We start from the raw sequence: 288358 nt of genomic DNA, 5'->3' as shown, positions 1-288358 counted from the left end.
AAAATCAAGGAATGACATACTGATTTATTACACTAGAGTATATACTAGACTACTAAAAATAGATTATGTAGAAATAAATTAAATAATATCTTACACTAATTTACATCAGTGTTTTTCTTTACCTATGATTTATCAAATTATGTATTTCAACTACAGTTTATCAACATTAATTTAAGCATTCTTTTTAATTTTCTGCTTAGAAATATTATATAGAAAAATCACATGAGAATAATTACTTCAGGCTTCGACAATTTTTCTTTAAATTACTCAAATCACCTCTGTATAACACAATTCAGTTTGGTGTCCCCTTTTTCCCTTTTTTGAAGCTTTTAAAACACACAGACACACTCCACCACATTCAACTCCTGTATAAAGCTAAATTTCTACCTGAATTTGGTGGATTTATAGTAATATCCAATGTTACTTTTTCTTTTTTCTTTTTTTTTTTTTTTTTTTTTTTTTTGCGTTCAAGCAGAGAACAGATTCAAGACTACTGCAAAGCACAATGAAGTTTTTTATGTCATTGATATTACATCTTTGGACTTTACTGTGAGATCACTCTGCATTTTACAGCAGAACAGTAGATAATTCTGTTGATTTTTTTTCCCCCCGTTCAGTGTGAAAGATTTTTTTGTATAACCAGTAATTTCCCAAATTAATTTTCTGAGGTTTGAGCAATACTCACTGAACTTGTTCAGGATTTGATTGTATCATCCTTTCATCACCCCATAGAAATTATCTGCCTGGTAGATAGTTCCTTCACTTCTGAATTATTAGAGTTTTATCTTTAGATCTGACCCTAACATATAAACATATAATTATCAAAATATTTACTCTTAAGCCTTGTAAATTAAATGCATACAGTTCCTATATGGATGACAACAGCAGTTTGCATTTTCTCCCTGAACACATTTTAACATGCACAGACAGGAGTAGGGACATACTAGTTCAAAGTGAACTTTTGGCCTCTTGGGGGCACAGGAAAGTTTGTTTCCTGCAGCAACTGCAATTCCTTTACAGGAGCCCTCCAATTCGGCTTTCAGCTAGAGTAGTACAAATCAAAAACAACCTCCTGGTGCTAGAATGGATATTGAGCAAAAGTTAACACTTTATAAATATAACAAAAAAAAAAAAAAAAATTCAACCTGTGTGTGCTGGAGGTGTGTCCTGGTTGCTATGGAAGTGGTAATCATCAATTTCCTGGCTAGTAGATCCAAGTACCCTTCAACATAGCTTTAATGTTGTTTTTCACACTTGCAAAAGATACAGATTTTGGCTGTAGTTCAGGCTTTCCCAAGTGAAATGAACTCTTTTCTCTGACATTATGCTAGGACGTTTAACTTAACAACACAGAACAAAACAAAACAGAAAATCAAACCAACCCCAAACAATCAAAAAAAAAAAAAAAAAAAAAAAGTTTAAAAAGTAATAGTTGTGCTGAAACACTTACAGTATTACCTTCAACATTTCCATCAACCCCCTGCCAGTATTCATTCAAACTGGTGGCTCAGTGTACCTGAGACAGCTAATTAAAAAAGGAAGTGGTCAAAGTCATGCTTTTGTTTTTTTTGGTAAACTTCAAAGGTGATCCCTCTCCTTCCTCCTCTTTACATTTTACTGTCTGGCTTTCTGCCCATCCTGCAGCTGTTGGCTGAGCCTGTCTTTCATGGCGTCAAACCTGCCTCCTCACGGTCCATAAAGTTACAGCAGAGATCGTGATACGCAGGTGTGGAAAAGCCAGAAGTGCAAGATGGGCCCGTTAATGATTTTTCTGGCACCCCATGCTGAGCTGCTGAAAAAAAAAAAAAGAGCAGCTCGCAGAAAGCAAGGGACTCTTTGTTTGCAGAGGTATTCGAGATTGTATTACTTCTCCCACAGCAAAGGTGTTGGGTTTTCACTTTAAGGGCTGTTTACAGAAATGATTCACCTTTTATACAGCTTTTAAAAAATGCTTTGAGGCTTTAATTGGACACAGGATTTACATCACACCAGTATGAAAACTCTTACTTTTCATTTAAGCCCCCATTAAATCATTCAATGATCGTACTCAGTGATAAGCAGCCACCTCCCATTGTGTGGACTTCACAGAGGAAAACAAAAATCAATCACTAGGGATGTATTTATGTCATAAACTTTCATCTGGAAGTTTCTGCACGCATTTACATTTGGGCAATGAAGGCAGAGGGGACCAACTGCTGAGGGAGAAAAAGAACAAAACAGGGAAAAACACAACATTTTACTGTTGTTCTTGAAATAATTAAACAATTTAATGAACTATGTCTAAAACTCTTATCTTATAAAAGTTACTTAAAAGTCTGCTTTATTTTAAATGCTCCTCAAGCTGTGAACTGGGCCTAAAGAATAAATTTTAGCAACTCCAGCTCAAGATTTTTAGAAATGGGTGCCTGAAATTAATAGCCTACAGGAACCATTTTCCATAACACACAAGTGACACATGATATTCTCCACCACTCAGAATCAATGGGACTTGAATTTTTGGATCATCCAAACACCAAGGCATGGCCTGGATTTCACCAAATATTTAGTGCCCAACTTCAACTAGTGTCCTTATCTCCCTCTAGGAGAGAGAGCCTGAACAGCTGCTTGTGGGCTTTAAATCTGTCCCTGCGCCCCTAATTAGGTGTGGGATGCCAGCACTTCTGCAACCACTAGGTCCTAGCTTCCCTACCACCCCGAACTTTAGGCATTTGTATTTTAACCTTGGGCCTTTACACCAAAGTTTTAAAGCTGGGCAGCATTTTGGTGCTAAAAAAGAGTAAGCAAATAAGGACTGAGAGAAGCAGCAAATAAGGAACATATTGCAAAGGAATGGGAGGTTTAAAAGGAGTTAGTGAGTCAGAAAAGTGTCAGCTGCACTGTCATCTCTGCTGTTTGCTCATACTGCAAAAGTTTAGAGAGGGAGGGATTTGTCTACACAGAGCTACTGGGCATTGCCCAAATCTCAAAGGTGCAAGTTCTAGATTATCTAGATTATCTACATTATCCATCTAGACCTATGCCATAATTTAACCCCAGCCAGCCAGCAGCCAAACCCCACACAGCCACTCACTCACTCTTCCACCAGCAGGATCAGGGAGAGAATCAGAAGGGTAAAAGATAGAAAACTTGTGGGTTGAGACAAAGGCAGTTTAACAGGGAAGGGACAAGCCACACAAGCGAAGCAAAACAAGAAATTAATTCACTTCCCAGAGGAAGACAGGTGTTCAGCCATCTCCAAGACAGCAGGGCCCATCACATGCAATGGCTACTTGGGAAGACAAAGGCCATCACTCCAAACATCCCCCCATGTCCTTCTTCCCCTACTTTTTACACTGAGCACAGTGTCACATGGTCTGGAATGTCCCCTTGCTCAGTTTGGGTCACCTGTCCTGGCTGTGTCTCCTTCCAGCCTCCCATTCACCCCCAACTTCCTCATCAGTGTGGCAGTACAAAGAGTAGAAAAGCTTTTGGCTCTGTGCAAGCCCTACTCAGCAATAAAAGAAGTATCTCGATATTATCAACTCTGTGTTCAGCACAAATCCAAAACACAGCCCCATACCAGCCACTGTGAAGAAAATTAACTCTACCCCAGCCAAAACCAGCACAACCTATATGGTGGATGTGCCCCCTCTGACAAGCAGCTGTAGATGACTTTCAAGCTCCTGACCTGCTCACATATTTTTTTTCCCACTACTTTTATTTTCACAAACAGCTATTTCTGATGCAGCAATTCTTAGGAACTCAGAGCAGGACTGGGAGCAGTCACAAACCTGAAGTCAAGCACTGCCAACCATAAATGAGATGAATCCTGGTGCATGATTCTTCTGAGACTGCTTCAGCAGTTGGTTGTGCCACTCAATGGCTTATGAAGTTCTGAGGTAGCTGGACATCTCTTCAAGAGAGACCAGTGGGAACCAGAATGGACTTCATTGTCTGCAACAGTGAAAAATGCAGTGTGGTCTTCTCCAGCCTGAAGTCAGAGCTGGCATGGCATGGCTTTGCTGACAAACAAATGAATTGAGCACCCTTTCTAAAGCCATCAGGGAATGATACGCAAGGATTTAATGCTGCTCCTAAATTCAGTTCTGTTAACAGAATTCTAAGGGAGCTCGGTACACATAAGATGCTGTCTCTCCTATTTTCCAGTAACTGCTGTGGAAACAGTGCCAGGAACCTTCAGTATGGAAATATAACACAAACTGCCCAACCCAGGACTTGACAAAGATGGTCTATAACCTAAAACAACAACAAAGGCTCAAAAACCTAACTCAGAAACAGAACTGTCAGAGTATTCACATGGAGCAAGGATATAGGGAAAGAGATATAGAGGAGATAACCACCCTCCATATTTTTACTAGAAACTTATTTCCCAGCTGTCAGAAGGAAGAGTAAGGTGAGCTCATGAATAATTGCTTTTGCAGCTTCCCTTGACCGCCAGACTAATCTTTAGCTATCCATCCTGCAGCAGTCTAATAACCTCCCCACTGTGTCAGCAGATAGATTTTTACAGCAAAGCACAGGAAACAAAATAGTTTTTAAAACCAAACCATCTCAATAGCCTTCGTGCTGCACTCACAAGTCAACTCATAACATGAACTGGCCTTTGTCCTTATGTTTATGATGCCACAAAATGTCTTCCCAACTGCATTATCATAGTTCATGACAACTGCTCTCCCATCAGCTTTTCAAGAAGGAAGCTCTAACCTTGCAGCTCTGGAGGGTCATGAGCTAGTGCTCCCACAAGAAAATAAAATTTTTTAAAAGGATATTAGAAACTGAAAAGCTGAGTAGGACTGGATGTGGGGGGAGTGGGGGGAGATGTTGCAGAGTACTGTACTGGTAAATTATCTGCTGTGCCACAGGACTCCTCTTTAGCCATGTGCATGCTATAGAGTCTTTTTGCACCACAACTCTTTTCTCTGGTGATGATGGCAGTAAAATAATAATGACTCTGTAGAAATGGCTACCAAATGCAGTTCTGGTAAGGCCAATGGAAAAAGCTGCTGAAAAACCACAGCTTTAATTTCATACACTCAGCTTAGTAATTATAGAGCAGCATTCAGCTAAAAGGAGCCAGCAAGGGCTGGGGTTTTCACACTTACCATAGGAAATATTTGCTCTGTTTCTTTTTGGGGCTTTGTGTGTTTATGAGAGTGAGGTGGCCGTTGGCAGCATGCAGATCCCACTAGTCTGGCTGGGTGCTGTGGGCAGAAGAAAGAAAACAAAGTCAGAAGGATGCATTTTCTAAATGGAATATTCAACTCATGAGAGTTTATTTGCCCCTTGATATGCAATCCTAAATTCATCCTCCCCTGGAAAAAAATAACTAACATAAAATGCAGGAATGTTTTAGAGATCATGTTTTCCTTATTGACACCAATCTCCATTTCTTTGAAAGAAAAAAGGCTTCTGAAGAGGACTGCATTATGTTTTATCCGTACTTCACTCTCTTCACAGCCTACATATTTTCTTTCCATCAGGCCATATTCTTCACTAATCTATCTTCAATGGAAGTAGAGATTAAATTATTTAGTGTCAGCAGAACAAACAGGTATAGTTTTACAAGGGGATATCTGAAGCAGCTCTTCCATGTTATGTCTCAGTCAAAACAAGTGGAAATTACCAGCTAAAGGAGGTCCTGTTCCATCCTCCTAGTATTTGCAAAGCTATGTAATCAACCGTATCAAGAAAGCACCCCTAAACTAACCTGAAGAAGAATTAGAGAGTGGAATGGGGAGATGATTTTCCTCCAGATCAGAACCAAGACCTGCCTCTCAACACAGGGACCATGAGATCCAGCAGGAGCACAAACAGGGATGAGCTGGAGTTGACAACTTCACTTTACACAGCACACTTACATCAATCCAAAATTACTGCAAAACAAAAAAAAAAAAAAAAGAAAAAAAACACAAAAAAAAACAAAACAAAAAAAAAACCAAAAAACCAATCAACCAAAAAAAAAAAACAAAAAAAACAAACAAACAAACCCACACACACACAAAAAACAAAAGAGCACATTTTTTTTTTAATTTTTGTTTGAGCTCTGTGGGCTGGCTCACTCTAGTGTCAGAGAAGCAATAGCTGTTATATCAGCTTAGCTGTAGCACCAACCCATCATTTAGAGCTTCTGTGGAAAGCTGATCATTAGCAAGAGTAAAACTTGAAAACTCTTGAAATTATCTTATCTCTTTTTCTTGCTGGCTAAAAAAATTTCAGTGGTTCTTTCTGAGATCTGTTATAAAAGGCAGTTATACATGATGATACAAAATCTGTCTCAGAGACCAAGGACTGAAACAGAGATTTAAAGCTTTGCTCAGGCCACCTAACCCATCTTTTAACAGAAAAAGAGGGGATGGAGAGGACCCTATTAAGTTTCACACAAAGGCAGTTCTGATGAATTTTCAAACACAGTGATTTTACTTCAAGCTGTTGTTATACTTCCATGAGACCTAGAGAAGTGCAATTACTTTGGGTCACTGTTTGCTCCCGTATCTTCCTCTCTTTGCCTCAAACCACTGGCCATGAAGCAGCTGCTACGTGCCGCTCCCAGGAGCAGCACACAGGCTGCACTGCACTGGTGTTTCAGAAATGCCTGCATCTGGCTCTGCTGGAAGCAGTCTAAGTGTAAGGTATTTACACATTTTCATTTCCAGGCATGAGCCAGAGGTGCAAAGGTTCACAACTGAGGCAGCAAAGGAGACCTCAGCCATGAGGTAGGCTCGACTGGATCCACTGATGGCAAATTTCACACAAAAGTTCACGTCAATGCCTCAGTCAATTTTGAGATTGTTAGATGAAAGAGTTAATGACAATGATTTACTGAACAAAAACAATTAATGCCATCAGCAGATTTTCATTATTTGACAGATTATGTTGGAAATAACAACTGTGTGGATGTGATACGCTTGGAATTTTTAATGGATCCGATTTAAAAATTTCCCATGAGATTTTGTACTTGGCAGCACAGGAGGATTCAGAATGAGTACATTGAGACAGGTCAAGTTCAACTAAAAAAGATCATGAGCAAAGAGCAACATGATCTAGATTTGAAGGCGAGGCAGAAGTTGCATGAGAAACCTCCAGAGATCCCTTGTAACCACTCTTTTCAATGCTTTTAAGTGCTTATAGCAGGAGATTTGATCCAGTCACTTTAACAGAGGCATCTGCTTCATTTGAGTACTTAACCAAGAGCACTTACAAGTAGTGACAGCCATGGTCATTATCAAAGCAAAACACCTCTCTGGACTCTCTGCTTTGGCCAAATATCAGTCACCGCCCTGTGTGACAACTGAGTGAAATATAATGGACTCTTGAACAGGAGACAGGGTCAATAATAAGCTAGGCCCTCCTAGACTTAAAATGTAATAAATACAGGATTATATGAAGAGATGTCAGGGAGAAAACACTCTTTGAAGCTTAGTTAGCATTCTTCAAACTACAAGATGATTAATCTTAGCCTGGAGAGCAGCTTGTGTACTTCAGGGATCGTCTCCTTTTTGCAGCTGGTCTAATTTAAGAAGCCTACAAACAGTCTTGTCTATGTCTTTCTGACCACATAATTCGACACAAACTGCTACTGAGAGGGAAAGTAACTGCAAACATCCCAGTTACAGCAGGAAGATTAGGCAGGAGGCCAGCTGAGCAAAGAGAGAAGGCAGCAGAGCAGCCTCTGGACCTGGTGCCAGAGGTTCACTGTAGGTTGTACTTGGCAAACAAAGTCCTTGTATCTCTTCTCCTGCAGAAACCCTGCAAACAAGTTAAAGCAAGGAAAGGGAGTTATTTCCAGCAACCTCCACAAGTGTGTGTACCCCATAGTTCTTTGTCAGATGCACATTAATTTTGATAAAATAAAATTTAAGGAAGGATAAGTCTCAGAGCAAAGATATTCATCATAACTCCCCTAGTCTTTTTTAATGTGTTAAACATAGGAGCTCTGCTTTAATTTCAGTCCTGGGGAGGAGAAAAAAAAAAAAGAGGGAAAAAAAAAAATAAAACCTTGCCACAATGCTTAACTATTATGGTCTAAAATAAAAGAAAATTCCTAAGTTCTTGTAAGACAAGTAACACTTCCATTTCCCACATGAAGAAAATGGAGGGGGAAGAGATCCAAAGAGGGGAAGGATCAGGCACTCAGCCTAGCCTCCTGACCCAGTGAGAATCAATTCTTTTTGCTGCTTGCTGCATGGTCCTGCAAGTCAATGCAGATCCTGACTTCTTGCCTTAGATGTGTTTCAGGAGAGATTTTGCACCCATCAGGCAAAGTGTGCCAGCACTGGAGTGAGCGGTGTTAGTGGGTGTTAGCTGTAGCACTCTGATACATCCTTGAGAACTAGCAGATCATTAGGGATATTTTCACAATGGGATGTGGGGGTCTTAGCTCCATGTCAGACAAAACTGAGGATGCTTTCAAGGAGGAATTAAAAAGACCGTAACAACTTTTAATAAGTATTCATTTAAATGTCCTTCGTCCATATGGCTTCAGCACTATCTTTGAAATTTTCAAAAAAGTTTTGATAAAACAATTCTGTATGCTCTTCTGTTAAAAAAAAAAAAAAAAAAAAAAAACAACAAAAAAAAAAAAAAAACCCACCACAAAACACCCAAATAGTGAAGCACACACCACCACCCCTTTCCCCCAAATGGAGGTATTTTTTCAAATGTGCTCTGGAAGAGAAATTAACAGGAAATATATTTCACAGTGCAATACCCACTATAACAAAGTCTGAGTCTCTGCACTTTTGGGCAGTTATTGCCACCTCCCTGAATTAGCCACAGTTTACACCTACTTGCACTGATACAAATGACAACACAAGAGCAAAGTGATAGAAAACAGGTTTGCAATGTCTAGCCTCAGCCAAACACACCTGCAACCCTCTCACAGAGCAAACTATACATTGCACTATGTCTGATACACTGTATACTACAATAACACTACATATAACACTGTATACTACAATAATAAGATCTGTGGAATTACATGTAAAAAATTACACATTTTATATACTGGACTTAAGAGAGACCTCATATTGATCGATGTATACATCATTGGAACACCCCTGTTCACATGCTACATTCTGAACACATTTTAAAATAAATTAGGGTTTGTTCTTTGGCACAGCTGACGCAGGACCAGCTTCCCCAGCAGCCACCTTGATGAAAAAAACAGTGAGAGTTCACACTCACCAAGGACTTGTCAGCATACGGCATCACAGTTGCTGGAGAGCTCTTCCAATTCCCACACCAGGTATCTGTCTCAGTGACACAGCTTCAAGGGCACACCACAGACAGCTACAAAATTAAATATTAAATTCCCTGATCACACTGGCACACAACCTCAGCTGTTATTAGCTGTAAATATGGCTGAACAAGCCCAGGTTTTCAAAGAGAGAAGTGATACTGTGGTTCACTGTGAGTTTACTGAAAAGCACGAAGACCTGTGGTGCTTCCAGCTTTCCTTATCTATGCTGCTAAAAATGAGCTGACATAGATCTTTCTACACATCAATCACCCCGCTGGGATGTCAAGAGACCACTAACATCATATCTGAGACTACTCCACTCATGAAAGAATTTGTGCTTAAGAACTCTAGATGTTTTCCTGACTATCAAGTTTCACTCCAGAGATAACTGGAAATGTTTCATTTGAAATAACTTCCTAAGGGACAGTCTTACAGAGCATCTATTCAGATTATCTACCTGTATGCACTCTGTGTAAAGAAGCTTATTCCTTAGCATTGCCAAGTGTGTGAAAGGAAAAGCCCCTGTCAGAAGAGCCATCTATTTACAATAAACCATCAGCTTTACACCAGTTTCTACACAGAATATTTTCCATCCAAAACCCATCTGCATAATAACACCACTACTGTGGGGCCCCCCTCAAGTACTTTTACTAGGAACACATTAAGCTCCTAGTAAAGGATAAAAATTAATTTAAAATCCATGCCTTGTCTCTGATACAGGGAAAAAAAACAAATAACTCTCTGCTGGAATACCATTTTGTTTTAGGATGAACTACCTTAAATGTTCTAAGCAAATGATGACTTTTTTTTCATTCTTAAACTCCAAACTCTGTTTTTAGAGATTTATCTTATACACCTGCTTCTCATTCCTAAAAATTATATATAGTACACAGATTCTCTGGCATCTCCCACTCCATATCCAACTCTATTTGCTGCTAAAGTTAAGAGCAACTTTAGAATGAAATGAATGTTAACACATATAACTTCAGAAAGCAGAATTTCACATTAATTTCAGCTGCTGTGTATAGAGCTAAAACAAGAGCAGCTGGTGCTCAGGAGGTTCTGATGTGGGAGTTGTGGATGCCAGAGGAAGGTGGACTGGAAAGAGGAGGAGGTTTCTTTATATGACTGATGCCAATTTCTTGCCTATCAGGACCTGCTTTTCTGAAATTTCTTTACCAAGAAGCAGAAGAATTTTGGTGTGGATCCTCAGAAAATGCAGTTCCTCAAAATTCCACATCAAGAGGCACAGTCTTTCTTCCTGTCCCTGCATTGGGGGCCAGACCCCACCACCCAAAGCCCTGCTTCTCCTAAGGCTGGTGCATTTCAGCCATGCCTGGGAGGAAGAAAGGCCAGGGTCTCTTTCAGGACATCTCAGGGCACACATAAAGTGTGCTCTGGGAAAGAAAGGCTGCCTGAATCATGAAGTGGACCAGTTTGGGGATTTATTTTGTTGTTACTAGAAACTAATGTGGGAGGGAAGAGAGGGTAGTCACAGTCTTCACTTACCAAGATTCGAGTACCATAGTAGTCACCAGACACACACAAAACTCCAGCTCCCAGGCCCTCCTTGGTATTTAAACTTCATCCCTCTGAAGCCTAATGTTCCTATTCACAATCAGCATCTCTTCCCTGACCCAACCTGGCCCCTTTCTTTTTCCTCTTCCTCTGCTATGCTGAACACTTCGTGCACCTCACTCAGTTTTGTCTCCTTCTCAGCTATGTGACAGTCTGCATTAAATTTCTCCTTCCTAACTTTCAGCCTTCCTTGTCATCCTTTTTCTCCTTTAAAATCTTACCTTGGCTTTGGCCCCTACTTTTGGATTTATGCCTATTCTGAAAGGAAGAGATATCCCATTTATTTTAACATGCAAGCTCAAACAGTTGTAATTTGATTTAGGCTGCAAGGAGCAGAATGTGGGCACTTCTAATGCCTCCCAGTCCTAAAAATGTTCCATTGCAGCCCAGCACATATATGGATTTCCCACCACCCTGGAATGGCTCCTCATTCTCCACTATCTCTTGTCCTGTCTGTGAAAGCTCTTCAAAGCTCTATCCTAGGTGTCATTTTCTGTATCTTATCCTCAGGGAGCCTCTCCTCTTCACACTGATATAACTATTACCTTTAGGTAAATGGCTCACAAATCTGCATCTCAATACCAAAGTGATCTCCCTCAGTTTAGCACTACACATTTAATAACACTTCTGATCTGCTGCCCTGGAAGGATGACTATTTGTTTAAAACTAAACTTTGCAGTTATTACTGAGCAGCTTGTCTTTTTCCTTTGATGTTATTTCCTTTTATGTTATTTCCTCTTCTCCATTGCTTTTAGCAGCAAAATTCTTCCCATTTCTAAGACTTCAATTTTCAATACCTACTTTTAATACCTACTTTTTCTAGCTGTCAGTGCTGGAATATTTCCTGCCTTTCAAATTCTCCTCCTGTGGTGGGTTTAGTTCAATAAAAGAAATAAATCCAGACAATACGCTTGTCCATCTTGATTTACTACAAGTATTTTCTTCCTCAGTTCTTCACTGTTTCTGTCTTTTTGGACCAGTGATGAACAGAATGATACAAATACATTACATACACATTGGACCTGTTGCACTTAGATATAGTAAAGTAATCACTTCACAGAAACTTTAATTACATTAAACAAAAAAAAAAAATGCAGCAGCAGTAACAAAAATTGTTGCTCTGTCTCCTCTGTGACTTCCCTTCCTGTGCTGCTGAATTTTCAATTGCTGCCCTATTATAACAAAGTTCTATGCTAAAGCTGGGTAAATGCTCTCACTTGCTGACTTCTTGCAGTGCCAATGATGAACACATCCTCAAAGTGACACTTTAAAAAGCAATTTTGCCTTGTATTGAAAAATCTCCTCTTCAGATTTGTGCCTGACTCCCACTCCCATTCCTAGAAACCAGTTTTCACAAACCTTTTTGGAACCTTGATACAAATCCATCCAGTGTGCCCAGAAGAAAGGACAGAAAGAGGGATAGACAACAGAACTACAAACATACCTAATTTCCCTAGAATAAGAGTGAAGAAATTATTAATTTACAGATTTACACAATTTACTTACACTTTTAGTTCCTTCAGCTTACATTCAGCTAAAATAATTATAATGGAAAAAGCAACAATCATCGTATTGAAACCATCATCTTTATGTTTCAGATCTATTTTTCGAGAGACTTGAAACAAAGGAAGGAGTGACATGAATGCCACTGATGCAGGATCCTCTGCCATTTCAGAAAGGGAAGACACACCTGTTTCCTCTCAGCATTCTCACTGATTTCCTCACATGCCAGACCCACAAACCATTTCTTAGGGGCTGCTGCTGCTCTGCCAACACCAGTAAATCAGCCGTGCCGAGGGAAGCTTTCTGGCACAGAAGCTCAGCAGCGTGAAGCAGCTGCTGCCCGTGCCAGGAAACTCTCCCACCTCCAGGCCAACACAAGCTGCTGATCTGCAGCCCTTCCCGGGGCACTGCAGCTGCTGTTCTCCACAACAGGACTGTCTGGCACGTTTCAGTCTCCAAGAATGTCGGGTTCTTCACCTAAACCAAGATTACAGACTGCACTTCTATGCCTGAGATGGCTTTTATTAATGCTCTAACATTCAGCAGTTGAATTCATACAATTCTGCTTAGACATAAACAGTGTTCCAAGTATAAGTAACATCTGAAAAAGTAATCTATTTTCTTTCTGTTCAGCCAAATGTCATTCACTTCCAGAGTTTATTAGATTTAGTGGCATCTTCCAAGAAAAAAGAAAATATCTCCTTACCTACCTTGTAATTTTTTAAATAGCAATTTGGGACAAATTCGCAAGAATTACAGCTTTTTTTTTTTTTGTAAAATATTTTGTATATGGATTTTTTTTGTTCATATTGATAGACAGATGTTCACTCTAGATCTTTTCCAGCTGAACTATTCTATTCTGTTTTGTCTTTTATTTTAACACTCAAGAAAAGTATTGAAATGTGAACTCTGGATCTGGTCCTCCTCTAGTCTAGGGTTGCTCCCTGCAGCAATCCCCTAAAAATTCTCTTTTCTCAGAATAACAAGAAGTTGGCCTTTCTGTAAACTAGAGCTGGAGCACAAGAATTGAAGAGAAAAATTGTTTTAAAGAATTATTTTTTAACTTCATGAGGTGGAGGATCCTCATTTAACCAAAGCTGAAGAGTACAGCTGAATCAAATAAAAACTGAAAGAAGACTTGCCTGTCTTTTTATGATGGGAGCATGGAATTAAAGGAAAATGCAATGGGACTAACATTTATGGAAGTTTGCTCTGTGAGCATAAGCACCTAAGAGTGCAAGCAAATATTAATATAGTGGTTGAATATATCTCTGTAACCCTGATGGGCAACAATACAAAACCAGGAAATGCTCTAGGCAATGTCTATGTAAAACCCACATCAATTGCTTGTATCAGTTAAAAAACAGAGATACATTTAAATTAGTGACAGTTTGTGAGCAGGCCTTTGATTGAATTCCATTTGCATTTCATAGAGAAAAACAAAGCTTTCTGGGCCTGATTCTCCATAGACCAGGTGCACCCAGGTGGCTTGCCTATACACTTGCATTGCATAGCTTATCACTATAGAGTGGCTCAGTATCATAAGTATTTGCAGCTCCTTGTGTGACTAGAAATATATTCCTAAAATGCAAAATACTAGGAGGAAGGAAAGCCAGCATCCAGAAGCCAAGCTGCACGTGTGCCATGTTCCCCTCTTGCTTTTCCTTCCCCACTCCTCTCCTGTGACCAGAGCTAAGCTGCTTCAGGCTGGTCATGCCAAAAGAGCAGACCTATTGCAAGCATCCCATCTAAACTCATGGCCTGAATTTTCTGTTTTCCATAGAGTATAACTAAATATACTAAAAATATATATATAAAAATATATATATATATAAATATGCTAAAAATACCTCAACTGCACTTAATTTGCTCATCTTTCATCCTGCCAGTATTATACCCTGAAAGGCTCAGGGGTTTTCAAGTAATTTTCAAGTGGCCTTTTCCCCTTTTCATGCATTAAAGGCTGCCCCTTCATTTCTCCTCTTTACTTTTCTCTCACCTGTTTGTGAACAATCACTTCAGCCTCAGCCAAGCACACAGAAACAAGCACTGAGCCAGGGCATATTTGCCTTGGGTCAGGCAAACAGGGTCTGTGTGGCCACCCTTGGCCTGGGGCAGGATGAAAGGCCATCCAGGCCCCCTCACGGTTTGGTGACACCCCAGCCAACCCTCCCTTCCTTTGGGAACAATTACAGAGAGTCACCCAAAACTGGCTACAAATAAACCTGTTTCCACAAGCTGAGAGAGGCTGCTTTCTCACCGCCAGCACTCGGGACCTGTTTTCTGCTGTCACTTACCCTGGTGGGAGCCCAGGGTGCTGTCACAGAGGGAAGTCACCCAGGACTTTCTCCAGGTGCAAGACTTGGCTTCCTGGCAGCTAATCCAGACTAAGCAGTAGTTAATGTGTGGTTTTTATCTTATATAAAGAATGAGAACAATTATACTTGTGTGTTTTCACTTTCGCTCTGTTAATGAGTAATTTCAACTTTCTTCCATGCTCTCCCTGCCAGCTCTGCACACTGCACAACAGTTAATCTAAATCCTCCTAAAGACATCAGCTGGTGGCTGAACTCTATGGAAAAGTAATTTAAAGAATGGATGAAGTTTATAGAGACAACATCTGCCCAGACAGTAAAGGTAGAAATGAGCATGCTTTTAATGGCAGTGGAAGAAATCTGTTTTAGTAAAACACGGCTGCCAAGCCTTCCTATCAGCCTACACAAAAACATGAAACAGCCCCAAGCTCCCCTCCTCTGTGTAGGATGTCCTCTCATCAGAGAGGTTCATTGCAAGCTACTCCTGGCTCCAGCTTGGAGAATGTAGCTGTCAGGTGCAAAGAGAGAAAGCAAAGTGAAATTTGCTTATCCAAGCCATTTTCCAGCCTACAGCCAAAAGATACCATCTGGTATCATCCAGTATGCTGTGGGGCAAAGGCAAGAGCTCCACATGATGTATTGCAGAGTTCCACAGCACACTTCACTCTAGTCTAACCAGAAGGAGAGGGACTGGGTCTTAAACTGGACAGGAGGCTGAAGCCCTCTTTTGATCAAAAGAAAAGCGTCTATCATATCGAATCAGTCATCTCTTCCTCTCACATTAGAAACCACCTTAAAAGCCTCAGTCTTGTAGCTCAAATCCTTTAAGTCAAATCTAGCTTGTCACCTGCATCCTTGCCATAGGAGGAATGTGCAACCTTGACAACGACATCAGCTGCAAGGGACCCAGCTGAAGCTGTCCAAGGAAGAGCTGGGCATTGGCAAGGAATTGGCAAGCCCATTCTTCACCACTGGAGATGAGGACATCAGACAAGTGTGGGAGCTCTGCCACCTCTGTGGCATGGGGCCAAAACTTGTACCTTCTCTCTTGAGCCAAAAGAGAAAGCAACCCACACACTATGGGTGAGTGATGGGGAGGAGAAAAGTCCTTTACACAAACATTATTAAAATTGCTGATGTTGTTACCTTGTCTGTGAGAAGAATACACTACAAGTCTGGAGATGGGGAAAAAGTGGTTCTGATGATCAGTTACGTGAGTGTTTGGTGTAAGCCCTTGTGAGAAGAGGAAAAAAGCTCTATCATATCACAACATCAAATGGAGTATCACTTCAGAACACCTGCCTCATGTTAAGGAAACCAAAAAAGGTATATTAAAATTAAACTGAAAGATGATTAAAGATTCATCTCAAAACACTCTCTAGCCATTTTCTTTTCTTTTTTTTTCTTTCAAGCCCAATAACCTTCTTCAAAACAAAAATTAACTTCTAATTCCTGTTCCATCACTAGAATCATGGGGAAAAATATGGGAAAATAAAAGGAGATAAATAATTTCAAAATCTCATCTTCTTCATTGACTGTAAAATGGTCTTAGAAACTGGATAGGCCACTCCTCATTTATACAACTATATATTTAATTGGTAGTAATATTGCCAGTATTTACCAATGCTAAGCTTTTCCAAGTTGTTTAAAGGTTAGGGGTCAGCTGATACACTTATTGTATTTACAAATAAAACTTTCAGCCGTATTGTCAAATATACAGGATAAAGTCCTAGTTTCTGTAATCCTCCCCCCCAAAAAAGCACACTTCTCTTTTCTTTCAAACTGCTTCACTGTCCAGGTTATCATTTGGTAAATAGGCCCTAAATTTGTAAAAGACATTAAATAAAAATTTCTAGTATGGAACTGTGTCCTAATTTATATAACAAACATGGCCATTTATACAGCAACTTATATGCCCAGAACAGGTAAATTCAAAGATAAAATTATCACCGATGCACAATAAAAATAATCTGGATTTAAGATTAGAAGAGAGCAAGGGTCACCACATTTTTCATTGCTGTAAAAAAGGGATGTTATTTTTGTCCCTTGCAATATAAATGAGCTTAGTAGGCCCAATATGTGAAATACCTTCTGGACAGAACTGACTTCATGAAAAGATAGATGGATGGAACCTCTGAGTTCATAATCATACACCCGCTTTTGACTTCTCTCCAGAGCATGTTCTACTTAGGAAAAGAATGCAAACTGCAAATTAAACCCTCACTTATCCTCAGCAACCTGACAGCCTGGCCCAAGAAATGCTGCCAAGTCTGGCAGACTGGGGAGCGGTGTGTGCATCGCACGGAGGTGTGAGGAACGCGGCCCACCCCGGCTCATCTCACAGGGCACAGCTGCGAGGGGAACTGTACACAAAGAGGGGAAACAAGGGGCTTTGAGGGGAGGAGGTGAGAAGGGGCCTAAAGCAAAAATTGGAGATACTTTGGTTTCCTTCATGTCCTGCTGCTATTTCAGCCAAGCATTTTTCATCAGCAGCTTATATGAAAAGCGGTTTTTTACCAGAATAGTTTTCAGATGTCAGAATGAATCCCTTTGATTCATGTAATTAAAAACTGGGTGTGCTACTGCATCTTTTCAAGCATTCTTTATCACCATCCTTTAAACCTGCCCATTTTGCATTTTCAGTTTACAGCACTTTTGCCCAGGGACATAATGAGCTGGAAGGGAAGGTGTTCTAGCCAGATCAGGGCAAGCACCGATCAAGTTTCTTCTAAGCACTTTCACCCTTCTTATCTCTGTGTCATTTGTCAACTTACACACTCCCAAACATTCTCACTGCCTTCATGCCACTTAGTTTCTGTGTGGAACATCAAAAACCTGGATACCTTGACCAAAATTCTTTCCTTTAGATCTTTGGCTTCCCCCTTATCAGGACCAGCAGGTCCCTGAACCTGACAGGGAACTTTCCTAGCCTAGAAACACTGTCTGAATAGTTAATATTTCTCTCCTCTTTCTATGGTCCCTTTCTACTCTATGTTATTCCCATGGTATACAGGTGTACATGAGTTCCTTCTCAAATATACAATAAAATTAAAGCATCATCCCAAGCTCTCCTTGTATTTACAAGGGTGTTAAACATCATTCTTCACTACTGAGAAGTAACAAAGAACTGAGACACTGGATGAGCATGTTCCTAAACCTAGGTCTGAATTTAAACCTTGCCAGAAGCCATCTGGCTGAAGAATACTGCAGGGAAGGCAAGGAGCAATTCCACCACCATGGGGCACAACTACTCTAGCAGAACCACAGTGAAGCCACAGCCTGACAGGCAAAAATGCTGTTCTGCTGAAAGAACGTTTCTTTTCAGGAAACACCTATCAGTAAAAGAATTATTTTGCCTTTTTATAAGCATTTCAATCACAAGGAATGAGGCAGCAGGTCTCCTGCCACAGCAGATCATGGCAGCTGCCTCCACTGTTGTCCTGTACAAAGCACAGCTTAGGGAGGAATGACTTTGGATGGAAAAATAACAGTCTGAGCAGCATTGTTTGAAAGCACAAGTGTTTTGTTTAACTATAACATAAGTTGCTTGCCTTTTTCAGCTGCTCACATCCTTTGCTTAGAGAAACCAGGGCCAGCTGCTCTGTAATGGATCTTACAAAAGCACCAGAAGGCACACTTTTGGAGGATACCACTCTAAAGTCAAAGAAAAACCATAATCAGAATTTTAGTGATGACTTGTGAAAGAAATAAAAATGGTTCCATTTCAACAGTTTTCCAACACTTGAGTACTCTGTTTCTAGAGTAGCATTTATCTCTTTCTTTAAAAATCTTATTAGCATCACAGTACCCATATATTTGTGTAAGATATTTTATGCTATAGGCAGAGTAATCTATGCTCCAAATCTACTGAGGGTGATTGAGACATCTCTATAGAAATCATGGGAACAGTTTTAATCAACTAATACTCCTTTACCTTATTTCATATATCTGGTAGCCTTGATTCAACAGACAAATTCAGATTAATGGAAGAGTTGCAGTAAACAAAGTCCATTTTTACAGGATTGTTGTAAAAAAATATGGTGCAAATCAACATACAGTTGTAAAAAAAAAATAGGGGAAGTTTAAAACAGTATCAAGATAGCAAAAGCCAAGAACAAGATCTCCTTATTTTAACGACTTTTAAGAGGATCAGAATGAGCACGTGATGCATAAATTATCAAAACCAAAAGTCCAGGTTAGTCTCATCCTAACCCGAAGAAGAATAATGTCCTTGAATAATCATGCTGTAGTACAATCATTCATGAAAACCACTTGTTCACATGTTGGGAAAATTAATCAGACTCTCTACATATTCTGGAATAGAGGCTTCTTTTAATTGAAAGATTGGATTACTTTGGATTTTAGCATTTCATGTGTCTTTTCAAAATGTAGTTCAGTTTTCCTTTTTCTAGAGACTGGTATGCTTTTGGTTTAATAAGCAGAAAAAAACACTGTGAGAGAAGAATTACACTGAAGGCACAACACCATGTTACTGGGCTTGATTCTCAAGACACAAATGAGCACTGATCCATTGATGCCAATGAGTTACACACTCCTACAACACTTAAAGATCTGGCTTCTTTTCTTGCTGCCTTCTTGCTGTCACTTTTTGCAATCTGTTTTGGTTTGGGGCTTCCTTTTCCTCCTCCCCCCAACTGAACTGCCTAAATATTCAACTATGACCAAGCATGTAAGAAAGTCAACTTTTTTATTTTATATCCTCAGGGTTTCTTTTGAGCTGTTAACTATTACAGCCCAGTGGAAACAGCAGCCAGAAGTCTTCACAGTCCTGTTGGTTCTGTAGTTTAGCCTTTCAGTCTGAGAAAGATGATATGAAAATATTAGATCAAACCCAAGAACAAATCAAAGATAGCAAATACATCACTAAATCTTAGAAGATGTTCTAGACATATAGTTAGGAATGAGAATACCCTAAAATACACTAAGCTTCCCCTTGAAGATGGGATAAATCTGTTTATTCCTCCCTTTGCTGTTTTCTGAGCATCATCTTTCCACTCGGAGGAAAGCAGCCTTTTCTTCTTACTCATCAAGATCCTTCAGGAATTACAGGAAAGGGCTCCCACATTAGTTAGATGTGCTTTTCCTGAGATCAACCTGCAAAGTGGAAAATCTGCCTGGCTGCATGTTAAGGACATTTTGAACCCTGCTTCTTTCCCCCTTGCTCCAGGTACCTAGATTTGAACAGATTAAATGTTTGGAACCCCATACCTAAATCCTCATCTTCTACACTGTGTAAAGTTTCCTTCAAGTCTTAGTAGCTTCCATGCCTGGTAAAGGAGAGCTCCAGAAAGTGTTATCTAGGTTGGTAACCAAAATAGCATGAGATAATACTCTGTGGACAGTGCACCTGCAAGGTGTGTGAGCCAAATGCATATGGGAGAGATATGTAGGTGAAACAGAGCTGAAACCAGAGTCAGTGGAAGGAATAAAATTTATGTACCCAGTAATATGTACCAATGAAAGCTTCTCCCACAGTGTCTGGTCTGCCTCTGAGGGCATCTCAAACACTGTCTGAAACCTGCTAGAGAACTGGCTCTCAAACACAGCCTCATCACAAACTGATTCAGGCCTTTGCAACTATGTTGTGTTCATGTATATCAAACTGTACACCCCTGTGAACAGAGGACAAATGCCTAAACATTCTTATAGTAATAATTAATTGCTAAATTGAGATAGAGGTATTTTTTCTCTGAAGTCTGTATTGCTCTCTAGGATTACTGACGCCAAATTTCCCTTGACACCACTCAGAAGATACCCCAACACCACAACCCTGTGTAGGAGAAGCAGAGGATTTCAGATTATAGGATTAGGATGTTTTTACTGTTCTAATTCCTTCTTCATCAGTAATGTGTATACGTGGAGATTCACCACAAACTATTCGCTGTCCTAGTTAAAAACAGTGGTTTCACTCCTTTTTCACAGCAGGGAGGTGTTCACACTGTAGCTGACACTAACAGGCTCTCTTGTTAGGGAAACCAAGAACAGGATAAGCAAAAGGTCTGAGACACTGACCTGTATAATTTTCTTTTAGTCTCTTTGGATTAGAAGTAAAACAAAGCAAAACAACAACACTAAACCGGACAGCAGCTGTATCACACACAGAAAGGGGACTCTTCTGTATGGAAGTTCTGAGCATGCAAGGTTTCATTCTTCTTCATCTTCAACAGACATCCCACAAAAATATTGAGATTTATAAGAGAAATGGGCATTTTAGGAAAACAGATGCTTATAAATAACCTAGTGTTATCTGTAGTATTTTTAATGTTCAACCATGCAAAGCCTTGTAGTAGGCAGAAGTCCCAGATGTGGTTATTGCATAATTTTCGTAGATAATAAATATATATTGCATATAATATATAATTTATTATATATAAATAATATATAGTGAAAAAAAATTTGCTGACTTTTCAAATTCAGAAACAATAGCAAAGAAAATGTAACTTTAGAAGCCTAAGAGGACTAAGGAATAGTCTGAGGTACAAGACAATTTGCAGTGTGGCAGTTGATGTCCAAGGATGTCCACTTAAAAGCAATATAAAGTTTTGGTCAGTATTTTTTTTTTTTTTTCCTTCCAGTAGCTGGGAAACAAAGCACAAAACAAATGACAAGTAAACATTCAGCCACAGGAAGCCATTAACAACAGTGGGCACCAATTAGGGCTCAGCAGGTATCCTTTACACCGCCTGGTGCTCTAGCTCCTCCTCAAATACTTTGGCATAACACTCACAAACTCAGGCTTAGGAAACAACAGGCTGTTTCATTTACTCTGCAATTTGTAGCCACATATTCCTGCTGATAGGCCCATAAACCTGTTTGTAGTCTTCTTCTGTTTCCCTTCAAGTTTGTGTCATTAGAAACTACAATTACTGTCTGTCCAAAGAGAATACTCTTCAGGAAAGAAAATAAAATTGAGATACTGTGATCCTTTTCCTCTTTGTCTCTCTCTCACTCCTTTTCAACTTCTCTCTTGGAGGGGAATGCATAACACAATGTCTGATGTCAGGCAAATGGGCTCACTGAGAAAAATATGTGCGAATTCTCAGATTTTTTGCAACAAGGACATTATTTTTTTCAAATCACAAATTTTCCAGTTGAATAGAGTGAAAAGCACATTGTTCTCAAAAGTAAGTCAAAGTTTAAAAATTAAAAAAGAGTAAAAATTTATTCTACTTCAGCCAAAACCATTGTACAAAATATACACAGTTTGAGATCCTTATATCAACTGTAAAATATTTTGCATCTCCTGTCAAAAAAAACTCAATAAATTACCCAAGCCTTTTAAAGTCACTCATAGATTGTGCCTTACTTCTTCCCTCAGCAACCACAGAGTCTTGTTGAAATGTGACACAAAATAAGATTCTCACCTTTACATTGAGATTGTAAAATAGAAAAATAACAAAGCAAGTTACAATCTGCCAAACCAAGATTTTACCTGCTTGTCACTGTTTTTCTGAAATGAAGAAGTACTTTCATGGCATTATAGCACTGCAAAAAGCAGAGGAAAGTCAGAGTCCAGCCCAGAGAACAGAGAGATCTTCTTAGTGAGTGTCACGATATAAAACAATATGGGTGAAACAACCCATTCAACTCCACTAGATCAGCCTTTGTCTTAACAACCATCCACAGCCAGGGTGCTCTCCTGTGCCAGTTCTGTTTCTATCATCACTGCCAAATGCAAGTTAACCAAAACATCACCAGTTGAAGTTTGAGAGTTTCTTTATGCTTTTGGCATTACAAGACAATGAGGAAAGCAGATCACAATTGTGCTAATTCCAAGCTCTCCATGTTTCTCTTTGATTTTTCTTCATTTTTAATAATTTTTTCCACTGTTTTTTGTCATTTCAAAAAAAAAAATCAAAGCAAACATCAGCAAATAAATAGTTTACTTTCCACTTGCACTAAATGTTAAATCCCCACTGTCTTCTGGCAAAGGTATGCTCAGTTACCTAGCTCTTTGCTCCCTCCACTGCCTCTGCTGACAGTTCTCACTGAAGCTCCCAACTCCTGCTCCTGCAGCAGCATGACAGAGCTGTGCAGCCTCTGCATGCAACAGCCCCCACAACCAGCACTGAAAATCACCTGTGACAGAGGGGTAAACTCTACAACAGAACGCCCAGAACACCTATCCAATGAGTTTTGAGGAATAACCAGATGTATACCTTGAGCCTTGTGTCCTGTGTCTCGGTACTGCCATACAGGCATGTGTTACAGAAGTGTCCTTATCATGCCCATAGATTGGCAGCACAGAATCCAGAAAGGTCATTGACAAACAACCCACAGTCCTTGTGTGTGCCCAGAGCTCACCTATCTGGTGCCCATGTCATGGGAAGGAACCACTGAGGAGGACTGCAGCAGTCCTGACTCCTCACTGCTGCTGCTCAGCAGCTTGGGCACTTCAAGGAGACCATGTGGCCACCAAGGTAGAGAAATCCAGTACCTGTCTGACTCCTCTTGGCTCAGAAGGGAACCACATGCTGAAGGCTCCATATCACTGTTTCCTGGCATGCTGGGACAGGAGCACTGTGTGACAGAAGTGAATGAAACAACCCAGGCACTGATATTCCTCAGCAATACAGAAAAACAACACGTGAGGAAGCCTGAGTACAGGAAGGCAAACCAGCCTGCCCACTTCCACAGATCTAGACTTATCAAAGACCTGGACTGAGTGGACTCTGCTGATGTGCTGCTCCATGAATACATGTGAACTCTTCCTCCACAGCTAAAAGACTACAACTATTGTGGACATCTACAGAATTTTCAGAATGAGGTTTATTTGTTCCATTTGAGGTTAGTCTAGACTGGCTTTTCCAGGTACCCCACTGACTGGGGAGTTTCACCCATTACAATGAGAGCTTCCCTGTTCCTCTCTGGGAAGGGAGCAGCTGTGCCTCTGTGACTTATCTGCATGCACACATTTCAGTTTTGTCTTGATACTTCTCAGAAAGAAATCTGGGACAGAAAATAACACAACTAAATACTGATCATCTAAGTGCATACAAAATGCCAACTAATAAGACAGGTGTTATTCGCATAACTGAGTGTATATATATTATCAACCCTTTCAGCACTAAGAATATATCTTTGAAAGCTACATCTTATACTCTAAGGCCAAAAGAGGTAGTGCCCTTGCTCTACAGCCACCTAGAAATCAGGTGGCTTGTCCAAGCCAGTCATCTAGGCTCCTTCTGTAGTCAAGCAAGAGAGATAAGTGTCTCCAGATTGCCATTTATCCCATTCTAGGATAGGTGAGTAAAACAGGTGAGATGAATCCCTAGCAGGGTATCTGCTGGGGGAAGGTGAGGAATTACTTCCTAGATTACTCCCTTAGGAGAGATACTTAACTTTTAGCAGTTAATGTTGAGAGGAATCCCATGCTACAAGATTAGGGAGGATTATAAAGATTCACACACTTGTGAAAATTCCCATTATATTGGGCTTACAAAGAAAGTAAAAATTTAAATTTCCCATGCAAACAAAACCATCTTACACTCTCATTCAAACTGTAGATCACTATGTCTGTTATAGTCAGAGATTTGTGGAAGTTTCATGTGTTTTCGTAAAGAAATAATGCTGTTCTATTTTCCCAAGAAAACGAGGTTCACATTTTGAATATTAAGAAATTGTCTGTTGCAAACCTGTTAGCCATTTAAATATGACAGAGATACACAAAAAAACTTGAAACATTTAGTGGGAGCATGTTACTAAGTAAAGGACAGATCTGTCAGTGCTGCCAAAGAGGAAAGGTGGGAACATGTCATTGCTCCTAAGATCAGAAATGAAATTTAACCCAGAGAAGGAACTTGTTTAGCTCACTGCTTCCATTCACCTGACACTGCAGCGTCAGTTAGAGACAATAGTTTTTCCACATCTGCTGTTCTTCAGGAGTTCAAGGTTCTGTTGAGGTTTTGCACAGCATCCATGCAAACAGTAAGAACAGCTCCCATCAGTAGGATCCCTCAGTGGTGCCTCCTGCACTACTGAAACCAGTGGCACAGTTTCTTTTTTTCCATGCCAGCTAAGTGTGTGTTAGCATTTACTGCCTATACATGCAGGTCATTCCACACAGGCAAATATCTCAGAACAAAAACCTGCTCAACACAACTGGGCACAGTTTGCAAGCTCTTTTTAACCACTAATCGTTACATTAAACAGGGGAAAATATTTAATACTTTGATGAGATTCACACCTGGCATTCTTGCAAGGTTAACTCTTAAAGAAATTGAAAAATTCAGGCTCGTACTAGTAACATATATAATCTTCAGTCACAGTTTCTCCCTGCATGGAAAAAACAATGTGCTACTCCACATGCCCTGAATAAACTAATCTCAGAAATAGGTTGAGAAAGGGGCAGACATTGCATTTACTGTTTTTCTCTGTTCATTTTCTACTGTCACCCCCTTTAGAACATTCCCTTCTCATGTCAATTATTTAAAAAATAGGGAGAAAGCATAAAGACATGATTAAATGACATTATGATAAAAAGTGGCTCTAAATTCTAGAAGTCGGAGCCCGATGCCAGAAAGCAAGTTAAAGGTAGACATGAGATCTGCCTTTCTCTGCATTTCTGTGGCCAGCATCTTGAAAATATCTAGATATCTACCAGCACTATATTGATATTCAAGTGTTGAAAAGCAGCTGTCACAGTCACAACTGAAACACCACCCTACACACAGTGATTCACATCTTGTGTTCCTTCAAATATAACTATAACCCTGTCATGCTAAGAATCCCACGGAAATCCAAAATGGGTGAGGAGGGGAGCAAAAGCTTTCATTTCCCAGTTACTTTACAACCATTTCACCTGTCTTATCCCGGGGTCTGGTGCTGCATTCCAGTCACGCAAGCACCGGGAAGGCTGGGGAGGTGTGAAAGGACCGTAAAACAGAAGCACCAGGAGACACCAGGGAGATCATCAGGTCACACACCACAGTTTTACAGCCCCAGTCTGCAGCCACACTAGCTCACAGACAGCCAAAGCCTGGCCTTCTGCAGGCAGGGAGAGGAGCAGAGCAGTGGCTCTGCTGGATACACCCGCCTGCTTCCACTCTCCATAACCCATCCCGTATGTCCGTTCCCACACGGAGCAGCTGTGAGATTTGAGTTCGCAAAGGTGCTGAATTTGAAGCATTAAAACATGTCTTTTAGTGCATTGCTTCACTGCAGATGTACTTTATGGGGGTTTTCTTGTACTACCTGCTACATCCAACAGAGAAACAGATGCAGGTCCTCCATAAGATGAGAATCCAGCTCTCAGTTTCTCCTGCAGTCACTTTTCCCCTCTTCCTCTTCAAAATTCACCAAATTCTTTTCTTCTGAAGAAAGCATCTGAGAAAAATTCCAAAATTACCATCCTTTAGTCCTACACACTTTCATTTTTTAACAGTCTATCATGACCAAGCCTGCAGTCTTTAGGTTTTTTTTTTTTTTCCTCAAAATAGATAGCTGTTGAGATTAAAAATGAGTTATTATCTGCTAATATACCAATGAATTGCATACCCAAGCTAAAGATTTTAAGTTTTACAGACTTCATCAGTACAAATGACTCCAGAGGACTAGGAGTTTCACACCTCATAAGATGCATTATGGACACATTAAGATTAATGAAACGAGCAGAATCTGGGAGCACATCTCTGTCCACATCTGCATTAGCACAGCACAGAACAGAGGAAGCTGAACCTGCAGAATAAAAGTCAGTGCTGAGGACCCAGCACCCACCCAGGGTTTGTTTTTTTTTTAAACTCTACATACTAGAGCTACCTCTAGTATGGAGCTGTGAAGCAAAGCACCCACTGGCAGCTGGCACACACGAGGCACAGCATGTCCATCCCTCCAGCCTCAGCCCCACTTCATGATGGGAGCCTCCAAGTGCCAAAGGGAGCAGCTGGAGGCTCACTTCAAACTAGGTCTGAGGTAATTAGCACTAAAGACTTTTGCTACATAAATATTAATATTTTAATGTATCTCAGGTACTTCCAGTTTAAAATGGTTGCCATAAAGCAAATTTAAAGTTTGTCAACAGCCATGGCCACTTCATTAAATATGCTTACTTTCATCACCACTGCTGTTTTCGTGCTCTATACCCAAACCACTCCAGGGCACACCATAGCCTGCAAATGAACATGAGTGAAATTAGACATCTACAGGCTTTTACAACAGAAAAGCTGAGCTATTCATTTCTGAAAGTGTAGTCTCCCTCACAGGTAGACCTTGGGCAGAAAAGAAATTTTTTGTTTTTATTTTTAAATCTAATTTAATTTCCATACTTATATTAAATCCATGTATATAACTCACTGTGGAAAATATACAATTTAAACAAGCTTTAGATACTAAAAGAGAACTTGATCTGGTTTTTTTTTGGTTTTTTTTTTTTTTTTAGGCTTTGAGGCCCTCATGACACAGTGGAAAGGCTACAAAAGTTCAACCATCTTGTGTGTGCAGGCCCAGGTAGAGGAGGTCTGCATTTTCCAGGTACCAATGTGTTTATTTGACATAATATATAATGGGAAATCATGCTGTGGAAGCCCTGAGCAATAATGTGCAAGGCACTCCTGTAAAAAGAAGCATTAACATACTTTTACAAATTGTTATGACAACTTAGTAATTGGATACAGCAACTTTTCCAGACCTATTGGCACATGAGTGTGGGAAGAGCTTGCCTGGAGGCTGCTGGTTCTGTAGGACAGTAGCTGCAGGCAATTCAGGGAACACTTTCACTGGCAGCTGCAGGTCAGGAGAATAAAGGGAAAAAATACTTTGAAAAAAAAATCTCAAAGAACAAAATATAAAAATAGACTTTTGACTCTTTGAGTAACATAAAGAAAGCTATTTGGAAACGAAACTGTTACATTAGATTTATTTAAACAACGTAAATAGCTGGTTTGATTTTAAAAGCACTTCAGCCTCCATTACCAAATGAAGGTTTTTTTAACCCTCAAGCTTTAACAGAATCACCTAAGTTTTTTTAAAACAATTCCTAACAGTTCATGAGGCACATTTGAGACTAGGCACCAGAAAAAAGGGTGCATGCAAGGATCTATCCTATTCCTTCCCCACCTGCAACTCTCAGCTCTTGCTTAAACTAAACAATGAATTTTAAACTTTTAGAAACCTTTTGTTTCAGTTTAGTGTGACTTATATTAATTCAGTCTAAATCCATTGCTTACTAACATAAGCTAAACAGGCGGATTTCTAAATTACAATGACTGTTAAAGACAAGGTTTTTGCACTGCAATATCTAAGTCAGTATGAAACTGACTCAAGCTTTAGAAGTTTGTAGTATACATAAAGCCCTAAAGTACTCAGAAACAAGTAGGCTACTATTGTTTGTATAAATAAAACAAAACTTTTAACACAGAGCAGCCTTTGTAGATCTTTCTTAATAAGATTTTGATAGAATACAAGAAAAAATACTCTCTGCCCATCATTGCCCTAACCTTTACTTAGAAAAAGCCACAGATGGGTCAATACTTTTCACATTGATTGATACTTTACACAAGACAAAACCAAGATTCATATGTCATGATTAAAGCAATTCTCTCCCAATGGTGACTGTGTCACTCCAAAAATAATTCAATGCAGTATTCCCCTGCTAAGTATGGAGAAAAGTGTTTCCTTTAGAAGAGGAAATTCTTTTAAGGAAGTTGTTTTAAGCTAAATAAAAGTTCAGGATGAAGCCAGCAAAAGGTGTGAAGGATTCCTCTTTGATTTCCCAGCTTGTGTATTTGGGCTCAGACACAGACTACATTTTATGCACATATTAATAGGATGCTAATAAGCCTACAACTCTGCTTTGACAGGGACCTGTAGAGACAACCTGATATGTGGCACCAGATATAATAGCTGGCTTAAGCAGGAGATTTATTTCCCTCTCTCACAGGGGGTCAATCAGACAACATATTTTTTAATTACAAGTTCAGATGAAAATCTCGTGCAAAGTTAGGCTGTTAATTTTGCTGTAATGTTTCTCAGTTAAAGTAAACCCTCGAAATAGAACCCAAGCCTTTGAGACTAACTAGGAGCAGCTTTTGCTCTTCACTGGTAACCTTACAAGCAAAACGAGGCCACTCAGTTGCAAACCCTCATAAATGACTAGGTCACAAAAACAATCCTGGTATCAAAAGCACAGAAATTGGCAGCATTTATTTCAACAGCTTGCTGCATCCCATGGAAAAGCTGGAGGGAGATTCCATCTAGCTGTAAACTGCAGAGATATTTCAAAGTTATATCTTCTTAAAACAACACGGAAAAATTTATAGAAGTAATAAAAACAATAATAAAAAATAGTAGGTAAGACTAATCTCAACCACGTATTTATCCCAATTTCTATTTACTATTTAAAAAATAAGCCAGAAATGACACCTATTATAACTGTTGCCACATATCCTAAAATTTAATTTAACCACAAATTCAAGCAAGGCTTCCATATACTTTTCTCTCTTAAACATTTTGTTTTCACCATTTCAACTTGGGGATTTTTTCCATATTTCTTGAACAACAAAAATAGATTAAGACAAACTTTTTTTCATCATCAGACACTACGAAAAGGTCTTTTGTTTGAACGGCACATGCAAAATGGAATTTAAAAAAAAAATAAAAAACAACTAAAACAAACCACAAACACACATTGCATATATGATTTTCATTTTAATTTGAAATAAAAATTCTGGAAAAGTGTGATTGTTCTTAACCTATCGACACAGAAGCTTCTCCCTTTTATTAACTGCTGCTTTGATGAAACTTAAAAAATTATAACAAGAAGTTTTGTTGTTGTTTAAAAGAATATATATGGCTTAAGGATTTTAAATTAGAAAAATATATAGACAGATATAGATATATATTTTTCAATATATTTATATTTTCAGTCTGGTCAATTGACCAGCATGTATGCATACAGCTACTAGTAAAACTCTATCAAATATCTTCTGCTGTCCTGGGATAATTCTCAGCTTCAAACTTCTTTCTGTCATTTCAAGGCTCTACTGACAATGACTTCAGCCGTCAACAAAAAAAAATGGACAATTGTCACTCATCAGTTGCTCTTATCTGACAGCTCAAAGAAATTAATGCAGCCTTTCTATTTCTTAATGTGAAATAAATGAGTTTCGTTCTGAAATAACAGAGTAGCTTATTAATCTGAAAGCTGACTAAATGGGATTCCCCTCCCCTTTCCTGACATTTCTGCTTAGGGAGTTTCATCTGTTCACTTGACCTTCTCCTCAAGGGAATGAGGAGAGCAGATGCAAAGTGCCACCCAAAGATGTCTCAGGCCTGCAAATGGTTCAAGATGCCCTCGTGTCTGTGAAACTGACTTCAAAGGGCTCTCATAAAAGTCACCCAGGACATTCTGAAATGGGGCACCTGTGCTGCTCCAAGGGGCTGTTCTTCACTCACACAACTGCAGCCACCACAGCTCACATAGAGATGTTCTTCTGTAAATCTCACCTGCCCACGTGATCTCTGTGCTGGACATGAGTCACCCACCCCCCTCACAAAGCTGGAAATTCAGCTTTGAGAAGACAAGTAGGAAGGTCCAGAGCTTCAGGCACCTGCTTCTCTTGCAGAGGGAGGAGGTCTAGGGGACCTCCACAGTGTCCTGAAAGCTGTGCCCTGATATTTGTGTATCTGGTTACAGCGACACGGAAAGAATAGCAGCAAGTCAAGTAAGCACTATTACCTCTTGCAAAATCTACTTTGGTTTCCTAGCTGCAGGACTTAAAAAGTCAGGGTCAAAAGAGGAACATTTAAATCTTCACAAAGCAGACAAACCATAAACCAGAGCTCAATCTACTGTGTTGTTATGCATGCTGCACACAGATATAAATGCACACATACATGCTGGTGTAACATACAAAACACATATAAACATGCTGCTGGTCACATGCTGTGAGATGTGAAGGGCAAGTGTGCCTACAGCCCTTGGGCAGATGTCCTGCAGCCCTTTGGGTGCTGTTCAGACAATGCTCCAAAGCCATTTTTTGTCTTCCTGGTTCAAGCACTATCTTTGAAACCAGTAGAGCATTTATGACCCTCTGCCTAGGAGCTTCCCACACTTGTAAAATCAAGCCAGTTTTCTTCCAATGGCTTACCAAACATTCACGTCAACCTTGACAGGCTCAGTTCAAATTCTGACGTGTGTGGCAGCTGTTAAAGATCACAGGGGAGTAACAGAATCCACTGAATGCCTTTGGGAGGGGTCCAAGATACTTGAACTATCAGGAAATGCACATGATCTGTAGGTGATGGCCAACCCTGCAGTCAAAACTGAAATGATGGCGTTTCTGTGCAAACACAAGTTAATTTTGATCTCTGCTGTCAGGGTCCCAAATATCACAGTGGCTGCAACAGTTCCACCATTGTGGAATTTGTGACAGCTCCTCTGGGACACTGTGTGTATCCTACCATCACTAGCCACTACCTGAGTCCTGCTCTCCTGCCTCTCACCAAGGTATAACAAACCATTACTTTTGGGAAGATGAGACACTCATTTACCCTGAGGTCAACGTGATGAGTCAGCAAGGAAACTAACCCTGGCAAATTCTCTTCACAGCACCTTAAGACAATGCAAGTTTGCTAACTGCTCTGACACAAACCCACACTTTTTTCACCAGTGGAGAAAACGTTTAGTGTCCCAGAAGAAAATCTTAAAGGGTCTAGAAGCAGTACTGGCAACTGTATTTCTCTTTCTAGGATAAAGCTAAAGAAATAAAAAAAGAAGGCAAGAAAAGGCAAGAAAAGAAAAGGCAAGAAAAGAAAAGGCAAGAAAACCCCAAGATACAACAACTTAGCTTATTTGATTTGGGCTATTTAGGTTTACAACAACAATCTTGCTTTCACCTGCATCATGGAAGTATATTTTTGTGGGAATAGTGGATAAGTGAAACCCACAAATGTATTTTTTTTTTTCCTGTGACAGACATCCACATTTCAATCTAACATTCAAACAGAAAACCAAATCCTAAATCTATTTAATTCTTACTACATCCCACAGATGTTAACCATGTTTTACTGACCACTGTAAGGCTGCCAGTAAGAGGTGATAAATTTTGTCTATCTTGCCCTATATTGACCGTCTTTCCTTTGATTTTTCAATTCTTCCACTGTCACAGAAAAACAGGCTTGATTTGGGGAAATTAGTTTACTTTTCTTACCAATCAGATCAGAGTAGGATGATGGCAAATAGATCCAAATCTTAAGAACACCTTTCCACCACCCACCTTTTCTTCCTGGGCTTAACTTTACTCCTGGCTGGGGACTGGGGGCTGTGGTCAGTTCATCACATGTTGCTTCTTCCAATTCTTTCTCCTTAGTGGGAGGGCTCCTCACACTTCCCTGCTCCAGCAGGATCCCCTCCTCAGGAGACAGTCCTCCATGAACTCCTCCAAGGTGAGTCCTTCTCATGGGCTGCAGTTCTTCATGAACTGCTCTAGCATGGGGCCCTGGCACGGTCCTTCAGGAACAGGCTGCTCCAGCTTGGGGTCTCCACTTAATAAAGGTGTGGATTGTGTGGATACAAAGGGGGAACTCAGATTGCTGATGGCCCTGCTGCAGCCTGTCAAAGACCCAACACACAAACAGTGCTGCAGGGTTACAAGCAATAGCAGAGCACCACACTTCCAGCCCAGGAAACGCCCCTCACCTCCTCCCCTAGTGTAGTCCAGCTCTTACCTACTTCTTTGCAGTGCTTGGGCACCTGTGAGCACCCCAAACTCCTGTGCTCCTGCGAGCACACAGATAATAATACAAGATTATTCAGGCAGAATAACCCCCAACACAACACATGAGCACCTGCCCACAATGAGATCACCGTAAAAGTGCTGTCACGGAAGTGTTCCTGTGCCATTAAAACATGAGTCCCATACCACATGGGCTACTCCAACAAGCCAGGCTGCTGAAGGCTGCTGCCAGGATGAGTCAGCCCTCAAAAGTCAGCCAACAGGCTGAAGAGTTTACCCTGAGGTGAAATGTAAACACTTGTGCCAAGACATGATCCATTAATAGATAATAAGCAATACTACTTTCATGTTTGTTCCCCTCCTTTCCTAACCCACTTGCAAGCATTTTTCAGAAATTGGTCTGGTTTTCAATCTATGTTTCAGTATACTGCCTACATTATTTAGGGAAAAATTGTACTTGTACTTTAAAAAACAGTCTCCAATTCAAGTAACAGCACACAGCTTGATTAACTCATTCATCAACAGAGACTATGGAGTTAAATTGAATTTTCAACTAAAGACAGAAATGAGGAAGCAAAATAAGAACATAATAATAATATGTTGCATACATTTAGCTATGTTATACTCTGCAGAGAAACATATATTAGCAGATATTTATAGCAGTTGTTTAGACTATTCTACACCACAGTCAAGTAACAGTAAGTTTTCAAAAGAGAAGATGTAAGATAGGGAATGAAAAGTACTGATAGAATAAACTTAAAGAAACCCAAACAAAAAAAAACAATAACCCAACCAATTTAAAAAATCACAACAAGACTGATATTTGAGTTGGGTTTTCTTGCTTTTATTTTGGGTTTTTTAATAACAACATTGAAAGCAAAAAAAAGAAAAATCCCTTACACCAAACAAAATCTAATAATAAATGTAATGTAATCTTCAAACCAAACTCTTGGCTTGGCACTCAGGAGTGCTGAGTTTGGATGCTACAGTATCACAACAGATTTGTCTGAGGCTGTTCAGGGAAGCACTGCTCACACTGTGCAAACTTTTTGTTGTATATTCCCTCAAATATTGAGACCAAAGTTTTCAGAAAGAAAAAAAGAAGACTGTAATGACTTCGGACACCTAGTTAAGCAGCTTATTTCCGAAAAGTGCTGATGACCCAGGAGCTCCCATTCACTTCAAAGTGTAGGATTTGGGAATGTTTGTTGCTCTAAGATTTATGGTCTCTCTACATCCTAAATGAGAGATTCAAGAAATTACAACAAGCAGCTCATCTCCATTAAAATTAGAAAGAAGTGCTAGACTGATTTGTGGCATCTGTTCCAGAGACCAACACATTCATGTCTTCACTGATCCTGCTGGAGGAATAAATAGTGTAAAAAAGAGAGGATACCCCAGGGAAAGCTTTGCTAACGAGCAACAGGGCACCTCATCACAAACTCCTCGAGCTGGCAGAAGCCAGAGCACACGAGAGAGAGGAGAGCATGAGAACTCTTTCTTCCTGCAGACTAGTTAGCAGTAAAGGAACAGAATTCAGCCCACAGCTCTGACTATATTCCTGTCAGCGAGCCAGCTTAGCAACATTGTGTAAAAACAGAATCGCAAGCTGGGCAGTAACAGACCAAGACAGCATGTGGAAATCCATAGCTAAACAAAATAACACCATCAGGAGCAAAAACTTTGATTCAAACATGGGGGAGAATTCTTACCATGTAGCAAATCTGTTGTACAGCCAAACTGACAGACCAAACCTACAAAACCTCTACAAAATCCCCTAAGATTTAGATATTGATACCCACAGGGATTTTGAGGATTGGCAAGTCACCAAAATAAATGTGTTATTTCACTCCAGGCAGGATTGTTCCCCAGTGCTTCCTGAAAATATGGCATGCTTCACCCGTGAAAGTTTTGGAAGGCTTTCTCCTTTTCTGAGGGGGGAAAAAAAAGAAAAATAAAAGAATAGCAGCTGCAAAGGGTAAGAGTCCATAAAGGGATGTCACTGTTAGCAACCTGAGTGACAGACAGGAAGGAGATTTCCACAACTGGCATTTGGTGAATTGCAAGCTATAAAAACTGTTTGGAGATTGGCTGGGTTGTCTGCAGTTTCTGGGGACAGCAATTTAATTCTGTCTGTTGCTAAGATCTTATTTTGTTTATATTATTTATTTCAGAATTTCTTCCTAAACCAAAGTAAAGCATGAAAACAGAACAAATCACACTTCTTACTAGGTTATTTTTTCAGTGATTGTATAACTAGAAAAGTGGTTTTAATATCTCAAGTTTGTTTGCACCTATCATTGGAAAAAAATAATTACTCTTGTAGTTACATTACAAACAGTCTTCCTTTCACCTGATTTATTTTATTTTTATTGTGCTTTTTGTACAGTTATTATTTTCCTCTTTTAAACCTGTGAGTTACTATTATAATGCATGAATCGTTGAAACAATTAAGGCATTATAATAGTAATAATGCATCTATGCTGAAGTTGCACCTTAATAAAAGCCCACAGTACCAGGTGTTCTATTTTAGCTGAACCGGAGAAAGAAAATCCTTTTCTGCACCAAGAAAGCTCAGAGAAAATACAAATAAAATCTTTCTGAAAAAATTTCTTCTTATAATTCAAAGAATTTCATACATAAATAAATACTGGCAACCCCCTCTTCCCAACATCCTCCTGCTCCTCAACTTCACACCTTTTTCTTCTTTTGCTGTTCAAGATTTTGTTTGGCAATAAAATCAGACATTGAGATCTGATTTATCTGCTTTTGAACTTCCCTATTCAGCAAATCCTGGGAGTATAAATAGCATTTCTGTGCCTGTAGAGATCCTTTTACATTTTAAGCTGGTACTTGAAGGGATGGGAGAAAGAAGAAGTCTCACTAACTAATTTACACTTGGCAGATTTTTTTTGTTGTTTAATAAGTGTATTTTTCATCTTATATACACACAGACACACACACAGACACACAAACATATATATATATGGATATATATGGAGATATATATATATATCCATCCATCCTGGATAGATGGAAAATAAAAGGAAAAGCTAAAGGAACTCAAGCTGTTTAGCAAGTTGAAACTATTAAAATAATAAGTCCTTTGAAATATTGTTTCACCTACTTTTTTTATTGTGTTCATCTTTAAAACAGAAGAGACAGTCTAGTCTTTGATATACACCTAAGAAACTTACCTGCAATATATAGTTAAAGGAAATTAATGCAAGAAAGAAGACGATGCTCAACGTTGCTCAGAGTGCTGTAGACCTCTTAGGAGCACAGGCATACTAACACTTCTATTTGATGCAAGTACAGATTGGCTAAATTGGACATTGAGACATTTCGGGCACAGAGGAATGAATATGAGCAAAACAGAGGAATGAATATGAATTGTTGTGCAGAATACAATTATTGTAAAGTACAGGCCAGCAGTATCTGCTTGAAGCAAATGTCCATAGCACTGGTGGCTTTTTTCCTGGGGAAAGGAGAAGGCAACAGCAGATTTAGCCCAAGAATCCTTTTCATCCCCCAGTTTCTGGAAGCCGCTTTTCTCTAACCTCATCTTAAAACAGCCTTGGCGGGAGGCTTGTGCTGTTCAGCTGCCGGCACGCACCATTGATTATCCGCGCTCTCCGGCCCCAGAGCAGAAGGCAGATTTCCAGCTGCAGGCAGCTGGCAGCTCCGGCAGAGCCCCAGTAGATGGCAACGTTGACCTGAGTGTCTTTGGGCACCGCGGTCCGTGCAGGGCCTTTGGGAGACGCTTGTTTCCATGTGCTACCCGAGCCCCCGGGAGTCGGGATCAGCAGCTGCCTTACGGCGCAGGGAAGCGGTTTCAGCTGCAGAATATGCCAGACGGAGATGTATGGCCAGAGACGCGGTGAAAGGAAGAAAAGAAAAGCCACAGGAGCTGGCTTTCTGGAAGAAAAGCACATTCAAACTAGCAACAGAATTGTAGAATCATAGAACGGTCTGGGTCGGGTGGGACCTTTAAAGGTCACTTCATCCAACCCCACTGCAAGGAGGGACATCTTCAACTAGCCCAGATTGCTCAGAGCCCTGCCCAGCCTGACCTGGAATGTTTCCAGGAATGGGACATCCACCACTTCTCTGGGCAACATGTTCCAGTGTTTCACCACCCTCTTTGTAAAAGATTTCCTTCTATATCTAACCTAAATTGACCCTCCTTCAGTTTGCAGCCATTACCCCTTGTCTATCTCGACAGGCCCTGCTAACAAGCTGGAATACAAGGTGTCTTTTCAGCTGTGTAAAAGTCCTGTCTCTGGCACTACAGAAGTACAGCTGTTACACTGCTGCATGCACTGTCCTGCAAGTGACATGATGGCTCCTGAAGTTTAACAAATCTCTTTCAGTTATCAGCAAGGATGAGCTGAGACCCAGCTGTGTCAAACACTAGAGCTGTAAGAAAATATTGAGAGTATCTCATAACAGTCACTACAAAAGCTTTTTTTAAAAAAGAGTCTTCTGACATGGCATGTGTTTTCATATGCCATTATGCAAATAAACACTGTTGAATACCACCCTTACCATCCCTCTAATGTCTGTGTTAACCAGGGTGGACTCTCAAGCGATGCACAAGGAAATACTCTGTACCAAAAATGACCAAAGAACTCCTTTCCAGCCTTGCTCTGCAGACGCTCCCCTGCTAGCTGATGAAAACAATGGGCACAGTAACAGCAAAACACCACATCTAAAAATCCTGTTTCCTTTAGTACATGGGAAGTTTCTTGAAAACTGCCTTCAGCATTTTAGGCTATATAATCAATTTTTGCTCTTCCCCACACAGATATAAACAAAGAAATTCATTAAAGATGCCGGTAGAGTAACCACAACTGATGTCAGATTCCATTCTCTAACCAGTTAAACCAAGGTGCTCCATCAATATGGAAACTGTCTTGGCATCTGGGTACTAAAAAGGGAGTATCAGCCCTTGGGCAACTGAATGATTCCCTTGGTACTTGATCAGAAGTCCTGAAATTTAGTGCTGTTACCAGGTAGCCTTCCATAATGGCATTACCTGATCCATCATGGTTTGTTTCATCACACTTTCTTCATCTTCCTCACTAAATGCTGATTTGACACTTATCTTCTCTGTTTGCCATCTCTGATAGTCACTTTCTGTGGTTATTCTGTGCTAGGATAAATTGGTGTCAAAGGAGAGGCTGTGCAATTGTGGCAATGGATACCTTCAGGTTGTCTTTGCCAATATATAATTCAAACCACGTATGAAGCTAGACTATAGCTGCCCATAACACACTTATCCACACTACACGTACCTAAATACCAAGAACATGCATCTGGCTCTCAGACATCCCCAGTAAACTGGAGTGGAAGCTGTGCATCCTTACTGACAAGTTAACACGCAGCAGACACAATCTTCTGCTGCACAGAGCAGAATTGGATGGCCAAAATCCTACAGGCTGCACCAGCAAACCACAAAGATGCCATAAACAACCTATAAATCCTGCTGAAATTCAAGATTTCTTGCTCCATGTGTGATGCAATTAGGGTGTCAGGGACATGCATACCAGGTAGGCAGCTGTAACTCGTGACCTGCAGGTCATGGACAACAGCTGGAGGTCTGGAGGGATGGCCTGTGGCAGAACAACAGCTCTGCTGGCTCACAGGTATGCAAGACGTGCTCAAAGTTTTGATACAAACCAGTAAACTGTGTCAATTGGCTGGGTGTCTATCACATGTTTAAAAACACACAGGATTTTATTGGGACTCAAAGAATCAAAGCAATTCTTATGAGTATGGACCAAAAAAACCACAAACAAACAAACAAAAAAGCCACAGAGTTGTTAAAAATGTTTCATTAATGTCTCACTAAAATTAGACTACTCTAGAAGAGCTGTACTACCTGACAGAAGAGGGTGTCTTCTGTCAGGGGTCAGACCCTCTCTAAGCTTTAGGAAAGGGCTAGTATTCCAGGCAAGCAGGAGCATAAAACAGATCAGCTCTTTGTCCAGCACTGATCTGTGACCTGAGATCTGGCTTGAGGAATTAAAATATTCATATACCAGATACAGAACAATCTTATATTATTTAGCATATTTTATCTGTTGGGGTTTTTTTTGTTTATTCTATCAAATGCTCAGCATTCAGCCCTGACTAAGCCTGATACCTTTCTGGGCTCACCAAGTTTCTAAGCGCCATCCCAAGAAATAGACCATACAGAAATTATCCTCTCAATCCAAATCATAGAAGCCATAGCTCTTGTGACAAAGCTTCTGAGGTGGCACAAGCTCCCTCACCAGAGGTCAAGAGGCAGCACAGAACAGTTAACATGCAAACTCACTCACCCCTACCAAGTGCTATTTGAGATGAAGTCTGACCTTATCTTTCTTGTTTGCAGGAGACTGACAACTACAAAGAAAATAGTTGCCATCTCACAGAAATACCTGGCATTACTGACATTATTCCTACACAACATTGCTTCTCTCTCTTTCTCTCTCTGTAGTACAATTTGTTGCTATGAAATCTCAAGAATGCCAGTGATTGATTTTGAAAGTCAGTGAATATCTAATGTGTGTCTAATAAGCAGCAAAATGAGGCAGATGTGACAACAAGCAAAACAACAGTACAATAAAAATGAGTGACATATAAAAGGAAGCTCGGTTTTGTTAAAGGAAAACAACAGAAACAAAACACAAAAATGTAAGCATAAAGTGCCACTAGTTCCTCCTCCAGCTTATTTGCAAAATCCATCCCACTGGTTACACACCAAAGCACTGCTCAGGAGGCACATTGCTCACAGTGGGAAGAATCCCACTTTCATTACAAATAATCCTTTGCTACCAAGGACACGAGCAAGCACGAATAATCCTGGTGGTTCCCACCCTGCAGAAAGGCCTGCAGGCACTCACGGTGTGGAGAAGAGTGGAAGGCAGCCTTGGCACCCACCTCACAGCCCTCACCCTGCAAGTATGAGGCAGCAACACTGCCTGGGGCAAAGAGCCACAGCAATACTACCTATGGCACCGACAGTGTTTCGTAAGTGAGAGGGCTAAAGAGAGAAACTTTAAATCAGCAGAAGTAATTCCACTCATGCCAGTTCTCCTCTCATTTTCAAATCCAACCTTTGAAGGATCCTGGGCAGAGAAGTGAAGCAAACCTTTCCAGTTCTGTCAAAAGCAGCAGGGGAAAAAGGCACTGATTATGCTGTGGTTTCAGATGAATCCGAGGTACCAGCGAACAGCACAGGGATCTCCTGCCTCAGAGAGGACCAGGCTGACAGATGGTGCAGGTGCTCATGCTCTCTAGAGGCAAGATGATGCTACTGAGAATTGTGTCTGCAGTGCAAGATTTATAAGAGAGAAATGGAACCATGCCACAGACTGAGATATTTTGTTGTTTTGCCATGTCCCTAAGCTCCTGTCTACTCCTCTTCACATCAGCCTCATTTTTCTATCTCCCCCTCCCCCACTCCATCTTGCAGCAGCTCCCTGGTGACATCCCATTTGCCTTTTTCCACAGAGAGCAGCACCACTCTGAACAATTCAGTAAGCTCTCTGGAGCTGAGCTCACAGCTCTGTCTACAGCGAATGCACAGAACAGACAGATAGCTAAGCCAAGGTCAAGAGGCATTGTTGTGGGTCAGTGGCTGTTCACCTCTTCCCTGCCAACACAAGTCTGAAGTTTATTTCTGATCCAACTTCAAATGGGCTTGAAGATAGCACAGCATAAGTGCAGGAAGAAACAAAGAAGTAATTAAACTACCATGGGAAAACTTTCTGATAGAAGACAGTCTAAGACTCCTTTTAAGCTCATGAAACTCTCCACTTGCACAGCTTAAGACTTAGTATGCAGTATATCTTGTACCATGAGTTTCCATCCCTCCTGCAGCATCTGTCAAGGGTAATTCAGCCTCGAGAAAGGCAAGGAATAAATCAACAGGTGGTTGTTGAAAGAAGAGGAAATTATATGAGTAATACAAGGCTGGCCTCACGCAAGAGTGAGTTAAAGTGTGCAGCATCCTGGCATGTACACAAGGAAAAGCAGAAAAAGTATTCAGCAGAAGAATAATCAAAGACAAATCACAGAATCACAATATACACTGAGTTGGAAGGGACCCACAAGGATCCATGTCGGCATACCCGTGTTTCCTTTATGTGTGACCCAAATCTTACTCCAAGTGAACACAACTGCTGGGAAGTCACTGTAAATGTACTACTAAATCCAAGTTCAAATCTGCCTGTTTGTCTGCTAATCATCTCAACTAGCCGTTCACTTGTTGGATTAACTGCTGGCTGTACATGAGACACATGTACATGTTGAACCCACAATTCCTTGTGTCAACATTGCTTCATCCTTCTGTTAGAATATGCATTGTCTACTTTATCTAAAGAATTTAAACAAAGACCCACACAGAGCACACACTATAGTCCCAACCTCAGTTCTTTATCTTTTTCCCCCACACAAAAAGGTTTTTGTTGTGCAAAAGCACCTGCATCACAACATATATAAATGAAGACAAGGGCCTGAATCCACAGCAGTCAGAAGAGGGATGTAGTTGCAGTGAGGCAACACTTGGCACTGCCCCATCCTGCTGAGGTATTCAGCTCACAGAACAGCATTCACAAACCCAAGCCAGACACCAACAGAGCCTGGGGCTTAAGGGCTGAAGATCTGCCCTCTCACAGGAGCACTGACTTTTTTCCTACCCTCGCTGCAGAGGTGGGGAGGAAATAAAACCTAAAGGAAAAACCCCTAAAGTAACAGAGAAGTACCCAAGAAAAATGTTTCTCAAATCTGCGCTCAGATGTTGCATTCAACATTTTTGTACTGAATTAGCTGTTAATTTGTTGCAATCTATAAGAGCTGGGTTCTTTTACAAGCAGAAACATTTCACTGTCATCCCTCTGAGGATGAAAACTCTCCTACCAAGTGGCAAACTTTGCGTAGCCTGCTAGCGGTGGTCACTGCATTCACGCCCTCTGCATGAAGGAGTTTACACTCACATCCTCTCCCCTTCCAGGAGAGCAATACAACCAGGCTGTTGATGATACTGAGGGAGAATTTGAACTTCTCTTCTGAGGCTACTAGACAAGGCAAAGAGGATGCCCACGACACAATAATTCTTCCTAAGAAAGGACATGAACCAGGTAGAGAAGAATCCTGCACTTTATGTGTTCCTCAAACTATCAGCTTTTTCTTTTAACTACAGTAGTCTGTCAAGGAACAGTAATCCACAAATTTTCCCTCTTCCAAATCCTTGTTTCCTATCTCCTTCATGAACACACAGTTTCTCACACACACAAAGCTGCCCTTGAAACCCTAAGAACTGTTTTTGAAACTGGAGCTCCACAAGTCAGATAGGACAGAGTTTCACACAAAACAAAAAAGTGTTTACTACCCATGGCCAAGTAATAAAAATACCATTCAGGCAACTGTTCAAACTGTGGAAAGAGACCAAGTTACATGATCTCTATTTGCTCCCTTCCCACACACAGACTCCCTGGCAGATGAAACACAACAAAGACCCCATTAGTATGCTCAGGAGGTGAAAGCTTGGGTTTGCCAGCCTTTTACCAGGCAACACGGTCAACACCAACCAGAACATGTCAATGTGCAGCCCAACAGGCTGCATAATTAGGCAGGTTCTGCCATTTTCCAGTGGCCACTGCAGGGAGCTGTCATAAAACCCATCACAGTACAGCATAACAAACTTCTAGAAATGCAACCAGGCTGCACAAGGAAGAGCAACGCCTGAGCAGTAAGTGATGTTGAAATCACTTTGAAAAAGGCTGAATGAGCATATAAATAAAGGGGGATGTGGATGAACTAGTTCATACCTAATTTCAGTGTGATTGGCCCCACAACCACGGTGTGCAGGTGTGTGTGACATTCTGATGTGCTTTTTGCAAAGAGCAAATAGTGAATGCCAGCCTTCCTCCTGCCAGCACAGAGCTGAGTGTATAAAGTGGCTCTGTCTGTAGAGCCAGTTTGTCACCTGCTACCGAGTCAATCATGGGAAGAGCTGGGATACCCATTTTCTTTGGCATTTCACAGAGAATTTGCCAGCATTCTCAGCTCAGTCTACTCTTCTGCAAGTTCCAACAGTGACAGCCTCCAGCTATTGCTCCTCCTGGCCGTGTCTTTCCATCCTTTCAGCCTGGCTCTGACCTGAATCTGTATCATTTTCCCAGGCATCTGAGCATAGATCACTTTCCCCAGAGCTGTTGCCTCTTGTCCTTGTTGTAACCCTGACCAGAGGCATGAGAGGCTGGCAGGGAACACTGGTGGTGTAGGAAAATCTGTTCCTGCAGCCCCTTCTGACCTCCTGATCCCAAAAAGCAGTCATGGCTGCTAGCAAAGCTCTGCTCCATGCTTCAAGCCCTCATTTTAAACACGCTTCAGCCTGAAAAAGCCTTCAGAAAATAAAACCAGAACCTGCAACTTTCAATTTAATAAGGCCTTTGAGAGTGTGTGCAGAGTAAAGCATCCTGTTAAATCTATCATTTGATCAAATACAGAGGACTTAGACATAAAAGGCTGCTATCAGACACAAAAATGCAACAACTTAAATGTCAAATTCTTGCTGTAAAGCACAGAGAAATTACAACAGTAACAGTAAGTTATGTTTGTATTGTGCACCAAAATCAGTGCACATTTTTATCCTTCCCAGATTTTTCCCAAGAGCAACTGAACTATTCCTCTTTTCACTGGAATTTCAAAAATAGAGATATTTTTGATGCATACACCTGGAACAGAATTTAATTCTCTCTTCAAGTGCCTTAATGGTTAAAAAAATAGCACCAGGAGGTAGGAGACATCATGTAGTTCTAAATGCATAAAATACTTTACCCACTTCTACTTTAATCTGGATTAGAGCATGGCCAGTCAATGCTGCAGTACAAATATTTGGCAATAGCCGCAGCCAACTGCCATGCCAGAAATGTATTAGGCAGAAGAGAAGAGAGAGCTGCTCATTTCATGCACATTTCATGTCAAAATATATCATCTGTGACTGCACATTACACCTCAGCATGGCTTTGTGTGGAAGATAAAACACTCTGATTTACAGCATTATAGGTGTTTGCTAAATGCCTTAATTGCCCTGTCTTCTTTCAAAGTGGCACTTTATTATTAGCTTTCAGAGTGTGCAGATCATTTTTTCCTAATTCTTTACTGACACCTTAAAAATCTGTATTTTACTAATATTCCTTTGAATAAGAAGAGTGTCTGCTTTACCTCAGCATTCAGTGATGAACAGCCACAGTCAGCTCCTCGTTACTATGGCAATATTACATAGGAGGTACAGAAACAGACTGATGCTTTTATCTTCTCCCTTTGTACCTACAGTATGCTCATTTCCCCCCTCCCCTCCTTTATTTTTGAACAAAACAGCCACGAAGAGGGATGGTGAACCATTCGGAGAATCACAACAGAGGTTATTTTGTTAACGTTGTTGTTATATTAACTGAGGATAAATTACAGGTTATGAATGAAATGTAAACACCAAAGACCTTCAGATATGTTAGATATGTTCTTGTAAATGAAGTGTTTTCTTTTTTTTTCTTGAAAAAATTTTAAAAAAAGAAGCCTTAGTGACCCACTCTGGTTGCTTCCCAAGCAAAGCTAAACCCCTTTGCTCTTCAGCTGTACCCAGACAAGAGCAAGGATCACTCACACAACTGGCTGTTATCCCTGCAAACAACAGAACCAGTCAATGCAGACACATTTGTCTGTGTCAGCTGCAATGAAATCCCATTCTTCCTATGACCCCATCAAAGAGGTAACAAAAACAGGCTCCTGCATGACTACTAACCCCACCTCATCTCTATTCATTTGTTTCTGACCAGCAATGCTTTAAGCCCTCTGCTCTAACTCCCCTCAAGGTTTATAGCAAAACATCTCATTTGCATCTCTTGACTCCGCCCCTTGTGGAAGCTCTCCCTGGCTGTTCCAGCCGAAGCAAACCGGATGAGGAAAGGTTTCCAGCTCATGGGCTGTGATGGTTTGGGAGGCAGGCATGTTAAGCAGCTCAGTCAGCAGAGCCAAAGCGGGAGCTTTGCCACAGCTGAGGACCTGCCAGTGGTGGCACAGGGTGGCTACAACCAGTTTAAGGAGCTCCTTTTGTTCTGCTTATGATCTGTATTAATTCACCAGAGGTTAGAGATTCAGCTATTGCCTTCAAATTTCTTTTCAGATCCATCAAAATGGGAAAAAAAAACCAAAAAGGGAACAATTTTCCCCCTAAAATATCAGCTCTTCAAACTCAAGAAATGTATGTTTAGTATTTCTAACATAATACACTCCAGTTGCTCATTCCAGTGAAAGCACCACTTGGCAGATAACTTTTTGTAATCCGTGGTTCTACTGACACTTCAGTACTGCCCTAGACAATCCATTTTTCTTTCTTCTCTGTCCCAGTCTATAGTTTTGACAGCTACACATATTCAATGTATGTTCCTCTGGCTTTCAGCATTTTAAAAATATCTTGCCAGTGGTGGTAGAGATTGCCAATTACCACACTTAAGCCTACAGGCCATTGGTTTAATCTTTCAGAAATTTCATTAAGCCCTAAGACATAACCTGCATATCCCAAATAATCCACAAATTGCACGATTTTTATCTCAGACACCTGAGAGAAACAATATAGCAGCACAAATTCCATAAGAACTCCAGAAAAAGAAAAAAGAAGACACCCCTGCAGTAAACTGTCAGTATGACCCATAACAAGGTTACTGATAGGGATGTGAATAAAGTATCTTGCACAGTAAACTTTCCCAACATGCTAGGAACCAAAAACCAGTCCGAAAGGCATTGTAAGCATCAATGCAAATTCAGTATTTGCTGTTTCACAGTAATTGTACCCTGCAATATTGCCAGTTTAAATTAAGATATCATGGTGATCGTTAAGAGTATGTGGGTCTGACTACCTTCCATTTTGACAGAATCTTTTTGTAGCCTCACTGGGAGAAAAATAGAAAGCCATGAGATTTAAAAACAATAGATTAATGTTTTCCATGTACTTGTAATTTAAAGCAATTGCCTGCTAATGACATCTTGTGCATTATCCTTCAGATACGATTGCCAAGCCAAATTACTTCTACCCTAAAATGACCTGAGTGAAGTCTACACACATTTTCCTCAAAGCTAAAGAAGCTCAGTGACCACCGTGAATCGAAAAATATCCATTTTCCATAGACCACATGTTGAATAGAGTGAGCAATACAAAATATCCTCATAACAAGTACTTCACGCCAGGGCATCAGCGTTCCTGTTTAATGGTGGTTGTGCAGAGTGTTTGTGCCCATCCCAAGAAGAGATTTCAGGCATTGCAAACTGATATAGGGAAGGCACATGGACGTGTAAGACAGACCACTTGGTCAGAGGCTTTAAATTCACTCTCAAGATCTGTTCAGCACTTCACATGGTGGTAAAAGAATAAATCCCAGTGACACATGGCCCCACACAACAGCCTCACCAGAACATTTATTTAATTGCTGGCTCTTTTTCTGTTTGCTTTGAAACTTTGCACTTCAGGGGTGAGGGTGAGAAGGGGAGAGATGTTTAGCTCACTCTCAGGAACTATATAAGAAGTTATAATAGGGGTTGCTTCAGGAGAAAAACACAGGGAGGACTGTATTATTTGAGCATCTATTAAAATGGCTGGATCTCTGCTAAGATCTTCACATACTAGGCACTAAGCAAATAAAATGCTTTCAGAGAACAGAGCTGTAATTACTACACGGATTGTGTTCAAACAAACAAAAACTACTCACGAAACAAAGAAACGAGCGAGACAATTAAAGCCACGGGATCTTAATGAGACCGTTCCCTGTTTGCCGGGCCGGGCGGCCGCAGGGGCAGCGGGCGAGGTGGCCCCAGGGCGGAGCAGCCACCGCTCGGACCCGGGACAGCCCCGGGAGGGTCTCGGGGTTCTCCGTGCCAGGGCAGCGGCACAGCCCCAACCCGGGACACCCAAACCCGGGACACCCCCGCCCACCAGCTTTTCCCTTGACAATTGCTCTCAGGTGCTTCACGCACCGAGAAATTTTTCTGCAGAATTTTGCTTTTTTTTTGCACTTATGTCTGTCCTAACTGCTAAACAGCCTCTGTTAGTTTTAATTTAAAGCTGTTCCCACTCGGGTTTTGCTATTCTGAAAACTCCCTGGCAAGGCAAGTGCTGTGATTCATTTCCACACCTGCCCGGCTGTTGGGATCATGCTGGCGGGTGAAGCTCTGGCAGCCAAGAGAATGTTAAAAAAACATAAATTTGGAATACCAGAGTTTACCATAATTTGTTCTGTCCTGTGCTAATTGATAAGAAGGTAACAGCTTCAGTGCTAATTTATTTTTATGTTTAATTAGGAACCTTTTTTTCCTTTTCATTCAAAACTCAGCTTTTACCAGCACTCAGAACTGTGATGGCGACAGGAAAAATAATGGAAGCATTACATTCCTGTTAGAGTGCTGAGAGCTGAACATCAGTTGACCATCACTGAAGAGTTCATTTATCCAAAAAAGCAAAACTAATTTGAGGTGTAGAAGTAATTTTTAGAGTTTTTATCACACCTAGCACTTCCACCCAAAATGTGAGCCCTCACAATAAGAACAGCCTATTGTCACTGTTGTGCAGCTGGCAATTAAGCACCACAGCAGCAACTCACTCACCACCCTCCCTGCCCCCACCAGTGCAATGGGAAGGACAATCACCAGTAGAACTTGCAGGTTGATATAGGAAGAGTTAAATAACTTTAAAAAAAAAAAATATATATATAGTAATAATACCAAACCAAAACAAACAAGTGATGCACAATGCGATTGCTCTCACCCACTGACCGATGCCAGACTCCATCCCCAAACCCAGATCAACTCTCCTTCTGGGTAACTCCCCCAGTTTATATACTAGGCATGATGTTTTAGGGTATGAAAGCATCCCTTTGGCCAGTTCGGGTCACCGGTCCCAGCAATGTCCCTTCCCAGTTTTCCTTTTGTGTGTCCCCTCACTGGCAGAGCATGAGACACAAAAAAAAAGTTCTTGACTTAGGATGAATACAACTTAGCAAAAAACAAAAGCTTTCAGCTTTCAGTACGTGATCAACATTATTCTCATGCTGAATCAAAACACAGTGCTGTACTGAGAATAAAATAACTCTATCTCAACTGAAACCAGGACAGTCATTAACTCAAGACAGCTGACTGCAAAACACAGCCTACATGTTTTTTTTTTTTATATTTCCAATTTTATAAAAAATAAAAACAAACCAAGAAATCTTTAAGCCATTCTAGAACTCTCAATCCCTCATTTTATGTTGTAAGGAAGAGGAAAAAAACATAGCTCTAAAATAATGTCCTTCAAACATTAGCTGTAACAGCTTCTTAAACAAAATAAAAAGGACTAAAAGACCTCATTGCATCATCTTTATCCTCAACTTACTGTTATCACTGGGTGCCAGCTTCTTTCTCTGGAAGTGGCTCCTAACTCATAGCACATCCATTTGCTGGCTTAGTCCTGCAGCTGGGTGAGATTCCAGGCTAGGGCCCATCAGATGCAGGCATTCATCCAGTGAGGCTCACAGCATTTTCCCCATGCTCTCAGAAGAAGCAAGAGCACCTGTGAATGAATTACCAGCACTGAACAAATTACCAGTACTATTTCCAGAGACTGTTGCTGGAGGTTTTCCTCCCTGCTTTCTTGAAGGCTAGAAGTGAACTGCAGCAACTTTTGTTCCGGTAGTGACTTGGCACTGCTTTGGGCTCCCGTCCTTGCAGCTGTGTCAGCCAGGAGCGCACACACTGCCACACCTGGTCATTGCAAAACGGTGACTACTCTTCCACGAAGTGCCAAAGCCAAACCTTCTCAAAAATCTCTTCCTCTCTTCACAAAACCACCAATGGGAAGAGGCTTTTCTTAATAAAGAAAACAGAATGTGCCTTTACCTCACAAAAAACACCCACAAAACTAAAGAAAGAGCCCCCTCCCCAACCAAAAGGACAGTTGTGATCAAGACAGACACTATCCACTGGTCCTCTCAGGACAGCAGCTCCCAAACTGATGCCCTCACCCAGCTGTGTGTCAGATCCCTTAGGCACACCTGGAAAGGCTGTGAGATAGTGGAGGTGTTTGACAACAGCTCAGGGAATACTGCTTGTCAGGGCTTTACAAGCGTGCTGGTGAGGAAGCTCACAAAAAAAAGATAAAAGCTGGGCAATAACATGCTCCCCCCTCAGCTCTGGAATAAAAAATATTGGGACTAACTGTATCAGTGGAGTGAGGAAGCTGAGAGTTTGGCTAGAACCCAAGAGCAAGCTCAGCAATTCACAGAGCTGAGGTTGTAGAGTTAGAAAAACACGGGCTTCACCTGTGTCTGGCCTCTCAGCCTTGCTCAGGAGCAGCAGGAAGGCAATACTGTTTATTAGCTACCTTAAAAAAAAATACCAGAATATGTGTTGCTTTGGGGTGTTTTTCCACTGTAAATCATGCTGATATGTTTGGAAGAAGAGGCTATCTACCCCAAAGGAATTATTGATTATTTTAAGCATTCACAGCACCAGCTGCTCCTAACTCTCAACAGCCTAAAAGGGTTATGAGTGGGAGGCTTAGGCAATTTGAAGATGGCTAATATACAAATGGTAAAAAGCAAATGTAGTGACTTCCACGCTGCTTCTTAGTTCTTATGGCAAAATCAGATCCATGCCACCTGAAAAGTGTTCCTAAAGACACCTGATCTGTTCAGCAGTACAGAACCAGAAGGGTTCTTACAGCAATACTTACACTGAGGTGCAGCTCCACAGGCTGAGAACTGGGGGAGCTGGCAGTGTCCTTATCTGTCCAGGGAAAGCTCTCTCACCTTGACTGAGCACAGTGCAGCAGAGGGACAGAAAAGATGCTGTTTCACAGCATCCCACTTGAATTTTCCAACCACAACTTGTCCTGAACTCATGTGTATGAGAGATGGAGGAAGGCTGAGGCTGACTGGGGATCAGTGGAATAGGGAGTTTTGGTTCTCAACACTTCATAAGGTTTCTGCCCTCTCATCAAGGAAAGGAAGAGTGACTAGTTCATTATATGATGCCTAGTGACATACAGTTAAATAATGGACCTTAGACAGCAGTAGCTATTCTGCACTAAGACAATGCAATTACTTATTTAAGGGTTTCCACCACTTTCTGAATTTCCACAGGCATTTTTTTCTTGTGGAACCTGCTACTGGGCTCAATTGTCTATTATAACACATATTAATGAATTAAATAAGTGATTTTATTATGTTTAGCTACAATTTTTAGATACTGGAATCCAAGAGTTTTCTTTCAAACTGAAAAAATACCAAGAGGTAAGCAACATGCAAAAGGAACAGAAGTCACTGCTGGTTTGTAGGAATTAACTTCCTCTGTCTATTCTAGTACCACTTGTAACATTTCTGGGCATTTCAGCTGAAAGTATTTAGAACACTAAGGGCATAATTTCTCATTTGAAGAGAGCAGAAAGGTGGCAATACTGAAAACAATGAATTTTGATGTTACAATTTAGTGAGGGAGATACTATTCCAAGCAGACATTAGTTATATGACTTCAGAGAGTCCAATGGCTCCTAGCATCCAGCTAGGATGTATAACCTCATTTTGGGATGAGCTCATCTCGGGCCTGCTTCCAGTTACCATGCACAATGACTTACCTAACATAAAAGATCTTAGCTGTATGATCAGCTTTGTTCAAATAAATTCTTTAGGGGAAATAAATAAAAAAATAAAATCTATCCAGGCAATTCCCAAATTCTCAAATTCTTCATTCTAAGAGCAGGTTCTTTCTTTTTCAGAGCTGGCAGCCCTTCAATTCCAGCCCCTCTTACCCCCAGTTCACACTGTATTTGCTTCAGCTGTGCATTCAAATTTATTGAATTTTTTGCCACTCTTCAGACTCTGAACAAAGCAGTTTTCAGCCTCACAAGTAAGCTTTACCATACTTCAGCCCTTAATGAGTGAATCACATCTCATTGCAACTGGAGATACTGATTGTAGTTAATATGAAACCATGGAGCAGTTTAAGGAACAACATTAAGAGTCCAGGATGCTCATTTATACACTCACATTCCCAAAAGTGAAACAAAAGGAAAACTCAGCTAACAGCTCAACTACTATCATATCCATCTTTGTTAGAAGAGGAAAACCAACAACAAAAAGTAGTTGTGACATCAATCCATCATATATTAAATTCGGCAGGAAATTTGTAATTGTTGAGGCAGATTTACTTGAAGATCTTAATGAAAACTGGTAATATGACAGAACTACATGCAAACTCAGCTAAAATTATATGAAAATGCATGTGTTTTATAGATATCACTACAAATGCTTCTACATTTGCTTAAATGATATAGAATTAGTCTCCATAAATTTTCATGCCCCATGATTTTGTCTCTGGCCTTTGAGCATAGCTATTTCACAATTGCCTTATATTGGTTTATTATTTTTTTTCGGTGGCAGTACCAATGCATTTAATAAATATTTATTTTCTCAAACCATCTCCCCAGTCATTCCTTAAGTTTCAGGTGGAAAAAAAAGAAAAAGGTACTTGAACAAACATGGAGCAAAACAAAATGCAGCACATGGCTACATCGTGTAACTAATGTACAGAAAGGTTTATCTCACATGATTTAATGGAAGTCAGTACAGACATCATTTGGTGTAAACAACCGATGTCTTAGTGAAATTTGTAATACACAATTTGTGGCACTAAACTTTGTTTTACTCCGCTAAGTAAATTCAGCTGAATGTTCAAACATTCATTTGCAAAATACTTCTAGAATCACAGTAAACGCTCAGGTCTGACTGTTGTTCTGGGAAGCTGGATAACAACAATATAAAAGCAACAGTAGGTGGCCGAGACACGGTAAGCCTGGTAAAGAATTACCCTTCCCTTTCCGCCCGTAATTTCTGTACACTTGGCCTCCCAGCCCTCTCCTCGCCTCTCCCAACACACAGAGCTCGGAAGAGCATCAGGAATGGCCATAGCCCGGAGAGGGGAAGCTGCAGCGGGCCCCGGGGACGGGAGGCCAGGGGACGCTGACAAAGGATGCTGCCTCTGTGCTCCCTCCCTCTATCCTTCCCTCCCTCCCTCCTTCCTTCCTATTCCACCTCGTACATTGGCAGTGGCTCGAAAGGTCGGATGTATCTGAATTACTGACTGGGAGGGGATGAAGTCGCCAAGTCCATGCACAAACACAGCCGCTCCTCTCCGGTTCGCCGGCGCAGGGACCTCTGCCCACGCTGCGGCCGCCCCCACCGCCCCATCCTCCTCCGGCTGTGCCTGCCTCTCCCCGGGAGGGCTGCTCCCCGCCGGCTCTGCGGCCATCTGCCCCCAGCAGCGACGGGCTCGGCCCCGCCTGCTCGGTCCCCTGCCTCCGCCGCCTCGCCCATCCCGCGGCTCTGCGCTTTCCCTGGAGCCGAGTTGTCGGTGACTGTTCCGAGGAGCAAACGTGTGAACGGCACAGGCTCTCCGCACGGTGACAAGCCCGCCATCCTTACCTTATGGACACCGAGACAGCGGACACCGCCGGGATGGGACAGCCCAACGCGAAGCTACCAAGGCGCGAAGGCTACCGCAACACAAGAGTCCTTTATTCAAATAAATAAAAATGAACTTTTATGTACAAATATACAAAACCATGACGCACATTTTATAAAGTAGTCAGAAATCTTTAAAAAAACCGCGAGGGTGGAGGCAGGACGCCCACAGCCGGTGCCCTCCCTCCCAGCACCCGGGCACCGGCGGGCGGAGGCCGGCGCCGCTCCTTTGTCCCTCGCCCCGGCGGCGGCGGCGCCCCGAGGATCGGCTCTGGGCCAGGGGCTCCGCTGCCCGGCCCCTGCCGCCACCCGCCCGGGCTGCCAGGGCGCCGACACCACCACACGGAACACGACATCGCGGATGGAGGCCCCACTTCCCCCCGGTCCGACCGCTCCGGCAGCCCCCGCCGTGCCGCTCCCCAGTCCCGGCGGGGCTCAGAGGGTGCCCAAGTGCGGCAGCGTCTCCAGCCGCTCGGGGTGGTCGCGGCCGGCCGCGCTCTCCACGCCGCGCAGCCACTCGGTGCATTTCCGCACCAGCCCCTCGTCCGCCGCGGCCCCCGCCTCCTCCTCCTCGTACTCCTCGTCGTCGTAGCGGTGCCGGTCGTTGAGCAGCGAAACCTTCAGCAGGGCGCGCAGGTCGCCGCGCCGGGCCGGGGCGGCTCTGCCGGCGGGAGAGGGTGCGGGCTGCCCCCGCTGCCGCTCCAGGCTGCGGCGCTGCAGCACCCGGATGGCCTCCGGAGGCAGGCTCAGCGAGAAGCGCCCCGCCGCCTCCCCCGGCGCCCCGCCGAGGCTCTCGCAGGAGCGGCTGCTCGCCCCCGGCGCCCCCGGGCGGCCCCGCGGCTGCGGCGGGGTGGGCTGGGGCTGGGGCCGCGCCGCCCGCTCGGCCGGCGGTCTCCGCGGCGGCGGCCGCTGCAGGGACGAGCAAGGCCAGGAGCTGGAGAGGGGGCCCGGCCGCTCCGGGGGCGCCCCCCGCGCCTTCCTCGCCACCTTCTCCTCTGCGGGCCGAGGCGCTGCCTTCTTGGGGGCCGAGGCGGCCGCCGGCGGCTTCTTGGGCTGCGCCCGGGCGGCAGCGGGGGAAGCGGAGGGGGTCGGCAGGATGGCCGGCAGGAGGGGCGGCAGCGTGGCCGGGCGCCCGGGAGTTCCCTCCGGCTCGTCGCTGCGGGCCCAGGGAGGAGCGGAACGCGCTCCGGGCAGGGCGGCGCTTCTTCCCGCGGGCGGGCAGGGCCCCGCGGCGCGCCGGGGCTGCAGCCCCATGGCCAGAGGCGGACGAGGAGCCCGAGCCGCCGGCGCGGAATGCGAGCTCGCTCTGCGCCGACAGCCGCCGATTCTTCCTCTCGATAACCCGGCCCCCTTCCCGCCCTTCGCCCGCCCCGGGAACACCCTTCCCCAGCGCGGGGTGGGCGTGCGGGCGGGGACGGGGGTCGTGCCGGCACCGGCCGCGCTCCCGAACGAGCCGCACTGGTCGGGCTGACTGCGGCGCTACTCCGGTGCCTTTTCCCGGTCCTCTCCCGCCCGCCCTGAAGCAGAGCCAAAGTGAAGAAGGAGATGGCGGGGCTCACGCTCCGAGGGCAAAAAGGCTCTAAATTCCTCCCGAAGTCCTCAAGCGTACAAGCGTGAAAAGGCAGTATTTTAAAATCATGTTAGTTCTCTTGCCATCTTAAAAACAGGAATGATACTTTGAGCTCTTTGATTACTTGGAAGTACTGTGAATAAGGGCAGGCAGCCAGGAGAAGACACAGACACACTCAGACCTAGGGTCTGGCTCACTCAGACTTAGTGGACAAGTGCTGCCTGGTTTGGTAATGAAGAGTACAGTCCAGAGATCCTTCTTCTAGCATCGAGGCTTTCTGTGACAGAGCAAATGCTCATCCCCTCGTTGGAGGTTTGTTTATTTCGGGTTTGGTTTGGGTTTTTGTGATATCCAAGACAGCAATTTCCTATCTTTTCAAGTACCCTAGCCAACAACAGAGGTTTGGAGAAGTTTCATGGTGCAGTAATAAGTAAACATGTATTTCCTATGGATCCAAGATGATTACCACCACTCCAAAAGTTAGCCTTAGAAGTCATGGCATATAATTTCTACAGCATTTACTTCAAAGTACTGTTTAAATTAGGGTACCAAAACTTTATCAAAAAATGGGTAGCATGTATGCAATCCACAGAGACTGATCTTTACACCTATGGTTCCACACTATCATAATGCGTTTTACTATACTGTGAAGATTCCCCAACTGTGAGCTCTTGGCATACTCAGACACAGTAAATAAAGACAGGATGAGAAGGAGCAAAAGACACAGGCAAAACAACACAGACTGTGTGCCCTGTATGCAGATGGAAGAAGTAAACCCTTAAATGTTCAGGAGAGAAAAAAAACAAGGAAGGCACATGATGTAACTAACAGACCAAAGTTCATATGGAAGAATACCAGTACATGGAACTTTTGGTTCTTGAACCCATTCTCTCACAGTGATCTAAGTGTTAACAGACGAATGGTAACTTCACAAATTACCATAGTGGGTAAATAAATAATTAAATTTTTAATAACCAATGTAATTCTACTTAAAGACTACAGTGAAAGTGATTGTGTACCACCAGAACTGGTGGGTGATGGGCAAAAGCAGCTCCGGAGCAAATGAAAGCCCGGCCCTGATGCACTAGGAATGGGATGGGATGGGATGGGATGGGATGGGATGGGATCTTTCCAGTCAGCAGCAGCGACTGGGGAAGGGGCAGTCACTTCCAGGACAATGCCCATCACTGCCTACACACATCCTACTTCCTCTTCAATGCAAGATGAAAACTAAAAGGAACCAAAGATTCACTCAAGGGTGCCTCAGCACCCAAGGGCTGTGGGCAGAGTTGGAATAGCTGTCCCCACATCACACAGCACGACCAAGCCTAAGAGCCTGCTGTGAAGCCAGGACTACCTGTCCCCCTCTATCACCAGCAGGAAGGCTTTCTCCCTGGCAATTTATTGTTACTAATCAGTTAAAAGGCGTGGCTTAGTTGGAAGTCCAGCTGCAAAATAATGCAATCACCCTGTACACAGCTTCCCCAAAAGTTGTTGCTATGTTTTGCAACATACACTGAGATTTAACAGGAACATACTGTATCTCAATTTGTCTCTTTAGCCTGGACTCTGAATACTAAAAACACTGAAGTTTACCCCTTCCTGACACTGCAGATCACATCTTTTCAAAGCCATTCCTTCTTCTAGATTTGTGCATCAACAGGAAAAAAAAATCCAAACCAACTCAGTTTTGAACACACATACATAAGCACATCCATTCTGAATGAAAAAGAACCTCCTGCAATATATTATCAACCATCAAACATTAAAGATTTAACTTTGCTCCAGAATAACTGGATAGTTCTTAGCTGAAAAAATTAGAACATCTTACTGGAGCCAGGCAAAGTGTTAGAGTACTTCAATCTATTACCAGATTAAGTCAGAATGAACAGTTTGTCTAAATACTAAAAGAACCTTTAAGGTCACTTCTGCAAATCTATTAAACAAATTTGGATACAGTCATATACACACATTTATGATTTCATTTTTATTCAAGTGTAATGATGAAATTTCCAGTCCTCTATAGCTGATTCCTAAGTAAAAATGTATTAGGCACTTTTAAAATGAATTTATTTCACAAATCCCATTTATACATTAGCCATAAGTTCTTTTAGTAAAAAAGTATTTAAGTATGAAAGTTTTATTAAAAAAAAATTTAAAATACAACTTTTTTTAATAAAATCCAACAAGTTTTAAACATACTTTTCACATTCTCATTGAGTTTTTTTCCATAAGGCACATGTGTAGACATTTCAAAGGAGCGGTTAATTACAACCTTCCAAATCTTTACAATGTTTATAAAACTCTGTCTTTGGAAAAGCATACAATGGATAATATACAAACATAAATGGCACATTGCAAGTTTTAGACAGAACTGTAAATGAAATCTTCATGCATACTACCCAGACCTTAGTGACTTGCCTCCACTGGGGAATAAACTGTTACTGGATACAAAGTAGTGTTAAGACTACTCTGAATGAAGTATTTAAATGTACTTTCTTGTTAAAAAAAGCCTGGAAGTTCCAGGGTAAACACAAATCACTCTCCAAATTTATTTTAAAAACTGTTTCTAGTAAAAATTATTTACTCTCCCAAGTGCAAAAGGCAAGGAAAATATAAACTGCTACTGGGTATTTCAGAAGTGGAAAAGTAGAGGTTTTTAAGGAAAATTTTCAGAGGAAAGAAGTTGCCTTTTAAAGTGGACAGTGGTTCCTGAATTTAATTTACCCTAGACAGGATGAGAAGCATTTAATCACAGCATCCCTTTAAAAAAGAAAAAAAAAAAGTCAGTTAAGATTTGTTATATTGTTTATAAACATCTAAACCATTACCTATTTACAATTACAAACATGGCAGAAACTAAAGACGTATCAATAGCTGATCAAATGCAGGATCTGTGTGTGAGTGCCTCCACCAACCCAGCTAAAGCCCAGGCTGAGGCTAGGTCGGTGCCAGGGTTTCTATGCTGTTTGCTCTGCAGGCCATGCTGAAAGGCAGACACAGCGCTGGGAAGTGCTCTGCAGCACACTGGGAGGCTGAGCAAAGTGCAGAGCCCGATTTCACAAAGGCTGCCCAGCAAGGGCTCCGCTGAGGAGCGCCCAGTCCCCAGCAGGGCACAGCTGCCAGGGCTCCGAGCCACATCGGAGCTGGACCATCACAGTGCAGGAAACACAGCACAGGCTGAAGAGCTCAAAGTGTGCACTGAGAGGACAGGATGGAGAGCTGGTTCAGCCTTAAGGTTTGGAAGTTCTAGAGGGTTCCATTTTTTCAATCAACAATAAACTGTTTTCTGACTGTTACACTCAGATCATTTGTTTTAGTCTCCATTATTTTTCCTTATCCCAGAAAAGGAAGAACTTACTAAGGAGTGGAATTTGTATTCTGTTGCTAGTCAGTTCCAAAAATTAAGAAACATACTATCATCACTCCTTAAAGTCACTTGGCCTGTATGGGTTTTGGTTTTGTTGCATTTGTTGTTGTTTTCATTTGGGTCTGGTTTGGTGGGGCTTTTTGTTGCCATGCCAACAGGAGAGCTACCATTAATTTAGGAAAAAACAAACAGAAATCAACAACCCCCACCCCAACAAACCCTTGAACAAGTAAAATGTTCTGAAGAGTAAACCATGAATAGAGTTAAACCAAGAAATGATAATTTCATGAGATCAAGAGAAATGCATACTTTAAACAAATGACATAATACTGGCACTTAGCATGGTTTAGATCATTGTTCCCATAAGAAAGACAGTCTATACAACAAATTTATGATACCACTCCACAAAAGCAAATAACTCAGTAATCCCTAAAGAAATCACAGTATTACTAAAAGCAGTCTGTATAAAATTCAGTTCTTTAGCTCATAAAATCGAATAGATAAATAAACCCATAGAAGTTAACTGATGCACATAACCTAATATTTTTCTGCCCAGAACATAGAAGTACTGTTGATAGGGAAGAAAATGTCAGAAAGACCAGAAAGAAGCTCAACACACTTTCTCTACAGAGAAAGCAACTAAAAAAAAAAAAAAAAAAAAAAAAGCAATGAACCTACTGAGATTGTCTCACAGCCACTGGACCTATAAGAATTCAGAACACTACTTCTGTCTGGGTTAGTATGAGTTGTCAGAAATAGTAAAATGACAGTTTGAAGCCTGAGCTCAGTTATTTTATTCACTGTAATTATCAACAACTATCTTAAAAAAAATCCTTCCTAGATTAAATCTGAAGCTATAAAAAAAAACAGGGTTTTTTTGGCACTGCTACAGGAAAATATCAGATTAAAGGGATAGACAATACTTTGTATTCTTTTTCCCCACACCTCTACTACAGCAAGCCTCATTAAATGATATGGAAGTGCTTAATTCTTTTAAAAAAAACCACTGTCAGGAAGACCAAACTGCATTTTAAATGAATCACAGAAATAACAGATTCTTACATTTGATTACACACATGTGTTTTCACTAAGTGTTTGGTCTGCTTTCATTCCCTTTTTGTACACACAAGAATGAAAGAAAAGAGAAGAGCTTGCCAAAATGAAAGTAAAGACAAAGCATTGCCTTTTCCCCTCCTAAAAACCATGGAGGAATTCAGAAATAGAAACAGAAGCTGCAACTATGTTGCTCGTTTGCTTTTAACTAGGACCTCAGACCCATAAGTTACCTTTAATTTTAGTACCAGAAAAGTCACTATTGCATCACTGTAGTATTAAACCATTGGAAACACTATTTAAACAAAACCTTGATTAATTTTCAGTGGTGGAAACTAGAGAGAAAGTTATTAAAGAGAATTACTATGTACTGTACTCCTATTTAAAGCTTATATTAAGCATGACTTTTAAGTTCAGCTATGCCATTTTCTAAAAATTAGAAGAAAAAGGAGGATATTTTTCCACACAGTACTTTATGCCTTTCCTCAGCATAAAAGTAACTTACTTTTGTTAAGATGGAAATTATTATGCAGACTCACCTTGCAAAAGGAATATAAGACAGACTATACCTGAAAAAAAGAGGAAAAAAGTATATTTGCAGAGTGTTCGTGTCTCTCCTAGAACCAAATTACTTCACTTTAGGCCAGCATTAATAAAACCAACCTGTTGTAACAAAATTTTAAACAAGACTACCTATTCAATTTAATGCTTACCTGAGAAAAGAGGACATGTTTGGACAACAACTAAACAGTGACATGGATTTGGTGGTTTACTTTTTCTTTGTTTGGTTGAGGTTTTTTCTTTTTTTTTTTGATGTAGTTCATAACTTTTATTGTGCATGAACTTAAAAAATAGATTTACTATTCCCAAATCCAAAAGGAATAGAGATTTGTGGGGAAATGGTACTCAAGATGATAGAGACAACTTTTTCCAGTTCAAAAGACAATCTAAATTACTATGCAAATATACATCTAATCATATTATTTATGTAACTAAATACAGATACATACTGTAGGATGAATAACATTCCACAACTGTGACACTCAAACAGCTGACAAATCTATTATTCTCTGAAACTTGCTTCTCACAAGCCTCCAGGCAGTGTTCTGTTCTCAAGCCCAGCCTGATCAAACCCCAGGACACTTAACAAATGTGAGCTGTCTGCTGCAAACACACGGAGCACAGTCTGAGCTAGCAGTCCTCCCTCTGTCTAGCACCATGCCAAACAGTCCCTGTCCTGGACAAATGGTTCCTTGTCCTCAGACCCATGTTCAGTACAGACTCTGTGTACTCAGGGCAAGTTCAAGCAAGAACTGTGGTCACCTTGGGTTGCCTGAGAGTGAGCACCAAGTAATTCACCTGGGACAAGGACACCAAGCATGTATCTCTGTGGAAAAGGCAGTAACTTCCAGAACTTCTCTCAGGCTTGCAAGCATTCACCTGACTGCACTCACACACTGCCAAACCCAGCCCTGAGCCCCTGGTCATCACAGCACCTGCTGCACTAAATTCACCCTTTCACATCCACCCACTCCTTACCTAGTATATTCCTGGGGCAGGACATAACCTATGAAAATGTTTTTTAGTTTCTTTCACTTCAAAAATCAAAAACTAGTTAGAATTTAAAAAAGAGGAGAGTATACTTTTACAACACAGAAAAAGCATGACATTTTTTTTTTGCATATGTATTCCTTTCATAAGGCTTCAGATATGTTCACACATTGCAGAATATACTTCAAATTACCATTTTTGCAAGACGATTGAATATAGATTTTGCTGGAGTTACACAACCTAGCTGAGAAAAAACAGATTGAGGCTAGCATTTGGGCACACTTATATATGAATCATATCTATATAGGTTTATAATCATGCGGGTGTAGGGGCAGGGAGAAGAAATTAAAAGGAATTTTAAGAATCTTACCAGGTCATTGCCAAGAACTGCAATATGCAGAATAACATTGCCAAACCTTTTTTGTTCCACTAAACAAAAATAAAGCAAATACTGTAAATTAGTACATTTTGCACCACACCGGTCTATATACTGCAAACAACTGGCACAGACTGACCAATCAAGAATTGAGTTAACTGACAATGCCTAAATTTCCTTGTCTTAGTTTGCTGTTTCTTTCCCAACAACTCTCCATTCATTTTATCCATCACTCCATTAGCATCATGCTATGTAAACATTTTCTAGCTTTGGAAACACCTAACAACATCAGTGTTAAGACACACTCACTTCACTGTACTTCTGCAAATATGGAAGTTCATTCCAGTGACATATTTACTTCTATGGAATGCAACTACAGTTAGTTTTCAACCAAGATGCCTGAAGATACTTCTGGTTTTTTCCTGTTGTCTTAAGCAGCTTAATATTCTTAATAGCTTAATAGTATCCATGGCTTCTGAAGATGGCTATACACGCTGTGGTATTTTCTGACATAAGTACGCATCACTGAAACAAAACAATATTTGATCTTGGTTTTCTTAGTTTTTATTCTAGAGGTCTGCAGACTGAACCCAATGCTCTAGATTTTGCTTTCTCATCTACATCACATGCAGGTGGAAGGATGCATTTGCTTTTACAGCCAGCAGGCTCATCACTCCACCTGAGCTCAACTGCAGCCAACAACAAAAACACCACACACGAGTTCACCTTTCCTTCACCACTGAACTGTATCTTAAAGCTACAATACAATTAATAAACTAACCAACTGAGATTGCTTTTTAGAAAATAAAGTATTCTCACTTACCCAGAATACAGCACACAAAGTCAATATTAGGCAAAGCTGGGGTGAGAAGGAGGGACAAAGAAAAAAGAAGAATGAATACTCAAATACACAACAAAGCCAAGTACAGTAACCATTTCCATGTTTTCAATGGGCAATCAGCACTTGAAAATTGATTTATGGAACAAGCAGAGCCAAAGGCTGTCTCACAGTGACTATATGATGAACTCCATGCTGTTTTTCAAAGCACAGTATGAGGTATGCATGGCCAGAAGGGCTAGGACAAGTCTTGAAAGGAAGACAAGGCAGGAGTTGACCTGAGGAACCAGCAGGAGTATAAACTGGTGTGTATACCCTTATTTGTTTGTTCTATTAAGAGGTGGGCTTAGATGATAAAGCTTTATTGAAAAGGATCAAGAAGTCTGGTAACTGCTACTCTCTTATTCCAGCACAGACTATAATTTTGAACCTGGTATTCATGACACCTGTCTCTGACAAGAAGGATGCTTGTATCACTGCAAACAACCCTTTATTAAAAACATCCATTCTCAATTACAAGATCTGGTAAATACAGGCTATGCCTTCTCTGCCAGTGCTTTTTCATCTTCTGACACTAATGAAGAGTCCACTAGGGAGCAGCTGCCTCAGGTACAGCAAAAAAGCTCAATGAAGCTTTGTTTGATGTACTTAAACACTTTGGATGGAATGTTACAATATATGGTTTACTATGCCAAATAATCACACCATTTGTGCTAGATTAACCATCACTTAGAACTTCTCCACTAGATCTTACCTGGCTTCCTCCATTTTTCATTACACATAGTACAAAACCACAAATCAATTTTCATTTTTTCATTTGAAAAAAAAATCTGTTGGCATTTTATTGAAAAGGAGAAAAGTAACACACGCTTGAAATTTTCCAAACATGTTTGTGACTCCTGAACTGCCTACAATTCTAGCTTTGAGGATTAAAATAGTCAAATTCATCCAAAGTTTTCAAAGCTTTAAATTTACCAGTTCTTCTGTGTTTTACTGAAATTTCCATACTAAAAGTCTTGGCTCTCATCCAATGTTCATGTTCACTATTAGATGAAACCTTTCATTCTCATTTTCCCAACTTTGCTGGTAGCCTCTCTGCACAGGTAGGTCTCTGATGTGTGCTTTGCTCTCTGTTCTCCTTCCATTTCCCTGATGTGTTTTGTTTGTACAGCCTTCAAAGTAAGTTATTTTCTTTGTCACCATGACTGAGCATAGTGGATGACAGGATCATCAGAGCAAAATGATTTTTGTGCCTGCTGTTTTAAGTGTCTGGCTTAGGCTCTCAGTTTCATTGGAAAAAGCCCACAGCTGTAAAGTGTTGGAGAATTTATGCTCAGCAAACACAGCTAGGAGAACTGGAGATATTCTTGGACATTTTTAATTCACGCCTACAAAACGTAACCCTCCTAGGACTTGTAACTTGGTATGAGTTGAAAATAGTGACAGAACAAAAACAAGAACACTCAAACAAAACAAAACAAACCTCTGTTGAACAAAGTTTGGAGTCCAAGCAATGATCAAGTGACTTCCCCAAAAGACAGGAGCAAATGTAAGCTTCTCAAATGAGATTATAGCTATTTTTTTATGTAGGTGTATGAGAGGAAGAACATGCAACTTCCATATGACAGCTATCCAGAAAGACTTTATGAAGATTTTCTTACTCACTAAACTAGAAAAACAAGTTACATGATAGAGAGAATAGGAAAGCCAACTACATTTCAAAAATCAAAGTTGAAACACATCAGTAGGAGCAAAAGAGAAAAGTATTAAACAGAGAAGCAACAAGGGGATAAAGTTGTTTTAACTACCTAATATAGAGTTTTGGGATAGGAATTCTGATATTGGGGAGATTTTTTTCCATCCTTCTGGAAGAAGAAATGATGGTTGTGGAAGTAAAGGAGCCAGGGATGCCACAAAGGAGAATCTCAAAGCTGAACATGTGGCCTCCCAGACTTTGGGGAAATAAATTTTCTCCATTGCTTTGAAAGTGCTGAACCTCTGACCTTTACAGACCAAGCTGCAGGAAAAAAAAACCTGTCAAGCTACACTTGGTGGCCACTGACTTTCCACAGTAGGTAAAAAAGTCTCTCCCCTTGTTCTTGAAGAAAATATTTTAGAAAATAAATTAAAAATAATTAACCTGTCATTAGCATTTACTAAGAAATATTTTGTAAGGAACATTTTACTCCAAATGATTAATTAAAAAATCATAAACAACAAAACCACACATGTTCATAGAAAGGAGCTAGATGATCTTTGTGACCTAAAGAGCTTAACAGCTTAACTGTCATTTCTCTGCAGAAGGAAGAGGCAGACTGAGAAATAACCTCCCTTTAGAAAAGTATCAAATTTAGCTTTGAGGCTAAAGGAAAACTTTTCAATAAAAGGAAAGAAAGACAGTATATTTACCAACATCACAATCGTAGCTATTAATCGTTTTGGATCAAACATTGCTTTCAGTTGCTTCACTGGCCCCATCAGGAAACACGTACTAATAGGAGATAAAAAACCAAAACAAATTGTAAATCACTTTCAAATAACTCTTTCTAAGAGACAGTAGGTAATTAACCAGTTTTCCAACAGAGAGAAGACTACAAAGGCTTTAAAAAAAGATATTTCAGTGCTTAGCAACAGAGACTAACTAGAACAGAAGGTGAAATACTCCATGAATTTAGCCCTGGAAACAGTTTATGAGTCACCCTTGGTCACGAAATTCTTTCCAAAATATTACCACAGTGAAAAAAAAGTAACAGGCAAATACAAGAACACTTAAATTGGTTGAGATAAGAGAGGACAGAGTGTGACAAGGATATACTTAAGGAATAACAGAAGAGCATGGAAGCAATTAGTTTTCATGAACTCTTTCATCAAATAAGAAAAAACACATTTCCACTAATAATCTGTTTAATGGCACTGAATGCCATTTATAAATAAAGATGATTAAGAAAGCAGTGCAGTTACAGTTAAATTTAAATCATCTTAAGAGATACTAAATGGGGAGAGATTGAACAATGACTATAAGTAGCTCTACATGAATTTAGAGATGGGTGGGTGGTCAAAGATGTTTTGATTGTTATTTTAAGATGGCAAACACCATAATAGACAGAAAAAAAAAAATGAGAAAACTCAACTGCAGAAGTAAATGAGATCATATCCAAGATTTCAGGAAAGATAATGGGAACAAATATAGTGGTTAGAGCTTTTTACATTACCAAAACAAAACATTCTAAGTGTAGCAGAATTATCAAGTTGAAGTCTAGTGAATTTTGTGTTGAAGCTGTTATAACAACTGATTTGCCAAAATAATGTCAAGATTACAAAGACCAACCTGCTGCAGAAAATTTTTGTTTAACAATATATTTTTTTTTTTTTACCCAGGCAGGATGCAAGTAGCTACAATCAAGATTACAGGGAAACTCTACCTCTTTTAGTCAAACTCAGCAAGCAAAAAGGCAGGAAAAAGTTCAGCAGTTTGTATTAATCCTCCTGCTTTTTTCTACTCTGTAGTTAACTTGAAGGGAGAATGAAAACTATCAGCAACACCACATGCTGTACCTTTTTATGCAAAGAAATGCCATCTGAACTAAGAGTTCACAACCTCAGGAGTATTTCTCTGGCTTCAAATATTTGAGATGAATCTCTTTCTTCCTTGTCCTTCTGCTTTGTAGAAAACACAACAATTTAATGAGAGAGTTCAAATGCCTGTAGTCTTGTGGTGGTCTGAATGCTTTACTACAGAGCAGAAAACCTAGTCTAACTTCTCTTCTAGTAATTCATTTTTATATGAAATGAAGCAGGGAAGAGTTTGACAGAGCTTCCTCCTGAAACCAATCATAAGCCTTCTATGACAGAAGAAATATGGGAATCCACATTCCAGTCAGTCAATAGAACTCAATCTTCCACATGCAAATGTTCTCCTACCAGCAACTTTGCACATCTATCTCCTTCACTTTTTTTATCTTATGCAGACAGACTTCAAATGTCCATATTAAATGAAAAAAAGTTTTCACAATTCAATAGAAAAAGAAAAGTTTTATATTCACTGCAATCCAAACAAATTTATTCTCAGTATTTTTTCATCTTGTCTGCTGAGCCATAAAATTAAATTAAGACAAAAGAAAAGGGGACATGGAGAACTAGAAGAAAATACTAGTTAGCTAGTGGAAGGATAGGGATGAGGAAAATATAGCAGTAAACAGGAATTAAGTTTTGGCCACATAAAATATGCAGAAAAAAATATAGAAAGTAAAATGCATTGTTTGTAATCTGATTCATATTAAGAAGACCGACATCACAAGAGCTGCTCCAGAGATGAGAAGAGATTCCATATGGAGCAGAAAGAAAGGCTGGAAAAAAATTCTCGACATCCTCCAGTTAAACAGAATAATTATTTTAGATACACCATTCTGTGGACACACACTAATCATCCCTGAGAACAATCAAGTAAGTATCATTGTGTTCATGGTTAGAAAACAACAGTAAAAACAAGCTAGAGGGGACTAAACAGGCTAGTAAGAGTGGCAACTGCGTTTTGGTTTAAATACAGACGTGCAAACAAGACTGGAAAAGTTTAAATCTGCTTGTCAGTTTGGGACTTCATTGCCATCTCCTACTGTTCTTAGAACACAGTTGCCTGTTTTTTATATCCAAAATAAGTATTGAAGGAAAAATGGGCCTCTTTTTTCTTCTAATTTTAGCTGGAGTGCAGACTAAAGTTTTTCAGCATTCTCCCAAAAGAAATACTGGTCTGCAAAAACTTTCCTCTTAAATCAATTAGGCTTGATTAGTACTAAGTTTCTAAAATGCTCATTTAATTTGAAGAAGTGAAAACACACTCAAAGTACCAGGTAAAAATAACACAACCAAAAAGCCTCACCCAAACCAACAACAAAGAAAAAAGAGTAAAATAAGGGAGAGAAAGGCAAACACTTAGCTTTGCCTATCTCCAGTATTAACTTTTTGTCTTGTTTTAGTATGAGATGGAATAGTTCCACAACTGAGACTCAATGTCAGTATAGACATTATTGTCTCCTAACAAATTTGTTGAGGAAAAGCAGTACCTTTATGATTCTCAAATGTTAATGCCACATTACATGAGTTCTAACGAATTAACAAAGCTTTAACTCAAAAGTTAAGCTACTTGACTAAAGTCAGAGTCCAGGAAAGTCAAGACCAGACTTCATGGGGTTTGAGTCCCATGACCATGCCTCAACTACACTAAGACAATAGGAGAACGAGGAAAAACAGAAATTGAAAATACCTTAGGGACATTAGGTTGTTTCTTATGTGTCTTTCAAACTGTGAAAGCAAAGTTTTCAATCTTAAGAGGGCCCCTTTTAGAGGTAAATCTTTTAGGACTGTTATGTGGAACATTTCAAAGAATCAGAGAGTTTAAAAAAACACTATGAGCAAATTTTAGATTCTGCCTTCAGCCTTATAGTCAAAACAAGGATTTCCTGAATGTTTCCTTTTTGAAAGTTTTCTTGGAAACAGGATGATCTGTTAAAAACAAAAAGCTCCTTCCACTAACAAAGTATCCACACAGAGGGCAGACTACCAGTTTGGTCCTGAAGCTGAGGTGCTTCTGTACCTGGCAGAAGGACTTAAATGTAAAAAGTACAAAACATTCAGCAAGCAATTTGTTATTCATACTTCAGATATTAATTGTGATGTGCCCACAAACAGGCATGTAAGGTAACTGATAAACAATAAAACTGTAAAATAAACAAGTTTTTGTTATTAGCATTCAATATAAAACAATGTTGTTTACACACAACATAGACAGCACTCTAGAGTAAAAGCAAATGGAAATGTAGCTGAAAAGGAGGGTACACTTCTAAAACCAATAACTAAGAAACCATACCTGGCGAGAGCAGCAATATTTCCCAGGGTGTAGAACACTGCAAAAAGTTTGATCCCCTTTGGGAGCCATAGCAATGCTGTTCCCTATAAAAGACAGGTTATTGGCATGTTTGCAATTAGTCAATTCAATTTATTTAGATTTTATAGTCTATACATGCAACTTCATACTATGAAGAAAATAATTCTGACATACACTAGGAGAGCACACAGCTCTCCGAGTTGCAGCAGTCACCACCCAGCACACTTCTGTTGCCACCTGCTGGCAAACAATGTGTTGGTTCACTGGATTTCTGGATATTTTTACAACTAGGCAGTTTATTTATATTACTGAACACATTTGTTTGTACTGTTCACATCCTATTTCACAACACTTCCACTTTTGTTACAATGCCCCACTGTACATCCTACATCTCTGCACACAAGATAAAATGTCATAAAGCTGCACTAATATTCACCATCTCCTTTCTCCTCCAATCAACCATTGAGACTTGCAGCCTAAATACACACTGAGGCTGAATAGAAACATTTTAGAACTCTTACTTCCAGATATCTCTTCTTTCCACTGAACTTTAAAAAATCCAAAGCCTTTTGCTGATCACAGTTCCCTATGATGATCAGGGAGAAAAGGAATCATAGGAAAGGGACCTTAAAGATCACCCAGATACAACTGCCACTGCCATGGGCTGGGGGCACCTCCCACTAGACCAGGCTGCTCAAAGCCCCATTCAGCCTGGCTTTGAACAGTGCCAGGGATGGGGCATCCACAGCTTCTCTGGACAACCTGTTCTAGTGCCTCACAATAAAGAATTTCTTCCTTACACGCTAAATATCCCTGTTTTTCAATTTGCATCCATTACTCCTTGTCCTATCACTCCTAATGAAGAGCCCCTTCCTGGCTTCCCTGTAAGCCTCCTTCAGATACTGGAAGGCTTCTCTCCTCCAGGCTGTACATAGTACTCCAACTTTAGGCTTGCCAGAGCCTAAAGAAAGCCTCCACCAGAAGCAAAACAAACAGTGATTTGCACACTGTGTCCTGAGAAAACCCAACCAAACAAAACAGCAACTGCATTCTATTCAATTTCTGTGGAAATCTGCGGTGAAAAGAAAGGAAAAGAGGGAGGGAGGAAAAGGGGTGGGGGAAGGAAAAGCGAGAAGGAGGAAAAGGAGAAGACTTCCCCAATATTTTTTCAGCTATTTCTGGGAGTTTCCAGCTGAAAAAACTGCCTTCTTGTGCAAGTTACCTGTGTCAGATTTTGACAGAGCCAGGCAATTAATAGATCTCAACTCTTAACTGCAGGCTGCAGACTCCTGCCAGCCCCTCAAGTCCAGGAATGAACACATGATTTGCTGACTGCAAAGCAGTGCAGCAGGTTTTTCAAGTGTCAACACACAACCACACCTATTGATTTGCCGAGTGTGACATGTTATACTTGTGGTTTCTTCAGCCTTCAAAAACATTTCAAGCTTCCTCCCTTTTTTTTTCCTTTTATTGGAGGGAAAAAATAAGATGGGTACATGCCTCTTTCCTAATACACTAGTTACAAAAATAGACCATATTTTGTCAGTGTTCAAACCTTTTCGTAAGAAAATGTATTATGCTACAGTAAAAATGCTCCCTTCTGTAATTGGAAGAAAAATGGCCAAAATCATAATTTAGACATCAACAGCCAATTACACATTTAATGTCCAGTTAAATAAATGCACACAAAATTTAGAATGCAGGACAAAGCAAACACGGAATCACACATAAAATAGAAATATGAATGAGGTTCAACTGTAGAACAATAATAAAGGGCAAGGAAAAAAATAACTTTACTTACAAGAAAAGAACACAAAATGCCAGTAACAAAGCATATGGCAAACCATCTGACTCGAGTACCAAAGCTGAGTGTTGAGGCATCAAGGACCTTAATAAGAAGCAAGGAAAAAGAAGAAATTACAAACCAAGTTTAGAACAACCTAAAGGACATTTTTTTATTTACCACTGAAGTCATTAATTTCAAACAACATCATTTTTTAGCTGGAAATTGTGTATGAATTCTTTCATATTACAAAATCATATTATCCATCTGGAACACACGGAAACATATTTACAAACAAACAAGACAAAACCCATAAAGGTATATCCTGGCATACAAGCTGCTTCACTTTCAAACAGATTTTTTAATCACCCCACAATTGAAAATAGCCACAACTGTACTAAATCAAAAGAATTAATGGACCTTCCAGCAATTTGCAGAGGAATTTATGCATTTGTGCGACACTGTAGGTTCCTATAGACATTATCATCTTCTCCTATTACTAGAGAGGATCCCTTGTACATATTAATGCCAGTATCCACTGCAAGCATTACAACTCCAATTTCTCTTCCAATTACCTTCCTGAAGGTGTAGGCAAATTAACACAATTTGTCTCATCGGACTAAGCTAACTTGCTGAAAGGGAATATTTCACTTCCTGTTTCTCCAGAGTGACTCCAGAACCTAATGAGCTGAGCTACCTGCCATAACTCCTGCCATGAGAACAGAATTAGGGTTCCTTCTATTCTGATGACTTGGCTAATGAGTCAAGCCAGCTCTGCAATCTATCAGAAAAGCAGCAGGGATGATGTAAGGAAAGAGGCAGGGCCATATATCTGGCAGAAAGGCCCCTTTCAGCAGAAATGATTTGTTAGATATGCTCAGCTCAACCCCACCCTTGCTGTAAGAACAATGCATTTCATCTTACTCCAGGTCACTACAATTAAATGTACTTTCTGTTCTAAACTGGCCTATTAACTGAAGTGTTGCTTCAGCTTATACAAAATTACTTTAAAAAACCAACTTTCCTATTTGTTCAGATGTCACAGGCAAACTTGCTCTCTTGTTATCTAGTCAACAGGTATTTTAGTCAAGACTTATTAACCAAATATACATGATAGACCTTCCCCAGCCAATGTGTATGACATTTCTCCTTATCTCTTGATATATTTCTATTTCAGGCAGTGGTAAGCTAACCAAGGAAATTTGGTTACTGCTTAGAACAGTACAAATGTGGAATCTGTACAAATGAGGAATCTGTATCTAGTTTAATTAAAAACTGCCATATGCACACATAAAGGTGCTGTGAGGTCAGAAGATGCAGCTTACCTTGCTAGGTCCAACACTTTATCCTTATGTATGCATTAAAGAAACAGACAAAAACAGTAACTGAAACATGGTTTTGTATTTAAAATCATATTTGGTAGTCAAGAGTCCTGAATGCCTGCATTTTTAAGAAGAGTAGGAATAGCTGGTAGCACATATCTGAAGATACCCATTTCAATCATACCTTTAGTTACACCTAGACATGCAACTAATCACAAACACACATACACACAAAGAGTAAAAATCCTGTCCATCTGTGTTCAGAAATGAAGTGTAGATAGGCCAGTAACATCAGTAAACACAACACACACATCGCAGATTGTCTAGAAAACAGGGAAAGGATGAAGATAAATCATTTATTCACGTGCATCAGGCTCCTTGCTCCCACTTACTGCTCTTCTACTTCTAATCTTATTATCTGACAGTGCTCCTGAAGTGACTACCAGGAGATTTCATTCATCAAATAATTTTGGAAACAGCTTTATCTTCAGTAAAATCCCTAACAGTTAAGAGGTGAAAAAAAAAACCAAAAAAAAACCAGCACAAGAAATAAGAGAACCACATAAAGGCTTGGAGCAAAAAGTACCACAAACCCAGAAAGTTTGATACATTTTATGAATTTAACTCTTAAAAACTGATTGACAATATATGCACATGAACTACAGGAAGATAAGCTGTGGCATGAGGGCTGCCAGAGCATTATGTGCAATAATAAGACTAAATACATTAAATGGTATTAAAATGAAGGATCATCCTTCCAACCATTCCCAATGATGTCACCATTTATGTTGTCAAGCTGAACCTATTTAATACAGTTTGAAATCCTGCAACTGGGGATCTGGTAATGCATTTTCTTAGTCCCTAATACCTCAGGGGACTGAGAGGAGACCTCATTGCAGTCTACAGCTTCCTCATGAGAGAAGCAGAGGGGCAGACACTGATCACTTCTCTGTGGGACCAGTGACATGACATGAAGGAACAGTTCAAACTGTGAAAGGAGGTTTAGGCTGGATATTAGAAAAAGGTTCAGGAACGGGCTCTCAAGGAAGTGGTCACAGCACAAACCTGAGAGAGCTCAAGAAGCATTTGGACAATGCTCTCAGGCACGTGGTGTCATTCTTGGGAGTGGTGCTGTGCAGAGCCAGGAGCTGGACTCGATGGTCCTTGTGGGGCCCTTCCACGTCAGGGTATTTTACAATTTATATTTTTTGGGTTTCGTGGAAGCAATGGAACTCATTGTCTTTCCAAGACGCCTGTTTCAACACTGCAGAGAAAAAACACTTGCTGCAAAAGTTGAGGCACAGATACACAGTTCAGCTGTGTAAACCACAGACACCAGCTTGTGCTCAAACGCCAGGCTCACTCTAGAAGCTGAGGACCTGACACTGCAGGAACCCTGCCACACATGCTGCAGGCAGTAATTTCTATACTAGGGACCATGGGACACCCTAAGGTAACAGCTTAGGTTCTCAGAGATTATGAACCCTAAGAAAAAGGAAGTCTAAGCTGCCCTAAACTGCTGCAACAAAAGCAGGAAACAACGCGAAGGTGCTAAGGATTCTTTTTGTGTGTCTAATGTAAATTATACAGCTAATCCCAGATTTCAGATAAAAAGAGTTGTCATTGCAGTCTACGGTACTTGCATTAGCAAAAGCTTTTATTTAGGAGACTGAAAAAATTTCCAGGCATGTTCCACATCTGTATTTCATGTGGAGAACAGTAGTGGTGGCAAGGGAGTTCCTGTAAAACATACCCTTCTTGCTATACTGCTTATCAGCTTATTTCTAGCAAAAAAAAAAGAAAAATTAAACTGAAACCAACAAAAGGAAATCCTTAGTTTTCGATTGCTAAATTTTAATGCCAAACTCCTGGGCAAGAAATAAAGCATTTTATTCATAGGCTATTCAAGCTAATAGTATATGAAAGAAATGACCAAGACATCCAAAAATCAAGAGGAAGTGGAATCTGGAATGGAGACTTTCTGAAACATAAGGAACAGGCTTGCAATAACAGCATCACTGCTGAGGAGTTTGTACTGGACACACAATAAACAATATGAATGATAATCCACAAGACTGCTTTTGATCAAAATAGTTCTTGTGGCTCTGAACATCCACCTAGGTTCCTCCCACATATTAATGATCTTGTAACAATTTTCCATGTGAGCACACAGAAAAACAGAACCACTTTATTTTACTAATCTAGAAGTTAACAATTACATCTTTTCTCTATGGTAAATATGCAAGTAATAGAGAAAATTCAAAGAAATGCTGAGTAAATTTGCAGAATTGAGTTTCTAAACCATAATGAAAAAATATTTATATTCTCATCTTTCCCTAACAGGTCTCTGTATATGTATTTCTATCACCAGTTAAGATTAAAATACAAGAAGTGTAACATAAGAAATTAAATATAAGAAACACAATTAAGATATGTAATATAAAATTTCTTATAAAAATATAAGAAATACCATCTATACTTCTTTAGTGAAATCTTACTGAGTGCTTTAAGTAGCTGTCATGCAACATCCATTGTGTCACACAGACTGATTTACATTAGTTTTGGTGTTGATAAAAATAACAGCATAATGCTGCTCTGAAAACATCATAGCACTGCTACATTTATTATTTATTATTGATCTTTTTGGTAATTAATTCCTTTTTAAAAAAAATATATTTAGAATAATGGATCTAACTGCAGCAAGAAACAACAGCTAGTCATCTGAAGAGTTTAGAAAGTACAGAAAGACTTCACTGAATCATCACACAGTTCTTTCATTACAGACTTGCCTTCTACTTAGCAGGCATGACTTGTGACTTCATGATAACGGTTCTGCAAAAAACCAAGGGAAAGAATCCAGAGATATCTATGGACATGAACCATATGATGGCTATTACACAACTATCAGATATTCCAAAGAGAGGGCCTTTGTTTTCAGCCAAACACATGACTCGTCTCCAGAAAGATCATGGAAACAGCTGAAGATTTTACACACACAATGCATAACCTCACACTCTCTTTCACAGCCGCACCTCTTACCAAGTGTTCCTCTCTGCATGGGTGCACATACTTTTTTTGCTCTAATACACACACTTTAAAAATAGTCACCACCACTCAGCTCTAGCTTTAGTGAATGTCACATATGAATTTCCTCTCTAAAAAGAGGCTTGATTTTCACTGTTCTACAAACACATTGCTACTTTGAGAGAAAATTACAGCTACGGAACTCCCTGACCTAAACACTTGACTTTCTTTTTTAAGTCAAGGGGTATTTATTTGTTTTAAAGATCTTTCTGGTTCATCTTAGCATGAAGGTCCAAAGACACATATATAAGTTTTATTCTATCATGTACCAGACAGGCTTTAAGTATAGGCAGATTTTTCTTATTTAAAGCCTTTTCTGGCTATAACAGTATCATTAAATGCAATAGTGAAATCCTATATAGTTTAATTACTGACATTTAACAAATTAAACACATTCTTAGCTCAGTTCTCTCCTCAGGATATAAAACTCAAATATAAGAGCATTAAATATGTAGGCATTTATCTACTGATTGGCACCTTAAAACAACTATCACAGAACCAAGTAAAGGAAGACTCTATGTCACTATCATGTGCCTTGTGTGAAATGTGCCTGGTGATGGCAGGATAATCAAATCTCTTGGAACTGAACTGAGATTAACAGAAATGTAAGTATTTCTTTGATAACCCTGAAAAGAGCAGAAGGGGAAGCATCCCTCCCAAATGCTGGCAGCCAGTTGTGGTGTGAAAGGGCACAGATTCTACACTGCTTCCAGGATCAGTGGACACAATTTAGGTGCTTTGCTGTGGAAGAGAGGCCAAATTCATGAACCTTGAAGACCAAAGGCAACTCAGTGTAAAACTAAGTGAAGCATGCCAGCAGCAAGCTGCTAGAACTAATATTATGCCAGCTATGCTCAGCTTGTGCTGGTTCCCCAAGGTTTGTTAGCCACAGCTCAGATCCCAGCTACATTCCAGCCTCCTCCTCCACCATGCTCCAGCACCCTGGAAGTAGCAAGATACTCCTTGATGTGGGGCACTTTGACCTGCAGTCACATGAGTTAAGAGGGAACTAAAGGAATAAATGGTTCTTTGTAAGCATGCTCAGCTTTGCTTCAACCTAGAGATTAGTTCTCAGGAATGTATGGTCTTCAAACACAGTAAAAACGAAACAAAAAAAAAACCTGCTGACGATGAGGAAGATAGTGGGAAGGAAATAGAAAAGTTAAACCATACTTAAGGAGTAAGGAGCAAAAAGTAACTTCAGCAGAACGTACACAAAACGGTGTTTGTCTAAACAAAACCTTTTTTCTGCAGATTTAAGGGCCTAAAGGAATGGAGAAGCAATTTACACTGAATCGCAGACTCAGTCGGGTTGGAAAGGAGCACAGTATGTTATCTGCTCCCTGCTTAAGCACAAGAAAAACTTGTAGAAACCGAAGGACCCCAAGCCACCAACACAGCTAAAAGCTTCACACAAGAGTAATTCGCCAAAATTTATCCTCCGGGCAGAGCTGCTGCCCACAAACCCTCGTCCCTCCGCGCACGCAGCAAACTTTGGTCTCTGCTTTGCCTGCGGATCTCTGCCCGCTCTGACACGGTCGGGCAGGCACCGGGAAGCGGCGTGTGCGTGTGCGCAGGCCGGGGACGGGGGAAGGCGGCGCGGAGAACACGGCAGCGCCCGAGCCACCGACCCCGGGCCGGGCCCGGAGCGGGGAGGCTCCAGCGCCGCTCGACCCCCGCGCCGAGGAGGGGAGGGAGAGCGGGCTCCCGCAGGGCCGTACCTGCGCCGTCAGCCCCTGCTCCTCATCGTCCTGCCCGGAGAGCACCCGCCGCAGCTTCTCCATGCCGGCCCTCCCTGGGCACGGCCGCGCCGGGGGTCGGGATGGTCAGGTCGGGACAGGACGGCGCTCCGCCGCGGCCCGCCGGCCCAGCCGGGAAGTGACGCGCGCCCCGAGGCGGTGGCGAGGCCGCGCCTGCGCAGTCCCGGCCGCTGCCGCGGCTCCCCGCGGGACTGCGGGTGCGGCCGGGAGCCCCGGTGCAGCCCTCGCTGCACGCACCGGGGAGGAAGAAGGGCTTCTTCAGCCTGAGCCCGCCTTCGTCGCCGCCCGCGGAATCGGCCTTCGCACGGCAGCGTGATTTGCATGAGCGAGATGAGCACAGGAGATAAAACACAGGACACAGCACCGCGGCTTCGCAGGGCCCCGGTAGAGCCGCGTTGGAACACGCTGGTGCTGGGGTACCGCGTACAGGTGGAACTTCCTCAGCATCAGTTTCTGCCCGTTGCCTGTGGTCCTGCATGGCACCACCGAGCCAGAGCCTGGCGCTTCAAATTATGCACAGGAAGTTCCAGTTGAATACGGGGCAGTTGTTTTCACTGTGCGGGCGTCCTAGCACTGGAACAGATTGTCCCGACAGGCTGTGTAGTCTCCCTCAGTGGATGTGTCCAAGAACCATGTGGACGCGATCCTGTGCGTGTGCTCTAGGATGACCCTGGGGCAGTGTGGTTCCGAGCAGCCGGCGGGGTGTGCCCTAGCCCGGCTGTTCACGGGCACGCTGCCGACCGCAGCGCCAGCGCCTCCGGCCCTCCTTGGAGTGGGGGTGCCTGAGGCGTCCAGCGCCCACTTGTGAGCAAGCCAGGTGTTTTTCCAGCTAGAATGGGTGGGGTAGGGAGAAATGGGATTACAGAGAAGGTGTTCACACCTTCCTCCAGAGATTCCCAGTGTGGCCCCGTTAAACTCTGCCCCTGTAGGAAGGGGTGGGGCAGGTGCCATCACGCTGCCCGGTGTCTTAGCTTTGCCTGCGCGATCCCAGCAACACTCCATCCTCCAGCTGCCCTGTTCAAGCCTGGTCATTCCCTGTAAATCTTTGTCCTCTGGGGCTGTGTCTGCATGTGTGTGTCTGCCCTTGAACCAACGCGTCACCACCAGCCTGAGTCGTTTGCAGGGGGAATGAGGCTGGTGACTGGAGAAAAGGATCGAGGTGTCACATGCAAAGTGACAGCAGGCAGCAGTGTTGGGCAGGGACAGGAGTGGGAGATGGGTGATAAGGGCTGTGTAACATGCTGCTGTGTGAATCAAACCTGATAAAAGCCAGGGCAGCAGAGCCCCCAGTGAGGCCCTTAGGACAGAAACCTTCCCTTCCCACCCTCCTCCCCTTCCCACACACACTTAGGAAGTTTCCCATGTGCCTTCTACCTTGGCTTTTAGGTGAAACACTTGGAACAAACTGTACTTTTCCAGCCTGGTGACAGGCCATTAGCATCATAGGAAACTTTATATCAAGGCTGAAATTAATAATGGAAGAAAAACTTGTAGACATGGCTGCATGAAAGTAACCAAAGAACTGCAGAATGTCACCTGAGCCAGGCAGCATTGTTCATATCTTGTGAGGGACCTGTGCAGGGTGGACTGTGTGTAAGGAACAACATAACCATGACACTGCAAGAAGGGGAGGAGAAATTGGAGAAAGAATGGAGAGGGTATATGAGGGTGTGTCTGAATGTGCACAAATCATCTTTCTTAGTAGCCCCCAAAATTGTACAATATTATTTGTTACAGAAGTGTTTTAATTCCAAAGCATATGTGAGAGCAAAATACAAAACCAAGAAAGTTCTCTTTGTTTTTTTCCTCCCCTCCCAATTTATAGATAGATATGGACAGATGCAGAAAATTTCAATCTGAGTCTAGCCTTCTGTCTGCATGTCTTTAAGCAGGAGTGGTTGGCTGTGCCTTGGATTACTGGTGACTTTCTGGTAGTACAGGGAGTACAGGCAGGTAAGCACCAGGCAGAGAGCAAGTTGAACCTGTTCTTTTCTTCTGTGTGACCAAGTGCACAGAGAAGGCAGAGAAGAGCAGTGCACACCCGGGCAGTGTGGGGCATCCAGCTTGAATCCTACTGCTGTCCCCTCTTCCCACCTGCAGCTGCCTGGGCTGTGCAGCCTGCCTGCAACCCACAGCTGTTTCACTTCTGAATGGGGCAAAGGGTGTTTTTTGTTTCCTTGCTATTTTCTTGAGCAGAAGGTTGTCATACTCACCCCAAATGTATTTTTACCTAGTTTCTCTGCTCAACAGAAATTCTTAATTCTCTGTACTGTCATGGAATACCATGAGACAGTCATTACCTTGCCATGAAAAAGAGGCAGTTTGGAAGGCCTATGTTCAGTGTTTCTGTGCTGATGAACTTTGGCTGATAAGGCAGAAGGATGAAAAAATTACTTTGCTTTTCTAAAAAGATAAAATTCTTTTGCTAACGCAAGTCAAAATAGCTGCTACAAAGTATCATTATGGCTTTAGATCACAAACCTACCAGATCTGAAGATTTTTTCTGGTTTTATGATGACAGTGCTATGGATTTGCAATTCTCAGTTTCTCTATTCATAAGGGATGGGGTGGTTTGCTTACAAGTTTCATTGATTCTTGACCTGACTTGTTTGCATGTATCTGCATCTAAATTTGAAGCTAACTAGAAAATCTGCTAGGTAATGTCTTCCTGAAAAATGTGTGAATTCAGCCAACATACCAATTGATGTAGTTGGTGGCATACTTTTAATGTACATAGAGCAGTGTCTGTATGCTTCAGTCTTGTAGTTCTAACAGCTGTAAACCCTTATTCCACAAAAATAACAATTCTGTGATTGTTCTGGTCATAATGTAGGGCTCTAATGTCCTGTATCTCTCCCCACCCTTGCATTCTTTACCTTTGGAAATGGGATGTTTGAATGAATACTGCTGAAAGGTTAAGATCAGGGGTTATAAGAAATCTTAAACAAGTGGTCCTACAGAAACCTACTGGGAGCATGGTAGAAAACAAAATGTAGAGCTGCTTTGGGGATTTGCCTATTCCACTTGATGAGACCCCACCTCAATTCTGCTATGTGGTGCAAACAGCTCACATCACAGAAAGCAGCAGCTTCTGAAGGCCTCTGAAGAGAAAGGAGATTAACAGTGGGGAATGAATGCCCTTTGTATATTTTGAAAAGATCCCGTACTTCTGAATATTCAACTATGAACATTTTCCAACAAGCCTGCATTGCTGACAGTGACAGGTAGTGGTGATCTAAAAACAAGGAACAAGGAAGCAAAAGCTGAAAAAGTGATCTCCTTTCTTACACCTCAGTTTAGGAAACCCATCTCTTCTAATTTGTCAGCCGATCAGCCTAAGTCACAGGCCACATGCTGGCGTCATCCAGCTTCGTGGTAATTGTTTCTGCTGTTACTCAAACCTTTCCAGAGTCATCACTTCTCTAGGGACACAAAATAACCTCTCATAGGTCTCTGATGAAGAAAACTGAGGCATACAAAAACCAGCTACAGATGAGCTATTTCCCAGTGTGCTTGGCAGGCACATGGTAGTAGCCAGGTGTGTGTGTGATTCACAGGAACACTGTGAGCTATTGCAATGCTTTGGAGGGAAAAGTAAAAGCCTTTATTAGCTCACTGTGGCCAAAACAACACCTATGCAAGGAAGTACCAGACAGCCTTGTGAGCTCTTCTCTGTGTGGCATCATACACTCAGATCAGGTAGTGCAGATGCTTGGTCAGATGATACGCTACTGGATACCCTGCCAAATGTTTGAACCTTTCCTGTTATTAACAATAATCTGGCTGAGAGGTGATGCTGATGTTTACCAAGTCACAGTATAAGACACACAAAGTAATAGATAGGTTACTGATCACAATGCTGGCTTTCTGCTTTGCTTGCAGGTGACCCATAGAATCAGGTGTGTACAAAAATACCTTGTAATCGTTGCTTTGTATGGCTTCCCCATGAACAAACACAGCAATTGTTTTAGGATTTTAAGTCATCCTAGGTGTAAGGAGATGTAGTATGTCTGAATCTGCAAGATAGGAACATTTGGATAATCTTGTTACTCCCTTGGCACTGAAACAAGTTAAAATCTGGAGATCTTTCTGTCCTGAAACTGTGATCTCAGATCCAATCAGACTGCAGTGACAGAGTAGAGGGGATTAATATCTTGTCCTGTCAGGAGACACATTTAAGGTTTCACACTACCACATTTCCTCCTGAAAGAGGCTACTGGTGTGATTTACATCACTTGATACCATTCTGAGAAGGCACCCCTTTAGTTAACACATACCTTAGGACTAGAAACACAATATGAAATTATTCCCATCAGGCTATAAATCAATATCAATTAGAGCAAGTTACAGCAATGGTTCTACCCTGAGTAAGTTAGGTACTAAATGCTTTCGAAATTTTTAAATACTTTCCAAATTTTAAGTGGCTTACTTTGTGCCTTTACATTTTTCTAACACAATGGACCAAATACCGCCACCATGTAAGTGCTGCCATAACTGACATTGCTTTATCTTGCACCAAAGGCTGGGTTTGGACCAGTTATCTCCATACAAGTTTCACTTAATGAGAAATACATGACCCAGATTTCAGACGAAACGAATTAGCAGAAAATTCCTAGCCTTGTTGCCATAGTTACTTGAAACCTGCTGTTAAAGAAGGTAGGAAGAAAGGGAAAAGGATGAAAAGTAGGAAAAGAAGAGAGCAATACCATGGTCAGGCTTAGGGCGTGTGATAAAGAGAGGCAATGATCTGGAAGGAGCAGAACCCCAGTGATGACACTCAGAGCAGGTTATCCAGAAAACCAATATTTCTGCCTTCTGGCCACCATTGATTTGATTCCATGGACATTGGTTAGTTTTAAGTGGTTACCACAGTGACTAAATGCAATGCACTGGTAGGTATTAGATCTGCAGAGGCAAAAAGGGATTGGGTAGGCAGAGACAGACTTCTCCACAATTAATTTAATAAAGAAATTGCCTAATTTTAAACATCAGACTGATTGCTTTTCTACTTGCAACAATGTCTTGCTCAATCAGAACAAACCTTTTAGCCTCTGTGTAAGTTGGCAGTAGAAATACTGCAGCTCTACAGAAGCAGAACTGCAGTTGTATTGCATCAGGCAGTGAGCACTGTTCTTCCCCAAATGCAGATAGGACCAATGCACCCTGTGAGACACAGGCTGAGAGAGCCTAAGAGAGCTGCTAACTGTGCTTGTGAATATTTCCTGTATTACTGTTTTATATTCTACTATATTCTAACTTTGAAGTCTGTCACAGGAGCATGAAGAAACAGATTGTATGCATTAAAGGCTTTGGACTAAATAATACGAACATATTACTCTAATAGGATATTTTAGTATTTGTCTTTATCTCATCTTTTTATTCCTGCTCTTTTTGAGTGCCTTCACATTCTCAGAACTGGCAGGTAAAGAAATAACTTGTGTCTGCACCGCTACCTGTGTAATACAGATTCATGTGCACTGGAAACACACATAGCTGAAGTAAATGCATTTGGTAGTTTGATGCTCTACATATTAGTTTGACCATAATAGAGTTTGTATGAACATTCATGCAAGAACTCAGAGAAAACACTGGAGTAGTTATAAGACTGGTCTGTCCTAGTCTGGGACTGTATTTTCTAAGCACTTTATTTCCATGTCAAAGCCTGTCTTGGTCCCAAGGAGAAAGCTCTCCTTTTTTTTTACTGCCTCCTCAGTCTCTAAACTTACTGAGATTTTCCCCACCCAATTCTCTGCTGTGCTGTCCTTGCTCTGATGACACCATTGTGGCTTTGTATGGAGAACAAAAGGTAACCCTCAATGCTAAGGAGAACTACATTTTACTATGGATGTGTTTTCTCTGAGAGCTGGCAGGCTGTATTGGTAGCACTGGGGCCAAGAGATTTTTCTCCTGGTTTTAGAGTAGGGAACATTCACTTTATATAGAAGTCTTAGAAGTAAAAATCCTCCAAAGCAAAAGCAAAAAAATTACAAAAAAAAAACAAAACAAAAAAACAAAACAAAACAAAACAAAACAAAACAAACAAAAAAAAAACAAAACCAAAAAAACCCCAAAAAACCAAAAACAAACAAACAAACAAACAAAAAAAAAAAAAAAAAAAAAAAAAACCCAGAAAAAACCCACCCAATCCAAAACAAATCCAAAACCCCCCAAAAGAACTCCACCACCCATATAGAGCAGCATTGGCTAAAATTATTATAAAGCATGAGACAGTTGTATGAGGTTGAACAAAATTCACTATCAGTAGGTGTTATTACACTCATTAAAGAACCCTTGCAAAGTAATTCCTTCTCTTCTGACCACATAGTTATGGTTATTGCTTTCTGTCATGTAATTACCATGCTACCAAATTACTCCGTTTGAATCATAAATCATCAAGCTTCCAGATCAAGGACACTCAATCTTGCAATAGCAGAAGAGAGCTAATTTTATGCCATGGTCAGTTATGGAAAGTCTTCTCTTTCCAAAGTGACTCAAGACATCTCCAGCTCAAACTGGGGAGAAAGGGGGAAGAGACAGACCGACTGAGAGCTTAGCTGGTACACTTGAATTCCTAAGGGTGTTGTATTCCTTACCAGAAGTGTAGCAAGACTTGCTCAGAAAGGTGAGAAATTCTGTTCTGTCTGAAGACATGAAAGAAGATAGCAGCTGTTGCTATAGCAGTAACCACTGCAGCAAGAGAGGAAAGGCCATGCAGTTCCCTGTCTTACTGTGGTGGAACAGAAGCAGAACACACAGGGCAGTGCCTGGGAGCAGAGCAGCACAGGTTTCTAGTGACAGGACATGTCCTACAGATGAACATTGTTATTAAAGCAAGCTGTGAAATGAAAACCAAGTAGGTGTTTCAGGACAATAGCAAGTACAGACAAGCCCTATAATATAAATCAAAAGCAAATACTGAGCTCTAACTTATAATTAATCAGTGAAACTCACATAGCCCCATTCTTTCATCCAGTACTACCTAAGGGGAATAAGAAAAGAACAAAAAGAAGCCATTAGCACCATTAAGGTATTCAAACTCCAGAATACACCATCTCCAGTCCTCTCTCAGCTATTGTTCCCCTCTTTGGATTATCCCAAGCAGCCCCATCCTAAAACAGCCAAATGCCAGTGTGTTTCAGTGTTCTGTGCTAGAGGAGTAGGGTGCAGACCAATAATACAGTTATTTATTGCAAGAATTCCTTTTAATAATATTCCAATGATCCCCTTACACCCAACACCTTTAAACCAAGAAATGCTATGTAAACAGCTTGATAATTAATGGTTTGACTGACGCAGGCCACAAGCCACTTGGTGGCACTCTGCCCATATAAAGTATTTTTGTCACTAGGCAGACTAACAGGCAGTGGAAATCCAGCCCACACTGGATTTCCCTTCCCAAACAGGGCCAGGTCCCTTCAAGTCCCATGAAAAATGGGACTTTGTTGCTATCCCTTCCCCCTTTTTAAGTCTGTATGGGCTGCAGGAAGCATCCCTGGTTTAACATCGAATCAAAACAATGTAAAGCCCACTTTCCACCTGTAATTCACTCTTGCTCTAGTCCAAGAATGAAAGAATGTGAGCCTTAGCACAGTGAATGGATAAGGGGAAGAAAGAAGGAGAAAGGTAAAAGGAAATAAAGTATGGTGCAACTAGCAGGAAAATGAGAGAAGGAACTCTTGCAAATGGCATTCTCTGGGTAAAGGAGCAAAGACAATCAGGAGCTAATGAACAGTGATCAAAGCAGGTGAGGGCACAGTAGAGCCTGTACTGCAAGCTTCATGCAAGAGCAGCATAACACATTTCCCCTATAAAGTTCAAATTCAGTTGTAGCTTATTTTTCTCTCCAGAAGTAATATAACAAACTATAAGGTGACAAGATAATCAGCTGTCCTTACCTGCTTGTGTCTCACTACTCATTTGTACAGAACTCTAACAGTGTTTCTATTCCAGAAGATAGGGAGAAAGGGGGGGGGGGTGACTACTTTTGTGACAAGACAGCAGTGCTGAAGGGGCAGCTTTATGCAGTTACTTTTCTAAGAAGCAGCAGTCAGTACCAGCTTTAGCCATCCAGCAGACATGCCCTATTTGCCTCTTTCATATATGTCCATCAAAAAAATGTTACCATCACAATAGAAATAGAAGATGGTCAATTAAGACTTGCTCTAATTGCTAGAAGACAATATGTAATACTGACTTAGTTACATAATGAAAGCTCTGAATTCAACCCTGCCTATCACACTACAACTACTCAATCTAAGTACCCACACACATTTTTTCCTGCTGGGGGAAGAAGTTTTAGGTATTGGGATCCACAGGACACTTAAATTCAGTACATACCATTTACTTTTTGAGCCTGTTTTTGCTTCATGCTATTGCAATAATAAAGCAACACTCCATAATAAAATTACACTTTTGGGTCTGTTATCACAGTATGAAAAACAAAACTTTCCCAAGTGTTCAAGAGTTTTATTGCCATTTGGAATATGTTTATTGTTCAAAAACACTGCACTGAAAAAAACTCTGTAACACGTGTTCTCACATTCTTTGTCAATTTTACCTTTACAGCAATGTAACTTTCAGGCAGATCATGCAGGAAAACCACTCTCACAATGAAGTCAAAAACTACTGAAAGGCACTTTACGTCTTTCAGATCTTAAGACTCCAAACAAGTTTAGTTTTTGCCTGTGTAAGAATTACTTACATCTAGAATAACTCAAACAGTAGGAAAAAATAAAATTCACTTAGAACTCCTTAAAGAACAGAATCAGGCTTTGTTGCCTTCCTTCATTCAGTGCTATGCTTTTGTTTTTCCAAGCCTTCTTTAAATAGTGTGCGACATAAAAATGGATGTTAATGAAGTCTCTTTACTGAGAAAAGGCATGCAGCGAGGGAAGAGGGATGGCTGCTCACTTCCAGGCTGCCTATCTACACATTTGTTCTTGTAGATCAGCAAGCCACTGCTTAAGTTAAAAAAAAAAATAGAATAGGAATGAATGCACTCAAGTTAAATGGCTTTTAAGATTATGTTAATACATAAACAATGATACCACCTACAGTTCTGTTTACTGACCTCTGTTCATGTTGATTTTAAAATGAGTTTTGTCAAACTATCATGGGCTACTTTGTAGACTGTTAGATAAAGTTGGTTTTCAAATATTGCTTGTTATTTGGGTGGCTAATGTATTTTTAGAAGGGTAGTTATTAAATATCAGTAAGGCAGCAAGACTTTAAATATAATGGTTTACATTGCTGAATAGTACTTTTAAAAAGGCAAGATAAAAAAAAAATTAGAAGAATTCTTGGTAGGGTCATATTCATAATGGGTGTTTCTGTTTCATCCCCACTGTAATTGTCACAGCAACTGTAGATGACATGTCTTCCTTGGTTGTCATTCACAATCAATACATTCCCTGGCTTATTTCAAGTAATATATTTAGTTCTTTTTCTCCAGCCTGCCAAAAGAAAAACAGCTTTTGTAAGAGTGAATAATGAAATACAATTGCTATTAAAAAAACTTTAAGAATGAAGGACATCGGTCAGTAACTTACGCAGAGACAAGCCCACTTGCAGTTTTGCCGTCTCATTTTTAAATTTATATTTCAGGAGGTTTCATCCTGTATTGCTCCACAGTAATTTCTTGGGGCAGAAGAGAAAAAACCCATAATCCTGATCACCAGGATTGCTTGGGGCAGTGTCTGCACTGCTTGCTACACAACAAGGGTGTGAGACTGATCACAGTTTGTTCCCCAGGCACACTCAATTGGCTCCGCCTCATGTATGGAACAGTCAGCTCTGATAGGTTTTGTGTGATTTCTCTTTCAGATATACAACTCCTTCACAGTTTTATGGATGTTTCCATCTCAGGAATTAGTTACCAAGATGGACACATGCAGATGAACCAACAGACTGCACAAAACATCCCCAAAATAGCCAGCAGCTGCTGAAGGCCCTGTCTACACTTCCTCATGACTATAAGGGCTTCCTGCCTTTTCTATGCGCAGACCTCAGAAGGTTCAAAGGAGGTGCAAAGTAGAAAGTTCTGCCTACTGACAATAAGCTTGTTAACAGGTTTGCAAAAGGTAGTGAAGTTAAACAAGTTCAGAAACCATGAAGAGCTTTGCACCACAGTTAAAAATCACTAACACAGTATTCCAGGAGCCATCAGTTTATGACTTCCCCGTTTAAAAATGTGACTTGCCTGTATTTGATCAGTCGTCCTCCTTGAATAAGTTGTGCAACTTCATTAGTGAAGTGGCATGCAAAAAGAAGCCAGTTTCTTGGCTGCACTTTGTAGGCAAATCTCATGAAAGTCAAGGAGTAACAACACAGTGCTGCAAAAGATGATAGATCTTGTTAAGAGACTGCAAATATCTGCATTTTGTCGAGTCACAATTTTCCTACTAGTAAAATGTAATGACAGGCAGAAGATTTGTTGCTGCTTATGAGTTTTCCAACAGCCCTACAAACATGTCCACTTTGAGGATCCAATGAAAGAAAACACAAAATAGTGCTCATTTCTACTACACAATAAAATCTACATAGCTGCAGCTTTCCATAAAAATTGATTTTACTCATACACTATCCTGTGACGCAACTGAAGTCTTTAGTTTGTTATCTAAATTATCTCAGCCAGAAAATAAGAGTTTATCTCAATGAGACATAGTCTGTCCTACGCTATTATTCTGACAATTTCTAAGACAAATTATTTTTAAAGACACTAATCACTTAAATACAGTTCTTTCTGGGAACATTTTAAGATTAGGAGCTTTCAATGTCCAGTGAATCATGAACATTCAGAAACAGGAAGCTTTGTTATCTGCTTTCCAGAAAGATGAGAAACTATTTTGATCTACTCTCCTATCATAATTAAATACAGGAAATTACAACCCAAGAATTCTCTAGTTTTGTAAAGTTCTGACAGGCTTAAAGATAAAATTGGTAAACTAATTGTTCAAGAAAAACAGCCTTTTTAAAAGTACAATATACTTTTTTCATCCCCCAGGTTCCATACACGCACCAAACTATATATACCTGCAAAAATTTTAAAAGGTGTCTCAACATTGCTGAGCTGGGTAGCTGCCACCAAAACACTATTTGCCAAACAGTTTTGCTGTACTGGAGACTACTTAAACTAGTCTTTTGTCTCAAGGAAGCTGATTAAGGGACTGAATTACTCTAAGCAGAGCCTAATGATAATGGGACTATAAAATTTCATAAGCCAAAAGTATTTTGCTTGTGGGAAGAAGAATTACTCAGAATTAAGTTATTTAGTGAATTTAGGAAGAGATATAATGCCAAAGTTAAGCTAATAAAGTAAAACTGCAAGATTTCTAATCCTAGAAAAGAATTTAAACATAGAGACAGACATCTAGGCAAAAACTGTACATGTTCCAAAGAGAGGTGGAAAAATACTGCTTATGCATTTAAATAAAATTTCTCATTAAGAGTCACAATAGTCTCTCATAGACAACTGCTTTGCAAGGAGTTAAAGCCTTCTTTGCTGCTTCTTGCACCCTGCTGACCAATCATTACCATTTCTTCACTTTGTCAGTGCTGATAAATATTTAAATCTCACACTAACCACAAAGGATCATTGTTCTTTATACAAATAATAAAACTGAATAAAGAGATACATTTTGAACAAGTGTGTGCAATAACTTAAGATAATAGGAGTTATACTTCAGGAGACAGTCTGGTCTTGAAAACTGCTAAGGGTCAAGAGCTGCCTGACTCTCCCCTCCCAGATTAGTAGAAAGCTTTCCAAAAAAGAGCCCTGCAGTTTTTCAGTACCTCAATTTAAATGACCTCTAAAGTTATGTAATAAGATATTTGATATCTACATCTGCTTTGATCACAAGTTTGCAGACAACTAATAACATAGCACTGCTTAAATGACAGAACCTGTGTTCTAGAGTCAGTTTCCTAACAAGAAGTTTGTCTCAGGTCTTACCAAATGTCATTCTGCCACTAATAATTTCTGGTGATTTCTTCATGTCATTAAAAGCAGCAACAGGAAGACCCCAGTTAGCAACTGGCCCCCAAAAGTGCTGTGAAGAGGGAAAACAAAAATAAAGTTAAACAGAAACAAAAATCTCCTGCAGTATTCTTACAGTTTTTTCTTAGCCACAGAAAATTAGAAGACAGGGTTATTGGTAAAATTCCAAGAAAAGACAGAGACTATTTTAATTTATGTTTTAATGTAAGAGAGAAATGAAGCCTTTCTTTTAGTGGGATCTACTCTTCAGAAGGAAAGGTAAAGGAACGTACTCTGGATCTTATTCCTGATCAGAGAGGAAATATCTAGAGCCATTGAAATAGAATTTAGTGTAATTATAGCTCAACAGTCATCAACCACTTGACTGGCATTGTCAGATACTTCAGATTTATAGCTCACTTCTGCACAGAGAATTAGCATTTCCCTCTTTCAATTAAGACTCCTCAAAACTATAATGAAAACATAAGGACTTGATGAAGTGAGGAACAGAAGGGGTTTTCATTTTATGCTGAGGATGAAGAAAAGCTCAGCAAGCATCTTCTTGGGAGTGCTTACACCCTCTCTTTGAAAGAACAGGGGCCAGCAAGCAAAGCAAACTGTTACCTTGAGCTTCACCTGCAATTGCTGAAACCATTTGGTGATAACTTAAACTCAGTGATTCAACAAATATCAGAGGAGAGCAGATAGCAACAGATGTGTACACAGATAGAATAGAGACAAGTGTAAAGGATCAAATCAGAAAAAAAATGACAAGTTTATTTTGATGAGTATTATCTAAAAGACTCTAAACTGAGAAAAATTGTGTCTTAAGTTCAATTTCTGCTACTGTTATGAGCAACAAGGCCCCACCAGAATTCTTTCCACAGAAGATGCCCACAGTATTTGCCTCATCTTCTTCTAAGTAGAAACTCATTCTCAGAAGTAACTTGGCCAGATACAACAAAAGAGATGCACCTCCCAAGAAAAAGCTTTGCAGATACCAGCTATATCTATTCTTTTAACACTTTCTGTAAATGGAATGTTTAATGATTTGGAATTCTCAGGGGGTATTTAAATTTCTTGCAATTTTAATTCTAAGATACTCTTGCCAGTCTTGCTTGTGACAGTACAGTCAGACTAAAAGTGAACTTGCTTCCTGCGGTTGCAATAGAAGAAACTTAAATAGAAAAAAAGTGAGTTTAAGTTACACACAGTTTTGATAGCTCAACTTCAGTGCAATATGCAAAACATAGTATTTCTGCAAATTCAGATTTATAACAGTATTCTTAATAACAGAATAAAAGCATTTGTTTGCTATATTCCTAGTGGTAGGAAAATTGACATCTGTAGTGGTTAAAGCACCTCAAGCGCATCAGAGCTAACATGGCATAACTGCGGAGAGTTGCATGAGTACATGGTATTTACTCTGTACCACCACACCAAAGCAAATTCAAGTGGAGAGACGCTACTTGTACTTGGTGATGGTTTTATAGCCATTTCAGGGGTCTCATTTGAACAACTGTAGTCGATGAAAAATAAGCTTTTTTCTTTTTTTCTTGAATCTCTGAAATATTTACGGCTTTTAAGAATCTGAGTGACAACTTCTGTTGTGAAAAGTAAATGAAATCAACTTGGTATTTTTACTTAACTAATTGCCATTAGTACTTAACCAAATAAAACACCACAGATTATGGACCACTCTAATCCAGGCTGTGCAAACTGAAGAATCATCAGTAAACAAAAGTACTGCAACAGTAGCTTTTCTCTGCTGACAAGGAGTTTTATTTGGAACCTTGAGATGGCTATCAGGCTTTAAGTGCCTCCAGGCAGGCAGCCCTTTGAAGTCTCACAAAAATTAAAATAAACCTATAAAGTTTGTCTTTTGTCTAGGTAGAAGAGCAAATCTTCCATAACAGGCATAAAATTCGCACTTCCAGTTTCAGGGGCAAACTGAAAGGGTCCAGGACAGAAGAAGAGTGTAAGGTGAGTTATTTTGTACATTTATTGTCTGGCATGAAGGCCATTAGAGATAAGCCAGGTAGTTTGGTTATGTAACATTATTGCTGTTGCATAGAAGGGTTTCACACCGCTCTGATCTCCTTAGCAAAAGAGCATAGAAAAATAAAAGCCCCTTTAAGACACTCTGAAAGAGCTAACACTTGGTCATCTTAACCTCAGACTTGCAATTAAATATTCCTTGTGCATTTCTTCTGGGGGTTTGTAGTATGCCTTTCAGGTGCAGACAAAGTCAAAGCAATACTAAGGGAAAAAGACAGCAAGTTAGTGAAGTTAGGAAGAATGTGAAACCAGAAATCCCCTCCCTTTTCTTACCGTACTGTTAAGTGCACCATCATTGTTTTCCGTTCAAAAAGCACATGAAAGAAAGAAGAAAAAAAAACACGTTAGTTTCTTTCATAATCTACCTCAACAAAAGCATTCCACAAATAGAAAATAAGTAGAAGTCAGAAAGCTGTCACGGCATTAACTTTGAATAATGTATTTGTGTTAAAAAAAATCCCATTTCCCACAAGAGCTATCACTGTGACAAGTGTTTGCTGCTCATCTTCCCAGCTACGTAAAATCCCATATGGTCAGTAGGAGACATTCAACCCTTCAGAGCACCCAAGATCCCACCCCAACTACTTTAAAGGATGCCAGAAGACATCAAGTTTTGTCATAACAAAGCTAAACAGCTAGAATTCTTCAGTGAAAGCTTTGAAGTCACTTGGAATTCTCTGTATACCTCAGTAAATAGGTCAAACCAAAGATTGCCAGATATCTTCCTGTCACTGCATTTCTTCCTTCTTGTGGCTGTACCAAACATGAGCTATAACACATTCTCAGTGATATAAGCAATCACACTTTAGTCATGTATTGCCTTCGTTTCGGTGTTAACCTAGGTACCAGTTTGTGTAATAACTTAATGATCTATGCACAAAAGATAGACTACATCATACATTTAAGATTGTTTGTTATGAAGCTTTTGTAACAAAAGCTTGCTAACTTTTAAGCACCTCTTTATAAAGATACTGATAAGACTTAGTTCTGAATTATGACTTACAAGAAGGCATTTCTTATGAGAAATAGGTAGGCTAATAGAAAGCCTGAGTTGGAGAACACTTTGTAACTATCACTTCCCTCACACTGATTTCCATGTTTTTAGATCACCATTTTATAAATAGCTATGGTAAGGGAACAGTCAGGTGTACTTAGGAAATCAGATAGGATGTGTGTTTCAGTGAGTCTTCACTACAAGTTAGCTCAAGTTAGCTTCATTTGGATGCCCTTGACTAGTCTTAACCACTTGTTTTCTCTTTAACTGAGCTGCAGCAACAGTTGACTAAGTTCACAAGACAAATGTAAACTTAAATTTCTTCATAAAACCCAAACTAAACAAGTTCAGATGTGTCTTCTGGCACCACATTCTTGTGCCAACAGAAGTCAGCCTTAATTTTTAAAGTGTAAGTTGCTTCCAGAGAAGTGAAAGCTAAAAATAGAACCAAACTGATACAACTTTAACAGAGTAGGCAGCTCTGGCTAAGGTCTTACAAGGTTGTCCTAACAATCACATGGGAGTGGAACACTTATAGAAGAGGGCAAACCAAGGGCACATACACTGTCCCAGGAAACAGGCATCCAGCCCCAAAGCTCTGCAGCCAAGAGAGTTGCAATGCATGCACCACATCCAATAGTGAGGATACTGCACTGTGTGCACGCATCTATTTCTGAAGTGACTCCATTCCAAATTATTAGTTTCCAAGAACCTCAAGAACTAAATTCAGTCCCTTGACAAAGAAAACATCGTACTAATGTTTTCAGATCTGTGAACAACAGTTGGATTTACTCAGTTTCCAAGTGTCAGTTTTCTGTATTAATGTCTAGACAAGACAAGAGGAACCCACGGGTGACAAGACTTTGTATCAGTACCAGGTTCATTCCAAAAAGACCACAGTGGGAAACACTTAGTTTTCTAGAATTTCTGCATCTATTTCCCTCATTCTGGGAATATAGTAATAAAAGTATTAGTAGGCCAGAGACCATTCTGCAAATATAGGTGAACTGACACTATGTGTTTTCCCCATACTGCCATCCCCTAAGTGGAAAGGGCACTACCGTTCTGCAAAAGGGCCGATTGTTCAGTTCTCAAGATTGTTCAGTTCAGTTCTGCAAGACAAGCAGGTGCTGTGTCCCTCAGTTTCTAGCCCACATCACAGAACTTTAAAATAAAAAGTTCTTACGTCCTCATGTTTAAAGATTTAGTGAGGAGAACTGAAGATGAGCTAATTTTAGTCCTATGACCAATGCTAACGCCTCTGAAGTTTACTTAAATTAAAAGAAAGTTCCTAGACTGCTCACATCAGTCTAAGTGCTCAGGCTTTCCAGGGAATGAACTATCTCTATTTTAAAGCCCCCTATATTAACAGAGTCCCTACATTTGCATTAGTGCTGAGTCATCAGGAAGAGATATTTCAGAAGTGCCCCAGCACACTGCAATGTCCGTGCTTATTTTGCTGTTATCAGGAGATTTTTGTGTTCCTTGCAATTCATTATGTGATGAAAGCAATTTAGGCTTCTACCACAAGAAAATGACAGCTTGTCTAGAATGATGTCTTCACTCTTAGAAGAGGAGGGAAACTGTTTTATTAGATGTTTTTCAGAAGATGTTTTAAATCAATAGGCTAGGAAATAAGAGGATGCAGTTGCCTACTATTGGTGGTTTAGATAATATGACTATAGTGACAGCTGTCATTTTTATAATCTGGAGAAAAAAAAATGCAACTTCAGGTTCACAATACATAGAGATACCAGTCTTTAATATGATAATCAGCTAGTTTTAAATTACATTACTGCTGCATTTTACAGGAAGCAGGAAAAGTCTGTCAACAGCTTTTGTTCTTTCTATGCTCATTTTGAAGCATTAGGACACAGGGTAAATTTGTATTCATATGATTTACAGCTATTCAGATCCCTATTAATCACCACTTGAGAAAAGCCAGATGTGAAACTGGCAGAACAATTAATTTTAATGACAGTTTTAAAAGCAATTTCTCCTGTTTCTTTGTGCAAGATCCAAATGCTAACCCATGACATAATGCAATTCTAATGCCAGATATATCCACCTGAGCAAAGAAGCTGAAACCAAAGCTACTTATTCCAATAGATGTCTTCAAGTTTTTGATTGCCCCAAGCCATAATAAGTCATTAATTCTGACAAACAACTTTCATGTTTATAAAGCCTTGATTTTCTGCAGTGATTAGATGCTGATTTTTAGAACAGACACCACAGTCTCAGAGCTTTAAGGACACTTTTACTCCATGAGCAAAGAAAGGACTTTTCTTTAGGGTAGAGTCCTGTAGTCTGGAGAAAAAAAATCACCTTCAGGAAGACATGCAAAGAGATAGCTCTCCATTTCTTCTTATGCAGAAGACAGACAAGTCTTTTACTGACAGCTATTTAAATATTAACCTTAATTTTAAAAATTAAGCAGGTATCTTGGTATATAGCAATGCAAAACACATTCCATCCACAATGGTAGAAACCTGTGGAATGCTCTTTTTACTGAAATACAGTCACATATGCAGCTTGTTTGAAAACTACATTAAATACAGCTGAATTTTTTTTTTAGAAAAACCCTCTCAGTCTAGGGTGAGGATAGAGATATTTCCAGTAACTGTGATGACATTATGAAGCAGCTGTTATCTCATCTGGATGTTTGTTTTTCTAATTATGAAGCAGATTAATGGTTTAATGGCTATTTACCTGCTTCACATGAATGCTGTTACAATTAACTAAATGTTAACACTCATATGCATATATGACACTTACATGGCATCCTCAAGACCTTAAAAAGGAACCACAGAAGCCTGCTCTGGACTTCTGTTTTGCTTCAAGGTTGTTCTCTTCCTTCTCATATTTTTGCCTCACAATTTTTGTGGATTTTGATTTTGTGAATATCAAACAAATTGAGCAAAGTTTCCAGTGCCTCACCATCCCCACGGTAAAACACATCCTCCTAATATCTAATCTAAGTCTAGCCTCCTGAAGTTTAAGGCTTTACATTATAATCCCTTGTCCACGCAGCCTTACACCATGTCCTGCTACTCTAACCAAGATGACGTTTCTCAGCTAACAGATGTCCTCCTACATGCTTGCTCAACATCAAACACCAGTTGCAATAGATGTAGGTAAAACAGCAAGCAATAGCTATAGTGAAAGGTTGCTCAACCACCTTTATTAGAAGAGATATTTTTTATTTGTTTAGTTTGTCAAACAGCCTGTCAGCTAGAGAAACTTCAGCCTGCCTACCCGAGACTGTTCCTGCACAGTGGTTCAGCAAGATTTAAGTCAGCCAAAACTGTTCTTTAATGCAGTCGTATAGTTTCAGTCCAGAGTACCATATCCCTTACCACAGTACGCAAGACAAAGCTTGACACAAGCACTGAGCTGTCTGGGAGGTGACTTAAGCCACGTTCCCAGGACAGCGGGGCTCTAACAAGCCCCTGGAAAGAGACACCTACTTACGGGTACTCAGATATCCAAACAACCGATCATCAGACTACAGCCATGATCAAGCTCGCTTCTGCCCAAGGCAGAGCGAAGCTCTTTCTGCCCCTGTGGCAGGCAGCAGTCAGGCTGTCCCGGTCCCGGGCTCCCGAGCCCGCTGCCACGCCGTGCCTCAGCCAGCCCTGCCCGCGGCGGGGCGGCACTGGCGGCTGTCACAGCCGGGACGGGAAGGTCACGGAGGGGCGCAGCTACAGCTTCAAAGCGCGCCGCGTCACTTCAAGGTCAAGGCCGGTTTGCTCGGGCCGGGGCGGGACAGTGACAGTCCCGACCGCCCCCGGGGGCCGAGGTGACGACGGGCGAGACAAGGGGAACGACGGGACCACGACACCTCCGGGCCGGCTCCTCGCTGCCTTCTCCAGCCGGCAAGCCGCCGGTGAGGGCGACCTCGCCAGGGGTCAATCGCTGCCAACCGTCCGACCCCGTCCCGGGCGCCCCGAGGTTGCGGGGAGCTGACGGGTCCGGGGACCGAACGCTGCTCCCTGCCACCCCAGGCAGGGCGGTAGGCTCGGCGATGACACCGCCCACGCCGCGCTCACCTCATCAGGTAGTCCCTGAATTCCTTGCTGCGCACATAGTCCGCGGCCTTGCGGCCCAGCGCCGCCGCCATGGCGTCTCGGCGGCAGTGGGGTGAGGGATCGCCCGCCTGGCCCGGCCGCCTCGCGCCGCGCCGCCGCCGCTGACAACTGCCCCACGCGCCGCCCGCCGCCCGCTTTACGGCAGCGCGAGCCCCCTCCCCGCCCCGCCCCGCCCCGTCGCCGCGGCGCTCTCGCCGCCCATTGGCCGCGGCGGCCCCGCCCCCCGCGCGCGCCCGGCTTGGGGAGACGGTCACGGGCAGGGGGAAAGGCAGGGGCCGTAAAGCAACGCGGCGGGAGGAGTGGGGGGAGAGCGTCGCAAAGCGCGGCGAGGAGCGGTCGCCGTGGGCCGAGCCGCCGGCATTCCTCCGCAGCACGCGGGCTTGCGTCGCGCGGCGGCTCCGCGGGCCGCGATTGGCTGCGGGGCCGCGGCAGGTGGCTCCTCATTGGCGCGCGCCGCCCCTCGCGGGGCGTGTGGCCCCGCCCCCGGTGGCGCGAGTGCGGCGTGAGGGGGGAATGGGGACGGGCGGGGCCGGGTGACACAGCGACGGTGACAGAGCTCCGGGAGGGACTGAGCTGGGACCGCGTGGGGTTGTCCTGTGTGGAAACATTCCAAACCCACCTGGACGTGTCCCTGTGTCACCTGCTCCGGGTGACACTGCTTTGGCAGGGGGGCTGGACTAAATGATCTCCAGAGGTCCCTTCCAACCCCAGCTATCCTGTGGTTCTGTGACAAGTACTTCAGTAATTTTAGTTGGAATGGTCTAAGATCTCATCTCTCACCAGCACTTTCTATTTCATACCTGAGCAGAGGTTACTTACGTAGAGGGGAAGATAAACTCTAACCTTGCTAATACTATCTCTAGAAAATTTGGGCCATGCAAACAAATTCTTATATCTTTGCTCAGTGCACTAGAGATAGTGAAAATGGATGTTTATCTCCCGTGCTTTCCAAAGACTTGCAGCCTCAGTTTTTAAGTTCCAGAGCTGGGCTGAGAGTGCAGCCTGGGGCACAGCTACACTGCAAGAAGCCCTGGATGCCGTGGCTGCATTGCTTCCTTCTGTTTCCCTCTTCCCTGCAGGATCACAAGTTAAAACAAAACAAACACAAAAACCCAACAACAACAGCAAAAAAAAAACCCAAACAAAAAAAAAACAAACAAAAAAACCCACCACAAAAGACACACAACAAACCCAAAGTGCTCAAAAACTGTACCAAAATGTCCCAATAAAAAGCTTCTTTTCACATTTCCTCCCTCATTGTTTGCTTAGAGAGGAGCAGGTTTGAGGAAAAGCATTGGGTAACCTCTCCTTCTATAAATATTCAGCATATGATGTGACACCCCACAACAACGCCTCCCTTTGCTATGTGACTGGAAGAATTTTAATCTCCTTGGCATATTGCATTATGAAAAGCCAAAATGTAGCCTAGCATACTTCTGTAGACTACTTAGATTCCTATTTAAAAGCAGCAGTGTGAATCTGAACGAGATATCAAGGAATCATTTATTCCAGTTGATGCATGCACTGACACAAGGAAGCTCTATGGAAATCAGTATGTTCAAACAAAATCCTCATGTGGTAGAATTCCACATATCCTAGATGGCCAGTCATTAATAATGCAGGTACAGTTACAGAACTAATTTTTAACCTTACATAATAAGGCTTAAAGTGTAGTCTTATTCTCCTTTACTGAAAATTTGTAATTTTTTTTTTCTTAGCTCCATGTAGGGAGCAAAACAATAATCTGTCTGCATTGGGAGGCATTGTTTTTTCTTTCTGGAGTAAACAAGTTCTTTTAGCCTTTTCCCACAGGCTGTACCCATTACATTTTTTAACCTTTTGCCTACTCCATTTGTGTTTAGCTTTCTTAAGGCATAGCCAAGGGTCACCATGTCTCAGTCAAAGCCTTACCAGCAATTCAGTACTCTTTTCCAATTTTGAGAGTATCTCACTTTTTTGTTTGTTTGTTTTCAAAGCAGTTAATGGAAAAATCATTAACCTGAAACGTGTCCAGAAGAAAGCAGTCCCACATGACAGGTTCTACCAGTTACACAACAAAACCAGCTAGCAAGGGTTTGAAGTTTGCTTTTGTTCTGTATATATTTATAGAGCTTTTATTTGCATACTTTTTTTAGCTTTTTTAAAGGATATCAAAAACTGTACAAAAGATCACCTTAATGTATCCATAGCTTTTCTTTTACCCCTTTTAGCCTGTTCAATAGAGAAGTTAGATTGGATTTGACATGAGTTGCTCTTGAGAAGTCCATGTTAAGTGTACTTTTGAGCATGTTGTTCCCTGAGTGAACATTAACTGGTAATTTAATAAAGTATTGAAGCAGTTTTTTCTTTGTGATGTGTTTTGTTTTGTTTTGCTTTGTTTTAATGTCAGAATTAGGTCATTTGACTTATAATTTGCTGAGTTCTTGTGAACCTCTTCTTTTCAGACACGTGCTCTTCTCCAGTGCGGGACTTCCCTGTCCTTCCATGACCTGGAGGAGAATCACTGATCATCTCAAACTGATCATTTCAAATTGCTTTTGTGAGGGCCTGGTGGATTTCAGAGCAAGTTTCATTAGGTTTTTTCCTAAAATACATTTTTTTTCCTAAAATGCCACACATTTTTTTCCTAAAATATATTCCACCTATTTTTTTCCTAGTCTGAACTATGCTTCTTCCTATTTTTTTCATGCTAAATTCATATGTATTTTGGGTTATTATTACCACACTTCTGCTTTTATCTCTTATGGTCTGTTTCTGCATTATTTAATGAGTGCAACTTCCTTTGTCTTATTTTCTAATGCTTTTATCTAACTCCTTTAATTGTCTTTTATGTCCCATGGTAGTTGAAACTGATTTCATAGCTCAACCTTTCTGATTCTGTTATCTGCAAGCTGACCCCATTTCTTTATTTTCATCTCCTCATATGTCCTTTTGGCTGTTTACTTGTTCCCTTTTAATTTTTAGGCCATTATGTTCTTTTGAATAAGACAAGCCATGTATGGTGAAGGATGGTTCCTGTCTTTCTTCTGACCAGAACAAGTAATTGTAGCTGGTTTGGTTTTCAAACAGACAGGTCCTCTGCAATCTTTTATCCCTTAGATTATCTTCACAAATACCCTGCCTGCCATTTCCTGGAATTTCTTCCTGACATTCTCACTGCTTTCGTTTCATGTTAGCCTTGTACTTCTGACCTTTGCAAAGAGAGATTTCTGAAGATTATTTGGCTGTCCTGTTATTCTCCTTATTTTCCCTCAACCTTTGGCCAGGTCACCACATTTTTAACTCACTTACTGACTTTTGCTACCGTCAGTCATTAAACTACAACTTTCCTTGCTGAATTTGAAAGCTGGTGTGCCTGAGTTCCCTTTGGGTTTTTAGCTGATAGACTCTAAGCTGTGCAGCAGTTACTCTGCATGGGATACTCTAGCAACAGAGGCTTTCTGTAGATAGCAGTTCTGCAGCCCCTCATCCCTTGCTGCCAGCACACATCTGCACTCTCCTGAACTGCTGTCTGCAGCTAGGGGGATGGAGGAGAGCATTCCTGCCTCCTCCATTCCTGGCTCCACAAATCTTCAGTGCTAGTGCTCCCAGGGCTGGTGGTTTTGCCCACAAGGACACATAGATAAGGTAGCCAGAGCTGTATGAGCTTTAATAATATTTAATGGTATCTAAATTTTACCCTCTGAGGAGGTGAGCTGTTGGATGATCGGTCTGTTCAGCAAATGAATGCTGCTTCTCCCTCAGAAAGGGAGTCTCCATATCCCATACCTCATTTCTGGGTGTGCAGGTAGCAGGGGCAATCCTCCTAGCTGCAAGGGACATATGGCAATGTGTCCTCCTGTTGTCATCCCAGAAATGCACCTCAGGAATTAGTATTTCTTGACCTCAGTGGATTCAGATCCAGTTGCTAAGTAAAACAGCCTGCAATATTTCTCATTTTCAGTCACCTCCTGTCTTCCTCTTGACATGCCTTTTCAGGCACGTGCACGATGGTGTTCCACCTACCTGGCAATAACAGACATTGCAGAGCAATCTACTAATGCTACTAATGCAATAGTTAAGCTTGACAATAAAGTCAGTGCTAAAGGATGTATCTAATACAATTCTTAACAAATCTTTTTAGGGGGTAAGAGTGGTGCCTTTTCCCATCTGTGAAAAGAACTGCAATAAAACATTATTTGGAATGTTGCTTGACAGACAGGGGAGCAAAAGGTAAATGAGTTGTTAAAGAAAATGTGACTTCAGGACTGAAGGAGTTAATATTTCCCTGCTGAGGTAGCTCCAAAGTTGCAGAAAAATATGAAGAAAAGATACACTGCTTAGACAGTCTTCCTAGACCTAGTAATGAAATACCTGTTCATTAGAGTGGGCAGAAATCCCATGGTAGGTAGACAAGATTGACTAGAGCCACTATGACATTTAATCAGCTGCAATCTCAAACTGAGCCAAGTGAGAGCACAGCTTGATGTGACACATGCATTTCTCTTTGCATCTTTGATTACCAATACATTATCCCTACAGGCTGGCATGATACTTGAGTAGTTTTATTCCATGTGGAGCACACAGCAGTAACTAAGTAGATTGAACACCTGAGAATACTAAGAAGGGAGTCTGTGTTATAGAAATAATGAATAACATCTGTAAAATGCATGCTCAGTGCTGACATGTTTGTGAAGGCATCCTAGTAGAAATATGACTTTAGTATTAGTCTAAAAAAAAACTGAAATAAATGCCTAAAACCTAAGTAACCCAAGAAGAATCTATACCTCTTTTTAAAAAACACTTTCTGAAATTCAGAACTACTTAGTGATGAAAAATATAGCTGCAGCTTTTAGAGGTAACAGTTCTCACTGTGACTGACCGTGGAGCACAGTATTGCACAAAACCAGCATATATCATTTGAGAGATCCACAGTTTATGGGTAAAATCTGATAAATTAGGATAAATTAGCACATTATGGAGCTAGAGGCATTTCATCAGCTGCAGTATGGTAGGATCTGGAGTAGGATCAAATAGCAAAATAAAACATATATTTCCAGCTGAGGCCCAGCAAATAAGACAATGGTCTTACAAAACCATTAGAAAAAGACCCTGCTCTATGAATGGCCAAAAGAACGCTATGATGTGGGCATTGCAATGGACAGAATCAAGAGTTAAAAAAAAAGTAAAAAGATGCAGAATGGATCTGGAAAAAAATTTTGATTGCCAAGACATAAATATTGGCAAATTCGCAGCTATTGTGATTAACAATGATTGTAGGCAAGCCAAGCAACAGCTGGGCAGCAGGAACTAAAGCAAGGGTGCTACCTATAACAACGAAAAATGAAAGTATTTTGTCAGCATAGAAGACCAGCATTTCAGGCAGTTGTTGCAATTATCACTGCTGTCCCTTGCATTATGTGCAAAAAGACCTGTCATGACTAGATTACAGGTGGGTGGGGCTGAATACGTGAAACTTTTATTAGCATTGTTATTCCTGTTATTATAAACTCTGTAGGTAGAAACCACGCCAGCTCCAGGCTCTGGTCTATATCACACGTGCATAGGAAACAGCAAGTTTTGTGCTGTGAAAAGCTCTTATGTCCAAAATCATAGACAAGGGGAAGCAGAGTACAGCAGTGTGGCAGAGAAGTAGCTGGCTTTGTAGTGAGGCTGTTCTTTTGCCTGAGAAGCAGCCGGGAGGGCTGGAGGCCACTGCTCAAGGGTGGGACAGCTCCCCACTGCTGGGCTCACTGCCAGCACCAAACCTTGTGTGAAGGGTGGGAAAACCCCAAACCAACCCGAAAGAAACAAACAAAAAAACCCCCAAACAGTATCTTCCCCTGCTTAAACTTACAGTACAGCTATTCTCAAGGTCAAGTTTTCTCCTGGGATTTTTTTTTTCCTAGAAGTCAACCAGATATAGATGAAGGAGGCCCCCTGCATGAGTAGCACTGCATATATGCAGTGCAGCAGAACCTTCAGGCAGCTGGAGGATGGGGCCTTTATATGATGAGACTGCTTTCAGTCCTCAATTAGTCAGCATGGTAAAGAGAGAGACAAAATTGAAACTGAAATTGTATATGCCAACTTCCTGCTGAAATAAGTGTAGCGATGATGGCTATACTGATGCGTGTTTTACTGTCATGAAGACTGATACTAAGTGTTTTAAAGGCATTTTCTGGGCTGAAGTTCATCTTGCAGTTTACTTATATATAATATTGCTTCAAATTAGATAATTTCAGATTCTAATTTTAAACATAAAGCTATATTGCTAGGGCTGTTTAGAAGAAATCAGGTTTTAAACACAGGGAAAAGTCTGATTAATGGGTTTATTCACAAGCTGTTTATACTTGCGGTTGGTAATGTGGATACAGGTACTGGGCTACATGGATATATTGATTACTATGCAATAAATGGACCTTTAAAAGTGTCTTTGTTTTTTAACTTACAAAATCCTCTGAAATAAACAAGTTGTTACAATAAATGGTCATTTTTAATAGTCATGTGCCCACTTCCCTGTGAGAAGAAGCACCAAACCGTTGTTTCTAGTACCACACCACTGCATTACTGGTATCCCTGGAGCAATTGTGGAGGATTATCTTGTGTTTGGGAAGGAAGGGATGAGGGCTGCTTGTTCAGTCAGGTGCACTCTGTACTTTATACTCCTAAATCAGGTCAGCTGGGGTAAGAGAGCCTTTTCTTATAAAATTGTTTGAAAATTCACCTCCTTCACTGAGCTGAGGAAACTTCTGTTAGAGTTAAATGACATATAATCACTTCATTGCTGCAGTTATCATGTCCAGAGGAGCAGAACGGGAGGGCTGGTGATGCTCTCTCAGCAGGCTGTACCTCCTAACAGGTGTCAAACTGGGCTGCAAAGCAGAGTTTCCTCATCCTGGAAAACCTGCCTTGGTGATGAATCCCACAGGAGTAAAAAAAACAAGGAAAAAATACTTTTGTATTTTGTTTTAAAAAACTATTTTCAGTTTCTGAGGAAGGACTATCAGTGATGCGACGTGGACTTCTCAAGTAAGGTTGGGAGGAGATTTGCTTTCTCCATTGCTGCCTAGCAAAGTGTGTGCTGAAACACTTGTGCTTTATGAAGAAATTTCATCACTGATTTTCTCCCAAGATTTGTATGTCCTTCTTAAAGTGCTTTGGCCAATACAAACATCCACTGATTATAAGGAAAAGGATAGAGTCAGGGTTCTGACTGATGGCAGAAAGGGAGCTGTCAAAGCTGAGAGACAGTGGTAAATAATGACAATTATTTTAGTTATGTAATCTTTTTTTTCAGGACTCATGGGTCTTTATTGAGCTGCATATGGTATAAATTGAGTAGAAAGTGACAAAAAATACAGGTTTCTGGCATGGTTTGCTACTAATAAATTAACTTACTGTATGCTCTTTCCTGGAACCTTTGCTCTCCTCAGTCTAAACAACCTAAGAGAGGCTGGAGCATGGCCAGGAGCAGGGGATCATACCTGATAGAAAAGTACAGTTCTGTGCTTTTCTCCTCTTTCAGTCCTTCCCCAGTTAAAGAACAACCACCTAAACTACTGCCACTGGAAAACTGAACATAAATATTGGTAGGCTTATTCTAGGGGAAAAACAAAAAGTTGATTATCATGATTGAGACAGAAATGCATGATTACACCAGGGCTCACTTCAGTCTAATTACAGTATCCTCAGTTGTTTTAAACTTCAGGTCAGTTTTTCTCTCAATGGACTGGCATTTCTCTTGCTCACTGGAAAAATGGGAGAGCAAGATTGTTTCTAAGATACAATGTCCCTGACTTACTAGAGGAAGCCAAAGGTCTCTGAATTGGTGATGCATATCCAATCAGGGTCCCTGAAATCAACTTTGGCCTATTTCCTTGGGTAAAAAAAAAGGGGGAAATTTCAGTAGGCAATGTATAAACAAACCATGGGCATACATGATGAGTAACTTGAAGGTAAACATGCCAAAGTCCTTTCCAAAGCTACTGGGATCAAAGTGAAATAAGCAATAGGTCATAGTGGAGTTCTAAAAAGTCATTCAGGACTCAGCAGAGAGTCATATAGGTTTGAACAAGGGCTAACAGGAAAAAAAAAAAAAAAAAGTAAATATTCAAGTGTGTATACTTATAGAAGAATGGATGCATTTTACTCATGTACCCAAATGTGCATGTACCAAACTGAATTGAGTTGTTATAGACAACCTCCAAACTATTTAGAGAGGATTTTTTCATATTATAAACATTTGAAATGTTGTGTCCCACAGATGTCCAAATTCACCCTTATATGGGTATTGATCTTTCCAATGAACATTAATGTTAGCTGGTGATTCTACAGCTTCAGTTCACAAAAGCGATCTTGTTTTTTACAAGAGATATCTTGTTTTTCACACCAAGTGCCGTATAAATTAAATACTCTATCCAAAAGCTACTGCTCCTTGGTACCTGGGCTGGACTGTAGTGTCTGCCCTGCACACAGAGGGAGTGTTAGCCCTTGCAGAGTGGAAGCCAAACTTTTCACACATAGCAGGAAGTTCAATAAAACCAAACCAAGAAGATATGTGGAATAGATCAATGCCCTTACTGTGACCCCCCTCTGTGACTTTGGTGCTGCTTTCTTTCTCAGGTTGTCCCCCTTGAAGGCTGTGCAGAAGTACATTTTTATAACCTGCTGAAAGCAGTTCCTTCTTTTCTCTGAAAGCTCAGGAGGAGGCCGTGGGAGCATCATCTCTGCATCACATGGAAACTTTGTGATCCCAGCATTTGCTAAGATCAGGGCAGGGAACCCCATCAGCTCCTTCCTTAGGCTGGGTTGGTCAGACCGACACAACAACCTCCTGGGAGAATGATGCAAGCTTCCAGCAGTGTAGGCTTATTTAATGCTCTTTGGACTAAAAGAGGGACTGTCACTTTGCAGGAGGGTGCCCTGATGGGTGTTGCTATGCAGCACTTCCATACTCAGTGGCTGCTCTGCACAAATTTCTGCCACATCATTCCTCGAGGAGGCTGCTACAGCAGTGGTTGTCACAGAGCTGGAAAAAGTCTCACTAGATGTAATCCTCAGTGTTTAGGTTAGCAAAAATATTTCTTCTGGGAATTGCTAATATTGACCATCTTGAAGCTGAGGAGAGGAGTGGGGTAGTGTTTTCCCTGGAGAAGCACCTTCTTTAACAGTCACTATGCATTATTAGGAACGGCTTTTATACTTGTTATTTGATAATCCCTTCCCTTCCCTTCCCTTCCCTTCCCTTCCCTTCCCTTCCCTTCCCTTCCCTTCCCTTCCCTTCCCTTCCCTTCCCTTCCCTTCCCTTCCCTTCCCTTCCCTTCCCTTCCCTTCCCTTCCCTTTTAGTACCAACAGGTGAAATAAATAAATGGATGAGTAAATAACTGATTATAACAGAATTTACGACAGAGACAAGAGCCCAGACAACAATGTGACATTAGAAAGTCTGGCTAAATGCCCTGGAAATCACTAGTCTTCCTTTGCATGCCCTAGCAAGGAGACTATCATTAAAATTGAAGCTGCAAAATTCTAGTAGGGAAAGAGTAAGGCTTTACAGCTGCAGTTGTTTTTACGAGTGACCACAGACCCTGAAGGACAGGAAGACTCAATTAGGCAGGAGTGTGCCAAGCCAAAACAATGCACAGGCTTACCACAGATGGTGAGTCACCAGCCTCTTAATAAACTAATTTCCTCAACAAAAAATGGAATTGATCTCAGGCCAGCATTGGTTGTTTTGGAAAAAAAACAAATAGGTCCTGTCCATCTAGATGAATGGACAGATAATTTTTTTTTTTCTATCTTGTCTCCAGACAGCTGGAGTATGGCACCTTTAACAGACAATGTACTGAAGTTATCTATGAGTAACGTGAAAAGTTGGACATAGACTAAAATCCTTGTCTTCCGCTCTTTGTCACAACTTTTAATGCAAAATCTTTGTGATCTTCAGACATTAGTTGTTATTGTTACTGCCTCTTGTTTGCTCTGCTGTATTGCCTGAGGTGTTCAGCCAGCAGCTGTGCTGCCCTTGAAGATGATGCTAATCAGGCATTCAACAGGATTTTCTGAGCCTCGGGACAATTCCCATGGTACATTGTTGTGGGACATAAAAAGGGGGTGAAGTGGGATGGAATAAAGGAGGGGAAAGATGTAAGAAAGAAATGAATGTTGACTAAAGAGCAAAATTACAAGTGGGAGGGGAGTTGTTGGCTACTGTTTTGATTTTTTTTTTTTTTAATTTTAAGTGTGTACCTCAGGGGAAAAAAAGCATGGTTACTTTCTCATTATGTGCAGAGGTTTAAGATGGCTGCCAATACAAGTTTCCTAAAATGGCTGTGTCTTGATTAGGCACTTGAGTATATTCTGGAAAGCCTTCCTCTCAGATATCTCATTTATTAATTTTCTAGCATCGGAGGGAAAGACTATCATCTGCCTGCCGAGGGTCTGGCATGACCCATGGCTTCCTAACCAGGTCCTCTGAAAAGTTAATGTGTGTCCAACAATGGATGAACTTGGCTCATTCTTGGTCATGGTCATATTAGAAGAGGAATTAGAAGTGGGAATGAAAGAGAAAGCCTAGATTTGGGATTTTTTTTTTTTTTTTTTTTTGTTTTTTTTTTTTTTTTTTTTTTTTTTTTTTTTTCTTTTTTTTCCTCTTCAGTTTTCCTATTTGGATGTTCTTGTATATGATTGTGATTCTCCAGAGAAGCCTCAACTGCTGGGCCTATAAAGATGGGTGTACCAGATTTATTTGCCTTCCTAACAGAAGAGGCTATAAACCCACAAGATGGGCTTGTGGGGCAGAAACATGGTAAGAGAGAGGTGGAACAGCTCATGGTAGATGCCAAGATGCAGAGTAAGGGGATGGGGAGGGACATGCATGGCCCAGTGATGAAGGACCATGAGGACTAAAGGAACAGGAACTTTCATGAACAGAGAAAATAAAGGAAGGACAGAAGTGGGAGTAGGACAGGAGCAGCTGGCAGGAGAAAAGAGGCATGAGACTGCCTATGGTCAGAGCAGAAATTCTATGAACAACATTCTTGAAATCCAAGTTTGCTCAGTTATGCTTGCTTGGACCTAAATCATATGCTGTTTGTCCATCTCTGGTACCACATGCTGTTCCTGCAAGGACCCTGAGCCAGACTCACCACCTTTGTGATGCTGCCAGGTCTGATGGCAATCCAGATGTGAACGCCAGTGTAACTGTGTGCAGGCTCAGATGTAATGTCAGGGAAGCAGAACCAACCCCTCAGAGTAGGAGGGGTTGATTTTGCTTTTGTGGTCACTAGTAAGTCCAGCAAACAGAAAAGGCTATGCCGGCTGCTTGCCAGAGACCAGCAGCTTCCAGAGGAATGGTACCTTGGAAGATCTCAAGGGGGGCAAGGGAAATTCATGCTGAGGCAGCTTGTGTGAAAGCACTCATTTGTCTGGCTCTGAAATCCTAAATTTGTCTAGTGGATGAACTGTGTGAATGATGGGCTTTAAAGGCTTACTTGTTGCTTCCCAAAACAGAGGTTTGAGTATTCAGGCTGCACAGAGATAACAGTTCCAGGTATAATTTGAACAGGTAGCTGTGGGCTTTTACTGTGACCAACACATGGCATTCAAATATGGCCAGTGCTCGGGGACTGGAAAGGAATGATGTAAAAACAAGCAGGATCCTTTTATGTTTTTCTTTTTATTTCTTTATAAAGAAAGGAAAGGATGGGCATGCCAAACCAAAATGGCAGAATACAGACAAAGGTGAGCACTGAGGCTTCTCCTTGGGGGCCATCCACAGTAAACTCTTGCCTTGGTAGGGTGCAGCTCCCCATCCCTCCTGCCAGGAGGAACCCAGCATGCAGCCAGCCCTTCAGCACAATCACAGCTCTTTGAAGTTAGTTTGCACAGTTTCACAATACCATCGGCCCACGTCATGGTGGGGCAGCAGCAGCTGAGGCCAGCAACATTAGCAGCAGCAACATGGGATACAGTGCACAGAAAATAAGGAGCAAAGAGCTTGTTTGCAAACAATTGTAGGTAACAATATAGAAAGTCCAAAGATCATCATTCTGCTATAAAAATATTACACTTCATAAAACCATGTACTATAAAAAAATCTATTCAAAAACGCTGGTAAACATAACAAATATCTGTACACTGGCTGCCCTTTTAATACAAGAAACATAAAAAGCATGAGTCTCAGAAATCATAATTTTGTAAACATGAATATGGAGCCTGTAAACAAAGTGCTAGATCATGGTTCATATTTTGTCAATTTAGTACTACCGAAGTAAATTCCTTACACACATCATCACCTAATGGCCAGACTCCACTACTGCAACAGGAAAGAGAACTTCGAGCTCTCCCACCAGGGTCACTGAAGGTGCATATGGATTAAGGAATTAACACAGAAATGAAGGCAGCAAGATCTGGCTCTGAGTATCAAATCAGAAACAATCTTTTTGCAACTGTTTTTCATTTTCTGCACTTCAAATGTGTATTTTCTAGCCTCTCCTTTCAAAATTTGCCTTCATCAAAGAGGTCATGCATTTTCATTTTCCTTTCAGGCTAAAGCATCTCTGAAAAATATGTCCATAACATCCATTTAGGAGGCATAATGGAGCACAAGTTGACTCTGCAATTATGTATACCAAAGCAAGAAGTAGTGGTTGAATAGTTCAATGCTGAACATCATGGTTTACACAATACAGGATGACAAAAAGGGCAAAACCCTTAATTTTAGACTTTAAACTTCAGGCTGCAAAATATTTTCATGTGCTAGCCTTGTGATGATGTGCATAATCAGATGCTGGCTGACATACATGTGTTGTCACCTAGTTGCACTTGGAAATGCAAGGTCTAGGTTCACAAAAATGTATGAAGAGAGTTTAGATAAAATTTGGCTCTAAGAATTACTGTAACCTTATTTACTCTGTAACATTTTTGTTCTGCATAGGCTTCAATCCATCCTTCATCTGAATACTATGAGTTTTAGTTCTGTACACACTGAGAACTTCACTTTTAACTTCATTTTATCTTCTGAGTTTAAATTCTCATGTTTTTGCTAACTTTCAGAATAGGAGAGGGTGTACAATTTTGTGTGTCTCCTGTGGACATGGAGAGAGGAGTGTGGGACTGTGTTCACACAGGACTTGAGGTACCAGAAGAAGCTTAGCTGCAGTGTTTTCAGGCAACACAAGATTTCAGTATCAGGGTCAGCTAGGAGATAAGAATATACACTTCTAAAGGACAATGACGTATACTTCAAAAGAGAAGAAGAAAAACGGGCTTGCACATTTTTTTTTTTTTCTTTTTTAATGTATTATACTAAAGCATCTTACTAACATTATTTTAGGCCTTTTTATTTTAATATAAGGAATGTCGGAAGGGCTGTGCTGCTTGCCTGTCTTTTAGGATTCAGATACATGAGTGTGGAGCTCACATGGCTCTTGCTTAAAGGTGTCATTTCTGGATGTTCAACAAGGGAATTTTGCTTCTAAATATGTGCTTTGGCATTTCTGATACACGCATCCTAAGAGAGGGCTTCAAAACACCTGCCTAAAAATAATTTTCCAGTGAAAGCTACAATATATGTTTTGCTATAGTAATCTGCTGTATCTTCTGTGTTTGACTGCCTTACTCCTTCTAGGGATAGAGAAGGCTGTAGCATGCCCCAAAATCAAGAATTTCCTCTGCAAAAATGGATGATTTAAAAACAAACCCTGGGGTTTTTCTATCACTTTTATTAAGGTAGTGGCAAAAATACATACAATCAACATTATTTCCCCATGACATGCCATCTGTGGCCCTACACCTTCTGGTTACAGGGAGTTTGTATGAACTTGTGGGCAATTTTCAGAAGCCTGGACTTGTCCTCCCTCTCTGTGCACAGGGCTTGGCACTGGGAACCTGCTGCTGTACAAAAATCACATAATTTATAGCCCTGACTCTGAGCCATACCTGGTCTCTGCTCAGCATAATACAGCAACAAAGGGACAGAGGTGACACTGAACTTGTAGCCATTCCAATGTGTTGACAGCACTGTTGGCTTAACTGGTTCTGTTGCCTTCCTGCTGTCCCCAGCCATTTGTTCTGACACACAAACATTTGCTTTGCCCCGTGGTGACCTGGCTAAGGGAGGTGTGAAATGACAGATGAGCAGCTGAAGTAAGAGAAAGTGACTGCCTGCCATTTTTAGTGTCAGCACTTGCATATGCTGGTGTAAGATCAGTAGAGCAGCAGCATATTACCTTTGTGCCATCCATGGCTTAGGGAATGAGCCAAGCCCTGTCATAATTCATATCACAGACACACAGCAATTGCATACTTGACTGAGGTTTGGATATATTCAGAGGTACCAGAGCTGGGTACAGGTTGCTGGAGAGAGCTGAAAGAGTCTGGCTGAAAAGAGTGCCCAGTATTACATCCAGGGTTAGATGAAGTACAGGAACACACAATCTGTACCTTGTATGAGTGTGACATGTGATGTCATGATGTTCTGTCACGCAAGACATGCTTCACTCAGCTCTCTCTGCTTGGGCCACCCCCAGCACCCTAGGCTCTCAGGGAGCTGAAGAAAATTATTTTTCTGAAAAACAAAACCTATTCTCAGGTAGACTTATTTTTCAAATGTAGAGATTTATAACAACGTGTCTGTGAGGATCACTTGTCATTTGCTGAAATAGGCTTTATAAATGCTATCTTGCTTGCTTAGAAAAAGTTAAACAGCTTTTAAATAAGTGAAAATTCATGAGGGGCTGGGGCAGAGGTCAGCTCTCCCTTTGAGCAGCATCTCCCACACCTCTGCCATATAGACAAGCAGTGTGCTGTGTAGGAACTGGGTAACGCTTCCCATGATATTCTTCATCAGGGCCATTTGGCTTCTTCAGAATCCTGGAGTTGCAGAGGTGGGGTCCAGTTCTGCAAAATGTGGGGATCTGCCTCCTCCTTGCTGGGCAGACACTTCTCTCCTGGGCTGAACAACAAAACCTGCATGGATATGGTCCTGGGCAACCTGCTTTAAGTGAACCTTCTTTAGCAGGGTTAGACTAGATGGGCTCCAGAGGTCCCTTCCAATCCTAACTATTCTGTGACGGATTTTGAAGTGGGCCGCCAGATGAGCTGAATATGTCTGTGACAGGTACACTGGGTCACTCATTGCATTGTGCAGCTTGATGGTTAAAAATGTAACTACAATATTTGTGATAGCCTAAGGCACTAGGTCACTTTATGGATTAAAAACTTGCAAGATGGTATGTTCTAATTAAAAGAGACTTTTAGACTTTCAGGAGTTAAACATAACATTTAGCAGAAGTCTCTTAAGGTTATATAAAGAGAGAGAAAGAGAGAGGCTTTTTCTGTTTTCTCCCTGAAAAAAAAGGGGAAAAAAAGTGCTTATTACTGAGCTATATCATGGCCAGGAGTCTAGAAAGGAGATGCTGGTGTAAAAGCAGCCATTGCAGTAATTAGGCCACAGCCACAGCCTAGCATCCCCTCCAGGATCCAGCTGAGCCAGGGGAACCAGTGGGTGCTATCAATCTGAAATAATGACTGCCAGTGGCATATTCCTCCTTTTCTGCCTCCCTTGGATTTGCTGATAGTGGCTCTTGTATTTCAGTCCAAGTGAGCTGGATCCACAAGACTGACAGTGAAAAAGGTTTTATTAGGTTCACTTGACTGAAACAGGTCAGAAAACCCTCAGAAAAGCACCTCCCATGGCAGGACTGCAGAGGGGAGACTGATCTGCTCTTGGAAGTGCATAGGGATGCACATCTGGGGCAGAGGGGAGACTGGATGGGGAAGTTTCTTCCATGGATGGGCACAGCCTTTTTTTCTATACCCAGAGTAATCATTACCATTATCAATGACAGATTTCAAAGAACACTGCAGACAAAACTCTCTGAGTATCACCTCCACCTCTGACTACACTTCTACCTTTATTTGGACAATGCTTTTTGTGCATGTGTTTACATACAGACACATATGTGCACACATCTGGATGCAGTGGCAACAAAATCTTAATAAACAAAGCCCATTATATGTATGGGCTGATAATTATTTCTAGGCTTATAAAGTAATTAATAAGCATTAAGATGTATGAGTCCCTATGTGTCTCTATGTTAATATTTGGTGGGTTAGAAAGAGGAAAGTCAGGAATAGATTAAAACCCTTAAACTTTGGGAAGAACAACATCCTGTAAGCTTGGCCTACAGTAATATTCAGTTGAAAAAAAAATGCTTAAAGAATTAAGACTGGGTATATCTAGAAGGAATGCGACTTTTTCCGGTGGTTGTGAGAGAAAGCAAACTGAAGCAATGCAAGATGACCAGGAAATCTCAGAGGGAGACAAAAACTGTACATAACATTTTCATCAGTCTTTCTGCCCATATACAATACAATACAATTACTCCGACCATTAAAAATACATTTTGTTCCAATAGCACATATCAGCTGGGACCCCAGAAAATCCAGCCCTCCCTCCAGGCTGCCCTTTGCATCCTTGTGCCCACCTTGCCTTCTTCCAGGACAGAAGTCATTTCAAGGGAAACAAGGCCGGGCCAGAGCTGTTCTGCACCAGCCAGGATATCCCTGCCAGTGGATATCCTTGCGGTGTGCTCTTAGCAGAAATGTGTGAGACTCGACTTCTAACAAGCAGAAAATTCTAGAGGCAACAAAAAGCTGACACTGAGCACAGCTTAGCCAGAGGAGAGAATGTGGGCTGCTGTGTACACAAGCATAGACACCCACCTGTGCGTTTGCACTCATCAGTCCCAGCCAACTCAGCTTCTGTGCGAAGTTTCACAGCATAGTTTATTTTAGAAAAGAGAAGGGCTTTACGGAGAGCTGCTTTGCAGTGATCCTCTGTGCACAGCACATGAACTTGAACATTAAATATCAGTTTAAATTATTAGAGAATAAATTTAAATTTAAAAATAGACTAATGCAAACAAACAAACTTCAGTCAACACTGAAGCAGAGATAGTTTTAGGAAGAATATTACTATAGCAAATGAAACCCCTTGGACAATCTGAGGCAGTGATCTGGTAATTCCAGTTCAGCACCGAGATGCACAAACTACCCAGCAAGCAAAAATTACCATGTCTAGCGTATGAAGCTCCATGTTCACATTTTTCTTTTTTTTTTTCTCCCCTGTCACAACAGAAAAAAGCCAACACAGTACAGTAGCTTTTCCCACGAAGCATCTGAGGTGACGAAATTCACTCAGAAAATAAAAATTAACAAAAGCCGTACAAAGAAGAATCTTGGTCAGCTTGTGACCACCAATAAGCCAAGATGGGTAAGAAAAGGAATAAAAAAATAGTTCACATCTGGCACCACAAACCTTGCTTGCTTTCTTTGAAACCAGGGAATGAGAAAAAAGTCCGTTTTGCAGAGACCATTTCAACAAAAGTTTTCTTTCCCTGGACCTGGAAAATCCAGGTATTAGGGCACAGAATTTTTGTTTTATATGTATATAAATACACATGTACATATTCATATAAATATAAAAGCAGAGCATCCTCCCATTTCTCCTCATAATTTATTATTATTAAAGCTTGTAACAGAGTTGGCTGAACTCTTCAGAAGTGGCTACTCTCTGCACACATGTGGCATGGGGAGTTTAGCTCTGCTAGAGCAGAACACCCAGGCAGGGACATGACATGTTGGGTGATGGAGGCAGATTTGGCTGATCAGCCAGGGCAGGGCAGGGAGCAGTGACTGGAAACGGCCTCTCCTGCTCCAGTGTGGCACTCTGTCCTGCCAGAACGGCTCTCGGTGAGCAGACCGGGTGATGGTGTGGGAGGATGGCTGCATCGACCCACTTGGCCCCTGGCAGCCCGGCCACCCACTGTCTTCTGCACCAGTCACTGAAGGGGGACTGCCCCCTGCTTTGAGAGGGAGCCACAGTCTGCCCCCAGCCACTTGTACACTAGTTGCCTTTGGATTGTTTTGCCTTACTATCCTCAACACCTTTCCCTGCCTTTGTTCAGCTCCCCAGCCCCCTCCCCTAATCCTCCAGACCTGCTTGCTGGCCAAGACCAGGCACCTTTCTCTTGCCTGATCCACAGGCTCCTACTCACACTGCTTTACATGAATGCTTTCCCACAGTCTCATAAGACCCATTTTTTCCCTCTGAAGACTGAGCTTCTCGGAGGTTTTTTGCTTTCTGAGACTTCTGAGCAAGTCAGAGCTGGTGGCACACTCTCCTTGAGAGGTGCTAGCTTCATTCCAGAGAAGGCAGGGGCAAAGTGCAAAGATTCCTCAAGAACAGAAGGTATTTCCACCACCACCAGCTCTCTCTACCTCATGCTGTATAGCACTTGTTTCAAATAAGGTATTTGTCATGTATCTCTGCAGCCTTCACTCTTCCTGGGGTGAGTGGAGATCAGTAGATGTCACTGGTGACCAGCCAAGTCACTTCATCACGACGCGTGCTGGAACAGCATTCTAACCCGACTGCTCTTGTCGTAGCAAAAAGTGCTTTTCTTGAGAAACAAAATGAAAACTGTTCCCATGGAACATCTTACAGACTCAAAAATAGTTTTCCTAGGGTGGAAAGGATGGAGCTTGCCTATTTTATTTGGCTTTATCTCAGTAAAGAAACAGAGCTACTGGCAAAACTGGCACATCTTTGTGAAGTTGTTAAACTCAGGACCCTGGGTGGAATGTAAAAGAAAAGATGTAGCAAATGAGAACTTTGCCTTACGTGGGCTTCTGCTAGTTCTGGCAATTTCATCTGCAGGGTGTCCGAAAAGGTTCTGCTAGCCAAGTAAAGATGAATTTGTCAAATAATAAACTGTGGGTTTTCAAGGAGGCCTTTTGGGGGTGGTGCTACAATCTGGTAGAGGTAAGTCTTTTCATGCCTCGCCGCTGAGCCAGATTGGAGGACAATACAGGCTCCAGCCTCGGTGCCTGAGGTGCACGGTTTAAAGCAAAGTAAGTGGCTGCCATTGCACCCTGTAAAACAGAGAAAGAGAAAACTTTGAGCAGAAATTAATTTCTTTGATGCTTTTCCCTTCCTCTGTTCAGTATCCTAAAAAACTGTCACACATGCACAATTTCCATGAAATGATACCATTTAGGCTGGCAGACAGCTAGAGTTGTCTCAGATTCAAAATGGTGAAGAGCTGTATGTGCCACCAGGTTATTACAATGCAGCCTAAAGTTAAAAATCCTGAGCAGGTGACAGTCAAAAATACAGTCAATACAGTGCCATATTAAATTTAGCCTCTGTGGCAAGTAATTTTCCCAACTCCTTTATCACTTTTCAGACTATTTACACAAATGACAGCTCATTCTGCAAGCAAGGATGAGGGAAGGGTGTAGGAGGTACCTTAACTAGGTGAACATCCTGTCTGCTGAGTTGGTTTTGAGACAGGTACTCCCTGTTCACTATCCATGGGTGTCTCAGGACTTGGACTGCTGTGAGGCGCTGATGAGGGTCTACATGAAGCATCTTGGACACAATGTCCTGGGTTGAAAAGGAAGAAAGCAGTACAAGGGAGAAAGTAATTAACAGCTGTGCAGGTTTTTCTAAGATCTTCCTGTTGGCGGTGTCATCATTAGCATGTCCAATAGAGAGTGATGCACTTCAGACAGGCTTTATGGTCTTTAAGTGTCAGGTCTTATCTTCAAAAGTTTCAAGTGTAATGTTCAACTCTCAGCTAATAATCCAGTCAAAACATAATGTGGAGGGCATTCATCTCATTGAGTAACTGTTAATTACTGGTGACCTTGTAGGAGTGATGAGCACCTAGGGAGAGGATGCCATCTGCAGGCATCTCCTCACTGACCTCAAAGCATGCTTACAAGAGAAACTTAGAAGAGAAACTCAACACTCAGGTAACTAAAGTTCAGTTAGGTTAGTTCTACAACATCTAAACATTTTAATTTCAAAACTGGACAGCTGATAAAAAGATCCACTGTGAGGCTCATAGGTGCTGGTAGCAAGATTAATGTGCTATTAGGATTGCTTGCAGTTTTGTGGTAGAAAGCATCAATGTTCTTCCATTGGATACTAACAGTTGCTAAAAATGAAATCTCTTGCAAGAATCTTTAAAGCCTGTCAAAGCTTCTGATTAATGCTGGGCAAGTGGAAGCTTGCAGCTTTCCTGCCCATTTACCTGTCTCACAGACCAGTGCACAGCTTCATGCACTAAAGATCTCAGAATGAGATGATTTTTTTTCTCACAGGGTTTTCCTTGCTTTGTGATAGATGGGCAGCCTAAACTGTGAAATGTAAGGAATCAAAACTGCCTGCTCCTGGTTAACTGAGAAGCAAAAAGGTGATTCTTGCATAGACTATACAAGTGTGGCTTTGACAAACCTACACGTCTTTTAGAAGTGCAGTTGCACCAAAAAAAAAGAGTTCTGTGGTGTTTAAATCTTGAGAGAAAATCTGAGAAAGGGTTCACTGACCTTTGCAGTATCAGATACTGAATCCCAGTTTCCTCCTGTAAGAGCATATTTGCCACTGCCAATCCTGGCCAGAATCTCCTCCGGGGTGTCATCTGGACCATTTGCAAAAGGAGTGAATCTATATTATAAAAAAAAAAAAAAAAAAAAAAAAAAAAAAAAAGCGAGAGAAAACTATGTAATTTGCAAGTACATGATTTCTAGGTTCTAGTATTAATTGCCAATGATTACAATGGGAATTTAGTTCCAGAATGTACCACTGATACTGCTGCTTCATTGTCACTCAAACTACACAGACTGGTGGTTCCTTATATTGATCTGTAGAGGAAAAGACAAATTCTTTAATTGTTTTTTAAATTTTTGTTCTGTTACAATTTTTTAGAAATGGAATATTCTTCATTAAAATAGTCAGGTTTTTACCTCTTGTTTTAACTCTGCTTTATTGCCAACAGCTTTATTGCCAGTTACCGGTACCTTGGTAACAGCAAGAAAGGAAAAAAATTATAAAGCATAAAAAATACGGTCTGAAACAGAAAAAAAGAAAAAGAAAAAAGAACCCTTTCTAATCTATTTTGCAATGCTTTGTTAACTCTAATGTGCAAGTCAATTGGGCAAAATAAATTACCTGCAACAGGTTATTTCCTTGTCCACCCAGTCAGAAATGACTTGTAACATGCACCCAGCTTGTGACAAAATCAGTGTCATATGCAGACAGACTTTCTGTCTTCAGAAAGTGACAACAGAGAAAGTTTTTGCAGCTGACTAATATCTACCAGGCCAAATTTCATTCTGCAATCTTGAACAGCTGTGTAGGTTTAGAAGAAGTAGGTATTTTGGATTTTTATATTTTTCCTTCAATCTGTCTTTTTTTCAAATTTGCTAGAGAAGTTTTTAGATTGTTTAACAGTTGGTTTAGCCACAGCTTCCTATCCCATTTGGTTTCTGATAGCAAATTCAATTCCTCATGCTGTATTTTCTCATTTTCAAAAACATTTCAGTCTTCATAGCAGTTCAGCCCAAAGAGATACACAATATTATTACAATCTATAGCTATCAGGAGGGATGCAGTAAGAGTTAAGGACTGCCAAAACTCTGAGGTCTATCATTAGCTCCATTAATATGATCCCTGGCTTGTGCTCTAGTCCTGGCTATCTGCTCACAGAGCCCTCTCTGCTCACAGTGATTATATGAGGAGAAAAAAGTCCTGGATGTAAGTACTTATCAGTTCCTACTAATCTCCTCTGGTGAGGAAGAACATTCATAAATGCATAAATTCATAAATGCAGTGGTGGCACCTAAAAAAAGCATTTCTCAATTGATTGTGTTACTATTATTTCCTCTGGTGTGCAGAAAAAGAAAGATACAAGTTACTGGCACCTGTCAGTAAACTGAATATCCACTAAGTTGTGCTATTTGTATTTCTGATTCAAATATATTTGGATTTTTTTTCTTCATACTCAATAAAGAAGCATTTTGAATATAATCATCCAAACAAATGTAACTGTGGGTAATATGTTAATTTTATTTTACTGATTCCAGCTGTGTAGCAGCCATGGGCATCAGCCAAATAGAAGCAAGTTCTTGGAGATCCAGCAGATTAGGAGACTTCCCCATAAAGTCTTGATATATTTCAGCTGACCTTGAACACATGTGTAGTCAAGAATAAAATAGATGAGATAGAGATTGCTGGCACCTTTTCTACAATCCACAAATAGCAGAATAACAGAAAGTCAGAGTCCAAATCTTTGTTTTCTGTAGAAAACCTAAGAATTAATCCAATCTTCTTGTCACAGCTGAATGATCATGAAATAGATTAAACAGTTTAGAGAGGTCACTGAAAAGTTGCAAGCTGTGCTTAGGTGTGATAAATGTGCACATACCATAGTCTGAGAAATGAAATTCAGAGCCTGGTAACTCAAGATTGGGTTTGCACACTGTTTCCCAATCATCCCAGAACATCTTATTCCTATCCTTCACTGCTTATTTCAATCTATGTCTTTCCCTGGATCTTCTTGTGTTAATATTTCATTTTAGCCAACACATTGGTAGGGGTATTTTTGCCAAGTACCTCTCACTCTTCAGCTATTCTTGTTGATCTCTTAGTTTACTTTCTGAATCCCATTTTGAAAACAGTATCTGAAAATTATGTTTGAGTGGTTTTTTTTTTTAGCTTTTAAAGGTGCTCAGACACTTCAATAAAAATAACAATAACAAATGAAGCATAATGAAGCTGAAAAGAATACATGTATCAATAGAATGAATTAACATTCTTCCAAGGATAAGATGAACATGATGAGGCTCTTCAAACTCCTATGCATCTCTCCTAATGGAAGACTTTCCCACTGCTTAAGTCATGAGTGAACCCTTTGGGAGTCTAGGTGTCAGTGCATATAGGCACTTTCTGTTAAAAACCTCAACAATTTGTCAAGCATCAAAGACATTTATGCATCCTAAAATAAACTTATTCTAATTTTAAGTTTTGACATCTATTTTCTGGCTTTATATAACTGAACACACCTCTCAAGGAGGCCAGAATCCCTATCTGTGACTCCTTTCAGGTTTAATCAGTACTGAGCCCACTGGAGACTGTTGCTCTAGGAGAACCTCATCACTCACCCTGCCAACATGGTGTACAGCAGGATCCCCAAGCTCCAAATGTCACAGGCTGCATCATAACCTTGGCGTTTAAGGACCTGTGGGGAAAAAAAGAGAGAGATGAAAATAGGTTAATCTGCATTCCCGAATTTTTAGCTTCTGATCTACAAAAAGCACTGATCTGCCTTGAACAGGTGGCTGCCTTGGGATCAAAATGTCCAGTAGTGCTATGGAGCAAGGCAAAGCCTAGGCTGAAATGAACTGGTTAAACTCAGCACATCTTTCCCCTTCACAGTGTGAGGGATGAGTGCAGTTTGTTGGAGCCTGGGAGTCTGGAGCTCCTCTGACCATCCAACCCGCAGCAAAGCAGAACAATATTTCACTGTTTTAAAATGTTTCATAAAAAAAAAAAAAAGCTCATTAATAATTTGAAACATATCCTCTTAACATAAAAGTTACCAACAACACTGTGGATGCATCATAGGGTTACATGACAGTGATAAGTATTCCAACTGAGCTCAGTTTGGATTTGAAACAGCAAATGGATGCACACTGAAGCATATCTAATGTCAGACTAATGAAGATGCATGCTAAAAGGCCTCTCTTACTTCTGTATAAAGAAAAGTGGGCACATTTAGACTGGAGTTAACAGCAGGCTAAAACTTGACCCCCTTTTCCCATGGGGCAAACAAGACCCATGGTAGTCAGCAAAGATCTGACCAGTAGGTTCAATACTGAAACAGGATGGCAAGGTGTAGCACTCAGGGTACAGTCCAGATTTCATTTGTGCTAGTACACACTAGAAGAAATGCCTATTGAGTCAGTGCAGGTCCAAGTGAAAGGGAAGTCACCAACTAAGCTCAAGGACCACCTCCATATCTTCCCATAAAAGCAAACTACACTCTGTTTATTCATTTATGACACACAAGGAGTTTTGTCCTCTTTAGATGGACCAATGGATACATCTTTTTGCAAAGCACATGAAAAAGGAATGTACAAATTCAGCAAGTCTTTCTCTGACCCTTATTACCCAGGGGTAATCTCAGCCTTATTACCCAGGAGTGATTTAAGTATCTGATGTCTACCACAGAAAAGACCAAATTCTGCTTAGGAAAAACAGTTTGAGAAAATGTTGCCTTGACAGATTTTATAGATGATGAGTGGCAAAGCAACCATCTGCCAGGTATGCTGCTGAGCGAACATTTGCTACCTGGAAAAAAACCCAACAAGCCAAAAAAAAACTCCCACAACTACAAAAACAGAGAAAAAGCTGCAGTTCCTCCTGTTGACAAAGCTGGTAAAATCGTGCTTCTGCCTCTCTCTTCTGCACATAAGATGTAGGCTTTCTGGCTGATTTATTTATTTCTATTTCTTTAGTTCCTGCATTCATTCTCCCTCTATTAATGTTAATTTTCATGGGAAAAACTTCTTTGCTATTTGAAAAACTCAATTTCTTCTTGCTTCACCCACGAGACTGAACACTCAACATTTATCTTTTGCTGTGGTCATTCTTTTATTGCGTTTTGAGCAGTTACAATTTCACTTCTTCTCTGTTGTCCTCCAATAAGCAAGGACAATCAAGCCCAAGGTAAGCGACAGAAAAATGGAGCAATGATGATAGTTAGTGGAGAGTGTTAATAAGCAAGTGGTTACACAACCCCAAAATGATTAGGTCACTTCCAGAATTTAGTGGGATCTGAAATAGAGGCAGAAACTGGTTCTTAGTGCCACACCATAGCAGGACATCGTAGGGATAATGGGTATCTTGGAGATAATGATACCCTGGATTCATCCAATTCTGAGAATGGCTCAGATGTTTGTCCAACTCCTTTTATTTCTGTAGGCTTTGACTTACTGAGTTAACAGTGTTTCAAATAGAGGTTTTTCTCAGTTGTAACAAGCAAGGAAGCAAATGGATTCAAAAGCAAATAAAAAACCTCATAATTTCAAATCACAAAGCAGTACTTCACAAATACTATAGGAAACCTGCAGAATAAAATATTTTTACTTTATCCAGAAGCACCCTACTGCACCAGTAGTACAACAGCCTGGCTCTTTCCTCCTCGCATGCAGCATGACTTGCGCTAGGTGGCAGCGTGCCTCTTTCACATAGCCTTCATCTTTGCTCTTGCTATCACCTAAACCCCAAATTAATTGTTTCCAAAATAAAGGAGATCCAAGTGGGCAAACATGTCCTCCTTCTTCGGTCACTGCCCTCTTTGTCACCAGCTCAGCTGACCTTCTGCCTCTTTAATTAGTTTCCTGAGCATGTGGCAGACATTGCAGTTGGACTCAGGGAACGTGAAAGTCACATCTAGGTTGGAGGGCAGCATTATATCACAGGTAACACGTAAAAGCACTTAAGGCTTTATGTAAGCTCTCTGCCAGTTCTGGTAATGTTTCAATTAATCTCCAATGTCTCCTGCATTAGCAGGACCTGTCTTACTCATCACGAATGTCTGGGAGTGTGATTTCTGCTTTCAGTTCAAAGCAGAAGAGTCTGATAATGAAAAGAGAAGAGCCCATCATGAAAAATAGCTATACCTATTTTAAGCATCTTGTACCTTGGAGGAAATCTGAGTGCTTCAAATCTTGCAAACATGATTTTTTTTTTTTTATGGTTTAGAAATTGAATGGCTGTGGTGCCACACAACTTTTTCAATCTACTTTGATAATTTTAAACAGCTCATTCCCATTTCTAAAATGGAAGCCTAACCAAACCTCACTAAAAACCCCAAACCAATCTATCTTGGCAATGGAAGAGTTTTTTTTTATTTTTTGCTGAAGAAAATCTGTTTTGAGTTTACACTGCTCTGGCAGTGGTCTCTGTATAACAAATTCTCCTTCTGATGCTGGAAGGTGGTGATTCCTGTAACTTTTGGTATCATGAAAGGATCCTGTACAGAAAGATCATCCTATGTTTTTCTTCCCAGTCACAGATGAACAGTGCAAGGAAGAAAGAGAAAACTTAGGGAGAAAAAAAGGATGATACCAACTGAGAGACACTGGTATTTGATAGCAGAGAACAGATGAAGTATTGAAAGGCAGTAGTTTTTTGTTTTTCTTAGAAGGACCAAAACAAACAAAGGAAGAGACACTTTTGAAGCAGTGTATTGCAAGTACTAAAATTTTTCATTTTCATCCCTCCAAGAAATGGGTAATTACCCAAGAAATTAACTTCTTGCTCCTTCGTTGTGAGGAAGCAGATATAAACATCTCGTGGATCAAGTACAGCAAAGAGTCTTGCTGTGTCTTGCCACGAAACAGCCATCTGACCCAAGCCCACTCCTGCAGGACTGCATGAAAGGAGCACCACTTGCCAGTGATGCAGAGCCACCTCTCCCTGTGCTTGGCACAAGCTGTTTGGTCTTCCTCCACTTTCCTGTGGAAATGTAAAAATGAGAAAGCATTTCCTACCTCCCCCAGAACAGGGGTGAATTGGTACTAGGAAAGCTCAAGAGGAGAGATGTTTCTTTAGCTCAGTGACGTCAACAATAAAGCTCTCACTGATTTCAGCATAGTAAGGATTTTGTGCAAGGATTTTTCTTTTCAGTTTTATCACAGAAGCAGTTAAGGTTGGAAGGGTTATATAGTGCAACCTCCCTGCTCAAGCAGGGTCCCCTAGAACACTCAGGATTGTGTCCAGATGGCTTTTGGATATCTCCAGAGGACACTCCACAACGTCTCTGGGCAACCTGACATCAAGATTTACCTCTTAAACCTTAATCCTGTTCTGATGCAGTGCACTAGAGGGAAAGCAGTCTGATTGGAAGCAGCTAGAGAAAAAAAGATATTTATCCCAGTAATGAGCCAAAGCATTGTGTGCACCAGTCCAACACAGACACCAGCTTCTGTAAGGAGAAAAACAACTGCTGTGACAGGACCAGGAATAGGAAAGTTATGGTAATAGAGGCTGGGCAAGTGTTTCCTGCCTTGCTCCTCTTGTAAAGCCAGCAAGGGAGGAAGGACTGCTTCCTGGGACATGCTTACTACTGCAGGCTTTGAAATGTGATCCTACCTCAGGAGCGACAAAGTTGGCTGTGTAGCAGGGAGTCATGAGCAGCCCGTTCTCCGCTCTGAGTTGCTTGGCAAACCCAAAGTCACAGATCCTGATAGAGTCTGGGTTTCCTGACTCATCCATGTAGAGGATATTACTTGGCTTGAGATCTCGGTGCACGACCTTAAGAAAGAACAGTGAGAAACAAGTGAGAAGGGGAGGTCAGGGAGCACTGGGGCTTGGCTGCCATTTCTGGTCTGCTGGTTGAGGTAGGTCAAGAGCTCATGCTGAAAATATTTAAGTTTTGGAAAAAAAGTTACTTAAAAGCCTTGGAAAAATGAAGGGGAAAAAATTAAAGTCTGTTACAATGGGAGACAAAATGTTTAACAGCCTCTACTGGTGTATTAAGATGGAGCTGCTGCTCTAAGAGGAGACAGCTTCTGAGGGTGGTCAAAGTGGGCTGTTGTACAAACATCTTGGTGGTAGAATCTCCTGGAGCTTGATGGCCCTGAATACTCAGCTGAAAGGTGAAGAATAAATCACATCATGGGAGAAAAGTGTATCAGGGTCTTCTTGTGGTTGTCCATGTGAGTGGCTCACATCTGAAAGGAAGGATTAATTTCTTTCTTAATTTCAAAATGTATTCACACAATTTCATGTGACTGTGTGTTTTACCAGACATGCTGAATTTCAGTAGAAGGAAAACAGCCTTTGTAGCAAGACTGAAAAATTACCATGAAAACATAGAAGCCAAAGCATAAAATGCACTTTGTTTTAACCATGAAGCAGGAAAAGCAGTAAATATTTGACTAGTTATCCAAACTGCTTGTCCCTGAAATGCAGAAAAGGAGAGACTTTCAAACTGTTGTATATAAAGAACTTAGACTTTAAAAGTCAGATTTTAACAGCATGTCAGAAGTCTTTCCCATCAGCTGCTCAAACTGTCACTTCATTTGGAGAGCTGAGCATTGGATTTTCTACCTATCTGCTGATTCAGCTACCCTATTTGAAGTGTTGCTAAAAGTTCAGGTCCTGCAATAATGATTGTGTAAGAAGTGAACGACTAATACCTCAAGAAAGTACATGAACTTGAAAATCACTGTAGTGTGGGAAAGAAAATACTACTTTGACATGCTTCAATTCAGTGGAAAGTGGATAAAAAGCCAATGACCCTATTTCACAAACCAAATGTAACTATAAATATGGAGATACTTTTTTTTTAGGGGGTGGGAAACATATTTACATTTCAGAGAAGCAAAATCACAACTATTTTGCTATTTCAAGAAGTTGAATTTTAAGAAGGTTGATGCAGCTAAGCCAAAAAAGCAAGGCTTACGCCCTGAGAGTGTAGGTAGTCCACAGTCCTGGTGATGGTGCACAGCACAGCGCTGGCCTCCCGCTCTGAGAAACACTTCTGCCGAAGGATGCGGTCCAGCAGCTCGCCTCCCCGCATCAGCTCCATCACCAGGTACACGAACTTCCCATCATCATAGACCTGGAACAGTAACACAATAAATACATGTCTTGGACACATCAACTTGGTAAAGGTTGGTCCTTTAACCACAGTGTTGACTTGCTTGTGTGTGAAGTTGCAAGAAGAAAATATCAGCAAATGTGTGGGAAATGGGCTCCTTACGCTCAACAACTAAAAAGAAAACTATAAAATGACTTAAATCATTACTTTTTTCTGGTGTCTTAGCAGCTTGCTGATTTGTCCACACAGAAATGTAGCTTTCCTGGTTTTCTATCATGTCAACAAAGCAGGCTCAGCTGTTAAAAACAGCACCACTCCACACAGCTTCAAATGTCTGCTGGCTCTCACCCAAGCATTCCTCTCAGTAGTGTTCTCTCTTTCCACTTCCACAGGGTAACATTTGCCATTTCAAATATCAATATTTCCCTTTGACTCATGATCAGATAAAGAGCTGTATTATACTGTTGGCCAACACTTGCATCTAATGATATTATTTAGTTTATATTTGCAATTCTGGTGAATATATTGTTGATACCAGCTTGCAAGACATATTTACATTCAATGTCAATGGCAATTGGTAAAAGACATTTTATCATTTAAATTGGAGGACAACCATTTTCATGCCATCGTCCTTTATCTAGACTGCAACAATAGGTGGTGTTATAGTCATCAATGCTAAATGTTTTTGGAAAGGAATATAAAAATCTTATTTTGCACAGATTTTGAGATACTCTTTAATACTTTGGAATTAGGTGAGAATTTTCTGAGGGCATGTGATTAGGAGATTCTTATATACTTCCCAAAGGTCTAAACCATAATGTACTGGCTACTGATACAAGCAGGGTTTTGTTCTGTAAACTCTGAATTTGACATGGTGTGGACAAGCTTAGGTGAGACTTCAGGCAGCTAAAGTAAAACACCTCTGACTAAAGGCCATTACTTCATTTAAGCATAGTGAAGGATTATTTTTTTCATGTGAAATGCTGACGAAAAATATCTTAATGACTTCTCAGGCTGCTGGAGTAGAAGGCAAATAGTCCCTGGCATTAAAACACTTTGGGGAAAGTCCTAGTGACTGTGTGAGCTGTCCTCTTCCCAGCAAAGCAGATAGCACCGGCTACACAGGAATGGCTGCTGCTTGGGAAAGATCATCCCCCTGCCCAGCAGCACAGCTGTGTGTATTCAGCAGTGCCCCAAAACACCCAGCTAGGGAGATCTCATTTTAAATAGTGCTGCAAACCCAACCAATTTTTTCATTCTCCAGCACTGTGCCCCCTTGGTTTTATTTACAGTTTGTTAGACAGTAACTGGCAAATTCATAACCTGACCAGTCTTTCCAAACGCTATCCAGTAATTGGTTAAGTCATGTTATTCTCCTTGATTTCCATGGGTCTGGTTTTAGCTTGAACCTTCAACTGAAGAATTTTCCAGACATGGACTAATAAGTGAGCCTGACTAGAAGGTGAAAATCATTTAATGCTGAAGTGTTCAAAGATTACTCACATCTTTAAGAGTAATGATGTTTGGATGCTGTCCATATCGCAAGAGTATCTCAATTTCTTCAGAGGGGTCTCTCTTGCTCTTATCAATTATCTGGAATAAATGAAGGACAGTGTAGTCAAATACCAGTTAGCAGCATGAATCACAAAACAACCAACTCCTACAGTTTAAACAAATTACTATTCAAAATTCTTCTATTAATCATTATTCTATGAGAGGACAGCTCAAACCATGTGCAACTGCAGTCATGCTGACTGCCTGCCAAAGCCAGATGGAGCAATAATTGGTTTAGATTCTGGAGGCGTAGGTCCTCTTTTTGATGCCTACAGTTCTGTTTACCCATAAATAATGGCAGTTACAAGAAGTGTCATTTAGACATCAAACAACATTGAGAGTTTTAAAATATTCATAGTTTTAAAATTACCTCTTTGACATAAGAAAATAATAGAATCGTAATATTGGCATATGCTTGTATATATGCTGATAAATTAATAGAAATTAATTGTCATATGTATTTGTCAGAAATGAAAATGAATGGACATTTACTGTCAGGGGAGATTTGAATTGAAACTATTGGTAATCATTTGGCTCTTTGGGCCAAGCTGTTGTAGTGAACAACAGAGTGACCAGACATTGTATTTGGCCATGTAACCAAACTCTCTACACATTCCTAAACTGGAAAGAAATCTGCTTAATAGATCACTTCTATGTAGTCAGTGTCTTTTGCCTTATTAGAAAATATAGTAAGACATGCACAATTTTTAGTTTTGTAGCAAAATGTCTTAGAAAAACATGACATCTGCTGCTTAGAGAGCATCACTGCATGGAAAGCCAGCTGACTTCTCCTCAGTGATTCTGGTACCTATATTTGCCATGTCAGGCAAAGAGCTTTAAGTAATTTGTCCAGTTGAGAGCACTGATTAATGTTTCTCACTTTGCAGATTTAAATGATAAATATGGAACAAAAAATAATCTCAAGGGAAATCTCTACATTTTGGAATCTCAAAAGTAACTGCACAGGAGATGGTGAAAGACTAATTCTACTAGAAAAAGGAGTACACTAGAAATAGGAGTACACTATTTTGGCTCTATTTCTTATTGCTACAAAACAACAGCAGTACTTTTGAATAACAAGTTTACCAAAGTGGAATGGGTGGCATTTTCAGAAAATAATTTCCACTATTGCCTTCAATTTCAAGGCTTCCAAGCTTAAATGTGGTAAGTTCTCTACAAGAGCTAGGCACAGAGCACAAATTTTAAGTCATGATGTTAGCAAGGAAAAACCAGCTTTTTGAAAACCTCTTTTGCTAATGAGGATAAATGCCTGCCTGCTTTTTTATAAAATACATGCATTTTTCATGGTTTATTTATGGTGATACAAATTCAAGTACATGAGTAGAATCTTACGCATTAGCCATAATAATGCAGAACTGAATATAAATCAGAGGTTTCATAGTCATTATGACTGGCATGTATGAGTAGTGATAATGATGGTCAGTAATTGTCCATGGCTCAGGTATGCCTCTGAAGCCATATCAGTGATTTGATTCTGAATTAATAGAAGTGTGACAAATGAAAGTGCAACAGGGAGCTGATGCAGGTAAATGGTTGTTGTCTACATTTGAATAAATAAAGGAAAACCTCAAGAATTGGTGAATGAAATAAAAAATTCTGCTGTTGTTCTCCCAGTTTAGTTGAGACATTATCAAGAAGGCAACGAAGCCCCGAATGACTGACTCCATGTGAGTACAACCACAGTGATTGAATGTGTCCCAATCAACCAGTAAGCCTAACATACAAAAAGATCCTCAGGGTCACTTCCTTGGCTACACTGATAAACCTCTTGTCAAGTTACTGGAGTAATTCACATGTGCCCCCGTTAGCATCTGCCTGCCTTGTACAAACCAGCAGAACCTACTGTGCAAATATTACCACCAGTGTGAAGTACCACTATCACTGTGCTGCTGTACTAAGCTATATATTCCAGATTCCTTTTCTGTTGCAGTTCCCTGTGAAAGCAAATATCCAGAGCTGTGGAAAATTTTAAGTGACTATTAATAATGCAGGACTATAAATGCATATATATGGCCTAAAAAAAATCCAAACCAAAAATAGTCTCAGTGATTGACAAAACTAAAACCAACATAACCCGAAGCACTCTGCTACTGATGTAGTAGCGACAGCAGCAGATGACATTTAATGCTTCTAATTCAAAATATGCAATATAAATACAAATTGCAAGACAGTCCCACTAAATATGAATGCTTTTTGTTTTAATGTGTGTGCAACCTGTGATACACTGATTACATGGACAAACTGCCTCAAACTGCACTACAAATCACTGTCAGAGCTGTGAAGGGACCTGCAAAATTCCTCTCAGTCCCTGGGCAGTCTAATTGGACAGACCAGAACCATTTTTCTCCTCCACAGCAAGAGACTGTCACCCTGTCAGTGCCTCTCTTCAGTGTGCCTGGGACTTACACTTGGCCCATGACTGCTAAAGAGGCAGAGGAGGTGTCTGCTGCAACTTCACCAGAAATCCCTCTGCAGCTCAGACTGGCTGCAGTATGTACTGTTTCTTTATTTGTATGTTGCAATGGCCACAGAAGTCCATCAGATATGCCCCACAGCTCCACTGCTATACTCAGTTCTCCTGATCTTTCTTTTCACAAAGTCATAGGTTGGAAAAGATCTCTTGAGATCAGCAAGTCCAACAATTAAGCCAGCATTGCCAAGTCCATCACAAAACCAAAGTGCCTTATCTACGTGTCTCTTAAATGCCTCCAGGGATGGTGACTTCACCATTTCCTTGGGCAGTCTGTGCAGTGATTTATAACACTTCCAGAGAGTTTTTTTGGTGTGCTGTTAAATCCACCCAGAATTTCCTGTGGTAAAAAAGAGCAATGGCCACCCCGGTCCCTGTTTCCACTGAGACACTGTATTTTGCATGAATACAGACTCTTCTCTGTTCCTATTTGGGAGAGCCCATGAACCTCCTGCAGCTCTTCCTGTGCAAGCAAAGATGTCTTTTCTTTAGGAAACTCATTTTGATTTGAATGCAACTAAAATGTACATATAAACACTCTCTATTACAGAATTAAGGGAAGATCTCAGCTACTAGTCCTGACAATTTGAGTAATATGTTATGGTGCTACTTTTCTATTTCTCTCTTTATATATGTGGTGAAGAAGACCAACTCAAAAAAGCCACCATAATGTATAAGTAACTTAACTGAAAATGTAACATGAGCTCTACTGTACCTTGGCCCAGAAGAGCTGTGATGCACAAGGGTCGTCCATTGCCCTTCAGAAGAGAAAGAAACTGAGCCATAAAGCAAATAGGCTTTTTTCTGTGCATTGGACACCCAGGGATTGTTCAGAAACTTGTCTGTGCAAACAGTGTATGAAAGAATTTCAGAGTAAAATGGGCTCAGCACAATCAATAGTGTCATTTGTTCTGAGAGGGGATTTGTTTGTTCTTTAACTATCACATCCTTTGTGTGACTAACTGAAAGGAAAAGGTGCGTTTTCTTTCCTCTGTGGGATTTAGGGCAATAACCTCATGATATTTTAAAATGAGTCAAGCTCCTTTGAAGAACAATATTGAACACTTTCTCTATTAAGGAAGAAAGGAGCAGGACAAAATACTTTCAAAATCCCAATTAACACATCTGTCCAGTTTTTACAAGTCCTTCTACAAGTCTTCTGCATGGAAAAAATAATCTAAATCTCCTTTACTAATGGGTTTTCAATGGATTTAGGCTTGCCAGAGCAGACTAATGAGTATATAAGAGAGTATCAATAAAATTCTGTGTGGGTAAAGCTTTGCTGAAATTGGCACAGCAACTAAATAGACAGTATATGTATTTGCTTGCTGCCTTTCTGTGAAGGTATTTGCATGCTTCCAATTGTGTAGATAAATCTCTTCCAGTTATGCCATTAGCAGATGTTGGAGCCTTCAGCTGTTTGATACCACCCACCAGCTGGGACTTACAGCCCTGCCAAAGAAACAGTACATGTGAGCACTCCCTAATCCACTTTCAGTGAACCAGCCCTGCTAATACAAATTGCCTTTTCCAATGCTGAAATTAACCTGAATGGCTGTGCATGAGAAGAATGGAGAATGGCTGTGTTTCTCACATGGAGTTCTCCATCACTACAGCTGTGAGATTGGAAAGAGGCAAGAGGTGGGAGGAGACAGTGTAACTGCCTTTCTGTCTGGAAAATGAACAGCCTAAAAGAAAAGGTGAAAGAGAAGCAAGAGAGTGAGAAAAAGGACAGAAAAGAAGCATGAGATACCCTGATGGGAAGAGCAGTGATATGAGCCTGAGGAGAAAGGATGGGGCTCTGGCCAGGCTATGCTTGAGCTAGCAGCAAGGAAACTGCTCTGTTGGGTCTTTCTGTGCTGGGGATAAAGGACCTTGTGCCTCTTTAATGACCAGACAATCAAATGATCTTTTAATCTGCCTTGTCTTCAACTGCCCCAAGTGACCTTTCCTGGCAGCTGAAACTGAGACACCAGAATGTGAACTGGGGCAGCTGAGGTGCTGGTACAATCCCAATCTGCTGCTCCAGCTGCAGCAACACAGAGTCTAGCAGACAGCAGGGAAGACACCTGGGCATTATCATACCTTGTACAGCCACACCTGAGGCTGCCAGTGCATTTAGGCAGTGGGATGATGTAAAGCTCCTTTTGACCAGCACTAGGGAACTTTGAATGTCTTTGTGAAAAAAGCATGGAGGAGGAAGAGAGTTTTATATGCTTTTTAAAGCTGCTTTTTTTTTTTTTTTTTTCTGTTATATGCAGTTTCTTCTATAGTCTGGAGAATAAGCATGGGTTAATCTCCTTTAAGAAGAGATTCATTACATAGTGTGATGTGATAGTCTCTGTAAAAATCCTTTCCTTTTCTGGGAAGGGAGGGATGAGCAAAAGGAGAATTAATTTTGTGTCTGTCCCTTTGCACATTATATCTACATTGTGATGTATTTTAAAATTCAGGGCACCACTAATGGAACTGACTATAGGTGGGATTTGCTTCTCTTCTGAAAAAAGGAGGTGTGACAGCACACAGATTTTAACCTGACAGTTTCATCTACAATACTAATTCCAATGAAAGTGTCACAGAGAGAGAGTTCTTCAGTTCTGTGCTACTGGAAAATGTACAGGTTTCCATTTCAGTAATATTTCCTCCTAAAAATAAGGTCTATTCATGCCAAGCATCTGTTTTAATTTGGTTCCTTTTTTGATGTCAAATAACTCAAGCTAGATGAAAATCACTGCAGAAAGGCTAATATTATTTAAAAGAACATGGTATAATTTTAAATTTAAGAGGTCTTCAAGGAGAGCTTTTCCAAGCCTAATAGTTTCTGAGGGACTATTTGCTGTGCTATTAGTTTTGATTAGCTTCAGAAATTCATTCCCTCTATCCATGCTTAAATCTTTCAAGAAAATAGTGAAAAATTACTATTAAGAAGAAACATGCCTAATTAGCAACACTTTTCTGAAATAAGGACTGCCCATCTGATCAAGCTGTGCAGGTGAGACATTAAACATTTCTGCACACAGAGCACGCCCACTTGCTGACACCGTTTGCTGACTTAGCACTCCTAAGCTGTCAGCTGGAACTGTTAATTAACTGCTCTTGTTAATTGGCACTTATATGGTAGCACATTTTCTAAGCAGAGCAGAAACATTAAGAAATTTATTTCAATAGCACCCATGAAACAGAAAAGCTCATTTTAGGGAGAAGTCTTCAGTTCTGGAAGCAGAATAGTTTGGTGGGAAAGGCTCTGCACTCAGTCTGCTCTGCTCAGCAGACAACCTTGGATCAGACTGATGAGTTTTCAGTCCATAAAATAACTGCAATGCTGCTCTCACCTTCTACAGAAAGCTTCAGAGATGGAAACCAGTGAATCATATTCAGAACTTATAAAGGGGAAAAAATATTACATCAGTGTGGAAGACAAATGCAAGAAACATAGTTTGAATGGCCCCAAAAGAGAAACGGAGGCACAAAGGACCAAATTCTGTCCAAAATACTTTAGGTATTTGGCAAGCAAATCAGCAAAGAGAAACATGATATTATTAAGCTGTAGAAAAACTGCTGCCTGATTCTAGGTCTCAGAAAAGATCTAGTTAGCAGAGAGAAATAATATATTCTCACATTCTTCAGAGGTTCAGCCATGCCAAGGAAAGAGACACTGAGAGCTTTGTGATGAAATGGGAAGGAGGCTGCAGGAATCCTTACACCAGAGATTTACAACCACTACACATTTAAGATTTGCTTAGAAACTGAGATTAAAAGGTGGCCTGCACACATTTTGTATTTCTACCTGCCCTCTCTGATTATTTAGTTAAGAATTTAAGCAGAACTTCGACCCCATTTACCCCAAAAGTCAGCAATGGCTCTTGCTGCTAGAAACAAGCTGGCTACTTGTAGAAATGCTCAAGCCACTCCTGCCTCTCTGCCCTGCCTTCTCCCACGTCCTTCCAGCAGAGCCCAGCACTCTGTACTGGCCTAGCCTTTCTGAAGCTGTAGCTGCAGCTATTCAAGCAGTGTCTCCTTGGAGAACTGACTTATTTCTTTGGGGAAACTATCTGGCAGAAAGCATTGAGTCAGAGAATATGCTGTGTTGAAAGGGACCCATCAGGATCATTGAGTCCAACTCATATCTGAACACACTCAAAACAACAGAGAAGTGAGACCCAATGAAGCTTTGCAGGTATTCTGGATAACCCAAATTTTAAAAAATGAGGACACCATTATGTTGCCTCCTGTTATGGTGAGTGTACATAACAGCCCTGGTCCAGGGTGGAAGTCAGGCCCTTTGATTAAGTTTTTGGAAAGGGAAAACCAGGAAAGCCTTCAAGAATACTCTCACAGATCAGATGTAAGATCCTCATACACAACAATAATCTATCACCATTTGCTGCTTCATCCATTTTACTGTAAATCATTTTCCATCACATCTAGAGGACACCCTCCATGCTGTTGGCACTCTTAGTATGGCAACTAGCCCTTATTATGGCTGTTAATGCTGGTTTCTTTGCAGAGCACTCTAGAAAACAGCCCTTCCTATGCCAATTCAGAGAAGGACAAAGATTTGTGCTTAAATCTGCTCTAAAGCCTGTATCTCCTAAATGGCACCCTATAGGCTCCCAAATTTTGTGCCCCACTGCCAAAAAGCTTGAGTATGCTTCAGACACTGTGAATGTCTGGGCCACGTTATTTCCTGATGCCCAGCTTTATAAAACAAATTTTATGGGAAAACTTGTAAGTGTTTTCTGTAATTTATCAAGGTAAGAAGGGGTCTTGTACCTCTGACCCTGCATTTTGTAATGCTACATTTCTACTACTATGACAAATCCAACTGCTTGGCATGTGAAGGGAAAGACATCTCAGTCATTTCCTTGAAGAGTTTGCTTTACCAACTGCTTTCACAATCAGACTTTTTTTCCCTGAAGCTCCCTTTTTTAGCTCCAAGACATTCTGTCTTCCCTTGCTGTCTTTAGCAGCCAAATGGTTGTCATCCATCATTTATATCATCTTAGAGATATTTATAGATTTTGATCACATCCCACCGAGCTCTTGTCTTACATCACACATACTTGTAGCTCTCTTGATAGAGCTTGCCTTGTAATTCTTGCATATTTTCTGCTACAGATTTTCTCTAATTTACTTATATTCTATTTTAAACCATAGATATCAAAAGAGCACATGATCTCACAGGATTTAATATTCCTACTCAGGTGCTACAAGAAAAACTCATTTATATGCAAGCATGTTAATAAGATAGAAATCTATAGGTCTGCATATGAACTGTATTAACAAAACTGTAACTACACTAGCAACATATTTATGAAATACTTGTCTGGTGCGGGTATTCAAATATTTGTATTTCTGTTCTGTGTATTATTTGAGAACACTGAATAGCTGCATTACATATTCAGGGAAGGAAAGCAAATAGTAATGAAAAATTTTGGCCAGACTGCAGTCAGAAACACTTTCTCAATAAAATATTGGAAAGTATCTATAAGTATTGTTAGTATGATCTTGCAGAGGCAAAAATACATGTTTTTCATAGATAATTTGATAAGCCATCTTGAGGAAGAGCAAGGACAGTTAGAGACTTCTGGAAGCCCTAAGCTGGCACTCTCATTTCCTGTCACTTGACTAGCAGACTTTATAATGAGGTCATTGTACATGACATTATATTCTTCCTGGTGCCATTTTTTCCCCAAGTGTGAGATGTGACAGAGGCCTGCTCTTACCTGCACAAAGCTGACTGTGACAGCCACCCAGCAAAGTCAAGGGGGGTTTGCATTGCTAGGGACTGAACAAGAACTGAGACAGGACCTCAGCATCTGGTCCATGCCCATGCAGCCCATCCTCTCTCTGGCAGAGTCCTGGTAGTGCTCTGCTCCAGCAGCAGGTACCTTCTGCTAAATTTAAAAGGGATGCATTACCAGTGGCTCTGGCCTGGAGATTGATGCACATACCCTGGGGCCTGACCTCTGTACCATGTTTTGGGGGGGCAATTTTGGACAAGCAGTGGTTGAGTACCTGCTGGTTTGACAAGCTGGCAGACCCAGGGCCAAGAAATCTGAGGTCATCTAGCAAACTTTCCATTGACCTTCCTATTTAAATCCTGATATATATATCCATTTTCCACCAGACACTAAGTACCTCCCAAACAGACAAAAATAGATACAAAGCCTTCCCTGAAATTTCCACTGTCTGTTTAACTTTAGATACTTTTTATGGTTAAGGAGAGACAATTTTAAGCAAATCTCTCTAGATCTACAGACACCTTAACTTTCAAGGAGATTTAATGATGTTTGGACTGATTTTTTTTTTTAACTCTTATTTCACTAAGTAAGATTCCTATTTTCTTTACTGCATTCAGCACTAAACTCCTGACCTAACCATAGTACAGGCTAAGGAGAAAATATAGAGACACTAAATACTACTGTGTAACCTTGTGCCTTCAGATCAGTGTGCAATTTTATCTACTTACACCAACCACCTAGAAACAAACTAAGATCATAAACATCAATAGAAGAGGAAAAAGAAGTTTAAGGAAATTGTGAAAAAACTCTGGAATTTAAATGGGTTTTGGTGACTATGTCACTCACTATTATTAGCAAATAGATATATATAACCAGTTTGATTACACAGGCCTGCTAACACTAGCTGTCCTGAGTTACTGATTTCTATTTATTGATAGCATGCTGACATCATTTCTCTGCTGGTATCAAATTTTTGTAGCTAATTAAAATGCACCTTCTCTCCAGTCTGCACACACCAAAACATGATAGATAGATGTGCTTTCAGTGCTTTGCAGCTACCAGAATTATACATGAGCTGTAGCATTCACTCAGACTCTAGCAGAACTTGTATCCCAGGGCAGACACAGACTTCAAACTTTGGCTTTGCTCACAACTGTGGAACATCTGGAGCCAAACAGTTGGTTAGTACATTACAGAGATAGGGAAAAGTCATGAGATTCACATGTGTTTCAAGATCCAAATTCCACTGTAATATTGGCATCTGCAAAGTTGGACTTGTCAATTGGGAATATCTCTACTGTATTTTTCTTCTTCAAAGGAGGGAAAAATGTATATCCTGTTTTTAGGATATACAACCTAGTTTTTTGCCATGCCTCTAACAGCATGGAGGGACTGAAGACCCACAAGACTTAACCAGCTGGATATTCTGAAGAAAAAGCCAGTTGATATCAAGGGGTTGAATCTGGCATCTAAACCACCTACCTCTGCAATATTGGGGGCAGTATTGGGGGTAGAATTGGCTCAGCAGATGAAATTTCTACTTGGCTATTATCCACCAGTAATCTCTGCTGGGGGTCAGGAGTCAGTCTGAATAGACAAACCTTTAGAAACAGGGAGATGAAATGAAGTCCTTTTCTAACTTAATCTGGCATCAGTAAGGAGCACATCCAAAAATCCAGCTTGAAAGCTTCACTAGTGCTCCAAGCTTGAAAGCTGTGCAGTAGTTTTAAGAAAAGAAAAACATTTGGAATATGCTAATTGTATCACATCTCTGGAAGGTTTTGAAAAATCTGATTCACCAAGTATTCTGAACTCCAAACAAGAGCTCTTGATCTGTTTAGGCTTCACTTTAAACTTTCTGCCACCCACAGAAATCCTACCATCTCTTCTAGCCTAATTCTTTTACTTAATTAATTTATTCTCTAGAGATACTGATGTGACTTAATACTTTGATCTTATTTTCCTTTGCTTCTGACCTCATCATTACATTTATACCCATGTGAAGTTTGTAACTATGACTGACAATGCCAGTTCTCTTTGTTATTAAAAATCATTAGGCCTGCTGTAGTCAAGATGGTCAATATTATAGCAGAAGAATCTTAAACAGAGTAGAAGTCCATCAAAGGAGAAACACTCTTTTTTTCACATCTCTCTTCTTTCTACCAGAGTATTACGAAGCATCCACCTCAGAATATTCTGTGATTCAGAAGAATGAACAAATCCTTACTTGTATTTCAGAGCTTTTTACTTTTTTTTTCACTTGGGAATGAGATGGAAAGAAAGTTAAGAGTAAAATTTTAAAAGCTTCTCAGAGTATGTACGTGCAAGTAGAATATGACACATGGACTTGCTAAACCAACATCTACCTGCACTGACCTAGATAGGTGGTTACTAGTTTCAGGGTAGACTCAATTTGCAGGAAATTTGACTGTCTACAGGGTTTTCTCTTGCAGGGTACTGAAATGCTCTCAGAAGTGGAGATATGTCTGAATTCTGAAATATTGCACTTAGGAGCCGGAGGGCATGTCTAAAATAGCTTTAGAGTTTATTATTAGCATTTCATTTTTACAGATGACATGGAAGAAGAGGGAATAGGTTGCAAGAAAACTCTTTCTTCAGCAGGCTCCATGATTGGATTTACAGAGGCAGTACAGCTGCCTACAGATGCAGAGAGGTGTCTGGGGGAAATTCCAAAAGCTCCTCAGTGAGCAATGTGCCTAATCTCAATCAGCTCTGAAAAGAGTGAAATTCCAGACCTGTTCAAATGCTTTTATAACACCAGCAAAGAAATTCTTTGCACTGCTAGACATCTAATTGCCTCTACAAGATGCCCTCCAATTAGTAGCAGATGGCCAGCAAAAGGAAAAGGGATGAAGTGTTTTGCATTTTATTAAATATGTTCTGCTTCTGGGCTAGGAAAGGTTTTGCTTTTCTGGCTGTGGCTCTGACTCAAGTTACTCTGGCCAGGTAATCTCCTGTCTCAGTAAGACACCACAGAACAATATAAAAAAGGTGAGTGGCAGGCTCCATGGAAGGATTATTTATTTACACAGTGACATGGTGTGTGTGTTCCCACAGTGGTGCCACCACGTAATGTCCTTAACTCCTTCCCTATCACCAGCCTCCCCTGAGGGAGAAGGATGATGTTCTCTGAGGTGTTGGCAGTTCCTCTGAAAGAGGGAGCTTTTAATGAGGTGTGCAAGGCAAATGGTGCTGCTGCCTATCACACAAACTGTCACTGCAGACACTTTTTCCTGTGAATGTTACATTCTAGAGAACACTGAGAAAATTATACTTACTAACAGAAATGAAAAGGGCCTAATTACAATGATTTTTAAAGAGAGAGTTAAAGGATGCATGTCAAGAGGGACTGATATATAATTATGATAATATCAGTTGCAACTCCTGTGCTATTTAATTACTTGAAATGGGTGGCATTGTGCAATTTTTTTGAAAGCGAGCTACTCTGACAACAAAATTATATAATCATATTATGAAATTATAATAAAATTGAAAGAAAAGTAAAATTAATATATTGGTAGAAGTAATAACCAAAGAGGCAGCACTAAATGTGCTGGAAAGACAGAACAAACAGAAACCCACCAACTGTCTCCAACCCCAAATCTGTGCTACAAATTTGACTCACACTGTGTCAGAAATTGAGATGCTGCACATGTTGCCTACACTGGCAGTCAAAATCAAGACATATTTACATGACAAGAAAAGAATTGTAAGAAGTGGAAGAAGAAAGGAGTAAAAAGAGGAAATATTAAAAAAAAATGGGAAAGAGCATAAACCTAGCAATCACAGTGCTGAACTGTCCTGGAGCTTTGAGTGTCTCCATGCCTTGGCTTTGTTCTGGATCCTTTGAGGTACTCCAAACACCCAGCCTGCTGAGCATGCTGGACCCTGTCCGATTTGGGCACTCAGACATCTTCAAGGGATGAGGTTTTTCTATTTTGGTTTCACACTGGCTGTATGACACTAATAAATCTGTCCACAATACTTGATATAAATGGAATATTAAAGTTATTACTTAGATTTAGTATACATTTTGTTCATCATGGATGTATTGAAACTATACAGAACCCACACCTACTGTAACATAATGCCATCTGTTGACAAATGACCTAGGCACTGAAAAGCTCTGATTTTTTTCATTCATTACAAATGAAAAGAGTAGCAAATTCATATGCAAGCCCACAGATCTGCTGGTAAGTTCATGCTCTTAATTATGGTGTAGCCTAGAAAAATCAACCATTGTTTGAACAGTGACATCAACAGATTGTAGGTTAATAGTGGTTTCCAGATTTTTGTGGCCACCACGAGGAGACATGGAAAGTTTCATGGATTTTCAAGGATTCTGCATTGCCATCAGTCTAGTAGTGGAAAATAAGATGGAATAAAATGTTTCATATTATTCTATTGACTATATGGAGGTCGTTTATCTCATGAGCTGCAGTTTGGATCACTTCCTGAAGCTCTTATCATCTCATTTAATAGCAAAGACACAATCTCATTTATTAGCAAAATTTACATCTCTTTTCTAAAATTTTAAAACAGCAAAAGTAGACTGGTAGTTGGCTAGATGTCCTCATTTGCTGCAAGTTTGGTAAATACTCTTCTCTATGTACTGCAATCTGTTCCCATGAGATGCTACAGAGTGAAGGGATCTGACCTAACTTCCCCTGTCCTTTCAAATTCTGTGTTATAATCTAATCTTGTCTGTCACTATAGGACATGAGAAAACATGACACGAGAAAACACGATGCGTGCCGCTGGTATTGTGAAGGTAAAAAAGGCAAGTTTATTTTTCTGACTCCAGCATTTATAGTTTTCCAAAGGTGCCAGTGGATTGGAGGGTGAAAGTGCCACCTCTCCAATGACACTGGGCAAACTACCAGTACATCAAATTTCTCCGCCTCCATGAAGGAATGCAGAAACAATAAGTTATTTACAGAAAGTTGTGTGAGAAAGCTTGCTACAAGAATTAAACTCAGAAGGCTTTAGAAAATTTTTAAAAATCAGGGCAACACTTGTCCCTTTCTGGTACAAGAACAAAACCATGAAGTATTTTTCTAACATATGAGTGTTTTCATTGCTAAACTTTTCCTTAAAGAAAAGTGCACATTTGAAACTCTTCCTCTGAGCTGTTATCTCACAACCACTTGCCACTGGTCTGTTCTGCCCCCTGCAAAGGCTGCATGCTGTTTATTCAACAGCACTGAATAAACATGATGACAGTTCTCTGAGCAGGGCCTTCCAAAGTAGTTCTACTGAAGTTTTTCCCTCATCCTAGCAGCTCCCTGGCCTCTGGGGCTGAGGTGACTCTGTTTTATACACCGTTGCTTGACCAAGTCTGAAGTTCATTGACTCGTCCTCAATGCCCAACTAAATCAATATTTAAAATCTCTGCTGAAGATTGACTTTTACTCATTTTAATAGCATTCATTTTGAATGTGAAGAAGACCAAGGGAAATCTGAGTTTTTCTAGGTGATCATGGTTTTCACTGAAAAACCTCCCTAATTACAAGAAACTCAGATCTGAACAACTTGAGAATGAAGAATAAATCATGCTTCAACTTTGCAATAATTTTATATGTCATTTTAAAAAATTATGATGATTCAGTGTAGGCTATGTTAAAAATCTTATTCTGTTTGGAAGGAGCATGGCTGAAGTTATTAACAGGATTTCCAGGCAAGACAGCAAAGGTCTTTTGGAATTCTGCGTGGTGGGACTGAAGTGTGAAAGATATGGAAGACTTACCATGAAACCTGCCGTCCTACAAAACAGAAAAAAATCCCAAGCAACACCCAGCAAAAAGAAATAAGCCAACAAAAAATCCAGAAGCAGAGCAGCCTCAGCTGCATTTCTGGCATTTACCAGAGGCTTTCTTACCTTCACTGCAAACTCTGTTTCTGTAGCTTTATGAACGCATCTCTTGCACACTGAATAGGAGCCAATTCCTATGTCCTCCTTGATCTCGTATCCATCCGTAAAGTGAATGTTGTTCCCATGTAACTGCTACAGGGAAAGACAAAAGAAACAAGGAAATCAGGACATGGGTATGTAAAAGCAAGGACTAGCCTCTTCTTGAAGGAGGTCCTTGATCTCCTCTCCCTCACAGAGCTCTCTTGTCCTTAGCAGCTTTTCCAAATCCAGTTAAAAAATTCTGAAGCTCTTTATGTAAACAAGTAAATTTGTCTTTTCCCTTTCTACCTTTTTCCAGTCTGTAAGATGGAATTGTCTATGTAGAAGTAGTGGCAAAACTGCTGTGATTTTCTAAACTATTTTTGGAACGCAGAAAATCACCATATATTAGAAATTCATAGGAAACTGTGGGTCCAAATCTCCTGACAAACCAAGGTATCTTGATAATATAAACTGATTTCTAATTACTGAGGGGCAGATAACATAAAATACTAATAGTTTCACTGTGTTCAAGAGAGATACCCCATGGATGGAGAGTGCCTCCAAATCATTGGAGGTCTTGTCTAGAATATGTTTACCTGCAGTTTCTTTGTGAGAGAGAAGTTAATATTTTAAGCCATTAATTCATATGCTCTTTGGAAAATGTCTGGGCACATAGACTGGTTCAGTGGGGAACCCCAAATCTGAGGCTTTGCTGCAAATTCTATCCGAAGACTCAAGAAATGACCAGCGCCTCTAAAAATCCTCCAGAATCCTCTGTCTGAAAATGCAGCCATGCCAGCAAAGTCCACACAGAACCTGCTAAATTCTAAGTCGTGCATATGTCGATATTCAATGCATTTTTACAAAGCAAATCACAGGAATATATATAACATTTCTGAGATCTAATGGCTTGGGTAACATTCCACTTACTGTGCCATAAGAGCATCTTTAAGAGTATGACACATTCCACCATAAATAATTAAAACAGAGATGAAAACCTTCAAAATCCACAGGCAGGGTCTCCCTGCCTTGAGGCATGTATACCTGTGGCTGTGGGTAGGAGAGGGATCTTTTTCCTAGTGAGAAAATTGGCTGCATCCTTAAGCAGCCCAGTTCATTCTCCCTGTTCCCTTCTCCTCTAATGTATTGAACCTCTTGTAGCAATTTATTTCTGGTTTAAAGTACAACTGGATAGATTTTTTTAGGAGAATGGCAGCAAAGAACCAAGGGTCTGGTATGCTCCCCCATCAAGCACCCTGGTTTAGGTGAGCTCATCCAGCCTTTTGTGCAACAGGAGTACAGTGGCCTCTTACAGCCAGGAGCTTGGGCTCTGTGTCTCTGGAAGAATATAGCAGTAGTTCATCAAACCCCTTTGCCAGCACAGACTGGATCATATAACCCAAGACAAAACTGTTGGGAATGAAATGCATTCAGTGAAAAAACAGCATTTCATTACTTGTCCTGCATGCACAACTGGAATCCTGTTTCAGGTATTGAGAAGTACTTTTCATTTTAGTTGTGACAAAGTGCAGCTCCTATTTCCTTTGCAAAGGTGGTGAGGAACGTTTTATACATAAAAGCATTTGCAAAAAAAAATCTCATTTTCCAACACCTACATGCTGCATTTAAAACACCTCCTTCCTACACTAGATAGCTGTGAAATACCAGTGAGAACATTAGGCAGTTTAAATACACACATACGTATGTGCACATCAGATGTGAAACGTAACCAGCATCAGTACCTGCACAATTGGATGAACAGTGATTTTGTGCACATCTTGCTGTGCAGGCTCCTGCACCAAGTTAGAGGCAACAAAGCTGAACCCTCTGAAAAGATGATGAGCATTGGCACTTGGAGGAACACCTGGGGAATCTGCAGGAGAAGGAAGAAAATGGCCTCATGAGCTGCACAAAAGAGTAGAAAGGAATAGCACAGCACTAAAACAAAGTCATTCCTGCCAGTCAATAGAGATCTGATAAACTGGCAGACACAGGGGAATATAATTCATCTCCCTATCGAGGCTTTGGTGTGCCTTCTCCATTCCTTTCCTCTATTTTGAACAATGCAGGGGTATTGTTTGCAAGGATATCTCTGTTGGATACAGGTTTTTTCACAGGGCATTCTTAGGCAAAGTACTGCCTGTGCCAAGAGTGCACAGAGAGAGAGAAGGCACAGGGCAGAGAGGCTCAGTGAGAGACAGGAGACTCAGGGCAGGGCACCTTGCAGGGCCTATCAGAAGTTCTCCAGGGAGAAGATACAGGCTTCTATAAAGCTGGAAAAAAGCTGGAAAAAAGCTACAGGCTGCTATATCTGTCCTTTGCAGCACAACTTAACTACAGAAATTACAAAGACTGAAGTGGCACAGTGTGTGGGTCAGGAGAATATAGAGAATGCATGAAACCAATGTAAAAGCACAGTACTCCAGTAGTGGCCTTATAGGAATCTTCTGGAGCAGCTTTAGGAGCTGGGACTTACTCCAGGGAAGACAGTGGTTGGCTTGTCCTCAGGTGGAAAAAACAACAAGGATTGTTTTAACTAACCTTCATGGAGGTTTTCTCCCCATTCCTTCCCCTGACATGGCAAAAGGAGGGAAGGAATAGCTAAAGTTCAAAAAATCCTGAATTATTCTGTCTTTGGAATGCAATAAGCTGAGAGCAGTACTTTGTACCTGCAGCACTGCTCAGTGAGAGAAGCAGCATGATGAAGCAAGCAGAGCCGTGCTTCACTTAAAATTCTCAAAAGCTTTGAAGAGATCTTTCTCCCCAGTGTGTGTTTTATCCGGGGTATTTTCCTCAGCAAGAAGAATCACTTTGTAAATTATTCCTTGGCAACAGGCTGGGTATTATAGAACCTATATTACTAAAATTTGCTAACCTTTTATTTGTTTTTTGGGGGGCTTGTGGTTTTTCTTTTTTTCTCTTTTTCCTTTCACATTTCTGCCCATGCACCATGTGATTTACTGACAAAGTTACAGAGTTAAACTTTCTTTAGAAAGCTATTTCCTTGTAGTAAAGTGTGTAAATACCCAGTTATCTAAAGAAAATACATCCCCAGTGAGCTTTATATCTGACTCACCTACTTGAGGCCCTGAAAATATGTAAGAATGTGTACTTCTTAGCATGCACATACCCTGTATAAATCTACTGGTCAAAAGAAGAGAGGAACTGAAGTCAGAATTTGATAAAACCAATATGTATCTGCTTGGGAATAAACAAAACTGAGACTTCAGCTAATTCCATTTCTCATCACAAAGCTGCCTCAGCTTTGACAGGAGTCAGCACAGCAAGCAGAGTTCAGATGGAGAAGATTGTCTTTTGGTAAAATGACATGGGATTTTTGTTTATCTCATTGTTTGTGATGGGCACTCTCATTGCAAATACATGGATGAATCACACCAGACCTCTTGCATCACTGGATACTTCCTACCATGGCATATCTATAACAGTGATTTTTACACAAGGGATTAATTAAGAGGAAAGAATGTTTGTTTAAAAAAAAGGAATGACAATAATTTACATCTGAACACTTTTGAACCTCAGAAAAGCTGTGATGCAGCTCTAAAACTAAAGTGGTAGGTCAGCTCTGTTTAAAAAAACTGTTCCTTCATAATTCACTGCCAATCGCTTCAGCAAATACTGCAGAACTATTGATGATTTGGTGTTCACTATTAAATATTCATCACCAACAACTGATTTGCCCATTAAAACATTTCTGCTAAGTGCAAATGTATGCATAAATCATGTTAATTAACTAGCTCAGAAACCAAAATAATTTTTCTAGGCCTTATAAATCAGAATAATTTCATGTATCTGAATTAGATCCATTTACAAGCACCAATCTTGTTTAATGGTTATCTTTCTTCCTCTGAAAAGTAATAATGCTTTGTTCCACTAGAGTATCTAAGTTTAAGGGTTTTCAAAGGCTTCATAACTCTTAAGTTATTTCCTTCATCATGTTTCACTGGGGCTAGCAAACATCTTATCTGCAAAGGAGGATATTTAGACATTTCAGGTGAAACTTCACATACTTTTTTTTCAGCGGTAAAGCCAGTCTAAAACATTCCTGCTGGTTACAGCCTGCTATCCCATCAATTACAGCAGCACAAACATTTGTGGACTGAAGTCTAAATTGGGTCACAAGAATGATCTTGGTTTGATCCTTGTTCAAATCACCATTTCAAACCTAGACTGCTTCAGCCTCCAGCTCCCTGTAAGGAGCTGAGTCACCACAAATGAGATGTGGGGCCACAATGGTGAATTTAGGAAGCAGATGGCCAAAAAAAGCAACTCCAGCTTGGACTAATCTCTGAGAAAAAGTGATGTGAAACTATACCCACATAAATGATCTGCCAGTGTCAGAAACCACATCTTTGGCACACTCAGATCAGAAGTTAAGAACCCACAGAATGTGGTTTCAACCTCCAGGGTAAAGGAAGTTTCTGAGGTACAGCAAATCACTGGACTGACAAGATTTACTGGATGCAAAACTTTGACACAAACCTGCTTTCAGACAGGAGAACTCATTCATAAAGACAGTGTAAAATAGTGATTGACAGCTTCATTAAAACACAACTGCATGATCATGAAGCAGGAATTATTACAGTGCTTTCTAGCTGAGGATGTTCTCAGTAACAGGGTTAGCTTGTTTGGGGTCTGTGTACTGAGAGACAAAATAAAAAAGGTTATTGCTCTATTCCATTGGCAATGTGAGCCAGTATTAAACACATTTGTGATGCTCTCCCCAATTTATTTGACCCAACTAAGTCAACAGTCAGGGGCTGCAAAATATTCTGCCAGTCTGCCAGGGCTTTTCCATCATTCTGAAAGTGTAAATGGAGTCACACTTCCAATTACACCTATTTTGAAATGTTTGATTCTCAGGCCACTATCCATGGTAGCCCAAAGCAGAATTGAAGCAGGCCATCTCCCCACCCCTGCCATCAGCCCAAAACAAACCTTCCAAATCAGTGTCTTGTAGGAAATAACAAATTTAATTAGGCAACAGCAGCAACACGTAGAGTGCAATTTATAGCCCCAGGCGTCAGTAAAAGCAATGAAGTGTTCTTTTGGAAGAACTTCCAAAGCAATCCAAACTTTTAATGCTTCTTTGCATTTCAATGAAACTTCCCATGGCAGCACCAGAGCACACATCCTTGAAGACCAGACTAACTTGCAGTCTCCAATATTTCAGAGAAATTAGTGTTTCTGAAATCTAAATTAAAGCTAAAATCAGATGTGTGAAATGTCTGGAAACCAAAGATCATATTTCTGTGCAGTGGAATAGGAATATCAGGACATGACCAACATATAACTGGAGACAGGTGGATGTTCCCATTGAAAAAAACAAGAATGTAATATATTTATAGTTCATAAAAGTCAGAACATCCTTGGAAAAAAAAAATAGGAACTGACTGAGAAAAGATTTGAAGTAGATACCCTTATTTCAAACCCCACGAAAGGAAATTTGAGCCAGGCTTTGAATAGAAGTTTGGGCTAGTTTTAAGTAAAAATGGTGTAGGTCATGATAAGCCTGAACAAAAACTGCAGGAAATCTCATCTCTAATTCACATGTTATAATATAGGTGTTTTCATAATGAAAGTTCAGATCTTTCCCTCTCACTGCAACTGTTCTGGGGCAATTTGAGGATTGAAGCTTGAGACCTTATACGTGATTATTACCACGACATTATGTGACATTTACAGCGCTTACCACCTTCAAAGTGTTTTACAACAACAACTAATTCAATGTTTACACTTTAGAAAGCATAAAAAGGTACTTATTTACACAGGTACATCACAAGCAGAAATGTAATGTAATTTACCCATGTCTAGCAGGAGGCAACATTATAAGTGGAATTACCACTCTGACATTATTGATATTCTTGCTTTCCACTTAAAAGAGTGGAAAGATTGAATTTTATGCAGCAGTCACCTTCATATAGATAGTATACAAAGCTTGGTATTTCTGTTAGGAAAGAGAAGTTACAGGAACAACATTCTATCTACAAGCATTTTCTAAATATTCTGGGCCAAATTTCCTGTTGGCATAACTCTGCTGACCTGAGAACTTGATGATTCTTCATTGCTTTTAACCACACATTAACTTCCAATAGTCCACAGTCCCTGGGATGTTGTAATTAAATAAAACATCCATGCAATATATAATTACATACTAACTTGCAGAGATACAAAGTTCTTTGAAGCCAAGGTAATTTAAAATAGTTAAATTCAGCTAGTGTAAGCAAAGATGAGTAACAAAATAGCAAAACAATAGTTATTTTTCCTTTAAAAAATGTGAAATCTGTTTTTCCTGAAGACAAGTTAATATGAAGCTGTTGAAATACTTAGGAGCTTCTTTGCTAGAAAAGCAAAACCAGTCATTGCTTCCTGCTGGATATGGCAAAACCCTGTAATGCCACAGGTGATCAGACTTTTAGACTGCGTTGGAATAGGGAGGGGAAAGGAAGAATGAATTTACTAACTGAAAAGGTGTATTACCCATGTGCCACCTTACTAACCTGTAGGGGTCCGAGATGTGAACTCTGGATCAAAATGAAAGGTGTCTTCCGGCCGCCCCACTGCGGGCTTGAAAGGCGGCTTGATTTCTTTTCTGTACAGTTTCTACAAGGAGAAAACCAGACCACAATCAGCATCAATGTGTACACTCTCAGCATCTGGAGATAGACTCCCTGCTTTCTACGGGGTGTCCTCTCTCAGCTCCATGCTATCCTGGCTGGACTGACAGACAAGGATGATGTAGCCGTGGTTCTGGCTCTTGCTTTACCGCTCGGCTTAAAATCTGTGCCCTGGCTGGTCCCCGCACATTTTAGCTACTGGAATCATGAATATAAACACAAATGTTCCTGGCAAAAAATTTAGCCCATAGGCTGGAACAGTATTCCAAGCTGGGGCATCTGGAAATTCACTGGTCTAAGGGCAGGACTGGAATGTGCAATGGTAAGACCAGGAAACAGGGTAACTTCAGCAGTACAGCAATGGCAATCAGCACAAAGAATTGCTGGGAAGCCATGACTGCTTTAGCATTTATTATTTGCCAAGAACCAGCAATGTGTTTGACATACTGCCAGACTGAGCTGAGCAACAGGCTTGGCTGCCTGGTCCTTACAACCTAAACAAGAGACTTGTTCTTTTAGCATATCTGGTAAAAGGGAAGGGGATTTACAGCTGATGATTAAAAATTCCCACCAAAAATGCTAGGGAGAAAGCACTGTGGATGGGTGGGCAATCACACTGAAGCTCTACATGTGGCTTGAACTGAGGAACAAAACAAAGAAAAAACATAAGGAAGACAGGAAGGTATATAACAGGTAAGTACTTCTAGGTGTGCGAGTTTCTGCTGGTGACTGAGGAGTCATGTAGGGGATCACCTAGGTAACAGGCACCCTGAGTTCATCCAAATATATCCTGCCTTTGTTATGAGGGACTTCGTGGCCTTTTTACTCATTCTCAGAGATCTTTAAGAAACTGTTACCCCACGCTCCATTGCAAGCACTCCCACAAACACAGACAAGCACACTGAGGTGAGGATGTCTGGATCTGATCCAAAGCTTGTAGAGGTTAATGGAAAGAGCCCCATTGATTTCAGCCATCTTTGCATCATCTCTGCCTGAAATGGCCAAAATTGAACATCATGCTGATGGCAGCACGGGGAACAGAGCTCCAGTTTGACTCCCTGCCCTGTGTTGCAGCCCCTTTCTAGCAATGCTTTTGTTCTCAGGTTTCAAAGGGCTGAATTAGTTGCCACAGACAGTTCCCCATAATTAACATATCTGAGCATAAATATAGCATTTAATGCAAACTTTCAAGTCATGATAAGAACTGGAGAGTTCAACTTTATGACTGTTTGCAATATATATTTTTAGGTTACCTCTTAAAACAACTTCCTAATAAACTGATTTTTCAAAACATTTAATGGACATTACTAAATGCTTCTCCAGTTCCCTGCGTGCAAGAAGATTCTTTTTAACTGTGTTTTCTTGGGAATTAACTTCTGTAATACAAAGCATGTGGTCAAATCTAAGATATACACATCACCATAGTTTGAATTTGATTTTGCATAAAGGTTCATGATTTTGCATAAATAAAGGTTCTTGAAGGAGAACATTCTGTAGTATAGTATTAGCCTTAACATAAAGGATATATTTGTGGTTGAGTTATGATTCCTTGGGAAAATGGAACAGTGAGGCTGGAAATGACTCTGCAATAATTAATTGCCATTTCACTAAAAAGTTCCTGCTTACGTAAAACTGCTCCATATCTTCGGAGAGGAAAGGAGATGAATAACTGCTGTGAGCCACAATGGAAAGCCAGTCTTCCAAATAATTAAAAGCCAATTGCAATCTTACACAGTAAGTGTCACTCATCAGCTGAACAGTATCAACCTAGTAATTAACACACATCTTTTTCTGTCTGCACAGAACTTTGCAAGAGAACTCAGCACCTACTGAAGGTTTTTCTGTTGCTAGGATTTTCACCTTGAGAAAGCGATTTGCTTCCCAGCTTCCCTTTATTTGTCTTAATTCACAACTGCAGTGCTTCTACTGCAGAAAGCAATATGGTCACATGCACGTGCTTCCTCACAGAATTAACTGCACAGCTCATCCTGTGAGGTCCAAAAATTGGAAAATGTTTCAGAGCTGTACATCATTCAGGAATTGCACTCTCTTTTCATTATCGTAACCATATTCTCTCTGGCCTCTTAATTCCTTCCCCCATCTGTAGTTTCTTAAGTGCTGCTGGAGCTACATTTGTATTTTGAATCCCTAACCCACATCCTCCACTGCTAGGCAGGGATTTAAGATTCATCGTGAGTCACATGCCACCAAAAGATTTATAATCACAAATTTGCTTTCTGGATGGGGATGGAAACAAAGAAGTTGCCTGAGTGAGTGAAAGGTACTCCCTTTGAGCACAACCCTGATGACTCCCTTTTCCTTACCTCTTGTGACAAAAAATTAGACAACAGAACAGCAAAAGGTAAACTGCCTAAAACATTTTTTTTCTTCAAGCTCTAGAATAGGGCAACTAAATGAAATCATTGAGGACCAAGAAAAGCAGAGTAGCAATATCTATGGACTTCTCTATCCAACACTGGCTCCAGTTCTCTGAGTTCTCTGAGCCACTACCACCCAAGCCAAATCACTAAACCACAGGGCAGCCCAACACAATTAAACACGAAGGCCTGCTGCAGGCAGATCACCTCTTCCTTTAAAAACCTGCATCCTCCTGTAGACTGCAAAACTCAATGTGGCACAAGCTGATCTAAAAAATAGTAAGAATCACAGCCATTGCTTCATATACACATAGAGAGAGAATCTCCTGGAGGATTTGAGATCCTTCTGGATTTTTCAAGAATATTTCTAATTTTAGGAAATGTATGCTCTTACCATGGTCCCCAAATTATTCAGAGATGATGTATCTCGACCATGACCTCTTCTGGCAGAAACCAACCAGAGTAGGAAATGACAGCAAGTTAAATTTCAAATCTTGCATTTGACCATTTCTATAAGACTGTCCATAACTTCAGGTGATGTTTAAGCAGTTATGTACTTTCTAAGTCATGGTAATCTTAGTACTGTATGCAAAAGTTACAGTGAGTTCCATTATCTGCTTAAATGGGAACAGGGTCCCAGTTTTCTTGGTTTAAATTCCAGTTTTGATATCCAAATTTTTCTTTTGGGGCATTTTATTAGGCATTTAAAATGGACTTTTGATATCAAAGTGATAACTGCAGCATTTAAATTTCAGGCTGGGTACTTAGAATCATTATATTTTTGTTATCTTGCACAGGTATAAGAAGCTGAGGATTTTTTTTTTCTTCCACATTGTTCCCACATCCATAAAGGAGAATTGTACTCCTTAGCCCTTAATGTTTTAATGAAAATACTATTTATTTCTCTTTTTCAGTAAAGAATAAGCTCCCACATTCCATCACCAATTTTTTTAAACTGGCCATAGCATTGACTCAGCATAGAAAAATGTGACTGACAGGTGTGAAGAATCGCTGCATAACACACAGTGTTGTGGGATCCAGAGGCTGAGCTGAGGACGTGCATAATCCACAGACAAAGCAGATGGTCTCCACGAGAACACTGATTTAGATACTCACACCTGGATACATATCCATGCTTCTGACCACTTATCAACCCCTCATGTCCTCCTGAGACTTTCATAATAAGTACCTATGAATTAACTAGAAACCATTTCTATAGCAGTTTAAGAAACTACAAGCTTCTACAGACTTTCCTTCTGATTTCAAACAAAAACATTTTTATTTGAAATAACTAATTTTCATCCAAGTGGCACTGACCTTTTCTAAAAATATGTTGCCACATCCCTAGTATGATCTTCATCTGAACACCTCCTCAGCTGGAACTTAAGTAATACACAAGAGAGACTAGTAATAAAATGCTGCAACACTGTTTCCTTCTCTTCTTATTTATAAGTAGTTAATTTTTCATCATCTTTAAAAAAAACACACTGCTAAAAACCCCAGAGATGTAAGAGCTCTGTATATATGCCTGACAAATATCAAGAAAAAGAAAATGGTTTAATTTCATTAAAAACTATTTAGTAATTTCCTGAACTGAGTTTCTTGGATGAAGAATTTAATTATTCCTTAGACACCTTCTAGAAATAGAAAGATGCTACCCTCCACAGTGGTGCACTTGTAGTGTGTGAATAAAGTCCCTTGATACATACACCTGTCATGGCAAATGCAATAAGCAGACAAAAGGATGAACTACATTCTGAAATGTTTGTCTTCTCCTGGATTAATGACTCAGTGTTATTGCTTGCAAATGACAGAAAAGCTAGCACAATTCAGACCCTAGGATTAATTTTTTGCTGTTGGTAAAATCAGCAATTACATAATTTACAGTTTCAGTTCAGTTTGATCTCTGATTAATATTAAAGGAAAAAGAACTGGAATCCACTTTCTTCCCATTCCTTTCCTCAGCTGTATTTGGCAGTTCATTTTCAAGCATGTCATTTGCTCTAGTTCCAATGTAGCCTGTCATCCAAACAAAAACTACTGTTTATAGCCCACTCCTCTGACAGCAGTCTGCAAAAAGGGATTGCATTTTTCATTTTCAATGAAAAGACAGAAATTCATTATGCATGACCTGGAAAGAAGAATCAGTAGTAAAAAAATCAGGAACCAGACTGTACTTTCTCAGAGCCAATGACTTAAATTATTTGAGGTCAACTTGTTTTGGGTCTGCTTGTCTTAAGAAGAAAAGGAGGTGCAAGGTTAATAAGCAGGTAAAACTGTCAAGGAGCTGGACATCTAATCTCTCTCCTGAGCATCCCAGCCTTGATCATGAAAGACAGTCCATTCATTTAACAACAGATCTATTGAATTTACGTCATGGTGCCTGCTAAATGGCTCAGAGCAGCCAGACTGATATTTGCAGAAACCTCCAGCTATTTTTCACTCTGGAATGTGGGAACTTAGGGCTTTGTTACAGAGTAACAGCTGTAAAAATGTGAGTCTTAGAAAGTCTCATGCCACCATTTAAGTCTGCGCAAAAAACTCTTGTGTCAAGATTGTCTACAGCTCATTTAGTGCAGAAGTTAGCCAGAAGTTAAACCTAAGGTGGCTGGCAATTTTGCTGAAGGATGGCATCCTGGAACATAGGAATGGCTTCTGGGGGGAGGAGGGTTCCCTGGCCACACTGAAGTTTTCCAGGATTGCCCTTGTGCCTCTGCATGCAGTGGTCACATGGCACCAGCACGCTGTGCTCGGCGGCAGCAGCATCTGCAGCATCATGACAGGGGCTGTTCCTGCACTGTGTGTGCTGTTTCCACTGGGTGTTCATCCAAACCAGACATTATATCTGGTTATGTCTGCTTGAAGACAGTAAAATATGGGAAATGATTGCCCCAAAAGGTAAATGCTTCAGGAACAGAGCAAATAACCAGCTCCAATCCAAACCCCAAGGGAACAGCTCTGAAAATACTGTGAAAGGAAAGCCCGAGTCACAGGGTTCCATTTGCAGTTCTAGTATGACTGCAACACCAAGACTTCACACATGACTTAGAAGGGAAAAGCTAACTCATTTCTGTTTTGAATCTGTCTTTAAAATTAGATAATGCAACTTGGTGCTTTGTTCCTGGTTATCATGTCGGTCTTGTAGGAAAAATCATGCTTAAAAGCAAACCTGTTTCACACTGCATTTCTAGGAGACACTAACCCATTCTTACCCTTCATGATAAGGGGGCTTTTGATGGAGGATTGTTTTACTACAGTTGCTGAAGTTTTCTGTGCTGTCAGTCACAGCAGTCCTGTCTATCATAGCTGCTAAGGTAGCACAGATGCTCTCCAAAAGAGCTTGCCTCTTGCTCTCTGAGGTCTTTATATCACCAAGGCAATCATCATATTGCCAAAGTAAATCATCATTTCTGTTCCATCTCAACAGTGCTGTTTGCTGACTGTCTGCAAACTGATGTGGGAGATTCTGTATAGATTATGGGAGAACAAAATGAGGGCACCGGGGACTCTTTTCCTCCAACTGTACAGAGATCAGTGCTATAGATGGAAACATCCATGTATGATCCATTTCTGTTCTCTGACCCTGGCCTGTTTCTGCACATGGAGAACATGTTAACAGCTGGTTGGATGATTACTGAGAGTCAAAGTTCTGGCTTCAGCTCAGGGCCAGGCTCACACTGCTCTGAAATACATACAGTACTGTAGCTGCTGGAACAAGATAAGCCTTCCAAGATCTCCTTGAGTGATTTAAAATTAGGATAAAATGAGGAAATATATTACAAAGATGATAGCTGATCGGTGTAATAGTGATCTGTCTCTGAGAGAGTGCAATAAGCACTAATTATGTTGGATTAAAATGGATTTTAACAGCTATATTTCACAGCAGAGTTAGAGGGCTCGATAACACATCAAAAGGCAATTAAATCTACCTTCCTCTCTAGCCCCAAGGCATGTTCAAGCATACCTATCTTCTTTGTGGTAGATATTTCCCTGTCCATAAGAGCTTTTTCAAATGATGGAGGACAGTAGAGTTTCCTTAGGACAGGCATGAAATTGTTCCCTAAAGAACAGAGTTTGAAACAATCACCAATTATCATGACAGAAGGTGCTCTTGAGTATTCTCATGGGACAGAGCTGACTTTGCTGAAAACCTTTCCAAGATGCAGAGCCTCAATTATTTATGATGAGTTAGTGAGCTGCTCCCCTAACAAACACAGAAGAAAAACCCTCTCACTGTTACAGTGCTTCTTATTACATCAAGATGTAGTTATTTGACCTATATTTTGATTGCAAAGCTGAGGACTGTGGAGATATTGGGGGAAATATAGAAAATAGTATTATTGTTATTGATATTAATATTAGCATTTAATAATTATCATAATCATCAACAACCTAAGTCTTTGGATTCTCTATTTTTTAAATTATCCCTTACTGTTTTCATAAATGTAAAGTCTTCACACAGAATCTCATGATTAGTAAGAAGCAGAAAAGGAAAGACACTGTGGACTCTACAACATATTTAATGGCTCTAAAAGTCAGCTGGACTATAAAGGAAAGTCTCAAAACCCACCTTCATTAATTATGTTTTAATATGTTTATGAGTCATGACAACTCTTCAACATGCAACCCAAATTAGATTTTTCTAATGAGTTTTCCCAAAATAAATGGCTTTGTGGGCCTTTCAAAGGCTACCTGGGCACCACGAAATGTTCTCTCACGGAGGAATTAGTTTTATTGCAAAGTCCTGGGCAGCAGTTTGAGAATGGCTCTGTCACATAGATTCACACAGTTTATCAGAATTTCTGGTAAGAACTGCATCAATGTTACCTGTTGTACTAGCACTCATGAGTGAATGCATTAAATACTGAAGAGATACAACAATACCAGATAAAGTCAGATAAAATTAAACTAGAAAATGCTAGGGGATGTGGCAAACAGCAGCTCTGATGCACTGGCAGATGTCCAGATCAGGAATGAAAAATGTTTGCCTTCAGGTTTGTCTAAGAATAAGTTAATTTGAACAATTACGATGCTGAAAATGTGAGATTTAACCTCTTACGAGTCTAAATCAAATACTCAGGTAATCTGCACCACCACCTTTATGACCTGTACCTGATAGCAATAAAATAAATCCTTGTTTACCATTCTGTTCATCACATCTGACATGCCTTACTTGAATAATGTTTAATTTGATCAATTGTTCCAATTTTGAGTACTGAAGCAAACACACATGCAAGAGAGACAGAGGCACCCACTGAAAAGGCTCTAACTCCTCTGTGTTAGACAAGGTAGGCTCTCTATGTTAAGAGAAAGTAATCCTTTTCCTAAGCATGGCAAGTTTGTCTTCAAAAAATGTAGTTAAAAATAAAATAATGCTGCTCCACTTACATTCCAGTCTATAGTAACAAAGAAAGGGTGACGCTTAATTTCTTCCACACCATCAAATCCAGCACCTGAGAAGAGAATGAAAGAATCAAAATGAAGTCATGCTTATAAGAGAGCTGCATGATGTCTCTTCTCCACTCTCCCTCCTCATCCCCACTTTTCTTCTGACAAAGTGAGAGTCCTCATCTGAACGGTTCTAGTCAAGAAATTCTGAATGGTGCAAGTGCCATCACAGTATAAACTGACAAAGATACTGACAAGAGCACTTCATTAAGGAGATTCTGATTCCAAGGGTCTTCTACTTTTCTCTAATTGAGGCCGCTGCCAAGGCTTTGGATGAGGCTGGGGATTTCAGCCACAGCAGAGGGCATGCATCAGCAAGGTCAGGAAAGGCCCCAGGAAATCCCGATACTCTGGCAAGGCTCCACCAGTGGCGGCTTTTCTATCCACACTGACTTTCAAATCTTGACTAGCTACTGTTCTCCACTGGCACAGAAAGCTGCAGTACAGGCAAGTATAGACTCAAAATGCCAAAAAGCTCCAAAATGTTTTGAGGTAAGCCAGGGTTTTAGCTCCCCCTCTTCACATACTGTCTTCAGATTCCTGCGAGCACCAAAATCATCACTCAGTGTTATGTTTCCTTCACTATTAAATTTCTGTTACATTACTGTAGGAGATTGTGGCAAAGTCTTCTGAGATCTGGTAATGAATCTAATTCCTTCATCACTTTTGCCTTATGTTTTCACTGAATATTGACTTTTTTATTCCTTCAGCTCAATTTATTTGCTTCAGTGCTATCACAGAACCAAACCGGTACTCAGTAATAATTAAAAGAACTGTCAGAGAGGATTTAGAATGTCATTTTGGGGATTGATTTGACCTTATTATTAGCAATTTCATTTTCATTTCAAGGAGAATTAAACTCTGGAAGCAAAGGCTTTGCACTGCAATTCTGGAATCAGTTCCTGAAGGGTACCCAGCCTACTTCTTCTCAAGCATTCTGAGCAACCTTGATTCTTAAAAGGATTTGGGATTCCTAAGCATCTTGCAAGGGGCACTCAGCAGCTCAGAGGACTCAGCTTTTTATACATGCAATATTTGCACTTTGGGAAGATTAGCATTACAAGCAACTTTACAAAGGCCTTGACAATTGAAGCTTTGGTAAAATGTGATGTCTGCTCTCCTTGTGTACAAGACCGTTATGGATGTTTGTCAAAATGCAATGATCAGGAACTGCTTCCTACAACCTGCTTAACACTCACTGATGAATGGATATGGGAAGCAAACATTCTGTAACCATAATATGCAGGACTGTCTGTCAGGCCTGCTGGAAAACAGCGAAGAGGGATGATCTCCTGCTTAATTCCCCATCCCAGTAATCTTTCAGTATAGGCAAGTGATGCCCATGAGAGTGAACAATCCTAGCTTGCAATACAAAATTTTGTGCTCAGAGGTGCCCAGTCCTGCTGAGGAGTCTGTGAGTTATGACAGACAGACATTTCTAGGCAAACACAACATGAAATCAAACCTTAGAAAAAGAGGACAAAAGGGACAACATCATTGCACTGCCACTGTGTAAGTATGGATTGTAGCTGACACACTCCCCTGTAAAATGGTATACTGATTAAAGTTAGGAAGAATCAAAGAAGGCCAACAAGTAATATTATGGAATGACTGAGTAAGTCAGGACTTTTCAGCCTGGAAACAGATGACCAAGGAAGTATAAAATAGATCACTAAATGATGCCAACAGGAATGAGGTTCAGAGAACCTGGAGATGTTTCCTCAGAAAACAGACAGTTGTGTGATGTGGAATTACTTGGAAAAGACGATGTGGCACAAAATACTTGTATGGGTTCATGGGGAGGCCAGGAAAGTCTGTTGAAAAGAATCTGTTGAAGATTACTTCATCGACAAACCACAAGAGGCTTGGGAAACCCTTTGCTTGACCTTAAAGCAGGAATAGGGTAGGTGAAAATTTGGGTGAAGCAACACATATGCTTATCCTGTTCTTACATATCCCTAGGCAGTTGTTTGTGGTCCATGGGTATTGAACAAGAAAATAACAAGTATTTGAATCGGACTTATTCTATTATTTCCCTAGCATATTTTTGTTCAATGCACAGTCTGAAGTCTGCAAGATTCCCTTGGCAGATTCATTCTGATTTTAGCAATGCCAACAGAAACACAAAACCAACAGAGTTACTCTGAAGAGAATTACATTAAGCAAATCTCCAGAAAAGAAGTATCTGTGAAAAATGCTTTGAGTTGAGTGGTGGTGATGGAAACTGCAACATGCAGTAAATGTCCCTTACCACATCAGGATGAGACCCAAGTGCCAGACTGATTTTGCAGGACTTGGATAAATGCTCAGACACTGTAAGACACTAGTAACATATTCTAGACTGAGGATAATTGCTAATGCATTCCATTTTCTCTGCTCTGCCGTTTCCCTACCACTTCTGTTTTCCTCTTGCTTAGCCTAATGGATATGTCATTGTGTGTTGAGAATGACATGCTTTTTTTCAGATAATCTCTTTGAAAGCCACAATTTTTGCTACTGTTGTTCTTCCTTTTCCCACAAACCTAAAGATATAAGGACCAAGAAAAAAAAGTCCACCCCCAGCTACTTCTTTTAGTGGGGGCTGCCGTGTTTAGTAATAAATGCAAGCATGCAGTTGAGGCAGGCATTTGTTTGAAAAAGTTTCATTTCTCAGCTGGGGCCACCTCAGCTCTGGCACAGAAGGAATATGTAGTAAAGTGCAAGGGCTTAATAAAGAGATTTAGGATGGTAATAGCCTCATTTTGCAGGGAGTGGCTCACTTCCAATTCTTAGCAACTGATTTTATGCTATGGAGAAGGTTCAGCACTTCCTGCAGTTTTTATTCCCTGACCCTCCCTGCCATAAGAATTACTGGTGTAGCCCACAACCCCTTCCTGGACTGTGTGCTGTGGCTGCAGGCAGCAAGCAGCATGTGGCCTGGTCCTCTCCTCAGCTGGAGGAGGGGAGCACCCCAAGGGTGCATTCGGAACCAGCTCTGGGAACCAGGAGGACAGCCCCAACCTCACTGCAAAAGTCCTCAGGAGACATTAGGCATCAGTGCTTATGGTGGAGTCTCTCTGGGTTTGCTCAGCATGTTTCAGCCACTTATCTACCACCTGCAAATCTAAAGGGTACTGAGAAGAGATGTGCTTTCGTGGAGAAAAGAAAAGCACTGCAGAGGTCGTGACTGGAAAGGCCTGCTGCATGGGGATGGACATTTCTTGGCATAGAGATGGGTATTCAGCAAACATCTGAAGCACAGCACACAGCAGCGCACTGCACCACCACAAACCTTTCACCTTCCTCAAAGTTTCTAGTGAGTTTGGGTTTTTTAACTTCACTTCAATTTGGCAATAAGACCTATCAGTCAAGAATAATCAGCACAATCAAACCTATTGCCTGCAAATATTTTTATGTGCCATCCAGTCCCCTGAGGGTCCGAGAAGATAAATAATTCTTTCAGATCAAATTGCCAGTTTAAACACATTATAGAATGCATTTATATAAAAGCAACCTCACATTACTGAGAACTTAATTATTTAAGTTTTATGCCTGCAATAAAAATGCCTGCAAACAGTAAGAGTAGAATGTTTTATTTTTAATTGTTTTTGATTATTGAATCATTATGGCCAACAGGAGCCTTGAAATATTAAGGGGGGGAAAAGAAGACCTAAGAAACCTGAAAATTGATTACTTGGATATTCAAATTCATCAGAAGGAGTTTCTAACTTCTTAGTTGCAAATAATAAAATTTTAGTGTCTTGACAGCTTCAGAATCTTTTCAGTGAGCTAGAATTTTTGAGGTATTTTTCTAAGGTTTACAAGAAAGCTTTACTGTCACTCTGACAAAGGTGAAAGCTGTATTCTGTTTAAACTTATAATTTTAAAAAGTTAAAGCCTGAAGTTTTCTATGTGCCAAAGCAGAATGTATCTTACCTGAGAACATGTGATTAAGAAAACGGTAATGATTTCCTTGGCTTTTACTCTGAGCCTATGGGTATATGCTTTTATTTTAAACTTTCTTGGTTGAGTGTCTCAATTATAAGGACCCTGGACACTTTCATACTGCTCAGTAGCATAGGGAGTTTGTTAGATAATTTGTTTTTTATATAAAATATATTTTTAATATGTATTTGTTAAATAATCATGTTAAATAATAAATAATTTTTTTACCTACCTGAGAGATCCAGGCCTTAGAGCAAGTGCCTTACCTAGTTCCTGGAAATGTAACAAACTAACACTTTCATCCTAAAGTTTTACTTCTGAGTGCTTACTCCTTATTTGTCTGGGTATTCAGTTAGTTTAAGAGTTTAAAATTATGCTTATCCATAATCTGAAATTGTTGTCCTTAGAGCAATACTACCAAAGCAGTGCTAGGCAGACTATTTGTACAGCAAATAGGCTCAGAAAGGAACAGATAGTGCCCAAAACCAGGGATACCAAAGGAAGACTTTCCATTACTTAAAAATTTGTCACAAATATTAATATGGGCATCAGACTTAAAAATAGAAGCAGGTAAATCAGATTACTAAGTTTCCTTTCAGTCTTGTCTAACTCACTTCAACCCAAATATTTCTTCCATTAATAATTCAAAGCTTCAAAACACAATTTCAAAGCAAAATTTCAGAATACATCATCAATCTTTACTTCTGTTTGTTAAGATACCAAAATCAAATGGCAAAAAGCATCTTTTGTCTTGCAAATGTTTAAAATTGGATTTTGGAACTAAATGCACTTTCCATATTAGCAAATTTATGAAACAATGGCTGAAATCAACTGTTTGATCCATAATGTGGTTCATTTATTCTAGCATGCTTCATTAATTTTCCAATGAATTTTCAAATCAGGATTTCTAAGTCTACTTTTCTTTAAATGTTATTATTTCTTTCCCAGAAAAAGCGAAAATCCACAAGGCTGAAGCAGTCCTTTTATCTACTGACTTCTGTTCAGTATTTAGGCCAACTATTCAAGCTTTTCTTCTTTTGTTATCAACAGGTTCCTTTCCATCTTCCTTTGCGCTGATTCTCAATCAGTTAAAACAGAGAATGCCTTCGGGAGCTTTCTACCATTATCCCTGAAATATTAAGATCTATTTTTTCTGATGCCCTTTTAGATTTTATTTCCTTGGACATTTGTATTATAAATAATGTCCTTCTTTCTTTCTTTTTTTTTTTTTCCCTCCAAGCCTTCCCAGTATTTCAATACACCTCAGGTTTTAAGAAGCTGACCCCTAGCAATTCCTCATTATTAACATATGAGGGCTAGAATTGGTTTAGCATGAGCAGCTTTTTAAGGACCGGTATATCCAGAAACTCCCACTGACTTCACTGGAGCTCCATTTTGGATGGATAGCAATTTGTGAGAAGCCACAAAACAAGCAGAGCAGAATAAAACCAAGAGATGGAGACAGGGAGGAAACAGCAGAAAGAAATAGAGATAGGGAGTGGGAAAAAGTTCATATTTGGTGCAGCATCCAATTTTTCTGAAGAGAGATTAAACCTAGAAATCCCAATACTCTATTTTTCCCCTGTGTAAAACAAATTTCTTGAGAGCAATTGAAACCTGCTGAGAAAATGTGTTTTTCTACTCTCGTGTTTGCAGTATATCAGAATACAAGGCTACCATTTAGATCAAGAGGTAAAACAAATGGGAAGGCATTCCCTCTGTGGGCCATATGGGATCCCCCTGGCAGGACAGGGGCCAGTGACATGCTGCAGGATGGCTCCCCACTGCCACCCAGCACTGGGCTTGATTGGGTTGTCCCCACATGCCTGTGGGGAACAACAACAAAATCTGCAGTGGCAGTCATGCCATAGGCATTATCCATGACCTCATCAAATGCAATTAATTTCTTCATAAAACCCGTAATCAAAGCTACAGATGACGTAAGATACATTATCCAGTATATATGTTTAGTTTATCACAATCTAAACAGGATTATTAACAAAGGGTGAAGACATATTGATGCCTTACGATTTTAGCTTTTATATCTTTCAAGTCCTATACTGCATTAGTGCAAAGGTCTAAACTCCATATAAAGTGTCTTCATGTTTTGGTCAAACAATCCCTTTAGGCCTGAGATCCAAGGACACAGCACAGCCTCAGGCCCCGAAAAGTATAAACAAAAGTGAATTGTGGGGAGTGAGCTGGGGGAAAATGGCTTCATTACCTGAACCTGTAACTGGAGGATTAACCCCTGATATGCAAATAGACCAAACTTACACTGTCTGAAAAACTTGTGACCATTGTCCATCTTGTAGCACCGCCCAAGATGTATCTATTGAAGGCCTTTTATAAATACCTACTTTATTCTATTAACTCTGTCTAGCCTCAGTTCTAGGTAGCCACTCCAAGGCATCAACATCACTAAAAAGGACATGATGTATTTGGCTAATAAAGAATAAAGTCTACTGCAAGACTGCCCCTAGCTAACAGAATGAGACAGGATTGAAATGCATTTGAGAATGGGAGAGATGAAACCTGAGATTTGTAGCTAAATTATACAGATTTTAAACCACATTTGTTTCTCATTTCCTTATATTATCATACACAGCAGGTATCTTAAATCATTCATAAAAGCTGGCAGTTCACTCACCCTCTTTACCAAAAAAATGAAACACAAGTTGATATCATGTTTTAGATTTCAATGCTTTGCCTGTACTCCTTACAAATTCCTCTAGTGATGCTGAAGTTTCACTGTGCTCTGGGAAGGAATGCCAAATGCCATCTAATGAAGAGGATAATCACTGGAAAAGATGAGCTGAGAGGTGCAACTCACCCCCCAAAAGGCAGGGAGCACATAACAAATGTGCTGATCAAACACACACGTACCTAATCTGTTGGAGGGGTTCCTTTTGAAGAGGGCTCGCAGCAGGCTCTGGGCTTCTATGCTCAAAAACTGTGGCATTCCCAGCTTGGCTCTGAAAGAACACAACGCTTGAAAAGAAAATAGATTTTCCAGGCTTTTTTTCCATCCCACTGTGGCAGAAACAGCGGAACTGTAGTGGTCATGATGGGCAGACACATGAAATCTGTGACCAAAGGCTACCTAAGCATAGTGCAATACAGAGTGAGAAGCTGATCTTAAGGAAGGTTTTACCACTAACTTCACTAGAGGTAGAACAGATCTAATCTCACAAGATTTTTGCAACCTAAATAGGCAATTTTCCTACAAAATTTTTTCACTTTTTTAGTTTGCTGGAATAAATTTGGCAATCAAGAGGAATTTAAACAATCAAACTTAATGAAAAAAATGTATACTAAACTGCATACTGTTTAAAGAGAATAAAGCTTTTCTCTTGGCCATTCACTACTACACAAAAAATGCACTAGAAAGCAAAGCTAAGCTTCAAATACTTTTGTCTGCATTTAACATTAAATGAATGGGACATCGCAAAGGAGAAGATTTGAAACTTGGCAACAACAAAATATAAGATGTCCTACAGAAATCTGACTCTCCCACATTTTGTGAATACTGACATTATCACAAAAAATAAGATAAATTTCTTTTGTAAGTCCCTCTCAGAAATGCACTTCCTACTCCAGCATGTGTTTAATCTGAAGGCAGCTTCAGAGTTAAACACAGGCATCAGCTTTGTCTGTCTTACTAAATTCACGCTTTGAAAAGTTCATTATGTACATCATTATTCTCTACTCATCAAATACTTGGGCCCTATGGAGTCTCCAGAGGGTAGAGTTAACTCACAGTTAGAAGAATGAAAGCAGTTTTGATACTCACTTGAGAATGAGTGCCATTGTCTCCTTTCTGTCTTTTCCCTGGAAGGGTAATGATCCCGTCAGCATCTCAAACTGTGGAGTAGCAACAAAATGGTAAATCAAACGTGCATTGGGATGGTCTGCGTAACTGACACATCCACCTTCTATTTCCAACACAACTGAAAACTAGAGGAAAAGAAATAATCCAACAAGCTGTGCTTCAATTAAAAATGGCCCAGCATGTCTGGATGACTGTTCCATTCTAGAGATGTGTTACAAACTGTTTACACTGATATTTGTTGTCAAGTTTTGGTATGTTTGAGAAGAAGTGTCACACATGGTGCTTCCTCCAGCACCTGTTGTTTTATGACCAATGCTGGCAATGAGGTATTTGGCTAGAGGGATCTTTATCCTGCATGGATATGGCTCTTCTTAGGTGTTTGGCATGCTCTACCATGCAAGGAAAACGGATTTGATATGCCACTCCCCACCTTTTTAAGTTGAGTCAAACCACCTCTTTCATTGTGTATTTGCAACACTTAGAGATGCCTCTCTGATATTTTGCAGGAGAAACAAGACTAAACCCCACATTCTCAAGGCTTTCGAGTGTGCCTTTTCCCTTCTGCTTTGGTTCCTCAGTCTGTAATCAGTGATGAATCTCATGTCACATTTAACCGAACCCAAATCTCAAAGCAAAACTCAACAGTCATCATCAATTATTTGCCTAAGTCAAGTGTTGAAACATCAATCAGTTATGGTTCCTTGGAGACAAATTAGTGCTTTCAGTAAATTTGACAGGAATTTCACATCTGTAAGAAGTGAAAAAAAAAAAAAAAAAGACAGAACCCCAGCTGAAGAAGCTTGCCTAACTTGGATTCAACACCAGGTCTTTCACACAGCTCTCACCATGGTGTTTTATGGAGTGGCAGCTGCTTGCTCTGACTAAGGGAGGCTGAAGGCTGTGCATAACCAAATATAAACACATCAATAATTCAGCTTGGACACAAAGGAAAACTGTGTCCATTGAGGGTAGGGTGAACTGTTACTTGTTTGTGTCTGTCACTCAGGCTTTGGATCTCTTCTACTATAGTGAAATAATTAATTAGTGTAATTAATTATCTAATAATTAATACTCATTGCTATAACCTGCTAAGGCAGGAAGGATTCTTCAAGTCCTATATAGTTTTTGTACCTTATCCCACAAGAAACCACAGTGCTCCCACAAAGCACATTTTGTGCTAAGAAGGATTCTTTCATTACCAAAATTTGTGTCAGACTGCCCCACAGCTTCACCCATCCTCATGCCCAGATTAAATACAGCTATACCAGAAGAAAAATATAGAAAACAGAAGAAATCTAATGGTGAACCTGCAATGCTAATTCTGGGAGAAGGGCAGAGGAGATGTTTAGAAGTCAGATAACTAATTGAATATAGTTAATTTAAGGATTAATCTTCATTAGTAACAAATTACCTCAAGGCACTAAAACACATAGTAGAAACAGAAATAAACCCACTTAAAAAATTTATATGGCTGCCAAATATAAACAAGATTTGGAAAAAAACAAATGTATTAACTTCTGCTTGGGTTAGGAGAGGCAAGAAAAGAGCTGCCTGGTAGACCTGGAGGAAAGCAGCTCGTTTTCTACAAAGAAACATAATGGGGGAGAATTTTTAAACCTGCCTAGATGACACTGGAGCTTAAATATCATTTTCAAAGTCATTCTGAAGTCATTATTAAAGCCTTAGTTCTCATAGAAGTGCTCAGATATACTGGGAATGAAGGGTAGAGAACAGTGCTTCCCAGGGCAGCAGCAGCAATGGTACAGATTGTACCAAACCCTCCTGGTGATTTCTAGAGCATTTATGCTTATGGTAAATACCTAATGTTCACTTACTCTTGCTCACATTACTTTGTTATTATAATAAATTTAATTTAGTGGCACCAACAATGGCTGCTATGTCTCATTTATACTAGCATAAATGGGCTTGACACTGCTGATGCAGATGATACAGAAACAAGCAACAACTTGGTCAGTGACTATGTGGGAAAGGACTGTAGTTCCCACCCAACCCAATATCCCAGGAATACCTGCAAATGCACCATGACTGCAAGGGACAGAGACAAGAAGGAAGGAATTTGGAAGAAACTTAAGTTGCAGGAGGGAGCAGGGGGAATGACTGCTCTGGAGGCTGCAGGAAACATTTACTGTGCTGCTGTAGAGGCCAGCACTTTGTTACCACATCTCCAGTTGTGCAGGCCTAATGTTGAGATTAATTCAAGTTCAGAAGAAAGGCAGTTAACATCAATATTTAAAGTGAAAGGCAGCCATGTAAGTTAAGAGTACCACAGCTTTTTACTTTAATGAATTTAGCTAAGCAGCATCTGGAAGAAAGCATTAGTTTCTCAACTGAAGTCCTGACTAAATCTGTTGAAGGTTCAAAATGAAAGAACAAGACTGAAAAAAATTTGAAATTGTTAAAGCTATCATTCCACTGCACAGTGACCTGTCTTCCTGCTTATTTTTTCAAAAAGTCAAAAATCTTGCTAAATCTGAAAATGAAAACAGAAGTGAGAACATGCTGCTCACACTCTTGCACATAAATACAGAGCTGTATGGGTCACAGCAGGTTGACAAGAAACTGAGACTAGGGGTGAATGAACTCTGCAGTATTTTTGTCTATTGAAGCAGTCCCTATAGTTTTTCTGGGGAGCTCAATTTTCATTTTCTCTACTTCTCCATCTGTAGAAACCACCTGTTTGCTCCTTCCTTCCCACCAATTCACTTCCCAGGTGTTTTGGAGGGCCATCTTCTGTTAGACTTCTGAAGGCTGCACCTCCCTCCAACCTTGACTTCCTTTCTGTACCATAGAAAGTGCAAGAAAGGCAAATATTCTTTGTTCCAGTTCAGCTGCCTATTTAGAGAACCACAGAATTAGGCTTAATGGGCCTCTGGAGTCACATAATCCGTGCTGAGGTCTCAATACACTATGCAGTGCTCCCTTTCTCTAGTTTTCAGGGCAGTCTCCAATTTCAGTAGGCAAAGCATGAGCACCTCCCAGAAGATATAGGTGTGGGAAAACCTTGGAGAAGCGTGCCACATTTCCTGAGGAAATTCAGGATTCAAGAAGTGACCCAGGAAGGTTATTGGAGAAGATAATGAGTGAGAAAAAATCCTCAGCCTGGGTAACTGCCATATGAATCTTCCTAATGAATGGAAGAAGAGCATTTTGTGCAAACTACTTCAGCCCAAGTCTGCTGAAGTATCCTGAGCACAGGATAAAACTCAGAGTTACAAAGAAACTTGAAACCATTCAGTTTTGGAAAACAGAGAGAGACACTCTCATCAGAATGGCCAGGTTGTCCTCTCAACACTTCCAGTCATTTTCCAGGTATCTGAGAACTGCTCAAGCACTCAGTTTAATACTTGCAAAATGCATTAAATATTTTTCATTATCTGTGTGAAACACAATGAATTAGTGTTCACAAAGGGTTGAACCCCTTAACGCAGCAACAAGCATAAACATTCAAAATAATGTTCATGAAGACCATCTCTTGCACTGGGAATAAAAAAAGTGTAATAATGGGATTTTGTAAAAGAAGATTGATACTTTGATGTTTTGCATTGATTTTTCCAATGTCACAAAATTAGTACAGAGCTGAATACTTTGGATACCAAAGGGACATTTTCTTTTCTTGTGAAGACTTAATTACTTGCTGACACATATAAACACATTTTTTTCTTGTTTGGGACTGCTACCAAGTCATCACAGCCATTTCTGTAATTATATTTCCCTCTCTGCTCACATGTCTCTCAAAGGTGTACAGTGGTTTTTTTCCTGAACTGAAAGAGATACAACTTTCCTAAGGTCTGTGACCTTGTAAATCAGCTGGTAGGATGAACTACAAAAACACTGCTTTGTGAGGCCTTCCAAGAGGTTTGACATGTTAGATCAGGCAGAACAGTTTATCTGGGCTTCAGAAATGGCAGTGTGGGCATCAAAAACTCTTGCAGTGGAGCTGAAAAGGTATTTCATACCCAACTTTTTAACAATGTAGGCCAAACACTTGTACATGAAGATCTCTTGATACAAAGCTTTTCCAGAGTATATCCTATCCAAAACCTCCAATGCAGTGAGCAAGATACAGAAAGGCAGAAAAGGAAAACTGTCTGGTCATGATAAACCACATAAATTCACCAGCAGAAATTATAGAAGTGTTTCAGCAGTCATCACCACATACTTAATGAGAAGCAGGGACTGTCTTCTGGAATGCTGGAAGGGGTAAATTTTAAGATTTGTGTAACTGTACCTGCTGACACACAGTAAGCTACCATAAAACAATTCAAATAAACTCAGCAGCAAACAAACAGAGCAGGTAACAGTTTCAGTTGTGTGGCCTGTGTCAAAGACCTGGCAGTAAATGAAGTTCTGTTGTTGACAACTGTTGAAGTTTTACTGTTGTTGACAGTTAGTGTTGTTGTTGGCAGGTCAATAATAATTCATGAAATAATTAATAACACAATTAATAAATAAGACCAGAACTTGGTCATTTTCAGACAAGTTTGTTTTGCTATTAATAATCACAACATGCCACATTTAAGGAGTGTGCAAGGATCATTCAGTTTGATTCTAGTCTGTGCCCTGGTCAGTGTGGGTTGGCAAGAAGCTGCCAGCACAAGCTGACTCCTCATGCTGAAGCAGCAATCCCTCTTCACAGAACAGAACAGACAAGTGAGTGTTTGGTTGCTCTGATAATGAGGAAAATACAGGCCATGCTATAACTATCAGACTAATATGTTCCCATTTTTGATAGGAATTTTAGATAGGAAAATTACACTGTCACATACACTTCTTTTGAATCTATGCGTATTTCATCAACTGGCGTATTTTCTTCATCTATTTTACATCATACTGCAAAGTGCTTAGGAAGAAATGCTAATAAATCATTTGAATAGCATTTAATTATCTTAAGTTTTTCAGACTGATAAAAACAGCTTCCTTAGTAGAACATATATATGACAGAACAAGGAAAACAAGGAGAAAAGAGCAAAGTGAAAGACAGCATCACAAAATCTTGCCAGACATTTCGTGTGTGAAAATATATGTTTTTTTGGTCCCAATCAGCTAAATGTTGAAAAGGAAAAAAGTTTGAACTGATTGACATATTTTTCTCTAAAATAATCTGGTAACACTTAAAGGCTTAAAACATTAGCTTGGAGTTAAAAGGGTTTTACTTTCTTTAATTCATCTCCTTTTATAGGGATTCTTATCTTTTCTAATTCTAATATGCTGAATCCTTAGGGGAGAGTTGGAAAGAGCAATAGAAAGGAAAAAAAAAAAAAAAAAAGAAGAAAGCCTAGCAAAACCCAGGGAGGAAGTAGTCCAGTTTATTAGGAGTTTATTAGCTGGTGAAAGAACAATCTATACACCATATGCACCATCTTTTAATGGGAGACAAAGAGTGAGAAGACTGAGCTATTCACCAAATTAAATATACAATAAAAAAGTTAAAGGGTAGGGATAGATTTATTGCATGAGACATACCCTATTGATTTTTGTGAATAAATCTACATGGTTCAGAAGTGCTGAGCATCCCCAAATGGATTTGTGGCCACAGGAGATAAGGATATTCCATTCCTTTACAATTCGGGCAATAAATTACAATATTTATGTAGATTAACTGATGCCAAACTGCTAGATCAGTGATGTAGGTCCTCCCCAACCCAAATTCTCACTGTTTTTCACATTGCTTCCTATGCTTCCTCTGGTGGCATCAGTTGTCCACTTCAGGTGAATAAAATGTAAACATATTCTATGGATTTTGTAATGTTGTGTAATATATAGCTACCAAAAATAGCCTCCATACCACAGGAAATGGTGCAGTATTGGAAGAGCACATTGCTATGCTAATATCTGATTCTGCTGTGAGCCACAGCTGCCTGGGGATGGCCATGCCCTGAGCACAGGGTAGATCTGCAGCCTGCACCCCTCAGGAGAGAGCAGCACCAGCTCCGTTATCCAAACATAGCCCTGTGAGAGCAGCAAGTGCCTGGTGTCTGGGCTCGAGGGACAGCACTATGCTTGATCAAACAATACTTCCAAAAACTTACAGTGTTCATGCAGCTTTGAAAAAAATCCGTGCCACAAACCAACTTCTTGATCTTTTCTTCATCTACCTCAGCAACAACAGCACACAGGATGAAGAGGCTGGAGGGGTGCAGCGGGGGTGGGGGGCAGGTTAGCATCTGAACACGTAATTTTAAATGGCTGGCTTGAGGAGAGTGCAGTACCTCTCTGAAAAACTTCACTGATACTGCAATTTTTATCTGTGGGATCTGATCCCTCCCACAGCCACCCCTCGAGGACAATTTCTGCATTACCATGAGCACGCCAAAGGACCACCAGTCGGCACTCTGCGTGTGCCCTCGCCGGTTGACCACCTCTGGGGCCATGTACTCTATTGTCCCGCAGAACGAGTACGCTCTCTTGTCATGGTCGATGGCTTCTTTACTCAGACCAAAATCTACATAAATTGAAGCAGAACAGGACTTGTCAGGTCTCTAAAAATTATTATTTATGCTTTTGCTCGCTTAAATTGTTTGAACAAAACACGCCAACCAGCTGGTGAAGCGCCCTCCTGTCCCTGTGCGGAAAGAGGCCACAGACCCGTGTGTGCTGGAGCCCTGCCTGTGTGGAGCGCCTGGCACTTCTTAATACACCCTGAAAACAGGCATATCATTCTGCCTGCTCAGAATGAGGTTCTGGCCCAAGGCAGAAGGGAGTTTAAATAAGCAGATATATATACAGTTCAGGTTTGGTAAAGGCAACGTTAGCAAGGATTCTTGTGCAGCTATATTCCAAAGTATTAGGAATAATAATCTCAGATTACACCAGTGAAAAGGTTGGCTAAACAGTGCCTCTAGAATGGGAAAGGGATGTCTTTCCAGCCATCCTCTGCCTGGATTAAACAGTCATACCGGAAGCATCCTTCCATCCACAATGGCAAGCAGCCAAACCTGCCTGCTTCACATCAGTCAAGAGCACAATTTTACCAGGAAAATGCTATATGTTCTCCATGTGCTGTGCAGCATGGGGGTTGACAAATCGACAGAGAAGCTCAATACTGAAACTCATCTGGCTTCAAGTTTTTGTAAGCAAACTCCTTCCAACCAAAGACCAGGATGCATGCAACATACTGCAGAAAAACAAATCAGCTTATAGGCAGGAAGTTTTCTGTTTCTCACATACCTGTTATCTTAATGTGACCCTCTTCATCAAGAAGAATGCTATAAAGCAAAAAAATAAACATTCATTCATTAGCCAGGCATAAAGTGCAGTTAAAAAACATGAATAAAAGATGTTTAAGTCAGGTAAGGAGATATTGCAAGATTCAAATACTCATGTACACAAAACTTTAGTGGATTCTATGGCTCCAGAAAGAAAAATGAACCTCAAAGGTCTTTTTAATCTCATGTCTGAAGCACGCACAGCCTGAGGCAGTTCCATGAGGAGCCTCCTCTGTGCTCCATAGGATGGTCAAGGTGGGCATGCAAACAGAACTCAGAAAGAACAGGGTGTTCAAAGCCAACAGCTGCAGAGTATATGCTTCCAGCAGGAGAAGGAGCTACACATTTCCTGTTCTTGTCACAAGAAAAGGCAATCGCACAAATAATCAAGGCTTGGACTCACTGGACCTAAAATAAGTCCAAAGGTTCATGTTGAAGTAATAAAAGTCATCGCAGAGCACAGTGACTAGTCACAGCCTAACTGCATGGATCTCAGCCTCTGCTTATTTTTTCTGTCCAGAGCACAGATGAAAATTCAGCTTTGAAGCCAAATTCCAAGTTCTCGCATTTGCCACCTGCCAACATATTTTTTCCCTACAAAGGCACTCCAACATTTCTGTAGTTCACAAAAAGCAGTGCTAGTTTTTGTGAAAACAAGAAGGAACAGTAAATTTGAAAAATAATGCTTTTGGTAAATAAAAACTGACATATTAATGAAGGTGGTCTTTCTTCAGTCCTAGTTAGACTCAGTTTATTTCTCTTTTCAAACTGATCTAGCATAGTGCCAGCTATTTTTACATTCCTCTTCTCTTAGAGAATCACTTTAATCTAATTATTCGGGAAGAAAAAAGGATAGAAGTGAACCAAATATAATGGGCTATACTTTTGTGAAAAGTTGTGTCTGAACTGAAACATAATTGAAAAAAGATGTTCTTCTGTCATTCATGTGTTTAGAAAAAGCTGTTGTGCGAGTCATCAAAGGCCAGCAACTAAGTCAGTACCATGAGTCCAATAATTAAAGCCTTCTCTTCTCAACAAAAGCATCTTACCTTTATTCCTTCTTCACAGTTTCCTTGAACACATAATTTTCAAGTACTAGTCTATACCAGGCACGTTTAAATGTATTTTTGTGACTGCAACCCTTAAACTTGTGCTTCAGAAGAGAACAGAATAAAACATCTGCCAGTGAAGAAGTGAGCATGAATGTATGAACTCCCCAGACCTGGATCTGGAAAAATAGCAGGGGGAATAGAGTTCACAAAAACCATCCAAAATTTTGCCTCACACCCAGGAAGCCCCTGTGAATAACTATGCAATTCAAAGGTTGTGGGAATTTCCCCAGAAGCACTGATTTTACATTTAATGGGTTTTAAATTTCATAATTTCCTATTGAAAATCCATGCTGCTTTGGTATGTACACGATATGTGTTTCCCATACTCTGCCCTGATTAAAGGGCTCACACCTCACCCTCATTAAAGGGATAGAGGCAACACCAACAGAGCTCTCAGACTGATAATACTGCCTGAGGTTGAGTCAGAAACACACAGCAACTTTCTCAGACTGTTTGCACGAGCAGCAAAACGAATAGAACCTGGTTTCCAACGGATATGTATCCTACATCCCCTAAAATGGGATCTACAGTTCCTTCCTCCATCTCATGTTCCCTAATCACCCTTCTACCATGCCTCAGCTGCTGGCAGCTTCCTCTGTGGCCCCTGGCAGCACCCTTCGGACATCTGGGTGCCTCCACATTTGCCATCTGGCAGCACAAATAATGCTACAGTTACTAACCAAAGATTGTATTTCATGTAAAAAGAAAACAATATGCTAATAGTGAGGGGGAAAAAAAGGGCAATTGTTGCACTGAATTATCTTGAGAGTGAAATTAAGAAGAAAAGAACAAAGTACCTGCTTCTAAGAATGCAAATTACAACAGACAAATAGTTTTCCTGTGACAGTAGAAGCAAACTTATTATCTGATCATACTCCGTACTCTCTTTTCATCTTCGCCACCTCACAATTCTTTTTTTATCCCACAATATCCATAGCAGGCATTCTATTGTGACAATCACAATTACTTTAGTTATGGTTTGCAGGATAAACTAATCTGAAATAAGATAGTATTATTCTATGGAAGGGGAAAAACAACCAGAAGTTCTTAATATGACTCAGGCTTGAGAATAATCTTTCATCTAAGTTAATGTTTTGAAATTATAAAAACCATGAAAAAGTAGACTACTTTTAAATGCTAAACTAGGTTACAATCATACTGAATGATAAACTTCAGCTAGGAGGCTTTTTTTATTTTATTTGTTCAGTCTAATGCTAGAGTGCTTTTACAGGATACTGTCATTGTAAACCTTCTCTTCAAAGCAGTAGTAACAATTATTAGGTGAAAAATATGCCAACACCATAAATAAATGAACCACACATAGACTTGGAACAAAAAAAATGCCACAAAATAAGGGTGTCTCTTAGAGGAGACTGAGGGGAGATCTTACCACAGTCTACAGTTTCTCAAAATGGGAAGAGGAGGGGCAGGCACTGATCTCTTCTCTGTGGTGACCAGTGACAGGACCTGAAGGAATGGCCTGAAGTTGCATCAGTGGAGGTTTAGGTTGAATATTAGGAAAAATTCCTTCATCCAGAGGATGGTTGGGCACTGGAACAGGCTCCCCAGGGAAGTGATTGCAGCACCAGCCTGACAGCACTCAAGGAGTTTTTGGGTAATGCTCTCAGACACATGGTGTGACTCTTGGGATTGTCTTGGGGATATTCTATTATTCTCTGATTGAACATTTTAGCATCAGGACCATCCCACAAACATTCAAACTGCTTTCACTGACCTCAGTTTAAAAGTATGCCTTGAGAAAATAAAGGCTGGAAATCTCCATGCTAGAGGCTGGGGCAGCTACATTTGTAGTAGAGGAATGACACAGTCTGAGCTACAGGAGAAGTCTCCTAGCAGAGCTAGGACTGCAAACTCCATAGCAACTTTTCTACTGCAGCTTTATCACGGGGAAAAAATGTTTTTGTTATGAGTTGTTGGCATTGTTTTATATCATGTCTTAAATCAAGGCCTGAACAATTCTCTCCTATTTCTCTCTCTCTTTATTTTTGGTTTTGAGTCATGTCTTCTGGACTTCACTTTGAGATCCAACATCCCCAAATCAATGTGATGTTCTGCCAAACCTAATAAAGCTGGAACTCTGGGGTTGGTTTCATTGGTGTTTGTTTTGGTTTGGGTTTTGTTGTTGTTGTTGTTTTTGGTTTTGGGTTTTTTTTTGGATGACATAAGTTCCTTTCTAAGTGAGAGCAGTTTTGCAGAAGATCCAACCCACACTTTATGTTAATCAGAAACTGTAGCCAAATTTTCAGGTGGGAAATAAAATCTGAGACTTTATCAAGAGTGTTTTATTTCATTTTGTTATGAAAGTACCAGATGAAGTAGTCAAATACCTACTAAAGAGATGAAGATTCTCACACATTGTGTTTTGTGACATTTCAGTGTTCATATGACCCCATACTATCTCACATGACCCCATGTTCTCACTCTGCTGAACACAAATTCTTCTCTCCTGTAGCTTTGTTGACATAATGAAGTCAAAAAGGGACTGCTTACATCAATGGAAGCTTGCCACCATAGGCCTTTATCCTTTACTGATTCTCAGATTTCCCCTCTACACAGGGGAGTTACATTCATAAATCAGTAGTCATGGCTGGCAACATGCTGCATTAAAAAGTGGTGTTTGGCTTTTTTAGAGTATAGTGTCTACACTGTCCCTTGTGTAGACAACTAAGAGCCTTAAAATGCACATCACTCCTTGTTAATCTAAGACCCTGTTTCAGAACTCAAAGTGCATCTAGGTTCCTGAAAAGAGAAATGGTAAAGATAAATAATAGTCTGTCCATTTTCAGATGGTAGAGTTATTTCTAAGTCACCCATGCCCTTAAACTACAGCATAAGAAACAAAAATATGCACCATATACTACTTTATAATAAGTTCCAATTTTTCTATTTTGGTATATTTACCATATATCCCAGGGTACATATACCATATTTTATAGCTTGATTGTGCAGTTCTTAAGTAATAATGTGCCTCACCATTTAAGTGGCTTCCAGTGTGATTGAAAATCACACAGTCACAGTATCTTGTCTCACAAGGGATGTCACTGAAATCATCAAGACAACTCAAGGAGAAGAATTTGTCTGCAACAATTCAAGACAAGTATCTGCTTTTCTAAACAAGACTTTAACCAAGCTCTATTACTTGTCTTTTTGAAGTAAGTATACCTGACCTGAGAACAACTCCCAGCTGCACTTGAAATTCATAGCTTTGAATTGTTAACATGGATTTTTGCTCAGGAAATCTTAGAAAAAAAATGCTGAACCTTAAATTTTAATGCACTCAGGGTTCTTCCAAGTGGCTCAAGTGGTTTGAACAGTGCTGTTTTCTTTTTTTTTTTTCTTTTTTTTTTCTTTTAAGATGAACAATTCCAATGAGCTTTTTTAGCATAATTACAGAGCTGATAAGCAAACTCAAACCTATCAGCAGCTACTTTTGGGAGCTTCTGAAGAACAGCAAAAGCATTGAACAATGAAAGGTCCAATGCAGTGCCTATATTTAATAAAGGGGAGAGAGGGAGAACTGGGAAATTATGAATTAATTAATTTATCTCCAGTTCTGCAAATCTGACAGAGCAAACCTTGTGCTGTAATCATGCTGGTAATGCTTCTGCTGAAGATGTGTGTGATTCTGCACGTTGCACTTCAAAGGAGAGAGGAATCAAGGGAAACCAAAGGGGAATAATGAGAATGACTGAAGCCCCATAAAGACTGACTAGTGAAGACGAGTTCAGTACCTGGATTGTTTAGGGTACAGAAGAGGGTCTAAGGAAAAGGTTGATTGCACAATCCCCTGAGGCTGTTGCTGAGAGCAGAACAAGCAGGTTGGGGCTTCTAGGAGGACAGGCCAAGGAGCACTGGCCTGCAGTGGCAGCAAAGAAATTTCAAACTAGGTATTAAGAGCAACATTTTAGATGAGCAACTGCTGGAGCACTGCCAAGAAGCCTCCTGTGTACAGCACAGTCTTCACCAGCTGTTTTAAGCCTAGGTTAGCAACACACCTGTTATAGCCTTGATCCTGCCAGGGGGCAAGGGAAGGATGAGAACATCCTGACATGGTCCTAATTTTCTTTCATCATCTTATTTAGAAAGATATTCTTTCCCAGATGTAACTCAAAAATGGAGCATTTTTTCCCCCTGAGAGTAATTATTTTATTCTGCTGTATCTTTTTCTTTAATGTAAACCTGAAGTTCCAGAGAAATCATAGGCTGTCATGCTCTGCTCTCCAAGGTGTGACTACACACAGGCTTTGCACTTAGAGAGCTATTTTTAGAGGATATAGTTTTCAGTCAGAAGCCTTGCTTTATCTCCAGGTATGAACTTCTACGTCCTTCCTATACAACAGTTATGTTAATGTAAGCTAATTTTACACTGCATCAGTTGCATCCAAATTAAACTGTATTACAGTTAATCCATTTAACTGTGCATCAAAGGCCACAAACCACATATACAAAAGCTAAAAAATGCAAGAGTGAGGGCTGCCACCTTAACTTTACACAGTGATCTCTCTGTGTAGAGGTCTTTAGTTACGTGATGATACTTTTTCTTCCGGAGAAATCTTGTCTCAGTTGGCAGACTGGTAACACTCAGGGAGGGATTTTAGCAGAGCAGTACAGTGAAGGGGATGGCTGGTCTCAGCTCAGACGAAAATATAGAAAAAACTGGATTCCATCATTCCATCTGTACCTTTTCAACATGCTTCTATGTGACAATGACAAATCAGTGACACCTTCCTTCCTTAGATGAGCTCCAATTTCTCGATTCACTGATCCCTGATTGGAAGCACTTCAGCTTGGTCTGCAGTAATATAAAGTGCTGTCACTTGCAACTGGAGTCATTGAGAGATGTTTTTTGAGATGCTAAGTGACACTTCCTCCTAAGAACTCAGAAGAATCCAGGTCTCAGTATCTCAAATACAATGAACAGTTTTGACATACACTAAATTTTTTCCTTGGTTTCTAACTTCTCCTAAAGCAAAAAATTACAGCATATGCCTAAAAATGTAATGGCATTGTGACATATCTGAATACACAAGCTCATGTTTGGATACCTTCTAATAGCAGATTCATATCTCATGTGTTATCTCAAAAATCAGCCTCATTTAATATCAGAGAGAAAAGTTGTGCATGATCCATATGAATGTCACTAGAATTAAGGTTTAAAACAGAAAACCTAGAATTGGAGTTATTCTATTGTGTATGTATTTGTTGATGCTGAATGGATAAAACAGCAATTCAGAATTAAACTGAAACCAAGGAGCTGCTGGCAGATGATGCAAGAGCCTGTGGCTGTGGCAGCTGGAGTGTCACCACTGCCTACCTGCATTTTCTATCAGGAACAAACTGGTACTTTTCTCCCTCTAGTTTTTAATTGTAGGGTGACTTCTCATATTTGACAAAGACTCTGGTTTTCCAGTTTTGGTTGCATAAATGGGCAAGATTGGAAAATTTGGTCAACTACAAAAAGTCTGCTAGCCCAAAAGACTGAGAGCGCTTGCTATGTACATCTGTTGAATTCAAATAGTACTACTACTGCTACTACTATTTTTCTAACCAAAACATAAAACTGAATTTAAAATTTAAATCACATAGAACTGCAATAGAGATAAACAGTCTCCTCTCCTTCAGCTTCTCACCTACAAAGTCCACCTTCCATCACTTTTGGTCTCATATTTTGTCCGTGAGAGTGAAAGCGATAACGCTCCATTTTAAAGAAAGACCTGCATATTTTTCAGTTTGATGCCAGAGAAGGAAAATGCTGCTGTGCTGTTGGGCTTTGAAAGTGTAAGCAATTGCCAAAAAGACTGCCCTCAGTGGTTATCTTTTATAAATGCTGGTGACCATTACATTAAAAAGGAACTTTGGAATGTTGCAGCCTGATTTGAGTCGTCACAGCAGAATCCAGCAAAGCACCAAGCAAAGGGCATAGAATATAAACAGTATCATGTCACTCCCAGTGATAGCACTGAGGGTGTCATTTGCTCTATTGATGTATTGCAAATAAAAATGAGAAAGGAAAATTAGGACTACATTACAAGTGAAAAATAGCTGCAAATACAAGTGAGAACAAATACTTTGGAAAATATTTTGCACAGTTAATACAAGTGTTTTAAAAGTCCTGATTATCATGTCTGTTATGAGTTAACAAGTTCTCAGACATGCTCATTTACTTTAAGCAATGGCTGCAGTAAAACTGAACGGTGCCACGCCACATTCTGTATGACTGGAAGTGGAGCTGCTTTGAGTGGTTTCCACTGCATTGGGGGAAGGCCAGATTAAATGCTGCAGAGAACAGTGCCAGTGAAGTTAAAGGCACAGGGATCTGAATTCTTTACTGAAATCATTCACAAAACTGAAGGCCAGGCACACAGAGGTCCCATCATACTGGAGCACAGTCAAAACACTTGGCCTCATGCTAAGATGACAGGAAAACCCTGATGCTGTTAGTGATGGTCTCATGTAGAGTCTCACAAGAAGGAAGGCAGAGCCCCTGGCACCTTCTCATTTAGTAGCATGACAAGGAGCAGAAGCAACCTAAAAGTTTATGTATTTATGTTTCAGTTCTCTTTTCCTTGTTAACTTACTTTTCTGGTTTTAGATCCCTGTAAATGATTCCAAGACCATGGAGGTGGTCTAATGCCAAGGCCAGCTCAGCTAAGTAGAACTTGACATCCTCTTCTGTAAACATCACCTGGAGAGAAGGAAGACCACATTTATTTATTGGACAGTGGTGGGTTGGCTTGCCTTAAGCAGACACAGGGAAGGAATTGTCTAACTTGGGAATGCTGGAAGGACCATCATATCAGGTTCAATTTTCCATAATTTATGTGAACTGACATTAACAATTCTTACCAGATTCTCCCTATAAAACAAAATTTGATCTATGGAGCACCTCTATTCCTTAAAATATGCTGCTCTCATTCATCTGTTTCATCTGTTTAGATGATATTATGTCACAGTATTAGGAATAAATGATAACTCCTTAGCCTTTGGAAACGATCAGCAAAATTAAACACATTCAGTGCAGCCCATATTGCTTTCATATCCCTTAACTTGCTAAAGTCTTGGCATTTGGTTACCAAATTCCCATGAAATAGCATGGGAAACCTTTTTGGGGAAGTGGAATACTTCCAAGGCTGAGCAGAATACCCAGCATGGAGAGAATCAGAGGTGGATTTAAAACCCCATGCCTTGGAGGTCCAAGGAGTATCAGCGCAGATGCCCTAGGCAGTGATGTGCTGACAAACATCCAAGGCCTGATGAGGTGCTAACTGAAGACAGTGTTTTCTGCAGCTGATATGGACACTGCTAACACTGAAAGCTGTGTTTTAGGTGAGAAGAAACTTCTGTAATCAAAAAACCAATAAGCTCTGAAAAACTCAGATGGCAGGAAACCCCTTTGGTTCAACTTCCATTATATCTGAGATGTTCTCTTTAATTAAATTTCAATATGCACAGAGATAATAATGCAGAAAAAGAAGCTGATATATTGGATACACAAGTGTGATTATGCATGACAGAAGTAAAATGAGTCAGTTGAATACAAATTTACTTGTCATATGTAAATGTAAATTCTACAGTAGAAGTTGTAGAGCTTAATTTTAAAATTAAGTCTCTGCTCTCAAAAATGGGTAGCCAAAATATCTGAGTGCTTTGAGAAGCTCCAGACAGCTGAGAGAAAAAAGAGATGATTCAGAGTACAGATGTCACATAATTTAATTAAGAATTTTACTGCAAAGGCTAGAAACAAAACCACAAGGAAAATAATAAATGAATACACAAGCAAAACCTCTCAAATTTAATTGTATTGAATGTAAAAATGACATTAATTTTAAAAGAAATTTAAATTATTTATAAGATTTAAAATAAACAATGTAGGCAAGAAATTAAATCAATAGAATCCAGGAAAAATCTAATCTATACATATACACCTAGTTAAAGTCAGATGTCTCAAAAAGACAGAGCAAGAAATAGGCAAGCTCTGCATGCATGCACACAATATATGTATATGGGATCTGACTTGAAGTCCACTGAAATCAATACCTTTTGACCTAATCTATAACTACAATTTGCAAACAGTTCAAGCTTTCCCAGAACTTCTTCCCTTGCAATACCTTGCCCCTAAACAGTAGCAAAGTATAGGCAGGCAAGGTGAGCTGCAAGCACTGAAAAAAGAGAAGTATGTTTTTACTGTCAGCTTAATGAGTCATTAATGACAGTATACAGTACAGGAATTGGTGAATTGCCCTGGACAAGCTCTGGGGAAAACATGAAGCTTTAAAGAAGTAAAAAGTCTGAGCTGTTGTCTTCCACTTTTGATTTCCCTGGCTGTGCAGAACATGGACCTGCCCTCTTAGGCAAGAGCCACATTTTCTGTCTTCCATGAAATCAGAGAGACCCTTGCTGAGACAGCAGCACTGCCTCATTAATGAAGCTTGGTCTCATGACAACAGCAGAAGGACATTTTACATTAAATTTTTAAAATATTTTTTCTCATATTAAAAATAACTGCTACCAGGGACTGAATATTTATATAAGGATCATTACTCAGCAGTGTAATTAACTTGTTACCAATGTCTTCTTGCATTAGCAAACAAACCTTAAAAGCAAAAGCTTGGGGTCCCAAGTTGCAGGGCACACAGCATCCTGTAGCATGTCAATGAATCAGGAATTGAACAGGGGTGGGGGAGAGCTGGGGAAATTTTGACTGAAAATACTGTTTTCACAGCTTTTTTAGTCCATCAGTAGCTCCCCAAATCCAAGAAGAGCAACAGAGCTTCCCCTCAAGATGGCATTTGAAAGGTTCCTGCCTTTAAACACTCTTTGATAAGTGGTTGCCTGCATCTCTGTCCCCACACCCTCAGAAGTACCAAGGGCTGGGGACATTGTGTTGGTGACAGAAAACACCAGGGCACAGGCAGGGCAGCCATCCTGCCTCACTGGAGCCTCCTGCACTCCTGCAGAGATCTCTCTGGGACTGCTGGCTCACAGAGGTTTGGAGATACAGGAAAGAGCTAAACTAACCTAGAAAACCTGCTGTGGCTGCTCTGCGTGGGCACCGGCGAGACTCGGGTTTGGGACGTTCCCTGCCTGCAGCAGTCCCTCTCCAGGGGCATGGCATGCAGAGGACAGGGGAGGGATGAGAGCCTGGGGAGGGAATGGAAGCAGCAGCTGCTCCTGGCAGGCAGGAGGGGGACACATGAGGGCTGTGATAGTCAATCCCCCATGTCTGGGCTGGTGCATGGTCCTTAACCTGCTCCCAGCAGCTGCAGAGGCTGGCCCTGACCCATGGCCATCCCTCCCTCCTCCCTGGCAGTATATGTGTGTTTTTCCAGAGGTTCTGTGCTCATCCCTAGGGCAAAATGTATTGGGGATTGATTTCTCAGACTATTTTTCATCACATCAAAGACTTACTCTGAAAGCATCAAGTCTGGGGCTATTTTGCTGCAGGAATGGCATACTAGTGGAGCAGTTTTCTCTGGCAGTGATGCCTACATGGTATCTGCTGCATCACCTCTGGCATAATTCAAATACAATTATTAAGAACCCACTGAACCATGCAAGATGAGATAGCTCTATTACATATATATATGACTATTCCTAAGGCCATTTTTCATTCCCACGAACTCAATTTGAGTTCTGAAAATCCAAGACAGTCTTTCATTTCTGAGTTCAAGATCTATCATCTTACCTCTTTGGAGAGTCTGGTGAAAAGGTCCCCTCCCCGCAGGAAATCTAGTATTAGGTACAGCTTTCCCTCTGTTTGAAATGCTGCATTAGAAAAGGATGAAGATGTTGGAAGTTTGAATCAAGATAAAGTCCCCGAAGAGTAAGTCCTGTTGACTAGCAGTGTATCATCCATGCCATTGCTTCACTGACACTTCAAAACTTTGAGAACCGAAAAAAAACATTTCTGTATAGAACTTAGCAATTGAGCTTTGGCTATGGGAAAAAATAGTGTCAGTTGAGAGACACTGTGCATTACCAATATATTCATTTCCATGTTAAGCACCTATGAATTAACAGTGTTTCCCACTCCACAAGGTATCAGGAGTCACTGAGAGCGAGGCATAGAGAGAGGTTTCCATGTCTGTGTGAGAGAAGAGCCCACATACCCAAACGCCCTCAGAATACCTGTGACAGTAGTGATGGGGCTGGTGTGGCAGGAGACAACTCCAGCAAGACACCACACTCATGTATACACCTATAAAGATTTGGACTGGTACAACCTGCTTTTATTTAAATTCTCTGTCTTTCTAAATGATACCTGACAGCAGGTGAGAGTTTGGCAGATGTAAACTCAGCAGTACCCCACCAGCACAAACTATCACGTCAGACTTTATGATAAATTTATTTCAGTGGAGGAATGGCTGAAACTTACAAGTACTTGATGTCTCCTTCAGCATAAATGAAGAATTTCACACAAGTAGCCTCTATGACTTTGTTAGCAACAGAGTCATAAGTAGGCAGGGGGCATCTGCACCAAAGTGTAACACACCTAGTTACAATTCTCCACCCAAATTAAGAACAAACATGAATTATATTTTATTATAGTTACCATAATGAAGCTTGACTATGAAAGGATGGTTCACTTCTGCCAAAATATCTCTCTCCATTTTAGATCGTACCCGATCACGAACTGTAAAGAAAGAACAATAAGAACAGTGACATATCAAGAAGCAGCATGGTCATTGGATACAGTACTGGAATAAGGTTCTGGCAATCTGGATTCTGATCCTCACTCTGCTATTTCTGACTGTCTGGTCTGTGTAGCAAGTTCTCTAGGAAGGCCCTGTGTCTTTCCCTATAGAGAGCTGCCCTAACTAAAATGACTACGGTATTGCAAACAAGAAGAAGGCAATTACACTTCACAGAAGAGAATGTTAATGTGAAAATGAAAACTACACAAAATTAATTACTTTACTTCATTTAAGATGAAACAGAATGTACCAGTCCCAGAGCAAGTCAGTTTAATCTTGTTCAAATTAAGTTATTGTATTTTGCTGATGCTAGCAGCATTTATGACGTATTATTGAATAGCACTTTCTGGAAGAAGTCTGTATATACAATATTCAAAACTTCCAATAAACCACCACCCAAACAATCATAACAAAGAAAAATTCCAAATAAAAATAGTAACTAATTATTTTTATGTGTAGAGATAACTTTATTGTGTGACAGCAGAGAGAAAAATACTTTTTGTGTTTGAGATGACTAGAGAGTAAGGGAAATCATAATTTCCGAGGTGAGCTGAGTTCAAGCTAAACAAAACTAATGCTGAAGATTTCATACCAAAGCCATTTAACAGAATATTCAGACACTGAGGAGGATTCAAGTCCCCATGTTACCAAATCTTGATCCTAAGGATGCATTTACATTTTTCAGTCAATCACTACTTTACTGAAAAATATTGACATTTTCTTTGTTCTCTTCACAATGCCAATATGCTTTTCAGATGAAAGCATCTAGAAGACATATTAAGAAACTATTTTAGGTAGCAAAGCCTGAGATCTGTCAGACTCTGTTATTGCAGGCATGTGTTGTGGAGCTGCTCAGAGTACTGAGCTGAGTACTCTCAGCACCCGAGTAAGGAACATACATAACAAAACCCCCGTCTATTGCTGTACTTCAAAAATTGATGTACTTCAAAAATTGACAGAAATAGGTCCAAACCAGCTGATCTGAAAACCTTAAATAGCACAGGTGACATACTCTGGTTTCTTGCTATTTTGATGCTTAACTTAGGCCAATAGCGATGTAAGCTTTACTAGCTCATTCGAGCTACCTTGTAGATAAATTCAAAACAGAGGGAATCTCATCCCACAAGTAAAAATCACACATCCTACACTCACAAAATTCTTAACCTATGTGAAGACAGACTGTTTCTTGTGCTGTCAATCAAGGATGATCCCAGGTGGGAATTTGTGTTGGATAGATGGGCATTGCTGGACACTATGCGGGACATTTCCATTAAGCTTGCTTAGGTAGCCTAAGAAAGTGCCTCCCTGCATTTGCACTGCAGAGTTTGTGACAACAGGCTGTCAGAGCAGCAGCACATCATTCATATCAATCACCATATCAATCCTCCAGCCATCATTTTAACCTCTCAACAGGCAAAGGCTCAGCTGTGCAGCCCAGTGCTTTGCTGAAGCCCCATGCCCTGCTTGCTGCTGTGGTGGTTACCAGATGTGGACCTGTAATCACACAAGCCACCCTTCTCACCAAAGGCACACAAGAGGCACACCAGACTTAAAGAGAAGGTGATGTCACCACAGAAGACATCTCACTCTCCAGTCATGGCCCCTGAAGCTGTAGCTGCTGCATTAAGGGGCGACATTTCCTTTTGCAAACCTGTCTTTCGGGAGCAGAAGTTGGGCTTGTGAAGCTCAGGAGGCTCAGCAGCCCCACAGACTGTCCCCACCTGGGCACTGCTGTCCTCATAGGGCCTGGGCCAGCCCAGGACCCCTCAGGCAGCATTTGGTGGCAAGAGCACTAATGAGGGTGCGTGGCAGTGGCGTGGGCTCTGCCCTGCTCCATGGGCTGAGACCCCCCTGGTGCCCTGCATGTGCCCCACCATGCTTCCCTCGGGGCCAGCTGGGTCCTGCCAGGGTATGGATGCTCTAAATTAGTGCTCCCATGGCAGATACCATTTTCCACTTAGAACTTTCCTCTTTAAAATCTTATTTAGAGAAAGATCCAGCAAGACAGTGCATATTACAGACATCTTAATGAACTGCCATGGCCAAGGGCACTGGGCTGCAAAGCAAACGTGATAAACAGCAAAGTGCCAGTGTGAATATCTGCTGACTGCACTGAGGTACAGCAACCTGGTCCCTCCCCAGAGTCCTCTGGAGGTGGCTCAGGACAGCACTTGGTGATTTGGTTGCCTCTCTGGGTGGGTCAGTCCCTTTCCAGTGATTTTGGAAACTGTCTTCTTGATGTCACCAGGCTGAAATTGGTGTTTGAAAGTTTAAATTTTTTTTTAACTAAGAATGGGTTGTCAGATGATAGGTTTGCTTTTCATCAATGTTTTGTTTTTTTTGTCCTTTTTGACAATTTTAACTGAAGTGCTGCTGAATCCCCTGACCTGAAACATCAGGGAGAGAAATCCCCCTGCATGTGTGACAAAAGCATCTGCCACTTACAGAAAGCTGTTTCTACAGGAAGATACATGCAGAAAATACACAAATAAGGTTAAAAATTTCACAATCTGCCCAGAGATGTTTGGCAAAAAGCATTATTAATTATAAATTATTTGCTCATCCCTACCTTTCAATAAGAAATGTCACTGCTTAACCAGAAGTGAAGAACTAATTAATTAATTAAGCAAGAATAAGGGGAGCTACAAACTAAGTTAATTAAATCAGCATCAAAAAGTATTGCAACAGGAGAAATAAATCAGTGAACAAAACAATGGCTTCAAATTTCATCCATTACCCTCCTCACTTCTTTAAAACTCAGCACTTTGCCTCAAGTGGAGTAAAACCAAAATAGGACTCAGGCTTACGAACTTGCAACTCAATTTCAAATTCTTCACATAGCAGAGGAACACAAAAAAGATAATGCAAATAGAAAATCTACATAAAACTCTCTGCAACATCCTTTTCAATTCTATTGCTGTTATTTTAATCTGGTTTTAATACTGTTAATGTTTGCCTACTGTTGTAGGCAGAAGTAGAGAGCTAAATTCTCAACTCAAATCCACACTGCCTATGTCCAGAAGACAAAGTACGTGTGTGGTGCCTAGTCACCTGAGATATGGAGAAATACAGGCTTTCTAAAAGTGACCACAGTCTTGCTTCAGTGGTTCTGCTTGGAAATACTATTTGCTTTACTGTGTTCTTGTTCCACACAGTACTAAACTCAAATCCTCTAAAGAGCAGCCTTTCATGCTGCACCTACATTCATCAGCAGAGCATTATTACAAGACAAAGGAAAAACAGAAAAGCGTCCTGTTGACACACTGGATGCAGGAGCGTACCAATAATGTCGCACAGGGACTTCATGTGCTTTTCTTTTGAAATGCATATCATTCTGTGAAGGTGATTTTTCTGGAAGAAAGTTCCTCTGTGGCCCGAAATATGGAACCTTTTTGAGATGGGGAAAGAGCCATTATACCACAGCTTTACCACTCAGCCCTATGCTTCTGCAGCAAAGGTGGAAAAACAGATCTCCAGAGCAGAGACATTCCTTTGTAAAAGGGCACTCTGAAAAATCAGTAAGAATGCAGACTGGGTTTCAGGAGTCCAGAGTCTGGGGGAGGTCATTTTATCTCCCCCTCCTTTTTATTTTTTTTTTTCTCCTTTTACATGAAACAACACATTTGGCTTTAAAGAAATCAAAGAGTTGCCTTTGTTTGTTGTATTTTAAAGTAGCCTTGATGCTCCAATGTTGAGATTTGGAATGATAGATGTCTCTAAATCAATACTACACTTTAGTATTGGACTTCCATTTCTAGTCTTTATCACCTATTCATTATTCTCTCTGTTTGTAAAAGTTAATTAAATCTCGCTATATCCCTCTGAAGTATCTCTGCTCAGTTTTCCAACAAAGAGAATTAAAGAACAGATTGATGAAATCTGATGCTGCAGAAAAAAAAAAAATTAAAGAAAAAAAATCACATGGGACTTGTCAGGTGCAAACATGGCTTCTAGGACATACAAACTCAGCTGAAAATAAATCCTCAGAGCAATAACCTGAGCCCTTGTCATATTTTCCTCATAGCCTGGACCAGCAAGGAGCAGCTTGGTGAGCTGAGGGTGCTGCACAGTCGCCTCCTTCCTATCCCATGGAGCCTCTGGCAGCTGCAACCTCCTGCTGTTTTCTCACTGGGACACCAACTTGGATCTCTCCTCTTGACCAAAAAAATCCACAGACGCTGCAGGAGATTAAGTGTGTTTTAGATTTTTGGCTGAAATTAGCTGTTGGGCTCAACCCCATGATTAGAGAAATATAGACTGACAGACCAGCCAGACGATCACATAAATCTCATGTCCTTATGCAGAGGTGAAATTTCAATTTTTGTGTATTTTTAAGCAGAACTGGACCACTGAATATCCACAGATTTGCTTATGCATAGCTCCCAGGTGAAACTGTTTCTCACCAGAGTCTGGGAGCTGCAGATGTGAAATGGTATCCAATAAGCCAAATCCTATGGTGATGTATGTCAGCAGAAAAGTCAGAATTACACCCCTCACAAATGTGTAAACCAGTTCTAACTAAATTCATTGAAACCAGACTCAATAAACAGCTTGATAAAGAGAAAAGAAAGCTGCCATCTGCTAGAAGGGAATTTCCTCTAAAGATCCAAAACCTACAGCTGGAAATACATCTGTTCACAACTTGTGCAAAACTGAAAATCTTCAACACCTCTGCAGAGTTGCACCTGGAACTCTTTTTCTTTTTATGGAAATCATAGGTTTGATTTAAATTTATTTACCTTAGTGGATGTGATATCCTGTGAAATCATCAATAAAGTATTTGTTTCTTGAATTTGGGTGTAACATGCTCCTATGCTTCATTTGCTTCAGTTGTACCGAAGTGGAACTTGTAACTATTTTTTATTATTATTAATACTATTGCAGGAAATAACAATTTCAGTACTAACTCTTACTGACAGGCAATAATTACCTATGCTCTAGGAACAGGCATAATTTCAAAATGACAAATTAATAAGAAGGCTGGCCTTAGAATTCAGATGCCCCAGTAAACACTTCATCAGCAGCTCTGGAAATTATGATGAACTGAAGGAAGAAACTGGTTTCATATAGTTTTGCAATAAAGAAAATTTGTTTAAAACGTGTATGAGACAGTTGGCCTTTTCTCCCCACACAAAATAGGTATTTCAGATTTAGTTTCAGCATACAAGAAACCAATAACACAAAGATGACCAGGACATATAGTCCTCAGTCCTACTCTTAAATACAATCTAAAGAGGGATGAATTTTTTCCCTTGCAGCTCCTGCCCTGCTGCAGTGCTGGCTAACTTGCATGCAGCTGCAAAGAAGAGGCAGCACTAGGATTCATATTTCCTATCCATGGAGCATTCCAGTATCAAATGAGTGTCTGCCTTGTGTTTTGCTATGGAGAAGTTGCTAAGCCAAGAGAAGCAATGAAGTGTTTTTTTTTTTTTTTTTTTTTTACTTGTCCTGCTTGAGATGCAGATGATCCAGATGTCCAGGAACTGTTGGGTCTCTCAGGGCAGTGAGTTTTGCCACTTGCCTTTTAAGCTTGAAGCCCAGCGTGGTTTAATCAAGCACTGCTGCTCTTTGCTCTGAAAACACACCTGTTTGGTGGGTTTTACAGGGAGAGCTGAGTAAAGTCTGTGCATCACCTTACTCTGGAGGTGTGAAAGATGTCTGTGCTTTGGCATTCACCACAAATACTTTCTGCAGCATATCATCAAAGGCAAAAATACAGCTTTTATGATTGAAAAGTATGAGGAGTGAACACTGGCTCAGGGATGAAAACGCAGAGATATTCCCTCTTATGCCTGCCTTCTACAGGAAAAAAAACTGTCCCCTTTGTTCAGTCTCTCCAGGTCTAAAAAGCCATTTGGATTGAAAGGGACATTTCCTCTCCTTCAGGACCTTTGAGCAACTACTAATTCACTTAGTAAAAGGGTGTGAGTGTGGCATAGGATCTCCCCAAGAACTCTTGGCACACGAACTCAGGGCAAAGTTTCCCTGTGTGAGAGTCATTTAAAGCCCACTCAAGTCCCTTCTCTTTTGTTATATGAGCCCCTACTATTTTGTTTAATGGCACAGTATGAAACCTTCTGCCTGGTCCAGCCCAGATGTTTAAGGATGAGACCAAAAATCTTTTATAAAATATTAAGTGAGAATTCCTGGAAGGAGAGGAAATGTGGTATTTCTTCTCTGTGTAGAACATATGTACTGGGATGCTGTTATTTGCCACCAGGGCAGTTTTAGTCATAGGCTGAAGTAATCCTAGTAAATATTTTCTGTTGGCCTGTTTGAAAGTTGTAATTTTGAATATTTTTTAAGATTTTTTGCTGTGGGTTTTTGTTCTCTAAACTGGAACAGAAATTCTAAATTTGGCACGTTTTGCCAAAATTAAATGGAGAAAAATTGTTTTGGCTGCATCAAAGTACACTTTGTTAAGGGTTTTATTTTATCTCCTCTTTCTTAACTCTAATTATAATGTACAACTATAAAATATTGTTTGAAAAGGTATACAATCAGACCAAAGAATTCTGCTGAAATGCTTAATAATGATATTTTGTCAAGCAGAATTTCCCTCAACTGTCCTTTTTCTATGGATAGACACTCTGTCAGAAACTAATCTTTTCTTTATAAGTTGTAACATAAATTCAGAAGATAGTTAATAAAAAAACCCATCAGGAAGTTTTAAAACAGAATCCCTATGTCTTCCAGGTTTAGGGTAAACATGCAAAGTTTTGAAGTGAAGTTTTTGTGATTGTTTACCAGTTTAGCTCTGACACGGGTAACGTGAGGCAGTGGCTGGACAGTGAGAGGTTCCCTTCTCAGAAGGGAGGGTTTGGAACGATTTGATCAAAAGACAGGAGGCAAATGTTAACATTCTCCCTAAGCTGTCCAGACCACAACTGCACTATGCTGACTTCTCACTCTAAACACTCTTTCCATTAGGCTGCTTGGATGTGGTAAACACAGAGCCAGTCCAATCTGACTTGTTCTAACAAAATCTTTTGGATGAGCATTTCAGTTACTGAATTGCAAAAAATTTTGGTTTCCAAAACAAATAACTACTATATCTAAGGCATCACTGAGGAAGCTGGAATAGTGGCTTATCATCCAACATTGAAGGCACACTTCATTTAGGAGATATGAAGCCCTGAGACAGATTCTATTTGTAAACCACACAGGATGAGGTTTAGCAGGTTACTTGTAACCCAGGCCTCCATGCTACCTGCACACAAAACAGACAGGAATTTAGAATTTAAATAATTCAGTAAAATTGTGCCATTTAATGTTAACATTCAGATAAAACAGACCTCTGCTTCGCCCAGGACCTGATGTGATGCAGACATACTTAATATAGCTCTGCTGATACATTTGCCTCATAAAAATGAAAAAGCATCTGTGAGACGGCTGTCTGTCACTGAAGAAGCCTCCAGTCCCACCAGCAAGCAGGGTGTGAAGTCAAGGCAAGGTCATTTCCTAAATTAGAGCATAAGAAAAAGCCTGCTCTTTTGCTGTTATCAACATGCTCATTAAAGCTTTGCAATCAGCAAGCCTTGGTCACACAGACAACAACAAAAAAAAGGCTGATTTATTGTTTTCTCCTTTGACAAGAGAAACACAGTCCTCAAACCATTGTGAATTGTTTTTCAGCCTGGACTCCACTACCGTATAGGGATTGTTGTGGAAGATATGACTAAGTTGAGGGAGTTTCTGGGTGAAATCATGGCCCTAAAGCAGTCAATAGTAAAACCGCTGTTGACATTAATAGGATCTCACCAGCTACATCTCAGTCCCTATATACAGCTCTAAAAATATGTGTAGCTGCTTGAGCTCTAAAAGAATACCTAACCAAAAAGGAAATCTTGTTTTTTCCCCCTATGTTACTGAGAAACTGCCAAAAGCTAAACATAAACACTACTGAGCAATGACTACAGGGAGACAGTAGGAGAGCAGATAAATATTTAAAGGATATAAACATGGAGGAAAAAGACTTATTTATCAAAATAAAAGGAAAGAAATTAATATAAATAGGAGAAGATAAGTGAAACAGAAAAAGAGGAAATGTAGGCTATGTTGGGCAAACTGTAACTGCATGAACCCCTACAGAGCAGAGCAATGGCTTGGGATTGGAACCTCCTTACTGACATATTTTAAAACAAAACTGAACAGGAAAAGTTAAATAACTATTTAGTAAGAAACCAGCCTGCCCTGACTGCAGGGGAATGAGACTGCACTTTTCACTATGTGCTACTTTACTGCAGTGACTACACCTCAATAAAGGACATCTTAAGGAAAATCTAGATTTCATTATTATGCACAAGTGTTTGGAAGGCTGTCTGAAACACAGCATTTACAGCAGGATTAATGCCCATAGCATTATATCAGAACATTCCACCAAAGTGAAAAAAAAATCAGGAACCAAAAATTCATGTTGGAAGTGAACTTGAAAACCCTGTGAATAACCACAAGCAGTTTCGTTTCCACACAGTGCTTTTAATTTTGTGGTCTCAGATAGCCTTATCAAGAATCTCTGATCTCTATGGCTGTTACCTGTGGGTGAGAGCCGTGGGTAAGGCAGAGGGGTAATGCAGCCCTCTGGGGCCACCCAGTCCTGTGACAGTCCTTCCAGTGACTGGTAGCAAACCAAACTCCACACACAGAGCAAACTTTCAGGCTTCCTCAAAACTCTGCTTTGGAAGTTGTTTGCTTTGTGCTGGGAACACCATGTAAAAACAAAAATACAAAACAGTACTTCTAAATGTACACTTGCAAATTTTTCTTTCTTAGGATAACTTACAAGATAGTACCTAGCTGGATGACATTGACATTTCACATTGCAGAGCTTATTATGTCCATAATGAAACTAAATTTGAACAGATAAGCATTGACAAAACCTATATAGAAGATAAATATTTAAAGGATATCAAAATGTAGGACCAAGACTTATTTATCAAAATAAAAGGAAAGAAAGGAATATAAATAGAAGGAGATATGTGAAACAGAAAAAGAGGAAATGTAGGCTCTCTTTCAGCAGAAAAGTCAATTCTGAGTTTACAGTGTTGATGAAGACAATTCCCATTCAATGGCAACTATGTCACAGCCCATGCAAAGATCTGAAAGATGACCAGGGACACACTACAATTGTCTGAACAACTCAGGCTTTGCCTGGATTTACAAAAGTAATCTACTGCTGCTGAGAAAATGTCAGTTAAATTAATGTGCCATGGAAACCTTTTGAGTGTGCCAGTTACTATCACATGTAGATAGAAAATGCTGTGGAGAAAATAGAAAGGAGAGGCTGTCATTGATGCTGATTGCTGGTCTCTCCTCAACCATCAAAACCTTCATCTTGAAGCAAACACCACAGCCACACAGAATCTGAAACTGACATGTGTGACCTACATGAAGAATGTGAAAACAGAGAATAATTTTGCTTCTGTAGAAACAAATCCCACATGGTAGTCTCCCACACAGTGCTATCTAACTTCTATAGAGAGCCAGCTATGTGCTAGCACACCTCCAGGAGCAGTTGTGAACAGAATGCCTGGCCAGCTGTTTGGTGAAGCTTTACAAGTGATCCAGCTGCAGTGCTGTGAGGAAAACCATCACCAGTGCAACTGACCCCTCCTCTGCTGTCACTCTGACTTAAAATGGCATCAAGTGACAGCACTGACCTCACTGTTAATCTGTCCTCATGCTTGAAAGGAAATAAGGTTTTTCTGCTGTGTTATGGGAACCAATAAAAGCAGTTGGATGCAACTCCCAGATGATGCTGACGAATTTGGTTTCCAACCAACTACAAATGCACTGCAGTTGCAGGCAGCTGAACTTGGTTAAATAGCAATTATCCTGGCTGTTACAAATGGTGCAACTTATTCAATGAACAGAACAAACAAATGCTTGTCATATAGATAATGGATTTGTACCACAGCCAAAGACTTGCAGAGTCCACCAGGGAGGTTAAAAATCCCAGGGATGTTTAGCTATTGTATTTTCAGTTTAGCTTTCCACTACAGCTGGAAATTTATTCAAAAGCTGTTGATTTTGAATATTGATTCAAAATTCAATTTTGAGTTGATTCATAGTACTGATTATTTCAAATAATCAATGCACTATACACAAGACACATTTCCTAAAAATTTCTTTGTTTGGAATCTTTAGCCATCAAATTCCCTAACGCAATAGACTGCACTTCAGTGAGGTGGGGTGTTAATAACATCCCCATTAATATCTGACTATTACTCCTCCAAAGGGCAGTGAGCACTGTGAAGAGCAGGCTGGCATAACTGGGTTAGCATTACAGACATGGAGATTGAGCAGAGGAGCAGCAGTAAGGGTAGCTGAGTCTTGTTCATGAAGCAGGCTAGCAGCAGAACTGTGAGCACAGCCAAAGACTTGTAATTCCTAAACTGAAGTACCAGCTCCCATGCTAGACACAGCCTGCCATGAAAGAACAGACAACATGACATAACTCAAAGGAGATGAAGACTAAGAGCATCCGAGCCTGTATTTGCCAAAAGAGCAATTTTTCTCTTCCTGTAATTCGCAGCTTTGTGGTACCAACAGCAAGCTCTTGGCCATCAGGCAGGATTAAAAGACTTCCAGAGGTTCATTCATGTGCTGAACAGCTGACATGATGGGCTGCCAGCAATAGCTTCCCTCTTTTGGCAGTGATTTGCTTAAAATTAGAAGCATTGCAAGCAAGCACAAAGCTTACAAAGCTCCTTTAAGACAGTGCAAGACAAACAAGACACAAAAAATTTCAACCCTCAAGATTAAAACAAAAGAAAACCAGAAAAGTAGACTATCACATGATTTTCATTTGGCTTATAGGACACCAGCTAGAAATGCAGAAGAAAAAGGGCAGCAGGGAAGGTAAAACAGTGATCAGTGTTTTGTTTGTCACTGGTAAAGCCCAGATGGCCTGGGAACACCCTGTCCACTGAAAATGTGCTTATTTCTTAAACTAAATGGGAGAAGGAGTGTGGAGGTTGACAGCTGCAGGCAACCACCCTCCAGAAATCCTCAGAGCATCATGGACTCATGGATTATGCTGAGTTGGAAGGGACCCATCATGATCATCAAGACCAACTCCTGGCCTTGCACAGGACACCCCAAGAATCACGCCATTTAACAAACCCATCTACCCAAGGGCTTCTTCTAGGAACTTTCTCTGAATGGGACTCTCCAAAGGAACAAACATCTCGAGAATCTGACCACTCTGCTGTCTTTGCAGAAAGACATTTCTACTAGTTTAATTACACCCCCTGAATTTTCAATAATCCTTATGGCAGAGCAGGATTATCTCTGCTCTGGCATAGCAAAGCATTCACAGGGGACCTGAAAGGTAGGACATGCAGCCAGAGCAGATAATGCCTGACTTACCTAGTATATAACTAAATCTTTTAAAATGAGTACCTAGGAAAAATGAACACTGAGGAAGGAAAGGAGCATAAAAGATTCTCAGCCTAGAGAAGATTGAAGCTGAGCATAGCAAACTTCAAGATGCGGAAGAAAACCACAAAGAGGAAAATGTTCTCAAGAGAGAGGAGATGAACTAACAGCTTCAGCTGTGGCAAGGCTGAAGACACTGGACAGATGCTAGGAAGCATTTTGTAACAATATAGTGCTAGAGACAGTCTAAGAATGAGTTGGTCAAACATCTGTGAGGAATGACACAAAAGCATCATTGTAGCACCCTAGGTCAGGGGTGGGCCACGGGACTTCTTCAGGTGCCTTCCAGATGATGCCTCGGTAGCCGTGCGAGGGACAGGGTACCCTCCCAGAGCACCAGTGGGTTCACCTGGCACAGATCCAGGCAAGGACACGAGGCCTGCTTCCAAAGCAGAACCACTGAGCCTCTGTGACTGTCCTGAAGTTCATCTACTCCTCATTCCCAGGTTCTTGGCTCAGGCAGAACACTCTACATGGTCAGCAGTGGCAATCTCATTCTTTTAGCTGAAGCTTCATGTCAGTCTTCATAGATTTGTTCCAATTAAATTAAGCTGTGTGTTTCTCTCCTCTCTCTGCTTTCCAGCTAGTGTTGATGAGGGGTGTGAGGGCTCACAAAGGTCATTGCACTTCCTGGTAAAAGGATTTTTTTCTAGAGATAAAATGGAATTGCATCACATTTTCAAACAGGATAAACATTTCACTTGTGGCTTCAGAGCAACTGCCTGTGTAGTCTCTCCATTCCTGAATCCACAGCAAAAGCAATTAACAGCAATCTGCTACTCAACAATAAAAAATATCAAATGTGATCTTTTCTGTAAAACAATGACCAATTTGGGAGTAACTGCAAATATCTGTCATTAGATACACAATGCAATGAATACAATAAAAAGAATTATCCAGTGGGAGACAAGTCATAATGAAACTCTTGATCAAGTCTGTGATGGAGAGTTTGAAGAATGAGTTTGGGTCTGAAAACCTTTTAACAGTGGTACCTACAGGAGCTGCAGTTTCAATTATCTCCATTGCTGCTTATTTACCATGGCAAGTACACAGATCAATTGAAACTTGAAAGAGGTAGATGGCAAATTGACTGAAAATTATAAGATGATTTGAAAAATTGCTTTCTACCATCAGAAAAGCTGTAAGTATGATGAACTACTTATTCCTGGGAAAAACAAAAAACAAAAAAAACCAAAAACAAACAAAGAAAAACAAACAAACAACAAAAAAAGCAGCTACCATTCCTTTCCTGTCCAGAATAGCCAGGGAGCAAATTCAAATGCAACCTGCATGAGCCACTGAGGGTTCTTATATTTAAAATTTCATTCTTTCTGTATTTCACTGACAGAAGAGTGACTCAACAAACATTTAGAACAAGCTTATATAATTTGATCACAGGTAAAGAGCATATATTTTCTGCTAAAGAAATCAGCAGGTTTTTTCAGTGTTTTCTTCCTCTGACTTCAGATTTGAATCACTTTTGCTCTCTCTACAGAATCTTCACATGAAAACCTGAATAATGCAACCCTCAGATACTGCTAAGGCCCATGGAACTGCTCAAGGATTAGAAGTCAAGGCTGTGGGCACCTTAACCTAACAAAAAGATGAAAAATTTAAGACAACTGTGCTATACCTTGTGAAAAACACAAACATGGGTGCACTCAGTGTCTTCACAGCAAAGCCTGAAACTTTGGCTTAAACCTATGGGTGCACTAAAAAGCAGTGTGGTTCCAACATATGGGAAATAACAGTGTGTGCTGGGACCTGAGGTTGCCCCACCCTTTATGTTGCTCTTTGGGGCCATGACCTGAATGGCCAGGAGAGGCAGGAGGGCACTGGGTGGGCTCCTGAGTGAGTTTCATCAGGAGGGAATTCTGTCTGTGTGCTCCGAAAAGCTGTGCTTGGCAAACCAAGGCACAGCAAAAGGAGATGAGTGGAACAATTCCTTCAAAAGCTCAGTCAGACCCAAGCACCAATGCTGTTGGATGCTAGGACACCCATCAGAGTTTCTGCTGCTGAACTGCTCATGAAGAAAGCTGGAGTTTGCTTCTGAGTCCTGTCCTGCGTGCTCTTTGGGAAGAATAAAACAAAGCTGTTTCAGGCAGCAGCATACCAAGTGGATGAAGCTGCTTTCCAAGTGAACATACAACTGTGCATGGAGCTATAATTTGATATTATTGTAACAGCAGAGTTACACTGGAAGAAAAGTGTGGACAGGAAAGGACTGGCCAATACTGCTGTATTTACCTACAGCAGAAATCACAAGCACAGAAGTGTGTGCTCCTATCTGAATAAGTCCGTCTGATTGACAGGGAGAAAGACAGGGAGTTTGATTTTACTTTTTTACCAATATTTAGGAAAAGACTTAATAATTCTGCCCTGCTTTGAACAACAGGAAGAACCTGCTGTTCAGCTATGTGAGCAGCAGTTTTAACAGAATCACAGAACCAACCAGGTTAGAAAAGACCTCTGGGATCAAAGAGTCCAACCTATGACTGAACACTGCCTTGTCAATTAGACCATGGCATTCAGTGCCACATCCAGCGTTTTCCTGTGAAGAAATTCTTCCTAATGTCCAACCTAAACTTCCCCAAGTGCAGATTAAGACTATGCCCTCTCATCCTATCACTAGCTGCCAGGAAAAAGAGCTCACTACCTTTAAAGTGGTTGTAGAGAGTAGTAAGTTCACCCCTGAACCTCCTTTTCTCCAGGCTAAACATTCCCAGCTCCCTCAGCAGCTTGTCCTAGGACTTGTGCTTCAGACCCTTCACCAGCTCTGTTGCCCCTCTTTGGACCCTATACAGAACTCAAGAGCCAATATTTTCACAAAGAGAAAGTTCAATTTTCTTTGGCAGTTAGGAAAACCCCAAAAGGAACAACAGATTTTTGTGTAAAAACAGACGAGCGAAAATGTCGCCTTGCTACAAAATAGAGAGCATTTTTAACATCCCTTGTTCATTTCTTTAATGTCATAGCAGTGGGAATTTTTTTGCCTCCTAACAGGATCTTCACAATGCACTTGGCATTGTCAAGACACTATAATTTAATCAGGACTTCATACAATGCAAACTCCCACATGGTTTGAATAAAACAGATAATAAAATCTTTAAGTGATGCGTGTTCTGTTTATATTTATAGGCAAAAGTTTTCTCTTCTTGTCCAAATCTGAATCCAAACACTGTACAGATTCACTAAAGAATATTAAGTATCCAACCCAGAAGCTACAAGCTCAATGAAACTTCAGCAAATGCTATGAAAACAAACTTCCAGCGATGCTTTTTGTGGTTTTTGACCTGTCCAGTCTGCTGTATATTCAGGCTAGGACTCGCTATAATATTTACTGATACACAATGAGTTGCCTAAACACAGTTCATTTTCCTTATAATTCACAAATACACATTATTCTCCACAGCCCATTAGAATCAGCCTAAGTGAGCCCTCTCTTTCTTCAGAAAGCAAGCCCTAGCCAAGCTGACCTTTTAGGGGAAGAAGGAAGAGGTGGTCTGCAAGTAAATTTGCAAAAGCACTGTAAAAACACAGCCCAAAAGTGACCCCTAAGCACTGGTTGTTGAAGAACTTGGTTTCATTTTCAAAACTGCCAGAGAGGAAAGAAAGCTCTGCTTCCTCAGATGACAGCTACTAAATCCAATTTACTCCTAAACTGTGAGGAAGGTTGGCATATTCCATAGCACTTTTTGACTCCACAAAACGTGCACGTGAATGGGCCAGGTCCAGATGGTGACCCAAGGGCATTCCTGTCTAGTTCAGCACATACTCACTAGGCTGATCTTTACATTTTAGAGCTACTGGGAAATATACAGAGAAATCAAATATTTTCGTGTTTGTGCACACAGAAGTTGCTATTTCTTTCCAAGCCTGAAAAATCAGTGTATGGTTATTTGTGGAAAGGGGCGAGTCTATGTCTCATCTGGATCTTTTAGGGCACTTCCAGGTCCAGCAATGTTTGTGTTTTTCTGAGCTCAGAGCCCTGACATTTGGAGGGTTACAATTCTCAGACTAAAGAAGCCATGCATAAGCAGCAGTTCCAAGGATGCAGAGCACACAACCTTTCCTCCAAACTTCAGAGCAAGGGTACCTCTGCTGTGGGGTCTGGACTCTCCAGTGGACAGGATTTCCCTGATGAATTTTTCAGAAGCAGGTAATAAGAGGCCCAAGAAGATATAAAAAATATAGCAAAATACTTTAAGAAAAAATAATAAACCTAAGTTTAAATGATGAACCTGGATAAGTACCAGGGCCTCTCATCAAACACAAGGACTGCACAAAATAGAAAAAGACACCTTGAAAACCTCAGCGCAACAGAGCAAGTTTTACCTGAGGTGAAGACTCTGAGTCCTGCTTTATAGGGTAAAATTGTCTACAGTTTCTCATTTTGTTGTGGTTTTATTCCTTTAAAACCAGAGGGAAAACATTAGATTCTGTATCTGATATGTAATCACCACATTTGTTACAGGGAAATTAAGTCACATACAGAGGAAAACAGAAGAAGCCACATCGGTCGGTGTCCAACCAGGGAAGCCACCACTACAATTTTATCAGTGGATTATACAGAAACCCCACTTCACCTGGTAACCTCTAAGTTAGTTGTTCGATTTTGGGTATAAGTGATATTTTCGGTTCTGCATCCCCGAGAACGCCCAAGCTCTCTGCGAGTCTCTAAAGCTGCTCTCACAGCTTACTGCACCTATAACCACCACACACCAGCAAGCCCCTAAGCCTGCTGGCTTAAACTCAGGGGATCATAAGCTGCAAAGCACTTTAGAGGTTTTGACAAAAGAGATTATCATTTCTAAACCCTATAATCGCAAAAAAAAGGTAGATTGCATTCTCAGGGTCAAACAGTTTCCAGTGCCAAGACTTACACACCCCATTGCCAACCAGATGGGAGATGCAAACTGCACCCTCATGATCCATCACATACCCGTCGCTACATCATCGCTGCAATATTTACAAAGTTCATGAGCATTATGTCAGTGAATTATGGCTTCATGCCACTTTCTCTTAGATTGCATGCCTGCTGGAGGAATGGGTCTTTGATTTTCAAGCTCCCTTACATTTCAGCACAGCAACCTGCTGGGGATTTATGGGCATTTCATGGGTGTTTAATGAGGCTTACACCATAACCAATCTAAACTCTTGATCTTGGAATTCTGAAGCACATTCAGTAAAGCTGATGGAGCCTGAGACACCTCGAGAGAAATACTGAATGAATCAGAACAGTCAGTTTGCCCTGTCCCTCTGCTCCAGCTTTGCTGGTGAATACCAGACACACATATACACAGAATAAACACTCCCTGGTTTATTTCTGGTTCCCTCAGATTTACAATGTTTTCAAGATGGGCAGTAGAGACTCACTGATACATCTCTGTAAGTGTTTAAACATATAGATCAACTTTATTACCTGTCAACTTTTTATCTCAAACTCTGATTTTAAAGAAAAAGTAGAGTATAACAAATACTTGAAAGCAACATTTTAATATGTTATTTTAAGAGTACTATTTAATGACATTCTGAAGGGCAAAAGTCTCACTCCTGAAGGTATTTAAATGCCTAAATATCTTTGAACACCTAGATGTCCCCAAAAGGGTTTCTATTTGCAAAGGAAGCTATTAAGGTAATGTAATGTAATACAGAGTATTTGACAGAGAGACAAGTTAGAGTTACACATACGTGCAGCCCTAAATCTGATGTATTCCGTATCTGGCACCTAACACACCTAACATAACATCCTTAAACATTTTGAACAAGGTTTTCCTAAAGATAATAATTAGAATGAAATGCTTATCTAGTTTCTCCAGAAAGCTTTCTGCTTTAAAATCAGATACCCACAAGCTCCTGAAAAAGGAAATGAGGCAGAAGGGAAAGAAACTTATGTGTGATGCTCTCATTTACAACAAAAAGTAACAGCGGCTTTTTCTCTTTCAAGGATTCGTGCTGTTACAGGTGCTTATTCAGATATACCATCTGTTTAAAATAAACCTTCATGAGTTTAAGATTAATTTAATTTTCACAAATATTCGCATGTACAGCATGTGGCTCTGCAAACTTTTACAATCTAAACTGTAATATTCTGGAGCTTAATTTTCCTTTCACAGCAGGAGTGGTCCTGCTGATTAGCAGATCTTTTTCAAGCTCAAATCTACATATGTGATTGATCTACAAAGTCTCTTTTGTATAAAAAAACATTTTTGAACTGTAAACGCTTAAAGAATTCTGTGTCTGCTTGCTGTGCCCTTCTTATTCTAACCTTTGCTGTTGGTGAATTTGGGATCATGCAACAAGGGGCAGCTACCCTGGAAAAGGGCAGGAGCTAACAAGCTCACTGGAGAAAGCACTCTTTTGTACTTCTGCTTCTTCCTAAACATTACCAGCCAGCCATGGCCACAGTCAGGCTCCCAGGGTAGGAAATCCCTCAACAGGACCTACTATGGTTGTTCTTCAGAGCAAGTACCATCACTCCTGAAAGTCTCTTACTTATCCAGGTTTTATTTCTTCAGACTAATCCAGGAAAGAAATCAGCTTTGCTATCCCATCCTCTTTATTTTCTTTCTGACTTCTCCATTTACATGCTTTGCAAATTTGTTTCACTATAGAAAATAACTGCTGTAACATTTAGGCTGTCTGACTATTGTCATTGGAATTGGCATGGAGAGCTCTGAATTTCCTGCTCCATGTGGTACTTGTGCAGACTGCAGGTCAGAAAGCAAAATCATTCAGACATTTGTCTGGTAGCATGCCTTTTGTCAGCAAATGCTGAAAGCAGTGCCAACATACCTGTAGCTTTGCTCCCACTGCTAGACAGGGTAATAAATACTTCAAATTGGAGTGACTTCCAGTCTTTTTGAGTGTAGGTAGTCAGCAATAATACAGCACTCTCATTTAAAAGATGAAATTAAGCTGTCAGAAATATTATGTGTGTGGCAGAAGTTACATGGAAGCTTGCTGACAGCAATCCTCACTGTTGCTCATCTCACTCGCCCTGTTGCCAATGGGGTTCTGTCATTATTTTTGCACTTTGAGTTAAACAGCTGTCAATTTTAACTTACTTGTAGCAACTGGTGCAGACAAATTAGTTCCTAGCCCTGTGCTGATTATCTTGAAATAAATGGGAAATCCAGAGCTAGCAGTCAGAGGGGTAAGTAGTCTGAATGGGACAGAAATGCAATCCACCAAAATCACAAAGTAGCCTCAATTTTTGGATCTTGTGACCCATTCTTGAGAAGACAATAAATAGCCTTTCTGTGCTATAAAGAACCACAGAACTGCAAAGAGGTTCTTGTTCTTGACAGAAAAGAAACTTGCTGGAACACATTGGGTACTTTAAAACTTAGATTTTGACATTTCCTGAAATACCGCCACAATAAAGGTCTATTCTTTTACAGTGGAATCTAATGTTACATATTTCACCATCAAATATTAAGTAACAATAAAGTGTTTGGGGATGCAAAAAAACTCCATCCTCTGTGCCAAAGCCCTTCCTGCTAAACACTCCTTAGAGTTATACAGAAAAAGAGGGAATACACAGTTTTCCCTTTTGGTAAAAAAAACTCTGTATTGTCAAAAGAAACAGGAATAAGTTTCTGGCACATCCTGATGTCTTGCTCAGGCACCATCAGAAGATGACATTCCCCAGGGGGAAGACTGACAGTCGAGTTCAGCTGCGTTTGGGCACTTCACGGTCCTGTTCTTGGTTGAGAAGTCAGAGAATCATTCTGTGATACATGTGATGTACACAGGCCTGACCTATTACTTTGCATGTCTCATGTCCAGTCCTGTTTGTTTATTTACCTTGGGCTGTTCTGCTAGAACAAACATTCTCATCTAGATCCAAACAAAAAGATAAGCACGCCAGCATTGCTTCAAACTCTCATTTCCCTGAAAAGGCTTTCTGAGGGGAAGGGACTGTCTAAATGGCTGGTGTGCCCATTCCCCATTTTAACCAGTTCTCAGAAGAGGTGCTGGCTCTGCCTGACACCACCTGCAGCAGCTCTAGGTTGCAATTACTGGTAGCTTTACTCATATTTTGGTTCTCCAAAATAAGGCATGCTAAACAAATCTGGATTTTTAAGTGATCAGAACTATCTGGTCACTTAATGATTATTCTTTGCATTAAGACAGAAATTTAGACACTACACTGCATTGCACAAACCCACACTGTCCAAGACAAAGCAAAATATCTGCTCCAGACAAAATGAATGCTCTCCTCTTTACTTGCAAGAAGTGTCAGGCTTTTGAGGGAAAGATCAGAACAGTGCTGGGTCAGGGAAACAAAAAGATGACTGCATCCTCCTTACTCTGTGCAGGTACAACCAGCAAGGACTTCACCCGAGACTGAACTTCCTCTCTTTGCTTTTCAGTCCTGGGCTTGAAAACCAATTTCTTTTTTGTCTGTAGCAGGCAGCGGCTCCAGAAGAGAATGACGAGCTTTAAACATCAGTCATTTGGCCCTAGCCTCCCACAGCCCATGAGCTAGGAAACAGCATGATCTAAACAGTCTCAGAATGGCTCTTCACACTTGGAAATATGTTCCCATGGTTTTTCAGGCACACAGAGAAGCACCAGCTGGGAAGGCCATTCTGCCCAGTAGGAGCCAGGTTTTACTTCAGCAATATCCTTATTTACTTCAGCAACAGAAAGATAGTGACACTTCAATACAAATTAGTATTTACCAAACAGAAGTCTTAAAAATAACACCAAGAAAATAAAGAAAGCATACAGCTGGGAAGCTGCAAACCTCTGTTTTCCTCTTCTCACACTGTATAGGTAACATATTTTTGTTTAAGTTCTTTTTAGAACATTCACCTACAGTGAGGCAGAATTTTGGAGGAGGGCAGACATATTTATGCATTCATATACTGCAAGGCAGCAACAATGTAAAAAAGAGCAAGAAAAACAAATTACTATGTAGCACCGAAATAGAGATTGCAGCCACTGTCCCAATCCTTACCTTTTAGAGTTGCCTTCTTAAGTACCTTCATGGCATAAAGCTGGCCTGCATCAGATCCTTTTATCTTTCTGACTAGAAATACCTGTAAAAAGCAAATGTTTTGTATAGATGAGTACTGAATTTCTACTTACAAGACTTACTGCATTCGACAGGAGAATAGATACTATGATTCAGGAAATCTAATGAAAACTACTAACTGAAAGCATTTCATATCTATTTCAGCTGCAATTGGTTGAGCTAGCTTTGGAAATTTCCAGTTTTAAGCCTTTACCACCTCACAAAAAAAAAAAACACAAACATTTTCAATATTATTAACTGACCTCATATATTCAGTTAAAGATGGGTGAAAAGCTAGAATCAGTGTGCACATATCTTTTCATATTCTGACCAGCTTTACACACAAAAAAAAATATGTCTCATTTGTGTCTAGGAATGTGCAGCATCTTAAAATTATTGCCATAAATTAAATTAAAGAAAAAAATCAATTTAGTGCCATTCATGCCATAAGTCATGAATAGCAACTTGCCAAAGATGTAGCTGAAGCAGAAAGTTCATACAGCTGAAAATCTGTTGTTATTATAAGAAAAGACACTTTTTCCTGTTACAGTCTCCTATGCTTCCTTTTCTGACAGTGTGAAATTTTAATTAAAATAAAATAAAATAAAATTTGTAGCTAAACTTGTACTCTTTTTGTTGTACTACATGCAAATATTTCTTATCTGCCCCTCAGTGCATCTGAGCACTGCAGGGGTAGTGAGCAACAGGATCAGTGGTTCAGTTTGGTCTTTATCAGACTTTCAGTGTTTTAATAAATAAACAAGTCTTTTAGCTGGTTCCTAGGACACACTCTGTCTGCTGAGGTCAGAAGTGTGACCTCAGAAATTCTCAGAACTTCAAAAGTCAAGCAACAGTGTCTCTTCTTTTTCTATTTCAGCACTTGTGCTACTGGACAGAAGCTGAAGTAAAAGTAGAAATAAAAATATAGTCCCACATACATACAGTCCCCTATACTCATTAATATATAAATTATCAAAGGCTAGGTGAAATTATCTAACCAATGAATGTCTATTTGGATTAAAAATTCAAATTCTTTTATTAACTGCCTATCCAGGAACCATGAAGCTTTGTTAACTGTCTTCACCTAAAATATAAAAAGCCAAAAAAAAAAAAAGGAAGGAGTATGTTTCTAGCACAAGTTGTGCAAGTTGAAAGACTCTTCCTCCTAAAAAACCTCAACCTGTAAACAGATTAGATTTTCTCAAACCCATTTGAGGAAAGGTTTGTGAGAAGGGAGAACAACTGCTATCAAGCAGGTACAGAAGCTGGGGGAGGGGGGAAAGAAAGAAGGAAATTCTCAATTCTCTCTGAACAATTTCAACAGGACTCTCATATCTGACAGCACCACAGCTGCAACACTTCTGCAACATGATCTGATAGGGGTTTGGTGGGACTCTCCTTGTGAAGGCGTTTCCTGTGCCTAGCAGATACACACAGCTCCTCAGCCCAGCGGCCCTGACCTGCCCAGCTTGGGCACGCGCTGCTCACTCCCTCCCAGCTCCTGCTTCCTACTCTAATGAACATAAAAACACCTCCAGTGCTCACAACTGTAGGAAAAAATGATGAAATCTGGATGCAACAGGTACACGTAAGACTTTCTGAAGTGGTTTTTTTTTGTTGTTGTTATTAATGATAAATTAAGCTCAGCTGCTCCAGCATTAACAGGAAAAGTCAATTCATTTCGAAGTTTACAGAAGAAAGTTGGGATGTTTTTCTGTCCAGGTCAAGTAAAAGATTTAGTTTTTGTATTATGTTGAAAAGGAGGAGACAGTCAAAAGCATGCTTTTCCAGACACTAGATTTTCAGCTGTATTATTATTTTTAAAAATATTTTTGGGCTCTTTACCCGAAAAACAAAACCCTTAGAGATAATGGTTTTCAGCAGCACTGCACATAAAATAGCACAACATACTGAATCTGCAGAAATATTAGGCTGCAGTTCTAGAAATATCTTGTTTGCCCTATAATCTTGCAAAGCTTGTAATACCCACACTGCTGTAACAAGCAAAAGTATCAATTTACATTACCAGTCACTAGTCAGCTGTTCACTGTAGCATGGGATAGGGCACTTGTCTGCATTCCCTCCAAAAGAGATGAGTCAAGAACACTGTGTTCTATTCCAGAGGACATCAAAATAACCACCAAACCAGAAAGGAACAGAACAAATGGAAATGCATTGTATTGCAAAATGATGTCACCTTTGTGATTATTCTTAAATGGAATGCTACACATCGTTCTTGAAACCACCAAGTAACCCTGAAGTGCTAAACTGACAGGTTATATTAGCTGGACTATATTAGTTTGCCAGAATAGCATGTGCATGTGGCTGGTCACGACTTTCAGTTTTCTAGTTTTGATATGTTTGTAAGGTTATTAACACTTGAACTAGCACTCCCTTAGCTGGAGCAACTGGTACATCACCCAAAACCTGATATAAAAAGCTAAGCAAGTGCTCTGCATCTCAAGAGTGTTGGGGGCACTCCCTCTGACACCAAAGACATCTTCTCTATTTATTTAGGCCTTGGGTGAACAACTAGAAAACTTAATGGTTTGCATCCCCAGAGACACCAATTTGAACTATTAGCTCAAATACCAAGGTGATGAAAATGTAGGTGGTTGGGGACTCCGTAAGAAACACAGAGCAGACCTCTCTTCCCCATGTCTTTGCTGCTCCAGGGAGTTTACTGATGTGTCTCACATAAGATATGGAAAGTGATTTGTAATTACATGCTGCTCCAGACAGATACACTGTCCACACTGACACTCTGATGCCCAAGAAATCAGACTTTCTTTTGGGAAGTGGTTGCATAGACCAGGCATTTTGCTTATAAAATGCCTAAGGCTAGAAGGCCAACTCAAACAATACTGAAAATACATCAATACAATCTAAGATAACCAGCAAACCATTTCTAAAATCTTTACTGTCTATATATGAAAACCAACTATTCTGCCTCTGTTACTTTTATCAAAAATGTTTCTTTCTGTTGTTCTTCACCTTCTTACACTGAGTCCCATAGTCAAACTAATTTTGATCTGTTTGCTTTTTCACATTCATTTAATATTTCAAACTTAAATATACTGCGCTCTGAAGAATTTCTTGAGTTTAAGACTTGGTATTGAATGTTAACTTTCTTGATATCTCTCATCTCAGGGAATTTCTAATAGATTTAATCATCAATATAATTCTAGAATAACCAGGAAGCTGATAAACACTCTTAATATACCTTTCTTTAGGGATAAAACTAAAGGTTTTGATTAGAAAATAGGTCTTTAAAACTCCACAGAATAATACAATTATAAGGACTTCGATGCCTAGTTTCAGCTAGGTTTACTGCTCTAAAGGTTTCAATGTCTTATTTAAACCACAGAAAGATTTTAAGGCTGAATTGACTCTTCCTTCTTTCTCTCCGTCTTTCCTTGCTGTTCTCATTTCCAACCAACATGCCCTGCTGAAGAACTGTCTTTGGAATGAAGAACATCCTTTGTCTTAAGATATGTGGCAAATGCTACTGCTCCACAAATTAGCTTGTGGCAGGGTTTTTTCCCCCATGCTCTTGCTATAATGATTATTGTATTCTGCACTGGGGTTTATCTCCAGGACCTCTGTGAACTAAACAGAAGTCTGGAACTCAGAAATGTCCTTGAGGTTACCCTCAGTGGGAACTGTGCAGCTAACTTCTTTAAGTCTTTGAATGTTCCTATTTACACCCTCCAACTAAGCAGCAGGGACACACTCACCTCCCTAGTGGATAAATAATCCATAAATATCACTTACCACTGTTTGTAAACAGTGATGCTTTACTAACAATCACTTGTGCTCATTAGTCCAGGTACAGAGCCATAGCTGCTGTTTCTGAACTGGTTCATATGCAGAAACCCAGCTAAAAGACTGAAGCATTACTAAAATGAAGAAAGGCTTTCCTTATCTGCCTTTACAATATAATTTATATATGGACAGTGTCAGCAGTGTAAATTAACTCAAGAGAAAGGACACAGTATTTTCAGTGTTGCTCTGGCTGATTAGGTGACAATAAAAATTACCTTTCCATATGAACCTTGTCCTAATACTTTCAACAGCTCAAACTGAGAAGGATCTGCTTTTTCAAAACCTTCTTTGACATGATGACTGATGTCTATTTCCTTCACAATACCTTCTTCCTGCAAAGGAAAAAAAAACAAAAAAACAAAACCCGCAAATCAGAGCCATTATCTTAAGGAAACATATTGTTTATTAAGATCTTGTCTTCTGTAATGCTACAATCATGTAGCAAATTTTGAAAATAGAAACAAATGCTTGTCTAAATATTTCACGTGCCTGTTACCAGCTGGGGAGGGTAATTGTCAGGACATCCAGACCTGGTACTTCTGTTTATTAAGCCTCAAGATATGACTAGATAAAGACAGATTATACAAGCTGAAGCCAAAAATACACTGCAGAGCTTGGTGTGCCCATCAGAGACCTTGACAGTAGAGTCGTATGTACTCAAATTTGCACTAGAAAGGCTCCATCACACTTCTCTCCACATACTTTCTCAGCTTCCCTTCAAATCATCATTTAAGTCAATCTTAAAAAACTTCCTTAGTCTTAAGCAGTAATTCTTCTAATGAGTAGGCAACAAGGAAAGACATTGCTAAAAGAGCCTCTTCCTATTTACCTCAAAAATTGGAAAGTTACTACTGGTAACCATTTAAACAGAAAGCAAATTAATGATTAGATATAAAATGAGGTGGTGGTGGGAGAAGACTGACACACACTTTGTTGCTTCCAAGAATTCGTTTTTTATGCTTTGGGTTTGTCCAAGTTCTTTTGTGAAAATCTTTCCTCTGTCAATTGATGCACATTCCTCAAAGACATCAGCAGAACTAGGACCTTCATCTGCAAGCTGTGACATATGGCATTAGTTTCAGTTTTTTGTTCTATGTTATTTTGGCATGTTCCTCTAAAGAGAGAGCAACTGGGTCACTTGAGACCCAGAGGGACTGCACAGAGTTTGCAGCAACCCAGAAAGTCATTGAGCTGAAAAGAAACCTGGAAGAAAGAATGTGCTCCTCAGGACACAAAGATAAGGAAAGATAACACTTACACACCTTTTTATTTCTGTAGTGTTTTGTACACCTACAGTTGAGCTTTTTGGTTTATTTGGTTTGTTTTTGTTGTTTTTCTTTTTTTTTTCCCAAACTACTTGTTCTAACTTCTCAGTAACAAAAATATGGATTTTCAGTACAAACCTTTTTTTAGTCATCTCCCAGTTTGAAGGGACTTACTCATTTAGGAATAAGTTTGAATATTTCTGCATCCAGCAAAAATAATTGCAATCTCACAAACATTTTTATGTGGACATTTCCTGCAATTTTCCTTTCTTCCCCTAAAAAATCCTTATAAGACCTAGAAATATAACATTTATTTCCCACTCTTAAAAATTAATGTTGAGAAAACAGAAATAATATCCTAAAAATAAACATGCATAAAACCCCCAAAACATCTGGCCAAAACACATTCTGTGTTAAATAAAAATAATTTTGATTTTCTTCTCCTCCAGAAAAATTGCTATCACTTTCTACTAGCTGTAATTTGACAGATACATGGTTTGTAATACCCAGATTGCTTTCTAAATTGTAGTTTCAACCATTCTCTTCCCTACCCTGCCTCTTAACACTCACATACTTTGGAACAGTGGACTATATCCTCTTCTTGGTTTGGAAAGCTTCCTGTAGTTCATTCATGCTACCACAATCATGGAAAATAATCATAATTTCAAGGCAACTCCTTTTTCTGATCCTAATTCCTACAGTTTAAGGTTTGCCTGAAAGGAAATGCATGAAACCAATGAACAGTTTTCACAGAGAGATTTAAAGGATTTCTAAATACAGAACTGTCAAGATCTCTCTTTGCATTTTTCTTTCTTTAATTGCTGTGTGAGATAGCATAACTTTCTGATATTAAATATATAATATTTTTCAATTATTTTATACTCCAGCATGAACCATGAAGTCACTTTCAGCTACATTTGCAATTTAAATGATGAGTGAGTTTCAATTCTCCCATTCATACTACTCATCAAAGTCAAAGACCTACAACCCCAAGCATATTTCTCACTGCATTACTGAATTAAATATAACCTCTTTAGGTTCATGAAACACGTTCAGTTACAGGAATATATTGAAAGTATTACAATGATGAAAATTCAGCTTGCTGGAAGAATGCTTAAAAATTTCTTGCACTCTCACAAAATAGCATAAATAATTTATAACATGCAATGATAATAGTACTTAAATTATATGTATCTTTAATTAAAAGCTCAGGGGAAAGAAAGACTATTTACAAAAAAATGGAACCAAATACAAGGCCTAGCAATGTTTATCAGAGAAGCACAGATTTTAAAGACAGAAGAAAAATGCTAGATTTTGTGATTATCAAAATATGAAAACATTGGTTAGAAAAGGCTTCTAGGGGGTCATCCACTTCAGCCGTCCTGCCCAAAATCAATATCACTGACACTTGATCAGACCAACCAGCTGGTTTTTGTCCACTGTGGTTTTCAGTGTCTCAAATGCTGAAGCTTGAGCCACTTCCTACAAAAGATTATTCTCCTTCAATCTGCCCACAGTCCAGTCGAGCTGGCGGTTCCACGCGCCCTTAGGAGGAAGCAGGATATTTTTCTAGGAAGGTAGGATTTCCTGTGGATTTCCTGTGGTCGCCTTGCTAGAAAGGGGCAGCAAGGCAGCACTGAAGAAAAAGCATGCCAGACAGCTGTTTTTTCACCCATCATCACCACAGTGGTGTCACTTGTGAGCTGTCCAAGGGGTAGATAGCATTTTAGCTGGTATGACAAATCCACTTCCCCCTGGAGCAGAAAGCCAAACTGGCAGTGCCGGAGACTGAAGACAGACACAGCTCCTTAAAGGAAATACATGCTGGTGTGTTTGTACACATGCACCCATTTGCCTTGAATGTATTTCTATAATCTTATTACTTATTGGCTGCATAAATTACGGAATAACTTCTATTTATTTGTTTTACCTTTCCAGCAAAAAAACCCAGCACAAACCAGTCTTATAGTCTTTATTTAGATTCTTACTTACATCAGATTTTCTCATTTCTTCCTGTATTATGCTAATATGGAATCTGACTTAATTTTTCTCAGGTACTGATGATCAGAGTGAAGCCCAAACTGTCAAAGCACGAGTATTTTGGGCAGGTCTGCCAACTATTTTGGTCTGGGTTGCAGACTAGAAACTTCTCTAATACAGATTTATTTTTCACCATTCCAGCAAGTGCATCGTATCTGCATCAAGAATTTGCATTCAGCAATAAAACTGAGACATGACAATCACAATACAGACGAAGCCTGCACACTGAAAAAAAAAGATGTTTTGATGGAAAGGATTTCACTCTGGGGAAAAAAAAAAAAAGAAAAAAAAAAAGAAGCCAACTTCAAAACTGGTTTTGATCAGTGAAGTCAGTGGAATCAAAAGGGAATGTTCCACAGTTTGATCTTGCAACAGCTGTGCACACCAGCCCAGGCTCTTGCTCCCGGCTGACTTGTCCCACACTGCATTAGCAGGAATGCTTGACTTGATGAAGCTTAATCTTTCGTAAACTTCTCTAAATATTTATGTCCACATAAAAAACGTCATCCTGTGACAAAAGTGAGACGGGTGTTCTTAGTGGCTTGAAGAATGCACATGGGCAAGCAGGATAGACTAGAGAAGGGAGGGCAATAAATTGGAAGGATAAAAGAGAAATGGAGAGTGCTTCTCTATGTTAATACAAGAAAGATCTACTCTGGGTCTGATTCTATACTTCATTATTCACTGAAAGGCTTCCCCCAAAGCTGGCAGAAGGTTTGGACATAAAATAACTCACTATTAAAATGGAAAGACCATTTTGATTTCTTCTCCTCTGGGACATAGGAGAGAGCCTCTGTTCTCGCCCTGTGACTGTGGATAGCACAGACACAACTGCTTTGGTGCTTCTGGAAGGCAACATGTCCCTCTAGCATTGGTTTTAGCTCACTTCCAAGACTTTTTCATGCCACCTTGGAGAAAGAGAGGCACTAATGCTCAGTGGCTGCTTGAGAGCAACCACAGAAAACTTCTAACTGCAACAATACTTCCCAACTCATTGTCTCATGTCAGAGGAGGATTAAGAAGTTTAGGGGTATGGATTTGGCAGTGGAGTACAAAAATTCATTCAAAAAGGCAGGCCTTCCTGGAGAGCAACTCTTCAATTTACTATCTTGCCTGTTCTACAGCCTCTCAGCAAACATTATGGAAAGAATACTTTGTAGAAAATTGACAGGTTTAACAGCTTTGGGAGTCTTGTCTGGCTACTCCCCAGCTAGTTTCTGAACAAGCAGAGCTAAGGTCACCAAACAAAGAGACCACCTTAACTGCCAGATATATTTCACCCACACACAAAAAACTTTCCTCACCAAAACTTCCCGAAATATCAGGAGGGGGAGGTTATTCAAGAATCAGCTACTTTTACCAATGGAAAAATTTATGCTACCGTATCATATGCAATAAAGCCATGGTGCTAATTTGATATGATTATTGTTTTGAAAAAATCAGCAAGAAAGGATTCCCAGTTTTATTCCTTGCCTGGTCATCTCCTCAGCTGAAGAGAACCAAGACTGGTGTACGGGTATGGCTGTAAAGGGTAAACTTCATTTTCCAACAAAAGTGTGTGCACTTTTGGTGTACAAGTTTTACAGTCTTTAGGCTTGAGTGCTTTAGGATCTGAGGTCAATGAAGAAATTAACAAGAATGTGGCAGGAGAACATAAGAAATAATGATAACTCATAAGACATTTTACTGTTGTTCGAGATAATCATTTGTCTACAGTCTATGCTCAGGATACAGACTGTATTTTGTTACCAATCTTCCAATTTGGCAGGTTACCACCTAACATAAACCCAAATCACAATTATTTAACTACCAAGAATCATGGGCAACACAGCATTTCAAAACAATATGATTCATTAAGAAAGCAGGTTTAAAACTGTGATATGGGAATAGTTAGGACAGGATGTGTCTGATAAAGATGAGGCCAGGTTTCTACCTCTGTTTCACAGCTTCTAATCTGGCTCAGCCCATAGGAAAGTAATTTGTGTCACACTCATAATGGGCTATTCAAATGCTGCCTAGGGCAGGAAATGAATTGCTGGCCTGCATTCAGTTCTTTGAGGACAAGTATCTACATTAAAGAAAAGAGTATAGGAGCATTTTCAATAGCCTCTTCCCAAGCCAGTCTCCAGCAGCTGGAGTAAAAATTTAAAAAGAAATTGTCCATTTAAAATGGGTTATAATCCAAATTCTGGCCTTTACTGTCATCTGGAAAGATGTAAACAGCAATAATGCCATAAATGGGCCTGGTTGCTTTGTTCTCTACTGTTAAATAAATATTTGCTTTAACAACAATGAATTGGACTTACTGAGCCCTTAAAGAAGCATGTGGAACTCACAGTGAATTCGCTGGACATTGTGCCAGGTCTGTAACTGGCTTTCCAGCATAAGCTTACCTATCTTCTCAAAAGATAATATGGAATATATTACAATTTTAAGAGAGACTGGGATTTCTTTCCCAGATCTTTCACAAAGGTGAATAGAATGTGTTATCTTGAATATGGAATTCCAACAAATATGTCATTACTTAGTGGAAAACAAAAACCTTAAGAGCAATTTCTGTGGAAATCAGCTGTTAAATTCAGCAGACCTTTTTCTAGAGAGGGTAACTACTAAGCTCTCTTTAAAATGCTTTAGCACTTCTCTCCAGCTCCGATTTTTTATCCTACATTTTTAGTTTCTTCTCCCTAATACATGACTGTACAGTTGGGGTTCAGCTGCAGTCCAACAAACTAAATGGAAAGAGATGAATCACAGAGAGCAAAGGCAGTCAATACAATCTGCTGGATAGATTGGTGAAGGCCATGAGGTGGAGGCTTGAGTATTTGGGAGATTTGGGTAAAATCTTTTAATCTTTTGTGACACAAGGCATCCTGTATGTCTTTGATGAATCACTGAAGGCTGAATTCAGCTAAATAAATGCAAGCATTTATAGCACAGGAGACAATGTTGTGAACTAGGTTTACTTTGCAGTCAATAGAGAGAAGCAGGGAATTCATGATTTAAAGAGATCAAATCCTTAAAAGAAATCACATCCTAAAAAGTGCACATTTCTGTCCAATGACTATGAAGGAAGCCTCAGATAACTTGCTGAGTTGGGGGCTTCTGCAGTTGCATGAGATGAATTCACATTTATAATTTGGTTTTGAAACGCACTTAAATAGAGAAGTATTGTGGCCAGATTTTTAATACCTTTTCAAGAGAGATGTTTGCTGATAAATGCCATGAAACTTCCATTGAAATGGAAGATTTTTCTAAAGAACTTACAGACTTGAAACATCTAGACAATTAAAAAATACTCTAAGTTGTTGGAAATAGTCCACTAATCAGGATTTTGCAGCTCAGTAAATCAGGCATTTTTTCTACTTCCTCCCTAACCTGAAAAATAGGGATAGTTGCGTTTTGCTATGAGTACCATGAGAATCAACACAGAAAAAATTGGCATTCTCATACTGCAGTAATGGACAGACAAATTATCTGTAGTGTATCCAGTACACGAGATATCAGGCAGCCTACAACTGAATTCTTCTTTAGCTCAAATTGAAGCATTTTGAAGTGCTCTTTATCTGATGACTGTAGTGTCTTCACAGACCCATCCCTGACTAGGACAAATATATGCAACACTATGACTGCAAAATTACATGAGGAGAACAATCTTCCTATTCCAAGTGCAGATATGCATTAAGTACAGGGAGACACCAACTCTTGATCTAACGTTCAACTGTGGACACAAATCACTAGCCAGGGTAACTCTAATTTTTATGTTGTTTCTTATGCAAACTGCAATAGTTTATGAGGAGTGGTGAGAAGAAAGAGTGCCTAACAAAATGTTAAAGCAAGGGGTTAAAAAGAAAAAGACAAAAGCAGAACCATCTGGTCGCAAAAAAAAAAAAATACAAACAGTTGGCCAGCCTTACTCTTACGGCAGCTCTCTACTAATACTCAAATACATTTGTGAACTTTTACCAAAAACAGTCTCAAAATGAGTCACACCATTAAAGGACAAAGAACTCAACAACATTGCTCTTTCTACAATAAATAAGAGCAGGAATGTTTTCACCAACATCCTACTTGGCATGGCTTCCATGTGTGCCATTAGCCTTTACAACTCCAAAGAGATGTAAGGTTCATTGTTGATTGTTTCTGCTGGTGAACAGGCAAAAGAAGAACTGCTGCTCTTTCATCAGAATTGCTGCTCTTTCATCAAGGAACTAACTCCCAGTGTGTCTGGAGCCAATGCATGGCAGAAAATGTGCCTCTTAGAAGTGTTAAGTATTCTTGTTTCCTTATGATGATTCCATGTCACCACTGAACAGGTTATGAACAGGAACCTGAACAGGCTTACCTGCAGTGGTAGGGGCCAATATACACGACTGCATTGAAAAATACTTACATTATAACATAGCTGAGGGCTGGTTCCCACGTCAGCATTGTTCCCTGTGCACTCTGGTCTGAACAACTCTCACAAACTCTTTGTGAGTCGCTTGGGTGACTCCTGCCAGAGACCCTCCCAGGGATGCCCCCACCCACCACCACTACAGCCACTCGCCAGAGCTCCTGGCACCTGCTCCAGTGCATCAGCACTCACAGATGGAACACAGGAAAGCTCTGGTGGGACAGTCCTAATGTGATGGTAACCTCTGCTCCATGCATTTCCAGAATACAGGACTGCAACCTCTTTTACAAATTTCTGGAAATATTCTGGAAATTACACAGAGCAACCTCTGCTCCATGCATTTCCAGAATACAGAATGTGGGATGTAGCCCCCACATTCCCATGTCCCATCTTCCTGCATGTGAAATGCAGGTAAGGCCATCTTCCTCTTTCATGTGGTTAGGCACTGAAAAGATACCAAATGCTCAGATACTATGCTATTAGGCTTGAAAAAGAAGGAAGACAGAAAAGAAGGTCTATATGTTAAGAGTACTATTCAAGAAATATAAATACTTGCTAAATTACTCCAATTCTTTTATTGCTGTATTCAGCTGCTTCACAGACTAGAAAAAAAAAAAAGGTGCCTGATGTTTTACTAGTGCATTTGAGTGTGAAATAAAAACTCCAGCTGGACTAGGAAGATAAACTGCTTAAGCAAAACATATTTTGAACCATTTCCCCACTGTTTCATTATCCAAATAAAACACTGCCCACCACAGCAGTGTAAATGGCACCACAACACAGTAAGTAGAAAATACAAAGCCCTGGGGCACTTGGATGGTGATTTTAAAGAACTGAATCATCTTTAATATGCATACTAAAGGAAAAATACCAGTTTTCATCTTGAAATGTGAGGCAGAGTCAACAAAAGGCTGTAATAAGAGATAATCGCATTACTGAAGTGTTGGATTAGTCAGTTGAGGAAATATACCCGTCTGCTGTTTACAAATCACTTGTAGGCTTTGGTAATTATAATTTTGTCTCCAAGAGGAATATTGACCTGCTTGCACATTTTGCATCCTCCCATTAATTAAATCAAGCATCCACTAAGGGTTCAGCCAGCTTGTACTCCACAAACTGGAGTCCTGCCGGCATCATGTTAGGGAAAAACGTGTTGTAATGACGTTCATTATCTCAGTGGCATTTTGCAGGCAGAGCATTAATAGGGAAATGGACTAATGTGAGGTCATTATGGAATCAAAGCAAATACAAATTAGTTTTAATGCTACTATTCACAACATAGAGCATCAGTGAAGGCACTGAAGGAGAGAGGCTGAAGCAGCTGAATGAGGCAGAGAGAAGATGGCAAAAAGGAAATTTTAAGAGATGATATGACAAATTTAGCAACATGGACAGAGGAATAAGATTTGGAGGGCAGAGAGAAAAGGGGGTATCAAAAAGGACGTAAGACAAGGGCAATTGGCTTGCGCCTATGCCAACAGAGAATTAAATCAAGAGAAGAACTGCAATATTAGATTACTTGAAATGCAAATTTTGCCCCTTTTATGCAGCAGCTTAATCCAATTGAAATACTGAACCATCTTCCTGGGATGAGGAGAAAGTACAGGCATGCATGTATATACTGGAGTGATCTGATGGGAAAGCTGGTAAGCAGTCCTGGCATACTCAAAACAAAGGGTGAGAGCACAATGGGGACGAGAGGTGCTTTGCTGCACAGTTGGTTAATGGCCTTGGGCATCCAGCCTCCTCCAATAACTCAACTGGGCCTCCAAAACACAGTATGAATGCAGTGCATCTAGACTTTGTTTATTTATGTAGACTCCAGCTTCAATTTTTTAAGTTACACAAAAACACACAGATAAAATTAAAAAAAAAGAAGTTACACAAAGTACCTGACAATACCTCATCTCATGCTGGCTCCAGTTTCGTGGACAAATATTTAGCAAGGGATAATAAAACTTGTCTCTTCAGCTGTATACTTTTGTTACAACCACAGCTAAGAGCTGTTAGGTCATTATTTGCAGACATTCATATTTCGGTGTCTAAGGACTGTTACCATGCACAAGTACCTCTTAAACAGAGTTTTAGCAATCTACTGAAAATCTGGCCCAGGAAAAGGCTCATAATATTTTGTGGTTTTTTAACTACTAAGAAACCTCTAGTTTAGGTCATGTCCCTCAAAGATTCACACAGCCGATCTCCAAGGAAGAAGCTGCTAAATAATTATCACACATCCTCTTTTCTGTGAAGGGAATAATTGTTTACAATTACTGTATTAAACAGAAGCATACATTATGTACACACACTGACTGAAAAGATGTGCATTTTGAGGATGAGAATAAACAAAACACAAAAAATCCATCTGGATGCAAAGAACACCTTTGCAACACTGTTTAGAAGACTCTCTTATTTCAAAGAGGTCAAACTGCTGTACCAATCTGTTTTGCAGAGGTTTACAATGGATAATGTGGTTTTGTATAACAAAAGGGGGGTGGTAAGTTAGTTGTTTGTCAGCTGACCGGGATCTTGACAAACTTATCATGACAGCATCACAGCAGCAAAACTTCAGCCAAAGCTGATCCACAGTCTACTGAAGTCTACTGAAAATGATTTCCAGAGTAGGATTCATCCAAACATAGGTCCAAACTCTGTTCAACAACCAAACTTTGCCTGAGTTAGCTGTCTAAACTTCTGTACAGCTGACAAAAAATGGGTGCTTTTAGGCTTTTCTTCCTTTTAGACAACAGTACATCTCCAGTAGTCTAAAGCAGGACTTAGTAAGCTTGCCTCTTTCTGCTAACTGTAAAGGAAGTCTATTAGCTCAGATTTATACTTCCCTCATTCCTCAATGATTCCTTTAGCATTAGATGGACCATATGCACTTTGCAAAAGACATACACTGTATTATACTGGATATTTCTAGGCCAGCTTTTGATCAACCCACCTTTTCCACTATGGATTTTCTACAGTCTCCAGCAGGCAACACATGATACTCTCATAGTTTAATTTTTCTGGCCTGATGTATACTTGTACAAACTATTGAAATATCCTGCAGAGACATTCTTACCCTCTGTGCCTACTGTCATTATCTGCCACCACAAGTCAGGGAAATCAGGGCTCTTGGCCATGAAATTGAAAGCAGACCAACAACCCTGTGTCAGATATCATGCCAAACTTTTACACTGGGAGAAACTTTAACAGGTATGGAAAAAAACAGTGTCCTCAGTCTATTAATTCAAAGTAAGTTTTACTTCTTTGCACAGTCTTTGTAGCATTTGACCCTTTAGATCACCTGGCATCAGTTAGAAAACTGCCAAGCCAACTGAAAGCTGAGCCCAGCTGCAGTGCTCATCACCACGCTCCTGCAGACTGCAAGGCTTGGCTTTCATCTGCCCTGCAGCTCTTTTACTCACTCAACTGTGAAAAGAGACATTTACATCAAGTGGTCCTGCTTCTTACCTTCAGACACCTTATTCACAGAAACCCTACTTAAAACAGGTATATGATGGTGATGAAGGAAGGCAATGGAAAGGAGCTCTTTCTGTTTAATCCATTTCTGTGCAGAAGCTTCTGACGTTTTAAAATATTGAATATACCAGTTTTAGAGCAAATTTACTGCTTTAGCCTCCATTCTACAAGTATTTTTTAAACATATACACAAGCAAGAAAAAGGTCAAATGGAGATTACCAAGTTCCTGCTAGGTAGTTTTCATTGACCTGCAGCTATTTCAATATTTTTCTGTTCTGGCTCAAAACTGTTAAAAACAAATTCACATGGCATCTTAACTGGTAAAGGCTTTGTTGTTTTTTGGTGTTTTTTTTGTTTTTTTTTGTTTTTTTTTTTTTTTTTAATAAAAGAGAATCCAAATGGCTTTACTGAAAATCAGGTTACTGTGCACTGTAAAGTGACAAAGTAGAGAGAGAAGACAAACTTATATCTACTGTCTTATTGAAGTGACAGGTTTGCTCTCAAGTACAGGTACAGAACTGTGCCTACAAAAAGTCCAGAGCACAGATAAAGATCTTTGTAGTGCAACATTGCAACCTCTCTCACAAGTTTATCCCCAATGAGCTGGAGAAGTTAAAAGTTATTATGCAGTAAACTGTGAGATTGTTCCTATGCTCAGAGCAGCCACAGAGCTGTCTGGGACTCCTGGAAGAGGCTAACCTCCCATTCAGAGAAAAGTGAATGGGCAGAGATTAAATGAGCTCTTCCTATTCGACTTTTAACATTCATTTCGGATACAGCTTCCATTAGTAACCTAAACAAAGGAAAATGAACAGTAAAATACAGTGCCACACTTTACACAGGTGCTACTCGTTTTTTGTTGTTTTTTTTTTTTTTTTTAATATCAAGCTAATAAAATAAAAATGCTTTTTGGTGTTCCATATGGTGAATGCTATCCCATTGACACTCAAAATCACCAGCTGGCTCCACTGGGCTGCAATGTCAGTGAAATCCTTAATGAAGCTGGAAGACAGAATTCTGAAGAAGAATCTGATGACACATTATAATCACCAACAATATTTTTTGCTACATAAAAAATTTGAAAATCACTTGAATTCAGTAATTGTGTAGGAAACACAGTGCACCAAGCAACATCTATTCCTGCTCCTTTACAGATAAGGCATTTATTGTGCTTCTCAGGGAGTCCTAGACAATTGTGCCCACAGTATATTATAGCCTTTATAGTGAGACTTATTTTATAACCCTAGCCAGCCAACCCATATCTGTATCACATGTAACTATAGTGATGTTTTATAAACAACAGCAAGAAGACAACTGAGTGGTGAGTGAAGTGATTCAATCAACCAGTAATGACAGGAAGCTGAAATTAATATTATGGACAAAGGAAAATTAGAGAACACAACCAGAAGATGACAAGTGAAAGCCAAAGAGGAAAGCTGAAACCACACAAAAGTGTTACTTTAAAGAAGTGTTTAATCAAACACACAAGTCCAATGCTCATTTGTTTTCCCCATTTTGTCATAAAAGAAGAGCAATTCCAAAGTGTTTCAAAGACATCATGGGAGGTAAAGTTTCTGCAATTTAAGACAATATGGTAAGGGAAAAACTCTTTAATGTAAAACACAGTGAAAAGCTAATTATGAATTTGCCACAAATTTTACTTTGTTTGTATTCTTAAATTTATTTGCATTTAAAAGCATTCCTTTTTTTTTTTTTTTTTTTTTTTTTTTTGCTGACTACACTGCAGGGTCCTGCTATGCCAAAGCAGAATTCCAGCTCGCTTTGTTAAAAGCTCAGCTGTCCAAAAAACATTATTTTTGGACTGTGTTTTTTCTGATTTGTTTTCAATGTTCAGAATGTTTCTTTACCCACAAAGGCTGAGTAAATTGTCATCTGCTGTCTTTGAATTTTATCCAGAACTTACAACTGAAACTTTTTTGTACAGGTCAATACCAAAATATTTTGTCTTCACAGAACTCCTTATGCTTGTGAAGATACACATGGATGTCATCAGTGAGTCTGGATTAAACTATGTTACTGAAACCATCTAAAAAGTCAGGTAACACAGGAATTACAGTTCTGCATAGCTGCAATATCTAAGCTTCCAGTTCTATGAAGTACCAAGTGAAGCTGGGTGACATGTAACACTGCTGTATAAATAGCCTTCATTTGGAGGTTAAAAGTAAAGAGAAACAAAAATTCATATCAGCTTCTCATCTTTGTACCAACTTCTACGCCATCAAGCTGTAACTGTATGTTTTAAGGACACTGAAGGTTGATTAGATGCAACTATAACTAAAATTCCTGGAACTGCAGAGAGCAAAAGAATCTAACAATCTTTAATACACATGCTGCAAGTTGACCCAGGGTGATACATAGCAAATGCAAACAAGTATAGAAAATGCACAACACTATTCCCATTATTAACAAGGAAAAAGTATATGATGTATATCCACATGAATATGCTGGATTTTATCTGGAGCAAAAGCAGAAGAATGTTTTTTCCTTTTTTTACAAAAGTTCATCTGAAGATCTAAGGAGTCCATTCCACACTAAACAGCACCTATCAGCCAAGTTAGCTACTGCATCTCTCTTCCTCAGAAATCACCTATGAAAGGCACCAATGAAAGGATAATCCCTTTCAGTATTTTCTTCACCAACAAAGAAGCAAACAAAGTTACCACGCAGCCTAGCTGAAAACCTCCTGCCTGCCTTCCAGTCACCCTGTCATAAATCTTTGGGTGTTAAGCTAAGTCTGGGAGAGTGCCAAGAGGAATGCAGGGTTGGGCTGGGCAGGAACCAGGGTGGGATGCAGCTGCAGATTCCTGGGATCCACACCAGCATCATGAAGGGCGTGATGGGGACACGAGCAGAGCTGCTGCCTCTCAGCCCGTGCTTGGCTTGGAGAGGTATTGCCTCAGAAAGGTCTCCAGCTGCTCTGCTCTTGGGAAATTATAAAGGAGTCTTTTAAATCCCAACTTGAAAGTGAGCCACAGGTGAGCGAGGTGGCAGCTCACACAAGGTGTAATGGAAGGAGCCAGGTTGTTTTGTACTTGTGGCCAGCTCTGGGAGAGACCTAAGGCAAAACACACAGGGCACATTCCAGCAGCGAGCCCTCAAAGTGAGGACGGAAGGGTTTGGGCTGTGGCAAGTCACACAAAGCAGAGCTGACAATCTCCCAGCCTGTCACAGCCACACAGCTGCTCCACACTGCAGGGTAAAGGCCACAGAAATTCTGAGCAAAGGCAAGAAACAAGTTTGCAACCCATGTGAACACTGCCAACAGGGAGGCTCACAGACTTGGTCTTGCAACTCCCTCCCAGGCCACTCTGGGACTTGGGGATAACACTGCTGGCCTAAACAAAAGCTGCTTCCCACCATCTAACGTGTGCATAGAAACACAAGCCCTAAACCAAGCCTGTTATAATGTCAACCAGCAGTATTTGTCAGTTGTGCAAGACTGGAGACATGAACCAAACCTGAATTATACTATGGACACAGTCAGGGACAATAAACCTAACTACGGCATGAAAAATTCAGGTTAGATGTCTGGAAAATCCTTCCCTGGGAAGGAAAACATCAGAACAGATGCCACTTACATGTTACTAACTTGTATCCTAGCACCCTTCAATTGCCTCTTTTTTGCTTTGTCCTATCTGATATGACACTCTTTTGCTGTGTTTTTTCAAGAACCCACAATGATCTCCACATGGCTGTAAATACAACAAATTCCATTAACAAATTACCATTACAAGATTTATAACAGATATTCAGAATCCACCTCACAAATATAAGCCCTAGCTTTTAAAAACCCCTTTCTTTATAAATAGGCATAATTAATTACCAGCAACATAAGCAGATACTGGAGAACTAACTGTTCTTGTAATAATTTTGCAGGATCAGGCCCTAAAAACAGAGGATACAGATGGTGAACACAAGATGCACACTGAGTGAAAACAATTCTCCTTTTCCCCAGTGGCAGAATGCCAGTTAGTTAAGAGTCTGCTAATGATGGTACAAGAGGAAGAACTGCCATGCATATGTGCCAAACTTACTCATATAAAAAGTGAATTTGGCATCAATATCTGTTGCAGCTAATCAACAACATGAGATAAGTAGGGCAACAAATTATGCCCCTTTTAATCAGCTAGCACTGTCATCTCCTTTATAAACAGGGAGAGTTTCTAAATTTGTTTTTGGTAAGTTTAAAGCACTAAAAGAAGATGGAAACATCCTGTTAACAAAATACTGGCTCGACCATCAAAGGACTTTCTACAAACTTCAGAGCATCATCAAAACACATCTATAGCATCACTCCATGAAGAAAAGTCAGGAACAAAGAGCAGATTCATCACTTGGTATTTAAAAGCTATTTGACAAATAGTAAATTATTAGATCCTAATTGTGGATTTTCAACAGTGTGACTTCACTGTATTGATGAAGAAATAAAAGTTTGAGGAATTAGGCTTTTATTTTATTTTTTGCTTGACTAAACAACCAGATAATGTTGTGTTATTTCACCTCTTGTTGTAAAAAGAAGCAGAATGAAAACCTAGAATTGTACCAGTTTATCTTCCTTCAGAATGCAAATCTTCTCTGAAATAACTAAATGCCAATTCTTTTGGTATTCAAAAGGTGGCACCTTGCTTGAACAATGTATCCCTGACATGAAAATCTGCAAGGGAGAATCCCCACAGCTCCTGATACACCAACCCCCTCAGAAGAGCTCCAGAACCATATCCATTTCTATTTTAGCACTCCTCAGTGTGAAAAAACTCAGTAATAGAATATAATGCTTTGCAAAGAACAACCATTAAAAAAAAACAAAAACAAAACAAAACAAAACAAAAAAAAAAAAAACCAACAAAAAAACTGGATTAAAAAAGGCCTAGGTATCTAAAGAAACTTTTCTTTAAGTGATACAGGTCTAACACATGATTACTTAAACAACAACAAAAACCCTAAGCCTATATATTTATACAGGAAATTAACAAGAAAATCTAGGTTTTCATTCAGATTTGAAAGGTCCTTGCAAAGGATGCCAGTAGACATGGCAATCTATACAAAAATCTTTCAGTAATATAGAGCTCTATAAAATCCAGTAATTCAAAACTAATTCAGCAGAAAGCCAAATGAGAAGCTGCATGGTTCACCTGGTTTGTGAAAGACTCAGAACCTTCAGTTATCCAGTGCAAAACGATTTGCCAAACAGAACCCCTTGCCTATAGAGGGTGAATATAAAACCTTTGTTTATAAATGCATAAGGTAACAGCCTGAGGAACAGCCCAGCAGTGCATTAGTCCTGCAATGTCCCCTCATCTTGCTTTCTCTCTCTGTGAAAGAAAAATTAAATTCCCTTGAGAGTTTCTACTGCCATTGAAAAAACATTTCAACAATGCACATACAGGATTTACTCCACTGACCACTAATGCCAAAGGCCCCAAAACCACTTACACTGAAAGAAGATAAGTTTTGCAATTTGGAGATGCATCTATGAAGCAATGAAAAATTGATGGTTTCCTTTTGACTGCCATAGAAATGGCTGCTTTGTACATTTCTTTCCTCAGGGAATCCATTGCTATAATTTTCCATTGGAAAGTTTCTGTATTACTGCATTGCTAAAGTAACTGCAATGATGACCTAATCTGGGTCATCAAAAACCTAGGATTAACCACATGCTTAAAAACAAACAAACAAAAAATTTGTTATATAAATTTACTTGCTTGACTGTCTGCAATTATTTTTATCAAATCATTGCAGCATTCTTCAAAATGTTAAAACACAGGCCAGGAGTTCTGCATTTTTCATCTCTAACAAATAAAAAAGCAATTTACATTTCATTTTGTTTCATGCTATTATCAACAGCATATGCACTGCAAACACAATCCATTGCAGGATGCCAAAGAAACAACAGAAACATTAATCTGGCCTCAGAAAACCCTACAAGGTGAGTAAGCATTAACCTCAGATGCTGTGAGGTTAAGCTGCTTGCCTATGGTCACGCAGCGAATTTGACAGGACCAGAAACAGAGGCCAAATTTCCTGATTCCCCAGTCCTACCATAAGGCAACACTGATGTAATTGCTTTATTTTAATTTAATGGTCTGTACAATTCATGTTTCTAAATCTCCAGGGTTTGTACCAGCAGGTATTAATGCTTTACTTTAGGTTCAAAAGTACGACATACACCAAAAGCTGGTTTTAGGTTAATGGAAATGAACTGGCCCATTTCTAACCACCGAGCTGTTTAGAGCATGCTGATGCTTACAGAACTGTATGGGAATGCTGATGGGTTCCATCACCCATCATCAGAGCTGGCAATGCAGTGCCCAGGCCAGCTTTGCACAGGGTGCCCTGGGACATTTCCACGCAGCTCCTCTCTGTGTAGCCTTGACCTAACCCTTGCCAGCTCAGCCTGAAATGCCACCAAGAGAGGTCATTCTCATTAGATTCAGCATATCCTCACTAGGTGGGAGGGTATCCAGTGGGTTTGGCAGGGGGCTACCTGCAGGCATAGGATATTCTGGCTCCAATAGATCAAACAGTGGCTCATTAGAACTGTTAGAGGGCTCAACTGCCTCAATTCCCCAGTCCCATTTCTGCTGATGCAAGTGAGTGCCCAACATTTCTCTGGAAGAACTCCAAATTGTTTCTTTCCAGTGGCTGTAAGAGCACCCAGATGTGGAGAGCTAGGACAAGCTGCAGGTAGCCACACTTTGGAGACTCATCATTTACACCACTTGCAGAAGAAGCACAGAGAATCACATGCCTCAGACCACCACACAAATAGACAATCCCTTCCCATATCCAGTACCTCCAGTACTCACTCAAAACCAAATTCTGCCATTCCAGAGTTTCTCACACAAAAAATACAATTTCAAAATTTCTTCTTACCTTCCCTATCTTTATTGTGCCTTTATTTCTCTTGCTAACTTCCCCACATTTTGATGCAAATTTTTCCCCTGACTTGCATGGTTTGTTGCTCTTAGTGGTCCTACCCATATGGGGGGTTAAACAACATCTGCTCAGACAATCAGAAGAGAAGAGATTAACAAGTCAGAGAACAGTCATTACCTGCAGACATTCTGAAAATAGCCATCTCCACAAATCCAGTGGACAGAGCCATCAATTACAGTAATCCTAGACGAAGGCAGTATTTGCATAGAAAAAGTACTTTAATCTTATTAGAACACACAGTGAAATAGGTTTCTCTAGCTCCAAAAATGTCACCTCCAGTATTTCAGGAAATAAACAGTGAAATTAGTGCTTACAATGCCACTAAATGTAAATTATGTCATACTTCTAGGGATTAACCAGAATAAGAGATGACTTAGTATGAGTGAAAGAAAAGCAAAAGATATCTAGAAAATAACAGCTTATGCTCTTAATGCCAACCCCCTCTCCATGAATGTCTGGGCTACCTGCATGTACAATAGTGTGCATGTGCTTAACACTGGAGCCAGAGACATCCATTACTTGGATAATGCCAAAATAAAGACATTCTTTCTTGAGGAACTCCAGCTCAACTTTAATGTTAGATCACTCTTTAACAGCTACTAGACTTATTCCTGTTTCATTTTTAATTTGAAGCATTTAGTTATTGGAAAGAATATTGCATTCAACTAAGAATCTGATGGAAATTTTATTTAACTATGTTGGATTTCATTACAAAAGTTGCTTGAGATATACAGATATAGATATATAAAACTAGAAGCAGATTTTTTTAGCAAGCATGTTTTGAGAACAGTTTTTGAGCTGCAATTTTATAAAAAAACTTTTAAAAATGCTGTAAAAAGTTGTTTTCATTGCTGTTTTAAAATTCTATTTTCATCTTAGTTTGAAGGTAAGTTGAAAAACCTAGGATGTTGTTTTTCAAGAACATCCTAGACAAAAATTGAAGAATTATGTACAAGAAGCATGATATAGTTTTGAAGCAAAAAAATGTGAGGAAGTGTTTGTAAAATTAAAGTAACTTTGAACTGTTAGAAATACATTGACTTGGTGACTTGAAAACTCTAACTTGCTGACTCTCCTAGCTAAATGAAAAAATGTCTGAATGGAAATCATGTTGGTTGGGTCGTTGAAATTTAAATTTGGTATCGTAGCAGTAAAGATAAGGAGACGTGGGTATGGCTGCAATGAAAGCCACACACACACAGAGATCTGCCAGGCATGTTGTTACCTCAAATGACATCATGCCACAACACCTCTCTGTACATGGGAAACAGCACAATACAAACCAATTCACTCCCAAGTTAGAAAATTAAGACTGGACCAAGCCACCCTGGTGGAGACCAAACTGATCATGCTGCTGGACACACCTGGGGTCTCATGGAGTCACATGAATTGTGCCAGTTACTGAACAGCTGTCCCAGGAAAGTGGATGTTCACTTGGCAGCCCTGCACACAGCCACCCTACCAGCTGAGGACAGGGAGAAAGGCATCTGGCATGGACTTCTAAAGGGACAATCTTAAAGCCTGCTGTAAAGTTCAAATTCTTGCAAAATTTTGTGACAGCATCTTGGGCATGACAATGCTGTTTAAAATAAATGAAATGCACTGCTCATAACTGACTCACTTTTTACAGCAGTCACTGCACTCAGAAACTTGCATACAGGAGTTGGTTTTCCCATAGAACTGATGTGGGTCAATAGCCACAGTGGAAATCACGGGAGCTCTTTCCTGCTCAAGTCTGAGTGTGACAGCGTGGAGGAGATTCAGAGCCTCCTCATTCCCAGCCAGACAAACTGGCCAGAGCTGTGGAATGACTGCCAGGACTGGTGGGACCGTGCTTCACTGCCCTTTCTCCAGTGCAGCAGACCATCCCTTTCTGAACTGTTTGCCCTCTGTTGAGGGGGGGGAAGCCCTGCTAGCATAGCAGAGAGGCAAAGCCCCAGTCTAGGAAAGCTAAATGAGCTGGAAAGGGCAAATACGTACCAGGGGTGCCATCTGGCAGCAATATAAGGAAAAAAACCATTAAGTGGGTTACATAAACCAGTGCCCTAAAACCTACATATAAAGGCAGCTAAGGACACTGTCTCGCCCAGCCTGAAGTGCCACTGGCTGAGCACTGCAAAAAGACCAAAATTAAAGTTATGCAATGCCTCACATTAGGCCCAAAGTAAATAAAGTCAGGACACGCACTTTGACAGCAATGTGAACCAAGCCAGACTGTGTTGCTGGGTACAACCCCTGAGCTCCTCCCCACTGCCATGGCAAACTGGGATGAGTGGGAGATGAGCAGGGCTGCCTTGGCTGCAGAGCCCCAGGCTGGGTCAGGCACACACAGCCCTCCCACACCCACCCCCATCCCCTCCAGCCAGGCCTAGAGAGGCAGGTGCTCCATGGCCCAGCTCACAGCAGAGGTTCACCACAGCAAGAAAAGTCCAGCACTGTCAGAAAATTAAGGTCTGAACTGAAGTTACAGGAAAGAATCTGGCAGGACACTGGTTTCTACTCAGTAGAGGTCCAGAAGAATCAATCAAACTTTTAATTTTTCCTATGAGTTATATAGTATGAAGAAAATAATAAACTAGCAGAGAGCAAAGCATAACACACATCTGTAAAGTACTGTTGTCTAAATTTTACTACAGGTATAGTTGCACAATGTTCACAATGCTGCAATGCTTTGGCTTTATCTCTTCCAGCCAACCAGTATCAAACTGATCTGTCTTAACTCCTAGCAGAATTAAATACCTGGGTAACTTCTCGGTAAAGTAACATTTCAATAACACACAAATGCCAATTTCATATTAGCTTTCTCCACAGGGAATTGAATTTAAGACCAACATTTAAAAAAAAGCTAATTAAAAACTTCTACTGAATTTTAAAAGCTCTGTACAGCTACTTCAGATGATTGCTCATAAATTCAATAAAACCCTAAAGATTACTCATGTCTAGCAGCATTATCATCAAGGGCAAAGTAACTTTCTTTTTCATTTTACATAGAAAATGGACTTTTATTATGCTGATAATCACACCTACACACTGAGTACCCATCAGTGTTAGAAGCTGAAAGCTATGAGCAAGTTTTATTTCTCATTTTTAGAAAATTATAATCTTTTCAGATCACTCCCTCAGACTTTAGAACTGGTGGCTATGATTTTCCTAACAATATCTATTAGTTCACTATCAAGTGCCCTTAGCATCATGGAAAGTCTCTTTTTATTTAATAATACATGCATATTTAAATATATATTGAGTAAGAATTTCTAATTGAAACTGAAATAGAATCTGATAGAAAAAATCCACAGTGTTACATCTTTGGATCATTCATATAGGTCACTACCATTTTTAACATGAAATAAAAATTCACCATTGAAAATTTCTACTGTACCTTACAGAAATATTTTAAAGAAATTTAAAGATCTATGAGACTCCCCATGGTTTAAGAATAAATATTTTAATATTTGAATCCGCAATTTTCATCAAGGATCAAATTAAGAGAACGGGAACTCTTTGCCTTTTAGACCTGTATGATGCCTCTTAACCACTTAACTGTCCTTGGATTAATTTTTTTGCCCGCAAATGTTGGCATAAAACATTCCACAGCAGGCAGTTACCCTTCCCAGAGGAAATTCTTCAAATATCCCAGAATTTGTTCTTAATATTTACTATTGACATTCCTTATGTGCCATCATAAATTCTGTGTGACTTTCAAAAGTTGTCAAAACTGAAAGATCACTTGCAAAACTCAAGCTCTTCTGCAACTGTGGCAGCCCTTAACAGCATCAGACACATGTTGAGAAATATTCAAGCAAACCACTGATGAGAAAATGTTAAGATGCAGAGGGTAAAAACATTTGTTTCCCTATTCTTGACCATCTACCCTTTCCTGAAAAAACTACTGAAACATGCCAGATATCCTTTTTTTACTGAGGTTTTCATCTTCTTATTCGTTTTCATAATGTCAAGTATGCAAGTTTTTCCCACATCCAGACTAATATTTTCATTTTTCCATCATAGGCATTGTATTCTGGAAAAGTGTCAAAATTTACTTAGTAGGAACTGACACAGAGGAATATTTACTGACAGCATTAACGTTTCACTAGTGAAAAATAAGAAACATTATCAAACACCTACTTTATGGTTTAAAAAAAAAAAAAAAAGACAACAAAAAAAGAGGAAGGAAGGAAATCAAAACTGCCCATCATTAGGGCTAGTGGCAGCTGAGCAGGCTGCTTTTCAGTTTGCTCAGTTTTCTCTCATTGTTTCCTTTTGCTCCCATCTGCTGCGTGTCTGTCTGCCTTGCCTTGTTTTCCACTGTCCTGTGGGTGCCTGACAAGTTCCCTGGGTAGGGTCATCTTGTGTCCCCTGGGAGCACCAGAGTGGAGGACCATGGCTGCTGGCCAGGGATGCTGTTCATTCTGGCAGTATGTGCAGCAAGCAATAACAATGATGGAAAATTCCACTCCATTCAGTGGAGCCACTGACTGTTACTCCTCTGTGTTTATATTTGTCTTCTGTCCCCAGGCAAAATCCTGCCCAAACTCCCATTCAGAGTACAGCTGAGAGGAACAGGAAGGAAGAAGGTCCCTACAAGGAACCTCACAGGTTGGACAACTTCTTGCTTATTCCCACCAATTGTCATGGGCAATCCCTTTGTGTTTTGCCAGCCCCCAGTCATAGGAATTTACCCCCATTATTGTGCTACATTATTTAGTTTGCTTAGGAGTTCACTGAGAGCTGATAATCCGCCTATCATGACCAATCTGAAACTGGAAAATGGTCATGCACATTTTAAAAACAGTCTGTCACATCATGTGTATTGATTATCTTTTGGAAACACTCCAAGAGACATCATTCTGCAAGTCAAACTAAAATAAATATGACCTGAATTTATCCAGTACAGGTTGAATGAAGCCTTCATTCATCCACCTAGTTGGGGTCTATCCCCTATAAAAATTACACACATTTCAACAATATATAGATGTCTATATCGTAATTTCACAACCTCCTGGCAATTAATCCTTAATCAGGATTTTATGTGTCACATTTCACAGATGTGCATTGATATTTGAAAAAGTTCAGTTCCCATGCTCCAAGTACTGAAACACTTTTCAAAATCCTAAAATTGGACCACTAAAGTGGCCTGCTCTATGCACTTAACTAGCCCCTAGCCATCTACCTGTGACCTGCCAGCAAGACAAACAAATGCTGTCAGGCAGGAATAAACAGACGGCAGAAAGTTGAAGCATAAACAAAAGTATGACTGAGAAAGTAAACAAAAGAAAACACTGAGAAAGAGAAAATGCAGATCTGCAGCCCTGCTGCCAATAAGGAACTGTCACTCAGCCTCGGTGTCTGGCAGCAAACCTGCTACAGAAAACTTTAGCTGGCTGAAGCTGGAACATGGAAGTTAGATTCAGATTACTGAGTGTTTGAGAAAGGCTGTTAACCTTTGATTTCCATATAAAGGAAAGTGATTCCTAATTATTGTATAAATTAATCTCTTCTCAGGGTTGATTGCTGCCACTATTTACTGCTACAACCTGATGAAATCAGGTTCTTCTGTTTAATATTGAAACCTATTTACATCTTCCAGAAGCAGAGAGAACAGGTTTGATTTTCAACAGTCTACCTCAGTGCCTCTTCCTCACTAGAATGAGCTATGAGTACTGTAGGCAGGTATTTCTTGTGCAAACGAAGTAACATTATACCCCTGCTTCATTCATGCTCCTCATGAATAAGGATGAACCATCAGGCAGAGAAAGGTAGATACTCTCAGAAAGGGTAAGAGAATAAAACTCTGGGAAAACATATTTCTGCAATAAATAATTTATAACAAATTTTTACAGGACATACATTTCAAGTGACATAAAACTAGTAGCATAAAATATTGTTACCTTCTAGAAACTTAAGATCAATCATCTGTTCTCAATTTCCTCTTTCGTGCCCTGAGTTCAGACTCCATGCATAACCCAGTGCTTTGGATCTCCCTAAAGGGCACCTGAAGTGTGGGGCACTGAGTGTGAAGCCTTGAGCAGTCTCAGATCTGCTGTGACTTCCCAGCAAAAGTGACAAAAGTAAAATGTCATGTTTTATCCACCAGATCCAGGTAGCAATACTGTACTGCAGGAGAGTAGGACTTTGCTGTGATGTGAGAAGCCCTAATGCAGCTGTGTTGGCAGGTGCAGCTCCATCATCTCTGCATGCCACCTCACGCCTAGAAAACATTCAAACCTTCTAAAATACCTTGAAGTTAACAACACTCTCAATTCTGCTTTGCCCATGCTGTGCTCCAGCAAGCAGCAGCCTCAGAAGCAGAAAGGTTTGCTTGCAGGTTTCTGAGCTCTAAACACCATTTTTGGCAAAATATGAGAGCAGCACCACTAGAGAAACCATATCCTTCTATCACATGTTCTGCCTCGTCTATTGCAAGAGGGGGAAGGAAGGAGGTGTTCCATGGAAGAGACCCTACACAGATGGACATGCCCCTACTGAGGAAGTTTTCCATGAGGATTTCCACTTCTCTTCCACATTCACTACATGCCATGTTGTGTCATGCAAAGAAACTTCTTGGAGTTCCCAGCTCACTGTATTCAAAACTGTTGCTAAATTAAAATGCATCATGCTACTTTTCTCCTCTTCCTCCTCCTGTCCCCCCACACACCATGAATATATTTTGGAAGAAAAGAATACACTCACTACTTAAACAGATTATAGGTATTTCACAGGTTATACATGTAAGGAGGAAATAACAATATATAAATTCAGCATATCTGCAGTGCTCCTTCCTACTGAAAAAAAAAAAAAATGCAGGAATTCTAGCTATGCAAACACATGGAAAGATCGTACCCTGTTAAGTAGGGACCAAAGTGCAGCAATGACCAAGACCTGCAGTGAATAATTAATGATATCTTTTTGACAGTGATTTATGCTTGAATTCCTACAGGAAATAGTCTACTTAAACTGGTTTATTACAGCTGTATCCTCAGGAAAATCTAAATTCAGTTTAACGAAGCATTCTGATCAATTTGTGATGCACTTTCCCCCTCAGTTCTTCATGTGCTATTCAAATTCATACAGCACAGAATTAAATCAAGGATGGCTAAAATATTTCACTGGCTAAATTACTTTTCATTTGCCTAATTAAGCAATTACAACCCACTGTTGCCACAGACATTTGCTGAGTAATATATCTGTTCCACTGTAGGCTTCAGCACAACTAGAGCAAGTAGTAACACCCTAAAATTGCTATAGTTAGATCCTGAGCAGGCACGATGGATACATCAAAAATTGGTTTGTAACTTTAGGGGAACCACAGCTTTAATTTAAAGTGGAGAGATTAACAATGCAATTAATCAGAATTACAACAAAACTGAAATCCTCTACCTATGCAGCTTTGGGAAAAGCAATCAAACAAACCAACCTCAAACCAAAGCCAAATGCTGGCGCACTCTGCTTCTGATCTGTTATCCACTCCCTTCCCTCCCTGCCCGCCTCCTGGCAAAAAGAAAGACTGATTTCACACCAATTCCACACTTGAGAACAAGATTTCCAGGGAGCTTTTCTTTTCCTACTATGTAGGCAACAAGCAAATAATGAGATTAAGTCTCATTAAAAAACTCCTCTTATACTTCAAAGGCACTTAACTCTATTAGAGATAAAACTGAGAACAGTATACACACCTACAAACACTACACAGTCACAGGGGCAGAACAGGCCCTGTGCTGCAGAAACTGCATTTCTGGCCACAAAGCAACAGTCACATCAAATGACAGAACATTTTTCTGAAATGCATGGATTTTTTTTGAGGAGACAACACAATATTAGACAGGGTAGTTAATATACCTTGCATTTACAGTATTTTCTAACTTTTAAATATTTTTATAGATAGGTTTGCTAAGCTGTAAAAGTAATCACTTCATATCAATTTGTCAATATAAAATCTTTTATTTTTCTTTTTAAATGATAAAATTACTGGTTAGCAAAATTCTTGAATTTCTGTAGAAATATAGGATGCATAAAACATACTTGAATTTTTGTTTCAAAGTTTCCATTACAAGCTTCTTTAGCTAATATAATTAATTAATCCTCTGATGGACAATGTTCATCATGATTCTGAAAAGAAAAATGATAATTTTTTTTATTAACAATGAGCCCTAAAGTGTTCAGTGCCATCCAGGTCAACTTTAGCTAGAAACTGACCCTAATCCTAAATCAGATTTTCTAGCCAGCCTCTATCCTGCCAGCATAGAAAAGCTACAGATGGCAGAAGAGTGCAACAATACCAAATAGGAACATTCATTTTCAAAGAAAACTTAAAAATTAATTTATCAACAGGATTATAACTAAATTTCCTGTTAGGCAGAAGAAATATAAAATATCACAAAACAAAAAGCTGCCTGGTGTGAAATATTGCTGAAAATACAGTTGTTTCCACTGAAGCAGTCTCTGTGACCAGACAGGGTCACAGGCTGGAATGGACATGATGGTGACAGCACTGTTGTAAGGCAATAAAAATAAATTCTCCCTTTCCCAGTCTCAGCTTCTCAACTCCTCTACTACATTCAACTGCATTTTTATAGTTTTTTTTTTGTTTGTTTGTTTTATTTCTTTGGGGTTATGGATAAAAATGAAATTAATGTCTACGAGAAAGTTTTTACTTCAAAGTGTATTACACAGTAATACACTGTTTTATCAAGTTCCTCTGGAAACATAAAAAGGCCTTGTAGCAGGAACATATATATATATATATATTTATATATATATGTTTATATATATATTCTCGGTATGGGTGCCAACAACAAGCACAGGAATCCAGACCCACCATCTAAACGACACCAATTTCCACACAATAACTTCTTTCCTACTGTTAGAAATGTTTTGTCCTTTACATCTATCTTCACAATTTCATACATTATTTACAGAGTAAAGGAGGACAGTACAGAACACATCACCTCATTCTAAAATTATCAAAACACACCCATGGATTATGCAACAGTACTTTAATCCAGGCAGTTTTTTTCAGAGCTTTGTTTGTAAGCAGCAATCCATGGATTTATCAATGCCGTTATTTTAACAGAGGTTTCATTTACAGGCAACACCTATTTCATGGCTCATTTTTGTGCACTTAAACGTCTTATTCACCTGTGTGAACAGGTCTGCCACCAAAGGTTTCTGTAGGGACAGAGAAATAGTCCAGACAGAAATGCTGTGGTCACTAGGTGCCAAAAACATGCAGCCATGCTGTACAGGCAGAGTCCAAGATGGTTCCTGAACCTTTTCCCACCAAACCCCGGGATACCAGTCACTACCCACCACTGCAGTAAATCTAAATCCTCCTTGCAACAGACCTAGAGAAAACGCCAACTTGAGTGCTACCTTACCCCAAAATATGCACCCACCTCTAATAGCAGATTTTAGATTATAACAGTAATTCACATTACAACAGAATCAAGAGCAGTCAGACATAAAAAATGAGACAATAACATGCCTTTCAGAAGGAACTCTCTCTTCAACCACACAATAAAGCCCCTTTCCCTGACAAGATTTCCATTAATGGTTTTCCAGTTTCTCTGCTCTGAGGGTTGGAAACTCAATCAGATCACCAAAAATATCCTCAGAATTATATATTTAAGTGTGGAAAGACAAAGTTATTATGCTTGATGCAAGCCTAGCAGCCTATCACCAGAGAAGACAATGCAATCCATTCCTATGCACCGTGAGAGGCAAATTTATTTGGCCACTCTTGAAAAACAGGAACTGCTTGCAATGGGCAGTATTTTTTGCTACATCTAGAGTAATTTTCTGCTAAAAACAGCTGAGCGGTGCCCACAAAACTATGACATTTATAGTCATAATCAGAAAAAAAAAAAAAAGGGCAAACCATTCTCTGTCTGTGCTGCAGTCCTGAACAGCTGCTGTCTTCACTACTGGTGTGAAGAAGAGCTAGACAAAGTTGTCTTCAAGAGTCCTTTTCTCAAGGGAAAGGAAAAGTGTTCAGTGAGTAAGAGTCCCTTCCCTTTAAGACATTAGGACTGTGTGCCTCTTGTCCTGTCCAAGGGGTGGCTTTGCCCAGTGGACTAAGGCTGAAGTGGAGAGGCTCAGGCTATAAAGAACACTTACCAACTGGGGAGACCTATGGGATGGATGGCTGTAGAGCCTCAAGAATTGAACAACCTGTTCCACAGTCACAACTGGCCCACCAAACAAACTTCTCTGAGGTGGATAATGAACAGGAAGCAGAGCAAATGAGAAAAAAAAGCAAACCTCCCAAGTAATCTGCCTTCTGTCTTGTATAATTTTGGTGGGTGCAGCTGGGCTTCCTACAGCCTCACAGCAGGAGACAGAGCTTTCTTCTGAAAGAGAAGCCCAGAATGGGGGTGGCCAAGAGAGAGTTCACAGTGGCTACAGCAGTGCAGCAGTGGCCACCAAAAGTGTAGTAGTAGTAGCAGCAAAGAAGCAGAGGGGTAAAGATGGGTGTAGAGGTGAGGATGGAGAGGAATGCAAGAGGAAGGTTGGAATTGGGAAGATGGTGTAGGTGGACAAGGATTTGGGACTGGAAGAGGAAATAGTGAATGGAAACAGCTGGGAGGGACCTACAACAGCTGAGGCTGGTGGCTCAAGGACTATGAATAGGTTTATGCTAGGATCAGTGGGGAAGTTCAGAATAGGTGGAAGTTTTGGGAGGCTCTGGGGCTGGTGTGGGGGCCTTCACTGAACTGTGCAGGGGAAGGAACAGAAAAGACTCCATGAAAAGACATCTGGGAATCTCGTCAGAGCTTAATTGCAGCCAGTACCTCCTTCTGCTACTCGAGCCTGGGAACAACGGTGCACCCAAGACTATTTTACTTCCTGCAGAACTGTTTACTTTGTGTTTAGGTTTTGTGGAGGGCTGATGCAATGGGCTCTGGGTCTATGACCAAGACAGTCTGGCAGAGGTGAGGAATTTTTTTATTGCAGAAGTCCAGACAGGTGATTCAGACACCACTGTCACACCCCCATCAAAACACCCTTTGCATTAGCCTCTAATTAATACAATGCAGCTGAGCTGGGGATTGTACAAAGTCCACTTGTTGGCCTTACAATGGCTTTACTTCAGAGTCTATGGTCTCTCAACCTTCCCACCCTTGCACTCTGGCAGAGCAAATAATGAATAATATCAGGTGCCCACAAGAAAAAAAATTGGGTTCAGCTTTCTGAGATGCTGAATACTTATGGATCCTGTTCATTCAAAGCTGTGACTGATTACCTCAAAATTGACACACCTCCTCATGAGAACCCCTAATCAGGGACTTTTGAAAACATTTACTCCATATCAGCCTTCCTTAACTGACAGAGACACTGTGGCCAGAGGACATCCATCAACATAAATTAAACTGTGATTAGGACTATTGTATGATAGAATAAGATTTAGAGGGAGAAAACACAAGTCATCAGGCATCAGTGAAAAAAAAAAACACTTAAATAATGTGCTTTTTGCAGCAGGCAACAAAACATAATTCATCCTGCAACCTTAGCAGCTTGTGTTAAATGGAACCAGTGACAGCTGACCTTCCTCAGTCACTCTGACAAGTCTATATTAGTTGTCCTTATTACATAAAGACAATCAATCAGAAACTGGAGAACAATGGCCTTATGAGGGTTCATAAAAACTGAATGCAAATCTATGCCACTCAGGGACAGGTTATTCCCACAGCTACAGACACACATCTGTGCCAGAGTCAACATATTTTTTTTTCTGAGTAGGGTCTGGGCCCAAGAACAGAGCTCCCTGGCTGCCTCAAGAATCAACCATTGGAAAGCAACTCATGTTTTCCTGTTTTGCTGAAACTCTCTCATCTTCTCTCATTACTTCAGCACAGAATAAGAAAGGTATTTATACAAGTAGTTGCTGTAAGTTACTTTTTTTTAGTGTTCTGGCATTACTCTGCTGCACATGATCTATGCTAAAAACTTAGCTAATTTATACACAAATGCCACTTCAGCAAGTTCTTCTTTACAAATTGGGATTACTAAGGAGGGACTCTGAGTGAAGACCCCTCCACTTTCCATTCCCTAGAATCCCCTCTTATGTGACAGGCCAGGCTGGCTTCAGATCAGCGATTTCTAATGCAGAATGTAGAGAGTACCACTGTCACACATGATTGAAACAAGCTAATGCCTTCAATTTTCAAGGGAGATATGGAGCAGAAAAACAATTATCAAGGAAGAAATGAGATCCTGGGTGCTTAAGTCATACAGGTCTCCTAGAGGTCACCAGAACTGCAGTTTCTCATATATCACCAGAAGAAGAAATTTGAGGTCTTGTTCAAAATAGTAATGGGATGCTGCATATCACATTTGGAAGTCCAGATGCCTGTTAGAAAAGTCGATAGCTGATAGTCAGGGATCCTGTTTGGCATACATGAAAAGCAGCTGTTACTAATATTCTTAGTTAACCTGACACCATGAAGCTTATTTTCAGTCATTGCTGGGTCAACTACTATTTATTCCTTCTCCCACAACACTATGCATCTCCTTTCTCAAATAAAAATCTCACAGCCCAAAACCCAAATGGCCATCATAAAACTTTACATTACTTATCTTTTATTTTGTTTGTTTTCTCCCAAACGCACAAACAAATTTAAAACAAGATTCAAACACTGCTCTTTGTCTTGATTTAATGGGACAAAATATCAATATCAATATTTAAAGAGAAAATTAAAGTCATTATGCATCTGCTTCAATAAGATTTTTTTTCCCTTCTTTGAAAGGTGAAAGTAGTTCTCAGAGGCTAAAACACTTAAGATTTTTTTTCCAGTGATTAGCAAAACTTAAAGTAGTCCTCTTTAATCTTCTAGTGTTCTTTCTGCTGTGCTGATTTTCATCTGAAAAGCATTAAAAAAGGTGGACTGTATTTGGCAATTTTGTTTGCTTTGGCTGTGCAGCCTAACCAAGCTACTTCACTAGGCACTCCTGGAACCTACCTAAGCAATTCAAATACCGCATGCAAAACACTTCCTAACTTTTGCCATTACATCTGTTAGCTTCTAGATCCTTCTCCATAATCATATATATATATATATATATATATATATATATATATATAGTAACACCTCAGTGCTTTACATTGCTCCAAGGTAATCCAGGAGAGAGTACAATCAGTTGACAAAACATTAGTTTTACTTGAATAATGATAAAGTTAGTACATGAACCACTTTGCATATATAAAAACGTGACAATGTTGAACTTAGATCCAAAAGCCAAACAAGGCCTATGACTTGTAAGAACTAGCACCCAAGTAAAGCACTGCATTTCACAGTGAGGTAAAAAAAGCCCCAAACCCTCCCAACATAAAAGACATTAGAAGTCTCCACTGTACACCCCTTTTGGCTTCCATGGAAGACACATGCTGCTGACCTCTTAAATTCTGTTTTAGTCCTCCGTAGTAAGGAAATCCCATAGTATACAAACAAAACCTAATCTGTTTCAGGGGTCATACAGAGCTTCTGAATTTACAAGCTCCAACTCTGACCTTGTTCCAAGGTTTCCACCTTGGACTGGAAATTATAGAATCATACAATGTTGTCAGGCAACTTTCATTTATACCTGGGTATATGAAAATATGCTATTAATGTAGAGTGATTAAACCACTTAGGTGTATGCTGTCCACTAAGACATTTCTACGGAGTCAAAGGAAAGACAATCACAGGATTCAGACCTAACAGTTCCCCAGCAGAGATGTGCATATACTTCCTGTCCTGTACACCTGGAAGCAAAGATGAGTAGGGCAACAACAGCAGGCTGGCTTGAATTATTAGTGAGAGAGACACACTTGCAAATGCATTTGGCAAGTCGATCCACAAAATGATCCAGTATTTTGATGATAAAGAACTCAAATACTTTGTTTTGTGAAGTAGCAGCTTCATCCTCTATGCAAGATCTTTTCACAAAAATGTTGTAACTGTTTACAGTCTGACAGATAACAGCATGCCACTTCTCATGAGTGTGGGGAGGTGGGGAAAGAGGAAGCAATATGTGGTGCAACGCTGTACTTGTAGCCAAGCAAATATAAAATACACCTGACAACTAACTACATTGAGAGAACTGCTGCTGCTGTCAAATCTATCTTTAAACATGTGCATAAATAAGGGATTTAGAGTCTGATTCAAGTGCTTGCTGAAGTCCATAGGACTCTGTATTATTACCTGCTAGGAGTACTCAAGCTCACACGAACTAGAAGCAGGTGCACTACACTCAGGTACAACACACCACTATAAGCTAGTCCTTAACACACATCTGTTCACTGCACCAACATTGTTTTTCAGAGAAATGCAAACCACAGCAAAGTGGGGACGATACACAAACACATTCTCATAGTCTTTTTCAATAGGTCCAACAGACAGTCCAGACTAGGGCATTTCAAGCCTTGAATGTCATAACTTCCACAGCTCAATTTGTTTCAAATAACATATGACTTCTGTTATGTTAAAATTATTCACTGTATCTCAAAATATGGCCAGGTGGAAACCTGCAGCTAGAAAAAAAGTAAGGGGGGGATAGGTTTTCCAACTGTGGCTTCAGAAGTGGTGCTGAAACTGACTGTGACTACTACCTAGATTTCTGCTGCCCTGAAGATTTTCAGAAAACTGTACACGCTTTATTCCAGCAGAAATAATACTGTTTAAAAATCCCCCACAACATAGGAACCTGTAGACCATATTTTAAATATAGTCTTGCATTTGAGTTCCAAGCAAAGATTTTTTTGACAGATTTTTCATCTTAGGGAAAGGTGGAAAAGAGTGGCAATTATGATATTTTATATATTTTATTATTTACAGATTATAGTAATTTTAATTTGATATTGGAAAGATAGCATTTGACAGTAGCTTCACTATTTTAATTTATAGTAGATAACTTTAATTAAATTCCTGAGCTTTTAAACTTGCAGACAAACAAAAGGCCAACCCCTCAACTCCAAGTTGGCACACTAGGTAGTTTTCCTCTAAGCCTCTTGCAGTAGCTGGACATCTGGTTAACTCCCTGCATTTGGCTGACAGTAATTTCTAATCCGGATTTTACTTCTTCATAAAAATTTCATTAAAAAAAGTCCTTCCAAGTAAAGTCAGAACACAAGAACAAAATGTAAAAGTTATACACACTGATAGATATATGTATTATATTGCATGCTTTAGACATCAAGATTGTGGTCCTATTACATGCTAGTAACTTAAATATCCTACACAGTATCAACAACAAAAAAACCAGGTTTTTTTATCCTTTGGTTTTCCCCTGTCCCTGTATAAGTTGAACTCATTCACTGGATGTGTGATTCTGAAAATAGTTTTCATTCCTGTAACTTGCTTCTCTGCCCTTGTTTGCTTTCTCTCGCCTACTGCTTCTGCTGTCTTCTGCAGTTCATTAGAGTACAGCGGGATTTGGGCATGTTCTTCACTGGTATTTTGATAATTAAAATCACAAAACAGCCCAAGTCCTCTTTCTTTTTTCTGGCCACATATTCTTCCGTTGGATGGACTGATACCAGAAGTAAATATTGATTCACTTGTCTGGCAGTCTCCTATTGGCTAAATACTTCAATTTTCTTCTTTTAAATACTGAAACAGACATTTTTTCTATGTGTGTTTTATCCAGAAGACATAACTTTTACTGTTCCTTGCAGCCAGCCTCAGCTCTCCTCTCTTCTGCAGACAGATCTGTAAATTCGCATATTTTCCCCAAACCAACCCTGTATTGTGATTATCATCCTGCAGACCTGCAGGAAAAAAAAACTCTCTGTGATATATTGTCTTTGCTGAATTACAAGATGAACTATTTTAAGAATGATGAGTCATAGAAGACACATTAAAAAAAAAAAAAAGGTGATATAATGTACAACATCTTATATAAATACAATGGCCAGGATTTTCAATGGAGTTAACTAATTCCTGGGGGTCCTCTGTAAATTCCAGGCAATGTGTCTAGTTATTGTGACTCATACTTTTACTGCTTCAAATCTGCTGGTTTCCCTTATCTTTCATATCTTTGAGAAATGATTTGTAGGAAAATAAATCATGCTGTCAACTTCCTCTATTTAAAACCTAATGTTTAAAACCAAATAAATTCTACAAATATTTGCCTGCCCACCATCCCACAAATGAAGTTTAGAGACTATTTTATACATACATACTTGATTCAAGCCAGCAGAGTAAGTGAATCCCCATGATCAGTTGTGCTATAAAGGCTTAGACAACATCAGCTTTCTGAGTTTACGCAGTCTGATGAAAAATTGGTAGATTTATTTAATAACATACCTGTTGACCCCTTTCACCCAAGAAATGAGAGATGTTTAGGACCACTTCTATTGGAAGAAGGCATGGAACTAACTACTTACTTTGTGCAATCCTACCTACAAAGCAAAGGCAGCCACAGAAGAGCAGACACTAGACTTTGGTCCCAGGGTATTCATTATCGCAATGTTTGTCTTCCAGACCAACCACTACATGTACTGCAGTGCTGCTTCCAGGGAAGCAGGTGGTTGGACATTGCTTACTGATGGGAAATAGAGACTACATCTTTTGTTTTCCTTTGCTTCAACAAGCAGCTTTTGCTTTTATTAAACTGCCTCTATCTTGACCCATAAGGTTTTTCCCAATGTATTTTCTTAATTGTCCAGCAGAGAAGGGAGTGATAAGAGTGACTTTGGTGGGCACCTGGCATCCAGCCAGGGTCAGTCCACCACATTCACATATTCGTGATGTTCCAAATTGACTCTTTCAAAGCAATTTACAGTAATTTGAAGTTCAAGGGAGCAACTTACCTGCATCTTATGTATTTGCAATTATTTAGGGCTTTCATTCAGAAAGTCAGAAAGTATATGCTCTACACTCTTCTTACTTGAAATGCATCTGAATTCTAACTTTGATTTGACCAAAATTACTATATTGGATAATTTTGGTATCTCCACTACTTATTTAGAGCTATACAATGTTCATTGCTCTATTCTAGTTCCTTTGATATTGTAATAAAGCTGAATTGACTTTTTAAGCTACAAGCAGATTTTTAAAGAAGTTATAAAAATATTAAATTTTTGTAATATGTGCACTGAATTAAGAAAAGGCAACAATTTAAAAGTTCCTCCACTCTTTAAAAATAGAAACTGAAGCACTATTCATGTAAACATTTATGTACATGATTAAATATAAGCATGCCTACTCATCTGCTACATCTGCAGAAATATCTGCAGGATATGGGCCTAATTCCCAGCCTCCTTTCAATTCACTCATATTTCACATCCATACTTTGGAACAAAAATGAATAACTCCAGTCACTCACAGTACACCAGAGTGCCAAATCACTCTGTGAACAATTACATGACAATTAGGGACACGAGTACCTCACATAACACAGAGCTAAACCAAAGACTCCAGCTTGGGACCTGAAAAGCACAGATCACATTATTGCCAACACTTTGCCAGAGTCATTAATCCTGTCTCTACACCAGACTGTGCAGGCCTACGCTCATGATTTATAGCGTTCTTCAGACTCCAGCCACTACAAGAACATGTAACACACTGTGTTTTCTGCTGTATGTGTCTGAAAATATTTATCACAGTCTTGCAATAGAAAGCCTAACTCCCGCCTTCTCAGCCGCAGCCTTAACAAAGAAGAAAAAAGACTGTAAAATTTGCATCTTTGTTGCAACGAAACAAAGGCCTTGCATTTAGCAAAAGACATTTTCAGAGGATACTCTATGTAATTTCACCAAAAGCCTTTTTTCCCATCCACTGAAACACAAATGTATTATATTTTAAATGCCACTTTCATGTGTATCCAAGTTAATTTTCCAGCCTCACGAAAAGAAAGCGATCAATTGCAAATCAATTGGTGGAAAAGAGTGTGAGAGTATATTGTCCCATAAAAGGAAATGGCAGATACAGTCTTGAAGTAAGATTTTATAATACAAATTTGATAAATTTGTATTATAAAATGTACATAAAGAAAATGTACTGAGAAACAGTTCCACAATTCTGCCTAATTTGGTATTTTGAGAGGCAGAAATGTTCAGCACACCAAAATCTCATGGGAACCAAGAGGGTGAGGCACAGCTCAGCAATTCTGACAGAATATCCCTGGTCCCTGCATGCTTCAAGTAAACTGTTAAAATCACCACTAAACCAACATTTGAAAAAACTTAAGTAAATACAATGAGTCAAATTCAGTCATCAGTTCCGAGGAGGCACCTCCCATTCATCCTTCTCATCTATGGAACTAGAGAAACAGAGAGCTGAGATACATTTTTTCCATGACCTTTTACTATTTTTCAGTGCCATGAAGCAGATAAAGAATTCCAGTGACGCAAGAGGAAACTGAGGGCCCTTCTCTCTCCAGTTTTATGACTATGCTTGTCCAATGGCTCACAATTGGCTTCTGTTATTCCTTCATACTGCCCTTGCCCACATGAAAGATCTGTATTTCAACATTTCTTTTTCTTTCCTTTTTTTTTTTTTTTTTTTTTGTAATTTGGTTCCTGATGCCAAATACAACAATCTTATTCATAATTAGGAATCTCTCTTGACTACTTCATTAAAGACGCACTAATAAAAGATGAAAAAAAGAAAAAAAAAACCAAATTTTGCATTCTGGCTGCTGTTGCTTTGTGAATTGCTGCCACCTTAGAAACACTGCTAGCAGTGCAGTATAAACCTTCAAAGGTCTTATTTCATTAGCAAGCCCAGATAGCAGTCACAAAGAACAAAAGTGTTGTGACAGAGGTCACCAGCAGCATATGACTTGCCTTCAAAAGAAGACTGTTAATGAGCTGCTATCTATCCTGAATCCTCTGAAATAAAATTGTGGAACCTTTGAGCTGTCAGGAAGATTAAAAAAAAAAAAAAAAAAAAAAGGAAAATTAAAAAATAACCCCCCAAATGTTTATGAGCAGCTGCCTCCAGGTCCCGTTTGTAGTTTGCACGCAGCTTACTACAAGCAGCTAGGAAGCTGCTTCCCTAGACCATGGTGAGGGAGGATAGTAACAACATGTGAGCAGGGAAACAGAAGAAAAAAGAAATTGAGAATAAAATCCTCTGAAGCATTTTCATTACTTTGATTTTTTTCTTTTCTGCTGCAGCTGCTGACTATTTTTGAGAATCAGAACAAGCTCCCCCTTTCTGAATATAGAAATATAATATATAAAGCAAGACTGCTACCTTAAGAGACCAAGCCTACAAAACTGACTGGTGATATTAATTTTATCACTCATTAAAATGCCAGCAGATTGTAGTTATCAGAAACAAACTGATGTGTGGAGAGATGACTTTTATACTCTGCAGTGAATTCCTTGTAAATTTGTGTCTGTTAAACACTACTACCACATGGCATATTATCAGCAGGTATACGACTGCGTGTAAAAAATTAATTACTATCTTGTCTCATTTCTATTAGAAGCCAATGGTAACATAGCAAAGAGATGCTAGTTTCTGCTCCTCATAAACAAAATGATTTGTTGGTTTCTAAAGCTGTGAACCCATGAATTTTCCTCCCCACACTAAATTCCTACAAGGAGAGAAGAAAACGGTCACTGTTCATAAGGCTTGGGTAAACCTCTGGGAAGTGATGTGAGCCAAGGCAACTTAAAGCACTTGAACATCCTCCTTGTCTTCTGCTGGACATTTAGGTCAATTCAAAGTGTCCTGGTGTTCATCCATCACTTCCAGAAATGTGGGACAGCACGAGTGGCAATTCCACCTCATTGTTGTAGCTGGCAAAGTTCTTCGGTGCCTTTTGCATGCCACATGTTTTGTAAGGCAGAGAAAAACCCCCCAGCATCCCCAGCTCGCTTTCTAAACCCCTTATTTACTTGTGTAATACAACAGCCCCTGTGCAGGCAACTTCCACTGACATGTGTGAGCTTTAACAGTGACACACAGGCTGCCTCCTCGCCATTTGTCACTCGGCCATGCTGATTTTTTGGTCAGCACATAAGGTTCAGCCTGCTAACCCAGGAACATGCAAGTCAGTTTGCACCTTTGCGCTAGAGGTCTCCTGTGCCCTGGACTTTCTGACGGTGCTGCTTTTTGCACCCAATATCTATGCACACAGCAATTGTCTGTTTGAGGTCACCATTTTAGCATGCTTTTTTTTCTAAACAGATGGTAATTGCAATTGTAAAAGGCATCACAAAGATGGGGGTGAGTAAAAATGCCAAGAAAGGGATGAAGAATGGAAAAGATATTGCAAGAGTAAAAATCTCCTGCACTTTCCAAATTATTTGAATAGCTACATTCCCCACTCCAACTCCTTCCAAGAACAATAGGCATGGTTGCTTAAAAGTCATTCTTTCTTTGAAACCTCAAGTTCTTTGCCTGTCTGCTCCACAGACTGCTGCCCTTTTCACACTTCCCAAATGATGTATTAAAATGTGTTATTCTGTTATGGCAGTTTTGGACTGTGCTACTACCCATATGTCTATTGGAACCAACATGCTGCAAGGCAGTCAGATGTGACATGGCACTCAAAAAATTCAATTAAAATGTTTTTTCTTGCTTGCAGTCCTCACAAGGGACAAGAGGAAAAAAAGGAAAAAAAAACCAGTAGAAAACAATAGGCATTATTATTGATGAAAATACTATAAATACTTATTTGCCAGGCAAATCCCTGTATTCAATGATTCATGACAATTATTACTGAGGAAAGTTCTGTTTTCAGTAATACAGAAAAAAGATGAAGCTTACAAGTAATATCTGATCATTTCAGAATTAAGATTTTCCCAAACATATGTTTAAAGTTAGTTCATCTGATTTTTTTAACAGTCACAGTCCAGTACACAGCTTTAGATAAAGAGGCAAATAATTTCATCTACCCTGGAAACCTGTCAATAGGAATTGCTGTCCTTTTCATTGCAATTTTTGTCACTTTATCTAGGAATTGAGTACTTCTCCTCAGGGTGGAAGGCGTGAAGTCACCCATGACTTGGATTCCTTCCTCACGATCCCCTAGGGGAACCCCACCACAGCATACAGAATCCATAGAGAGAGCAGAGCAAAGCATGTGAGAATCAGAGATAAAGTATTCCTGAATGAAAACCCTGAGCTGTAAAAGGCATTGCCAGAGATGATGAGGTCAAGTGAAACGAGACCATCTTTAAGACACACTACAAGAGGCTCTCAAGTTGGCTTTTCATCACAATTTGTACCCACTCCCCAGAAACACCATTCTATCAAAGGACAGCAGAAGAGTAAAACACTCCAGGCACACTTCATCATGAAGGAACAATTCACCAGCCAAGTGCTTAGAAGCACGTTTTTAACACATGCTGCAGGAAATCCCTTAAACAACTAGAGAAGAAGGAGAGAGAGAACACTGGGATCCAACATCAAGACGTAAATCCCTCCTTGTAAAATTCCCTTTTTTAGGCTGCTTCCAAAATGCAGTCTCATTTACATCCAGATTACTGTTTTATTGCTAAAATAAACTCTTCAGTTTTAGTTTTCTACCATCTTGCCTGAAAAGAAAGCTCAGGATGTTTAAGGTCATCCTGTATGCCTACTGCATTGGGCAAGGAGGGTTCCTGAAATTTCCTGTCTCTGTCTCGGGACACGGCATCGAGTTGTGCACAGTCATGGCTAGAGATACGCTTTGGGGCACAGGGCGACGCTGCATCTCTTCATCCTCATGACATAAATGAATTTGGGAGCAGAACTGATGAGAGGAGACTTCTGGTTTGCGACTGCTTGTGTGTCTAAAATGCTTAGGCATCCTTCTTCCTCTCGTGCCTAGCACTGGTATTCTTGTGTATAAATAGTAAGAAACTTGCATGCCATATAGGCAGTCTCCTTGCTTTAACACCTCTGTGCCTCCACGCAAGAGGGAAAATGTTTTTTGACCTACTGGAAATACAGAGAAATCAGCAGTGGTGAATGCACAGGGGACCATTCAGAAGGTAACAGAGGAAGAAAGCAAAACAGAAAAGACAGCCGGAGTTCAACAAAAACCAACCAAACAAAACCAATCAAAAACGCAAAAAAAAAAAAAAAAAAGAAAAAAAAAACAAACCCAAAAAAAACCCACCAACAATAAAATAAAACAGCCCTTGGACAAAATAGTGGGTGGCGGCAAGAAGAGATACAGGATGTGCAGACCAACAAATCCTTTTCCTTCTGAGAGTCAGCAAGTGTTATTTAAGAGGAAGCTCATTCACTTTCCTGAACTAGTGAAAATTTTTGTAGAGAGACAGACACAAATAAGACATAGTTCTGCATTATCTATAAAAATATTAGCAATCTTTGCCTGGACTTGTCTAGGGATTATGATTTGTATGACAAATGCAGCGGCATAAAATCTGCATTCTTTTCCTAGTATGCAATAGGCTATGTCATTAATAATAAGCATGAAAATAGCACTACATGATCACAGACTGCTTTTCATAGTAAAACATGTTTCCTATCTCCCACTCACCATCATAAGTACAGTTCAGATTATACATTCCAACATACATTACATCCACTTTTATAATATGATGGGGAAAAAAAACCAATTTGCCTCTCTCATAAACTGCTCAATATGGGTTGCATTTTTCCAGTGGCCACAGCTTGGTAACTCTGCTCTCCTGCCTGGATTCCATGCATCCCTCCAACAGGTTAGCAGGTAACAACTTCCATTCCTGTGCTCCCCCTCACCCTTGAATACTTCTTAATGATGGCTTACATACCACAGCACTGACTTGCAGTGGTGGGAAATGGCCAAAGACTTCACTTGTAGCCATTTTTGGGGCATTGGCATAGAGGTTGCAAGCCTTAATCATGCTCACTGCAAGTAGTAGGAATACAAGTGGAATGAGTGTAAACCTCTATAACAGAGACTGGTACAGGAAACATATTTAAGAAGGCAGAATCTCACTCTCTGTCTCGAGGTGAGCACAGGTATTTATCCCTACCTTATTTAATTTTAGAATGTGAACCAGGAACAACTCACCTAATTCTAGGGTAAACTTATTCATACCCCTTAAGACTTATAGCCTTTTAATCAGGCACCATAACTGGAAAAGCCATAGTTGTCCAAAGCATAACTTGAAACTCCATTAATTTCCACATGCTGGAGATGAGTTATCCATCAGGTCTTCTAGATAAATTTCTGAGCTGTGTACAGACTACCATGAAAATTTAAAACAAATTGCTCCACTCCTCAGGGGGAAAGTATATTTCCAGCCTATCTCAACTATTCTCTGAAAACAAAATGAGGAAGAAATTATATTCTAACCTCAGGAGACATTACTACTAAGCTACATCTACAGAAACTAGTTTTGCCTCCTGCTGCTGCTGCTTAGTGTAAATAAATAGTTTGTGGCAACATCCCCACTGCCAAAATTGTATTTGTAGTTTCATTGTTTAGATATCTATAGACTGGAGACTATTTTTAGCACATCCTGTCAACAATGAAGGGAGAAAACTACCAGGAAGAGGATGCATTAGGCTTTTACATTAACTGGTGGTAAAACCAGTGCACAGGACAGGCTAAGAACTGGACAGTCATTTGCTTACACAAATGTGCTATGTGTTACTGATGTGTTTTTCCACATGAATTCTTAGTTCACCCAACGCTATAGATCTCATGATCTTACAGACGTAGAGCTCAAAGGAAAAGAATCATATTTTGCTAGAAGTACAGGGGAAGGTTCAGAAAAATTCAGCCCATGCTGCCTACGGCAGTGAACTCACACGTCAGCAAGCCTGAAACTCTTCCCTGGGAAGTGCAGTGAACAACTGCACCTTAACCTGCCATCCCAGCAGAAGACTGATCATCTGCACACACCTCATGCACACTGAAAAGAACTCATTCTTCTGACTTGAAATTGCAAACGTTACTTGGTACACGCTCCAATTTCCTATCGGCTGCTTATTGCCTTGCATGCCACTGGAAATGCAGGATTGGGAGCATGCATATGTAATTTACTGTTGCTGTTTTACAGCTTGCAGTACTACACAAAAGTAGGAAAAAATTTCCCTTCAGACGAAAACTTGATCTCAAAGGCCATCATATTGGTCTAAGCCTCATTCAGGGCCTCAGAGTGAATTTGTAATAGCTGAGCTTGAGCTTTAGCTTTCATTGTACTCTAATGTATTACTTTTATACTCCATGTTAAATGAAGCCTGGTCTCAGCAAGTAATTTTGGCTTAGGTCTTGAAAATACATGTTAAAATTTACACCTTGAATTTAAAATTATATGTTGAAGGCCTTGCTTAAACATATTATAGATTGAAGTTATATTAAAATAGATTTTTAAAGTCAGTAGAAGTGGCTTTGAAAAGAGTAGCCTTGCTTTTCAGAGTTTTGGTGGTAATTTTAATAAATGAAATAATTACTGAAGAGTTAAATAAGGGACCTTTTTTGGTATATGTGCATATCTTTAACACTTTGTAGCAACAGAGGTACATAAATATTTTTTCTCTCTAGTCCCTTATACTCTACAGAAATTAACCCAGCATCTTTTTAAAAACTGGCATGGACCATATACTGACAAATGAGTCCTTCAGTCTGTGGACCCAGTTTTTCCCCAAAAAATTACCTCAAGGAACTCTTGACTCTGAAGAAAACCAAACCAAACCCAACCCCAAATCTGTCAACTTAGGTTCATTATCCAGGTTTTGGGGAACGCAAAGCACATGAACCACCCAAAGAGAATAGTGCAAGTGAGACTGTAAGTATTATTAGCATTTTTTGTATTACAGAAGGATAACAACATAATCTAGAAAAACACAGGTGGACAGTAACCTAGTAATGTCATGATAATGATATTTACTTTCCAGATTGTGACTGTAGTCCCATGCACATGCAGTGACTGCTGCAAAAGACAGGTTATTCTTCCAGCAAAGCCCTTAAACAAAATTTCAAATGGCAGGTTGCCTGTGATGCTCTCCTGAAGGCGTTACAGAGCAGCAGTATCTAACCTGGAAAAGATGCCATTGAAAATGGGAAATTGAGTTTGCTGGGCTTATGTCACTATTATTTAAGGTCTGATCTGCAAGTTTTTGCTGGCCTAGTTGTGTTATTTGCAAACATGAGAAAGAAATGTTGTCTGGTACAGAGATGTAACTTTGACCAACCACAATCCTCCTGTTGGGTTTGTTTCCCTGTTCCAGGGAGATTTTTGTTGCATTCCTCTGTAATATTGCAGGCACAATCTGCATGTTCTTTGCTGGACCTTGCTATGCTAGAAAAACCAGGAGCCTGCAGATTGTCTATCATTCACAGGATTTCCAGCCAAAAACTGGAAACACCAGAGGATATTAGCTTTCCTCTGTTCAAACAGCATCTACAGCTGGAGGAGTTACCAGCTGTGATTCACCACAGTGAACTTTGGGGAAGGCGTAGGGGGAGGGGGGCAAGACTTGCAGAATACAAAAGCAGCTGGCAGGAGCAGCTGCTGAAACAGTCAAAACAGGTTTTAGCTTTTTCCAGACATCCAGCATTCTATAAGCTTCTGACAAGCTTCTCAGCCTTGTGTTGAATGTTCACTCCAATCATCTCCACACCCTTGTTTCTCTGTCTTCTATTTCAGTGTGCCTCCTTTCCTCCCTCTGCCACGCTCCTCTCTCCTCCCTTCTCCTCTCATTTGAAATATGAGTTCAAAGGGAGCCTTCCTCCCTTCTGAAGCACTGCATCTTTGCTCTGAGTTTTACTGAACATCCCCCCTTTCTGCTATAGCCCCCCATTGACAGCCTTGCCATCACACCCCTTACTTACAAAGTCCACAGGACATTTTCTGTCTTCACAATCAAAGCATCTGGCACAGCCATGTCCTGTTGGTGAGCACCAACACAGAGCAGCCACAGCTACAGAAATAGCTCCTCAAATGAACTGAAAGGCCACCGCTCCTCTTGCATTTCTGGTGTGGCAAAACATCCCAAAAAGAAAGGCATCACAGCCTCTTCTCAGGCACACCCAAGGCTCAGGGTATGGACCAAAGGGCTCAGGCAGTGGTGGTTGTGATCCCAAGGTGGGGACAAGTTTGAAATCTGTGAAATGAGCTGTCTGGAGCATGGAGAAGGCACACATGTGTGCATATGTGTGTGTTAATTTGCATGCACACAACTGTGTACAGCCAGGGGCTGCAGCAGGACTGCTGATGGCATCAGGGGCCAGAACTGGGGAAAGGAGGCAGGGGCCATGGAGAATCTACAGCTCTATGCATGTGCTAAATAAAAAAACTGAAGGCTTCAACTCATTATCACCCAATTGTCCATTTGAATTGTGATTTCTCGTAAATACAGAACATATAAAGCTGCATAAGCACTTATATACTTTTAGAATAACAGATACATAAAGCAACAAAAATGCAGATATCTGTTAACAATAACTGACAATAGCCTTTATTTGGCATACACAAAACAGATTCTTAACCATTTACCTTATTGTTAATTCACAGTTACTTGTCTAACCAACGTTAGGTTAGACCTATGTGGCAAGTATTGCCGTTAAAGAGTTTCAACCTGAGAAGTAATGCCAGTTAATACCACATTAAAAAACAATCCCAGCTCTTCCTTAGAGAAACTCCTTGTTAGAAGAAAAAGAACAAAACTCATAGACAATTTGGAGTCTGCAGCAGACTCCCATCTCTAAAGGACCAATAACATATTTCTGTTGGACACTGGATGGGTAGAGCACTCTCTGTACAGCCTTCTCTGCACTGGTTCTACTGCTGGGCCACCTTGGTCTTACTGGGGACAGAAGGGGTGAGATGTGTCATCTTTTATTACTTGCTATAATCAGTCTAATCTTTTCAAACAGCAAGGTACCTTTCCTGACTGCCAGAAAAAGAAACAAAAAAACCAAAACCATGCAGGTACAGACAATAGATTTTGCCATGCAGGAGAATGCAGAGTGGAGAATGAAGTCAGTCAGCAGCACTTTGAAGACAACTGAACAACTGGTATACATTGATTTTACTCCCCATAATTTTCTGCTGTAATATAAATGCAATTACTGGCTCTTCCTCAATAATAAGTAGTATTTCTCATCAAAATACTTGCAGTATAATCTCTTCAAATATGATCTTTCCACAAACAGATTAATATCAGACTTAGCTCTCTGGTGCTTTAAATCCAACAATATTAATACTGATATATTTGATTTGTAAAAATAAATTAACTGTCAAATACCATTCTTCTAAACAAGTTAGTTAAATAAAAACAAAGCAACCAAAAAAACCCCAAACTTATTCCCCATTTTGGAACATTATAAAATGTGCTGTCTAATTTCCAGAAAAATAGACCCCTTAAAGCTTTCCTACAATAGTCTTTTTTTATCTCATTCTTGCTCAAACAAGAACAAATTTCCTCAAATGAACATGTGTCTCATTTCACGAATAAAAGGTAGAATGAAGAATGATTTTAACACTTAAATGGGATTTTGGATGGCTATTTTCTGTCACTATAATTTTTTTCCAAATATATTTCTAAACAAAAAAATATGAGTAATTGCAGACTTATACATAGACCTGAAAACAAAACAGTATAAAATTGCTTGGCAATATAAAAAGCCCCACATAACCATCGATTCCAAAAAGAGGTCATCAGCAACTAACAGTCTAGTCTGTGCAGAACTGTTGGAAGGATGCTGGGGAAGAGAAAGACAGACAACATGTTATTTGTAAAGAAGCCATTTGTGCACAGAAAGAAGCAGCAGAAGGTTTTTAATCCAGCCTTAATTTACACAGATTTCTGTGTATCCTTCCAAAAATGAACCAAGGCTCCAACCATCATGGTTTTGCAGACTTAGCAATGGGAATCTAATATGTTTCTGCTTCCCAACCAAATATGTTCCTCCATCTCCCTTGAAAATTACTGCTGCTGTGTCAGAGGCAGTACAGATAGAGATCTGCCCATCACTGCCCTAGTCCACAGCCTGGTGTATCAGTGTCAGCCCTGCTTTGTCCAAGATTTGAGCCAAGACACCAGGGCATTGTTTGCAGGCTGCCGAAGCACGGCCACCCATTCCCTCCTGCTGCCACTGCTGCAAAGTGGGTAATTTACCACAGAAGCACTTCATCTTCCCAATTTACAGAGGCACTCAAAGCAGTGCATGCCTGCTGAGAAAGTGGAAATTGGGAATACAGATGGATCCTGTTGAATATGTGTAAGGGCACAGCAGTGTGCTGCAGTCACATCCCACCTGCTTGGGCAGAAAGGGTAAGAGCTGGGTAAGGGCTGCAGGAAGGAGAAGGAGACATGTAAGGCTCTTCTTTCTCCTGTAAGCCAGTCTGTTGACCAGAGGCTGTTAGACTGCTCTGGGTCAGCAACTTGTGTTAATATATAAGAGAATAAAACTAAAAAATGTAATAGACCAAGGCAGGAAGATGCCTGCAACAGCACCTCCCTAAATTTGTCATGGTGTGCCATTCCATGAGATTATATTTATGTTCTGTTTAATATGAAGGCTGACCTCCCCTGCCTTCTGCTCCACCAAAGCAGGCTGCCCCCAAGGAGGTGGCTGCAATATTCAAGACTGTTCTGCTGACCAGCTTCTAATCAAGGCAGCAGATAATCATGAAGAAAACAAGATTCCAAGTCTAGTTTGGCCTCTGTTCTCTGATCATGCTAACCCAGTTCATTACAGATTGCTCCAGGCAACAGAGGGATGTCCTGCCTGCCTCCTTTCTCCCATAATAACAGTTTGTGCCACAGGTAATTTTTTACCCATCTCTGTTCATTCTCAAGCCTCTCTCTCTCTCCCCCCCTCCACATTTCCTCTAGGCCTTACACCATCTGTGCAGGCAGTCCTTCTCTTTATGCACACTGTTGCATTCTATTCTTTCTCTGTGATCTATATTTAGTTGTTTTCCTGTTTATATACCCCTCCAGAGAGGGGTATTGTTGAATGTGACTAGTCAGGAAGAGAAACAATGTGGTCAGAGCACAAATCCTTTCAGAGGAGTATCTGGGATGGGAAGCTGTGCAGGACTTGGTAGGATAAAAACTTTTAAAGATTAATCAGATGCAGAGATCTGAATATACATCCATAAGTCCCCTTAGGGCACCCTGATCAAAACACAACAATACCTAAGCAAGGGAAGAAACAAAGGCAAGGAAACACATACCAAATTTATTCTGACACTGCACTCTTTTTTTTTTTTTTCCATAAGATAAAAGTTTAGGTTTGGAAACCTTACAGTATTTGTATCTCTTTGCTCAAACTACCAGGAACCCCTGAATGTAAATCCAGAATGCATACATGAAGTAAGCTCTAGGAAAGTGTACCTAAAGACTGCTGGGGAGTTCAGTGTTGGTTGGTCCAGAACCAAAGTGCTTTTAGTGTAGGAGTAGTAAGCATAAACCTGGTTCTCTAGAAGGTGGCTGCAGTACCACTGAAATCAGGACAGATAAGAGCACAAGAGCTCACCATGGTGGCACAGTAAAGAACTCCAGTGCAGTGACCAGGGAGTACCTGTCTCGTCTGAGGGACACTTGCACAACAAATAAATGGAGAGTTTCCCATCTTCAAGTTTCTAAGAAAAATAAGTAGCTTGTGAACGGACTGGTTGTGAAATAAACCAGTGGTGTACTAGCACTGGGGAAGCTTGATGGTGTGGGTGTTCTCTGTGAGTGAGAGCTATTTATCTGGAAGAAATGGAGCCCAGTGGAGAACACACACATCTATTATTTGAACCAAAAGAATGTCTAAATTTTGTTTTGGAGTTTTACCATTATAATCATGCAGATAACTTTGATTATCATACAGAATCAAAAACTCTCATAGTCCTTAACATTATGCTAATAAGTGCATTGGCAACCCAGAGAAAGTTTTGGGTACAAGCCATTAACTTCCTTAGTATGATGAACTGTGAAAGGAAAAGCTGGAAGGCTTTGTAAAGCAGCACAGATATTTGAAAAACCAAAGAGGTATGCAACTGGTGATTTCATATTTAAGCCATGTGTGTCACTAGCAAATTGTGCAGTGTGTATTAGAAAATTCAGTGCAAAAGCAAAAACATCTCTCAGTGGTTAGGACTTAAATATGAATGATGAGCTGCCCTCCATGACCTGCAGACATTCCCTGGCCAAAGTGGGTCCTCAGCCTTTGGTACAACACCAGAAGGGAGAATATGTGGTGACAGAACAAGGGATAATGACTTTAAACTGAAAGAGGCTAGATTTAGGTAAGATATTAGGAAGAAATTCTTTATTGTGAGGGTGGTGAGGCTCTGGAACAGCCTGCCCACAGAAGTTAGGGATGCCCCATCCCCAGACATGTTAAAGACCAAGCTGGATACAGATTTGAGCAGTCTGGTCTAGTGAAAAGTGTTCTGGCCATGGCAGGGAACTTGAAACAAGATGATGTTGAAGGACCCTTCCAACCCAAGCCATTCTACCATTCTAGAGAAAGGGAAGGGCTGCAGAGTGGAAGTGAGGGCAGCAGAAAAACCTCAGAACTTTCAAATAAAGTACATTTGCAGCACGAAATGAGCTTGTTTGCTTCAGTTAGTGACAAGAATGGTTGTTTATAAGATATTTAAAACAAGGGGAGGTTAAGTGACTTGGTCTACAGGATGGGCCTCAGCAGTAGAACAGAAGATGCAGCTGAGAAAAAGATGATACATCATTAGCAGCACTTTTCAGGGACAGGAAGAGCCTCTAACAGACCAAAAGGGAAAAATCTACACCTGTGGGGACAGGAGACAATATATAAAAATGGCTCAACCCTGAGAACAAAAGGGAAGGAACAAGGTCAGAAATTGTTCATTTATGCCCTAAAAATCATTTTAAGAGGAATTAAAACCCTGAAATGGAGAAAACATTTTTAAAATAAGTTGCAAAATATCAGTCTGGGGAGAGACTTTCATAAGTTTTAAAAAAAGATGTTATCTTTTTAGCAATTTCAGTTCAAACAGAATGCCAGCAGCAAGAATGTGAGCTGCTGATCTGTTTGGTGACGCCAGAACTAAACAATCCTCTGTTCTGAGTCAATGACAGGCTGTGTACAGTATTATGAGATCAAACTCTAATCCTCTTAGCAGCATTTTCCGTGGAAAAACTGCCACACTATATGTATTTACACCGTTAAATGCATTATTCATGTAAATGCCACATATATACACACAAAACACGGCTGTAATTACAACACATTCCTTAGAAATGGTATCATCTGAATCCTGTTCAGAAACCATCCTGAAAAAGAGCAAAGACCACTAGACATTATTTGCTTATGTTCCCTTTATTGCAAACAACAGAACAGACTGTCTGTTAAAAAGATGTGCATAATCTGGTTAGTGTAAAACATTTGTTATACGTGCCCACACAAGTCCCCTACTCTCCTGTATGCATTGATGCCTTATTTGTAATTCAGAGGCAAAGTGTAAGGAGGCTGTGCAACAGTGATCAGTTTTAACTCCAGTTTGTGGGGCACAGGTATGTAGTCAGGTCTTGGCTAAGAAATTCAGCAGCTTCACCAAGTGAAGTGCCACCAAGCTGAGATCTTGCTTTGCTATTTACACATCCTGCAAACATCAGAAAATGTAAAAATTTTGCAGATTGACCCACTTGACTGTTCAGCATTGCAAATATGAGACACCAATCCAAGTAATTTGATACTGTTTAGTTATATGCAACAGAATTTAAAAGCAATTATTATAATGCACTATTTCGATTACAGCATCAGTAAACACCAATATTCTTCCCAGACTTCCTTACTTCAAATATTCCTGCCTGAGGACTCATCATTGCACCTGCAAAGCCTCTCTGGCCAGTCTAAATATCCACTTTTATCCAAAGAAATTAATTATTCATGTCATCAAAGCAACAATGAGCTAGTGAGACAGGATATTTCAAGAAAACACTGATATTCTACTATAATTCTGTAACAAGGTTTCTAAAACCTTGTAAGTTATAATACTATGATAACTTTTTCTGATGAATTCGTTGCCAGCCTATGTATACATACATAAGTCCCCTTAGGGCACCCTGATGGAAACCCAACTTACTTTCTACTAACTTCCACAGGATTTTAAAAATAATTTTACTGATAAATTAGTCTTTTATTTTTTATGTTCTGTGACCTTTTTACTCCACAAATTATAGTCAAATGCTTCTTTTTCCCCCTTGGTACATCACATTTTAAGTGACTTCAAGCAAATATCTTCAATACATTTCCACACAAAGATGATCACTGGTTTCCAAAGGGAAAAAAAAAACAGTATTATACTACTCTGCCTGCCCCTTACAGCAAACACATCTCAGTAACCTTGATAAAATAGCACAGCTAGTGATGACTTCTGCTTCACCCATTACATTAGAAGCAGGAGTTGTTAAAACAAAAGAGCTTGCTTACTTCATTGTAAGGGAAAAACATCAGTAAAAGACAGCACTATTATGATAAATGACATAATTGCTGGGGACTATAGTATTTCAAAGCCCAAATATTTACACAGGTAAACAGACTAATCCACTTGTTTCTGCAGTAAATCCAAACACACTTCTCCCCAAAAAAAATCCTATTTTGCTTCCTGGCATCAAAGTCTAGTAATATTTTGAAAAGAGAGAAGTGAGAAATCCCCATTTCTTATCAAGCTGTCCCCTTCTCTCCCACCATCTCTCTCTGTTTGGTTTCTTTAGTGGCAAATAAGTTTGCTCCCACTCCCTGTTCCTTCATTTTGGGGTAGCAGTGTTGTCCTTTCTCTAGGGTCCTATTTTCAAGAATCTTACAGGAACATTATGTCTTCAAAAACACTATTTTTTCTCCCTTTCTCTGTTAAATTTGACGGTTCTTTCAAAGCAAAGGGCGAGAAAGGAGAGTGGAGGCGTGTATAAAGCCTTATTTTCTTAGGGACCTACGCTAAAAAGGAATCCAAATCAACAACTGAGTTTTTCAGTCAGTTTCCTGTGTTCACACAGATGACTACATGATGGACACACAGCACAATGACACATCACCATTTCAGAAAAGAAAAGGAAAACCAGTGTAATACTCTGACATTTTGGTTTGCATCCCTCCAGGAGTAACAGAATACCTCGTTTATCCACTACTAGCTGGGAACATCAGCAGTTCAAGATTCACTTTGCTGGTTTTATTTAATAAATATGCCTTGAAGAGTTTTTAGTTTAGGAGGAAAGAACAAGACACTCTTTAAGATCCAAGACAAGAGTTTGAATTACACTGAGAAAAAGAGAGATTCCTGATTTGACAGTCTCAATATATTTTAGAGGCCACATGGATAAAATATTGTGATTTCAGATCCAGATGTATTGCTATAAGCAATGCCCAACAACACTATCAAATTTAGCCTTCTAGGTTCACAAGCTTGGCCAGGGCATAACCCTCTTTTACACATTCAGCTAAGAGGACACTAATTTTGTGCTAGCCCAGAAGTTGGTAATAATACAAGATATGTTTAAACATTAAACTATGTGGGGGTTTTTTTGTTTGTTTTTTATAGTCTTTGTTGGCAACCAGCCAGAAGACAGAGAAGCCAAGGAAGTTTACCTGGAGTAGATTGTTAAAGCATTCTGCTATATCTCAAGTTTTGGAAATGAGGAAGGAATGCTGCACTATCAACAACAATGCCAGTCTGCTGTGGTGTTGTGTCCCAACAAAAGCAATACAAGTTTTCTTCTGATTCAGATCTCATTATAGTTCTGGGGAGGGAAATAGAGCTATTTGATTTGTTTTTCTTCTGAATCATGTAGATTTGCACTGGTTTACAACAAATGGTAAGGTGCTTTCAGTGGGAAATCTTTTTATCATAAATGAATAAATTAATGCAGGCTAGTTTTAACTTTGTCATGGAAATCCCAAGATGAACAACTACGCAGTTTACTCCTTTCAGGAAGTTGAAATAGGTGATGACTGAGCAGAAACCATGCAACTTTGCATAATTTCACATGTCTAGAATGACGAGGGATCTCATTTTCACTGTGAGTTGTTTTCATCAAGGTTCAAAAGAAAACATAGAGACAAAACAGGCACAAAAGCTGTCATGCAACACAAAATGTGAACATTGTTATCTTTATTTCACTATTTTCTAAGATATTGAAGATGTCATAGTAACCGTGCTTCAAAGTCAGAGTAGAAGTGCTGTGAAAATTGTACTATATAAAGCTGAAATCCCAGACAGACAGACGCTCATGCTCAACTGGGAACAGAGCTGAGTCATAGGTATGAAACCCTCAGCAACACACTCAGGAGCTGTGAGGCAAGGGGACTCCCTAGGAGTTTCTTCTGTTGCTCTCCCTGAAGGAGAAATGATCACAAGACATTTAAACTACAGAAAGCCAGAATGCAGAGACATTTGAAGCAAAATAGGCAAGGACCGAAGTATATGAGATGGGGACATTTCTGAGATATGCAGTAAGTACTGCATCTGGGATTTGCTCCAGAGCCATCTGACCACTGCCCAGCCTCAGAGGTGAGTAGCATCTCTGAATCAGCACTTCCTCAAACAAAGTTTTGTTTTTACTGATGGCTGCCCAGTTACCCCAGTGAAGTGAGGATGGAAAGTACCAAAGCAGACACAGTATAAGAAAAGCAAAAACATGTGATGGCATTGTTTGAGTCTAAAGCATAAAACAAAAAAGCTGAATCAGATGAGTGATAGGGTGAGGGAGAAGGAAAAAGCATAACTGTTACCTTACAAGGGAAACATCTGAGAAGGCAAAGTGAGTTTCAGTAGACACCAGGAGACAAGAGCCTGGTCTCAAGGGCACAGCTCCCTTTGGAGCTCAGCATTTCCGCAGCCCAGCTGCGTGATTCTACACCAGCACACAGCACATTCAAATCTTCAACCTTTATTTACAAGAGGGAAGAAAAGCCTGCAGACAAGAGTAAAGAATCATATCCCAGGAGGGCAAAACAACTTAATTTCTTCTCTTCAGTAACTGAAAAATGGGGAGTTGATGTGCCTCCCTGAAGAGATGACACAAAATCCCAGATAACAACAGCTCTCTGATCACCAGAAAGATAAATGAGTGCTTGTAGACCATAGTGGTACTCCATGGAGAGAGCTCTATTCTTATTTCTCTCTCAGTCCTACAAATTTCACACCAGCAGAAGGATTTTAAAAGCTAGGGTAAAAGGGCAAACCTTCTCTTGGCTGTGGTGCATACAGCCCATTAAATGTTTCTTAAGTCCCCACTTCCCTGGGGATAGGTTATAATTACCATGGTTGTGCCTGTGGTTAACAACAAGGAGGAAGAGATGAACACAAAAAAGGAGGCAAAAAGCAAACCCTAAACTGATCAATAGAAGAATAAGTGGTCATGAGCAGAAGCAAAGGACTGATCTGTTTTTCATAAATAAGACTCTTCATAAAAGTTATGTTTTTGAAATGACCCAGATCATCTGCATTGGAAAAGATTACCGTTATAATTCACTCATTTGACACATGTTATGAGAAAGACAGAAACACTAAGTCAAAACCTTAAAACTTTCCTTACAACTCCAGGGAAACAACTCCTCCCATGACATCACAAATGTCTGCCTATTATAGCATTTCTTTCAATACAAACATTACTCAAATTAATTTTACGGCTTCTTTTATAATCTGTTAGAGAGAGAAAAAATGCTTTTAAACCAAGCAAGGGAAAAATTGCAGTTAGCACCATTCACATAATTATCTTTGTTATGGGTAACTTACACCATTTCACAGTGGAATACCCATCTCCAAGAGTAAATTGGTATGTAAGCTTTATCCTGATGTGTGGAGAGATTTTCAAAAAGGCAGTTGGGATAACACATGTATCTTTTGGCAGATAATCACAAGAGGTAGTCTGTGCTTTGGAAGTGACAATCCTCAGAATCATTAACAGTATTCCTTCTAATGTCCCATATGGGTTTTCCTGTCTGGGAAAAATGAAAAATTTGTTTGCTAGAATAAAAAAATCCCTGTTGCAGAGAATTCATTTCATACCATCAGGCAAAAGATGCTATTAGGCTTTTTTTTTTTTTTTTCAGCACATGGTCTTTCAGAGAAAAGCAAATACAGATGGAGTTCCTCTGCTGTGTTGGAAGGGATGCTGTAGCACCAATGGCATTAATAACCATAGGAAGAGCAAAGAAGACATCTGGATGCTGCCATAACTGTGCTGTTGGAACTGGGGAAAGTGGGTGAATAAATAGTTTCTACTTTGGAGACAGAGTAAGTTCTATGGCCCACCATCCTTATCAGCATTGCCACTTGGTATATTATGTTGTGACATTAATTTTTCCACAAAATTATGAAAAAAAAAAAGGTGCACTTGAAGTATGTTTTTAGTACAGATTCTTCAATTCTGCAAATGGATAAAAACTTGAAATCATGAGGGGAAAAAACAAATCTCAGCAACTGATTTTGGGAAACTGGTTTGTCTCCAGCTCTGCTAACATGGGTGATTTTTTTTTTTTTTTTTTTTTTTGTCTTGGATCAGTTTGTAGTTAACATGGTAGCACAACCATCTTTTTTCAGACCAGAGAAAATGCCCCCAAAGTGCTTATCCTTATGACATAATAGGTTAATTTAGCCACAAACCTAAGGATAATGCACATTAAAACTTTTTAGAGGAGAAAGCAAAGCCGCCCCTCAATCCCCCTCAGCTTAGTTTGACCCAACTCCTGCTTTATTAGCTTTATGTATTTTCTACCTTACATTTGCTAAAACTTCACCATGAACAAAAGAGGATTAAATAACGAAAATAGAACAGTGTTATCATCATAAACCTGGGCAATTTCACAGTGCTGGAGAGACTGAGAGGGATTAATTGATGCTTACTTCAGTGGGGACTTTCTTGCCTTTACAACACACAGCACTTTTCTGTGTGGACTCATACAACCCACTTTCACCCATTTTTTGAGTAAGCCCAGCCATGTGGTCCTCATTTGGAAGTAGAATTTGAAGAGAAGTTGACAGAATGCAGAAGTAAAAGCTAAGATTAACTACCACCCTTTCCTTCCCTCCTTTCATGCCTATTTCACTGGTTGCCACAAACTAAGAAGGTAACTCTCAAGGGTACAAGAGTCTGAAAAACAAAAACAGATCCATCATCTTCTCCATTCTTTCAAATTTAGGCACTGCAATGAGTTTGAAATCAGCCATAAAATACCAACACATGAAAATCATTCGCATTTTGAAAACATCTTGGTTTAGCTATCCTAATAGTGTTGATTTAATTGAATATTAAGGAGTTTGTTTTGGAATAAAAATAAGTGATTTACTTGCCAGGAAAGAGCTTCAAGTTTTTACGACATAATGAAATGTTATAAAAAAACTTCTGAAGTATGTTTTATTTAACATCTGCACACACTAAATACTAAAAAAATTCAAATCTACTGATATGAATTGGTCTTGAACTGTGTCACAGAAATAATCTAACATAAAGGCTTGCTTTCAGATTACTCTTTAGTAATAATTGTAATGCATAACCACACCATAACCATAAAGTAGGAACTGTGCAGACTAGCAGCAGATCCAGCAGGGTTTCAGATACTTAGAGAGATGGCTTTTCAATTAATGCAATTACAATGTTTAATTGCTGTCTCAGACACATCCTAAGCACAGAGGTTGTATAATACAGCAAAGACTGGCATGGAGATCTACTGATGCAGAAGTTTAAGACTAAGATATCTTTCAGAGTCACAAAACCTGTCCACTAGTTGCTGGCAACATGAAGGTAGAGAAAACAAAGTTGAACTGATGCAGGATTTTCGTTGTTACTCACTAGAAAAAAGCAACAGAAATTTCTACCAAAAGAAAAGAAAAGAAAGGTGAAGGTTATAGATAAACCCACACACTCAGCTCTCCCCCCACCCCAGTTTACTCATAACAATTCCTGAAAGTAAAACTATTTACTGCTTTCTGCCAGTCTTACACAGGCTCAGAATAGGCCTTTGAGGAAAGAGGCATGACACTCTTGAATTACATCTGGATTTTATATGAGTTCATGTGCTAAGGTTTAATGAGTCAACTGTCACTTTGCCTATTACTATCATTACTTACCACCTGAAGGCACACTGGCAAACTGTATCTTCCCTTCTTGCCTATGAACTGCTACACAATGTCTAATAATAATCTGTAATCTGAGGAAAATATTTTCTTCACTGTAAACTTTGTGGTTTTGTCTTCTGTGCTCTAAAAGGTTTGCATTTCCAGTACCCTTGAAGTCCTGCTCTCAGCTAGAAGAGAGCTGTAAGTTCTCCCACATCTCACAGTAAAAGCAGCTCTGCTGAAATACTGATATGTTTCAAATACAGTACACTTCAAAGAAGTGAGAGAGATTGAACAGCAAAGGACAACTGCTCCCTTGAAGCCTTCCAAAGCCATGCTGTGGCCACCCCATCACCATCCATGCACTCACTGAGGAAATGTGCACCCCAAACTGTTTGCCTGGAAGGCACTTCCCTGCACGCGAATCACAACTGTCGTGCAAGGACCTTGAATGGATGGATCACTTGCTTCCTTACATATCCTCTGTCAGAAAGCTATTTTCAAAGCAGGTTTGGTAATCACATCGCTCTTTTTCATTTCCTGAAACTTTGTTCTCCAGGAAGCAAAGCAGAAAAGCTCTGTGTAAGAGCTGATGGTAACACACACACAGTGTGTCCTGCGTGCAGAACCAACTGCTGCTTCTCTGCAGTACTTGGAGACTTTATTAACAGCAAACACTTTTACAGAATCCCTTCTGAACTGGGACAGTAAGTCTTGCTAAATGAACAAAAGGAAATGACTAGAAAATATTTAGATGAAAATTATTTGTACTTGAGTAACTGGCAAATCAACATAAGGAGGGATTTTGTTCCAATTTCTGTCTTACTTTAGAAATACTTCCAGTTACCTGTGATGACACAAATGCGAAAGCACACACAAAAGGAGTCTTCTCCTGAGAACAGCAGAAAAATGTATGAAGCAAATGCTACTAATAATAAAAATAGATGTAGGAGAGCTAAACCCTCTGAGAACAGATTTCTTGTGCCACAGGGTCAGACAGGTCATCATACTATGAGCTAAAACTTCAAATAAAATTACACTTGCATAAAGCTACATTACTGCAAATAAATGCTCAGCTGCCCACAGGTTCCATCCAGTCCCTGAGGTTCAGCTCTTCATCTCCTGTACACCCACACACAGATGCTCCAGGCACAGGGAATCAGGGCACTAGCTGCCTCAGAGAGTGAAAGGGCACTGCCCTCTCCCTTTCAGTCATTCCATCACTGCTTTGTAGGCACGTGTGGGTCCCATCTGTGGATCAGACAGAACTTATCCCACAACCAAATGAAGATCTCTTCTGTTATATGATGATCCCATGGCCCTGCTCTATGCCCAAACAGTCGTGTACCCTGGCTCTGTGACCAGAGACTGAGTTAGTTGTGTGATCTATGTCAAAATTCATCTGACGCCAGAGCCCATGGATCAGCTCTGTCAGCACTGGCTTGGATGCCAAATACCATCAGATCAAGGAATCATGCAGACACTGAGATGGTGGAAATGGAGCATAAAATGACAATTTGGATTGGTCTTTGGCAGGGTAGGGGCCTTTGAGATATAATTGATTTTTATGAGGGACAACTAGCATCCAAAAAAGGAAGAGATACTCCCTAACAATGTCACTGTAACTGGCCCAGGCTCTTGTTCTTGGAAGCCCTAACTTTCAGAAAGGAGAAAAGAAATTTTTCCCACCCTTCCCGAAAGACTGAGAAAAGAGACCTGAACAGTTTCCAAATGCATAAAAATCATGCTGCAAAGAGAAGGAAACTCCTTTTCACAGTTACAGTGGGGAGGACAAGAAGACACAGGCTTGAACTGCCTTAAGGAAACTTGTGTTAGATATTAGGAAAACCCACAGATGCTAAGGATAATGCAAAATATACCACGTACAGAGGTTATGGGCATTTACCACTAGAGGCTTTCAATAAGAGGTTAGAAAAATGTCTTTGGTGGAAGAGTTTAGATATAGCTGATGCTGCCTAAGGAGGAAGAGGGGTCTAGATCAAGGGTTTTTAGATGCCTTTCAGTCCCAGATTTCTGTGTACATTATCCCTACATCTACCTGCTTAATTTTTCCTTTCTGTACCTCAGCAGTTAATTCAAGGCTTGTTGGAAGGAGCACATATCAAGCCTGAGGCACATAAGGCTTTATTTGGGATAAAATCAGAAGCAGTTGGGGAATTGGAAGCAAATCCTTTATTATGAACGTGTACACATATCAGTATTACCCTCAAACCCAGGGTAAATAGGTAGAATAGTTATCAAAGGACTTGAATATTTGTAATAATTTTCCTTTTTTCAAATGGGAAATGCAAAGCACAAAGATCTGAACCATCTGTAATGACACAGCAAGTTGTCAAAATGAGCCTGAAAAATAGATTTCCTGGCTCCTCAAGTGACCTATCTGAGGGACTACACACTCTTCCTGCTCTTGCTCTCTCTCCCCTCCCTGCCTCCCTTCCCCCCAGCAAGCCATGCAAGACTACAAGAACTGCAGCATTTTCTTGTAAAAGTCTTGCCTGCAGCTGGGGGAAGTTAGACACTGCAACAGTGTCAGTACCTTCTGCTGTAACAAGAACACACATCAAAAAGATGATCATTACCACGGGGGGAAAAAAGTAAAAACTAAAGCTGCCTCAAGACTTAGACCTTGCAGAGATGTTCTTTGGCTGATAATCCCCATCTCCTTTCTTTAACTTGCCTTTATTCTGGCTAACATTTGACAGAAAGACTCTACTCCTCTACCAAGTGAGTAACTATAAAAATAATAAACAAAAAAAGATAGAAAAAAAGACATACTGTTGATAAGGAACATAATTTCTCTTTATACAAGTGCAGAAGAATTCACAAGCGCTTGCAAGTAAAGTGTTGTTGCTCCAGCCCACTGTGGAAAATGAGCATTTTTTTGGCTCTTTCCTAAGGCTGCTGTAACTTTAGCTTGTAGGAAATCAGAATCAGAGCCTAAGATTAGAACCAAAAATCCCTCGTAATGAAGTATTACAAAGCCAGTGCCAGTCCTTCTGCACTGCTACTTGCAAGCCTTCATAGGCTCGCTTCCATTCCTTCATGCCAGTGCTTGAACCAAAGGAGGACCCACGCTTGAATCATCCTCAGGAGATCCTGCCTCTCAAACTGACCATGCCAAGGCACACCAGGCCCCAAATTAATTCTGAATTAATTTCCGAGAACTCCGCTAGGCTCTAAGCCCCAAACGTAGATTAAACATAATTTGGATTCATCATTACCAGTAAAACTAAAAACAAATTAGAAGACTTAAAGTTAAGAATAATGAATTAAAAATATGTCAGGAACACAAAAGTCAGAAACATCTCCAAAAAGAATAAAAGGTAATGTTTTAATTGGTAGTTTTCTCAAAAGGAAAAAAAAAAGATATTCCTGCATCATTGGAATTAATATTATCAAATTCTTTATATGCTTAGTTATTTCTTAGCTTATTCCAATGGCATATTTAAATTTTGATTTATAAATCAAGGGATATTGCTTACTGCCATAAGATGCATTCCACTGGGTCTCAAAGTCTTTAGCAGATCCCCACTGTGTGTACTTTATCCTGATGGTTTCACATTCATGTTCATCAACACTCAGCAAGAACCATAAACAAAGCCCTTTCTCAGATGCACACATGCAGTTCCCATTGACTTTCCTGGATTTTCAGCTGACTTCAATCAGAACTCTGTGCATGCAGAAGGGCAAAACTTGGCTCTGCACATTCAATAAAATTACATCACTAGATACCTTTTCAATGAAGGACAATGCAGGCCATACTGAAAAATAATATAAACTGAAACCCCTAAACTGTAGCCAAATAAATTCAAATTTCAGCCAGATTTTTCCAGAATAATAAAAAGGGTGTGAATTTTAGGCAAGATGAAATGAAACCCTAATACCATTTCATTTACCAGAGTGCACTCTGCCTCTTTTAGCAGGACAAAGTGTGAAACCCAGCTGTTTACCCAAGTGATCACCTTGTTGTTTCATGTATAGCAATGACACTGGCATCTGAAACAATCAAGTAAAGGTCAGGTTACAAGCTGTGATTTGCTAAGTCCTTTTCTGCAGCTGTATCCTGGCCCTGTAAGCTGCCACTCTCATTACAAATGAATTTGAAGTGTAGAATATCACAGTAGAAAAAGTAATTAATCATGATATTAATAACTGATATTGTATTATTTTCGAATCTACTCTAATAGTGCTATTTTAAGCATATTAAATGCTTGAGCCTAGGAGTATCTATCTTAAACCCTTCAACCCTCCTTCCCAACTTGCCAAAAGAACAACATAAAAAAAATCCCACACAACCTAGTAAAAACAGTTCCCTTCCAAATTTCAAATGACATCGTGCAACAAAATTTCTGCCAGGTACATTAGCTAATGCACACTAAGCAAAGCAATGCCCTATGTGTTTTTTCCAAATTTCTTTCCTTTATTTTACTTATTCCACAATGTAACAACCTGTATCTTTTTTACTTCATCTTTCAAAGTATCTACCTACTAGGATGAAGAATATTCTCACTTCTAAAAAAGCCATCTAACAGGCTTCCTCACATTTTCTGTTTGTCGGATAAGCACTTGTTAGCTTGCAATTACAAATTTATACACAGAAGTACTGAGAGATGAAAACCACAGAGGAGACTTGATGTTCATGTTTGGCCGTCACCCCTGCCCAAAGAACAAACATTTCTGATGATTTTCACACTTAAATAGAAGAACAGATTTTATGGATATTTTTTTCTTCATAGATGGAACAGCCCCTATTCTCCACTCCATTATAATATTGAGTCACTTTCCATCAAGTTGGTCATTACTGACAAGCCAGGGAAGAAAGGAGGGAAGTAGATGAAATGCTCTGAAGCTACACGTGCGACAGGATATGTATCAGGTTGCTTCTTGAAGCAAATTATTTAAAAACAGAAAAAAATCATTACAACACAACTCACATAAGGGAAAACTATCTCATAATTGTTGAGGAAGTCCAGTAAATCTAACACAAAGGATTGCAAAGACTCTTTCTATTTTTTTTTTGTAAGTGAAGCAAGAGTCTAGCCTGATACAAGTGCTGAGTTGTATTGGTCATTCACACTGGATTATCTACTAAGTTAAATAATGAGTACGGTGGAATCTGTTTCTCCCGGACTATGGCACTGTCAAATGAGTAGTTATGAGGTCTGGTGGGGCTCTGCTCTCTCCAATCCAACTCCCCTCCTAACATCCCATCCTGACACTGGTGGCCTGTGAAGATATTCATTTGTCTCAGAACTCCTTCAACTAACTCCAGGTCTACTTGTCTCTGTTGGAGCACGAGCTTAGAGAATTTACAATGTGTTACAAGGAACATTTATTCTAGCTTAAGCTCTGTGATTCTGACTAGGCAATCAGGAAAGGAAAGGTATCCCCATCTCTCCCCTCAGTCCTACTGGGATGTGACTGTTCCAAGGAGGGAGTTAGTTTGTTTTAAATGCTTAGCATGCCTGTTTGATGATGAAAATAAAATTTTACATGCTCATTTTTCAAGGAAGTTTGTTTTAAATAGTTAGGAAAGAAAATAAAAAACAACAAAAGACACAGGTCAAAAACTTGGCTTTTCAGCATGCCCTGCTTAAGCAATGACACATGAAGAACTTTATGTTCAAACAATTACCTGGTGCTTTAAATAGGACACTAAGGGAATAACTCTTCAAAATGTATTCACACAGCGTAAGACTAATCATCCTCTTGGGAGTACCAGTGCAAATCAGAGTAACTCCTCAGAGGTCAGTTGAAGTACACCAGCACAAAATAAATGTGAGACAGAAGAGAATCAGACCCCATCTACCTCTATTTTAATGCAGAGGTTGCAGATCATCCGCAATGGTAAAGTGAACAAAATAAATATAACTGACATCTATTCAATTGATCTCACATCCTGCCGACTATTCACAGCTCGAAATACAGGGCTGAAGAACAATGGTTTGAGGAAGGCAGGCAGAAATCCGGGTTCTAACCCATTCACACATTCCAATTTGCTAATGCCTCCTACTTGAACTGCCTTCATCACCCCACACTGCTAAATCATGAAAGGTTTAATTTGACATTGTCCCCCCAGCTCCTAAAGAACAACTTCTCGTAAAACAAAGTAAATGAAAAAATACCAGGAGAGATGATAAATGCAAAAAATATGTGCAAACTTGAGAACCTATGGAGAAATAACCAAGAGAATCCCGGTCTAACATACCACATATATTTGAAAGGCATTAGAAAACTGATTAATTATTTGGAAACCTAGCACTAAGAAAGAATGGTACACGTGCAGGGGAAGACTAAAATGTGAGGCTATTTCAAACTATGGTGTCATTTGTGCTAATTTAAGTGGATCTGTAATTATTTCCTACAACTTCATGATGTCCTGAACCAGCTTCCTCCTCCCCTGCAAGGCTGATAAAAGGACTCTTGGCAACACACTAAATATATTATGCAATGTATTGAATACTACCGAGAAAAAAGCACTGAATTATACCGAAACAAAGAACATTGGGTGCGAATATCACCACCTCCAGGGAAAGAGCACCTTTAACTACTTATCACAGCAGTAAATGCAGGCGTTCTCTCGTACCTCTGCTACCTGCACCTAACAGCATTTGCTACATTTAGTAAAGTTAAGGCGAATTTTACCTCAAATCTACTTAGGCTCGAGCTCTTTGACCGAGACTTCTTGCGGAGATAGACGGAGAAGAAGCGACGCACTGTGAACTTCTTCATGTTCATGTCCATCGCCCCGTCCCAGCAGCGGCGCGGAGCACGAAGGAGCTGCGGCGCCGGCGGAGAAAGCTAGCGCATCCCGATTGCCCCCTATCTATATCCACAGGCAGGAGATCCTCCGAAGTGCCTGGTTTTGTTCATCGAGCCGGCCACAGCTAGACCTGCCGCCGGAGGTCCCTGCCGGAGCCGGGGCAGCCCGGAGCCAGCTGCCGGCTCCTCGGAGCATGAAGGCGCTGCGCTGCCTCCCGCTTCGCACTGTTTACATTTCGGTGCGGCGAGCCCAACTCCGTCCCCGCCGCCTCTCCCCCTGCCTTCGGTCCCACTACGCCCAATCAGGCTCGGCTGAGGCTGCACGCAGAATCAGCGCCGGCAGATGACAGCTCCTGCGTCCCAGGCGTAGCAGGTTTCAGACAAATATTGGATGTGTCTATTGCTTTGCACTCCCTCTCCTCTCAGTCAGGCTCTTTCAATTTCCTGCTTTCTGAATCACATGGGGAATAGGCACATGCTGCACTTCTGTTTTTAGCTCAGAATTCAGACGCTGCTATAATTACTGAGGGCTGTGGTGGTCAGATCCGAGAAGAAATCGGCTCCCCTGTGAGAGTCACTCCTGGAAGAAAGCTGAAAGATGTCGTGCCCCCACTGCCAGAATAGAAGGGTTTGAGTCTCCTTTTATTCCGGGGAGTATGGAAAATAGCACTGTCGTCCCCGTCCCCCCTCCCCCCCCCCCAAAATTGAAAAGCTCGCCATATCCTGTTCACAATCACCCACCCGCTTTACATTGAAATACCTAACACTGGCACAGCTCTGAAAATAGAAAGCACAATCCAAATGGTAAGTATTACTATTCTTATTGTACTACAGCAGGGAGTTACAGCCCTTCTAGGAGGTTAAGTATGTACATCTATTTACGGGCTGTAATTTTGAGCTGCACGGCAAGCATGCAGACTTACAGCTGCACCCCCACCTCCCTGCAACAAAATCACATTTTTCAGCTGTTCTTCAAAAACTAACGTATCTCAGTGCGTTGCTGAGACCAAAGAGCTTTCTCTGCCTATTGCACACAGTTCAGGCTCTTTTTCCATGGCAGCCTTTCCTTTCTGACTACCAAGGAGCACCAAGACATGCCTTTCTTCCATAACCTCGGACATCACTACAGCCTGAGACGACTTGGAGGTTAAATACACCTCTCAAGTCCATCTGCTCTAAAAGAGAGGTGTATTTTGCTTTACTTGCATATCTGGGCTCTGCTGTGAACTACCTTGGCTAGCAATGTCAGTCAGTATCTGCTTTTTTTCTCAGGTTCTTTGTCCTGTTCTTCTGCCTAAAGCTCACCATGGCCTATCTCCACCCAAAGAAGTATTAACAAGAAAAACATACTTCGGCATTTATTGTTTAGTTAAAAAGGAGGCTAGATTGGAAAGGCTGCCATTAGTGCTGGGCTCTATAATCTCACAGAGCCTGACTCTGCTATGCCTGGACGCTGGTGCTACCCCAGCCTAACTGTAACTGTTCCACTGTGACAGTCTGGACAGTCTGCTTCTTCCTTATCCCTTCTCAGCACACCTTCTGATTGCTTCTCTAATTCTCTTGGTTTGCAACAAAAACACCTTTGGGGGTTGCTTTCACTGTGCTGCCCCAGTGCAAGACATGTTAAGCCTAGGAGCCTTTTGCCATTACAGTTCCCTTGTTTCCCCAGCTAAAGATCCTAGAGCAGGGGCAAGTGTCCAAGAAGAAAAACTCAGGTATATATAGGTACACCTATACACAGGCAAAACAAATGAATAGGCTAAAAGGCAATTTAGGTGGTCAATGCCAAAATTACTTGCTGATGCAGTCTCTCTAGTCAAGTTTTGTGTCTCCTCACAACCTTGCTGCAGTAAAATCTGCAGTGTTACAAAGGCCTCAGGCACTCAGCTGATTACTTGACCTCCCCCTCACCTGTCCTGACACACCACACAGCTGCTGCTACTTCTGTCCTGCCTTTTCCCTGGCAAAGAGGTGTCCTGGCACAAGCTGGACCAGGCTTTGTACTGGCAATGGCTTTTGGCAGCCTCACACATTCCCACCTGTGTAAGCTACTTCAGCTTTAAAGAGCGACCAGACAAGTGCAGGGAGAGGTCCCTGAACCCTTCCTGTCACAGATACATCTCTGGTCACTGACATCTTTATTAATGCAGAGGAGGTGATAATTTCCCAGCTTTGAATACACAGGCTCTGTGTAGTAACATGAAGTATATGAGTGCCTGTTACTATTACACTGGCAGATTTATCACAACCTTCCCTTTCATTACATCAGTGGTGATTTCACATACAGGGACATGCATTCACCATTAAATGTGCCTGCACTGTAATAAACTTCCAATTAAATTACACAGGCCATGACTTAATACCTAACTATCAGGTACGCTTATTACATTCAGAATTTTGTTCTTTACCACAAAAATAAATATATTTTTTAAAAATCAATCACTATGTATTGGCAATTTATTGTGCACATCAGAGCAGAAACAAGCCTTGTATGCTAAAGATTAGACTATAACACTGAGCACCATGCCCAGGGTTAGGAAGTAACTCTCTTACACCCCTGACATGAAACAGGCATGGAAATAGGCATGCTCTTCTTGTTTTCTTACTCTGCTTTCAGACAGGTGATTAGGGATTAAATACAGAAGGACAACCAACCACCTTCACTCCATTGGGCAGCAGAGCAGCAGAGATATTGCAGAATATATTCCAACTTTTGCAAAAAAAGCAAAAGCAACTGAGATGTAAAATTTACATAAAAATGCACATAAAAATAGAAATGCAGAAATTAAACAAAATGCACATGCATGCAAAATTAAAGCATAGGGACAGATATGTGAAAAGCAAATTCTATTATAGTCCCATGTGGCATGCTTCAAGACATTGAACTTAACTTTTCAGAAAAACACATAAGAGAGATCAAGAACATTAGATGAAACTTTCACATAAGTCAGACAATAACCACTTTTCACAGTGATTCTAATAAAAAGGTGCAAGCCAAAAAATAAATTTGATTAAATTGGAACATTCAGCATAACATCTATAAACACACTACTGTCAGATCAATCTACAATGTGAAATACTAAATGCTCTTAGAAATTCATGTCTTTAAATTATTTATCTTCTCTGAGCAATTTTAACTGCTGAGGAATTTGATTGAGGAAAAAAAATCTCCAAATGTCTCTGTTTAAGACAACAATAAACAAAAATGGTGGAGGGGACATATGACACATTGGCATCAACCAGTAATACTCATCTGTATTCTGAAATATGCTTTTTGAAACTAGACTCATATATGCTATAACATTAAATAAATAAATACAATATTATAGATGTCCCTCCTCCCAGTGAGCTTAATAGCAAAATAAAGTTTACTTCAGCTGGAAAAAGACTTAAAAAAACCTCCCAAACCAAAAAGCTCCTAGCCAGGATTCAAGACAAACTCTCCAACAGGAATCCCCAAAAATTAGATATTACATAGCCCGGGTTTGAATTTTTAAAAGAAAAATGGAGAATTCCCAATTAATGTCTAATAAAAGCCAAAGCTCCTTTCCTCATGTGTACAGATGGACCATACCAAGAGCAGTAAAGGACTGAAGGACTCAGGCTTAAAAAATTAATGTGGGGCAGCAGAACAGCCTGAACAGCACCCAAGTGAGAAGGCTGCCAGTAGCCAATGCCAGATGAGTCATCAATTTCTAAATGATAGAACATGCAAGTCCAAGATATCTACCACAAACTGGATGATATAATTACCAAGAGAAATTTTCTATTGCACAGAACATCAGGCCCTATGTCAAAATTATGCCTTCTCTTTTTTATGTGAATAAACAATTTATGAGCAAACCCAGAATGACTCTGCTACTTGAGTAAATTTAGCCATCACTGTAAAAGCAAAAACTATGAATTGATAATATCTTCCTTGCAAATGCAATCAGTATTATCAATCCTTCCTCAGTTAAATCCATCAGAAAGCCAGAAAAAAAACCCAGAGAGAAATAAGAAAGTATCAGAAGCAGAGACACCACAGACAGAACAAATAAGACTATCAGAACACAACATGCAGAGAAAAGGAAAATGAGACTCCCACAACAGAGGCCCAAGAGACAATGCTGCAGAAAAGGTGAATTACACAGCATCATTTAAGCTCTCATCAAAGTAACTCCAGAGCAAGAGCAGATGTTTCCAAGGGACACCAATCAGCTGAATAAGGAACAACGCCTTCCCCCCGGTGGTTAGATTGTATATGACTCTTTCAGTGACTTGTTTTCTCATCCTGAATGCAGGACAAATTGCCATATGGCTTATGTTTCCTCAATGAATACATAAGGTGGCTATTTTTCTTTTTGATGTTTCTTTCAATAATATGAGATGGGCTTTGCCCAGAGAAGTGCTTGGGTTTGCTCTCATTACACCAGTGTACCAATGTGGGTCTCAGCCTTTCCAGCTGCTGTACATAGCTAAGTACCTTGTCCTATTTAGCACACACTTCACTGGAGTTTTCTCTCTCAAAAAGAGAGAGACACTGCCCTGCCAGCACTGCAGAATACAGGCAGTGACTTACCATCTCTCACCAGCACTGACAAGTGATCAGCCATGTTGGCTGGGTGGGGATACAAGGGAAGAGGCAGGAAAGAAAGTGCTTTTTCCCCTTTCTCTCACCTCCTGGCTGTGTATCACAAGCATCAGTAATTTTGATCCTTTTCTGTATATGTATTATTCCAGTGGAGGTGCAGGCCCCTTCAGCCATCTTGCAAATTAAAATCACTGCTCAGAAGGAAGGGGAAAGCAAAGTCATACATCTTGTCTAACTGGGTCTGATGAACTGGCAGGACACAGGCTCCTTGGACACAGTCTTCTCTAATCCCAAGAGAAACATAAACATTACCTTTTAATCTTGCACTTGCAACCTCAAGGCAAAAGCAGAGTATCTCTTATACCCCCATCTATGTCACTCCCTTGTTGCTAAAAGCATCATCCAACACACTGGCAATTATATGAAGAGTAACTAGTATAAATAGAAGTGCATCAACCACAGGAGAGTGACTTTAAAAAGACCTGTTTTGCTTGATCTGGTGATATTCCACTTAGTGGATTCCATTCAACACCTTTAAACATTCCTAAAAATGGGCATCAAAATAAGTTCTTGATAGATTTGAAATTGGTATTTTGCAGAGATGCAAGTAGCTTAGATGGAGACAAAAGTCCTGAAGAGTTTTCAATAGACTTCATCAACAGTAAGATTAAAAAGAAGTATTACACAGTGGTACTAAGAGGGTGAACCATTTCTGTGCCATGGTGGAGCAGACCAATCATAATATCCTGAGCTGGAAGGGACCCACAAAGACTATTGAGTCCATCTCCTGGCCCTCCCTGCATGTGACAGCCCCAAGAATTCCACCATGTGCCTGAGAGCATTGTCCAAACACTTCTTGAGCTCTGTCAGGCTGGTGCTGTGACCCCTTCCCTGAGGAGCCTTTTCAGTGCCCAACCACCCTCTGGGTGACAAACCTTTCCTAATATGCAAGCTAAATCTCCATACCATTGATGTCTCCTTGGTTCAGTTGCCTAAAAATCTTCCTCAATCCCTCCTAAGCACTCATCAGTCTCATGGTTATAGTGTTACTTTCAGACTACCAAATGAGCTGCACTATGAGGACATGTGGCTTGCTCTTATTTGTAAAGGGAGACCCGGGAGTGCTGCAGAAATAATAGTTCCAGAAATAAGAAAACAATATTTGATTGAGTTTTCAACAGATGACAGACATTTTAACTCTTACAAAAGCATCTTATGTTAGTGATGGAGCATCAGATTGGCAAGTGTCACAGCTGCTGTATTGACTGCTCCCATATGTGCTCTGCTTCTTACAGACTCACGGGAACGTGCGGCAGCCTCACTGGCCACACACACGTCAGTCAGCTGTGGACTGCTCTTAGGATGGAGATCCCAATGTCCAGCAACCTGCATGGAAGAGTATCAGCCTCAATTCTCTTATTTTGGCTTTTTAGCAGTGTCACTGAGCATTTTACTTTCTTGGCTGATACTATATACTGGTCTTGCTGGATTTTGATGGCTTAGATAGAAATGTAAGACAAAGAACACAAAAATCCAATTTCCTTCATATTACATAAGCTTCTACTCCAACATGAAGGAGATTGCCAAAGATACAATTCTGCTTTCTTTCCTTTGGACAATCAGACAGTCATACTGTTCTCCTATAAAGGAACGGAAGTTTTCTGGAAGGAAGGATGATACTTAGTAACTGAAGTATGAACGGTTTTATCACATGAATATTTATGAATATCACTTTGAGCAAACGTTATACAATAGAAAATTGGATGGAAGAACTTCATTATGCACAGCATATGTTTACTGTTTATTCAGACTAGCTGTGAACAATATTAAAAAGAGAGGCATTTGTTAAAAATCTGCTAATAGGCAATTTTCCTTTTCCTAATAGTGTCTGAAAAATATCCTACACCTAACAGGAGAAATAGTGCATGCATCATTTACTAGAGCACCAATATCTACTTCTAATAATCATTGACAGAGCAAGCTGACACTAAAGTGAGCAGAAAAACCAGACCACTGTTTGCCATTGAAACACTGAGAAACAGAAAAGTGTATAATGGGGCTTGCAAATTTTATTCAGCAAAGCACCAATTTTAGGTAACATTTTCCCTTTAATTATTTAATAAAACCACACATGTAAGGCACAAAAGTTAACGAGGTAACAAAAACATCATATTTAGTTGAACTGAGTGACCTGAATTAATATCCTTTTTTTATATCTGAAACTATTTGTATGACCTTGAAGAACCTTAAACTCTCTAGCTATGCCTAGCTCCAGGGCTTGTACAAAATCCAGCCATATCCTGGATCCTCTATCAGAATGGGGGTACAGATTGCACCATTTTCCTCTTCCCAGCTGGCATCTCCTGTCCCCAGTGAAGACAATGCCTCCTGGTATTTTCAGCCAGAAAGGAGAGAGTGCACTCTGACAAGTGGGTATGTAAACTCAGGACCCTAAAAGGTTTGCACCTGCACTGCAACGCAGAGAAAAAACCCTGCTTCAAATATCCTTCCCTAAAATGGGGCTGGAATACTCTGCCACTACAAGACAGCTCTTTCAGAGAAAACACAATGATTGATATTATGTGTTTCACAGATTAAATTTTAGTTGAAGGCTGTCACATATTTGTTAGATTTATTTACAGAAAGAGATTAACTGTGAGTAATGTCAGAGAATAAACCAATGGGACATGCAAATTTACCTTGGTAGGCATTGCATCTAGCAGGACAAATGACACATGGAGTATTTTCAAAATATATTACACACTTAATACGCTGAAAATTGGGCTTAAGGTTGTATGAACACCTACCCCATGTTAGACACAACAAAAATGAGATTTGTAAATAAAAAATCATTAATCACTTTAAATCTTTAGCATTAATTTCTTTCTTGTTGGACTTGTCAGGCTGTTTAGACAATTTTTCAAGGACTGTTTTAAATTAATGTAGTGGCAGTACTTAACTCAGATTAGAGGCAGATCTATCCCTGTGTGCTTTTTAAATAGAAGCTGAAGAAACTATCAGAGGAAAAAAGTTCTAAATTCTGTGTCTAATACAGCAACATAGGAAGTACAAAACTAGAAAAAATACAATATCATTTTACCCCTCAAAAGGTTAGTTAGGTTCCATTTGCTATTCACCAAGACACATAATGATTTCTTAATTCATCAAGAACAGTATAGTCTGAGGTTCTATTTGAAAAGTAAAGGCAAGAAAGACAAACCACAAAATGTTTTGGTTTAGACTGATGTCACAAGACTGCACTATTATTTGGATATATTTAGTATGCTAGAAGACCTTTTCCTTATTTAATTTTGGATACACAAAGTATCACCTTCTCTTAAGTGTAGTGTCACTTCTCACACCCAAGTCACCAGGCAGCAGGAAGTGCATGAGGTTCTTCCTGCATATCTGAGCCTGCCCACACTGGAAGTGAGTCTTCCTTGCTGATGCATCATCAAATATGTGCAAGAAATTTCAACATCTTGTAGATGTCTTCCTACTCATCTAACAAGCGTGTGCAATTAGTTATAAAGAGCACATGTGGAATATTCAACATCCAAATTCCTGATTAACCTAATGGACAACAAAAGGCAACTCATCATATTAAGTAATTTTAATCCTTTGACATCTTTCTGTGAATTTCATATATCTTTTCAAATCCCAAAACAACCCTAACATGAGATACACACAGAGAAATAAGCAACACTATGTACAATACAAACAAAGCAAGAATCTAACTCCCTATATGCACAAGACAAAAATGGCAGTTTTATCTTTTTTCATCAACTGGAGATTAAAGTGTGCAATTAATTATATCATAGAGTAAGCCATGCTATTTAATAAAGGTTCAAATACTTATTCACATGCTTCAACATACAGGGAATATGTACAGTTATGGCCAAGATGATATAAAATGCTTCCCAAGTGATATTGTCTACCTAAATACAGTGACATTCTTCAAACAAAACAAAACATCTTTTAACACACAACAAAAATATTAAATTCATTATTTCAGTAGCAATGCTGATTTTTGTCTCCAATATTTTTTTAACCAAAAATCCTGTAAGAACCACTTTCCTTTGAACCATAATTAATGTCACAAAGAAGTCATCTCAAATTCATAAAGTTTGCAGTGTATACTGTGTGATTCACATGCTATATATTCACTGGAATGTGACACCTTTGCCCTAATATGCTACTGGGATCTGATTTCTATTCTGATACTTCCTTTTACATCTGCAACATATGAAATCTTATCATGCACAGTGATGTGGGGCAGAACATCTGTGAATTAGGAGACTGAGATTGTTATTTTGCTTCAACTCCCAAAGGAGAAAATAGATGTATATGTCAGACAGGAGCAAAAGACAATGCAACTACTATACAGACTTGTAACAAGGTTTTACCTCCCATCATCACAGGAAAAAGAGAATTTTTACAGCTTCCTAAAAGCTTTTCAAGGGCATCTTGGTCTAGCTGGGCTGCTTAGGAACTGCAAGCAAGGACATCAAGGACCATTTCAGAAAGGCACAGCAGAACCTTGCTATTGAATGCCTTGGGGACTGAAAAATGTTTTATTTGTTTTTCCACCATGATTTTACTATGTTCTTAATATTTACACATTTAGTCACTTCTTTGACTCCAGAGTCCTCTCCTCATCTCTTTTTACTTCCTACTCCCCAGATCATCTCTTCAAATGCATGACTCACGCCTCTTAACTCAAGAAAGTTGAAATAATAAAACTAACAATTAAAAAAAAAAAATAAAAAGCAAAACTGGAGCTTGAAAAGAGAATTGCTTCCTGATAATTGATTTTAGGGACTATTTTATGGCATGTCTCTGGACTTCAGAAGATCCAAAAACATGCAAGAAGAAATATGAGACAAAACAAATCGGAAAGGGATATTCAAGGGGCTGTATGCCAGCATATATGCATATATGCCAGCATATATGCAGAACAAAGCTTTACAATCTATTGGCTTCTGTAGTCATAGTGATACATGGGAAACATCAGAGCTGAAGCATCCAGCAATGTCACCCATAGTGTCTCCCAAGGCTCAGTACTGGGGCTAATCCTGTGTAATATCTTTATTGATGATCTGATGAGGGGATTGAGTGCACTCCCATCAAGTTTGCTTCAAATGACACCGAGTCAGGGAAGGAGTGTTGACCTGCTGCACCGCCACAGGCTTTGGGGAAAGTGGTTGGAAAGCTGCTCAGTGGAAAAGGATCTGGGGGTGCTGGTGGGCAGCCAGCTGGATATAAGCCAGCATGTGCCCAGGTGGCCAAGAAGGACAGTGGCATCCAGGCTTGTATCAAGAATAGTGTGACCAGCAGGATGAGGGCAGTGCTTTGTACTCAGCCCTGGTGAGGCTACACCTCAAATCCTTGTGTTCAGGTTTTGGGCAAGAAGGATATGGAGGTACTGGAGTGAGTCCAAAGAAGGGCAGCAGAGCTGGAAGAGGGTTAGGAACACAACTCCTGTGAGGATTGGCTGAGGGAGTTGGGGATGTTCAGCCTGGAAAAAAGGAAGTTCAGGGGAGACTTCACTGCTCTCTACAAGTACCTGAAGAAAGGAGGTTGTATGGTCTCTTCTCCCAGGCAACTAGCAATAGGACAATAGGAAATGACCTCAAGCTCTGCCAGGGGAGATTCCAATTGGCTATTAGGAAAAATTTCCTCACAAAAATTGTTGTCAAGCATAGGAACAAGTTGCCAAGAGAAGCAGTTAAGTCACCATCCCTCAAAGTATTTAGAATATGTCTAAGTGCAGCACTTAGGGACATGGTTTAGTCGTGGACTTGGCAGTACCAGGTTAATGATTATGCTTAATGATCTTAGAGGTCTTTTGCAGCCTAAATGATTTTATGATTTCACTGAAGAAGAAAATATAACAGCCCTGGCCCAGTTAACCTGCTGGAAGATGGGTGCAGCTATAAGAGCTGCTGAGAAACAGGAACTGAAACAAGTTCTTCATGGGAAGGAGGAGTGAAGTTGAAGCCACCTGCTTCTCACAGAGCTAAACATGGGTTTGGAGGCTGTGTAGAGGTTTGCTTTATTTTAGAAAAAAATATCTTGGCTCATTAAAGGAATATCATTAGTCCTGGCATAAGCCCTCGCTTGTGGCCTCAGTCTGCCATCTCCAGGCCATCATTTCCTACTTCCTCTCTATTGGCACAAGTATTCCCACAGCCACAGAATGAACTGAACTGGAGAACTGGTCCAAATACCACCCCAGAATGCTAATTTTAAACCAGTTCAGTTCCCTGATCTGAATCACTAAACAAATATCTGTGCCTACTCAATATTTTTTCCAGTGGAGGGGGCAGGAATGTGTGTGCTTGTGAGGTGGCTCTGCCTCCTCCATTGGCAGGGATGGCTAAGGCCAACACGAACTGCTGGCTTCCCAGACACAGAGCTGGCATGCTGCAGCTGCCTGGCAGAGCTGGAATCGCTGAGCAGGCCACGTCAAACTATCCTTTCAATCACAGGGAAAGTTAAAATAACAGCTCTGCTATAGAAAGGACATTTTAAAATGTCCTGAAGTTTTTGTTTGTTTGTTTGTTTTAATTATTATTATAAAACTAGACATAGTGAATTGGCTAAAAACATGCAAAACTTGGAATTATGCTTTGAGATAATGTGCTTTTCAAAAAGTTGAATCTATAAAAGATTTGTGGATTGTTTAAAAGGGAAAAGATCCCCTGACGGATGACAGAGTAACCTATAACTGCACTGCAGAAATTCAGGGGGCGGTTTAAAGCCAAGAACCCTACTAGAACTGACTGGGCTCCCCTTTAGTCCTGAAGCCAAACCACTGGGAGTGTAGTAAGACTCCTAGAACTAAGACTGCAAGTTCCAGTGGTGTTAACTGGCACCACTTCAGTTGATTTTCTCAACAGTATTTTTTGGCACTTCTCTGATTTAATGTCCTATGGGTGCTAATACTTTCCCTGTCAGGTCGCAACATGTTCTCCCAGAACTGTTTAACTGCACACACAAGTATGCACCTCTTACAAATTTCTGTAGGTATGTAGTATTTATGCCAGCATATATGCAGAACTTGAGTTCAGGTTGGGTGCTACAGGTCTGAGACACCTGTGTGAATGCAAACAGCATGACCTGAACTGTACAGCTTGGATGTGTTTGATGCACATTGCTCAGTGAATTTGAGAACCACCATCAAATGCAACACGGATGTAACCACAGGCAACCACAGGGTGTAACCACAGGCAGTAACACAACGTTTGTGAACTCCTATGAAGTTGTTTTAATGCCATCACAAAACCATCATGCAGTTATTTAAGTTTTCAGTACTTGTTGGTCTCTTTGGGAGGCTGCCTAGAAACTCACCTTCCTATTCACTTTAGTGCCTACCTTAGATGCATCACAGCTAAAATTTTTTACTCTTATAGTAGCATCTTTCCAGGCAGATTCTTTTTCAAAGGGTAATCATATCTCCTCACAGTTTTGACTGGCTATACTAAATGAGAGTGAGATTTTAACTTCCCCTCACTCCACCATCTCTCCCTGCTTGTGTCCCAATACACAGCCCTGTCCTAGATTTTATGATGTCTGTGTTTATCATTGTAGATGTCATGAACAGAAGAGTTTTTATTGGAGCCTCAGTAGTAGCAATAATTAGTAATTCTTCATCATAAGAAACACCTTAGGATTTTCTTCAATTTTTCCATTACTATTTCAAATTTCTAGTTCACTGTTGCCCTGTAAAATAATCAGGAAACTTAGCCAGTCTTCCTTGGTGGTATACTCTAACTGGGACTTCTAAACCTGTTGTGTACTCAGTGGAATAAGACAAAGCTCTCTGATCCCCTCTCTGGATCCTCCAACATAAGAAGGAAATGGACTTCTTGGACTAAGGCCAGAGGAGGGGCACTAAGTGGATCAGAGGTCTGAAGCACCTCTCCTACAAAGGCTGAGAGAGCTGGCATGGTTCAGCCTGGACAAGAGAGGGCTCTGGGGAGACCTTACAGCAGCCTTCAAGTATCTAATGGAGAGTGACTTTTTACATAGGTCAAAGTGTAACAGTTTTAAATTAAAAGTGGGACTATTTAGGTTAGATGTTAGGAGGAAATTCTTTACTCAGAGGGTGATGAGACACAGGAAGAGCTTGCCCAGAGTTGTGGTTCCCTCATCCCTGCAAGTGTCCAAAGCCAGGTAGGATGGGTCCCTGGGCACCTGATCTCGTGGGTAGCACCCCTGCCCGTGGCAGAGTGCTGGAACTATATGATTTTTAAGGTGCCTTCCAACCCAACCCTTCTATGATTCCATTCTCTTCCCTTGATAAATAACCATATCTTGTCAGCATACTATTAACTTGGAATATAGTAGTGCTTGTTTTGGTGACAACTCCAACATAGCTGTGAGAAAATTCCCCTGCTCAACCACTAATGCATAATCTGAATTTTCCCTTAACCTTGATCTGAGTTGTGTTTGGATACTTCCTGGGGATTTTTATTTGAAATAGAATGAAGCAAAGCAACTACAGATAATACCATCTAATATTTCTTAGATAAATGTACAATTCTTAAATCTTTGAAGTTTCAAAGCCAGTGGCTCAGTAGAACACTGTGAATCAGAGCTGGTTAAGATGGTATTTCTTAAAAATATGCATGACATGTCAGTCAAAAGAGACATTTGCAAAATTTCCTGTAAAGTTTCAGAAAACCTCTGAGAATATCTGCAAACAACAGCATGAGGATTGGGCAAACATAGTTTGGAAAATACAAGAACAACATATATAGGTACATCTGACAGCTACCAAATGGGTCACAGTGGGTATGCAGCTGCCTTCAGCCTTCAGTGACCAAAGCCCACCTTCTGGTGATACCATCTGAAAATAGTCAGTCTACAGCTCGTCCATTAAGATTTCACAAAAACTTACATCAACTTTGATTTCTAGATATTTAAGGGAACCTGCATATCCTTCGTGGAGAGTTGGGAGGCAAACTTCATACCCTTATTTTCCAGTGGCAACTTTGCTTTTTGGAGTTTTTCATCAGGCAAACCCCACAAACAGTTTTTCCAGAATATTAAAAGTAATTGAGATAATGAAAAGCTGATAGGCTTTAGCTTAGAGGGTTGCAAAGAATAGCCTGCCATTATTCAGAAAGCCCTGTAATAGAGCACCTTGTTAATTAGAGATGATTCACAGATGACTTGCAATAGATTATGGTAGTTCTGAATAGCAATGATATTTTCATATTGAGCTTTTATGTACTCAGGAGTAATGAAGCTTTAATTTTAATTAAAAGAAAGCTCTTTTTTTTTTTTTTAAGCCTGTAGGTCCAAGCAGTACTAAAGTACAGAAAATTAACATCTTTTACTAATTTTCCATATTTAGAGTGCTGCACTTTATAGTTTTACCTTCATAATGTTCTCTACCAGAGGACAGCTAAGCACTTGAATAGTAGCTGGTGATAAGAAGGCAATACTATTGTCTCTTCAATTGGAGAAACACAAAATGGGGAGAGAAGCTGCTTGCTCAAGGCCTCTCAGTAAGTCTGTGATAGAGTTATGAACAAAACCAAGTTCATTTTAAATACAGGATTATCCCCTTATATCTCCATGCCTCATCACAGGACACCATCTGCTACAGCGATGGGCATTCACTGCTTTAGTTACATCATTACAGTGGTACAGTTTGACATTATGCATTAATGGGTCATTACATATTGCTACTCATAAAGGGATTCCCATGCTCTGTCACCTTCCCTTTTCCTTTCCCTTAACACCTTCTCTTGCCTTTTGCTGGGGAGCTTACAATGAATTGATACAGAGATACTCTACACACACATATTTTCTGCTGGCTTAGCTCCTCTGAGCTGACCCCCGAGGATCTGGATGAGCTGCAGTACCTGAGCAAAAGGAGATGCTGGGAGCACACAGGAGCAGAAGGGCAAGTCTGTGCCCTTCCAGAACAGCTGCCCACGGGGTGGGCTTAACTGCACTGCTAAACAGGACCTTACCTTTTTAGCATATATTTTACTTGAAGTCTTCTTTAAACTGAATAGAAAATAATTACTCTCAGCACTGACAAAAACATGGTGTTTTGTTTTAGAGCTGTCCGAGGTCTATCCTAAGCTTTCCATAGGCAAGGTAGGTCAGCCTGTGCAGCCAGCAGCACACAGGAGAGCTGCATGGATAATCTTATAGTAATCAATAGCCTTGTGGCCCTGATGATCCCAGTGCTGACTTAGGGCAGGAAGGCTGGGGCTACCACTCTCCCTTCTAGGAATTCCCATGGTAAATACGCACATGTGCCTATGTACAGTGTGCACACAGGAGCTCACACCAATCACACAATTCGCTGTGGGCCCATTGTGCTTATGCACAGTGGAGATCCAGAGCATGCAAGCACACAGACCAGGACCAACACCAACCTCTTTTACCCATTCTGTCACCATGTCTCTTCTTCCTGTGATCCCAGGCAGCTGCAAAACATTACTGAACTGCAGGGTTGCCAAGCTGTGAAACATGACCTGAAGTGACATTAATTACTGCATTCAAAACACCTGATGAGAAGATATTAATTTACCAAGTGATACAGGCAATGGCACAACACCTCTTCCCCTCTTTAGAAAAGAAGGAATGGAGAATGACCACATGCATCCAACAATGGCATTTTGCCTTCTGAAACTTCACCACAAAATTCCCTAAGATTTCTTACCATTATATAGATTTGCAGGATTCAGTATTGTGAATGACTGGGGTAAAAGTAATGCACTAATTGATGAAAAACTTGAACAATTAAACCTCCAGACAAAATCCCTCTCAGTCTCTACATCCAGTAATGCATCCAGAAAAAGCCAAACAAACAAACAAAAGAAAACCTCAAACAAACCAACCAACCAACACCAAACACCACCACCTCTCCTCCCCTTGAAACACATGCAGATTTAAATCTTGGATTAAATTAAGTGGACAGAAAAGAGAGTACACATAACATAAATGCAAATATTTAGCCATTTTATTTCTCATTTAGGACTCATAGCAAGACACACCGGCATTTTTTCACTTAAAATCAACAGAGTGAAATATAAACAAGTAGAACTTTGGCCAGGAAGGGATTACTCATCTGCCAAAAGCTACCTGCATCATTCAGTGTTCCCAGGATCACAGCCTTTTTACAGTCAGCCCTTCAGAGAGGACACATGTTCTCAACATCTGCACTAAGCACATTTTAGGTGCTTGAGTAATGCACAAAAAACAGTGCAAAAACCAATAATTACTGCAACGTAATTTGAGAAACTACAACATTTCATAAAACATAGAAACAACTAATCAAAGATTATTACTAATACAGAAAAGCACAGATAAAGAAATCAGAACCTTTAATTATTTCAAATATGGGGAAAACAGTTACAGATTATTTAATAACTGCATGTTTCAACAATTTTCATTTCATATAGCTGGTTTCACTGTGTATCTAATAATAACATGTTATTTTTAACAGCATGAGCTTATCTCTTTTTTTTCACTCACTAGAATAGTGGTTGATTATGCTTTCAAATGCTTTTTTGTCTTATTCATTGATCTGAGTTTTACCATATCCCAAATTAAAGGAAATCTCTCTTTAACTGAAATTAACAGCCAACTGAATATAATTCAGGGAAGTCTAAGTTAATGAAAGCATGCTTGAATGTAAGCTCTACTCAGTTTTCATGCACACCTAATGCTCAATAATCAGCATGATCATCACTGTATTTTTAATTTATCACTGGAAGTTTGTTATAGCTTCAACTGAAGACTTTCCTTTTTCAGTGAAAATTTTAGGTGGCTGAAAAATCCCTCAAGTCTCAAAAATAATTGTCATTATGCACTGCCCCTTAAAAATAATTTTTTCCAATAAATGCATTTTATATTAAAAAAAGGTTTGTGTAAGCAACTGACAATTCAGCTTCATTATCAACCATTTTCCAAAATTTGTTTCAGATGCAATAAGCTTCCATGTGAGAAAAGTGGTAGTAAGTACCCTTACATTTCAGTCTATAAAAATTTTGAGTAAAGATGGAGTTCCAAAATAATATTTTTAGTTTCCTAATCTCTTCATGAGACAAAAAAACCCCACAAAGATACTAAATCTACCAGAAGAAATAATTATACATGAATTTTTCTATCATTCGACATGGTATTTAAGATTTCCTATATCGCTGCTTATATCAACTCACAGAGGTTTGTCAGGACACACTAAAAAGACTCTAACATAAATTCCTGAAAGAATTAGCTTTTGCAGGACTTATTTTCTTGTCTTTTTAGCATATGACCTCCTCATATAACAAGATACATACACGTGATCTCCACTGTGTTTGAGTAGATGCAGAGTCACTCTATAGCTGCCATGCCCAACTCATGTCATCACAGCTTTGAGCTAATGACAGCTCCTGTGGGACTTTCTTAACAATCCAGGCACTAAAGATTCAATGCTCAGAAGGATTTATTGCCTGGATTGTTTGAAAAAGGTCAGAAAAAGCAAGATAAAATACTCTAAGTGATAAATATTATCTCTCATACCTATAGAACGAGATGGAATGGCAACACTTAATTTTAAAGCTTATTACGATTAGCCTTTTGTTTAAGATTCCTTTTGGAGAAACCCTGTCTTACTTTTGTCCACATTATCTGTTCCCCAGTCTTTCCCAGGTCTAGGTAAGATGCCTCACACTTACTCTGTAATGAGTCTTTCCATAGCAATAATTAAACAACAGATAACATGACATACACACATTTACCAGTTACTACTTGCTTTGCCTCTAAGGACAATTTTTCAAAACCATCACCATCATCCTTTCCCCTTGTATAACTATGTTTTTCCAAAGGGAAAGCTGGATTTGAGTGGAGTCCTCATTCTCTGTCATATTAAAGACTTTACTGTTACTGTCCCCACAGAAGTCTCTGTTTTGTTGTGAAGGATCCATGAATAAAGGACTCTTCCTTTAATAGGAATTTCTGCCCAGTGATATAGATATGACAAACACTGAGTATATGCAGCCACATGTGGTCCACTGGCAACAGCTGAATGTGTAAAATAGACATGCTCAAATTAAACAAGGAGGGGATCAGACAGAGTCCAAAATAAAGAAAGGTAACCCTTTAATTTCAGCCCACAGGACTGGTAAACACAAGATTAGAAAATTATTTACTCATTACAATATATGAGCTTTTGATATTTTGTTTTTGCACACCTGGCCTGAAAAACTTAATTAGACCAGTCACATTTGCTACTTGGGTGATACTGCTAAGCATTCACATAATGTCAACAATTTTTCAAAGACAAATTCCTAAGTTTTTCAGCTTTCACTTTTCACTAATGCTAATTGGCTCTATAAAGAGCTCGAAACACTCCTGGAATCTATGAGGCTGCATGACTCAAAAGCATGCACAATTCTCCACTCTGAGTACACTGCCAGCTGGGCAGAGTTATGCTAAGTAGATAACTTTGTGAACAGTACTTGAAATCAAAGTCAGCTAGTGCAGTGGGAGGCATTGTTCATGTTCACAGAACATGAATCAACAAACCAGCAAGGGGAGCAGGGGAGCAGTAATGTTACTCATTTTGTTTCTGAATGACCAACACACGTTAATTCCATGTTACTGTCAGTGCATGGAAAGCCATGCACAAATACATCTTTCCCCTGCAATCCCCAAAGGTCTGCTGCAGTCAGAAAGTGAGTGAAAATAATGTCACTTCTGCTTCAGGTTTTCATTGTTCTCAAGTTTAATGCGACTTTCAGTTAAAGCAATGCTTTAATTCTGTACCAATTCTGTACCAAAGTGTCCTCTAAAATTTTCCTCCATTGCAATGACAATTTCCATTTGGAACATTTTTCCCTCTCCCTTATAAGTCACAGAAATTTGACATATGCTAATCACTGGACTTAACTGACAGACAACCATGGGGGAAGGCATATTCCCAGCTCAGAAAACAGGGCATAAATTTGCAAGGTCAGAAAAAGTATGGCATGCAGGGTAAATAATGCTTGTGTTCAGAAGCTAAAGAGACCTCCTGGAAGCCAATGCAACCAGTAAGTCTCTATGCAAAGGCTGAAGCTTCCTTACAGTTTTAAGCATTTTCATGGAAAAAAACAACAAAACCAATCAAAACAGATCACAGAAAGAAAACAGCTTAAGGATTTCCCATTTGATTTATGCATTTCTTGTCAGTGAAGTAATTATAAGCAATACAGGCATCTTCAAATATTAGTTTCTTTTTACTAGACTGCTAAACCCAACAAGTATTAGCACCCACTCAGGAGGTCAGACTGATTTCTTAATCCCACAGCTTTCAGGAGCTACCCAGCAGCAAATTCACTTGGACCTTCTGCTAGAGACATTGAGGAGAGCAGGTCTTCAATTAGCCCTTGAGAAAGTATTGCTTTTATTTTTCTCCAGGTATCTCATAAAGAGAGCAGAAGAACAGTGAAGATTAGAAAGGGTTGCAAAGAAGAATTAACTGGATGGGTGGTTAGTAAAATTTTGGGTTACTGATTTCTGCTCCAGAATGAAAAAAAAAAAAAAAAAAAAAAAAAAAAAAAAAAAAAAAATATTTAAACAAATTTTAAAAGAGCGAGGAGTACAAACACATTTACAGAAAATATCAGAATAAAAAAATTCTTTTCAGAATATAGTACTTAAGCCTGTTTTTCTTGGAAACAAAACTTGAGGACCAGTTACTAAGTATCTTTCTTATGATACTCTTCACTATTGTTCCTGCAATAGTCTCCTAGTAAGGAAAACAAATGTAAATTTTGTTCCTGCAGAATGACATAGATGACCCCATAATGAAAGAGAGCAAAATGTTCCACATAAATCTTAGCAGGACTGAGTCTTGTAATGCTGTAATCTATTTCTAATTCCCTAAACCACTATGCAGATGACACAGCAGAATTACACACACATCACCTGAAAAGACAGCTATGCAATTATAGAGATGTTCAGAATCAAAATAGGGTTAGTACTCAGTCCCCTATCACCAGATCTCTCAGATTTCTGTGCTTCCCTGCTTGCAGATTTAGGAAGTGATCCTGAATTGCACTTACTCCCACTTGCACCTCAATTTTCACCAAGAAAAAATTTGCACGCAAAGGCAATGAGGTGTGTGATGTTCAGGGAAGTTGGTCTGTAAATGCCTTCATAAAACTCACTAGCCACATTCATCACAGAGTGCTTTTCAGCACCTTCCAAGTTTAGCCCCTTCCCTATTCAAAGCACTTTACATGCATTAGCCATGGTTATTCTTCAAGAAAGGGCAGTATAGGTGACATCCCCTACAGCTGAGCAAATTCACACTCCCATATGAAAATTCTCTTCATTAAAATAACACAGGGCAGAACATTATAATTAATAGAACCATTACCCTTTAAATAAAACCCCCCTTGACCTGGCCCATCAGCAGAAAGATACCTAAAAGTGGATGGAACTACAGTTTGCACCAACCTATACCTCCAAATCACCAGAAGGAAGGTAAAAAGCCAATTCAAATAGGTAAAGTTCCAGTACTCATAAAGACATTTCTCATTTCTGAGTCTTAGAAATAAAAACTGGCTCCTTTATAACATTTGATCAGTTTTTCTGCTACGTTATCGATTCCCACAGCTGTGACAGAACATTTGGTCCTAGGTTGGGCCAAGAAAGACTGAACAACTTCGCTGCCATCTGTGCCTTTGAGAACGCCCGTGTCTTCTTGAGACACTCACGTACGTGTGCACACGAGCACACCCCGCCTCGAAATGCAGTAACTGCTCAACACCAACAGTTCACAATTTTAAGAGAAAATTTTTCTTTGAAAAAAGTGTCTTAATTTTAGTAGCTTCCCTAATGATTCAGAAATCTAGTGGAAAAGCCTTTCTGAGGAGTCTGAGAGACTGCATAATGTGTTTCTCAAAAGTTGCATTCTATCAAAGAGGAAGCATAAAAAATGCAAGAACCAAATTTTAAGTTATTGATTAGTTGCAGACATGCAACAAAGTAAAGAGATATGTAGAAATTATGCATCAATAGATTCAAATCCAAAACAGGCACACCATAAAGGCTGAATTTTGAATTTGAACACAACATTTTGAAGATTCTCTCCATTTTGATTAATAATACTAGTAAAGAATGATAGCATCTCTAAAACACTACAATTACTTTATATACTCATCCAACATATGTATAAAACCTGTGTACATGAATTCGATATGATTTTATGAGCTCACCCTCATTTATTTTTTTTTTAAATCCCAAGTGAAAGAGCTAGTGTGACCTTGAAAAATTATGTGAAATTGAATTCCCACCACTGAACGAGAATTGTTACTTTGGGCTATGTTCTACATTATGCTAAGTATCTATCAGAGTGATATAAAATAAATATAACTTATTTTGCACATTACTTAGGGTTTTATTCATAGTGTTAAGACATCGTCTCACAGTAACCAAAACTCTTAAAAGCGAGGAAATCATCTAATACACTTGGATTATAATTTGTATAGGGAATGCATGATCATTTACTCTCATCTTCATCTTAAATAATGTATTAGTCACAAATAACGTTAATATGAGCTGCTAATAATGCAGTTTGTATTCAAACAGCCTCAGGCAAAGCCAAACTAAAGAGAGAAAAATAATACTTTGACCAGCTGTGTGACTGAGCTCAAGCTTTCCAGAAAACACTGAGTTTTGGGCTAAGGCAAAGCACAGAAAGCCTTGGCCTCACCTAAGACTTTAGTACAAGGTCAACAGTACCTGGAAAACAAAACATTTAGTGGGATGGTGTCTGTATTTGACTCTGCACATGCTTGCCTGTGTTGTTGCAGGTGATGAGATATGAAGGCCAGTCCCCAGCAGGGGCACCAGGGCATGGAAGGGGCTTCTCTCTCCCTAAACCACACTCCCAGCTACCCAGGCTGCTGACAGACATGCCCCTCACTGCCAGCTCCTGCTCCCAGGTCCTGTCTTTGGTCACAAGGAACTCCAGCAAACTGTGCTGAAGTAGAGACAGACCCAGAGCACACAAGACAAAAAATATTTGGATCACTCCAACCATTAGCATGACCTATCTGTATCACCTCAACTTCGAAGTGCAAACCACACAGCTTACTTGGGGAGGGCTACAAGGGCAGGAAGCAACAAATACACAGGACAAGGGGAAGTGCCACAATGGCCATGGACCCTGAGACAGCACTGGGTCCCCCACAAGCTCTATTCCCAGACATCAGCTCCAGGCAGGAAGATATGCCCCTCCTTGTCCTGAAAATACCACCTCTTGCTGTAATTAAATCCCCTATAAGACAAATACAAAATTTAATTTGAGTTGATTTTCTTCCAAAGATAGATAGAGAGTAATCCTCTCTGATGGCAGAAAACAAATTGCTGGTACTCTGGATTTATTTTATTTTTTGGAGCCTTGTCATTTAATGAATGAATCAGAGGTGACAAGGCTAGGAAAACAGGGAGCTCATTAACATCGATCAACATGTGGTATACAATATGCTAACTTCAAATTTGTCATTTGTACCTCAACTCAGACATGTTCCTTTAGTACCAGTCAGTTAATGAAAAGTACAGCAGTTTGCATATTTTGTCAGATTAAAAAATGGAGCAGTGAATTCAATTGGCAGTGGCAGCTTTGCAGAGCCACTGGAGGAGGAGAAGGAGAAAGGAATTTGTGATGACCCCCCACAGAAACAATGGTCAGAA

General features: G+C 40.1%; 4 protein-coding genes across 4 annotated transcripts; all 4 read right to left on the bottom strand.

The window, feature by feature from the left end:
* Positions 1–51895: 51895 nt before the first annotated feature.
* On the bottom strand, positions 51896–53298 carry PRR18 (proline rich 18). Its single transcript, XM_053974399.1, has one exon. The coding sequence runs from the start codon at positions 53114–53116 to the stop codon at positions 52298–52300; it is 819 nt and encodes a 272-aa protein (XP_053830374.1). The 5' UTR covers positions 53117–53298; the 3' UTR covers positions 51896–52297.
* A 2102-nt stretch (positions 53299–55400) lies between these two features.
* On the bottom strand, positions 55401–74581 carry SFT2D1 (SFT2 domain containing 1). The gene is made up of 8 exons (XM_053974397.1): positions 74412–74581; positions 68303–68389; positions 66484–66566; positions 63030–63111; positions 60606–60641; positions 59777–59835; positions 58395–58424; positions 55401–56195 (listed from the first exon to the last, which is right to left on the bottom strand). The coding sequence occupies exons 1-8, from the start codon at positions 74472–74474 to the stop codon at positions 56156–56158; spliced, it is 480 nt and encodes a 159-aa protein (XP_053830372.1). The 5' UTR covers positions 74475–74581; the 3' UTR covers positions 55401–56155.
* Positions 74582–82901: 8320 nt separating this feature from the next.
* MPC1 (mitochondrial pyruvate carrier 1) lies at positions 82902–93693 on the bottom strand. The gene is made up of 5 exons (XM_053974400.1): positions 93526–93693; positions 88756–88759; positions 86401–86497; positions 84649–84781; positions 82902–83902 (listed from the first exon to the last, which is right to left on the bottom strand). Exons 1-5 carry the CDS (start codon positions 93594–93596, stop codon positions 83884–83886), a joined length of 324 nt encoding a protein of 107 aa, XP_053830375.1. The 5' UTR covers positions 93597–93693; the 3' UTR covers positions 82902–83883.
* A 15346-nt stretch (positions 93694–109039) lies between these two features.
* Positions 109040–266070, bottom strand: RPS6KA2 (ribosomal protein S6 kinase A2). The gene is made up of 21 exons (XM_053973455.1): positions 265972–266070; positions 203488–203604; positions 199391–199472; positions 178842–178922; positions 177975–178054; positions 174868–174974; positions 167119–167156; positions 166251–166393; positions 159892–159962; positions 158985–159073; positions 152115–152179; positions 144232–144334; positions 139456–139586; positions 137699–137824; positions 123514–123603; positions 121873–122031; positions 120558–120719; positions 116561–116637; positions 113948–114065; positions 112863–113000; positions 109040–112486 (listed from the first exon to the last, which is right to left on the bottom strand). Exons 1-21 carry the CDS (start codon positions 266068–266070, stop codon positions 112361–112363), a joined length of 2202 nt encoding a protein of 733 aa, XP_053829430.1. The 3' UTR covers positions 109040–112360.
* Between the last annotated feature and the right edge of the window lie 22288 nt (positions 266071–288358).

This window comes from Vidua macroura, chromosome 3 (assembly GCF_024509145.1).
Source record: "Vidua macroura isolate BioBank_ID:100142 chromosome 3, ASM2450914v1, whole genome shotgun sequence".
Taxonomy (NCBI): domain Eukaryota; kingdom Metazoa; phylum Chordata; class Aves; order Passeriformes; family Viduidae; genus Vidua; species Vidua macroura.
This window is presented reverse-complemented; position numbering and strand designations above follow the sequence as displayed.

Bases quoted from the DNA above. Each gene is read 5' to 3' on its own strand.
- PRR18 (XM_053974399.1), bottom strand. From the start codon at position 53,116: ATGGGGCTGCAGCCCCGGCGCGCCGCGGGGCCCTGCCCGCCCGCGGGA.
- SFT2D1 (XM_053974397.1), bottom strand. From the start codon at position 74,474: ATGGAGAAGCTGCGGCGGGTGCTCTCCGGGCAGGACGATGAGGAGCAG. The intron at 68,390-74,411 runs GTACGGCCCTGC...CTTCTTATTAAG, and splicing joins AGCAGGGGCTGACGGCGCAG to GTCCTTGATGCCTCAACACT. The intron at 59,836-60,605 runs GTAAGTGAGAAT...ATTTTTGTTTAG, and splicing joins CTTTGTGTGCTGTATTCTGG to TGGAACAAAAAAGGTTTGGC.
- MPC1 (XM_053974400.1), bottom strand. From the start codon at position 93,596: ATGGCGGCGGCGCTGGGCCGCAAGGCCGCGGACTATGTGCGCAGCAAG. The intron at 84,782-86,400 runs GTAAGACCTGAG...CATCTTTTGCAG, and splicing joins TAGTGGCAGAATGACATTTG to CACTGTGTTGTTACTCCTTG.
- RPS6KA2 (XM_053973455.1), bottom strand. From the start codon at position 266,070: ATGGACATGAACATGAAGAAGTTCACAGTGCGTCGCTTCTTCTCCGTC. The intron at 178,055-178,841 runs GTAACTATAATA...TTTCTAATGCAG, and splicing joins CATAGTCAAGCTTCATTATG to CATTTCAAACAGAGGGAAAG. The intron at 122,032-123,513 runs GTGAGTAATCTT...TTACTGTTCCAG, and splicing joins ACATCATTACTCTTAAAGAT to GTCTATGATGATGGGAAGTT.